The sequence below is a fragment of the Ahaetulla prasina genome, chromosome 8, assembly GCF_028640845.1.
Source record: "Ahaetulla prasina isolate Xishuangbanna chromosome 8, ASM2864084v1, whole genome shotgun sequence".
In the NCBI taxonomy this organism is placed as follows: Eukaryota; Metazoa; Chordata; class Lepidosauria; order Squamata; family Colubridae; genus Ahaetulla; species Ahaetulla prasina.
This window is the reverse complement of record NC_080546.1, coordinates 48,954,132-49,199,597: the sequence shown is the minus strand read 5'-3', so window position 1 is coordinate 49,199,597 and position 245,466 is coordinate 48,954,132. Positions and strand designations below refer to the sequence as shown.

The 245,466-nt window shown below is 38.5% G+C and overlaps 3 protein-coding genes across 11 annotated transcripts; 1 reads left to right on the top strand and 2 right to left on the bottom strand.

The window, feature by feature from the left end:
- Positions 1–19,369: 19,369 nt before the first annotated feature.
- Positions 19,370–150,129, top strand: MTUS1 (microtubule associated scaffold protein 1). 6 transcript variants are annotated; one of them, XM_058192595.1, is made up of 16 exons: positions 19,371–19,582; positions 54,135–56,227; positions 58,008–58,188; positions 76,997–77,167; positions 82,031–82,162; positions 83,485–83,589; positions 85,819–85,869; positions 119,324–119,538; positions 130,359–130,425; positions 140,723–140,937; positions 141,477–141,582; positions 141,810–141,883; positions 142,527–142,622; positions 144,074–144,190; positions 146,818–146,915; positions 148,011–150,129. In XM_058192595.1, exons 2-16 carry the CDS (start codon positions 54,263–54,265, stop codon positions 148,225–148,227), a joined length of 3,810 nt encoding a protein of 1,269 aa, XP_058048578.1. In that variant the 5' UTR covers positions 19,371–19,582; positions 54,135–54,262; the 3' UTR covers positions 148,228–150,129. The 6 variants fall into 6 exon arrangements, with proteins under 6 accessions (XP_058048579.1, XP_058048580.1, XP_058048578.1 ...); XM_058192596.1 differs by lacking the exon at positions 76,997–77,167 and having other exon boundaries at positions 19,370–19,582; XM_058192597.1 differs by lacking the exons at positions 76,997–77,167; positions 82,031–82,162; positions 83,485–83,589 and having other exon boundaries at positions 19,370–19,582.
- Positions 150,130–152,142: 2,013 nt separating this feature from the next.
- On the bottom strand, positions 152,143–174,909 carry PDGFRL (platelet derived growth factor receptor like). Of its 2 annotated transcripts, none has more exons than XM_058192602.1 (6): positions 174,750–174,909; positions 173,411–173,705; positions 163,159–163,310; positions 159,549–159,842; positions 157,400–157,539; positions 152,143–153,486 (listed from the first exon to the last, which is right to left on the bottom strand). In XM_058192602.1, exons 1-6 carry the CDS (start codon positions 174,802–174,804, stop codon positions 153,298–153,300), a joined length of 1,125 nt encoding a protein of 374 aa, XP_058048585.1. In that variant the 5' UTR covers positions 174,805–174,909; the 3' UTR covers positions 152,143–153,297. The 2 variants fall into 2 exon arrangements, with proteins under 2 accessions (XP_058048585.1, XP_058048586.1); XM_058192603.1 differs by lacking the exon at positions 152,143–153,486 and adding an exon at positions 155,774–155,872.
- A 440-nt stretch (positions 174,910–175,349) lies between these two features.
- SLC7A2 (solute carrier family 7 member 2) lies at positions 175,350–228,992 on the bottom strand. Of its 3 annotated transcripts, XM_058192510.1 has the most exons (13): positions 228,827–228,992; positions 213,934–214,022; positions 195,558–195,945; positions 193,771–193,926; positions 192,788–192,953; positions 190,745–190,881; positions 190,108–190,330; positions 186,273–186,412; positions 184,237–184,339; positions 183,451–183,653; positions 183,007–183,173; positions 181,674–181,782; positions 175,350–181,178 (listed from the first exon to the last, which is right to left on the bottom strand). In XM_058192510.1, exons 3-13 carry the CDS (start codon positions 195,928–195,930, stop codon positions 180,985–180,987), a joined length of 1,971 nt encoding a protein of 656 aa, XP_058048493.1. In that variant the 5' UTR covers positions 195,931–195,945; positions 213,934–214,022; positions 228,827–228,992; the 3' UTR covers positions 175,350–180,984. The 3 variants fall into 3 exon arrangements, with proteins under 3 accessions (XP_058048493.1, XP_058048494.1, XP_058048491.1); XM_058192511.1 differs by lacking the exons at positions 186,273–186,412; positions 213,934–214,022 and adding an exon at positions 185,866–186,002; XM_058192508.1 differs by lacking the exon at positions 213,934–214,022 and having other exon boundaries at positions 228,827–228,990.
- Between the last annotated feature and the right edge of the window lie 16,474 nt (positions 228,993–245,466).

Sequence of the window (245,466 nt, the reverse complement as noted above, 5' to 3'; positions counted from 1 at the left end):
AGCAGGTAAGATAAAGTAAAGATAAATGAGTAAGACAAAATAGAAGAAGGAAGGAGGGAGGAGGAGGAGAGGAGGAGGAGGAGGAGAGGAGAAGAAGGAGGAGAAGAAGAAGGAGAAGACTTTATGAAATTGATTAACTGTATCTATTTTATTTTTTATTTATTTTATTTTATTTATTTGTCACAACAGTATATATAGGCATAAGACACGTCTTTGGACAGCGCTGGCTCTTCGGTTTTGAAACAGAGATGAGCACCGCCCCCTAGAGTCGGCAACGACTAGCACATATGTGCGAGGGGAACCTTTACCTTTATCTTTATATAAGCATATATATATAAGCATAAGTATGTAATAACTATACGAATTGGATACAATTAAAGGGAACATTAGGACAGGAACGGTAGGCACGCTTGTGCTCTTATGCACGCCCCTTCCAGACCTCTTAGGAATGGGGTGAGGTCAATAGTAGATAGTTTCTGGTAAGTAAGTAAGTAAGTAAATAAATAAATAAATCTGATACAAAAATGCAAATAGATACAAAGAAAAAAATCATAATAGATCATGACCCCCACATTTAACTTCAATCTGATCAAGGTATTTTGTCCTGTTTGAGATGGCTTTTGGAATGAAAAGTGCAATCTTATTGATGATATGGAGTTTTGTTTCCTGCAATAAGTGAGATTGTTTCTCCTGGGTGTTTCAATATTTTTTTTAACTTTTTAAATAAAGGCTAAGTAAGCAGCCTTTCTACAGATAGAATTTTCAGTCAACAAGAATGTGTTCCGTGTCTTCAATGCTGAGGCTCCACTAATCCACAGTCTTTCTTCAGCTGATACTTCATGAAACCTCTTATGTGTTATCATGGAGTCCAGTTGTTTGAATTTTGTTCTAGAAAAAGTATCTTGAGATGTCAAGGCATGTAAGTTGCTAAATTTTGATTTCATTTCATGAAATCAAAATGATGATTCATGCATCATTACATCACTGAGCAAATGGTTTGATTATCTAATGACATCATGATATGAAATTCAAATATATAAAGAGCATCATTGGCATGCTGACATCATCACCTGCATACATTGATTTGATCCCCTCTTGGCTCCTCCCCATAGATGCAAGGGTGGGCTTCAAAATTTTTAGCAAGGGTTCTCTGCCTGGTGGGTCCTGGTGGGTGTGACCATGGTGGGTGTGGCCTATGTGGCCTCCTGAACGGGGGGGGGGCATTTTTGCCCTCCCTGGGCTCCTGAGGCTTTCCTCAAGCCTCCGGGAAGGCGAAAACAGCCTCCCCAGGCTCCTGAATTTCTGGTAGGACCATTTTTCACCCTCCCTGAGCCTCCATACACACCCTGCACTTATCTGCATCAAAACGGGCCATGTGAGGACTCCTGGGTAAGGCGGGGACAGCCAGGAGTGGGATTTGAGGGTTCTCCAAACTGCATAGAATCTTAGCTAGAGGTTCTCCCAAACCCCTGTGAACCCCCAGCAGCCCACTCCTGCACAGATGCCTATGCAGCCAGTAGAACAATGGCCTCTATCAGTAGTAAATGAATATGTGACCAGCTATAGTTTACACTTCTAGCCAAAGTGCAACTCTCTTTATTTGTTAAATTCTGAATTTGTAGTTGTTGTTACCTAGAAATATGTGCAGCTGAGTTTTAAGGGGTTGCTCTCAAATAAATTTGTATGATGGTGCTGCTTGTGTTAGTCTTATAACTAAGAAAATTAAAGTCTTCATGACATAGTAAAAAAAGAAGGGCAGGTTTAGTAATTAGGTGGTAACATTTATTGCTTTCCTGCCAAAGTCCAAATATTTTCTGCAAATGTTTAATAGACTTCTTGAATGACAGAATAATGATCAGTATATATTTTACTTCTGTAAAGTGCCCAAGCATGTTTTGTCTATCACCCCTTGCTATGACCACATAAGTAAATAAAGAACAGTAAGTAATAGTATAGTATAACAGTAATAACAGTAATAACCAGTAATAACCAGAAGGAACGAGATGGCGTTCACGATACAACTAAATACATTACAATTGTTAGCAGCAAGAACAAAATGCAAAATTATTTCTTCAATTTTCCATTATAGCTATACCTTGAAAAATGTATAGTTTTATAAACAAGCACAAGCTCTGTGGAGAATAAATGAGTATTTAATGTCCTAGCACTGAACTAAACTCAGATATTCAGTTCTACAAAATAGTCAAATGAAGTACTTAGGCTTTCTTTGATTTGATGATAAAGTAAATATAGACTACAATAGACAAGCTCCTATGGATTTCTTTACATACTCAGGATTACAAAAATAACCTCTTACCCTAGCCAGAGACAAAAATGAAACTGGAAATGTATTTGTGTTTTTGAGTTTCCTCCAGTCAGAACTCGGGACCTGTGAAGACTTTTAGATTTATGATCTTCTCTGAAGTTGAGACTAAAAAGGCAGAGCAGATGGACTATCAACCTGAAGAGCTGGGAGAATCATCTGAAGTGGCTGTCATAGATGATAAACATGGCCATTTGAGGTTGACTCAAATCATGAGGGGTCTACACTTGACAGAGTGTAGCTTGAAAGAGTCCTGTAGCTCAAGAATATGAAATCCTAACTCTTTCATTAAGCCATGTCAGCCACTGAGGCTATACAAAAGCAACAGAGTCTTCTTTATTGTTGGAAACACTTTCCTATCTCCAGACAACTTCAGTTTCTTGTATTACCCTGCAACTTGAGCTTCAACTACAATCTGGGCTGCACTCTTCAGACTGCTGGTTCATGACTTCTTTGCTTTGACCTGTATTTGTGTTTTTCAATGATATGGTCTGACTAAAAAGAAAGAATTCATCTTCTCCAAATATCTCCTGGCTCTCAACTTACAATCTTTCCAAGCAAGTATTATCCCTACCTTTCAAATAAATTGATTTTTTAATTTATTTTTTTATTATTATTTTTAACCTGCCTTTATTATCTTGACAAATAACTCAAGGCAGTGAGCATATCCAACACATCTCCTATTTTCCCCACAACAATAATCCTGTGGAATGACAGGCAGAATTCTCCAACCCCTAGAAATAGCAGTAGCCCACAAACCCATAGCTATACTCCACCGGGAATTATCCAGAACCAAAGAAAAGATACAAAAGAATGAAAGAAACTATGTATTCTACAAAATCAACTCTAACCATTGCAACCAATTCTACATGGGACAAACATCACATCAATTAAAAACCAGGATCCACGAACACCAGCTGGCAGTCAAATGCCACAATCCCAAATCCTTAACCTCTACCCACACCAATACCAAAGAGCACTAGTTTGATTGGAGCCACACAAAAATCATTAGGCACGCTACCACCCACCATGCTTGTGAGTTCATCAAAGCCTGGCACTCCACAAGCAATTCCATCAACAAACACATTGACCTATAACCAGCCTATGAACCCCTCAGAATCCAAATCAACCACACAGCCAACCAGAGACCGCACCGACCCTCAACCTTCACGTCCCAATGACCCTCACCTGATGTAACCTCCCCATCACAAGATTCTCACTGATGACTCACACCTGACCTCTCACAAGACCTTCACTTGACATACCTAAAGCCCTTATAAACAGAAGAACACTTAAACTCGTATCACCTAAACTCTGCTGAAGATGTTACCTAGTTTGGTAACAAAACATTCAGAAACCAACCCACAAACTCAGAGAACTAACCTTCACCATCATCTTGTGAAGTGAGTTGGGCTGAGAGAGAGTGTGACCCGCCTAAGACCACCCATTTGGCCTTCATGGCTAAAACATGATTAGAACTCATGGTCTCCCACTTTATATAGCCTGTTATCTTATCCACTTGACCAAACTGGCTGTCTTTTGATTTATTATTTATTTGATTTAGTTCTCAATTGATTTAATACCCTACCATTAAGATAATAATCTATACTATCATTAAACCAATTATTCTTATTCAGTTTAGTGTAGGACATCAGGGGTGGACCGATGTTACCTGGAAGGCAATTCCAAAGATGCCCAGGCCCCAAGCCATTTAGGGCCTTTACAGGTGACTGCAGTATTTTAAATTGCCCTTGTGGCAGTAATGTGACTGTCTACTTAGCATAAAGGCATTTTGTATCCATTAAATTTTCTGGGTGGCCTTATAAGAGCAACCCATGTACAGTGATCAAGTATGAGATACTGACTCAGCATGCTCCTCTGCTCCCAGAAAGACCACAAATGGTTTACCAGACAAAGCTAGCTGCAGCCTCCTATTTTCTTTGAACAAGAGCCAGGAGTCCAGGAGATTGCCCAAATGATTGCTTTTTCAGATGTAGGACTGTTTCTTCCAAAGTCAAAATCAATACCATTCATAAGGTGTTTGGTTTCTGAATTAGAGGCCACTTTACTCTGTCTGGAGTGTTTAGAGTATCTTTTGAATCCCCTGCCTAAAACAATCTGAATAACTCTTGAAGAAAATTTGTGGATATTGTCAGGGCTTTTTAAAGACACTTAAGCTACCCAAGACAGGATATTTATTTCGATTTTCTTCCCATCCTTTTATTTTATTGTAATGACATTACAAAATAACTCATTTTTTTCTGGCTAAGCCAAACCCAAACCATACTACTGTCTTTGTATTATATTTTAATTTATTAGTTGTCCTGTCTTATTAAAAGGAACATTTCACATATTAGACTAGCCTTCTCTAGAACACTCCCACGGTTAGAATTTCCTCAACATTCCATTTTATTAGAGATGTCATATTGGCACATCTGGGGAAACCCAAATCCCAAAGCTTCCAGGTTTTCCCCATCCATAGGAAAGTCCAAGTCTCTGCCCAGCACCCACTTGTCCATCACATGGCCCAATCAATGCATTGTCCCAACTGAAGATGCCTCCCAGTCAGGCACTCCAGGTGCAGAGCAAGATATCCTTGACTCTCAGAGAAAAGAATGTTATTATGACTATATACCTCTCCTGCTCCATACAATCCCCCCTCCCATTTTCCCACCGCACTAAATGTGGCAGGCCGAAAGATCCAATGCAAAAGATGGCTTCCCGGCCTGACATCTCTTTTGTAGCAGTTGTTAAATGAACCCATTATACTTTATCAAGGTTTTTTTGTGGGAAAACAGAAGAAAACACCATTAAATCGTGACCATGGGATGCTGCCAATAACAATAAATGCAGGCCAGTTGCCAGCACCCAATATGCAATCATGTGACTGTGGAGGAGGGGTTGGCCATCATAACTTCAAATCTGGGATGTATCATTTAAATAACTCTGGGGAGATCCAGTGTAACTTCAAACAGTCCCTAAATGAGAGGTCATAAAATTACCTTTATAACTGTTGAATCAGATGCAGGGAGATCCTGGTTCTTGCCCACCTTATGTAAGTTCACTGGGTGTCTTAGAGCCAATCACACTCTCAGCCTAATTTATTTCAATGGGTTGTTTTGTGAAAAAACAGGAAGCTTGGACTCCTTGGACTCCTGTATAAAAGATTATATAAAAACCACTTCCACCTCCTCCTCACCTTAAATCAGCTTTGATTACGATAGGGGCACTTTTTAGAAAAATAAAGGGGGAAAAATTCCACCTGTTATAAGTTCAGTCAACAGGCCGCTCAAATTCATACTACTGGTTTCGGCTGCAGTAATAGAGTTTGGAAATTTTAGACTCTGGATTTAATGGTTGCAAGCAATTATCTTTTGTAAAGTATTTCTGCTCCAGAAATGGAATCCCAATTCCACACACAGTAGCTTTCTGTGAGACGTGGAAAGTTCAATAGCTTCTCAGCTATAGCTACAGCACTGTTTTAGATTTCTATTTAATGAAACAGTTAATGCTTAGGTCATCTTTTGTAGCTTCTGACTGGTATCATTTTCAAAAATGTTTATGTTTAGCTCTACTGAATAAAAATATTTTTAGCACAGAAGGCCTTTTCCTGAAGCTCCTCCAGTATCCCTCTGAATCCAATAGAACATAAATATGCTCTTGTTTTTAAAAAGAGGGTTGTAAATTTTCCCATGGTCTCAAGTTGCTGTTTCCAGGATGAGTCCAATTATGGATTGATTATGAAGTTTCCTCCCCCTGCTGATTAAAGTCAGGATTCCAGGTCATTTATTGACCCTTATTTCCTATATAGACAATAGTATTTTAACTGTATTTAGATGGGTAACTATGAAATTGAATAAATTTCCAGAGCTGTTTCCCTTTTTTCATCCGACGATTTAATGCATTAGGATTGTATAATGAATGTGGAGCATTCCCTTGTCTATGAAGAACATGCTGACATTTCCATCTTAGATGGGCTTTGAGTGGCTTGAAATATCCTTGCTTGAAATATTCCAATTGACACACTGCATTTTTTTTTAAGCGGGAGTATCTGAGCACATTTTCCCTGGTCTGATCAACATCCACCCCAAGCATATCCCTAATCTACTCCATCACTCTTACAAAACAGATTTGTCAGCTTTGTGGAAGACAATGGCTAAAGAATTTATGCCACTGATAGTGGAGTGAAACAAAGGGATATAGATAGTCCTTGAGTAACAACAGTTCATTTAGTGACCAAAGTTACAACAGCACTGAAAAAAGTGACTTATGACCGTTTTTCACACTTACGACCATTGCAGCATTCCCATAGTCACATGATCAAAATTCAGATGCTTGGCAGCGGAATCATATTTATGACCGTTGCAGTATCCAAGGCTCATGCAATTCCCCTTTTGCGACCTTCTGACGAGCAAAGTCAATGGAAATATCAGATTCATTTAACAATTGGGCTACTAATTTAACAACTGCAGTGATGCATTTAACAACTGTGGCAAGAAAGATCATAAAATGGGGCAAAATTCACTCAACAAATGTTTCAGTTAGCAACAAAAATTTTGGGCTCAATCATGTTCATAAGTTGAGGACTACCTGTACCAAGTTTTATGGCTCCAAGAATAATTTTCTAGATTTTACATTTTGGGTAAATGCCATGGTAAAATAAGCACGTTTTTAAGTTTCTACATGTAAGCAGAGCAATCCTGCATCTTTAGAATATTCCAACATTGACCTTTCTAATTCTTGCATTAAACTAGTTGAAAGAAAGTCCTTCTTTCAACTATCTCCAAAAAACTAATTAGGATTGGACAGGAGATTGCCAGGAGATACAGAAATATATTTAGACCAAAGTTGAAAAAAAATCCTCAAATGAAAGCCATGAAAAACCACTTCTATTGCCAAAAAGCCCAAAAAACCATACATGGATGTGTTTGAATAATTGTCAGAAGTCCATCTCAGCTAGAATGATATTTGTATCTTTTGTCTAAAAAAAAAAATGAGCTCTTCCAATACAAGAAAATAGGAAGGAAATACTTGAAATAAGTTTAGATCTGGTTTATCCACCAACATCATGACTCTAACCTTCCCCCCTTTTCTCTCTTGTCATGTCATCAGAGGAACATCACAAAGCCTGCCTCCTAGTCATGGCTTCTGGGCTTCTCTTCCCCACTCTGAGTGGAGAGGGAAAAAAATAACTGAAAAACCACAAAGCATGTGATCTGCACTATCGAAGTCAGAGCCATAAATGCCACCATGGCAGGAGCACAAGGATGAGTCAATGCTGGCTATCCCTCCAAAAAAAATTCCTCAATCCCACAAGCTCCGATTGGTGGCCAAAAGTTGTAGAACTGCACTTTAAATAATTTGGATGCTCTTTCTGGATCTAAAAGGAAAAAAAGCTTCTGCAAACAGCCCACTTATCGATTGATGATATGTTTTTAAAACATTGAATCAATTGACTAGATTTTAGAGATATACACATTGCATCTCTGCTTTATAAATTATGGGCTAATAAATTAACCAATAAGCAAAATATCATACATAATTGATGTTTGAAAATGGGTTTTTATGTTTTGCAGCAACATAATTCATCTATTAAGTAGCTCCAATTATTCAAATTATATCTATTTTTCATACAAAAGCAAGAAATCTGCAGAAATATTTCAGCCTTTCATAAATAAAGTTTTTGTTTACTTAATGCCTAATGATATAATGTGGAATATGAACTGATGGGAGAAATATATTTAGGCAAAATAAACAGAATCTGTAAAATCTGCATTGTTTTGCTATTGGATTCCTTGCCCAATTTTAATGTACTGGCGTTCTTCAATGGCACTATGGAAAATATTTCAAGCTTATTACAATTCTCTCTTCTTTAGACCACAAACTCTTACACTCTAAATTGAGATCTAAGCTGATTTTAGATGATAAATGTTTGTCTGATAAAAACTTAATGAAAACTGCATTTTCACATGGCAAAATTATCTTTTTCACATGTTGTGCATTCTAAAAATAGCTCTTACCATAAAAATGTGCATAAACACTACCACAAAATAGAAATGAGCCTAGTAAGACATCTCAGGATAATTTTACATTTTTTAATACAAGCCTAGTGTAAGGTATCTATTACATATATTATTTTTATACTGGTGCTTCCTTAATTTTATTTTTCTTACTATATTTAACATCTGTGCCATTTTTAACTGTCAGTTTTCCAAAAGTGGTAACATCATGGTCTAAGTAAGGAAAATATTTTGACCTAAATGTCCTTTTCCTTTTACCTATACCAAAATTATTTTCTGAATTAAATATTTTGGATCATTTATTTAAGTCTGGATTTCATCTTTTAAAAGGACAAGTCCAATTCATTAGTGATCTGCATAAAGGTATCATTTTGTTACTTAGTAGTAGGTTACACTTACCAGCTGCCTAACTATTGCCTCTTTCATTCCAGCTACAATATTTCCTTTCACTCAAGCGTATTCAGAATGTCAGTTTCTACCAGTGTAAAATGAAACTCCAGGGAAATCAACTTCAATAAAGGTTCTACTGTGCTTCTTTGCGGTCATCTCCTTTCAGTACAAACCAGTCTAATGCTTTTTGCAAAAGGAGCCTTCATAGAGTTTCATTCATTAATCATTTAAAGGGAGGAGGTTTTAAGTTTAGTGTGGCATACCTGTTAAATTGATGTGACTAAGAAACAATAAACGATGGTGTTTCAGTGGGTCAGATGCTGAAAAGAAATATCCATCTCATCCAGACCTCACAATTACCTTCTAGAAATAACAAAGCAGAGTAAAACTATCTCCTTCCCTCTACAATAGTGGCAACTAAGTTGCATTACATTGCCACTGCCCTCATGGTGTTATGGTAAAATAAGAAGATTGTAGTCATGACATAAACACACTAGCAAGCAAGTCACTTTTCCAGATAATTCAAGTCTTCTGTATTGTTTCTGGCAATCCTATTCTCAATCAGAATAAATTTCATTTGTTTGAGTAGATGGATTTTCTCTATGAGAGAGCCATGTAATGACACTACTATACCATATGTCAAGGTAAAGGAATGATAACTTACCTGTAATGAAACTGCTAGCTGAACAATGCACCATTTTCTCTTCTGAATACCCCCAACAAAGACCAAATCTTCAAAATTATCTTTCTATCCTCTGACTCACTTAATAAACCAAATGGTGAAAGGCAGTGGTGGGTTTCAAATTTTTTTACTACCGGTTCTGTGGGTGTGGCATGGCTTGGTGGGAGTGGCTTGGTGGGCATGGCAGGGGAAGGATACTGTAAAATCTCCATTCTGTCCCCACTCCCATTTCCTCCCGATCAGCTAGGACTCAGGAGGCAGAGAATAGATGGGGGTGGGGCCAGTCAGAGATGGTTGTTACTGGTTCTCCGAACTACTCAAAATTTTCACTACTGGTTCTCCAGCACTGATCAGGACCTGCTGAAACCCACTTCTGGTGAAAAGTTATGATGAGCCCAATTATATTTCAGTCTCCCCTAAAGCCCCTTCCCTGACTACAACAATCTGAATGCGATTGCCACTTAAAGTAGGTACAGAGTAGCCGAAGCAAATGCAGTATCTTTAAATGCAAGATCCCATTGCCACAGATTAGTGGTCAAGGAGCTATTCAAGACAGAAGGGATGCTGAGAAGTCTCTGGGAAGGGACAAGTAAAATTGTTCCATTTCTTGCAGGAAAAACAGATTTTTTTTTCCCCCAGTGGGTAGATTTTTATCAAGGGGAGAATTTATTTCCACATCCTAATATCATCCTCCCAATTAGCTTCTTACAAAAAACAAGCAGACCAGATATCTGCACCCATGTTTACAAAAGGTAAGAACTTTGTTTGACATTGCCCTTGTTAAATGACAGTAGCAAATTCCCTAAAATCACGGATCTATAATAATATAACTCAGGGGTCTCCAACTGGTCACTTTAAGACTTGTGGCTGAGGAACTCTGGGAGTTGAAGTCCACAAGTCTTAAAATGACCAAGGTTGGAGATCCCGATATAGATTATAATGTTATTAGTATAATTTCCAATAATTTATGGAAGAAGCCAGTTTTTGCAACGGTATTATTGGAATGCAAAATGTCCCCTTAAAGGCTCCTTACTAGTACTCTTAGACTTTCTTAGAATGTGCTCTCCCTGTTGTACACTCGCTGTTGCTTTAAATGGGATTGAATTTAATGCTGCAGCTCTATTGGTTAAAAAGAAAATCAACTTGTATTTGTAACAGAAAAAAATCAAAAATACTTCCAACTTAAAATAATTGCATGCTTTCGTGCTAGATGAATTGTTCAGCCAGAGTTTTTCAAGCTCTAATTATGTGCTCTAATGAGATACACATGTAGCTTGCCTTTAAGAAGCTACATCAAGAAACCACAACTATTGTAAATCAGAGATGACCCATTCATTTAGCAAAGGCTATATTGTTTGTTAGGGGATATCATGTCAATGCTGAGTTTGACTGGAACAAACAATAGTAGGGAGGGGTAGAATGAAACGTATAGATCGGGGTGAAATTCAAAATTTTCTCCTACCGGTTCTGTGGGCATTGCTTGGTGGGGGTGGCAGGGAAAGAATACTGCAAAATCGCCATGCCCACCCCACTCCGGGGCCAGCCAGAGGTGGTATTTGCTGGTTCTCCGAACAACTCAAAATTTCTGCTAACAATTCTCCAGAACCTGTCAGAGCCTGCTGAATTTCACCCCTGGTATAGATGTCCATTCTGTCTTTTGGATAAAAATCCTATCCAAAGGCTACACCAGCAGGACCTATGATTTTAGAAGCCAAACTAGTGCACCAGAGGTGCACCAAACTTACTTGGACTGGCAAGAAGACTGAGCAGAAATCCATGCCAAGAGTCAAAATAACTGAAACTATCAATGGTACAGAGCACCTGTGCAGAATATCTGTCATAAATTAATGCAAAATAAATAGTTAATATACAATTCTAAACAAATGTCTGCCTTCTATTCAGCACCTTTATTTCACACACATTCAACTGGAACTCATAAAATTCATAAAATTGGGTTTATTCTGGAGAAAATCTTGATTCTGAGTATCTTTTTACTCCCAGAGTTCATAGCCTTATATTTCTTTGCAGATTCAATATATATTGCTTCACCAGGCTACTACATCTGGACTGCAAAACTCTGATGACTTTTATATGTCATCAAAGAATGCCTCTTTGCTGCCATCTAGTGATCATCCCACATTTTGCATTCCAGAACAGGTAGTTCTAGCCAACAGTGCACATGCAGTTTTAGACATTGAAAAGAATACGGGTTTATGTTGCAGGTTCAAAATCAGAAAACATTACCTTTGCCCATAAACTCTTAGTTAAGTCCACGGCCTCAAGTAAATAAGTTCTGACATGAGGCAATCCTTGTCCAATAGTCCTTTTTCATCTTTGGTCAGGTTTCCTCCAATGTGAGAGAAATAAAGAATCTCCCTTCTGTTTCTACTAATTTTCTGTCTTCTTCCAATTATGTCTCTTATCTTGCCCAATCAGTGGGTGTATGAGGAATGGGCAGGGGTTTTTTTCTCGAGGTCTAAAATGCTATTTTGCATAGGATTGAAATTAAATTGACTAATAAATGCAAGAGATTTCCTACAAGCTTTAAAACATGGCCAAGGCCTGTAATTGGACCTAGGAATAGAGGTGGATTCAAATCCTACTTTGAAGAAACCCAAAGTTTGGCAGACAGAAATATGAGGGCGAAGGAGAGAATAGAAGTCAATTCAGAAACAATTACACCAAATTACTATTTTTAACATCATCAGTAAATGTTACTTTTTGATGTCTGTTGAGGGCTAGCTATGGGAGTAGCACAAACCCACAATAAAGTAGCATCATATTTTTCTTTAAAACCCACAGTAACGTTTGCTTTGATATCAGCAGCAAAAAACATTTCCTGACTTTGGTACTGATAACCCTGTCTGAATTCTGCATTCTAGGATAGAAACACAACAATTCTCCATTCCTTGAAGCAATGATCCAAAAAACTAAGAACTCCAGGCCAGTCTTTAGAGCAGCCAAACTGAAGCTATGCAGAAAGGTGAAATCTTGAGCTGGATTGTGTCCAGCTCAAGGCAAAGCACAATTTGTAATGTGCAAATCCCATAAAACTTCTGAATTACTCCCACCATTTAGACCTAACTTACGTGATTGCTTTTATTTTACTTTTGAAATTATGGCAATTTCATGCTGATTCTTTTGTCATTGTTTACATTTATTCTCTATTTCTTTCTAATCTAGTAATATTACGAAGGGTTTGGTAGATTCTGCCCATCTACTCTGTCAGTAGATAATTCTCTGAAAGGTCAGGTTTGAAAACGGAATATTTATGACTGCTCTATTCTAATCTCCTAAATTGTAAGGGATATATACAAACCCATGTAATACATATGAATTCCTAAGTGAATTGGAGTTATGTTAGAAGAGGAAAGTACTATAAATGCTTATTTTACTTATCACTCCAGAAAACAGGTTTGTCTGGTTTGTATTGTTTCAAACTCTCTAAATGTGGATTGGAGATAATAAAATAATTGTGCTGTGAAATTAGAAATGGGAAGCTAAGCATTCTTTTAAAAAAAGGCATTTAAAATCGCATGCATTCCATTCCATTCCATAGGATTTGTTTTTAGGGAGAATTTGAAATTTCATACTTACTGATCTGGGAAAAGACTGATTGAAATCAGTGGGACTTTGCTTTGAATACACGTGCATAGAATTAATTTCTACCAGCATGCTGACTGAAAAATTCTTGGAGTTGAAGTCCATCCACCTTAAAGTTGCAGAGGTTAGGAAACTTGCTTAAAACTATGGTTTAATCATAGCAAGAAACTCAAGAGTTTTTCCTATCAGTAAGTATAGTTAAACAAACTCAAGAAACCCTTGATTGCTTTCTGGCTTGTTTCCCCCTTAACAAGTCAAATTTATAAGCCAAGAAGAATATATGGTTTATAGATCAGGCAAGGTTGCCATAATATGTTTTTTTATGGCATCCTAGCATAGAGATACCCAACCTGCCTTCCCAAGATTTGTTCTCTAAAATCTTGAATGTAGCAGCAATGAAAACATCCAAATATTGATATCAAGTCAAATTACTAATGTAGTAAGTGGTATTTAGAAAAAATCCTAAATGCATTACTAAGAAGCATACTGTTGTTTATATTTTGATATAAAGAAAATGTTTTTGTACCTTTATTTTTTGTTTGCTGGGTCTGTCCAGCACAATGCTTGAAAGCAATGTTGGACCAACTGTTGCTCAAGTTTAAGTTTGAAAAATGATGGGTTTTTTAACTAAGTATTATATAAGAATGCAGCATCCGGGTTAATTGGCATAAAATGATGATTCCCTGTTTATACATAACTTTAAGCAAACCACAGATGGAGTTTGTAGGTTTAACCCTTTTATTTCATGGAGTGATTAAGAAGGTGGCATCAGTACACTGTTTTTCATGGTTATTCCCAAACTCCTTACTTGTAAATGAAACTATTAAAAGGATTTTTAAAAAAATCAGATTTCAAGGTCTATATAGCATGATTTCTGGCAACAATATGGAAATGACTTTCCAGTGCTTCTTCCAGATTTTTTAAAAATATCTTTTTAGTCTACTCTAGGTTCTGCTATTTCCACATGGAGTTGTAGCCAAGTATCAATCATTCAACACCGCTTAGTTCTCAAGATGAACTTAAGTGCTGCTACCTATTGTAAATGGGATTAATTTTTATACAACCTCCAGAAGATCCATCTTTCCTGTTCCTGAAGGAAGCTACTTTCACATACTATAACTAATTTCTCTGGGTATTTCCTAACTGTTTTTCAGGCCCTGAAAGAATACAAAAGTCAGATTCGCTATAAAATTTTGTCATGAATTTCTCCCATAAGTACTGATATTTTCTGCTGTCTATAATAAAGATTGATTTGTTGAGGTGTTTCATCCCACAGGATTTCAGGGAGTTCTGCAAAAAAATTCATAAAGTCCCATCGGCATACATTAATAAAGAATAAAAACTGCTGCACTAGTTTGCCTAGCCTGAGAGGGCCAATAAAATCATCCTTTTGGCCATTGTATGTTTTGACTACTTTTGGCTGGGTTATCTGCACTCAACCATTGCTTTCCTTATTGAGCAATAGCACTTAGACTTATATACCGCTTCACAGTGCTTTAGAGCCCTCTTTAAATGGACTATAGAGTCATATTGCCCCCAACAATCTGGGTCCTCATTTTACTGACCTCAGAAGGATAGAAGGCTGAATAAACCTTGAGCCACTCAGAATACTATTAACCTCACCCCATTCCTAAGAGGTCTATAAGGGGCGTGCATAAGATCACAAGAGTGCCTACCGTTCCTGTCCTATTGTTTCTTTTCGTTATATCCAATTAATTTAGTTATTACATACCCATACTTATATATATACTTATATATTGTATAGTTATTTCATGCTTACGCTTATATATACTGTGTGACAAAATAAATAAATAAAAATAAAATGAATAAATAAATAAAATCAAACTCCTGGAGTGAGCAGTGAGTTAGTCTGCCGTACTGCATTTTAACCACTGCACCACCACGGCTATTTGAGCAAAATAAAAACAAATAAAAACAAAAATCTTACCAGATAAATTAGAATTGTATTTATTTATTTAGCAAATTTATCTGGCTTCCCATTTCACATAACGTGGCTGTGAACAGCGTACAAATACAGCATTGACAATTTAGTTCTTTCATATTTTGTATTCAATCAATATTCATTCAACATCTAATGTCAGGCAAAAGCCCAAAGAGAGCATTTTGAAATCCAGTCAAGTCCAATCCTTTAGTTGCTTATACCTAATGGATATAATTTTGTCAAACTAAAGTTATAAACTTCTAACTTAGACATATCCTGAGGGAGTCTAAGAGGTGGCTGTTCTGAAACTCTTCCCTACTCTCCGACTCAGCTCAGGATTATGCGGCCTCTAGATTTGGGCCTCTTTCTGAGAAAGCTCTGTGTTGCCAAAAGTCTCTCCCTCTGCTCATGTATGTACACATTCTACTCATTCTTGACCTTATCACTTATTTTGCACATACTGTAGGCTATGTACCCCATGCCATTGCATTCAATTTTTTTCTTCATTTCTTTTAACACATCCAGCTTATTTACAGTGACAAAGAAATTTATTTCAGCAATCCTTAGCCACATATCCTTGTCTGCTACCTTTCTACCAGCATTTGCATATCTTTAAAATTCTTTGTTTCCATCTTTACTAAACATTCTATCAAGGTATCCAGATTTATCTACTTCCTCTACATGTGTTGCCATCTATATATCACTTGCAATTGTTGTATCTTCTTTCTGTAAAAAAAAACCCACCATGGTCTTAAGGTACATGAATTCGAAATCAATATTCTTTATTGCATCATACAGCCTCTATAAATTCCCTAATCCTTTTCTCTCCTTAGTAGATGGTTGAGTGGTTAAGTTATAAGATTTAAGGAATTTTTAAGACTTAAGAAAATTATTCTTTTTAAATCACTCCGTCACTCATATTCTGGGTCATCTCCTTTATGAACTACTGCAATGTGCTCTATATGGGGTTACTCTAGAAGAGTATTCAGAAACTTCAGTGGGTGCAGAATGTGGCCATGCAAGCTATTTTGTACTCCTAAGGATGGCACATGTAACACTTTGCTATGGAAGCTACATTAGATAATTGTTTGCTTCTGGATCAAATATAAGGTGTTGGTTATTACTTTTAGAATAGAATAGAATAGAATAGAATAGAATAGAATAGAATAGAATAGAATAGAATAGAATAGAATAGAATAGAATAGAATAGAATATAATTTTTTATTGGCCAAGTGTGATTGGACACACAAGGAATTTGTCTTGGTGCATGTGCTCTCAGTGTACATAAAAGAAAAGATACCTTCATCAAGGTACAACATTTACAACACAAATGATGGTCAATATATCAATATAAATCATAAGGATTGCCAGCAACAAAGTTACAGTCATAAAGTCATAAGTGGAAAGAGATTGGTGATGGGAACTATGAGAAGATTAATAGTAGTGCAGATTTAGTAAATAGTTTGACAGTGTTGAGGGAATTATTGTTTAGCAGAGTGATGGCCTTCGGGGAAAAACTGTTCTTGTGTCTAGTTGTTCTGGTGTGCAATGCTCTATAACGTCGTTTTGAGGGTAGGAGTTGAAACAGTTTATGTCCTGGATGTGAGGGATCTGTAAATATTTTCACGGCCCTCTTCTTGATTTTACTACATGGCATGGGCCCAGGTTACCTAAGAAAACATCTAATCATCGTATCAGCCTATCCTACCTGTTCAGGTAGAGAAGATATGTTACAGATCCATCACTTTGACTGGTAGGATCCAGAAACTTATCTGCTGTTGCTCCCACCCTCTGGAATACTCTTCATCCAGGGGTGAGACAGGCCCTTGCTCTCCTGGCTTTTTGAAGGCATTTGAAGGTCTGGTTCTGCCAGCTGGCATGGGGATCACACTGAGCAGGAGATGATTGGTGCCTTGGCAGCCTATCTTTTACCTTTTTACCTTTTTACCTTATTTATTCTTTTATTGATGTGTATTTCATATGGTTCTAACATTTTTACATTTAATAGTACACTACCCAGAATCACTTTTGAGATTTAGATGGGCAGCATCTAAATTAGAGATAGACAAAGGTTTTGATCTTCAGATATTACTTTCATAAAGACTCACATTTTTAACTTCTATACTCTCTCTCTCCATCAATGGAATGTCTAAGTGAGGTGATTATTCTTCAAACAAATATCAGGACTCTTGACGTAAAAGTTTATGCAGCCTTTTATGCTTTTTTCCTCTAGAATAAATGTGTACTGTGTAAATGTGAAATAAGTTGAAAGCACATTATATTCATGTTTTTCCTGGTTCAATGATCATAATGCTCGCTAAGGTGTTCAACACTGCATTCATTTTTTTAAATGCAGTTAACAATCCTCTGGGTGAATAATTTTATGTGGAATCCAGATCTTGTAGTAAACAGCTTATTGGAAAGTGCATTAAAGCATATTCCAGCTAACTATTCAAATAAACTTCCTGATAGTGAAAGAGGTATTTACAATCCCTTTACGGCTCATTACTTTGTTGTGATAAAGGAACTTGTGTGTTCCAGTGATGCTGTACTATACTTTGGGAGTGAACACTTCCTGAAGAGTCACCCATGATGGGTGGGTCATAAAAGAGTGGGCAGACTAAATATGATCCTTTGGAAAGGTAATGGTAGTTCACTCCAGTATTTTTGTCAAGAAAATTAAAGGTGTGTATGCAACAGGGACTATGTCATCTTTGTATTTTGAAGAAGAGCCTGCAAGGTTGGAAGGCATATAATGAACTAGAAGAGGGTAAATAAAAATAGTCTTGGTACCTACAATGTGGTTGGATTAAAGGTGAAAAAGCAGCCAGTGCCAGATGAGGCCAAAAGCAAAAGTTCAATGTTGCAAAGATATGCATAAGATTATAATGTGGAATATAAAAGTGATGGCGCAGGGCAAACTTGATGTTATCAAAACGGATATTGCATGACTGATCATTGGGAATGTTCAGGGAATCCAAAATCTGAAATAGACTGGAATTAGTCACGTTACATCTGAGAAGCACCAGATTGTCTACTGTGGACAAGAAAATCATAGAAGACACAGAGTAACCATCAATATTAATAAAAAGAGGACAAAGTCAGTTCTCAGATACAGCATCCCAAATGACAGAATGATTTCAATAGGAGTCTAAGAGAAGGCAATCAAAATACAGAAGAAACAGAAAGGGAACAATTCTATGGCAAATTACCACACCCTGCCAATACAGGAACCACTAAAAGGATGCATAAATAATGAGAAAGTTACCAGTAAAATATGGTAATATTTGGAATAATGTAAAAATCTGACTTTAGTGTATGAAAATAAGGAGACAGATTAAAAGTTCCTCAAAGAAAAATCCATTTTTACACTAAAAACCTTTTTCCAATAACCTAAAATGGTGAATCTGCACATGAAGCTTTTATTTCTGGAATCCAAAAGGGGAAACTTTTACTAAGATAAGCATGATAAAAGACAAAGAAGGCAGTGGAGAATGATGTAAAAATGATGATGTAGAGACACCAAAGAAATTGGTACCTTTACATCATAAAGATATGGTTACTTACCAAACTTTTCTTCTGGAAAATTAAATCCTAAAAAATTGCTAATAACAATTAGCTTCCAAGATTGATGGATACCAAAGCAGGATGTGTAAGAGATGTAGTTTGAGTGTTTCTGGAAGGCTGCAAGCAGAAAACGGCGCAAGCTTTATTGATGTCAAATGCCTCAACGCATCAATGATTTACTTCTAGGAAAACATCAAATTTTGCATGGTAAGAGTTCTGTGTATACTTGCTTTCTTTTACAGCACAGTGCTTTAATGCGCTTACTATGCCTTTAAACTTTTGTGACTTATTTTACAATGTGACGTTTATTTTTCTTTTGAAGGAGGGTCCCTTTTAAAATAAGCTATCGCTTGGATCTAAAGGATCTGTATATCCTAAATCCAAACTGGTGGAGTTGCCACTGCCACTGTTTGTTTGTTTGTTTTTTTGGATGAGATCCTGTACAGTATTGAAGCTTTTCGCTGCTTCGTTTGTAGTATCACGTATTATATAATAAGAAAAGCGAGAACAAAACTCCGCGTAGGGGGAAAAAAAAACCCTGCAGTTTTTCCTCCAACGTAACTCCTTTTCTCCGTATAATTCAACAGGAAGCATTTAAATCATATATTTAAATCTGGCCCGCGACAGTCTTACCAATTGGCAAGCAATAGGAATTGCTTTCTGCCTTAATAACGTCTCTATTACGGTAAACCGATTGCCTTCAGTTGGCGTAAAAGACAACTCCCCCCCTCCGCTCCCGCTTCTGGTTGGGCCAGGTAGCAAGGAATGCCGTGACGTCACCGGGAGAGGCAGGTGTGGCCAGTCCCTCAAGGCACAAGAAAAGGTACTCCCTTTCAGTGGCCGGCCGGGATTGAGCACGCGCACTAGACAGAAAACGGACCAGAGGCAAAGGGAGGAGGGAAAGGAGCGAGAGCGAGAGCGCGCCCCGCGTGCGCGCATAAGCTCAAAGCACCAGCTCCGAAGCGGGCGCGGAGGGAAGCGTCCTGCAGTAGCTATTGAAGATAAACCAAGTTGTGCTGGAGCTGCGCTTTGAAGGGCAGCTCCGAGCGCGATAGGTGAGTGCTTTTGGTTGTTCCGTGGGCTGCAAAGGGATGAGGAAGAGGATGTTCTGGCTACCCCTTCATCCCCTGGCCCCTTGCTGGGCTGCGACGCGGCCGGTGCAGGCGGGGAGGGGGGAACTGAAGTTTTTGCTCTAGACCTTGGGAGTGGGGGGGAAGTGCTGGAGGTGTCTTTCCGCGTCCCCTCTGCCCGGGCAAAGGCTGAACTTTCGCGTGGGAAGGAAAGTTGTTGTTTTTTCCGCCCGGGTCTGCTGGCTGAGCTTTGCGGCGGGGGCGACAGCGAGCGAGGGTCCCTTGTCTCCGGACCTGGGAGACGCCGGCGGGCCAATAGGAAGCGCGGCAGCGAAGACGGGGGGTTCTCATTGGAAGGGGGAGCCGACGATTCTGTCCCTTGCCCGGCAGCTCGCGCTGCGTCCTGTCCTCGCGCTTCTCCGGAGGCTGTTGGCGGAGTCGGAACCGCTGCTGCGGCTGCCTCAGGGAAGGGACTGCAGTCCCGGCGAAGTCTTCTGCGGCTCGGCTCGGCGGGTCCTGAGCTCCTGCCGCCGCTGCTGCCGCCGCGGTGCCTTCCAACTGAAGGGGTCAAACGGGAGCGCGCAAATTAATAAGCCATGACTTTTCTTCTTCCCCCGCCAGCTTTAAGCACTGCTAGGGCTTAAGAGCAAAGTTGGCAAGGATGTCACCGCTGGTCAAAGGGCTCCTTGGATTGATCTCTATTGCGCTTGCGCGAAACCGCCAAGTATGTGGAAAGCGACCTGGCCGGGTGTTGCAGCTTTTAAAAAGAGAGAAAAGCAACCCCCTAATCCACCAATGAACGAGCGCCCTAACCCGTGCCTTATTTTCAGAGTTGACATACATTAGTGGATGTGATGTGGCCACTGAGCTTAGAAGGCCCCTTTCACTTCTTCCTTTCTCTTCCTAAATGGCAGAAAGGTCCCAAGAGGAGGAAGGGGAAGCCAAGCGATGCCCTCAGTTGCCAAGAAGTGGTTCAGATCTCATCCTTCTTTTGGACCTCCCTTAAAGCTTTTATTTATTTATCCTGTAAAGCACATCTGTCCAACTTAGATATGCTAAAAATGCATATGGCTTATTAACTGGTTCTTTCTCGAGTACTATTGGTCATTCGCTTAAAATATTCTCATGGCTTTATCAAGAAAGGCTGAAAGAGGGTCTCAATTTGGATCCGAGAAAGAAAAGTTGAGTTCAAAAGTTCCTTTCTGTGTAAAGCAGGGGTGAAACCTAGCAGGTTCTGACAGGTTCTGGAGAACCAGTAGCAGAAATTTTGAGCTGTTCAGAGAACCGGCAAATACCACCTCTGGCTGGCCCCAGAGTGGGGTGGGAATTAAGATTTTGCAATGTCCTTCCCCCAGGAGTGGGGAGGGAATAGGGATTTTGCAGTATCCATCTCCTGGAGTGGGGTGGGAATGGAGATTTTGCAGTATCCTTTTCCTGCCATGCCCACCAAGCCACACCCACCACGCCCAAGCCACGCCCAAGCCACACCCACAGAACCGATAGTAAAAAAAATTGGATTTCACCACTGGTGTAAAGTATTTTTTTTCCTTGGCTGCTACAAAGAGAAATTATGATCTGAGTATAAAACATTTATCTGTTAGAATCAGTATGCAAAATAATAAAATATCTTCATTGAGTTTAGTGGCAATACTAAACAATTTCTAGGTATAATTTCTAGCAAATTTAGAATTGGTTGTCCCTGGTGACAAATGTAAAGAATGAAAGCTCTATGATTCTGGTCCTGTAACTTCTCTCCCCCCTCCCCTTTTGCTGATGACCTTAATAAAGATTCTGGACAATTTGGTCTCCTCCTTAGCAGCTTTATCTTAGAAAGTTTCTGAGTTAGAAAGTGCTGCTGCGAATAAAGATAATTTCCATGTTCCCCATACTATTCTTGCATCAAATTATGTACACTGAGAGCATATGAACCAAGACAAATTCCTTGTGTGTCCAATCACACTTGGCCAATAAAAAATTCTATTCTATTCTATTCTAAATTGCTTCTGTGCAGCTTCCTTTCACCTAGGCTAATTAGGATCAGGTTTATTCATCACAGTGACAGCCAGGACAGGGTTTGTATTGAACCTGGTTATAATTAACTGATATTTTATCTCTTCCATCCATGCATTTAAATATGCAGAAAAGCTCAAAGGAACACAGCAGAATTTTAGAACCAAGAATGGAATTTCTAAAGATTGTAGAAGAAAGAGACAATTTCAAGGTGACTTGCTTAGGGCTGTAAACCAAGCTTATGAACCAAACTGTAAGATGAACTGCTTTGTGGCTATGGATGATTGTGTGATTAAAACAAGTGACTTGGATATGCTTACTTGCTTTTAGTTAAGAGAAGTTGTCAGATATGCAGATTTCTGGCTTTCTGAAAAATGTCAGGTTGCACTCTGCACATCCAATGAAATGCCCTGCAATGAAGTGTGTGCGAGAGAAAGATTGGGGAGGTCAGGTGCCACTTTGAGTTTTGATTACCAAACTGAGGTAGTATTTCTGACCAGTGGGAAACTATTTTCCCTATAGTTCCAAAAGAAATACTGCAAAATTATTTTTGAAAGGTTTGTCTGGAAAAGTAGTTGAGTTGCAAGATAATTGTCTTGGCTTACAAAGACTTCTGCAATTGCAGGGTACTGTGGGGGGAAATAAATTTGGATTGGAGAAGCCCTTGTATGTCTTATACATTAATGTTAATTTGCAAATTTAAACATCCAGTCATATAGTATGAAGTCCTTTTGATGTAAAAATGTATAATTCTCTAGAATTTCAATATAGTTTTCAGTCTTAACAATGTTCAATATTCTAATGTCTTTCCAACATTTTTTCATTGAAAAAAAATCAACTTTAATAATAATACACCTGAAGAACCACTTGAATAGTATCTGCATTGACAAAATCACTTGGTCAGTTTTAAAAGGCTTGGAACAGCTTACATCTTGCTACATCCTCTAACACAGTGGTTCCCAACCTTTTCTTGTTTGAGGCACAACCTTTTCTTGTTTGAGGCACCCTTGGAAAGCCTTTCAAAAGTTCCCGGCACCCTTATAAGGAAATAGATATTTAAAATCTCCGTAGCTCAAAAGTTCCCGGCACCCTCAAAAGATCTCACGGCACCCCTTAGTGCCGCGGCACACTGGTTGGGAACCACTGCTCTAACATCATCAAATAACATTTGCCTATTCCAGATCCTTGGGCTCAGGACTCAATAGGTGGATAAAAATGCCAAATCCTGTCTAAACATTTGACTGACTGTGCACTCAGTCGTATTTGTGACACATCAGTTGACTGAGTTTCATGTTTAATAAATAAAAGAGAATAATAATAATAATAATAATAATAATAATAATAATAATAATAATAATAATAATAATAATAGAAAAAGAGGTAGCCTTGTAACCAACTAGCTGGAAGTAAGGATAAAAAATTAATGTAAATTTTAAATTAAAAATTTATAGATCTCTTAAAAAGCAAGTGAGTTTTTGTTCACAAGTAAAGACAGACTTCTCTTTTCTCATTTTACTGCAAAAGTCTGTAAAAGTACTTCGGTAGCTTAATGTTTGAGTTCTTCATAGTTTATTTATTTATTTATTTTTATTTATTTATTTATTATTCAAATTTATATACCGCCCTATCTCCCAAAGGACTCAGGGCGGTTCACAGGCATATAAAACATCAATATACAAATTAAAATAATCATTAAAAAACTTATTCTAATGCCCAATTATTAAAATGGAAACATAAATATTAAAACCAATTTAAAACCCCTATAAATTTAAAATCTAAGCCAGTCCTGCACAGATGAATAAATGTGTCTTGAGCTCGCGATGGAAGGTTCGGAGGTCCGGAAGTTGACGGAGTCCTGGGGGGAGTTCGTTCCAGAGGGCGGGAGCCCCCACAGAGAAGGCCCTTCCCCTGGGCGTCGCCAGACGACACTGCCTAGCTGACGGCACCCTGAGGAGTCCCTCTCTGTGAGAGTGCACGGGTCGGTGAGAGGTATCTGGTCGCAGTAGGCGGTCCCGTAGATAACCCGGCCCTATGCCATGGAGCGCTTTGAAGGTGGTCACCAAAACCTTGAAGCGCACCCGGAAGGCCACAGGTAGCCAGTGCAGCCTGCGCAGGATGGGTGTTATGCGGGAGCCACGAGGGGCTCCATCTATAACCCGCGCAGCCGCATTCTGGACTAACTGCAGCCTCCGGATGCCCTTCAAGGGGAGCCCCATGTAGAGAGCGTTGCAGTAATCCAGGCGAGACGTCACGAGAGCGTGAGTGACCGTGCACAGGGCATCTGCCTGATTTAGTTAATGACTGGATTCCTAAATTATATTACACCATATTTGGGTGTTCATGTTGATTTGCAATCTAGTTATTGCAATATATAAACCATAGCATATTATAGTGTATAAATGAGGAAGGTTGGTCTTCACTAACTAACCTATTTTTATCCGTTCTGGAAGGGGATATTGTCTTTGATTTTTTTTGTCCTATATTATTTATAGTATCAGTATAGTACACGGAAGCGACTGGAAACATTTTAGTGATAGAAACATGTAGACTAATGGAATTGATTTAAAAGAATTACAAAAGAAACTGGTAACATCTGTTTCAGTGCTCAAGTTTAAGGAACTTAATATTTCTACCATATTTAGGAAGATATGGTCTACTTGAATCAGTTTATATACTTCCTGACAATTCAGGTATTATTCTTTGAACATGGGGGATAGTCTGTGAATTTTGAAACTTCTAAAAAGATTAAAAGATCAGAAATCATTGAAGCCCAATTATTAATTGTATCCTTAGTAACTAAGCTGCAATTGGTCTCTGGATACTATGGATCCCATAAGACACTAGTAAGTATCAGAAGGGTTCAGTATGTGATTTTTATTTTGCTGACTGTGGAATTCTGGGAGTTGATGTCCACACATGATTGAAAAATCATGTGTCTTAGAATGTTAGTAGCTTGCAAAACAAAAAACTTATTCAGATATGCTTAAAACACATCTTGAACTGTTTGCCTCTTTCTTGTAGGATTAAAATGTAATAAATAAGGCATTTTGCTAGTAGGTCAGCTGTTTAAATGTAATGACTTCTATCAAATGATTGTGCCTTTTGACTGGTAGTTTGATTAGGCAGCTTTGGAAAAATGCTTAGTTCTTTGAGTACTTGTACTTCCTTTTGTTTCTATTTATATAAAATCCTGCTGGCAGAGATACAAGAACCAGAAGGGGCACTCACTTTGAATCTGATATCATTGTTTTGAATGACTTCTTGAGGCTCACTAAGAAGTTAAAGAATTAGAAATGATTTTTAAACCCTATTAGCTTAAACACCTAATCACACTTTGAAGACAGGAAACACAATAACCTCTGGATTTCATCAGTTTATTCAAAACAGTAAGTGCCCTGCTTCAGAATGCTGGCATCTAAAATGCCACTAAGTTAAACATTTTCAGGCACAACTTGTAAATTCTTAACAGTAACTTTATTGTTGATTAGGCATATTAAAATACAGGATATAAAACACAGAATGTTAATATGAAAAATAGAATAAAAACAGATTAAAAAATGCAAATCATATTTATATATCACCTGCTAAAATTAACTCCAATCAGGCCCACATTTTCAGATCTCAGCTGCTTTATTCAAATAAAGGGCTACGTTATATGTTATTTTTGAATTAGAGTAGAATAGAGTAGCGTGGAGTAGAATACAATAGAATAGAATAGAATTCTTTTATTGGCCAAGTGTGATTGGACACACAAGAAATTTGTCTTGGTGCATACACTCTCAGTGTACATAAAAGAAAATAGAATAGAATTTTTTATTTTTATTGGCCAAGTGTGATTGGACACACAAAGAATTTGTCTTGGTGTATATGCTCTCAGTGTACATAAAAGAAAAGATACATTCATCAAGAATCATAAAGTACAACACTTAATGATAGTCATAGGGTACAAATAAACAACTAGGAAACAATATCAATATAAATCATAAGGATACAAGCAACAAAGATACAGTCATACAGTCATAAGTGGAAGGAGGTGGGTGGTGGGAATGATGAGAAGATTAATAGTAGTGCAGATTTAGTAAATAGTTTGACAGTGTTGAGGGAATTATTTGTTTAGCAGAGTGATGGCGTTCAGGAAGAAACTGTTCTTGTATCTAGTTGTTCTGGTGTACAGTGCTTTATAGCGTTGTTTTGAGGGTAGGAGTTGAAACAGTTTATGTCCATGATGCGAAGGGTCTTTAAATATTTTCACAGCCCTCTTTTTGACTTGTGCAGTATACAGGTCCTCAATGGAAGGCAGGTTGGTAGCAATTGTTTTTTCCGCAGTTCTAATTATCCTCTGAAGTCTGTGTCTGTCTTGTTGGGTTGCAGAACCAAACCAGACAGTTATAGAGGTGCAGATGACAGATTCAATAATTCCTCTGTAGAATTGTATTAACAGCTCCTTGGGCAGTTTGAGCTTTCTGAGTTGGCACAGAAAGAACATTCTTTGCTTTTTTGATGACGTTTTTGATGTTAGTTGTCCATTTTAGATCTTGCGATATGGTAGAACCTAGAAATTTGAAGGTTTCTACTGTTGATATTGTGTCTATTATTGTGAGAGGTGAAAGTATGGAAGGGTTTCTCCTAAAGTCTACCACCATTTCTACAGTTTTGAGTGTTCCAGATTGTTCCGGTCGCATCACAAGGCTAGTCATTCAACCTCACGTCTATATGCGGATTCATCATCGTCTCGAATGAGACTGATCACTGTTGTGTCATCTGCGAACTTCACTTGTTTAACAGATGGATCGTTAGAGATGCAGTCATAAAAAAATTATGATCATGTATAAAATAAGTTTTAATGTAACGATCCCAAGTGGTTGTTTATCTAATGTGCAGTCCAAGTATCTCTCTCTCTTATACAATTGTAAATTTGTCATTAAAATCAGGTTACTTTATATATTTTAATCTTATTAAAATATGCAGGTATTGAGGAAGAAATTGTGTTAAAATTAATATCAACATTGCTGTCATTTCAGTGTCTCATGTTTGGTTGGTATTTGTACTACATGAGAAGTGTTGCATTCAGATTGTAGGGTAAAGAATGAAACTTAATTCTGATTAAAAAGGCTTTTTTATAATTCTATTTTTATCTATTATTTTTAACAATGATTAAAGAATCGCTTTTAGTAAGATGGCCTATATAATTTTGAATAATATAAATAAATTATCCAGTTAATGCTTATTTATAAACTGTGTATTTCTTGAATTTAGTCAAACATCATGCCCTGTAATTTGCTTAGTCATGAGTTATTTAGTAAAGCCCATTGGCTGAACTCAAACAACACACTTCAAACATGCAGCATTCATGGTTTGCAAACCAGAATTGATGATTCATACAGCAAGCCAGTTCAAAAGAAAACAACTGCATTTTGGCTTTTCATGATGTGCATGCTAGCCACACACAAGCTGATCTTCAGCTCATATTAATTGTGGAAAACCATGTACAAACTGTGGTTCTAAAATGACCAGATTAGAAACAGACCCAAATGTGAGTAATGCTCAACAAAACCAATACGTTTTGGTTGAACATATGATTGCTGCTGTGTTTTATTGGGTTTTTGCTGAAATATGATGAAAAATATATTGCATGTCCTCACTATAAAGAGCAAATTATTTGTAGTTGGAATTTCATTGTTTTGATTTTTTATTTGTTTCAAAGGAAGGAAGCAAGCAAATCTTGACAAGGCTTTGTTCTAGATCTTCAAAATGTTTGTGGAGAAATCTTTGTGTAACTATTTCAGACTCTCTCACTTCTTATGGTGTTGATATCAATTGTTGAACAATCCAGTAATATGCAGGCTCCGGCAATTTATCATTGTTTGCATTTATCCAGGAAACAATGTCATATATACCACAGGTGATATTTCTTAAGCAACATAGAAGAGAGTTTGATTTAGATAAAACTGACAAAATATGAATAATTTCTCACTGTGTTACTTCTCTATCCAGTTCATTTAAACTGGCGATTTTTCAAAATCACTGAATTTTGTGTTGGTTTTAAATTGGGATTAGTAAATGAGGACTCTTTTGTATGGCTGCTGTTTTCAGTCCTGCTATCTCGCAACTGATTTAATTTAACCTATTATAGCCCTTGCTATCACCATATTCAAACTTCAGATCTTGTGTGTAAAACAGTTGCCCCTCCAGCAAACTGGTAGGGGATGGCAAGAATGCCGGCCAGCACCCAGCCTTTTCCTGTCTTTGCACTTAGCTTTCCATGTGATGGAATTTGTTTCTGTGATTATTTCAAATAAATAAAACAATCCTGTTTGAGAAACAAGACCAAAATTGTCTTTCTACTTAGTTTAGTAACATTGATGGGGTAGCTCTGAAGCATCAGCTTTAACAGAACGGCAGAGATGGAAGGTGAAATGCAAGAAGAATTTGCAGCAATGGGAAAAAGGTTGTCACTAATTACAGAATTGTTTTTCCAGCCACTTCTTCTGTGTGGTAGTTGAGATGGTTTCTTCAAAAGAAACGGTTCTTCTTTTGAAGAACAGTGATGATGTGGGTGCAGAGAGATGCAGCTCAGGCATAAAAGCAAACACGGTATCATTTTATGGAAGTTGCTTGAATTAAAGAAAATATGATTGAGAAGCAGGAATCTCTTCATTTCAAAATGTTGCAAATGAATGGCAGACTCAGGCAACATGCTAAATTGATCATCTGCCGAACTTTTCATTCTCTACTCAAGATTATTTAGACCAGCATTTTCCCTTAATTTAGTAAACTTGTCTGTGTTTTCTTTTACGTCCTAATAGATGTAAAAGCTGCCCATGCCAGCTTTTGAATGACAGTATTGTCTTCCTTTTCCTGTCCTTAGCAGCTTAAAACATTTTTTTCATTCAACATTTTTATAAACATTCTGAAACTAATTAAAAAGGTTAATTAAAATGTTAAATCTATTGAGAGCATTATTAATAAAACAACATAAAGGAATGTATCCCTAATCTTCCTTATTTTTTCCACCTTTTTCATGTGGTAGCCCAAAAACTGATTTCTGAATTTTTTTTTAATTCTATGGTTCTTTCTATAATGACATTTGATTTTCTTGCAGACTAGATGATTGAGAATCCTCCATAGACATTTTCTTGACTTGCTTTCTTTTTGTTCACAAATATAACATAACATAACATAACATCAGAGTTGGAAGGGACCTTGGAGGCCTTCTAGTCCAACCCCCTGCCCAGGCAGGAAACCCTACACCATCTCAGTCAGATGGTTATCCAACATTTTCTTAAAAATTTCCAGTGTTGGAGCATTCACAACTTCTTCAGGCAAGTCGTTCCACTTATTAATTGTTCTAACTGTCAGGAAATTTCTCCTTAGTTCTAAGTTGCTTCTTTCTTTGACCAGTTTCCACCCATTGCTTCTTGTTCTACCCTCAGGTGCTTTGGTGAACAGCCTGACTCCCTCTTCTTTGTGGCAGCCCCTAAGATATTGGAACACAGCTATCATGTCTCCCCTAGTCCTTCTTTTTGTTAAACTAGACATATCCAGTTCCTGCAACCGTGCTTCATATGTTTTATCCTCCAGTCCCCTAATCATCTTTGTTGCTCTTCTCTGCACTCTTTCTAGAGTCTCAACATCTTTTTTACATCGTGGCGACCAAAACTGGATGCAATATTCCAAGTGTGGCCTTACCAAGGCATTATAAAGTGGCACTAACACTTCACGTGATCTTGATTCTATGAATGAATTAGAAAATCATTTTTCACTTGAAGGAAAATAGTATTTTTATCACTAAAGTTCGAATGTATTTTCTTCTTCATTCACCACTAAATTTTTCTAATTTCATCATATTTCTGCTTTAATTTACGTTGTCCTGCATCTTACTGAAGTTTCTAAAATGTTGTCAATCAACTATGGACAGATTTACATTCTTCGTTATTCATCCAGTATCAAATAATACTCATATCAAATGTGTGTACAGCATATCAGAAACATATTTTCAAAAAGATAGAAAAGGTTAGATTAAAATATTGGATCAAATTTTTAAAGTTTTAAGGACTCGTTTAGCAAATAACTGTCAAAACTGTATATTGGATTGTTCCCAGTTTACTAGAAAACATTGCTATAAAGGTTTATGAAATCATTCTTCAAATAAGTTGATCTCTACTGTATGTAACATCTTAGAAAGTGTTTATGTTATCAATACGCTCATACTAAGGTGTGTTGAATAAGGACAGATTACTCTGTAAGCTCTTGCATGTGATGGCTTTATTATTATAATTCCTACATTCAAACAATATCTCTTTAATTGCTATATACCATTTTACTGAAATCAGGAATTTTGTTCATATATAGATATGTTGAAGTTTCACTCAAATGGAACTGTCTACTGTAACCTAAGGACAGTACAGTTCAATATGCCTGAAAATCAATGTACAGGTAATCCTCGAGCAGTTGTTTAGTGACTGAATTTACCTGAAAGGGGGAACTTATGATTTAGAGTTCCAGAGTTCCAACAGTCCCAGTACTTGCCATCATGGCCATATTTATGGGCATTTGTAGTATCACTCAATCACATGACTGCTTTTTACGATGGTTTTGTCAAAAACCAGCATTTAATTACGGTTTTCAGCAAAACCTTTCCATAGCAAACAATGGGTTTGATTAATGACTGCCATAAAAACATTGAATAATTGGATTGGTAATGTGCACAATGTACAACCATTATGAATTGCAGCTATAATGGGCAGGCTCCACTATGGTCATACTCGAAGACTACCTGTATCTATCTATACATGGTCTATATTTATTGCATTTATTTTGACCAACATTTATATTGTATGAAGCTTCATAGAATCAGTAATAAATCCTGTTACAAAGTTAGTTATTAATTGCCAAACACTACTTTCAAATTCAGTTATTTTTTTATATCCATACTTAATTGGAATTATTACAATTAATTATTTCCATTTCCTCAATGAATTACTATTTCACATATAGGTAATGCTTTGATCTGAAATAGCATTGTGAAGTTTTAATGTTTTATATTTTGATTGCTTAATAAAAGTGGTATATATTAAAGCAGAGATTAAAAAATCAACATATTTAGAGAGAGATGTGAGAACTTTTATGTCTTAAGATTGGTCATTCAAGTTTTACTTATTACATTAAGAACTCCATGACCCTTCTTCTTCCCAATCAGATAATATGATACAAACACACCAGCATTTTACTTTGTTCAATATATTTATAGTTATAGGTTTTATCTACTCTTTGGAGGTTTATCTGTGAGAAAAAAATAGATTTTATCGAGATCTTTTTTCCAATTACAGGTAGTCCTCAACTTACGACTGCAATTGAGCCAAAAATTAATGTTGTTAAGTGAAAACTTTGTTAAGTGAATTTGTCTCATTTTATGACATTCCTTGCCACATTTGAAAGTGAATTTTATTTATTTATTATTTACACTGTACACCGCCCTGAGTCCTTCGGGAGAAGGGCGGTATAAAAGTTTAAATAAATAAATAAATAAATAAATAAATTTATTTTTCGTATTTTTATACCGCCCTTCTCCGAAGACTCAGGGCGGTGTACAGCAAAAATAAAACATAAATATCGAAAAAATTTAAAATACAATAAACAATTAAGAATCTGATTCAATAAGCTGAAGAATCAAAAATTTATAGGTAAAAATTAATAAAATAGAATTAATTCCCTTAAAACCCCATTAAAACACTTAATTAAAAACTGTATCGTTAGGCCAGCCCTGCTTGGTGAAAAAAGAAGGTTTTGAGCTCGCGCTTAAAGATCCGAAGATCAGGGAGAAGACGTAGCCCCACAGGTAGTTCATTCCACAGGGCCGGAGCTCCCACAGAGAACGCTCTCCCCATGGGGGTCACCAGCCGACATTGTCTGGCCGATGGCACCCTGAGGAGGCCCTGTCTGTGGGAGCGCACAGGTCGATGGGAGGTTACTGGCGGCAGTAGGCGGTCCCGTAAATATCCCGGTCCCATGCCATGGAGCGCTTTAAAGGTGATAACCAGGACCTTGAATCACACCCGGAAGACCACCAGCAACAATGCAGCCTGCGCAGGAGAGGTGTTACATGGGAGCTACGAGAAGCTCCCTCAATCCCCTGTGCGGCCGCATTCTGTACCAGTTGGAGCCTCCTGGTGCTCTTCAAGGGGAACCCCATGTAGAGAGCATTGCAGTAATCCAGACGGGAAGTAACGAGGGCATGAGTAACTGTGCGTAACGAGTCCCGATCCAGGAAAGGGCACAATTGGCGAATCAGGCGAACCTGATAAAAAGCTCCCCTGGCGACGGCCATCAGATGGTTTTCTACAGACAGCCGTGCATCCAGGAGAACGCCTAAATTGCACACCGATTCCCTGGGGGCCAATGATTCGCCCCCCACAGTCAGAGAGGGAGTTAAGTTACTGTGACGGGATGCCGGTATCCACAGCCACTCTGTCTTGGATGGGTTGAGTCGGAGTCTGTTCGTCCCCCTCCAGACCCGAACGGCCTCAAGGCACTGGGTCATCACATCAACGGCTTCATTGGGGTGGTTCGGGGTGGAGATGTACAGCTGAGTGTCGTCAGCGTACAGTTGACAACTCACCCCGAAACCACGGATGATCTCTCCCAGCGGCTTCATGTAGATGTTGAACAGAAGAGGCAAGAGGATCGACCCCTGCGGAACCCCACAAGTGAGTTGCCTAGCAGTCGACCTCTGCCCCCCTGTCAACACCATCTGCGAACGGTCGGAGAGGTAGGAGGAGAACCACCAAAAAACGGTGCCCCCTACTCCCAAACCCTCCAACCGTCGCAGCAAGATACCATGGTCGATGGTATCAAAAACCTCTGACAGATCCAACAGGACAAGGACAGAGGAACAACCCCTGTCCCGTGCCCTCCAGAGATCATCAACCAACGCGACCATTGTTAAATGAATCACTGCAGTTGTTAAATGAATCACTGCAGTTGTTAAATTAGTAACATGGTTGTTAAATGAACCTCGGTTCCCAATGAGTTTGCTTGTCAGAATGTCGCAAAATGACTCCTGAACACTGTAAACATCATAAATATGAGTCAGTTGTTAAGCATCTGAATGTTAATTACATGACCATTGGTCATAAATGTGAAAAATGGTCATAAGTCACTATTTTCAGTGCCATTGTAACTTTGAACGGTCACTAAATGAACTGCTGTAAGTCAAGGACTACCTGTAGTGAGCAATAGATAGCTACAAAGTTGAATTAGAAGATTGCTGTCCCATCTTCTTTGCATGGCAATTTTAAAACTGCAGATTTTTTTAAAAACAGAAAATAATAACCAATATCCTTGAATCTAGATATCTATGATTTCATTGTAACTGTTCCTATGTCCCTATCCCATATTTAAAATTTTTAATTTATGCTACTGATGTTCATGATAAAGCATTCTGCTATAGGCCTTTATTATATTGCTTGAAATACTTCTTGAGGTATTTCTTCTCTATTCCTATGTACATGCATTGATGTTGATTATAGCTCCAAGTGCTGTAATGTAAAGACAGTCGGTAGTTATCAACATGGCTATTTGCTAAAGCTGAATTGAACTGATTATGGCTAAGTGTACGTTGTAGCTGTTTGACATATGAAATTAAACACCTGCACACTTATCTGCAGTGCTGGTGGTACTCAGAGTAAAAATTGCATGAGACTTTTTACAGTATAATTAAATAAAGTTAGACTAAGCATATTGGTGGGAGAGTGAGAGATTCTGTAGAGGTCATTCAGTAATACCCGTAGAAGTTATATTTAGGTCTTGTGTATAACAGAGTCCAGCTAGAGTAAAGCTGCTATTAATATAGTTAAGTTATTTATATGCAACGTTCTGTAGTAAGAAGATAGTAATATTGCTTCTCCCAGTCCCTTAGACACTGATTCAAGAATCACTGGAATTATTCCTTTGCCACCAGTACTTGCCACTACTATTATGGTTATTTATGAATCTGAACAGTCAGGCTAAACAGTAAAATACAACTTGTTTAGCAAGCTTTCTACAGCCTTGCAAAATGAAATTCTGCTTGCTGGCTTGCTAAGAAAAACACTGTTCACATAGATTGTTTGTATGAAGAATAAACGAAGCTTAGTGAATTAAGGACCTAATACACTGTTTCTCAATCTTAACAACCTTAATTTCTGTGGACTCCAACTCCCAGAATTCCCCAGCCAGCATACTTAAGGTTGCTAAGATTGAGAAACACTGACCTAATATTTTGGAAATATATAAAGTAGTTGTGGCTATTTTACTCAGATACAATATATGTGTAAAATAGGCATGAGAAGGTTTCAGATATAGTCTAATGTTCTTGGACAATCTAAAATTTACCAGTCAGAGACTGGTACAAACAGATATGGCTGAAATTAAATAATGCTGAGCCAAGAATCTGTTCTGAATATTAGAATTAAATGTTCAAAGTCTTTAAGTAGTAAAGCCTGATGGCTGCTCTTATTAAATTAACAAGACTTGTTTACTCCCAATTAGTTACCACAAACTATATCATGACCTATATTAAATGATATCCTAAATTTGCTAAATTTGGAAAAGACTGTTGGGTTATAATATTTATTAAACGTATATAGTTCCCACCTAACTGTTGAAGTAACACTCTAGAGTATTGTAAGTAAAGGGATCTGCACATGGAATCTGGGGCAAATCTTTCTATGAAAAAGACTAGTTTTCCTCTGACCCACATCTGAAATCTATGAGACATGAGTGGTATTAGAATAATAATAATTAGAATAATAAACAACAAACAGAAATAGAGATCTCTATTTTTATGTGACCCATCAGTATATGTAGCTCATTAATGAACTGACACCATATTTTAGGGAGATAGCAAGTTGGAATGAGAACTATATTGCTAATATAGTGCTCCCTGACCTCCGGACCTTTCGCCGCGAGCTTAAGACCTACTTATTTGTCCGCGCGGGACTGGCATAGAATTTTTAGATGTTTTATGGGTTTTATGGGTTTTAATTTTTAATTAGTTTTTTGGGTTTTAAATGTATTTTAAATTTTGGGCCAAATTTAATGTTTTTTAGCTATTGTTTTATTTGTATTGTGTGTTTTAATTGTTGTTTTTATATGGCTGTTCACCGCCCTGAGTCCTTCAGGAGAAGGGCGGTATACAAATTAAATTATTATTATTATTATTATTATTATTATTATTATTATTATTATTATTATTATTATTATTATTACTATTATTATTATTATTATTATTATTATTATTATTATTATTATTATTATTATTATTATTATTATTATTATTATTATTATTATTATAATAATACATAGTCTACAAATGCCTGAAAATTGTCATAGAAGAGGGAATAGATTTGCTCTCTACTCCTCAAAAGGGCAGGACCAGAACAAATGAGTTAAAATTAAAGGAACAAGATTTGGGTTAGTCTCAAGAGGACCATGTTAACTGTACAAACTGTCAGACCCTAAAGGCGCTTTTACAGCTGGAAGCGTTCAAGTAGGGGTTGGATGGTCATCCATGAAAGATGTTGTAATCGGCCATAACTGAGCAGAGGATTTAATTAGATGACCTTTAAGGCAGTGGTGGGGTTCAATTTTTTTCTCTACTGGCTTGGTGGGTGTGGCTTGGTGGGGAGGTCATGTGAGTGGGTGTGGCCAACTTGATATCACTCACGGCAAGGTGGGGTGGCACCACCCCACCAAGCCATGGCCACAGAACCGGAGAAAAGTTTGGCCAAGTCTTCTAGCATTTAACCTGGCTGCTTCTCACCACCTTCTCATGTTTACTCTGTGTGTATGAGCACAAGAAGGGCTCATACAAACAGAGCAAATATGAGAAGGAGGCGAGAAGCAGCCACGTTGAATGCTGCAGCAGAGAGAAGCTGAACTTCACAGCGGAGTTGCTCCCTTTATGGTTCCCCCCCCCCCGGGCACCCTTTCCCCCAGGGGTTGAAGTACCTCAAAGGGACAGACTGCAGCAGCTGCCTTCTGAGCATCTCCACTGTGAATGCAGGGAGAAAAGTTCAGATTCTCTCTGCTGCAGCATTTAACTTGGCTGCTTCTCGCTTCCTTCTCATGTCTGCTCTGTGTGTATGAGCCTGAGAAGGAGGTGAGAAGCAGCCACATTGAATGCTGTGGTAGAAAGAAGCCAAACTTTTCTCCCTCCCTTCACGGCGGAGCTGCTCAGAAGGCAGCTGAAAATGACTGCCGGTGGCTGGAGACTTCTTGGCGTGAAAGGTGGCTGACTGTTGCCATATCCCTTCCAAGCGATATGGCAGGTGCGAAGGTAGGTGAGTGAAGTGGAGGGCGAACTGGCAGTGGGCGGTGGCTCTGGGGCAAGATCAGAGCCAGGGAATGGCACATTCCCCGACCTGGCTGAGGTGAGTGGTGAGTGGGTGGCAGTTCCGGGGCAAGGCTAGAGCCGGGGAATGGCACATTCCCTGACCCAGCCGAGGCAGGTGACAGCTCCGGGACCTCGGGTAATGGCGCATCCCTGGACAGTGGCTCTGACCCAAGGCAAAGGGTGAGCAGGTGGCATGTATTGCTTACCTTTGGTGAGATGAGCAGAGCAGGAGAGGCGACTGGCGAGGCAAGTAGCTAGGCTGCATGGTGAAGCGAAGGCAACATATCTAGGGCTGGGATGGGCGGAGGGAGCGTTGAGTGGGTGGGCAAGTGAACAGTGACTGGGTGACCGGGTGGGGATGGGGCCAGCCAGAGGTTGCTACTGGTTCGGCGACCCAGGCCAAATTTCCCCTACAAACTGGCTGAATACCACATCTGCTTTAAGATATCTTACAAATTCTATGATTCTGTAATTCTAATAACGACCTGATGTGTAAAGATATGTTAAGGAATACCTGATTAAATAAGAATGAGAACTAATAAAACAAAATTTGGTGTTTTTTTAAATAAATCCAGTAATAGATTACTTCTAAATTCCAGGGTCCTGAGATTTAAATTGCATAAAGTAAGCAGTTGTGATATTCAAGAGCTCTGATTTACAAAAGGCACTGAAGAAGTTATGTTAATACTGAAACATAATAGGACTTAGATAAACCTATCATCTTGCTAGAGTCTCTATTTAAAGGAGAGTTTCGAATTTGACTAGAGGTGTTTAATGTGTTGGTCAAGTTCGGTTGACGCCTGCATACTTTGGATGTAGAGCAGTGAATAGCATATAATAGATTCGGAACAGGATTGTAATACAACTGGTAGTACGTGTGACTGAGACCTAATTAATTTAAGGGATCTTTAAGTGACATTCCTGCTGTAAAATGTTTGTTAGGTAAAGCAGGGATTTATGTAACCCATCCCTGTGTAATGTGTTACATGGATTATACATTTAAAAAAAAAACAGGCTTCAATCTTGTTGTATCTGCCATTTGATGCCCTTGACCCCTTCCATACTTAATAACCATACATGAGAGGTTTATACATTATGGTATACTACATTATAGTAACATGGTTACTATGTTTATGGTAGTACATTGTAATGGACTATTTCCTCCATCCAAGTGTCCCAAAAATCATACTGAGAATTATGAACCTAATTAGAATATTAGGGTTTCCTAGGCAGAAGGAATCGTATTAAGTAGGTGGAATGTATAGAAGTCTAGACAAGATGGGTGGCCCACAAACCAAATAAATACATAAGCATGAGCTTGCATTCAAATCTCATTCAAATCTCATTCAAATAACTATTTTTAATTAACTTTTGATGGGAAAGGGGTGAAAAACTCAGGATCTATCAGTTCTTCTAACATGAGTATACATTTCACATATACTGTAAGTCAGAATTTCTTCCAATCACTGTAGCAGTTACAAAAGAAAAGAGCTCGGGGGTTCAGTTTTGTGAATCTTGTTTAAATCATCATCTGTGGCTGGGTGTAGAAGAGAGAAAAGTGCATGTTCAAAATTGAAAATGATTTCGCTTTATTTTCTTGGAGTTCATAGGCCTTAAGAGCCCATTCTTAACTATTTTATGCTAGAAAAGAAAATGGATGTCCTGTTTTCCATTAATGAGCAACAGTAGCCCAACAAAACAGTAGCCCAACAAACAGTAGCCCTGAAATAGTGTAGGGTTTCCTGCCTGAGCAGGGGGTTGGACTAGAAGACTTCCAAGGTCCCTTCCAACTCTGTTGTTGTTGTTGTTGTTGTTGTTATTAAATCTCAATTTTAAGGAGATAACTGTTAAAAAGTGTCTGACCATTTAAAATAACTGCTATAATTGTCTGAGACCAAGAATGTAAATGCTGCACAATGCCACAAAATTACTTTCCCCTTTTTCAGATTAAAGGGTTTAGCAAATCGTCTTCTCTAGCAGTCACTAAACAACATGGAATACCAGCAGTCTGTTGTCTTCTGCCTCTTAAGTGTGTACTGGGCTGTTCACTTTACCAAACTCTTTTTTCTGTATGCAAGTAAAATAGCAGAGTTAGCTGTTGCTGGAGGCTATTGGATATCTATGTGCTACATCCTTATTTAAAAGCCATGAAAAGCTTTGCAAGAATCACTGGACCTTATATTGCTGGCAGACAACTAGCCCTTGATGTAGGGTTGGCAGCTAGTCCCAGGAAAATTCTTCTGCTAGAAAAAAGTTATTAAATTCTGCCTTGTTACTGCTGCACTACTGAACTGCTGAATCCACCCTGTTTCATGAGAGGAGCCTTTGTAACAGGAAAAAAAATCCACATTTTTCTTGCTCTCATATTTTGTAATGTGCTGAAGTATGTTAGGAATAAGATCTATAAACTGGAGAGAATTAAACAAATACAGGAAAGAAAAAGAAAGATGAGAACAAAAGGAAAATATTACTTTAAAATTACTCATTTTTAAATGTTGGTATTTGTTGTTGTTAGTTGCGAAGTCGTGTCTGACCCATCGCGACCCCTTGGACAACGTTCCTCCAGGCCTTCCTGTCCTCTACCATCCTCTGGAGTTCATTTAAGCTCACGCCTACTGGTTCAGTGACTCCATCCAACCACCTCATTCTCTGTCGTCCTCTTCTTCTTTTGCCCTCAATCTTTCCCAGCATTAGGCACTTCTCCAGTGAGTCCTTCCTTCTCTTTAGTTGCCCAAAGTATTTGAGTTTCATTCATTCATTCATTCATTTATTTGATTTTTATACCGCCCTTCTCCCGAAGGACTCAGGGCGGTGTACAGGCAAATAAAAACAAACAAGACACTATATATAAAATGTAAATTAAAAAACTTATTATAATTTGCCTAAAAATTTAAAAATATATAAAAACTAAAACCCCGTTTAAAATTAATAATAACTATAAAATCCATAAAATTTAAGCCAGCCCGCGAATAAAAGATGTGTCTTCAGTTCGCGAAAGGTCCGAAGGTCAGGTATTTGGCGTAAACCGGGGAAGTTCGTTCCAGAGTGTGGAGCCCCACAGAGAAGGACCTTCCTGGGGCCGCCAGCCGACATTGCTTGGCGGACGGCACCCTGAGAAGTCCCTCTCTGTGAGGCGTATGGGTCGGTGGGAGGCATATGGTAACAGTAGGCGGTCCCGTAAGTACCCAGGCCCTAAGCCATGGAGCGCTTTAAAGGTCATAACCAAAACCTTAAAGTGCACCAGCCACAGGAAGCCAGTGCAGTCTGCGCAGGAGAGGTGTTACATGGGAGGTACGCGACACTCCTCTATCACCCGCGCAGCTGCATTCTGACTAGCTGAAGCCTTGAGTGCACCTCAAGGGAGCCCCATGTAGAGAGCATTACAATAATCCAAGCGAGAGGTAACGAGTGCGTGAGTGACTGTGCACAAGGCATCCCGATCAAGGAAGGGGCGCAACTGCCGAACCAGGAGGACCTGGTGGAAGGCCCCCCTGGAGACGGCCGTCAGATGATCTTCAAACGACAGCCGCTCATCCAGGAGGACACCCAAGTTGCGCACCCTATCCTTTGGGGCCAATAACTCGCCTCCAACAGTCAGCTGCAGCTGCAGCTGACTGAATCGAGATGCCGGCATCCACAGCCACTCCGTCTTGGAGGGATTGAGCTTGAGCCTGTTTCTCCCCATCCAGACCCGTACGGCTTCCAAACACCGGGACAGCACTTCAACAACTTCATTGGGGTGACCTGGGGTGGAGAAGTACAGCTGAGTATCGTCAGCGTACTGATGGTACTTCACCCCAAAGCCACTGATGATCTCACCCAACGGCTTCATGTAGATGTTGAACAGAAGGGGCGAGAGAATCGACCCCTGCGGCACCCCACAAGTGAGGGCCCTCGCGGTCGACCTCTGCCCCCCTGTCAACACCGTCTGCGACCGGTCGGAGAGATAGGAGGAGAACCACCGATAAACGGTGCCTCCCACTCCCAATCCCCCCAGCCGGCGCAGCAAGATACCATGGTCGATGGTATCAAAAGCCGCTGAGAGGTCTAATAGGACCAGGGCAGAGGAATAACCCCTGTCCCTGGCCCTCCAGAGATCATCCACCAATGCGACCAAAGCTGTCTCCGTGCTGTAACCGGGTCGGAAGCCGGACTGGAACGGGTCTAGATAGACGGATTCTTCCAGGTATTGGGGTAGCTGACGCGCCACAGCACTCTCTACAACCTTCGCAACAAAGCGAAGGTTGGAGACTGGCCGATAATTTCCCAAAATAGCCGGGTCCAAAGAGGGCTTCTTAAGGAGGGGTCTCACCACCGCCTCTTTCAAGGCGGCAGGGAAAACCCCTTCCAACAAAGAAGCATTTATAATCCTCTGGAGCCAGCCTCGTGTCACCTCCTGAGTGGCCAGCACCAGCCAGGAAGGACACGGATCCAGTAAACATGTAGTGGCGCGGAGCCTCCCCAACAACCTGTCCACGTCCTCGGGAGCCACAGGGTCAAATTCATCCCAAACAGACTCAACAAGACGTGCCTCCTCTCCCTCGCTTGGATCATCCCAATTTCGGTCCAGACCATCCCGGAGCTGAGCGATTTTGTCGTATAGATAACCACTAAACTCCTCGGCACGTCCCTGTAACGGGTCATCCCGTACCTCCTGATGAAGGAGGGAGCGGGTCACCCGAAACAGGCCGGCCGGGCGGTTATCTGCCGACGCAATGAGGGTGGGCGTGGGCGCCTCGCCTCCTCATTGCCACTAGGTAGGTCCTAGAATAGGACCTAACTAGTGTCCGATCAACCGAATGACTGGACCTCCAAGTGCTCTCTAGGCGTCTTCTCCGGCGTTTCATCTCCCTCAGCCCCTCGGAGAACCAAGGGCCGGACGAGATCTGCGCCGGGTCAGAGGCCGCAAAGGCACGACACGGTCCAAGGCCCCAGCCGCGCCTGTTCCCAGGCCGCAACTAGTTCCTCAGTCGTGCCGTGGGCCAGATCCTCAGGAATGGCCCAAGCTCCGTCAGGAACCTCTCAAGGTCCATCAGGCGCCTGGGACGGAACCAACGTATAGGTTCCGTCTCCCTGCGATGGTGGGTGGCGGTTCGGAAGTCTAGGCGAAGGAGAAAATGATCTGACCATGACATTGGTTCTGTTACTAAATCGTCTAGTATCAGATCATTTAACCACTGACCAGAGATATAAATCAGATCCAGCGTGCCTCCCCCCATGTGCGTAGGGCCATCATTTACTCGAATCAGGTCCAAGGCCGTCATGGAAGCCTGGAACTCCCGAGCTGCAGTCGATGATAAGCCAGCTGATGGCAAGTTGAAATCCCCCATAACTATAAGTCTGGGGGTCTCAACTGCCACAGTGGCAAATAACTCCAACAGCTCGGGCAGGGCTGTGGTCACGCAGCAAGGAGCCAGTGCGTGATCAACAAGCCCAACTGATTCCTATGGCCCCACCGCACATAGAGGGATTCACAGCCGGCAATCTGAGGAACAGTGGCCTCCCTCGGCTCTAGATCTTCCCTAATGACAACCGCCACCCCTCCACCCCTACCCTGGGCCCTCGGCTGATGGAATGCTCGGAAACCTGGGGGGCACAGTTCAACGAGGGGAACCCCCCCCTCTGGCCCCAACCAGGTCTCCGTAATGCCCATAAGGTCCGCGGACTCCCCCTGAATAAGATCACAAATCAAGGGGGCTTTATTTGCCACGGACCGGGCATTACATAACATCAACCTTAGATCCAGGCTCTGAGGATCATGGCCGCCTGAGGAACGGGTAGGGACTAAGGGGCCGGAGCACGTGATCGCTGTCAAACATCGAGCACGTGCTCCCCACACTCGATATGGCCCCCCCATATCGAGTGTTTCATTTTCAGGATCTGGCCTTCTAAAGAGCAGTCAGGGTTGATCTCTAGGATTGACCGGTTTGATCGCCTTACAGTCCAAAGGACTCACAGGAGTCTTCTCCAGCACCATAGTTCAAAGGCCTCAATTCTTTGTCGCTCAGCCTTTCTTATGGTCCAACTATTAGATTCATTCATTTGTGCCTGGTTTAATTTTGGAGTCTAATTTCACTGTAGAGTACACCACAGAACCTTTGTTTCATCTGTCATGAAATTTATTTATTTAATAAAATTATGAAGACTAATCCAGGTTGTGGTTGAGCATAGTATATTATCTGAATCATGTAATTGATCTAAGTTATTATTAATGTGAAGAGCATTATTTACAATCTCAATTTGTGTTTAGTTCTATGAGTATTACTTTAGTCTTAACTGCATGTGTGATGCAATCTGGAAAATAGGCTAAGATATTGTAAATCCTCTTCCTGACTCCCAGATACAGAACCAGGTGAGTACTAGTATGTTTTCTTGAAAGAAATAAAGTATGATAGTATTTGCAACTTCACCTACAGTACTTCGGTGTACGGTAACAAGTTTATTTGTACGGTGTACGGTAACAAGTTGGTTTGCTAAAGTAAAAGAGAATTGGATTAATGAGATTTTAGAAACACCATGTCAGAAATTCTTATACCTAATAAGAGCACATTGCACTTGTTTGGGGAGGGAAGATTTAAAAGCTGTAGCAGACTATATTAAGAAAATCATACACATTAAGCATTAATATAAAATTCATTCAGTTTCACAGGGTGATTCACAATGCGATTTGTTAGTCATATGTAGCATTAAATTCCTTGGATTATAGTCATATAATTGCTTGCCTAGACGTAAGTGGAGGCTACATTGAGGTTAGTGAGATTTCTGATTAGTTCTGAATAGAATTAAGTTGTTGCTGCTATTATGCATTGATTGAATTATATGAACTGTGGATGCTCTATGACCTTGCTATTATGAAAATACTTGTTCGGCACATATGAATCAAAACATAGCAAATGTTTACTGGCTCCATTATTACTATTTAAAAAGCTAATGTTTTGTTTGTTTTTAGATCAAATAACACATTTTGGATACTTAAGATAGATAGAGGGGGCGTGCTAGTTCAGTGGTTAAAGACACTGACCTTCTCAGCTGGAGAGCTGACAGCCCGTGTTCGAGACCCAAGTGCTGTGCAATGAAGTGAGCTTCCATTACTTGCCCCAGCTTCTGCCAACCTAGTACGGTAGTTCGAAAGCATGAAAATGCAAATAGATAAATAGGTACCACTTTGGTGGGAAGGTAACAGCGTTTTGTACACCTCAGTGTATAATCATGCTCACCACATGAGCACAGAAGTGTCTTTGGACAAGGTGTGAATCAGACATGACTGGACAGGGAAACCTGTACCTTTTAAAATAGATGGATCCATTTTGAAAATGCCAATAACAATGAACAATGGATGATAATATGTTTTTTTAAACTGCAACATTTCTCTGACTTAGAATATTGCTTCTGATATCAACTTGAATCTTAGAATTGTTTTAAACAACTACTGTAGTATGATTAAAAAAACATTTGGATTGAGTTTTCGCTTATATAGATTTCCAGTGTTTGTTGTCTAAATTCAAAAACCACTTAAGATTTAAAGAAGAAAACATCTCCTATTCTGACTCTCCCGAATAATTAGCTTGACTATAGCTAATTACATACAGTACAATAAAACAATGGGCTTACTAGCACTGACTAGCACTTACTAGCATCCTTAAGATTTATTTATATTGCCTGTTTCCCTATGACTATCATTAAGTGTTGTACCTTATGATTCTTGACGAATGTATCTTTTCTTTTATGTACACTGAGAGTGTATGCACCAAGACAAATTCCTTGTGTGTCCAATTACACTTGGCCAATAAAGAATTCTATTCTATTCTATTCTATTCTATTCTATTCTATTCTATTCTATTCTATTCTATTCTATTCTATTCTATTCTGATGATATTACCTATTTTGGGTAATGAAACATCTGCAAGAAAACAACCACGTTCAGGGTACCAAAGACCCTACAATCTTGAGCTACAAATATTCACCTTTGTTGGTATTATAGGCTATAATGCAACAATGCCATTGGGACACATTAGCAAAACTGCTCTTGTGATAATATAAATGGAGGTTTGAATATGTTTTTTGTGACATTTCATCTTGAAAAGGAAAAATCTCTCTCTAAAACTTGCTTTGTCTCGAAGGTAGCAGCTATCCAATCTATTTGTGATTGCAGTGCTTCTGTAGGTCCTATACCAATACTGCAAGGACAGAATCTTGATGAGAAAAAATAAATAGGCCCACCCTGTGGGAGCGCACAGGTCGTTGGGAGGCTATCGGTGGCAGAAGGCGGTCTCGTAAATATCCCGGTCCTAAGCCATGGAGCGCTTTAAAGGTGATAACCAGCACCTTGAATTGCACCCGGAAGGTTACCGGCAGCCAGTGCAGGCCGCGCAGGATACGTGTTATGTGGGAGCAACGACGTGCTCCCTCTATCATCCGCGCAGCCGCATTCTGGACTAGCTGGAGTCTCCTGGTGCTCTTCAAGGGGAGCCCCATGGTATCCTGCTGCGGCGGTTGGAGGGATTGGGGGTAGGGGGCAATGTTTATCGGTGGTTCTCCTCCTATCTCTCGGACCATTCGCAGATGGTGTTGGCAGGGGGGCAGAGGTCGACCTCGAGGTGCCTCACTTGTAGGGTGCCAAAGGGGTCAGTTCTCTCGCCTCTTCTGTTCAACATCTACATGAAGCCGCTGGGTGAGGTTATCCGTGGTTTCGGGGTGGAATACCATCTGTACGCTGATGATACTCAGCTGTACATTTCCACCCTGAACCACCCCAACGAAGCCGTCGAGGTGCTGGTCTGATGTCTTGAAGCCGTGCGGGTCTGGATGGGGAGGAACAGACTCCAGCTCAACCCCTCCAAGACAGAGTGGCTGTGGGTTCCGGCGTCCTGGTACAGTCATCTTATGCCATCGCTGGCTGTTGGGGGTGAAGTATTGACCCCCAGGGGGAGGGTGCGCAACTTAGGCATTCTCCTGGACGATCGGCTGTCCTTAGAGGAACATTTGACGGCCGTCGCCAGGGGAGCATTTTATCAGGTTCACCTGATCCGCCAGTTGCGCCCCTTCCTAGACCGGGACTCCTTACGCATGGTCACTCACGCCCTTGTTACTTCCCGCTTGGACTATTGCAATGCTCTCTACATGGGGTCCCCTTGAAGAGCACCAGGAGGCTCCAGCTAGTCCAGAATGCAGCTGTGCGGATGATATAGGGATAACATTAACGCACAGTCCTATCTGTGCCACTGCTCATGCAAATGTAGCTGTCGGTGCATTTGCCCATCACTCTCATGGATTCATCTCTTCCCCCCTCGCCGGTCCACAAGACTGAAAAGATAGGAGATCGCTGGTCTACAGCATAGAGCAGTGATGGCTAACCTTTTTGTCAATGTGTGCTGAAAGCATGCATGCGCCAGCACTCACACATGCCGGCACCCATAATGCAATGTGCCCCTCACGTGCATGCGCCCACAACTCCCCATGCTCCCCTGCACATGCGCACATGACCCCCATGCTCCCCCATCCCCCCATGCATGCGCGAGCAAATCCTCTGCTCCATTTTGGGCCTAGTAGGCCTCCCTGCTGTTACAGGTGTTACGTCTGTCTTGCATGCACTTTTATTCCTCATTAGCATTCATTTCCATTCTTTTGTGAGGCATTTCCTGCCTCTCTACGATTTACCTCTATTTACTCCTGTGAGGCATCTCCTGCTGCATTTTGATTAAGACTACTTGAAACACCTGCAGCCTCCTGAGACCAAAAATGGGCTGTGGGGGGGACCGCACCCCATGCCCTCCCCCCACCCCCATATGCAGCCCCCATGTGCATGCGCACTCAGCTGTGATCGTCGTAGCCTTTTTTTAACCTTTTAAAAGCATTTTTTTTACTACCAGTTCCGGCAAATAGGTAGTAAAAAAATTCTTTTAAAAAAAGTAAAAAAAAAGGTTCCGACAATCGCACGACACAGCTATGATCATCGGACCCTTTTTTTAAAAAACCTTTTAAAAGCATTTTTTTACTACTGGCTTGGGCAAATAGGTAGTAAAAAAATGCTTTTAAAAAGTAAAAAAAAAAGGCTGCATGATCGTCGGAAACTTTTTAAAACCTTCTTAAAGCATTTTTTATTACCTATTCGCTCGAGCCAGTAGTAAAAAATGCTTTTAAAAAGTTTTTTAAAAGGTTCCGACACGCGTCACAGCTGATCACCCCCCCCCTTCGCTGTTGTACTTACCTTCCCAAGGCTCCTTTTGGTGCGCACTGCATGTGCATGCACACAGCTTGTGTTTGTGTGGATTCAGATTTCACCACTGAGGTAAAGACCTGTTCTCTGTCACGCCAGCATACTGGACAAGAAGACAGATTAGAAAGGCTTTCTGATGTCAAGAGCAATTTTGATAATGGACCTAATTACCAAAGAAAAATATTTATTGATTAAAGTTGAAATAAGAGAGCAATTGGTGAGGAATGCCTTAATTTGGGTTTCTACGGTAGTCTATTTACAACTATTCATTTAATTATGGTTTAAAGTTATGATAGCCTTGGAAAATGTACTTTATTACTTGTAGTAGAACTTACAATTGTTGCACTACCCCTGCAACTGGTTTTCCTTTCATTTACAGTGAATTGCAGCATCCTGTGGACATGTAATCATGATTTGTGATTGGCAAAAACATCCAGTGCGGAACCTGGATTTGCTTAATAATCATAGTAATCTGCTTAACCACCATAGTAAAAATGGTCATAAAATCAGGTCTGTCAATGTAAGGACTCAACTTATGACCACACTGACTTAAGACCAAAATTTGGTATCCAATTGGTAGGTCTACTTCAGTAGTGGGTTTCAAATCCTGTCGCTACTGGTTTGCTCATGGACACATGCACTCTCGCACACGTGTGCAACGTTTCTATGCATATGCACAGAGATGTCCGGGCGGGTGGACGGAGCTTCCCACCACTACTGGTTCGTCTGATCCAGAGTGAACCAGTAGCAACCCACCACTGGTTTACTTGTACAAGGAATTGACGGCCAAAATAGCTTTTCTCAACAGAATAATTCAACATACTTAAAAATGCTTTATAATATACTCTAATCCATTTGACAAGCTAAAGAGTAGAAGAGTTTGTGAAAGCAGAAAATAGATTCCAGTATAGTTTACTGGATCTGCTATAAAAAAACTGGTTTCCATACAAAGAAAATTTTTGAATTTGCAAATAAATACTTAACTGAAAAGTACTGTGACAGTTCTGGTTCCAATATTTTGTCATATTGTTGCTTTGACATTACACTGTTTTCAGGTAGTAAGAAAAACTTGTTTCCTAAAGACCAAAAACAAATACATAACATAACATAACATAACATAACATCAGAGTTGGAAGGGACCTTGGAGGCCTTCTAGTCCAACCCCCTGCCCAGGCAGGAAACCCTACACCATCTCAGTCAGATGGTTATCCAACATTTTCTTAAAAATTTCCAGTGTTGGAGCATTCACAACTTCTGAAGGCAAGTTGTTCCACTTATTAATTGTTCTAACTGTCAGGAAATTTCTCCTTAGTTCTAAGTTGCTTCTTTCCTTGATCAGTTTCCACCCATTGCTTCTTGTTCTACCCTCAGGTGCTCTGGAGAACAGCCCGACTCCCACTTCTCTGTGGCAGCCCCTGAGATATTGGAACACTGCTATCATGTCTCCCCTGGTCCTTCTTTTTGTTAAACTAGACATACCCAGTTCCTGCAACCGTTCTTCATATGTTTTATCCTCCAGTCCCTCAATCATCTTTGTTGCTCTTCTCTGCACTCTTTCTAGAGTCTCAACATCTTTTTTACATCGTGGCGACCAAAACTGGATGCAATATTCCAAGTGTGGCCTTACCAAGGCATTATAAAGTGGTACTAGCACTTCACGTGATCTTGATTCTATCCCTCTGTTTATGCAGCCCAGAATTGTGTTGGCTTTTTTAACAGCTGCTGCACACTGCTGGCTCATATCTAGATGGTTATCCACTAGGACTCCAAGATCCCTCTCACAGGTACTACTATTGAGCAAGGTACCACATATACGGTACTGGTGCATTTTGTTTTTTTGGCCTAAATGTAGAACCTTACATGATTCTTTTCCAAAAGTGTTGCTTATTTTTGGGCTAAACCTTGTTTCAAAAATATTGTCATTTTCCGCCCCCTTTCAAATACAGTAGTTTTCCTTGAGTGTGAGAAGACATAAAAAAGAAAATAGGCTGCTTTTTATATATTCTAGTAAAGAATTTTCAGCATTTAATTCTGACTGGCAAAATGTTTGATGCATGCAAGGGACCCTTCCGACTCATTCCTGCTTAAGCAAGAACCCTGAAAAATTCTCCCATGCTTTGGCCATTATTAGTAATGCATGGTTACTGTTGGAATAAAATGTTATCTCTTTCCCTTCACAAGCAAACTGTAAGTAAAATCGTGAGACTTTTGAATAAGCTCCCCCAGGAATTTGCATTTTTGAAGTATCATTCCAATGGGTTTCTCAGGCTCAGTGCACTTTATAAAATGAGTGCAAGAGTTTAATGTCTTTGATGAATGTGAATTCTTGGATAAATAAAACTAAATTTTTTAGCTAGCTGGAGATTTCTGGCTTTATTCTGACTTCATGGTTATTTACATCTTCTTTTTGTTTCATGTAATATGAAAGATGTCCCAAAGCCTGTTTTGCTCACAGAAATTAATACTTGTTATTTTAATACTAATTGGAATTGTTGCAGTTTTAATATAATCCAAATTTTGCTGGCATTATTGTTCCAGAAACAAATTTACAACTATTTCAAAAATAGGTTTTATTCTTTACAATTCTTGATTTAATATTTCTGGTATGCAGATCTTTCAGGCTTTTCATCTCTGTGCAAAAAAATATTCGCTTCTGAATCTGTATCACGCTAGCCCTATTAAAGTTTTAAATCACTTCCACTTGCATATGTTTATGCAAAGCATTATTGGTTCCTCATAGGCAATCAGTTGATCCAGACAATACTAGGGTTTCATTTGCAAGAAGTCTAAAGTCTAAACAGGTTTGATTGAACATTTGCCTGAATTTGTGTCCTAATGATATAGTTAAATTGTTATGCTTATTCCAGAATTTAGAATAAGCATAACTTTAGCTGTCCAACCCAGATAGGTTGCAGTATCAAAAGAATATAGTAGGGATTTTGGTAGCTAAGAATACATTCAAATATATCTACTAAATAAATTATTATTTAAAAAAGGATATTATTTCTAAAGATGGTTCATGAAACATTTGGTGAATCTCGGGCTACAGGTACTGGAGAAACCAACCGTACCAAGAAACAACAACAACAACAAGGGTGTAGCCAAGTGCATATTTCAAAACACTTGTTATGAAAATATGGCTGGAAGGAACTTTGTGGTGTTCATTTACAATATGTCTGCTTCCTATGTAAAACACAGCAGGATTGACAGAAACATGATCTCTGTAGGTGTTCAACTTGAAAAAAAAAAAGAATCCAAAAAAAAAACCCCGAATAAGGAAAAAGAAGAGGGTTGCTAGTAATTATAGTTCTGCAAAGATTAAATGCTGAAATAATATAGAAGAAAAAATTGTCCCTCTTGTCATGGTAATATAAGGAAAAGAAAAACATCCTTGAAATATTTGATTTCAAATATTAAACTGAACTGATAGCATACCAAAGAGGATAAAATATACCAATTAAATTTACATTTCATTGCTTTTCTGCTTAGTATCCTCTTTAGTAATACTGAATGGATTTATACAACACTTGAATCAATAAATAACCACATTTTATTCTTGCAGGTTGTGGGAACTCAACCCCTATAATTCATTGGATTGTGCAATCCAAAATGTAGGATTAATTGAGCAAACCATGTTTAATTTAATGACTGCTATCTTTTCCTGTTTCTGCAATGATTGTGAAACCCAAACTAAGCAATAAAATGAGGGAATAATATTCCAAGGAATATACTGCTCAAAAAAATGAAGGAACACTTAAACAATACAATGTAACTCCAAGTCAATCACACTTCTGTGAAATCAAACTGTCCACTTAGGTAGCAACACTGATTGACAAATCAATTCCACATGCTGTTGTGCACATGGAACAGATAACAGGTGGAAAGCATAGACAGCAAGACATCCCCAATAAAGGAGTGGTTCTGCAGGTGGTGACCACAGACCACTTCTCAGTTCCTATGCTTTCTGGCTGATGGTTTGGTCACTTTTGAATGCTGGCGGTGCTATCACTCTAGTGGTAGAATGAGACGGAGTCTACAACCCACACAAGTGGCTCAGGTAGTGCAGCTCATCCAGGATGGCATATCAACGTGAGCTGTGGCAAGAAGGTTTGCTGTGTCTGTCAGCGTAGTGTCCAGAGCATGGAGGCACTACCAGGAGACATGCCAGTACATCAGGAGATGTGGAGGAGGCCGTAGGAGGGCAACAACCCAGCAGCAGGACCGCTATCTCCGCCTTTGTGCAAGGAGGGATAGGAGGAGCACTGCCAGAGCCTTGCAAAATGACCTCCAGCGGGCCACAAATGTGCATGTGGCAGACTCCATGAGGGTGGTATGAGGGCCGACGTCCACAGGTGGGGGTTGGGCTTACAGCCCAACACCATGCAGGACATTTGGCATTTGCCAGAGAACACCAAGATTGGCAACTTCGCCACTGGTGCCCTGTGCTCTTCACAGATGAAAGCAGGTTCACACTGAGCACATGTGACAGACGTGACAGGGTCTGGAGACACCGTGGAGAACGTTCTGCTGCTTGCAACATCCTCCAGCATGACTGGTTTGGCAGCGGGTCAGTAATGGTGTGGGGTGGCATTTCTTTAGAGGGCCGCACAGCCTTCCATGTGCTCGCTAGAGGTAGCCTGACTGCCATTAGGTGCCGGGATGAGATCCTCAGACCCCTTGTGAGACCATATGCTGGTACGGTTGGCCCTGGGTTCCTCCTAATGCAAGACAGTGCTAGACCTCATGTGGCTGGAGTGTGTCAGCAGTTCCTGCAAGACGAAGGCATTGATGCTATGGACTGGCCCACCCGTTCTCCAGACCTGAATCCAATTGAGCACATCTGGGACATCAAGTCTCGCTCCATCCACCAACGCCACATTGCACCATAGACTATCCAGGAGGTGGGGGATGCTTTAGTTCAGGTGTGGGAGGAGATCCCTCAGGAGACCATCCGCTACCTCATCAGGAGCATGCCCAGGCGTTGTAGGAAGGTCATATAGGCACGTGGAGGCCACATGCACTACTCATTTTGACTTGTTTTAAGGACATTACATCAAGGTTGGATCAGCCTGTAGTATTGTTTTTCACTTTAATTTTGAGTGTATCTCCAAATCCAGACCTCCACAGGTTGCTCAATTTGATTTCCATTGATAATTTTTGTGTGATTGTGTTGTCAGCACATTCAACTATGTAATGAACACAGTATTTAATAAGAATATTTCATTCATTCAGATCTAGGATGTTTTATTTTTGTGTTTCCTTTATTTTTTTGACCAACTTATTAAAAATATATCACCTGTGCAAGATGTCATTTTATATGTGGGGTGGGGAGGACGCAATGAGAAGTAATGCATTCCTGTCTTGTAATTCAAGCATTTGATGAAGAGAAGCAAGAAAAAGAATAATGGTAAATGAGGAATGCTTTTTCTTTTTTATGGTGACTTCGAGTCAGTATTGACTCTTGGCAGTTCTCTGAATGAATAAGTCTCTGCATCTTTCTTGGAAAGAATTGGGAAGTGGTTTACAATTTCTTTCTTCCTAGAGCTGAGAGAGAGTGACTGGCCCCAAGATCACCCTGCTGACTTTGTACTTATGACAGGATTAGAACTCAATCTTCTGGTTTCTAGCTTGGTTTCTTAACCACTACACCAAACTGGCTCTCAATACTGGTAATAGCGAAGAGAAATTCAAAACATCGATGACTACACTGAAAATTTGCTATAAAACATCTATTTTGTTTTTTCCTAATAAACTTTGTCCAAAATTATTTTATTATACATTATACACCGCCCTGAGTCCTTCGGGAGAAGGGCGGTATAAAAATCGAATTAATAATAATAATAATAATAATAATAATAATAATAATAATAATAATAATAATAATAATAATAAACATTTCTATTCTTCCCAGTTCCACTATTATTTTAAGTTTTGTGCAGTTTTATAACCTAAATGGAAGGGTGCAAAGTGGGAGAGATTCAGCAAAATTCCTAATTTGAAATGAAAAATTCCTCATTTATATGATGTGATTAAATTGTGACATTTCTAGATTCCTGATAACTTTGTCATTACTTTACACAGTACTGAATATAATACACTCAGTATTTCTAGTAACAGTTTAAAATATAATATCAGTTTAAAATATGTTCTATTTTATATAGTGTAATTTTTTTTAAAATGGTTACTACTATACCACTATAATAACTAAGTAACTAAGGTTACTTATCTACAGAAAATAGATAATGCAGCATTGGTTAGGGGATCCAAAACCCTTATTGAATCCAGAGAAGTATGAACAAAATATGATAGAGTGTAATTTTCTACTTTATTGCATTGCACATTAAACTTAAGCTAGGAAAATGGATAAATTTCTTGTACCTAAAGTAACACATGTCCATAATTAAAGAGGTCTGTTCACGTTTGTGGTAGCTCATAGAGGAATAGATAAAGTACTATAAATAGCTCTTGATTCACAACCAAAATTGGGGCCAGAATTTCTCTTGCTAAACAAGGCAGTTGTCACACCTAATTTTACAACCATTCTGCTATGCTTGTTAAGCAAATCATGTTAATTGAATCATCTGGTGGTTAAGTGAATGCAGCTTCCCCCATTGCCTTTGCTTGTCGGAAGCCAGCTGGGAAGGTTGCAAGTGGCAATCACATGACCCCAAGGTGCTGCAACCATTATAAATACATGTGATTGCCAAACATCTGAATTTTGATGATGTGACTGTGGGCATGCAACAGTTGTAAATGTGAGGACCTGTTGTTAATCACTTTTTTCAGTGCCCTTATAATTTCAAATGGTCACTTAGAGAACAGGTTGTAAGTCAAGAACTGTATAGCAAGCCAGCTTTCCATGACTCTATTTCCCAAGGATGATGAAAACAGTAACCTACTGATCTTGAAGGGCATCAAGCTGATAGAGAATATGTAGGCAGCATTTTTCTTCAACATGAGCAGAAGATAAACATTAACTAAGTGATTTCACCTTCCAAAAGTTAAGTTAAACTTTTGGAAGACAGTTAAGCAAATAACTGGTTTATACCTATATTTCACTCTTCTACATTTGCAATTTAAAGAATCTAATTTTACCCAGAAGATTTTAGGGATCCCTCCTGTATTTCTTAATAAAGATACTGGTTTTTTCAAAACTTGATCCTCAGATACAATTCTATGAATAAATACCTATTTTTGTGGATCAGATCAGAAGAGTGTTTAAACATTAACAGTGACTCAAGGTCAAACTACTTTGTCTTAAACACATGTGCTTAAGCATGAGTTTATATTGTACCCATTTGTTCTATTCCCCCCAAAAGTGTAGGTTGGTACTTTGAGAAAGTAAGTTAACTCTTATTCCTTTAATTATTATTATTATTGTGTCCTTTGCCATTTTTCCATCAAAAATTCCCTCAAACTACTATTTTCTTTCAAAAAGTATAATATTCTGAAAATTGCATATTTTGGAGATAAACAGCTTCTTTTGAGGCTAATTCTCAATGAGAAAATAATACAAATGAGATAATGTTCAATAAATTCTATGCTGACATCTAAAACTAATTAGGGTTTTTTGCACTTGGTACACTAATAATATTCGGAAATATGTGCTTAGTATAATATATACCAGTGGTGAAATCCAATTTTTTTTACTACCAGTTCTATGGGCATGGCTTGGTGGGCATGGTAGGCATGGTGCGGCTTGGTGGGCATGGCAGGAGAAAGATACTGCAAAATGCCCATTCCCACCCCACTCTGGGGCCAGCCAGAGGTGGTATTTGTCAGTTCTCCGAACTGCTCAAAATTTCCACCATCGGTTCTCTAGAACCTGTCAGAACCTGCTGGATTTCACCCCTGATATATACTCTATCCCTGAATTACATTGCAATTTGTAGAACAAATTATAATTTAACCTAATTTTTCAATTTATCCAATTCTAGATCCAGAACCAAATTTAATTGGGAATCCTACAGTTATGAAAAATGAATTAATCTGAAGAGGACCTTCTTAAAAATAAAACCAAGACAATTTTAATATTACCAGAATGACAGGACAGAAAGAATAAAAAATGAACGTGGAGAAAGTAGAGGAAAAAGTCTTGCAGTCGCCTTTAATCATCAGGGATGAAAATGGCAACAGATGTATGAGTAACACCATTGGATCTTTGAATGGAAGGACTGTTAGTCAACCTCACCAAGGAGTAGAACATGAAGGCTGTAAAATATTTAAAGATACAGCTGGACTCAAAACCATTGCTTCAAGTCCATGCATTGAAGAGCAAGACTTGCAGAAAGCTGCCAGTGATTATATTTGCATGGGGACTTCAGACCTGAAGGGCACACAGTACTCTTTTTCAAAGGAACAATTTTACATGGATGCCATGAATCAGACTTTCCTAGAGTCAGAGAGCGATGGCAAAGAAAGCCTTGCAAAGGAACCTTTTCAGAATTGTAGTACTAGGAAATCAACGTCTTCTTGCCAGACAGATCTCATGAATTTAATGCCCCTGACCTCTAAGGAAAGGAGCACTACTGAAGTCCAACATGCATTAGGAAGTGCCCAAATAGAACAGGAAGATGCTAATACAAATGAATCTTTAATTACAATGATAAATTTGGGGGATACAATAAGTAAATGTTATGAGGTAGCAGTCAGTCCTAGGGAATTAGGTGAAACTTTCACCTGTGAATACTCTGGCACTCCTAACCTAGACGTTTTCATCCATTCAAATGCGCAATCTATTCCCCTTTCAATGGCAGAAGATGAGGTCACCAATTATATTGATTTAGTTTCACAGAATAGTGAACAGCCTGAAAAGCAAGGACAGCAGGATGCTGGTTCTTGCAGTAAGCAATTATCAGAACCAGAACAGTTTGATATGTGCAGAGACAAACATAAGAAATATATGCATAGCACTCCTGAACAAGATGAAAATAAATGGATGGCTGGAGCTAGTATAGAGGGTGACACACACGGTGTTTGCAGTTTAGCCATTGAAAGCTTTGAAGAGCATTCCGAACAGGAATTTTGTGAAGATGAAGTACAGATGACCAAAATCCAGAATCTTTTCAAAGAAAATGAGGCCTTGTTGAAGGGACCTAGTGAAATATCTGAGCAAATACAAAACGATACACCAAAGGCAGAAAGAGTTCCTCTGTCTGAGCACAACTGTCAAGTGACTTTCGTTGTTTATAACTCCCCAGCCAATGAACATACCTTGACTTGCCCTCCTACTATGGGGTCAAAAAATGCAACTTTTGCTGTAATTTCCATGCCAGATGATCCTGGTGATGGATCTAAACCTGTAAAGAATACTTCCTTGGTAAAAGATCACCCCAGAAGTCCTTCACTTAAAAATAATCCTGAACAAATTGTAGTAAAATCAACAAAGAGATCTCCTTTTACAGCTACTATAACCAAAGCCAGGAAAGCAGAAATTGTGAGCTTTCCAAAACCAAATTTTAAAAACATCAAGCCAAAAGTTGTCTCCAGGCCTGTGTCACAAAGTAAGGATGGTGCTGCTCTAAAAATAACTCCAAGATCTCCGCAACTATCTATTGCTTCCTCCTCCTCCTTGTCTTCCTCGCCAAAGCAACCATCTTTTTTGTTTGCAGCACTGAGGAAAAAAAAGGACTTGGATAAAGGCATGAAAGCAGAAACACCTATGAATAAGACTCCTAAGCAACATTTTAATAAACAGCTTCCTAGCCAAGGGGTGCATGCTGCAACTTATTCTGAAAATGTTTCTCAGAAGATCCCAAAACCAATGTTAAAGCAGAATGTGGATCAGGTTGAGAGAGCAAAGAATTTTAGTCCATCATGGTTCCCTATGGCTCTAATGAGCTCCCAGAACAATGGTGGGTCACCAAGTGAAGGGATGGGTAATGCAGAAACTTTGATTCAGCCTTGGGCTGTGAGTAGCTGCCAGAGAGTTTTAGAAAACAAGCATTCAAATGACTGTACGGGAATTCCAAGTGAGACATCTACCCAAGAGGTTACAAACAATGGCCATGGACTAGTGCAGTTTTGTTCGGTAAGTTTATGTGTGTATTATGTACTGTATGTATGTATGTATTCTTAATCTGATCTTCAAGCCATGTTTTTCACTGGTTGTATGTTCCTGAACTGAAAACCACTTTATTTCTGAGGTTATGATGATTGTCATCTTGATTTTATAGGCAGAAACCCATATTTTTCCCTAAATAGTAATTATTACCATATAAACAAGGCTAATGCTGATTTAGGTTTTTAAAGATATATATATATTTATTGAATGGCTTTACATAGTTAAAAGAGAAACAAGAACAAAAATGTAAAAAAGTTAAAAGTACTAAAATCAGATAGAAAGAGTTAAAAAGCAGTTTCCAATTTTCCTTACAGGAGTTGCTAAATTTTTATTATTTGTCTCTTTAAAACTGCATTATATATTTTCCAACTTCCCATATTCAGTCCATTATAATTGACAAACCTAGGAATCACCAGTTCATTTTTACCCACTGTCAGCAAAAAGATCATACAAGCTTTCCAGATTTATAAAAAAAATTATAGAATTTATTTTATAAAAAATAAAAATTCTGGTTTCCACTGGATATTATTTTTTAAAATTTGAGACATTGTATGTATTGTTGTCCAGTTCTTTTTCACTTTTTTCATGTTTACCACGCAATTTGGTTTGTAACTTAATAACTACAAACTACATATGTTTAGCTGCTGCCTGTTTCTACTTTAAACACTGAAGATAAATGCTAACACAAAACTCAGACTAGTTGGCATGTTTTCCTTGAGACAGAGCCTTTTATCTTTTTTATTGAGCCTTATGCTGAAAAATTACATCTTATTAAAGATCTGATTTATCCATCCACTATAAGTCTAATACAAAAGAGCTAGTTTGTTTACAATTTGAATCTAATCTAATCTTATTGTAATCTATCTATGTCTTAATGTAGGTTATTTTAAGAATGCAATTAATACAACATAGTGCTGCAAAATAATACTTCCTAGCTTTCAGTTCAGCATTGACACCATTTTGTATTTTGAAAATCCTTTTGCCTTGAAACAAAAAAAATATGAGTACATAATCTGGCATTATCAAACCAAACCAACAATCTGATTAATATGCAGCCACTTATGTTTTGCAATGAGAATTTTTAGCAAGCTCCCAGCAAACATGCTGATGCTAGTTAAAAGTATGTTGATGAGTCTGTCTTAGATATTGGTATAAAAATGATTGAGTGCTAGCATTACAAACTTAATATTGGTATTTAATAACATTTTAAACATATATATGCACATTCACAATTTAGATTCCTAGAAGGGGTTACCCCAGCACCCACTGATTGCTTCTGCTCTGAATGCAAACTTTTTGGGTCTCCATGAACAGGTGAAATTTCATAGAAGAAACTGTTGTTTCACTCCAACAATATTTGGGGACATTTGTGGCATGTCAGGAAAAAATCTTGATGCTTACCACAAAGAGTTAACTACAACATTAGAAGATTTTGCAGCAACAGACACTTATCTTTACATGCTCCAAACCCACACAATTAAGTGCCAGAAATAGTGCTGCAATCTTACGACTGTTAGTTGCCTTCTCTGCTTAATCAAGAATGCATGGATAACTATCATTAACAAAAAGTATGTATCTACAGTATGGAAAATTTGAGGCAGACCTTACTAGCACGTATAATCAACTGAATGATGCTTCATTAGCAGTAGTTACTTTGTGCTCTGCATTATGAGAGTAAGAATATACATGTTTCTACATTTATTCTCCCCATCTCTTTGTTTTTTCCATATGGTATTAAATCATGCAGGTTTCTTTGTCTAAAACAGACACCAAACAAGGACAAGGTTTTCCTAAAGGCAGTCCTGGTCCTGTAAGGAATGTACCGCCATCTAAAATTGCATTCCCTTCTAGGAGAGGAACTGAGAATAAAAATACTCATGTGACCAAACTTTCATCTCCTCAAAGACACAGTTTATCATCAAACTCTGGTGAGAAACATTTTTGTCTATTATCATTCTTGTACAGAATGTATGACAACCTAGTGTTTCAATTAATATAAGTTTGAAAAATATATTCACTAAAAATTAATTGAATTGTCAGTGTTTTTCCTAAACACTGTATCCTAAGTCAACGATCTAATTGCAATTGGGTGTAGTCTGAAATGTTTGGGTATAAATTCTATAATATGACATTGTACTAAGCCAAGATATTTTTAATCATTGTTAGAATAAGCCATAAGCTGACATATCCTGTTACAGTTGAGTTTATTGTGTTGTTTCAACCGGGATATGATTCCAGATTAGATCAGAGAATAGGGGGTGGGAAACCATGCAAGCACTCTAGACCAAAGCCCTGGCATTATTGTCAGTTATTTGTAGTTGATTCGTCTTGCTTTTACTCTTAGAATAAATTGAGGTTGAGAGTTTTAACTCTCCGTCTAAAAAATCACAGTTGCATTGTTATAATTGATTACTTTAGGAGCAATAGAACTGTTCCCTTGTAGAGCCAAGTTGCTGATGTTCTGATATATCCATGCTACCTGAGAAAGGGATTAAATTAAATCCTCTCCAAATAATACAAATAAATGTTATTGAAAGGCTGGCAGTGGGAAATAAAGCTTCTTTATTTAAGACTAGAGATTAAGCTAGACCTTTACTAAAGTTATATTAGGTTATTTGGAACTTTTTTTGTGGGGGCAGGGTAAACCAGCAACTCTCAATTATCATGATCAATAGAATTTGGAGATCTGTAATTCTAAATTTCTCTGAAAGTAACCTAGTAGGGAAGGTTGATGTCAACTGTTTTGATTATCACATATATTAAATATTTCTGTGTGTTTTTCCTCATTTGATAATAGCAACAAACATTGATCAATAGGGGATGAGATCTAGCTGAGAAGTAATGGTAAGTTTCAGCTGACGATCTCTATTGAGAAAATAGTCTGAAGCTGGCTTCCCTGCAGATATGACTACCCCAGCATATCAAGATGGTACTTCATAATTTTGGTGGGTGTTTGAAGTCTGAGCCAGGACAATCTCATGGGAAGACTACCATATAAGATATGCCCAAATTGAAAGCACACAAAGTAATTCTTCAGTACTTTGAGCCATTGCATCTTTCAAGTAGAGTCAGTGATTAGAGTCTTGGTATGTTCTGTACAAATTAAAATTCTGAATATCTCAATATAAGAGTTCTGTATTAGTTCACAATATTTCTATTTTTTCCTCAATAGTTTTCTAACCATTATTAACTAGATGGTTGGCCTGGACATGAAAAGCATAACTTTGAAAACATGTCATCATTTTAAAAGCATGCTAATGACTTGTTATCTAGAAAAACCTGTTTTAATTTGTCTGGCTTTCCCACCCTCTGTAAAATGGGAAGCAGTCCAAAACAATGTGCCTCTCTATGTGCTTCTCTTTCATGTTCAGACATGCTGTCTCTGTTTGTTTTCCTACCCTGAGCTTTGGTGTAAAATCTTTAAGTAGACAATTTAATTCTATTCATAAAAATGTCTTAGTGGGAGGTAAGCATAGAAAGTGGGGAAAAAGTCAACTGTAACCTTAGTTTTTTACACACTACTGTATTTAAAAACCACAATTTATGTGCTCCATCTAATTTTATATTACCTCTTTTTAAGAAGAAGAAAGAAATTTAGTGATCTTAAAAATAGGTGTAATATGAATCATGTTTTGTTCTGTGGCGTTTGCAGTAATGAATTCAGAGTTTGAACTGGGTTAACTTTGGGTTAACTTTTAAACTTTGGCTTTTACTTGAGAAAATGCTATATGCATCATGGTATTTCAAGCTGATAATAGCTATTATATAAATTTCTCCCTTAACCTTGTCGATTTTGCTAGACACTCACTTTCAATTTGTGTAGTCATGTTTGACCCTTTTGAGAGCTACAGAGTCTCACTTTGGAATACAGTGTAAGCAGTAGGCATTTTCAGAGGCAGCTGATTGTGCAAGTTCATCTCTATGGATGCTTTCTAAATCTATCTTATTAAGGACTTTTTATCTTATCTACAGATAAGGGATGATTGTATTATTTCCAATTTCAAAGCCAGTTTCTATAGCCACAGGCAAACATTTTTATTGTAATAGTGGCTGCGCTCTAAGACATTGCTTACATCGAGAGAAAAATCTTTGAATTGTATTAATGGATGAAGGAGATTTAAACAACTCTGATATTACTATGATTTGTCTTAATATTATTAAGACAAAAGGTTTTCTCCATAATTTTAGATATATCAAAAATAAATGGACTATCATAAAATTAAGCAAATGCCTTCATTTAGCAGCAAAGATAAGTCAGAACATTTTTCCGTAGCCTGCTGCACTCCTTAGGCATTCGGGGAGAAAAAGATCTGGGATTGGTAGATAGCAGAAAGCATCTGGTTGGCCAAGGCTTAATAGAAAACTTGTTTTTAGTAAATATGATAATTCTTGGAAAAGAGAGAGAGCCATTCACAGCTATAGATCCCTTTGATACAAAGTTCAGCCAAGGACTCTAAATAAAGGCAGTCCTCAATTTACGATTGTAATTGAGCCCAAATTTCTGTTGTTAAGTGAGATATAGGTTAAGTTTTATCCCATTTTACGACCTTTCTTACCTCAGCTGTTAAGTGAAACACTGCAACTGATAAGTTAGTAACCCGATTAAGTGAATCTGGCTTCCCCATTGACTTTGCTTGTCACAAAAGATGACCACATTACTTGGGACATAGCAACAGTCATAAATATGAACCAGTTGCCAAGCCTCTGAATTTTGATTACAAGACCATGGGGATGCTGTAATGGTCGTAACTGAAAAACGGTCATAAGTCACTTTTTTCTGTGTGGGTGTAACTTTGAACGGTCACTAAAGAACTGTTGTATGTCGAGGATTACCTGTTTCTCCTTTTAATACTAATAGAAGAGTGGATGAAAGTCTGAGGTCTCAGTTGTTCAGCTTTGTATTCATTGGCTTTATGTTTTTAGTATAATTTGAGGCATGTGGGCTAAACAAATATTTCTTTTCCCTCACAGCAGTGCTCAGATACAGCTTGCTAACTGTTAAAGAGCCGCAGGCTTCAAACTAAGAGGCATGAGGCAATGTGAGCCAATACGATGCATTCCATCCATAGCTAAAAATTGGCATGGAAAAATTGTTGCAGATACTGTGCAGACTGCTTGTTGTTAAAGAATGGCTGAAACCAAGCTTGCATGTCTACTTCAAGCTAGCCTTTATATTATGGCAGATATCTAAACAGTTCACCGCTGAGAGATCTGGTTAGAGTGTTAGCTAAGAGTCTGGCTACTCTCCACTAGCAAGTTGGCTGTTTGCATTCTGAATTATCATTTGTTTTGAAATTATTATCTAGTGCATACATGGTGTGCGGTTATCATGTTCTGAATTGCTGACAGAAAATCTGGTTTTTAGTTATGATTCATTATTTATAGAATAAACTGAGAAGAATTAAATCTAAACTTATCCACTGGCATTTGATAATAGCACAGGCATCTCCCCCCACCCACCCAACTTCATAATAGCTAAAGAGTTTGGCTCATGTTGCTGCTTAAAGCTAGACATGACATGTTCCTTTAGTTGTTGTTTTTTTCTTTTTAATCCAAAGTCTGTCTGTCCCTGGGGAGACACAATTTCAATCAGAATGAATCCTTGCCTTCAACCTTTCCCTAGGGTTGATTTTTCTGTTCAAAATAAGTTATATCCATATTAATATGCTTTAGTAGTCCAACAAAAAGTGTTAAGCATTTATAGATTTAGTAATCTTTTATAACCAAGCTGCTTAACACTCCCTAAAAGCACGTCTTGTGCACAGCACAGAAAGGTTATGAAGTAGTAAGGAAATAAAATTAAGACATAAATTAAGGAAAAGAAAAAAAAGTATGGCTAGTTTAAGTTTATCCTACATGCTATATTTTTCCAACTTTCTATACTGGAAAACGTCCTTCTTATAATGTTTTATATATTGCCTCCTGTTTTTCAAAACTCATTTCTTTGAGAGGAACTTGTACAGAAGTGTACAGAAGCATGTGGTTTATGCATTTTTTCTCTTTTCTGAGAAATAGCTAGGCCCAGTATTCTTAACACTTAACAGGTTAACAGGCCCAGTACTCTTCAATATCTTCATCAATGATTTAAACTAGAGGATAGAAAGAGAACTCATCAAATTTGCAGACGACACCAAGCTGGCAGGAATAACCAATACTCCAGAAAATAAGCTTAAGATACAGAAGGATCTCAGCCAACTTGAACACTTGGATCCTATCTAACAAAATGAAATTCAGTGGTGAGAAAAGAGGTTCTTTTCTGCATCACACAATTCAGTTTGTTATATAGAATAGAATAGAATTTTTTATTGGCCAAGTGTGATTGGACACACAAGGAATTTGTCTTGGTGCATATGCTCTCAGTGTACATAAAAGAAAAGATGCGTTCATCAAGGTACAACATTTACAATACAATTGATGATCAATATATCAATATAAATCATAAGGATTGCCAGCAACAAGTTATAGTCATACAGTCATAAGTGGAAAGAGATTGGCGATGGGAACTATGAAACGATTAATAGTAGTGCAGATTCAGTAAATAGTCTGACAGTGTTGAGGGAATTATTTGTTTAGCAGAGTGATGGCCTTCGGGGAAAAACTGTTCTTGTGTCTAGTTGTTCTGGTGTGCAGTGCTCTATAGCGTCGTTTTGAGGGTAGGAGTTGAAACAGTTTATGTCCAGGATGTGAGGGGTCTGTAAATATTTTCACAGCCCTCTTTTTGACTCGTGCAGTATACAGGTCCTCAATGGAAGGCAAGTTGGTAGCAATTATTTTTTCTGCAGTTCTAATTATCCTCTGAAGTCTGTGTTTTTCTTGTTGGGTTGCAGAACCGAACCAGACAGTTATAGAGGTGCAAATGACAGACTCAATAATTCCTCTGTAGAATTGGATCAGCAGCTCCTTGGGCAGTTTGAGCTTACTGAGTTGGCACAGAAAGAACATTCTTTGTTGTCCTTTTTTAATGATGTTTTTGATGTTAGCTGTCCATTTGAGATCTTGCGATATGATAGAACCCAGAAATTTGAAGGTTTCTACTGTTGATACTGTGTTGTCAAGTATTGTGAGAAGTGGAAGTATGGAAGGGTTTTTCCTAAAGTCTACCACCATTTCTACGGTTTTGAGTGTGTTCAGTTCCAGATTGTTTTGGTTGCACCACAAGGCTAGTCGTTCGACCTCTCGTCTATATGCGGATTCGTCATTGTCTCGAATGAGACCAATCACTGTTGTGTCATCTGCGAACTTCAGTAGCTTAACAGATGGATCATTGGAGATGCAGTCATTGGTATACAGAGAGAAGAGAAGTGGGGAGAGCACACAGCCTTGGGGGGGCCCTGTGCTAATTGTACAGGTATTTGATGTGATCTTGCTTAGCTTCACCTGCTGCTTCCTGTTTGTTAGGAAGCTTGTGATCCACTTACAAGTCTGTTCCGGTACCTGTAGCTGGTTTAGCTTAGTTAGAAGAATGTCTGGAATGATGGTATTGAATGCTGAACTAAAGTCTACAAAAAGGACCCTTGCATAGGTCTTTGGAGACTCAAGATGTTGTAGGATGTAGTGCAGAGCCATATTAACAGCATCATCTGTTGATCTATTTGCTCGGTATGCAAATTGCAAGGGGTCTAACAGCGGATCCGTGATGGATTTCAGGTAGGAAAGCACTAGCCTTTCAAAGGTTTTCATGACTACAGATGTTAAAGCAACTGGTCTGTAGTCATTCAGTTCCTTGATGGTGGGCTTCTTCGGCACTGGGATGATGGTAGAGCGTTTGAAGCACTTTATCTAAATCAACAAATATATATATATATATAGTAAAGTTTCCCTTGTACATGTGTTTTTCTGGGAGCTGACAAAAAGCAAAAATGTCATCTACATGCCCTCGGCCCAGCATATCAGCCATATTGAATGACACAGATTTTGTTCATTGTAATTTTTCACACCATTTCAAGTACAATTTTTCCCAGGAATACAAGCTAATTCCTTTGTAGCTTTTGTATTCAATCTAATTCCCTTTCCTTTTGGATTAAGTGAACAATAACAACATTCTTCCAATTGTCAGGCATAAGTTTAGTCTTCACACACATATTAAGCTAGTTGAACAGCCACTCTATAAATAAACTGCACCCACATTTTAACATTTTTTTCACATTTCCATACTGTGTATATTTTTCTCAGAAAGGGATTCTGGGGGTATACAATAAAATATTAAAATATAAAACAGTATATATATATAAAAGTTTAAAAAAATAAAGTTAAGAGGCAGCAAAAGGTTAGAATTATTTAAAAGATGAAGGCAGGTTTTTTAGGAGACTAAGCCCACAGTTGTGTGCTCTATTGATGGGAACAGGATAAGGATATGAATAAATGGGGACATTAGGACAGGGACGGTAGGCACTTTGGTGTGCTTATGCATGCCCCCTTACAGACCTCTTACGAATGGGATGAGGTCAACAGTAGACAGTCTAAGGTTAAAGTTATGGGGGTTTGGGGAAGTAATCACAGAGTCAGGTAGTGCATTCCAGGCATTCACTACTCTTGCTGAAGTCGTATTTCCTGCAATCGAGTTTGGAGTGGTTTACCTTAAGTTTGTATCTATTATGTGCTTGTGTATTATTGCGGTGTAAGCTGAAGTAGTCATTGACAGGTAGGACATTGTAGCAGATAATTTTGTGTACTATGCTTAGGTCAGACCGAAGGCGGCATAATTCTAAATTGTCTAATCCCAAAATTTCAAGCCTTGGTGGCATAAGGTATTCTGTTGAGGAGTGGAGTACTCTTCTTGTGAAATATCTCTGGACTCACTCAATTGTATTAATGTTGTGTCTTGCCCGCTCTCACCGCAGCCGGGGTCTGCTTATCTGCTTCCGAACACTGAAGAATGTCCTCCCGGCCCCAGCCCTGGCTCCATGCTGAGGAGGGGGCATCTCCCGGCCCCAGCCCTGGCTCCATGCCCAGGCAGGCTGAAGAAGAGCAAGTATCTCCAGCCCCCAGCTCTGGCTCCATGCCCAGGCAAACGGAGCAACTAGACCCCTCCCCCTCCTCCACAGCATGTGAGCCTGAGGAAGGTCAATTACCAACAGCTGCCGATTGGAGTGACCCTCGCGTCAGAAGACTTGATAGGCGGAGGCAACAGAAGGAAGGGAGGGGCAGGCCTGGATAAGTGCTGAGTCATGGAGCCACACCCCATGGCCTATATAAAGGATCTGCTTTCTGGCATTCTCTGAGTCAGGCAAAGTCTAAACATATCTTGCTGAAGTCACTTTCTGGTCTCCTGCCTGCCCTGAGGACTTTGCTAGGACTTTGGCAGAGCTGCAGAGGCACACCTGATTCGGATTTCCCTGACCCGGCCGTCAGCGGAGGAGTGGGACACGACAATTAATGTCTGATATACAGTGCAGGTTCCAGGCAGATGAGCTGTATTCGAGAATTAGTCTAGCAAAGGTTTTGTATACCCTAGTTTGCAGTTCAATATTACCAGAGAAGAAGCTTCGCAAGGTTAAGTTAACAACTCTTAATGCTTTTTTTGGAAAGGTTGTTGCAGTGAGCTCTGACTCTTAGATCATTTGAGATGAGTACTCCAAGGTCCTACATGAGACAAGGTCCTACGTGAGATGACATAACCATGTCGTAACTCCTTTTCAGAAAGAATGGGGACCTCTCTTACCTTCAGGGGAAGAATATTCCATAGGGCAGGGGCAATGGCAGAGAAGGTTCTCTTCCTAGTCCAACTCCACCAGTTGGAATTCTTTAACTGCAACATAACTTCCCTGCCTGAGACAGCCAAGGACTACCTGTATTTTTTCACCATTACACAATGCATCATTTTCTTACATCCCATTTGGTGTAATTTGGCATACTTTTATTGCATTCTATATTGTAATTATTTTCACTATATTTATTTCACTTCTATATTCTCTTTCTTACTTCAATGCATGTAAAAATGGGGCAGAGATTTGCTGACACAGTCATGGCTGTCATCTTGACTTTTTGTTAACCATACCCTGCAGACACATCTGCTTATATTGTATCCAATTGCCATTCCATTTCTTGAAATAGTAAGTTTATCTTCTAATACTCTCTCTTACAGGATTACTAATTTTGCTTACTGCAGTCATTTCTGTTTTAACTTTTTTCTTATCCTTCCTTTGTTCTATCTCCATTCATTGCCAAAGATTCACTCCTGATACCAATATATTCAGATTCTCTCATCACTGTTTTCTTCACTAATTCTTTCATCATAAAAATCATGTTTTTATTTATTACTTTTCTATCTTTACATATGAATATACTTATGCTTAAACTATGTAGTTAATAAAAATGATTTCTTAAGCAGATGTTCCCCAAGCAGTTGTAATTCTCAATTGTTCTTGAGGCTCTGACTAGCCCAGTTGCTATTTCTCTTCTCTTTTCTCCATTTATCTATTCCTGGCAGCTTACCAAATATTTCTCTTTCTTTTTTTCATTTACATTAGATTGCATTAGTCCAGAATATTGTTGAATTTTCCCACAAATTCATTTCTACTTGTTCCTTTGTCATCATTTTCATATCATATAACTGTCACCAAGCTGTTCCATCTACACCTACAATAGCCTAGGTAGCATCAATTCAAATTTTATCACATAACTTTTAATTCATAATTTAATGTATACTTTCACCTCCTTGGATTTGTTCATCAATTCCATTTCATGAGATTAAGCCATGTCTGATCAAACCCCAGAGATGAGACATTGACATGAAGAGTCATTGTCAGGTATTGATACTGAGTTCTAACACTTTTTGTTGATGGGATCAACTGAGAGTTGCTTTTTTTTTAAAGTATAAACTGGGTTCTCGTCCATAATAATTAATGCAGCATTACACATTCTTTGCTCAGTGTAAGAACAGAATTAGTCAGCTTAAGCATGTTATGTCTAATAGGTCAAATCTGTTCATGCTATTCTATGCATTTTGGGATTTCTAATCTAGAGATTGCCTTGCAAGTCAACATCCTGCTGTGCATATCCTACCAGCAAGGAGATACATAGAGTATTCTGTCACAGGCTTGCAGACCAGAAATAAGATCAAGTTTGTATCAAGTTGCAGGTGAAGTGTAGCAGGCAGGGGCTGTGTAAATTGAGGCTTAACGAGATCCTAGAAATAGGATTGTAGTCTGCCAAAGTGTATGAGAAGAAGAAACAAAACAACCCTATGCAATTTATGGTAATATAAAACCTGCTCTTAAAGGCACAACTAAGTCTGAAATAGAAGGGACAGAGAATTTAATGTGAAATATCATGCACGTATCTAATGGTCCCAATACAATTCATATTAGGAATACATCTAAGTGTTCCTAAGTGAGATTATTGTAAACTTTTCAATTTTAATGATTCAAAATAGATTTCCATTAGAAGATGTATACAAAGAGAGAAAGTTAGAAGCCCAATAGTTCTTTTTCTTCTTCCCTCTTTTCTTTTTCTTGGAATTTTAATCCTTGATACGTTTGCTTTATCTATTTATTCCTTTTATTAATGTGTGTGTGTGTGTGTGTGTGTGTGTGGATGGATGGACAGACAAATAGATTCAACACAATGGAATCCTTAACACAATAATCAGCTGAAAAATGTAACCTTTATTATATAATAAATACTTTTACGCAGTCTTCAGTGTAGTTTTATTTTTAATGTTATACTCAACTCTGGATGGAACATCAGATCAGTTTTCTGATTGTAATATTGACATCCTAAATTATAATTAATATTGATGGAATATTTTTGCCTTTTTCTATTTCCTACATACTAAGTTATCTCAATAACAATGTCAATAGTTTTTCAATTAATATTGCATAAGGCTCATTGTATTAAAACAATCCAATACAATGTAGTAAAATTTATAACAATATAATAAAAAGGAGAAAACAACAAACTTCTCAGCATCTGATCCAGGCTAATAATTAAATGCTATATTTTTTTTAGAGATCATTTCTGCTCATCAAGACACTTTAAGAAAGCATTCAGGTCTGTAGAGAATCTATCTTAATCTGTGCTGTAGAATCCAGATTCCATAAATGCCGTTACCAGGTTTTCTCTGGCAAATATACACTTTGCTTCTATAAGAGCATGCTTGAAAAAATAAAATCCTTTCTGATGTCACATTGATTTTTAAAGCATAGGGAGAATGAAAGAGTAGTTCTAAGGCTATGCTGATGTTCAAAGACATTTTTAAAGCCATGATGCTGCTTGTTTGCTTCTTTTTTTTTGCTGGAATTTAGTGGAATGAGATAATAAGCTTCTCACCGTTTTCAGGGAAACCTCTTCACCACAGCATAGAAGCATCAGATCCCATCCTCTCTGCCTGGAGAAAATCTCAGATTTGTTAACCTCTGTACCCTTTGTCAGGATAAGGGTGTTCTTTTTTATAGTTTTCACTGTATGCCTGTTTATATTATACTTATGTTTTTTCAATCATTATTAATCAAAAAGACAAGCCATATTAGATCTGTGACCGTATGTGAGAGGATAGGCCAGGCCTTTGGTGCAATGACATTCATGTAATAAGTGTAGTCCCTTATGTAGTTCTAGCATTCTGAAACTAAACTGCCTTCAGTTATGCTTCTTTTCCTGTTGTATCTGGAGGATTACTTTGATGGCTCATGGCTGCTATTGGCAATGTATGGCCTTTTGTAATCTAAAATATTTATATTTAATACTTTGTTCTTAAGTAGGTGTTACCCACATCATTATTGTTTCTGCAAAATTTCTTGGAACTTTAAATAAAATGGTGGTTATTTTCTAATGTACAACATTGAAAATTCATTCTTCAGATTTCTACTGAGCTCTATGTAATTGCAATATATGTTAAATTGCCAGGAAATTGATAAATGAATGTAAAGAAATTCTGTGAAGGATGGAAGTAGCCCTCGATTTACGACTATTCATTTAGTGACTGTTTGAAGTTATAACAGCTCTGAAAAAAACTGACTTAAACTAGTCCTTGGACTTATGACTCAAGCAATATTCCCACGGTCACATGATCACAATTCGGCCACTTGGCAACCAACATGTATTTACAAAGCCTGCAACATCCTGGGTCATGTGATCGCTATTTGTGACCTTTGCAACCGACTTCCAACAAGAAAAGTCAATGAGGGAAGCCAGATTCACTTAACAACTGCATATTAAATACCATGGCAAAAGTCAAAAAATCAGCTGTGACTCACCTTGATTCTGGTCCCAATTGTGATTCTAAGTCAAGGACTACCTGTACTTAAATTGAAAAAAAAGTATATTTTTTTAAAGTAATAAATTGTGCAAATTCTTTTTTTTAAATACTTTTTGCCAAATGCCCTCACACTCATTTACAATAGGTAACTTTTTACCTTGTTGAATTTACCTGCTTGCTTATTTAAATACTTTTGGTTTCTAGGCAAGATAAGAATTTTTTGAAAAGAAATGTACACTGGGAAAGCCAAACTTCTCCATGTGATGTTTTATTTTTCAATGTAAGATTCCTTAACCTCACTAAAAGGAATAATAAGGAATCTTTTTACCCTAAATGGGTAAAAGGGGAAGCAGACGTACTTGGTTCTCAAGAACAGACCAAGAAGTAAGAAAGGGAATGAACCAGCTGTGCAAAAAATGAGACCCATGAAGACATGAAAAAGTGTTGTGAACACCTGAGTGCAATGTTGTAGTCTATATATGTATATTTCTATCTATCTGGGCAACCAAATCAACAATGTCATCATTTTTCCCCTATCCTTTTTCTTCCAGTCCTTTTCATGATTTTGTGTATTTTAGAATATAACCTTGATAGGAAATTTTGTTAAATTTTATTTATTTAAAGAATTTGTTAGACTGCCCCACTTACAGTTTGTGACCCTGGACATAGTACATCAATAAAAGTGCAAACTAATAAAATACAGTCAGTGCATAGTTGAGGCTGGGCATAATAAATCTGGGAGTTTGTTGGATTGACTGTTGAGATAAACATGCTTTAAAATAAGTAAAATAAATAATGACCATGTGGTCTGCTTTTAACGAGGAAGCCTATCTGCATTTTTTTTTACTAATTATTCAGACAACTGGCTTATTCTTCACTAAATTGATGCCAATTTATTTAGAGAAACTTTGAGTTGAGAATGGGAAAAATGTAAATGCCTACATAGATCTTTAAGGAACTAATACATTAACTAGTGGAAGTAGGTTATAAGTAAAAGAGCAAAACATTTCCAAGTTGCCTTCCAAGTAACTATCTTATAATACCACCTGGTGTTGAAGAGAGTAATAGCAGTACAATATTTTCCACTTTTGTAGTAGCTGATCACATAAGTTTGAGATGTTAAATACTCTCTTTCAGATGAGCTCTTTAGTGGCTGGCTTAATTTTTTTTTTTTTTTTGCATTTATATCCCACCCTTCTCTGAAGACTCAGGGCGGCTTACACTATGTTAAGCAATAGTCTTCATCCATTTGTATATTATATACAAAGTCAATTTATTGCCCCCAACAATCTGGGTCCTCATTTTACCTACCTTATAAAGGATGGAAGGCTGAGTCAACCTTGGGCCTGGTGGGACTTGAACCTGCAGTAATTGCAAGCAGCTGTGTTAATAACAGACTGTCTTAGCAGTCTGAGCCACCAGAGGCCTTTCTTCAGGTAGCTGATATTTACTGGAAATGTTCAGTCAAGGAATGGTATAATTCCTTCTGATACTTGACTCATGGAAATAGATGAATGTCTGCAATTAGCAATGTCTAACTGTTGCTGCTGCTTAGTGAAAGAAGAAAGCATTCCTGAACATCTTACCTTCAGCAAAGGCGGTTGTATAAAAGTTAATACTCTACTGAGTTTAATTTATATAACAAATGGAATAGACCATTCTTCCTGAAAAAGATGTCTTTCAAATCTGTTCAGATATGTCTCTCATAACCCCCAGCCAGCATAGCTCTTGACCATATAAGAGGACTATGGCTGTAATCCACCTCGTTTTGAAGTCTTTGACAGCCTTTGTAAAGTACATTTGTATTTCATTGAAAACAACACTGGGGGGAAAACAGGTGCGTGGAATCCAGATGCAGAACTGTAGCTTATAGCATTCTTCTTCATTGTTGGCTATAATGATTGAGATGAAAAAGAGTTATGTTTAGGATCATTGGTGGAATCATCAGATCAAGTAGCTTGGCTTACTAAATAGCCATGAAATGAATAATATTATTGTCCATGTAGCAACATATACAGGTGAAACTTGAAAAATTAGAATATCGTGCAAAAGTTCATTTATTTCAGTAATGTAATTTAAAGGTGAAACTAATATATGAGATAGACTCATTACATGCAAAGCGAGATAGTTCAAGCCTTGATTTGTCATAATTTTGATGATTATGGCATCAAATGAATTTGAAAACTCCAAATTCACAATCTTAGAAAATTAGAATATTACATGAAATCAATAAAACAAGGATTGTACATAGAACAATATCGGACCACTGAAAAGTATAAGAATGCATATGTACTCAGTACTTGGTTTGGGCCTCTTTTGCATCAATTACTGCCTCAATGCAGCATGGCACGAATGCTCTCAGCCTGTGGCACTGCTGAGGTGTTATGGAAGACCAGGATGCTTCAATAGCGGCCTTCAGCTCTTCTACATTGTTCGGTCTCATGTCTCTCATCTTTCTCTTGGCAATGCCCCATAGATTTTGTATGGGGTTCAGGTCAGGCGAGTTTGCTGGCACAGTAATCCCATGGGTATTGAACCAGGTTTTGGTACTTTTGGCAGTGTGGGCAGGTGCCAAGTCCTGCTGGAAAATGAAATCAGCATCCCATAAAGCTCATCTGCGGAAGGAAGCATGAAGTGCTCCAAAATCTCCTGGTAGATGGCTGAATTGATCCTGGACTTAATGAAGCACAATGGACCAATACCAGTAGATGACATGGCTCCCCAAATCAACACAGACTGTGGAAACTTCACACTGGACTTCAAGCATCTTGCAGTGTGTGCCTCTTCATTCTTCCTCCAGACTCTGGGTCCTTGGTTTCCAAATGAGATGCAAAAGTTGCTCTTATCAGAAAAGAGGACTTTGGACCACTGAGCAACAGATCAGTTCTTTTTTTCTTTAGCCCAGGTAAGATGCTTCAGATGTTGTTTGTTGTTCAGGAGTGGCTTGACAAGAGGAATACGACATTTGAAGTCCATGTCCAGGATCCGTCTGTGTGTGGTGGCTCTTGATGCACTGACTCCAGCCTCAGTCCACTCCTTGTGAAAGTCCCCAACACTTTTGAATGGCCTTTTCCTGACAGTCCTCTCCAGGCTGCAGTCATCCCTGCTGCTTATGCACCTTTTTCTTCCACACTTTTCCCTTCCACGTAACTTTCCATTAATGTGCTTTGATACAGCACTTTGGGAACATCCAAGTATTTTTACAATTACCTTTTGAGGCTTTCCCTCCCTATGGAGGGTGTCAATGATGGTTTTCTGTGCAACTGTGAGGTCAGCAGTCTTTTCCATGGTTATGATTCCTACTGAACCAGACTGTGAGACCATTTAAAGGCTCAGGAACCCTTTGCAGGTGTTATGGCTTAATTAGCTGATTAGAGTGGGACACTCTAAGGGAAGAAAATGGTAAGTGAACACCTGTCTACCCTAGATGAGTTCAAATCACCAGGACCGGATGGATTACACCCCAAGGTTCTGAAGGAACTGGCAGACGTGATCTCAGAACCACTGAACTATATCTTTCAAAGATCCTGGAGCACAGGGGAGCTGCCAGAGGACTGGAAAAGAGCTGATGTAGTTCCCATCTTCAAAAAAGGAAAAAAAACAGATCCAGGAAACTACAGACCTATCAGCCTGACCTCAATACCGGGGAAGATTCTGGAAAAGATAATCAAGCGACGAATCACCGAACACCTAGAAGCAAACAAAGTAATAATCAAAAGCCAACATGGGTTTGTCAAAAACAGATCATGCCAGACTAATCTTACTGCATTCTTTGACAAAATGACAGAATTAGTAGACCAGAGGAATCCTGTCGATATAATTTACTTGGACTTCAGTAAAGCATTTGATAAAGTAGACTATAACCTACTACTAGATAAAGTAGAAAAATGTGGGTTAGACAGCACCACCACCAGATGGATTCATAACTGGCTGACCCAACCGCACTCAACGTGTAGTCCTCAACGGAACTACATCCACATGGAGGGAAGTATGCAGTGGAGTACCCCAAGGCTCTGTTTTAGGCCCAGTACTCTTCAGCATCTTCATCAATGACTTGGATAAGGGGATAGATGGGGAACTCATCAAATTTGCAGATGACACCAAGCTGGCAGGAATAGCCAACACTCCAGAAGATAGGCTCAAGTTACAGAAAGATCTTGACAGACTTGAAAATTGGGCGCTATCTGGCTTCTGGGTGGCGCCACCTTTCTCGCTGGGTGCTAATTTATGGCACTCCGCATTGAATATGGTAAAAGCCGGACATAACAACTGATCCCGGCTTAATTTCTCTTTCTGGTTGAAAGAGAGAGAAAGAGCAAGGGGGTGGAATTGTGGTAGATTCCCCTAGGGGCTTTGTTTTTGTAATGCAAAGTCCTGAAAGGTCGAATCCCCTTGAACCTCTCCCCCAACCTCCAGTATTCACTGCGCTCCTGAAAAAGCAGGAAAAGAGGAAGGTGTCCACTTCTGCTAGCAATTGATTTCTTTTTGTGGTTACTAAAAGCAGGCGGAACAAGCGTGAGTGAACAATTATTGGTTTGCAAGTATTTTTGATTTTCTGACTTCTACCTTTTTTTTTAAAAAAAAAGAGAAATTTCCGCCCCCCCTTCAGTTTCGTTTTAGAGAAACTGAAAGCAGAGCGATACATCAAAGGGAGCTTTGCTGTTGAATCGAAACTGAATGGAGATTTTATCTTATTGTGTTTGACTGTGGACTGTTGGATTATATTACGTTGTTTAAGTACTTTACAAGGGGATTCTCAGCAGGAACTTTGTCATGGAGGTTCTTTCAGAAGAATGGATTTGTGACTTTATACAGGACTACACAGAAAGTATGTATTTAATTATTCAAAAATACGAATTGATAAAAAATGGGGACGTTTTGGATGAGAGCTTGGAGCAAATTAACCAGTGCAATCATTCGGAAAATGGAATGCAGGAGATACAAATAAAAGTGGATAAATATGAAGATTTGATCGTGAAGAAACAAGGTGATGTAAAGAAGTTTTCTTTAAATAGTTTGGATGAACTGCCTGAATTTGTGCTACAGGAGATTGTCCCTCAAATGAAAAGACTCACAAGCTTAATGTTTCCCAAGAGTTCTCTTTTGGACTGATGGAATATCTGCAGTAATTTTGGATTCTTGGACATAAGGAATTACTAGGAAATATTGTGATTGACTTTTAAAAGGAGTAACGAAGGAAAGACAGAGATTAATGCACCAAAAAATGGCAAGAGACAAAAGTATTATTCTTGAAACAAGGTTTTTAAAATATTAATAGACAAAATATTAGTGTCCCGGAAAGACAATTTGTGAGGAATCTGGAAGAAATGGGTTGATTATATGCTTTATATCTATCATAAAAGACTAGATATTTGGATCTATACTGGATTTTGATGAGGAAGGACTAAAGTTGAATAGATATTGTAATTTTCTGTATTGAAATTTTATAAGGTGTTGCACTAAATTTTAAATAGAATATTTTCAAAAGATCTTATGTAAGAAAGACATGGGGGAAAAATTATATGGTTATAGAAGTTATAAGGGACATATTTTTTGAATTGGATTGGATTTTTATGCTTTAGTTGGTTTTAAATACTTTAGGATTAATTTGTTCTATTGATTTATATATTTTACTATTGTTAATTCTTAATTTTTATTTTTATTTTTTATTTTTTTTGAAGGATTTTGGTTATGTTAGGAGGAAGTCAGAGCTAGAGAAGGAAAATTGGTATAATAGTTTTGGGAGAAAATTTTCTTAGCATATGTTTGTTTATTTTTAACTATACCTTGTGCTTGTTCCGGGAAGCCAGGGGGGAGGGGGGAGGGTATTAGTGAAGGGAGGGGGGTTGGGGGGAAAGGGGGAAAAAATTTTTCTGTAAAACTTTTTGAATAAAAAAAAGAAAAAAGAAAATTGGGCGCTATCTAACAAAATGAAATTCAACAGTGAAAAAAGTAAGGTTCTACATTTAGGTAAAAAAACCCAAAATGCACAGGAACCATATATGTGGTACCTTGCTCAATAGTACCTGTGAGAGGGATCTTGGAGTCCTAGTGGATAACAATTTAGATATGAACCAGCAGTGTGCAGCAGCTGCTAAAAAAGCCAACACAGTTCTGGGCTGCATAAACAGAGGGATAGAATCAAGATCATGTGAAGTGTTAGTGCCACTTTATAATGCCTTGGTAAGGCCACACTTGGAATATTGCATCCAGTTTTGGTCGCCACGATGTAAAAAAGATGTTGAGACTCTAGAAAGAGTGCAGAGAAGAGCAACAAAGATGATTAGGGGACTGGAGGCTAAAAAATATGAAGAATATTTGCAGGAACTGGGTATGTCTAGTTTAATAAAAAGAAGGACTAGGGGAGACATGATAGCAGTGTTCCAATATCTCAGGGGTTGCCCCAAAGAAGAGGGAGTCGGGCTGTTCTCCAAGGCACCTGAGGGTAGAACAAGAAGCAATGGGTGGAAACTGATCAAGGAAAGAAGCAACTTAGAACTAAGGAGAAATTTCCTGATGGTTAGAACAATTAATAAGTGGAACGACTTGCCTGCAGAAATTGTGAATGCTCCAACACTGGAAATTTTTAAGAAAATGTTGGATAACCATCTGACTGAGATGGTGTAGGGTTTCCTGCCTGGGCAGGGGGTTGGACTAGAAGGCCCCCAAGGTCCCTTCCAACTCGGTTGTTATATTATATTATACTTTGAGCCTAGAATATTGAACCTTTTCACAATATTCTAATTTTCTGAGATTGTGAATTTAGGCTTTCCATGAGCTGTCAGCCTTAATTATCAAAATTATGACAAATCAAGGTTTGAACTATCTTGCTTTGCATGTAACGAGTCTATCTCATATATTAGTTTCACCTTTTAAGTTGCATTACTGAAATAAATGAACTTTTGCAAGATATTCTAATTTTTCGAGTTTTACCTGTAAATAAAAGATAAATCTATATTCTGAGGTTCTGCAGAATTCATGGTAGGAAGTCTTAGATGACAAAAGGAATTTAGACATCACAGTCTTTAATGTAAATTTTGCTGATTTTGCCTGCTATATTGAATATCCTTAAGAAGTTATTATCCTAATGCAAACAAAGAAAAAATGTGTGTTAGCTGTGCTAAAGTGCAAAGGCCTTTGCTGTAATTTGCTTCTTAGAGGTCCTAATGTAGTATTACTTGGCAGGAGAAAATAAAGTTAGAGCATTTTTTTAAATGATTGAATTAGTCTGTAGATTCTCAGTCATCCTGGTCATGGCTGTCCCAAAGGTGCTTTTTTCAGAAGGCAACTGGACTTCCTTGTTTTTTTCTTTGAAGATGTTTCACTTCTCATCCAAGAAGCTTCTTCAGCTCTGATAGGATAGTGGGGAATGGAAGGATTTATATTCCTTGCAGACAGCTGGTCATTTGCATCCTTTTAGAGGGTAGTTGAAGCACTTGGAGGTTTATCTGTGTCCTCAGAGTTACCTGAATATTGTTGAAAGTACTGTTGCTTTATCTAAGAAGCAGCATTATTGCTGACATCTCTCTTTATGCTGGCAGGAGTAGGAATTCTCAGGGGAAGGCTTACTACCACAAAGGCCTTATCAGGATCTTCAGCTAGTTCTGGCGTCAGTTCAAAGGTGCCTATTAGAGGATCAGGACTTCAGAGAACCTCTAGCATCTCTTCAGTCAGCAGCACTCAGAGCGACCAAAGCACTTACAGCAATAATTGTAAGTCAATTTTGGAGATTATTGTTTAACAACTGAATAAATCCCATCATGGTTCAGTATAACTGCTTTTTTCCTCAGCAAAAGATGGTCAATGGTAATCTCAAACGTTCAAACACCTATGTTGCAACAGCATCCAATAGCTTTAGACTTGGGTTGTCAAACTCAAGACCCAGGGGCCAGATCCAGCCCACTGGGTGCTTAGATCTGGCCCACAGGACTTCCCTGGAAACAGCAAAGGACTCTCCTGCGCTGCCTCTGCCAGTGAAAACAGAGCTTGGGAGGGCTGCAGGTGTTTTCCGTTTTCACTGGCAGAGGGTTGCAGGAGGCCATCACAGCTGAAAACTGAGCTCAGGAGCCTGTTTTCACTTGCAGAGCACTCAGGCCACCACAGGTACCCCCGACATGAGTGACGTCAAGTTGGCCATGCCCACTCTGGCCACACCCAGCCTGGCCCCCTGAGGTCAAACACAACCCTGATGTGGCCCTCAATGAAATTGAATTTGACAGCCCTGCTTTTATTTGGCCCAAATAATGTAGATCAAATTTTTCCTTCTCATTTTGTAGACTTCCTAAAAGACTATTGTTCACAAGTATTGATGAATGCTTAGAATGCCTGGCTGATACCCAGAAGGAATTAATGTTGCACAACTTTCTAATGAAAGTTATTGGGGTTTTTTATTACTGCTTTGAAATGAGTAAATGAAGCAATGTACAGATTTGCCAATGGCAAGGGTGATATGTCATATTAAAGAAAATCAAACCTGCCATATAAGGAAGAGCGATCCTGGGCTAAAATGTATGAGTTAGGGAGGCAAGCAATACTATAGCATCTGTAATGATGTCTTTTTGCTTCCCTTGCAGTTTTGAACTGCTATCCCTCCTCCCCCTCCTTTATCCAATGCTTTTTTAAAAGAACAGCCCTGCTATTTAAGTTTTGCAGCATGCCTTTCTCCTAACCACAGATTGGCCCTGAATTGACAGCCATGTTGGCTGCCTTGCCTGCCCACTGATTGGTCTGTTTACTTCAGTGCCTGAATCACCTAAGGAGGTTGTAAACAGTCTGTGCAATTCTATCCTTGCTGCTAACAAAGGAAAGCGTTTTGCTTTTTAACAAAGAAATGTCATGGTTTCCAGTTCCAGTTTAAAGATCCAACAACGGATGACCTTTTCTTAAGTCTGATTTGCTAGTTGGATTAAGCTGCTCTTGTTTCCTGCCTTGAAGCTTACTATTCTCTCTGCCTCCCACCCACCCCCGCCCACTCTCGATTGTAATTCACTAAGAGCAAGCGTGGGGAATACGCGAGGGTGAACATGGCTGCAGTCTTTCAGACGCTGAGCTTGCTTTGATCATTTTAAATGAATGTACCAGGAGGACATCGCAGTTGCACAGAAACCGACTTCTCTCCTCATATTTTCATCAATTCTACCCTCACACCACCGGCAGACTCAGGAAGCCACTACGATGTTACCTTACTGACCTTGCTAGTAGTGGGATCGTACAGCTTTTGTATCATTCCTTTGTTAGCCACATTTTCTGGCAGAAGAAGTAGGTGACCGTCCTTTTATATCTATATCCCTATACTTCCATCTGTGGATAGAAAAAAGAGGCAGCATGTCTTGCTTTTGTAAATGAAGTGAATGTATCGAATGAAATGCTTTTCCATTCTGTCTTTCTTGAAAGAAATCGTGATGGAGAAGAGAGGGAGGAATGGGTTTAATTTCTCATGAAATAATGCATGCTTGATGCATATTCTGCACTCTTTAAGAAAATCTGGAAAACACATTAGCCAAATTCATTTCCAGCTGTTGACTTTTGTGTTCCTGATGATCTTATATACCCGGTTTTTATAAGTATATTCTCCCCTCCCCCCAAAAAAACCTCTGCTCTCACCCTCTCCCTTGTCAGCATGTGCATGGCTTTGCTCAATACACTTCGGAGTTAAATAAATTGACAGGAATTCCTTCCTGTCAAGGTTTAAGCATCTTCAGTAAGATAGTTATAAATTAAAACCTAATGTATAATTTTGCATGATTGCAGATGTGCTCTTTAAAAAAAAAAAAAAGACAATCCCAGAGCAGCAGTTCTTCATTTAATATAGGCTCTGTGCTTTGTGTCATTTGCTTATAAATTGTGTGGGTCCTGTAATGTTGGTGAGCATGTTTTTATATGAGACTGTTATCTTCTTCTCCAGAACCCGCAACATTAATCAATTGTTTTGGCTTATAACTGCAGCATTTAAACTGAGGCTGTTTAACAGCTGCCATTGTCTATAGTTTGAATGGTTCCTCAGAAGTGCAAGTCTAAAGAAAATCATAGTGGAACAGTCTGGAGCAAAGGATGAAAAGAAAAAAGAAAAGTCCCTTTTGCCTTTTGCATATTTCAGAATGTTGAGTATTCAAAGTGTGATTTCTCCTTTCACAGGAATAGCCATGTAACATGAATTCTGAATATGGCAGTTGTGATTGAAATGATAAAATAATAATTACAAACTTTAAATTACCTGCAGTTGTTTAAACTATTAAATAACGGGTTACAATATTTTTGTGATCTTGGGAGTTATAGTTCATGCAGCTAAGCGAACTTTTCAACAAACTTCATTGTCCATAAAGCTTCTAAATAAATAAGTTTCCCTTGTAATATTAGTAATAGAGGAAGCATTAATCCTTCAGATTGTGAAGGTATTTGTCAGAAACACTTGGCCAATTTCAGGAACAGATGACTCTTTTCATTCTAGTTAATAAGACAGGTATTGAATAGGAAAAATGAATATATTTACTTCATTACCTGAACAACGAGAAGAAAAGAGCATCTTTCAGACAAATAAAAAAGATAGCAATCTATGTTATTAATTAGATAGTATATTTCACATCAAAATCCAAAATATTATTCTTTTTGTTGTTGTTGTTGAATAAGTCTTAACTCTGGCAACAACGTGACAAGTCCATGACTTCTATAACTAAGCTTGAACTTAGAAACAGGGGTCTCCAACTTTGGCGACTTTAAGACTTGTGGACTTCAACTGTCAGAATTCGGGAGTTGAAGTTCACAAGTCTTAAAGTTGCCAAGGTTGGAGACCTCTGGACTAGAACATAACCATTAACCATTAGACCATGCATACTTTCAAGTTAGTTTTTCTATTATTATTATTATTATTATTATTATTATTATTATTATTATTATTATTATTATTATTATTATTATTATTTACACAAAATGACAGTATACATAGCAAACGAGATAGATCACTTCCCAAGCATTTAGGACTGCGTGATGTATTGGCGAATTATGCGAGCAGATCCCAGTAAGGTGGCCTTCTGCAGCTGACCAATGGTGATCTTGTCAGCGCCAGTTGCTTTTAAGTGCTTGCCTAGATCTTTAGGCACAGCTCCCAGTGTGCCAAGTACCACTGGAACCACCTTATGCCAGAGTCTCCGTAATTCGATTCTCAAATCTTGATATCTGGTGACTTTTTCAAGTTGTTTCTCATCAATTCTGCTGTCACCAGGTATATCAATGTCGACTATCCACACTTTTTTCTTTCTTTTCCACAATTGTGATATCCGGGGTATTGTGTTCCAAAACTTTATCAGTCTTTATTCGGAAATCCCACAGTAGTAGTAGTAGTAGTAGTAGTAGTAGTAGTAGTAGTAGTAGTTGTTGTTGTTGTTGTTGTTGTTGTTATTATTATTTTGCTTTGACTCCTCATTGCCTGGACTAATTCCTACCTTTTTCTTGGCAAGGTTTTTCAAAAGTGGTTTGTCATTGCCTCTTTTCTAGAGTGACTGGCCCAAGATCAATAAACTGGCTTTGTGCCTAAAGTGGACTAGAATTTACAGTCTTCCAGTTTCTAGTCTGAGGCCTTAACCACTACACCAAACTGTCACTATTGCTCTCAGTAACAAGCAACACAACAGTATTGCTTTATTTGAAAGAGCAATTTTTTTCTCACTGATTTAAGTGATACTGGATTTGATTTTTATCTTGCCTTGTTATCCAATGACAATTAATCAGTTAATAGCAATTTTAGCTGCTTTTATAAGATTCTGATTAATTCAAACAAAAAAATAAGGCCTGTCTTCAAAGAATAGTTTTAACTTTTTCTCATAAAAGTAGAAGGATGGGAGAAAAAGCACACCTGCCAAGGAATGTATTCTCTAATTTCTTTTGTGTGTCCCACCAATGGACATGAGTAAGAGAATATTTGTAAGAAGGATCTCTTGCTGATTACAGTGGTTCACCGGTTCAGTGGTTCAAAGATTCATGTTGAGTTAGCCAGGCCCCAAACTCTTCTAGGTAAAAACCAAAGCTGGAAAATAATTGTTATATGGTGCAGATTTAGAGTAAATATAACCCAGTTATAACATTCTTCTGCTTGGTACACCATCCTGCTTAATTTCAGCATGTTCACCCTCTTTCCTATTGGTGACCATCAGGATGATTAAGGGAATCAAGTGCTTCTATGGAGTTAGATAGCAGGGAGCAGAAAAGCCGTACGTTACCATATTGAGGGCACTTCAGATTGTGCTTCTTAATGCTAGGGCTGTCTTCCTTGTGGGTATCGTTTAATGTGGATTTCCAATGTGTCAATTTACTTTTTAAAAAGTATCTACCTATTCAAATGCTGATTGAGGATAAAACTTCATTTAGCTGATGATATGGACTTTGATGCATAAAAAACTTATGATGTAAAGTCTGTTACTCTTTAAGGTCACTAAGCCTTTTTGTAGTCGTTGTTATATATCACATCTTCTAGGGTACCTGCAAAAATATTGTAGCTGTGTAATTGCTACAGAATATTTTAAATATTCTCAAAATGTGGTAATTAATAAACTTGCAGTTTATGGGTTTTTTTGCCCCAATAGCTACAAGTGCTACTATTATCAAGAACGCAGAATGGGCTCCCAAATCTGCATGTCAGAATGGTACCGCTGGATCCATCTCTCTAAAGCCAGTGCCCAGGCCACGACTCCTTTCACTGAAAAGTACACCAAAAGGTATTTGATCTCAGCAAGGATATATGAAGCAGTGATTGGTCAATAGTAATTGCCATTAGTGAGAATTGATTCCTGTTGTTTTCATATCCACAACACTGATTAAAAAAAGAGTTTCTATTAAAAAGCTGATATTGATTGAAAACCAACACTTAAGTTTGCAGTCAAAGTGCTTATCTTTTTTTAAGCTGGAAGTAACACTTTAGAGCTATTAAATTGTTTTAGTAGACAGAAAGGCCTTATAATCCTTAAACCAAAAAGTAGATTGTAATGATTTTTCTTGTCCAGGTATTGGTTATCTTGATAACCTGAAAACGGTTGGAGATTAACTAATAAAACTAACTAATAAAACTCCCTGAAGATAACTTCTTATTTCAGGGGTCTCCAACCTTGACAACTTTAAGCTGGCTGGGGAGTTCTGGGGGTTGAAGTCCTCCAGGCTTAAAGTTGCCAAGGTTGGAGACCCCTGTCCTATTTGAAAGGGTTTTTTTAAAAAAAACCTGTGAAATGCTTTGCCTTTTCTTTATCTCCTTGGTTAATCATCTGTTACAGATACTGTCACTATGGTAGCTGAATAACTTGACTGCTTTACGTAGATTGGAATCTTGAAGAACAGAATATAAATACATTTAGCTACAAATTTATCAGCATAAAAAAGGAGACTTGGGCCTGTTTGGATGACAATTGGCCGTTACTTTGCCTACATAGATTGAGCAGGGGAATAGAACTACAGAATCCACAATTTTTCCATATCTTGATGCAGAAATCAACAGTAAAAGAAAAGATCAGAAACTGCATCCAGTGTTTCTATTTAAAGAAGGACATTGGCTTGATCTCTGTTAGAAGATTGAAGTATCCTGAGAAGGATCTGCTGCTAATTTGGATCTTCTCCTAACCTTCATTCTGCAGTCGTAGGATTTGAAGAATAGAGCTTGGATAACCATTTGGAAGATAACAGATTGGGGAAGTTTGTTCTCAGTGGACCCAGTGCATGATAGAACCATTCAGTGGAAATTATCCTATGTTCATCTTCCATCATTGATTTTGAAAGATAAATTTTACATATGTGGGATGAAAGAAGAGCAGAAACTGCAGAGCAGCTTCTGAGTTTTCCTTAGAAAGAATTAGAAAAGCCTTCATCAGTCTGGTGCCTTCCAGATGTGTTAGGTATAGAACCAATCACTTCCAACTAGCATAGCCACTTTGAAAGCTGAATATGTAGCATGCTTCTGCTGACTTTAAAAAGGAGCTGATGTTTATCAGTAGTTTTGAGGTATGCGTACTGTATTCTAACATAATTATTTTATGGATTTTTTTTTCTTAAGGAGCAAAAGGTAAATTGGCCTTAGTGAACCAATGTGTTTCCAAGTCTGCTGGCCCTATTCTTCCAGGGAAAAAACCAAATGATCTAAGAGGGAGTCAACGATTAGGTAAAATGATCATTTCATTCTTGTGTTGTATTGATATAAGATTATCTGGAATGCCCTACCTGATTCAGTTGTTTCAGCTACAAATTTTCACAGTTTCAGTCACAAATTGACTTCCGTGGACCTTACTTCATACTGAAGTGGTCAGTAGAGGGGGCGTGCATAAGTACACTAACGTGCCTATCATCCCTGTCATTGTATTTTTATTCTCTTATTCTTGTTCTCGTTTTTGTTTGAAAAATTCCAATAAATAAATGAAATAAGTAAATAAAATAAAGATGAAAATCTATGTATTTTATTTCTCTTTTTCTGTTACTATTAATTAATTAATTGGTATGGCATTTGCTCAGTTTACAAGATCTAAGTTGGGCAAATGTGATTAGGTTTTGAATATTTTACTGAATACAGAAAGATTTCTATCATTTTTTTTTCCTGTGGTCTGGGAAAAATTCTCATTTACTGAGTATATCAGTTGCAAAATCCATTAAGATGCTAGACTAGCATTGGAGAACTTGGAATGAAGTCCACCTTCAGCCATAGACACTTACTGAATAATTTAGAGTCAGTCAGTCCAACCTATTTCACAGGTAGGTTGTTAGAGAAAAGTGGAAGGTGAGAGAACTACATTTTATTTATTTTTAAGTATTGAGTTATCACATTTCTACACTGCCCAAGTTACTAAGTGACTCTGGGCAGTTTACAAACAATATACGTTCAACTATGTCCTTTCCTGAAGGAAAGACAAGTGGTAAATCTAGCAATTATAGCAACTTGGGGACTCTGATCTCAGCTATAATTGCATATTCATTTCTGAAAGATCATGTGAAGATATTTAATTGAGAATGTTCCACACATTCCTTGCCTCAAATGAAAGCAGGGAATAAATTAAATCTTACTGGCAGACTTCTTTTCCTAAGGGTTTTCCAGGAATCAATAATTAATGATAGGCTGCTACAACTAGATTAAATCTCCTATCTGGGGAATCCCTAACCCTTCCAGCAAAGTGTTCTCTATTCAGGCTACCCTTAGGAAAGGCAGATCTTTGCATCTTTTTGCCTAAAAATATAAATTGCAAAACACAGTAAACTTTGGATCTTCAAAATAATAAGATCACAATGCAATCTTGCATGTAGGAAATATTTTTATGGAAATTTTAATTTTAAACAAATAAAACCAACTCTCCAGATCAGACGATTTCAAACTTTTTCAGAAGGGAGACAGAGAGATCTCCCCAGAAGACCTAATTAAGAGATAAAATTTGAGTTATAGAAAATTGCTGGCCTTTTTCACCTTACTGTGTCTCTTGATGGAATTACAATTTCTGATAGAACACAGGATTGACAGAAGCAACTTTGAAAAATCCGGCTCTAAAGATCAGAAAAAGTGTATTTTTTCTCCTTCCAAAAATTTATTTTACTTTTATTAAAAAGGTGAGACTGCTTGGGAGAACAAAAGCTTAATTCCATGTATGTATGACTTTAGTGATGGGTCATGAGCTGCAACAGTCAATGCATTCAGAAAGATGTGATACGGAGTAGCAGGCTTTGAGTGTAAAAGTATCCAAATCCCTCCTGATTGCTTTTTCACAAATATTCCAGAAGCAGTATGTCTTTTATTAAAAGCAGAACTTTTTTTTATTAAAAAAGTTTTACAAAATTTTAACAAATATCTCCCCTCCTTCCCCCTCCCCCAAACTCCCTCCTCCCCCTCCCCTCTTTTGCCAAACCCCCCCCAAAGCAGAACTTTTAATAAGTTGAATTTATTTATTTATTTTATTTTATTTGCATTTATATCCCGCCCTTCTCCGAAGACTCAGGGCAGCTTACACTATGTTAAGCAATAGTCTTCATCCATTTGTATATTATATGCAAAGTCAACTTATTGCCCCCAACAATCTGGGTCCTCATTTTACCTACCTTATAAAGGATGGAAGGCTGAGTCAACCTTGGGCCTGGTGGGACTTGAACCTGCAGTAATTGCAAGCAGCTGTGTTAATAACAGACTGTCTTAGCAGTCTGAGCCACCAGAGGCCCTATAAAACCACCTCCTTTTGATCTCTTACTGTTAATATTCAGGAGCTGATATGAGACAAATATATTGATTTCAAGATTAAAATCCAAATATATTTAAATGTTTTTGCAGGTAAAGTCTAATATGATCCAGGGAAACCTCTTGTAATGTGTTCATTTTTTTGGTAAGTTACATGACAAATTAGAATTTTATCTTTTCCAGGACCTTCAGCACAAAATGGATCCAGGCATTTATTGTCAGCATTCAGCTCTGGTGAGTAGTTTAATCTTTCCCTCCTCATTCACTCTTAAATGTTTTATGCCATCACAAAATATTCCAGTCCTGAAATGTATATATAGGTGTTTTGGAAATGTTATGTTTCTGTAAGTACAGAACTTAAGATGGTGAATGCTTTATGGGTATAATAATTTCATGCTTAAATGCACAGGTCTCACATTTAGAGTTTGTGTACATATGCTGATGAAACTGCATATCCCCTTTCCACTTCTTGATCAAATGTTTATGGATTACTTGGCCCACTTGGATCAGTCATAGAGAAGTTTGAATGTTTTTGTCTATATCGGGGGTGTCAAACTGGCGGCCTGTGGACCAGATGCGGCACTCGCAGGCCACGCCCAACCCAGCTCCGTGAATGGGAAAAATGTCATGAAACATCACGTGAAGACAATGTGACACCACAAGTTTGACACCCATGGTCTATATAGATTTAATTCTGTAAACTAGAATTTAGCTGTAAATGAAATAAAAACTGGTGGTGGGATCCACTTTGAGGACAAAATAACTATCCAGCATCCTTCTTGTTCCCACTGTTCTTGTCAGCTTCATATATGATTAGTTCATACTTACATTTAAAGCTATTATCATCATCACATTTAATTTTGTCCTGAATATATTGTTGATTCTGTGGTTTTCTAATAAAGCACTGTAATCAACAATTAAATAATAGTCTAGTGAGAATTAAATCCTTCCTTGGAAAGAAAACCCATTTGATGTTTTAATGTATTTTTCTCTCCCAGCTAAACTTATAAACAAGATAAGTCAAAAACACAATTCACTAGTATTTGAAGGGTGCATTTGTATGCAGAGGTTAAACCCATTATTTTAATTTATTTTTAATTTAATAAAGCAGTCATAATAACAGTAATAACAATAACAATGGCTACGTGCCCTGTGAGAAGTGCTTTAAACCTGTCAAAAGTTCCACACAACATTAATGCTCTTTATTAAAGCTCCCATATTTTTTGAAATTTCTGTGCAAGCCTAAAATAATGGTATAGCTGTTCTAATGATTTTGTTCATTGATTCAAATCATCACTGCTTGCATTGAAGCACTTCTTCCAAATAATTTTTAAATGATGCAAATCCATTATAACAACTATTTGATAAAGTAAGTTTGGTATCGTATATACCTGACAAAATTTCAGCGCCCAAAATTCATCTTCATAATTTGATTACATTGAGAAAAACAGCAATCTAGTTACAACTTCAATTTCAGTTTCTTGAAGATTAGACCCAGTGAAATCAATGTTTTCAATTGGGAGAGGAATAAATAATGAGGCTAAAACTATGTCAAGCCAGTTTGGCCTAGTGGTTAAGACACTAGGCTAGCAAGTGGGAGACTATGAGTTCAAGTCTCACTTTAGCCTTGAAAGCCAGCAGAGTGACCTTGGGCCATGGGTCACTCAGCCCAACTCACCTCACAGAGTTGCTGTTGTGAGGAAAAGGAGGAGGAAGGTATGTTGAATGTTTGCTGCCTTGAATTATTTGTAATATTAATAAAAATGGGATACATTTAAATTAATTAAATTAAATTAATTACAGATTTTTTTTTTATCTTTCTGAATTTCCCAGATAGTCTTTTCTGCAGATTATCTGTTGTTTTCTTAGTTGCTTCAGTTCACCATAGCCTATTTCAGTGCCTTCCCCTTGACAGTTTTAGAATGATAGAGGAACACTCCAGCTCCCTCAAAAGTATGCCCAGGTCGAGCACAGATGTCAAATTGATTGGATACGTTGTCTTATGTTTTATTCCAATCAAACAAAATTAAGTCAGGGTTTATTTAAAAACTGACCAGATGTCACTGATGTACATTATATAAACCCTTTTCAAGACCAGAGTCCCTGAAAGGTCGATATATTTCTTTTTATGGAGAAAATGCTTCTTCTTAAGCAATTGAACCTAATTGGATCATATGTCCTTATTAGGACAAGAATGAATGATGTGATTGAAGTCTTAATCATGAACATATTTGATTATGTTTATCCAGTCAATCAATCTTTTATTAAGGTCAAGGACTAGAATTAAAAATTAAAACTTTAAAATAAAGTAAATAGAACATGATCTAACAATATATTATAGTTAGTGGTGAGATCATCAGTGGGTAGTAAAAGTCTGCCTAATTTTACTTTTATAGCTAAATAGAAGAATTTAGCTATAAAAGATTATATCAAACTAATCAAACAACAACAGCTGAACATAAAAGATATCTGAATTTTCCAGCTAATTTACCCTGTGGGGAGTTATGAGTCCATGAATCCTTAGAGAAGTTACAATAGAACAAGACATGACCTGTGGCTTCAGTAGCCATTTGTCTACAGGGGCACATTTTTAACTCATAATGGGGCTTTTTGGGATTGGCCCTCCAGAACTGCTTTGGGAAGACTTACATCAGACTAGAATTAGTGTCCCCCATAATTTAGAAACAGTTATGTAAGTATTTCACTGGCTTACGGAGGGTGGGGGCTGAGTGCTAAAGAAAATATTATTAGATAGAGTAAACAGGTCCTGTTGGAATTATCCTGTTGTTTATTATCTGCATTTCTAGTTGTTTTCTGGAGGTGTAACATAATTCTTATTTGATTTGATGTTTTAAAGATATTTTAAATATTAATAGTAAAGCCAGCTTTGGCCCAAATTTGCAACTATTGTATAATGCTTCATGCAAAAAACACAAGAAGGCAAACTACTAAAAACATAGAAGTGTAGGAAAGTGACAGATATTAATTATGTTAATGTTTTATTGGGCTATCTCAATTACTCAAATAAGGTACAAAGTTTCAAGTTCTCAGAATTTTTCATTACAAACAAAATAAATGGAAATAGGAAAAGGGGACAAAATCTAGTGTTAAAACCACACAGTCTTCATTTTGTCACATACTTAACACAGATGTCGTGATGGTTTTAGTTTGCGTTAATATCCATGCTTACAAAATAAGCTACTTATGTGTAAGTGTCTTTTGAGTTAAAATCAATCCAATGAATCTAGAATTTGTCCAGGTGTTAAAGAAAATAGTTGTGGACCTGGATGGTCCTAAATTGTTTTCCTTTTCCTTTAAATTGGGTACAAAAGAGACAATAGTAGACCCAAAGAGAATCTGGCCCATCCCCCACCTCCAACTAAGCTGTAAAGAAAAGTGGCAATAATTTCAATAAGTAATGGCAAACCAGAAAGAAAATAAAATCTAAAGTGGTATAAAGGAGAGAAATAATTCTAGTGTCATGAAAATGGCATCCCATCTATCTTATTACCTAAAGCATTTTCTTCTTGAACTCAATGTGCTGAACACAGAAATGGCAATTCATTAGCTTAGATTTCTTGCCCTGGTTGATTTCAATATTCATACTGAGATTTTTTCATACATACTCAATGTCTTCCTTGGTGCATGCTTTTGCTAATCTAGAGATGTTTTTCCTGCCTTTCTCCAGTTGTTTGTATAAATCGCAATAATATTCAGCTTTGACCTGAGTGATAGTTTTCTTTGCTGCTCTTCTTGCAGTGATGTAATTTTGCCAGTTTTCTTTGGTCTATATGTGTTCTTGTTGTCGACCTTTTTTTCAATGTTCATACTGCTGGTCCCAAATTGGTTTAAGTTTCATGCAGATTATGGCAACCGGGACCTATTATGGGTTTTCTCAAAGTACCTGCTTCAAAGACTTTCTCAGGCAGCACTACCGCTAGAACTATATGTGGAGTAGCTGTATATGCGGTCAATCTGAGAAAGCCATTACAAACTATTTATTTATTTATTTATTTATTTATTAAATTTTTATACCGCCCTTCTCCCGAAGGACTCAGGGCGGTGTACAGCCAAAATAAAAACAAAGATGTATACAATTTAAAACAACAATTAAAAAGAGCAAATTTTAAAGGCTGATTATTAAAATTTAAATTAAGAAGTTAAAAATATTAAAAAACCCAATTAAAATACATCACTAATTATGCCAGTCCCGCTTTAATGAATAAATATGTTTTGAGCTCACGACGGAAGGTCCGAAGATCAGGCACTTGACGCAGGCCGGGGGGAAGTTCGTTCCAGAGCGTCACTGCCCCCACAGAGAAGGCCCTACTCCTGGGGCCGCCAGCCGACACTGTTTGGCGGACGGCACCTGAGGAGACCCTCTCTGTGCGAGCGACGGGTCGGTGGGAGGCAAAGGGTAACAGCAGGCGGTCTCGTAAGTACCGGGTCCTAAGCCATGGGCGCTTTAAAGATAGTTACCAAAATCTTGAAGCGCACCGAAGACCACAGGAAGCCAGTGCAAGCTACGGAGCAGCGATGTCACGTGGGAGCCACGAGCGGCTCCGTTACCACTCGCGCAGCCGCATTCTGGACTAACTGCAGCCTCCGGGTGCACCTCAAGGCAGCCCCATGTAGAGAGCATTGCAATAATCCAGCCTAGACGTAACCAGGCGTGAGTGACCGTGCATAAGGCATCCCGATCAAGGAAGGGCGCAACTGGCGAACCAGGCGAACCTGGTAAAGGCCCTCCTGGCGGCGGCCGCCAGGTGTTCATCAAAGACAGCCGTCAATCCAGGAGGACGCCCAAGTTGCGAACCACCTCCTTTGGGGCCACTAACTGCCCCAACAGTCAGCTGCGGATGCAGCTGACTGTACCGGGATGCCGGCATCCACAGCCACTCCGTCTTGGAGGGATTGAGCTTGAGTCTGTTTCTCCCCATCCAGACCCGTACAGCTTCCAGGCACCGGGACAGCACTTCGACCGCTTCGTTGGGGTGGTCCGGGGTGGAAAAGTACAGCTGAGTATCATCAGCGTACAGATGATAACTCACCCCGAAACCACTGATGACCTCACCCAGCGGCTTCATATAGATGTTGAACAGGGTAGGCGAGAGAATCGACCCCTGAGGCACCCCACAAGTGAGGTGCCTCGAGGACGACCTCTGCCCCCCTGTCAACACCGTCTGCGACCGGTCAGAGAGATAGGAGGAGAACCACCGATAAACGGTGCCCCCCACTCCCAATCCCTCCAACCGGCGCAGCAGGATACCATGGTCGATGGTATCGAAAGCCGCTGAGAGATCTAATAGGACCAAGGCAGAGGAGCAACCCCTGTCCCTGGCCCTCCAGAGGTCATCCACCAACGCGACCAAAGCCGTCTCCGTGCTATAACCGGGTCGGAAGCCGGACTGGAACGGGTCCAGATAGACAGTTTCCTCCAGGTGCCGGGGGAGCTGCCATGCAACCACACTCTCTACAACCTTCGCCACAAAGCGAAGGTTGGAGACTGGACGATAATTACCCAAAATAGCTGGGTCCAGGGAAGGCTTCTTGAGGAGAGGTCTCACCACCGCCTCCTTCAAGGCGGCGGGGAAAACCCCTTCCATCAAAGAAGCATTTATAATCCCCTGGAGCCAGCCTCGTGTCACTTCCTGAGCAGCCAGCACTAACCAGGAAGGGCACGGGTCCAGTAAACATGTAGTTGCATGTAACCTCCCCAGCAACCTGTCCATGTCCTCGGGAGCCACAGAATCGAACTCATCCCAGATAACCTCAACAAGACGCGTCTCTGTCGTCTCAGCTGGATCATCGCAATCTTGGTCCAAACTATCCCGAAGCTGAACGATTTTATCGTATAGATAACCGTTAAACTCCTCAGCTCGTCCCTGTAAGGGGTCATCCCGTCCCTCTTGATGAAGGAGGGAACGGGTCACCCGAAACAGGGCGGCCGGGCGGTTATCTGCCGATGCAATGAGGGTGGAACGAGGAACGCCGCCTCCTTCATTGCCACTAGGTAGGTCCTAGTAAAGGACCTCACTAGTGTCCGATCAGCCTCGGAACGGCTAGACCTCCAAATACTCTCCAGGCGTCTTCTCCGGCGTTTCATCTCTCTCAGCTCCTCGGAAAACCAGGGAGCCAATTGAGATCTACGCCGGGTCAGAGGCCGCAAAGGCGCGACACGGTCCAAAGCCCCAGCCGCGGCCCGTTCCCAGGCCGCAACCAGTTCTTCAGTCGTGCCGTGGGTAAGATCCTCAGGAAGCGGCCCAAGCTCCGTCAGGAACCTCTCCGGGTCCATCAGGCGCCTGGGACGGAACCAACGCATTGGCTCCGTCTCCCTGCGGTGGTGGCGGTCTGAAAGTCTAGGCGAAGAAAATGATCTGACCATGACACCGGTTCTTTCACTAAATCTCCTAAATCCAGATCATTTACCCACTGACCAGAGATAAAAATCAAGTCTAGCGCGCCTCCCCCAATGTGTGTAGGGCCATCAGTTACTTGAATCAGGTCCAAGGCCGTCATGGAGGCCTGGAACTCCTGAACCACCGTCGACGACAAGCCGGCCGATGGCAGGTTGAAATCCCCCAAGACCAATAGTCTGGGGATCTCAACCGCCACGCCAGCAAGCACCTCTAGCAGTTCAGGTAGGGCTGTAGTCACGTAGCAAGGAGCCAGGTACGTGATCAACAGCCCCAGCTGATTCCGGTGGCCCCACTTCACAAGGAGGGATTCACAGCCAGCTATCTGAGGAACAGTGGACTCCCTCGGTTCTAGACTTTCTTTAATCACAACCGCCACCCCCCCACCCCTACCTTGGGTCCTTGGCTGATGGAATGCACGGAAACCCGGAGGGCACAGTTCGACCAGGGGTACACCCCCTTCTGTGCCCAACCAGGTCTCCGTAATGCCCATAAGGTCCGCGGACTCCCTCTGAATAAGGTCACAAATCTGGGGAGCCTTGTTAACCACGGACCGGGCATTGCAAAGCATCAGCCGAAGACCCAAGCTCTGAGGGTCTTGACCATCCGGGGAACGAGTGAGGACTGGGGGGCCGGAGCACGTGATCGCTTTTAAACATCGAACACATGCTCCCGAAGAGCGATACGGCCCCCTGCCTCCGCCATATCTGCCCCTCCCACTCACCGTACAGATGGGATAATGTTCTCCGCTCTGTACAATCCCCTCCCCCCCTGTCTTCGGACCAACTGAAATAGTGTCGTGAGCCCGCGTTGGGACTGGACATACCCTCCCCGACGGGTCACTCCCCCTACCCGTCAATCCCCTCCCCCCCTTTAAAAGCCCCTTATTAAAAAACCTATTAAAAAACCCCCAGAGATTCTTCTTCGAGGCGTGCCACCTCTCTGGGTCCCAAGACCCTTCATTAAGGTAGGCCCTCGATAAAACAGAGGGCCACTCCTGCGAGGCGGGGGAACTAGGTGGTTTTCTTACTGCTTCAAGAAGCAGTTTGATTCATTTGCACCAATGTGCTTTTGAACGTGTTACATAACCCTACTAATTAATATATAGCCTCCAACATACAGCCCAATATAGGCAGTATTTTATATTCTCTTGAGTCGAACAAGTGACTCTATGTATTTTGATGTCATGAATAGGTTGCTGTTGCTTCAACTTTTGGCTGGTGCCCCTTAGATTGACCTAACTCTGTAGGAATGAAGAACTAATTAAAACAGCCCCATGTTGGCATGAATTTTTCCCTGAATGTGCTTGAAGAATTTCCCACCTCTTACATCATTGATCTTATTAAAGCCTTGACAGATTTTAGACTATTTTTTAAATTCTCTGCTGATGTACTTGTTATATAGCAAGTAATCAGAAAAACAGCAGGAGTTGCATCTCTGATCAATTGTTTTATGGGTTTGAGATAAGGATCAAATGGCTGGAGATATAGCGTGTTTCCCCGAAAATATGACATGTCCCGAAAATAAGGCCAAACCTGATTTTTGGGGTGGGTGTAAATATACACCCTCCCCTGAAAATAAGCCCTAGTGAAGGGGTGGGTTTGGCCAGCACAGGAGACAGCCCTTCCCTTCCCCTGTCATCTCAGGACTTCTCTGCCCCTTATAATGGGATCAGCTGAGGTGCTCTGGCCGCCATTCAAGAAACAGCTGATTCGCAGGTGCTGCTCAGGCCCCTGCCTCCAGCAAGCATGGCCACTTTTGCTGCCAATTGTAGCTGGAAAAGAAGCTGGAGGCCAAACAACACACCCCACATGCCTCGCACCCTCCTTAACTAACGGTGATAGTCATACCAGGCAATTCCGTCCATGGAACAGGAAAGGAAGGCATGGAAATCCATATACCTGGCACATCGGAAGAAGCCCTGCATTTCCTGCACATCAGCAGCGGCGTCTCCTCGCAGGGCTTCTTCCGATGTCCCGGGTGTATGGATTTCCATGCTTTCCTTTATGGGAGATTGCTTCACACCTGCATATTCACATTGAAGGCTCAGAATGGGGCATTTTTGCAAACTGCTTGAAAATGGGGAGGGGGAATTTTGCCTCTTATCCTGTTCACAGTCTGTGCTGAGCTTCAGAACAAGGTGAGAGGCAGGAAATCCCCCCCCCCATTTTCAAGCCGTTCGCAAAAAACGCCCCATTCCGAGCCTTCAGCATATTCCAAGATTGCAACATTGAAGGCTCCAAATGGGGCCTTTTTGCAAATGGCTTGAAAATGGGGAGGAGATATTTTCCTGTCTCATCCTGTTCTGAAGGAAAAGACAGTGTATGTGTGAGAGAGATCCCTAACCCCCCCCACCCCTCCCAAGGCAGCCACATCCCTCCACTAACCTGCTTTCCTGCTCCATTCTCCACTGCCACGTCTCAGGTAAGAAAAGTAGTCTGTGGGACTACTTCCAACTTTGCAAGATTATTATTATTTTTTTTGGTAGGAAGTTGGAAGGTCTGAATTTCTGGTTTGTGCAGAGTATTTGGGTCATTGCGGCCGCAGAAAAGCAGGTGGTGGGACAGAGAGGGTGGGGCCAGTGGGCTTGCTGCCTCCTGTACTTCAAAAATAATAACATCTCCCCGAAAATAAGGCCAAGCTCTTATTTGGGGGTCAAAAGAAAATAAGACCCTGTCTTATTTTCGGGGAAACACAGCATACACAGTACTTCAGAATACCAGTGTTAAATGAAGCCTATGTTTGTGCATATCTTGACATTAATTCAGTCCATTTTTTATATTTTGGGCATCTCCTTGTACTACTATGCTGTTTTTCATAACCAGTTCAGCATTCTTTGAAACATCAGTTAAAACTTTTCCCATCTGGAAAATTAGAATCAGTGAATCAAAAAATTGTGGGTCCTGCCTGGTGTACAAAATTGGCTTAATGGTTTTTTTTCCCCCTTCTGAAATGTACCTGGCAATTTAAAGTGACAAGTTCCTAATTGATACAACTTAAATCATTTATCCTACATTAAAATTATTGCTTACTTAATGATAGTAGCACTAAATTAAAACAACTATGCAAAATTAGCCTAGCCCTATAGGCAAAGAACTCTGTTTAGTATTTTTATAATCAAACAGAGAATATTGATACAGCCACAAACAACAAATCTGCTTGTGTTTGATCAAAAAAAGCAAAAAGGTTGTTGTCTTGTATACCTGGGTCAAATAGCTTTCAGGATAATGAACATAGAATTTGATTTACTAAAAATTGTTAATATAAGGAATGGTTTTAATCCATCTTGTGGAACATTAAATCTTCTCCTCTAGTGGTCCTGAAAACTGAATGACATGATCTGTGACATTGCTGGCTGATGTATTCAGCTTGGGAGACCACCCACTTCTTTCTCCTCCTCCCACTTTCTGTTGCCACTGTACCACACATTTGATTAAACCTGAGCAGTGTGATGTAATTCAGAGCTGCTTCTAAATCACGGAGCAATTTTATTCTCAGGGTGAGCTTTGTTTTAAAGCCTCTTGCTGGTAGGCAACAAAGCTGGCAGCAGGCTTTACGTTGTGGATGTAGTATTTTCCTTCCTGGATTCTTTTAATTTTTCACCTGTTTGTGAAATCTCAGAGGCAAAACGAAGAGAGGTTTGTTTATCTGGCCAGCTACTCCATGCCTCCAAAGCTGAGTTTCAAAAATAGCATGTGACAGTATATGGAGAATGTTTCCTGGTTGTTTTTCTTCCAATTCCTCTAAAGACATGTTATGGTCCCCAAAATTCTCCTTATCCAACATGCATGTTCGACTAACTGCAAAAGGATTACTCCGAAATCTTTGGCTTCCCTCTGGATATAGGAGAAGCACAGTTATTATTCATGCAGGTTAGTATATTTTTCTGCATGCCTGGGGGACATCTTGTTGACTTCTGTGGCTGTTAATAGCAACTATGAATTGCTCAGTGTGCATTTCTTTCTCACAATATTCGTCCTTAGAAAACCCAGCAATCCATTTTTCAGTAGCTGAATGTAATGTGTGTGTCTGTGTATATGTAGTGGTTGTGTGTTAAGCATGACACATGTGTAATCTGTTTAGAAATGTTAAAAAAAACATGATTTTAAGGTGAATTTTTATACATCAGTGACATGAAGTGCTTCCCATGGTCCCTCCTTAACAGATGTCTATAAGTGTTAAAAGTTCTGAATTTCAATTCTATATCTCTTTAGCATGATGGTACATGGAATTCTGAAAATCTGTGTATAAATTTGGAGAAGAAATTATTCTGTATTAGGAATCTCAATTCTAGGGCACATTACTACGCAATACAAATTTTGCAGTTGTCTTCATTTAATTAGTGATTAGAAAGAAAAAAGGTGAATTTTGGCATACAGATTTTAAAATAATCTACAGCAAATTGTATAAATTATTCAAAGCCTTCTATTATTATTTTATCCATGTCTACTCTCAAGCATGAAATTCTGGCTATGCTTCTCATTTCTGTTCCCACATTCTGCGGGCAATTCCTTTTCATCCTGTCTGTGGCAACTAGTATAGTAATCTCTTCTAACACCAGAGCTTTTTGAGTATTTTTCATATTCAGGTTAGCACAGCAGTGCCCATGGCTATTCTAATCTTTTCTTTGTGTTCATGGACATGCAGAAAAGAACTATTTGTATTCCCCTTCAGTAGCTTAGCACAATAGCCAGTCTAAACACACAATTAATTGTTATAGTTTTGACTGTTTCCTAGGAAATAAATTGTCTAATCAATCACGGACTGCATGTGAAACACCAAAATTTGTTGTTTAGGTAGCTTTGTACACTTCTGCTTAATAGTCTCTCAATAGTAAGTGCTGCAAAGATTAGAAAACCGAAAAAATAGAATACAGATGTAAAAATGTATACTGTATGCAATTTGCAATGATCTCAGTAGCTTGATTTAAAATGACTGCATATGTCAAGACTGCTCTGCATATAATCATATGAACATTGACTATCGTTTATTCTTTGCTGATATACTTGAATATCTTTCTGAATCCAAAGTGACTTTTCAAAATGTGCTTACATTTTTTTTTAACAAAATAGGCTTATCTATGGTCCCTAGAAATGGATCCACAGAGGATAGCATGTTGCAATGACTGTGAATACGTATGTCTTTAATGTGCAAAGTAAACAGAGTTTAGTATGGTATGGAGGGTTTACAAAACATAGAAACAGATTATTCATCTCACTGGCCATATTACTGTTTGTTAAATAGATAGATGCAAGTATTCTGTTTGCCTTCCTTGCAAGTAAAATACTTGGCTGGTAAGAGCTGTTGTCCAAGGGGTTGGCACCTAGTAAACCTAGATTCATTAATAGATTTATGAAGAGAGGGAGGGAGGAGGGAGGGAGGGAGAGAGAGAGAAAATCTGAGCATAGCCATTCTTTGCAATCCTTATCTAAATATTTGTTACTGGCTTGTATGAAAATAAGTCCCTGCTCTGACTCTGATTCCATCATGGCATAAATACTCATGAAGCTGCATTATGAGTTTGGTGATAAGATGCTGAATTACAGTTTACAGTCATGTTTAATACACAGATGTTGCCCATTGAAATGAATCAGAGATGGTTATAAGTCATCAAAACATAATTGATCAATGATGTGTATCTTTACTTTTTGTGCCTAAATAGTGCTTTATCCACACTGGATCCAAAAATCCACACATCTTAAAAGTTGTCATGTTTGAAAAACATTGGTTTTGTCAAATTAGATATTGCTACAGACTGTTGTATAAAATTATTACTTTCAATCAAAATTATCATTACAGATTACTCCTCAACTTATGAACACAATTGAGCAAAAAATTTCCATTGATAAGCAAGATGGTTGTTAAATGAATGTCACCCCATTTTGCAACCTTTCTTGCTACAGTTCTTAAGTGAATCACTTAACTGTAGTTAAGTTAGTAATAAGGTTGTTAATTGAATCTGGCTTCTCCATTGACTTTACTTGTCAGAAGGTTGTAAAAGGAGACAATGAGGCACTGCAGCTGTCATGAACGAATTGCCAAGCATCCACATTTTGATTATGCGACCATGGGGATCCTGCAATAGTCTTAGAGTGTGAAAAATTTACACAGTAAAGTGTAAGTTATTTTTTTCAGTGTTGTTGTAACTTTGAATGGTCTATCTGTACCAATTTGCCTGTCAGCTCCTGATACCATTCTTTGATTCCAAAATACAACTACTTTAGTTTACTATACAGTGGAAGTCTTTCAAGTATTTAGGTACTAAATTTCACTTCATGTTTGCTGTTCTATATCTAGAGTGGGTCTGTGGTTTGTACACAAGCTTATTTAGGGTACCAGGCTAACTAAACATAGAAATTGAGAAGTTCTAAAATGTAACTAGAATTACTTTAAACCTGTGTATGAAGTCTTGATTAGAAAATAATTGATGAGATCTATTATATTTTTAACTTAAGATATATTTTTATGATTTTTTATAATAGTTTCTATTCTGATTTTTAGATGAATAAATATTAATATTCCCAGTTTTACATTTTACAAACTGGTTAGGGATGAACATAGCTAGTCTTAAGTATGAGTCATTGTGTGATGGATAGTCCAAAAACATGTCCTTAGCTTGAAATTTAAGCAATTTCACCATTCCTAGATGTATTTCAGCACTATTTTGATGTTACCAGAAATGTTGCAAACTTTCAGTGGGGCCATCTAGCTGTGAGCAATAGCTGTGAAATAATCCTCTTTCTAAGTCAGAACACTTTAAGATCAGAATAGCTGATTTTAATTCAAAACAGTTTCGGTTTGAAATATTCACAGTTTGATGAAACTGACATGCCAGTTGCAAGGTTGAACTGAATAATCACAAGTAGAGGAGTTTATTTTTATGCAAACATTTGGTCACAGTTGCTGATCCAAGGTGAAAACCTCCTACACAGTTAGAAATATCTTGCCTTTAAATAACTTGACATAGCTCCAGGATACGGATTTGCTTACCTTCTATATTTAATATGAGTATGTTTTGTATCCTCCTTCTGAGCTTGATATTAAGAGTCAATATAATATATTGGTTTGGTTGTTGGAATCAAGTTGAAGTTCAGTCTCAGTCCCAGAAATTCACTAGGTGATCTTGGGTCAATTACCTCACAGATTTATTGTTCTGAAGGTAAAAGTGAAGGGAAGTGTTAGGTTTGGGTATTGACGAGGCAGGAGACCAGGTTAGTGACAACAGCTCTTTAATATAGTGTGACCCAGCAAAACTCTGGAGAAAAACCTCTCCTTATATACACTTCAGCCAGAGGCTGTATCCAATCAGAAACGAGATACTTCCCGCCTAAAACTCCCGCCAAAACTTACAGTAATACATTACACTCCTCCCCTCCCAGAAGGCACTTTGCCAATATTTGCATATTACTTCTCTACGTAGTCCCGCAGGTACGTGGGGCGTCTCCTGACTCTCCCGGACCTGCGCAGTTCACTTTCTGGAGTTGAGTCGAGCTTGCCGGAGGGGCTTTTCGTTCCTCTGAGCTCCTCCTCCCGGCCATCCGGCCCTGGATTATTCGCCGGCTCGGACCTGCTGTCCTCTAGAGGGACCTGAGGGTGTCGCTGGACCTCGCCTGACTCAGATAAGTCTCTGTTTGGTTCTACGCTTTCTGTTTGTTCTCGGCTCCAGTCAGCTGTGGGGTTAATTAAATCATAGTCAGGGCTGGTCTCGCCTAATTCTGCCTTATCGCTCAATCTGTTTCTTAATTGATCTATGTGGCGCCTCCAAACTCTGCCATCGTCTATTTCCACTAGATAAGATTTGGGGCCCGTTTTGTCTATGACTATCCCCCTCTTCCAGCTTGGGCCGTCGCTGTAATTATGTGCCCACACTGAGTCTCCTATGTTTAATTCCCGGATTCTATCTGGTTTTGTTTTGAACCCGTCCTGCACGTAGTTGGTGTAGCCGGTCTAGCGGGCACCGTAGCTTCCGTCCATTAATAGCTCGGCTGGGCTGCGGCGGTGGCCACACAGGGGTCCTGTGTTGGGCGGTTAGGAATCGTCGATCTGTGCCTGCCAATCGCCGGGCCGCTTCGTGATAGCGCTTCTTTCGCACTCCGAACAAAACGTTCTGCAAGGCCGTTCGGCGCAGGGTGGAACGGCGCTGAGAGGGCATGTCGGATGCCCTCTTCAGCCAGGTACCCTTCAAATAATGCTGCGGTGAACTGTGGGCCGTTATCGGACACGAGGGTGTCCGGTAGCCCGTGCGTGGCGAAAAGGTGTTTTAGTGCTGCAATGACAGCTCCCGCGGTTGTGGATTTCATTAAGATAATCTCCAGCCATTTGGAGAATGCATCCACCACAATTAGAAATGTTTGGCCGTGGAAGGGGCCGGCAAAATCAATGTGTATGCGGGACCAAGGGCCTTGGGGTTTCTCCCACTCCAACACTGGGGCCGTAGGTGGTAGTGGTCTGGATTCCTGACATACCTGGCATCGGCCAACCCTGTCACCGATTTCCCTGTCCATGAGGGGCCACCAAACATAGCTCCTGGCTAGTCCCTTCATCCTTACAATTCCTGGGTGACCCTCATGCAGTAGTTCCAGGACTTTTTTTCTCAGCTTCTCTGGAACTACCACCCTATCCCCCCAGAGCAGGCACCCCCCTTGCACAGACAATTCCCCTCGTTTCTTTACAAACTCTCTAAAACGGTCGCCCGGCACAGCGGGCCATCCCCTTTGAACCCAACCGATTACAGTTCTTAAAACAACGTCCCGGTAGGAGGCCCGAGCCACTTCCTGCGATGTGACTGGGCCAGAGTCCCAAGAGTCAATTAGTAGAACGGGGGCGCCCGGAGTAGGGTCCTCGATTTCCCCGGGCAATGGGCATCTGCTCAATGCGTCCGCATGCCCCAGCTCTTTTCCAGGTCGATGCTGCAGTTTGTAAGAGTAGGCGGCCAGAAAAATAGTCCATCTGGTCAGCCGGGGCGATAGTGCCACTGGCGTTGGGCGGTCGCCAGCCAGTAATCCCAATAGCGGTCTGTGGTCAGTGATAATTTCAAAGTCTCTCCCAAAAACGTATTCGTGAAATTTTTCACCCTGACACTATTGCGAGAGCCTCCCTATCTAGCTGGCTGTAATTCCTCTCAGCCGGGACATTGTTCGTGAATAGAACGCTATAGGGGCTTCAGTGCCGTTTGGGAGTCTGTGGCTAAGTACGCTCCTACTCCATAGGGGACGCATCACAAACCAATACTAACGGCAGTCTGTTGTTGTATTGTATTAACAGGCTATCGCTTGATAGCAAACTTTTACTGCCTCAAATGCCCTATTCTCTGACTTCCCCACGACCAAGCAGTGTTTTTCCAAGCAATTTATGCAGCGGTTCAGCAACGGTTGCCTTGTCTTTTAAAAACACGGCGTAAAATTTACCAGACCCAGGAAAGCCTGGAGTTCTGTCTTGTTTTTGGGTGCTGGGGCTCTCTTTATCGCCTTGACTTTGCTCTCAGTGGGTGAATCCTTTTTGTCTATTCTATAGCCCAAAATTCAACAGATTCGACCCCTATTTGACACTTGCTTGCTTTGACTTTTAATCCTGCCGACCTAAAAATGGCCAAAACTTTCCTTAATCGCTTCCCCAGTTCTCTTACATCTTCCCCTGATACCAACACATCATCGAAATAGGGTACGACTCCCGGTAACCCTTGTAGGTGCCGTTCCATCAAATTTTGGAATAGCCCGGGGCCACACTCACCCGAACTGTAACGGGTGCACTTAAAGGCACCCGGTGCGTTACAATGGTCTGGGCTTCAGCTGTGCTAGCATCTACGGGTAGCTGTTGGTGCGCTTGTGCCAAGTCTAATTTGGCGAAAACTTGTCCGTGCCCTAGTGAGTGCAATAAGTGTTGCACTACTGGAACTGGGTAGGCGCTCTTTTGCAATGCTTTGTTCAAGGTAGCCTTGTAATCAGCGCAAATTCTTATGGACCCGTCTGGTTTTATAGGGGTGACGATTGGCGTCTCCCATTTGGCATGGTCAACTGGCACTAGTATCCCCTGGCTGACTAATTTATCTAACTCTTTGTCGATTTTAGGTTTGAGTGCAAAAGGAACCCTCCTTGCCTTTAACCTAATGGGAGCTATTTGGGGGTCTAAATTGAAGGAGATAGGGGTCCCCTTGTACTTGCCTAAACGGTCCTCGAATACGTCTGCGAATTCCTCCATTAGGGCGTTTGCAGGTTGCATCCGCTCCGGTGGACGCCAGTCACCCCATTCCCAACGCCTGAACCAGTCTAGCCCCAGCAAGCTTGGCAAGGTTCCTCGACTAACGTGATGGGCAGGGTCTTTTCGTATGTCCCGTGCTTGACCTCGACGGTCGTTGTCCTCGAACAGGGATGCGGTTGCCCTGGTAATCCTGCACCCGGAGCCGTTGTTTCTGTAGCTTGCGCTTTGCGATGTGCGGCAAGGCTTTCACAAAAGTGTCCCAGGACATGATTGTGATAGCTGATCCTGTGTCTACTTCCAGTCGGCACGGTACGCCTTCAATTGTCGGGTTTGTGAAGATCTTTTCTTCGATGCGGGTAGCTGCGTGGTCTATGGTAACAGTCATTCGGTTTGACTTGGCTCTTTCTTTCCTGGCCAATCGCGGTCGCCTCGCCGATCTCGCGCTCTGATTGGCTGGTTTGAAATTTCGGCGGGAATGTGGGGTTTGCATCTCTGACTCAGAGCCGCTCTGATTGGCCGATTTGAATTTTCGGCGGGAAGGTTGGGTTGCTCGGCAGACTTGAGCCAGGTGCCCCTTCCTTTCACACCGCCGGCAAATGGCGCCCTGAACTTACATCTTTGGCGCTGATGTCGCCCGCAACTTCCGCATTCCTCCGGTCTTCCCTTGTCGATTTTCCGTGTAGTGGACTTCTTCCTCCTTCGCTGGTTGACTCACGATAGGTTTCTTCGTGGTGGACTGTGCTCGCTTTGCGCCCGCCATCGGCGTGAGTCGCTTTGTAAGGTGTCTGCTGCATGGTTGGACATCTCATGGGCTCTGGCTTCATCCAGAGCGTTTACAATGTCAGGTTGCTCTTGGCTAGCAACCGTCTCCTCAAACGGATGTCTCTGACGCCCGTATAAGTTGTTCCAGCAGCTCTTCGTCCAGATCGCGGTACTGCAATGCTTGGAGGCTTGTCTCAGGGCTGCCATGTAGTCGCTGATAGACTCGCCTTCTTGTTGCCTGCGCCCCAAACTCGTACCGTCGAGCGTATTTGGGCGGGGCTGGTGCGTAGTGATTCTTCAGGAGGGTCTGAAGGGTCTGCCACGACACGGAGTGTAGCGGTGTTGGCTCGCTAGGGCTTCTGACGGCGATGACTGCGGACCCACAGTGGCTTATGAAGTAAGCCCGTTTACGGTTGTCGGAGACTCCCTGTAGCTCGTTTGCCTCCAGGAAACTTTCGAAACGGGTCATATATATTCCCCATGTCTCCTGGGCAGGGTCAAACGGAGTGGGTGGCGTGTAGCCGGTCATCGCTGCATTCGCCGTTACCTTGCTGGGTTTGATTCTCGTAGTGAGTTCAGCTCTGTTCTGGTGCTCTGCCTCAATATCCCATCCTCGTCGCCAATGTTAGGTTTGGGTATTGACGAGGCAGGAGACCAGGTTAGTGACAACAGCTCTTTAATATAGTGTGACCCAGCAAAACTCTGGAGAAAAACCTCTCCTTATATACACTTCAGCCAGAGGCTGTATCCAATCAGAAACGAGATACTTCCCGCCTAAAACTCCCGCCAAAACTTACAGTAATACATTACAGGAAGTCTTTCTGTAAAACTCTTTTTAAGCACCTGAAGGAAAAGTGGACAATCAGTGTAATCAACAAACAACTGTCAATTGTTATATAAGTGATATAAGGCTGGATTAAAACCATAGAGAGTCTGAAGTAACTGACAATCATTGGCCCCCCATTTCAAAATCCCACTCACCCATCTTTTTTGTGTTAATTTCTATCCTCTCTGCATAAAAAAATAAATTTATGCAGACAGCAAACAGAAAAATATTCTTTTAGTCAATGTACAGGTAGTCTTTCTTTTTCTTTCTTTTCTTTCTTTCTTTAATTAGATTTTTATACCGCCCTTCTCCCGAAGGACTCAGGGCAGTGTACAGCCAGAATAAGAACAAAATATATACAATTTAAAACAACATTTAAAAAGAGCAAATTTTAAAGGCTGATTATTAAAATTTAGATTTAAAATTTTTAAAATATTAAGAATACCCAATTAAAATTCATCAAAAATTATGCCGGTCCCGCTTTAATGAATAAATATGTTTTGAGCTCACGACGGAAGGTCCGAAGATCAGGCACTTGACGCAGGCCAGGGGGAAGTTCGTTCCAGAGCGTCACTGCCCCCACAGAGAAGGCCCTACTCCTGGGGGCTGCCAGCCGACACTGTTTGGCGGACGGCACCCTGAGGAGACCCTCTCTGTGAGAGCGTACGGGTCGGTGGGAGGCAAAGGGTAACAGCAGGCGGTCTCGTAAGTACCCGGGTTCTAAGCCATGGAGCGCTTTAAAGATAGTTACCAGAATCTTGAAGCACACCCGAAAGACCACAGGAAGCCAGTGCAAGCTACGGAGCAGCGATGTCATGTGGGAGCCACGAGCGGCTCCCGTTACTACTCGCGCAGCCGCATACTGGACTAACTGCAGCCTCCGGGTGCACCTCAAGGGCAGCCCCATGTAAAGAGCCTTAGTCTTCAACTTATGACTCCAGTTGAGCGCAAAATTTCTGTTACTATGTGAGACAGTAATTAAGTGAGTTTTTAAAATCTTTTTTGTCACAATTGTTAAGTGAATCACTGTAGTTGTTAAGTTAGTAACACAATTGTTACGTGAATCTGGCTTCCCCATTGACTTTGCTTGTCAGAAGGTCACAAAAGGTGATCACATGACCTCAGGACAAATATGAAGTTGCCAAATTTTTATCACATGACCATGGGGATGCTGCAATGGTTGTAAGTGTGGAAAAAATGGTCATAAGTCATTTTTTCAGTGCCATTGTAATTTTGAACAATTCCTGAATAAAAGATAATAAATCAAGGACTACCTATATTGTATTTTTTTAAAAAAACCTATCAAGTTGGAGATTATATTTGCAATATTGCCCAAAGGAAAGCAGAAAGAAATTCAGATTGAGAGAATTAAGACCAGATCAGGTTCAGCTTCTCATATCTCCAGGCTAAATAAGTGTTCTTTCTTTGCTGATGGTGCACCTGCCTATTTACAAAGTCCCATCAAGCTCTTAATCTTCTGTACTTCAGTCAGGAAGGTCAACCTTTGTTGCACAAAGAAATTTGTTTTTAACATTTATGATTTTAATAGTCTTTATGTTGTTTTAATTCTTGACTAGGAATTGCTAAGGGTTTAGATAGACAGCAATACATATGTTTTAAATAAATAAAATAAAAGCCCTTTTGTGCCTGAGATAACTGTGAGAGTGTTTTGTAGCAGTAACCATCTTGCAAGTAAGGCTGACTATATAGCTTCTTTCTCATCATTAAGAGGTTTGCAGCTATCCACACCTTTCATGGTGCAGTTCTATCAATTTAACAGTATTAATTCAGTACATGTCTTCATTAAGTATAGGGTTGCAATCTAAACCCTGTCCAATATCCTTTTAAAGCCTTGCTTCTGGCATGTCACCTGAGATGTTTTAGTGTTATGGTTGAAAGCTATTCTGAGTTTAGAAGTCTGGCACTTACAGAGAGCCCCAAACATTTGCAGCTATATTTCTATCTTGACAATTTCCATCTTTGACAAATTAGCCAACTTGGGGAAAAGGGGCAAGCCTGTCAAATGAATCACCCTTCAATTTAATACCAAATTTCCTTCTTTGAAATTTGTTTGCTAGTGCTTAATATCTGTAACACCTACTTACCCCCATGTAAATTGCTGGAGGGCTCTAAGATTATCACTGCAGCTACCAGGGTTTTTTTTCCCTAAGGCGAATTTAGACTTTATTTGTTTGTTTGTTTGTTTATGAAATTTATATTGCCACCTATTTGTACATGGCGACGCAAGGCAGCTTACAAAAATATTAAAACCTCATATAAAAACAATAAAACTAATAAAAGAGAAAATCATATAATAAAATATGTTTTAAGATAGGCTTATAATGTTGAGATAAGCAAACAAATGCTATGTTTGTGAATAGCTGATAATTATTCAGCTGTACTACTGTTCGTAACTATAGGAGATAGAGCTGCATTGAATACTTAGTTTTAAGCAATGCTTTTTTTAGTTTCTAGGAGGAAGAAATGCATTAAGGGGTAAAAATTTAATGCTGACTAGATGGTCATTGGGGGAAACAGCTTTCCAGCATTTGTAACCTCTATTTTAAAACAAATGTCATGTCCTGAAATTACTGATGAAAGTCATGTGCTATATTGTTCTGCATATAAACAGATGATTATTTTTGTATTTCTCTAAAATGTGGGTGGTATCTATATTAAACCAGGGGACGATATGCTCAGGTTATAGCTAAAGTTGGTGGCTCCAAAATTGGTGGCTCAATTAAACAGACTTGGTTGATTGCTTGTGGTCACAAACGGGAGGGGAGGGGAGGCATTGTTTTTAATCTGTGTGAATTTTTATTTTTTGTAAGCGGCTACAATCACTGAAAGTGAGTAAGAGGCCATATACGTTTTTAAATAAATAAATAAATAAAATTATCATTTTGAATACCACAGAGGTTTCCTTGCTGCTTTCTTGAGTGTCAGCATGATATATAATAAGCATGATATATAATAATAAGCAGGATAGTTGACTTTGGCTACAAAAAGTTGTGTTGGAATATTCTTCATCAGGCTTCAGTAGAATAAACCAGCTTTGTGCTTCCCAAACATCTTCCAGAAATGTTCGTAAATCCCAGAATTCCTTTTGCCAAGGCAACAGATATTTGTGGGACTTTCACTCACTTCTAAAGGATGGCATCCTTGGAAATTCTGGGATAATTCTGTGAGTCAGTATTATCTGTTTATCTTCTATTATTATACTGTATTGGAAAAACAAATGTGGCAGGCATATAAGTGTCAAAAGTGTGATGTAACATGAAGTAATCTGATAATTGTGCCTTCAGGTGCCAGATGGTATTAGAAAAGGAAAAACAAACAAATGTATTGTGCTGATTGACATTTGTTTAAAAATTATTGAAACAGAAACATGAGAAAGCACTAAAATTTCGTCAGAGTATTAAATATGTTGTTTATCATTTCCAGTCTAATCATTATCTCCAAATATGTTGGGATTGTTTCTTACAAAATTCCCAGACATTTTTAGAGTTTTGAGAAATTACAGTTATAACTCATCTGCAAGATGGCCGGTTGGGGGAAATGGGCAGATCTGCTTAACACCCGCCTCCCGCTTCTACTTGTTTAAAAAATAAAAAATGTAATACAATAGTTGAGTCATGGAAATGTTAGTTGTGGCTAAAATTACATGCAAACATAATTAGTCTAGTCCTTTTGCAAAAGCTGCCTCTAGGGGGCTGCAGAAAGAACATCCATCCTTCTAACAGGTATACACCCAAGTAGAATCACCTCAATCAATTTATAATTCTTGCTAGTTGGTTTTTATATCAATAAAAATATTTCTAAAGAAAATAAATACCTTTCTCTGTTGCATTTCTCATTTTTGAAGAAAAAGAAACGTCTACCTTTTAAATCCCTCTGTATGTATATCTGGACATATATATATAAAGTGATCAGGGAGACAGATTCATTTTAGGTACAAGTTGTTCTTGACTTAAGACCACAATTGAGTTCAACGTTTCTGTTACTAAGCAAGACAGTTGTTAAGTGAATTTTGCCTCATTTTATGACTTTTCTTGCCACAATTGTTAGATGGACTTCCCTAAGAGAGGGGAGTTAGGTAGATAGATAGATATAGATACACACACACACACACACACACACACACACACACACACACACACACACACACACGTACACACAGACTTACTGGGGAGACTAATGGATTTGTCCTTTCCTGTGTTATTTTGTAATGATTTGTTTTTAAAAAAAAAGCAAAACCAACACCCAACACAGAGAATTATGGCCAGAATTCTGCTTAAGTATTCTTTCAAATGGAGAATTTTTGCAGAATGCAGTCGACTAAATGAAGTGCTTTGCAATTCTTTTTGGTTAACAATAAATCCTCTTAAGTACTATTTATCTGCAAAAGCAGCTGGAGTTAAGAATTCAGCAAATAAAAAATCGGTTTTCCTGTGAATTTTAAAATGTATGTATTCACAGAAATATCTGAGAGACTTTTAATTTACTGTTCCTCAAATAATAAATTCAGATCACGTAGCCTAATTCCTGCAATATGATGACGAACCAAGCTATTTTTATAAAGCTATTTTAAAACCAAGCTATTTTTATAAAGTTCAATATTTAGCAACCACAGATAGTCCTCAATTTACAGCAGTTCATTTAGTGACTGAAGTTATAACAAAAAACAAAACAAAAATAAGGTAATATGGAATGTATGGAACGTTGGATTGATTCAGGGCTGTTTATAGTGGTTTAAAAATCATGCTTCCTCTGGTGTAGTCTAAAATTTTGTTTGTTATTCTCTTTCTGCGTACTGACTGTTGGTTACTCAAAGAATTGTATGTTTCAAATTATTTTGGGCTATAATTTGAGTATTTTTTTAAACAGGAAACAATATACCGAGCAGGATCATAGATTTCTGTTAGATTTTCAACAACTGATTTGTTAGCCAGGAAAAAAAGGAGGAGGAACCATGGTATGTTTTTAAAAGGTTATATATGGATAAATGGAGAAAGATATAAGTAAAATGTAGACCCATCCCTGCAGCCCTATAATCTGAAATTAAATTATTGGAAAGAAGGGGTATAAAGATAGGTTAGATGTTATAATGTATGTATCATTTGAAAGGTGAGGAAAAGGTGTATAATATTTTACAATTAGAATTGACACAGGATATAGAAACCTAACACTATAGACAGTTCATTATATAAATTGCATTGAATAATGCATAAATGTTTAAACTGCTTGCCATTTTACATATTGTGATTGGCCTGTGGGGCCTGACTCCTGGAATGCCATGTATATTTTAATTTATTTTAGCTCTTCTCAAAGCAAAATATGATTTACAAGATAGGAATTACCATCTTGCTATTTAACTGAATGCTAGCACCTTTTGTATTTACCATGTGCCTTCAGTTCCCTGTTGTTAACAAGGGGTGCCAGTATGTCTGCCTCAGTTACGCTAAAACGGGTCCCCCAACCTCTGGGCCACAGCCCACTAGTGGGCTGTGGGCTGTTTGCAACTGATCCGTGGAAACGGCAGGCGAGCATACCCACATGCACATTCCCACGTGTGCGAGCAGTGGACAAGTGTATGCATGTGTGAACGGTGGGCTCACATATATGCCGCTCATGCAAATGGAGCTGCGTGCACATGCTTTCCAGCTACTTGTGCAGAACCATCCCTTCCCCCCACCTCCAATCCGCAAAGCTGGAAAGGTAGGGGAACTCTGCCCTAAAATAATACTGTGAAGGTGATAAAGGAGTAAGATCCACCATGAAGCATTGTGCAATCAATTCTGGAGCAATTTCATCCAATATAAAATACTGCCTTTATATGATTCTTTCCAAGATCCGGCTCTTTGTTTTATATTCATCTGTTTCACAGTTCAAATGCTTCCATGGTATTTTATGGGTTATATTCATAATTATCCTTTAAAGAAGTTTATTCTATGTTGTATCTATGTTTTATAAGGCTAACTGTAGCTGACGCTTTTATTTTTTGTTGTGAATGTATGAAATTTAAAATCAGGTTTCTCAGTTCATTAGTTCCCTTATTAAACCATCTGATATTTAATCCGAGACCCAAAGCTATCTTAATTAAATGAGTGTTCAGTCTTCCTAAGCTTTGTATTTTAGTGTTTATAAAGTATAGAACAGTATGAAAAGAAAATTAAGTTCTAATTGTACTTATAAGGCTCATTTTTAAAGTTATCTTCACTTTTAATAGTTAAGATGCTGTTTCAATACTTTAAATGAAATAATTTTTTATTATTATTATTATTATTATTATTATTATTATTATTATTATTATTATTATTATTATTATTATTCATATTTGTATACCGCCCTATCTCCTGAAGGACTCAGGGCGGTTCACAGGCATATAAAACATTTATATACAAATTAAAATGATCATTAAAAAACTTATTCTAATGCCCAATTATTAAAAATAGAAATATAAATATTAAAACCAATTTAAAACCCCTATAAATTTAAAATCTAAGCCAGTCCTGCACAGATGAATAAATATGTCTTGAGCTCGCGACGGAAGGTTCGGAGGTCCGGAAGTTGACGGAGTCCTGGGGGGAGTTCGTTCCAGAGGGTGGGAGCCCCCACAGAGAAGGCCCTTCCCCTGGGCGTCGCCAGACGACACTGCCTAGCTGACGGCACCCTGAGGAGTCCCTCTCTGTGAGAGCGCACGGGTCGGTGAGAGGTATCCGGTAGCAGTAGGCGGTCCCGTAAATAACCCGGCCCTATGCCATGGAGCGCTTTAAAGGTGGTTACCAAAACCTTGAAGCACACCCGGAAGGCCACAGGTAGCCAGTGCAGCCTGCGCAGGATTGGTGTCATACGGGAGCCACGAGGGGCTCCCTCTATAACCCGCGCAGCCGCATTTTGAACTAACTGCAGCCTCCGGATGCCCTTCAAGGGGAGCCCCATGTAGAGAGCATTGCAGTAATCCAGGCGAGACGTCACTTAAGGAAATCTTTCTGTTTGTTTATATGCCTAGCAACAGCCTTTATGCATAACTCCCACACATATTTTAAACTTAATGGTAATTATTGTGCACACCTTGGCTACATCCTGTTTGTTATGAACAAATTCTTCCTGAATCAGCTGAGATAAATAATATTTTAGGGTTATGCTATTCATGGAAAATAAGTGAGCAGACAGTCAGCTTGTCCCATTTCAGATTCTTTTCTCCACTCTAAGTTGTTCTATACGCTTAATCTGCTATAAAAAAGATTCTGCTTTCCCCATGTTTTTCATCCTGACCATCTAGTCAAAAACATTCTTGGCCTGTTATTTGAGAAATTATCAGAAGATTGAGGTTGATAGCTTTTTTAAAATTATTATTATTGTGGAACGCTAGATGGTGAGTGAAAAATATTGCATAATGATGTTTGTTTATAAAAATTTTATTTGGAGATTAAAAAATATTGCATTATAGAGAGGCTGTTACACTTGAAAAAAACCAATCATGCTTCCAATATGTTTCTGATATCTGTCATGTTTGAAGTGAGTCATTTTTATTATCAAAAACTTGTTTAGGCTCCCTAACGTTTGTCCTGCTCTTTCCTTCCCTCAATAATTATTCTTGTAGACTATGAAGCAATTTTACAGAGTGTGTGTAATGTGTCATATATTCCTTTCCAACTTGGTTCATAAAGAAACAATCTAATCTTCTTGCAAATCCTAACACAAAGTTGTATTGTAAATATTCTTTGTCTTTAATATTACAATAGACAACCCATGACCCATTGGGCTATTGTTTCAGAGATATTGAATTTGAAAATTGAATGACCACAAATAGGCAAAAAAACCAGTGAGAGATGAAGCAAATTCCTAATTCCTGCCAGCTTTACTGTTGACTTTCCTTCTGTGAAGCTGGCAGTTATCATTGGGAATTATTGTGATCACAGCACAAGGGCAATCCTGAAGCGGCCAAAACTTTGCCAAATTTCAATCCTATGCAGTAATGGGTGTCGGATTATTTTTTTTAATTAGCCCATTTGAGGTTTATTGATCAAAACTTGCTTCCCTATTGTCATCCAACTGTGGATTACAAACAGACAAGATAATTTTAGTAATATATAGTTTCTGATACAGCTGAAAGTACAGGTTTACTTTGCTCATTTTTTGCTATTATTGTGAAGTTGAGATGAAATGCCAGCACTGATAATACAGATAGTCCTCAACTTATAATAATTCATTTAGTGAACATTAAACGTTACAACAGCATTGAAAAAAGGGATTTATGATCATTTTTCACACTTACTACTGTTGCAGCACCTATGGTCACGTGGTCAAAATTCAGATGTTTGGCAACTGACTCATATTTATGATGGTTGCAGTGCCCCAGGGTCACATGATCACCTTTTTAAACCTTCTGATGAGCAAAGTCCATGGGAAAAACAGATTCACTTAGCTGTGTTACCAACTTAGCCACTGCAATGATTCACTTAACAATTGTGGCAAGAAAGGTCATAAAGTGGATAAAACTCACTTAATGAATGTCTCACTTAGCAACAGAGGGGTTGTAAGTTGAGCTCAATGATGGTCATAAGAGAAGGACAACCTCTAAAGCAAAAACAATGAAATCATGTAGCTGATGTAAAGATACAGTTAAATATCTATTGAAATGAAGGAGAAAATTAGGGAGTCTTATAACACATTTACAGATAGTTTTTCAAAATGAGGAAAGGATTTTCTTTATGGAATGTCCAGTTCCTTGTATTGCTAAAAGAATGTGCCTTACTGTAATACAATGTGAAAATGACCTTGAAGTATGCAGGTAGAGATGTTGCCTAGGAAACTATCATACAAGAGAGACAGTAGCCATCAGTAGCATAATGGTCCGAGAAAGTAACTTAGAAAGGACCCACCCTAATGGATCAAATAATTAAAAGTTGAGGTGAGGAGTTTTGTATTTTCAGACTTGCAAGAATCTATTAATGTAGCCTTACAATAAAGTAGAATTAGTTCTGTTTCCTATGTAGTTAGCGTGGGAGAGCTGACACGTACTGTGTAAGACAACACCTTCATATATTCTCCTTGCACACAGTAGCATTTTGACTGACATTAACTTTTGAGGGACATCCTTCAAATCTGAAATAAAGGATTTGATTGGTTTGGGTGTGGCTATGTTAGGCATCCATTTATTACAGCGGTATTTTCTTGCCAAGACTTGCAGTTAAGTTGAACTTCAGGAACTGAGAAGATTGCTTCTTCCACCCAGTGTCTCTACATTCATATTTTGGAAAAGTTCCATAGGTATGTGTCTGAATAACAATGTTTCAATAAGTGATTATTTCTTCTTCAAGAAATAATACTGTAATCTGTGTACAAGATTTGGAAGGCAGCATCCAAAATATGCTTTTATAATGATGGATGACTTAGTTGTGACCTTTAGAGGAACTCAAACAAATCAGGAATTATATAAAGCTGAACAAAAGGAATTTAACACCATGATAGAGTCTAGAAGAGGAATGGTGACAACTTTCGATTTACAAGAGATAAAGCAGTCAGTTAAAGAAGAGATCAGATCTGGTCAGTTGGAAATGAAATGTGCACTTGAAGAGATTAAGAAAGCATGGATGGAAATGGAAATACGATTAAATACGCAAGCTGATTTAGTCACATTGATGAAGGATATGAGCCAGAATCTGACTAATATTAAAGTGTTTCAAAGAACAGTAAAGAGTCAGAACATTCCTGACAATTTGATTTCTGTTGCTGGAGATGATCAAGACCAGATATTCCAGTTATTGGGCAAGAAGCCTGAAAATATTAGCAGGTGTGCTAGCAGTTGGAACAAGAAAAATGAAGAAAATTTGGCTTTTGGTAAGGTAATCACTTTAATTCCGATAATACCAAAGACTTAAATTAAAAAAAATAGTTTTCTCTTGGGTGCTTAGGAGGAAACTTCATTTTGTAATTTAACTGCTGTTTTTGGTTAACTATAAAAAGTACTTATATGTTTCATTTTTAAATGGCAAAATCCCAGCTTTTGTCTTCCATTTATATTGGACTTCAGCTCCCATAGTATAGCCAACAAGGGCTACATAAACATTGGGAAGACATGAGATTAGAACATTCTGGTGAAGGTAGTGCTGCCATATGTAAAATGAACTCTTCAACATGTAGATTAAGATTGACTGAATTGTAGATATTATAGAGCTCATAATAAATTCTTAATTCAATTACAGTTCCAGATGGAAGTATGCCTGAGAACATGAAGAATAGATGCACCCTCTATGACTAAATCATGCATAACTGTGTTTGTGATGCCTGTTCCTGTATAGACTGGCTCTCTACTTGAAATATTATCAATTTCTGTAAACTGGTAGCAAGCTGAAGAATTCAACTAAATCTTCCCATACTTATGAGGAATGTATCATAAAATTTATTTTTGATCTTGGCTTTATGATGGCAGTCTTGATTCAGAAATTCTAGTACATAACAGATTTCTCCAGATTTTGATGCCCCAAGTCTTTATAATTTGTAAAGTACTGAGGTGTAAAGTGATGAGGCAAAGTTGGCAAGAACAGTAAGCAATTTTGGGAATTGAAGACCACATACTGTATCTTAAAGTTATCAAGATGGGGAAACACTGAGGGATAACTAATCAAGCATTCTCGTGAAGTAAAACCATTCCTTTTAATTCACAAAAATGTTTGGATAGCTATCCCTACATAATCTTGTTGTATTTTGTTGTCAAACCATATATCAGGCAAGCTAAGAAAGCAAGAATTACAGACTTCAGTAAGGTACCTTTAATGCTAGTCTTGGAATAAATACAGAATCTTCAAGGACTTCACAACCCTTCATAAATAAGAGGGGAGTCCCTTTGAATGATCTTAAAAATTTATTGATTAGGTTTTTTTGCTATCCATTTGTAGGATAGACTACCATGTTCTCTTCTGTTTTTAGATTGTTTATAACTTATTACGCTTCCATTATTTTCCCAGCTTCTCCACAATCATTCATACTTTTAGCAACAACCAAATTGGAACTTTGTACTAGAATATAAGAGTATTTTATCTATTCACACAGTTCTGGGTTCTTTCTCTGGACTTGGATAATTGGCATACTTTAGAGGTTCTTAATAACTGAATACTGTGTATTAACTTTGTGAACACTAAACTCTTGAATAACTTTCTCTGCAATCTCTGTTAGTTCTGATGTAGTATGTGAGGGTGATGCAACAAGAATACTTGATAACTCATTGAATAATTCATGACCCATTTCTATGGACAGTTTCAACAAAACTGGCATTTTCAGTAAAATAGGTGAATGATTGTATATAGCACCTTAGCTTCACTGTGTTGAATAAACCTCTTCATCATACTTTGGGCAGCTGAATTAATCACAAAAATTTGGCAATATTTGGAATCAAATGTTGGCATCTGTTAGGAAGAAACAGTTTACTGTACAGAAGAGAGTGCTGACATGATGATGATGAAACCAGTAGGAATGTAATAATTCTAGCTACAACCAACCCTAATGATGACCTTCCAACATTCTGTTACAGACTAGTTCATCTTTATATTCCCCAATGTTTCATTAATTTATATGCTCCCTGTGTCCTTTGATAATTCACTGCGTGATTGTCCTGATGAAAATAAGGAAACTGATGCAACTATCAAATGAAAGATAAGGAGGGTACAATTCAGGTTCTAATTACTCCTAACCACTAGGTTTCTAATTAAAGCACAATTTAATAACTCAGGCAGCAGCATTTGGAGTTTTATTAAAATTTGTGACTAGATGTACCAACCCCCAAAATATTTTTCTTCTGTTAATTATATATTTATTTATATCCCATCTTTATTATTTTTATAAATTACTAAAGGCAGCAAACATATCCACCTTCCTTTTTCTATTTTCCCCACAACAACAGCCTTGTGAAATGGGTTGAGCTGAGAGAGAGTAACTGACCCTAAGTCACCCTGTGGCTTTCAGGGCTAAGGCAGGACTTGAACTCACAGTCTTTTAGACTAAACTGGCTCTATTATATTTTTATTTATTATAAAAGCATGTTTCCCATTATGTTTTTATTAATATTTAAGTAGGGCTTCAACAAATTCAAATTTGATAATTTGATATTGTTGCAAATTACTGTAATAAATTCATAAATAAAATAAATTCATAAAGTGGAACAAAAAAGGGTCAGGTATAAATGTTTAATTATTTAAAATAAATATTTCAGAGTGTGCATATTGGTAGTTGAATTGTTCTTATCCAAAATTAGTGTAGATCAATTTTGTTGCTTTAAAAACCTGTAATTCTTTTTTTTCTGAAATCTATTCATCATCAGAATATAAGAGTAGCAAGCATTCTGGGTTTAGTTTTTAGCAAAATGCATTATGTTTTATTATTTATCTTTTCATTCATCATAAAATAGCCCAGAGTATATAATAATTTTTACATGTATGTGCATATAAATTTACTTAATAGCAAAATGTGTCTCAGCTCCGATGTCATTCGTGCAGTTTGGCTAAAAAGAGAATCTGACAAAATAGAAATGTGCTAATGTAGTATCTCAGGTTTTAAGGTATGTCAATGATGCCCAAGTTTAGCTTTTTACAAGAGACAGATACTTATTTTAGGGATGGGTTTATTGGATGTTAACTGGGCTAACGCAATGTAAGCTTAAACTTTATGAAAGCAATCATTTTGCAATAATTCTTTGACACTTCTAATTTAACATGCTTTAGATACATGCAATAACTTGAAAGTTAGCTTGCTTTGAAATGCAACTTTGAAATTTATTTTCTGTATTTATTGATATCCTTGGATTGCTATAGCACTTCTGCAAGCATGTGCATTTCTGTTTTAAACTGTGCTATGGTCATTGACCAGAGATTAACTATAACAAACGGGCCTTAAATATTTTAAAGCAGTCTTCACATACAAACAAAATTTCTAAAGGTAGTCATTCTGTCCCTTGTCGTGGGATATTCTTGTTTTTAAATAGCAACATTGTGATGTGGAATAGATGAATTCAGGGCTTCTGTCAGCCATAATATAACTTACATAAAATTGCTCACCATGACTAAGGAAATTCTTTAATAATAGGTGAAGTAGTGGTCACCTCCATTCAGATTTTTAAAAAAAGCTGAAGAATATGCTCCACAGATTCAATCATCCTACATTTATGTGGACATTCCTGGAAAGTTCTGAAAAGGTGTTAAAGGAAGGGAAAGTGTTAAAATTAGTGTTAAAATGATCCCCTTTTAAAAGGATGTCTGTAATGGAAATAAGGGAATATAAATTATTTGCAGCTGCAAGCCTCTGTATTGGCCTTAGTAGTTGCAGAAACTTTTACAGGTAGTCCTGAATTTACAACAGTTCACTTAACGGCCATTTGAAGTTACAGGGGCACTGAAAAAAGCAACTTACAACCGTTTGTCACATTAAGGACCATTGCAGCATCCCCATGGGGTGATCAAAATTCAGATCCTTAACAACTGACTTATATTTATGACTGCTGCAATGCATAGTTAGTCATATGATTAGCTTCTGAAACCTTCTAACAAGCAAAGTCAATTGGGAAACCACATTCACGTAACAACTGTGTTATCAACTTAATAGCTGCAGTGATTCACTTAACAACTGTGGCAAGAAAGCTTGTAAAATGGTGCAAAATTCACTTAACAAATTTTTCACTTAGCAACAGAAATTTTGGACTCAATTGTAAGTCAGGAACTACATGTAATATGGTTCATTTCATACTGTACTCTTTATTTCCATTTTCTGATTAATTTTTAGGCCTTATCCAAGCTCCAATTTAGCAGAAACTCAGGAGACAGAAAGACTTAAGAACATTTTACTTAGCATCCTATATCTAGATTTAATGCATTCCCTATAATCGGGAATGAAGCCAGGATGATCATTAATCATAAAAACTGAATTCACTGCCAAGTCCTAGTCTCCATTCTGGGAAGCCTTGCATCTGCTCTCGGTGCTGAATTTGGTGTTATAAACAAGGATTTCAGAAATTAGATTGATTTTTTTTAATACAGTACAAAACTGGAACTGTATATCAACTGTACCCATACAATAGTTGGGCATCAAACTTTGTATGGAACAATTGATAATAGAAGTTGATTAGAATATAACAATTCAAATAATTCTGAAAATGCAATCCCATCTTTAACTCGTATAATGATATATAGCACAATAAAGCTTTTCCCTCCTGTCTAGACACAATCTTGTGAAAGACTCTTAACAAAACATAAGATGAAATCTATTATTTCTCATAAGAATGTTTCTTGGGAAATAATTTGGATGTTCAGTAAGATAGATAACAGTAAAATTCAAGAAATCTCCTTAATTAGAAATGTTTAAATTATCAAAAAAAAAAAAAAAGCTGCATCTTTGATGTGAATAATGAATACTTTATAACTGTCAGAGAACAGGTTCATAAAATCACAATACAGTTTTGAAATTTTCGGAAAGGACTTAATAGTGTCATCACTCCCGCAATCAATGTTTTACTGTATATAAGCAATAGTGTTACATGGGCTTTATATAACATTGATGTCAGGAACTGTATTCTTCTCTATAAAATTATGAAATTATTGCAGTGGTTATAATTTTCTGTTTTTAATTGTATATGGTTTATTGTTTTAAATTGGCTGTACACCGCCCTGAGTCCTTCGGGAGAAGGGCGGTATAAAAATCTGATAAAATAAAATAAATAAAATAAATAAATAAAATAATATTGGACATGAGGTGGAAAGACCCAGATAAAAATCTCAACCATAAAACTGGATTTTTCTTAGTCCCATTTACTGCATAGGGTGATTTACATTTGGACAGGGAAGGAAAACCTACATGTAAGTTGTCTTGATTCCTCAAAAGAAAAGGAGGAATATATTAAACCAGTTAAAACAAATAAGCTCTAGAGAAAAAGATGAGTGGCTTATTTGGAAATATTTTTTTCTATTATAAAACACCGACACTGATACTGTTAAAAAAAGGAGAATAACTAAATTTAATGGGAAACACTTCTCTTCAATATGATTATTAAGACAGTAATTATAAAAGTCATTAGGAGCATAAAAGCATCCATGAAAATGCTTACTATGTAAATTGCCCAGTATGCCTGCAGTATTGTCTAGAGAATAAAGTGCATCCACAATTTGTCATATTTGAGATTGCAGCCGTAAGAAGCATTAGTGTGTGTCGAAAGGGCTTTCCAACACTTATTGTAAATGTCTTAAAATAGAAATGTGGGAAAACAGGATTTTAGTGATCAAGATAATGATAGTGTTGAGTATTAATTGTAGAAGATAGAAATGAAATATTTTAATGAGACACTTGTAAACACAGATAATGAATCTTTAGACAATTGAATTTATGAGTTATTTTCCTTGTAACTATCAAAAGAATGCTGCAACATGCTGTGAGTGGTTTTCACTTGTCTTGCTAAATTGGACTATACTCCTGATTTAACTTTTCCCCCCCTCTTTTCCAGTTGGCCAGGGTAAGCAGAAGAGTCCTAAGAATTCATGTCTACAGACCAGGACTTCTAAGGAAGTACAAGCAGAAACAAAAACGGAAGAGTTGACGCAATACAAAAAAAAATGTGAAAACCAAAGTGGAATTATCCAGCAGCTGAAGAAATGTTTGTCAAACAGCAATAGGAAATTAGAAGCATTAGCTCTTGTGATCCAGCACTTTCATTCTGAGGTAAGGTTTCATGTCAAACGTATACATGCTTTATTTATTGAAATCTCGATGCAAGAGAAAAACTCGTTAAATGAGAAGCCTAAATGAACAGTACAGTAACTCAGATTACATTTCCAGGGGTATTTGGATATTGACTTCCCATCCCACTTCATTTGCCAGGCTTGGAATTCCGACGTGGGCTGAACTTAGGTTTTGCTTAACTATTTAAACTTACATCTGTGATAGTAAAGGCATTTGCAGAAGGGCTTCTGATCTGAGGAGCTGGGCAGATCCATAGTAAGAGATTTAGTTCTGTAGATATTCAGACTCCAAGTCTTTTTGGGCACTATAGAACAACAGAGAACACTTTAGTTGCATTGTGTACATTATTTTGAGTTGTACAAAATAAAAGCGAGATATAAATTTTAAAAATGAACAAACAGAAAAAATTTGTTCCTGATATGCAGCTGGCAAAGAAATCATATGATTTCTGTATTTTGCCTCAATAGCAATTTGTGGACATGTTTATGCAACCTAGAGCATATTATTGCAATAGTCAACCAAGGTATGGACAACTAAGGCAATATTTCAATCATTCAAGAAGGATTGTAGTTGGCAGATCAGACAAACACTCTCCTTGTTGCAGCAACTGATTGCAAAATCCAGTGATAGATGGGGAACAAGGTACACTCTCAGATTGTAGAAATATACCTTGAATAAAATATACCCTTTCCAAAACAACTTCATCCCACTCCCAGAAGTCCAGCCTTTTTTTTTTACAAAAGTCAAATCAGATCAGATTTTCTTTATCAGCATCACCTCTGTCTTGTCTGGATTTGATTTTAATTTGTTTTCATCCACCCTAATAACATGGTTAGATAACATTGGGGATATTGATTGCTTCCTATGAGTTAGAAAGAAAGGAGCAATTGCCATACTTTCAGCGAATTATAATGCAATATTTATTTATTTTTTTGTCACAACAGTATATATAAGCATAAGCATGAAAATAACTATATTATATATAAGCATAAGTATATAATAACTATATTAATTGGATATAATGAAAGAAAACAATAGGACAGGAACGGTAGGCATGTTTGTGCTCTTATGCACGCCCCTTACAGACCTCTTAGGAATGGGGTGAGGTCAATAGTAGACAGTTTTTGGTTAAAGCTTTGGGGATTTTGAGAAGAGACCACAGAGTCAGGTAGTGTGTTCCAAGTATTAATAACTCTGTTACAGAAGTCATATTTTCTGCAAATCAAGATTGAAGTGGTTAACATTAAGTTTAAATCTATTGTTTGCTCTTGTTTGTTGTGATTGAAGCTGAAGTAGTCTTTAACAGGAAGGACATTCAATAGATGATTCTATGAGTTAAACACAGGTCCTGTCGAAGGCGGCGGAGTTCTAAGTCTTCTAAACCCAAGATTTCAAGTCTGGTGGCATAAAGTATTTTGTTGTATTCAGAGGAGTGGAGAACTCTTCTTGTAAAATATTTCTGGATGCATTCAATTGTATTAATGTCTGAGATGTGGTATGGGTTCCGGACAGGCGAGCTGTATTCAAGAATTGGTCTAGCAAATGTTTTATAAGCTCTGGTTAGTAGTGTAGTGTTTCTGGAGAAGAAGCTACATAAGATTAGGTTTACAACTCTTAAAGCCTTTTTTGCGATGTAGTTGCAGTGGGCTTTGGCACTTAGATCATTGGATATGAAAACTCCAAGCTCTTTAACAGGGTGGGGGTCATATGTAAGGTAATGTCCATCGAGTTTGTATTTAGTGTTTAGATTCTTTTTTCCAATGTGTAAGACAGAGCATTTGCTGGTTGAGATTTGGAGTTACCAAATTTTTGACCATTCTGACACAAAGTCAAGGTCTTTTTGATGGGTAGCTGAAAAATTACAAAGAGTGATGAGGACAAATTGGGAAAAAGATCTTAATATTGAAATACCAGAGTTAGATTGGAATGTGAATTGGAAGAGTAGAATTATGAGAACTTTATCTATAAGGATTAAAGAGCACAATTATAAAGTTGTTTGGAAATGGTATTTGACTCCAGTAAGATTGTCACAAATGGATAAAAAAATTAGTAAAAAATGTTGGAGATGTGAGATGGAATTGGGGACTTATGAACATATGTGGTATAATTGTGATAAGGTTAAAAAGTTTTGGCAACAATTGGAGAAAATGATATTTGAAATGATGGGGAAAGTAATAACATTGAGAGTGGAAACTATATTATTGTTGGTAATTAAGGAAATAGAATTAACAAAATATGAAAAAGAATTGATTAGAATTATGATTATAATAGGTAGAATTATAATAGCTAGATATTGGAAACTAGATGTGATTTTTAGAATAGAAGAGTGGAATTCTGAAATGTGGAAATTAGCTTTAAATGATAAAATGACATGTGATATTAAAATTAGAAGTGGTGTGTATAAAGAAGATATTTTCTGGAAGACTTGGAAACCATTTGTGGACTTTGCGCTTGGAACATTGGACGCTTCAGTACCTGTACCTCGAGAACGTGGATTTTGGCAATCATGAGGATATATCCGAAGACCCAAATCTTCCTTTTATGTATAGCACAAGGGTGTAATAATGTATTTTCTTTTTGTTTGTTTGTTGCAAAAAAAAGTAATAAAAAAAAAAAAGAACACAATTACTTTTAATATGGTCTGATAATATAATTTAATATATTAAATTACGAACTTCCCCCTGGTTTACGCCAATTGCCTGATCTTCGGACCTTTCGCCGTGAGCTGAAAACGCATTTATTTATTCAAGCGGGACTGGCTTAAAAGTTTTATTAAATTTTTAAATTGGGGTTTTTATGTTTCTTAGGGTTTTAAATTGTTTTAAATTTTGGCCATTTAAGTTATATGCTTGGTTGTAAGTTTTGTTTTAATGTGTATATTGTGGGGTTTTTACTATTTTGGCTGTACACCGCCCTGAGTCCTTCGGGAGAAGGGCAGTATAAAAATCTAATAAAATAAAAAAATAAAATAAATATAAATATAATTATATTATAATTATATATTAAATTATTATTATTATTTATTTTTATAAATAATTTTATAAATATTATTTATTATTATATTTAATAATAAAAATTATTATTAAATATATTATTGTATATTAATATAAATATATAATATATAATTTAATATACCTGAGAATGTATTATCCTATGCCCATCTGAAGTCTCTCAAGAAGATAGCTGCCTTCTATGTTAAACTATACTGTTGAGAGCATGGAATATTTCAGTGTGATTGCAAGTAGTCTGGTTCATAACATATTTATGTTTAAAACCATATGAGCTTGGAGAGTTTTCCATGGGTTTTATCAAATGATTAATCACAATATTGAGAATTTTAATTAAATGGTTTGTTAGTTGTAATTTTAAATGAACTACTGTGTAATTGCATGGCGGTGCAATTAAAGCACCTGTATCTGAAGTATTAAAGCAACTGTATCTCCCAGGAAGCTTGTCTGTATTTCAAAGACTATCTCTAGTTATATGGAGATGTGAGTGTATGCACTGTTGTTGTTGTTTTCCATTGGTGATCCCATGCATAGACAACTGGACACACTTTTGGAACAGCTTTGTGTGCCTTCTGGAAGACAAAGTTACTTTGGCACTTTGAAGACAGGCGCTTTGCTCTTGTTATCACACACTGTGCAGACTTCTATCAGATAACTCCTTTTGAAGCCAAAAGTTCAAATTTGGGGTAGAATGCATTATACATTTCTAGTAAATTGGTTCCTACCCAGCTAGTGAGTGACCGCTTCTTAGCCTTGGCTGACCTTGAAAAGCTGAGCTGAGTTAGTTAATACCCAGTAATTCTTCAGAGCTGAAGACTAAAGTGAGTAGCTGAAATCCTAGTTGAAGGAAGTGGCAGTGTTTGTACTGTTGTATTAAATGAGACATTACTTTTATGTTTGCTAAATGTTAAATCAAATAGTTTCACTTCTGGTCTTAGTCAAAGAACAGCAACCCCAGTTGTTTCTGAAGTGGTAGAAACTCACTATTTCTTAGTATATGACTGAGCATGAGCAAGCAATGGATTTCTGTAAATACCATTTTAAATACTGCATCAGTCATTCTACACCTCTAATGAAGTAAACTATAACTCAAGAAAGCTTATGCCTTTTAATAAAACTCATTAGTTGGAAAAACATGTTAAGGCTCCTTCTGACTTAATGTTACATAGTATCTTTTTCTTTTAACTTCTCTTAGATTTGTGAAAATGAGGTGGGTAAAACAATTAGTGCTAAGATCTCATGGAGGCTTTTTTTTTTTCGTGTAGGACATTGGTTTCCTATAACCTTGAATCAGAGTGTTGCATCTTTAAAAGTCACAATTCAGTTTTGAAAGCTAGTTATAGTTTTTTATTTAATTCAGCATGCAAGTATCATATTGTAAATCTGTTTAGTTTCCTCAAAAGACAACATGCCTGAAATATTTTAACATGATTTTGCCAAGGACACCATTAATATAGGAGTCAGTAGATGTTATGTCCTCGGAGTTACGACCCGAGGAGCCTTGCCTGTTGCTAGCCACCGCTGATTGGTCTAGACGCGGCTAGCTTTAAAGCGGGAACCCGGCTGCCTCCTGATTGGTTCTTTAGACTTGACAGCTAACTATTTAAGCAGCTGTCAAGTGAGGGAAGTTGTTGTTGTTGCCATTCTTGAGCATGTTGGCTCTGAGTGTTATTATACAATCTGGCTAACAATAAAGCCTGTTAATTACCATAGCCTCGGACTTCTTATTAGTTCTAAGGACTGAACAGTAGATGACCAATTTGACTGTCAAGAAAAAAAAAATTCAGGAAAAGTTGCCACTTTTTAAAAATTGTTGCTAGAAACACCTGTTTAAAAAGTTGTTTCTCATATTACCATATCTTTAAAAGAACAAGTGCTGAATCTTCTACTGAAAAAGTTAATGAGGTCACAGTGTAGCATTAGTGTTGTCATGGTAACTGATGTCATAGTCTTTCATTACCTTGACTCAAGGGAAAGATAGAAGAAGGGCCGTTGTTGCTTAAACATACTCTTTTAATTAAATCATGGCTATAAAACTGTCCAAATGTAAATGCTTGCTTCCTTGAAAAGCCTTTCAGGAGTATATAACAGCCTCTTCATCAAGAAAGAGCATGGATCTGGCTGTAATCTTGAAATTATATATGCCAGGCCTCTGTGATTAATATTAAAGGCCCATGAATTTATTGAGCTATTCAGTTTTCATCGTGTGTACTTCATCAATAATTATATTACAGTTCATGGGTTGCAGACTTGCAAAACTCTGCCATGCCTTGGGATTTGATCAATTAACCATTTTGAATGCCCTACCTAGCTACAAGAAAGAAGTGGTAAGTCTCTTCAAGTACTTGGGGTTGTTTTTTACTACTATTATTTTAAAAGAGATTACTGCATCAGTCATTAAAAATTAGGCCATTTGTGCACCTTTCACCATTTTTTATTCATATATTTCAACCTAAGTTTCTTGTCACTTTGTAAGGCAGCAGTTCTCAACCTATGGGTCGCGACCCCGTTGGGGGTTGAATGACGATTTGCCAGGGGTCACCTAAGACCATTGGAAATATGGGAAATATACTTGCAAGTCGAAGAATCACGCTCCAATGGTTGACTCCACAAGCCAGCTGCAGGCTCTTCAAATCGCTAGTCGAATTTGACTTCAGGCGTGATGAATTTAAAAAGAGAGAAATCTTTGCTCTGATGTCTCCCTCTCAAGCCAGCTGCAATCACTCCCAATCGCTAGCCTAATTTGGCTTCAGGGACGATAAACTTAATAGGGGAGGAGTCTCCGCTTTAATGCCTCCGTCCTCAAGGCAATCGCAAGCAGTTCAGATCGCTAGCCAATACGGCTTCAGGCGCGATAAAATCAAAACAAAAATAATTTTACGGTTGGGGTTGCCACATCGTGGGGAATTGTATTAAAGGGGTCGCAGCACTATAAAGGTTGAGAACCACTGTTGTAAGGGAACAAAAACATTCATTGTTTTTCATACACAGAAACAGAAATCTAACCAAACAAGATCAGTTGTACTTTAAGACAAATGCAGATGTACTTTGTTTACATGTGATATGATAATGCCTTTTACACATGAGGAAAAAGAAAACGAATTATCCTGTGCATTTCTATCATATGTTATCGGATGATAGAATGATGTATCACTATAGCCTCCTAGTGTTGAAGTTGAATAACAACACACTGCCAATAGCAATGAAGCTATAGAAATAATGTTGGGTTTCCTTCAGAAAAGTATTCCTGCTGTCAATGATATTTTCTTCTTGACAAGATGTGAAGAACCTTAGCCATTTCTGTCCCTTTTCTTTCCAGCAAGATCCAGCAGATTTAGTAAAAAATAGGTAGAAGTAACACGGGAATTAACAGTTCCAGGTATGGGAAGAAGGAAAGGTTGAGTGGTTTTGGATTGGTTTTGGATTGCATTGCTAAGGTATGATTGGTTCCTTTTAACTGGGAATGAGCATCTCCTTTAGTCTGATTTGCAGAAAATGCCCTTCCACAATGTCTTTCAAACAAAATACCTTTTGTCATTTCATTGTCTGGTAGTTACACTGTAGTAGATAGTTGTATGGATTGTGAACAGGGCTAATAATGCCTGTAAAAATGAAGCCACTAAATTAGCATTTTAACTCTACGTGCAAATTGATGCACACAGCTTTGCACAGGAATGGCTATGAGATTTCAGCTGAAATACATAAAAGGTAGTGCTTGATGTGTGATCACAATTGGGACCAGAATTTCCCTAAGAAGGCATTTGATAAGCAAGCGACACCCAATTGTACCATGGTTGTAAAGCAAATCACGGGTTGTTTAGTGAATCATGCAGTCATTAAGCAAATCGGCTTTCACTACTGACTTTGCTTGCCAACTGGAAAGGTCACAAATGGCAATCACATGACCCTGGGACAAATGCCAAAATAAGACCATCCTATCCCATTTGTTTAAAATGATTAAAGCCCTTTGCTGTGAAACTGCTAATCCATACAAACAGAGTATAATTTGGCTGTGTTTTATTTACTATATTTCTTATTTTTCCAGTAACTACAGTTCTCTGGGCAATCAAATTATGGAAAAGCAAAAGGATTTTTGAAACGCACAGTAATTGAGATAAATGATCAACAATTATAATGATGTTACATCCCTAGAATATCTCCCCAGTCGCTTGAATGGCCCCTATCCTTGTTGGCTTTGGGAGAATTTTAGAAGAATGTTTCACAACCTTGATAACTTTAAGATGTCAACTCCTGGGATTTTGGGAATTGAAGTCCATACATCTTAAACTTGCCAAGGCTGATAAACACAAATATATAGGAAGAGTTAACTGCTTAAACAAATTTTGAAATATAGAATGAGGTGTTTATGCTCTTAGCAGTAGAAATGTTTTTAATTGGGGAAAGGATTGCAAACTAATCTTGGGATCTTACTTTGTTGTTTTAACTGTTCTGACTTTTTGTAATGGTATTTTGCTTTGCTTAAATCAAATTATGGAAGGGAAGTTGTATGGCATTCAGAGTCAGTTGTGATTAGAGCAACCTATAAATCCAGTAAAATAAATAAACTGATAGTGAAACACACAATTATATGCTTCCAACCCTGGGGCATAAGGGTTCTCCTGTATTTTGCATAATGTCAGTAATGAAAAAAATAGGTGGAATAATTATCTCCAACAGAACCTTTAAGCTGCTGAGGGGACTTCCTTTCCCTCACACTTATTTTTAAAATGGAGGGTGGTTGGGGGGGGGGGTTAACCCCTCTCCCTGGCCACTGTGTTGGCATACTTCCTTGCTAAACAGCCCTCTGTCAATTTAATTTAAATTACTGTTAAATTAAATTCAAAGTTCCCAGTTATTATAGCAATCTATGAAGCATTCATTTTCATACTGTTTCATTCACCACAGTGCCCATGTTTTCATTAAACAAATAGGTTTTCTTTTAGGAGTCCTTTAGTATTTGTTGATTTGGTTGCTGCTCAGATGATCCACCCAATAGCTACTGATAGTTTGATTCTATGTTGGTTTCTTTGAGCCACTTGGAATTTGTTTGGTCAAATATATAGTATTTGATTCAATAATTTTGATTTATCTGACTCGTTGGCTTTCTAAACAGATGGTTCTTTATTTTAACATAAATTCTTCTTAGCCTAAGAAATGGAACTCTGTTCCTAAACAATGATAATTGTTGCTTTTACCTAGAATTGATAGGAGCTCCTGACTGACTAATCAGTTACCAGATAATGGATTTCTCTTATTGTGAGTGTAAACTAATTTGCAGTTGAATAAATATTTCAAAAGTAACAAATATGTTCACAAGGTGGGGCTTTCTCGTTTGTCTATTTGCAAAGTAGTTCCTGTGTCTTGAATTGAACTACCTTATTTTCTTGTACACTCACTACTTATAAATTTAGACTGTTAATAAAGTTAAGATGTATAGAGTTTAGAATATGCATATAATCCTCCTTTGTGAATTCTAGTCCATGTAAATAAGTCATTAATATTCTTCTTTTAATATTGCCTTTATATTTCTCAGGAATAGAAGCAGAGAAGACTTACTTATTTGCCAAATAACAGGAAGTTTTATGGAACCTTTAAGACAAATTAGTTTATGTTGCATAATTTTTCATGGATTATAGTGTGATCTGGGACAACCTATTCAAACAGTTCAGAGCCAATAAGAGCCCACTCTATTAATAGCCCTAATGTGATTGCAGGAGCTCCCATGCTTTGCAATGTACTGCTTAAATATTCAGAATAAATTATGATGCAACATATACCCTGATTTTGAAACAACAAATCACCATATTAGTCCTTTAGAGAAGGAAAAAGATTCTTGGTTGTCAAATTCACACATTAATCCAGGCAGTAAATGCAAGGCTGGATTTGACTCCTGATTAGATATTTCATGAGATCAAATCAAGGCTGTCACCTTTTTAAAATTATCATTATTCTGTGCCTTCGAGTCACTGTTTACTCCTGGCAACGCTCAGGATAAGTCTCTTGAGTTTTCCTGGCAACATTTACAGAAGTGGTTTGTCCTGGCCTCCTTCCTAGGTTGGAGAGAGAATAACTGGTGGCCTAAGGTCACCCAGCTGGCTTTATGCCTAGGATAGGACTAGAACTCACAGTCTTTTGTTTTCTAGTCTGATGCTTTAACCACTAAACTACACAACCTAGAGCTAAGAGTATCTATGGAACCGAGGCTAAAATATTGAGCGAAGGCCCTGAAAACTCTCTTCACATTGCTCTTTTCACTCCCACTGGCCCAGTGAGAAGCTCCTGAAAGGACTATATCATTTGCTGCTGTATACTCAATAGAGCAGCATAACAAACATAAAACAAATTTTGGCAAAGTTTCTCCCCCCCCCTTTCAGTTCACATCATCTCATTTCCCCACCAGCCTATCTAATAAATTAAGAGTAAAAGCCTAGAATAACTAATTCAGAAAAGCTAAAAATAAAGCCCATTATCCATAGAGGTGGCCAGGAGGATGTTTTCTCTCCCTCCTTTCCTCCCCCAACCCTCCGTCCCTCCCTCCCAGGCATTACACCAACTGATATTTGAGTAAGTGGCAATCGATCTTAGAAATGTCTGGCTCTCATTTTTCAGAAACGAAAGAGCTGTAGCTTTAAGTAATCAGTAGCTGCTGTTGCCAAGTACAGAGGCTGCAGTGAGTGTGTCTCTGTATTGGGAGAGACGGATAGAAGGACTACGGTAAACTGCAAAGCATGATGAAGTCGAGCTGAGGCAGTGGCCAATGGAATGTAACTGGTTGCGAGTTAAATGTGGCCCAACCAGTTTGCTTTGTGGTACCGCTTGCCACCTGTACACTCCTGCCTGTATATGCTGGGGACCGAAGCTGTACAATGGGCTGCTCTAGCAGCAAAGTGTGCTTGTATTTTCCATGTGCTGCAAAAAAGGTAATTGGTATTTGTTCTGTAGTGTTCTTCTGGAATAATGTCAAGGAGTTTTCAGCAGTGGTTTGCTGCAAGCAAGGTGAAATGCTTCCTGCAGCAGGGAGCTTGGATTTTGATATCTCTGCAACGTTGAGCTCTCCAAGCAGTTGATTGCATGAAGGAGGCAGAGGTTCATTGTACGTTATAGATTTGGGTTAGGGGTGGTGGTGGAAGGACTGCTTGTTTTTTGTAACTTATTCAGTAGTTGGAAATAGGCAGAAAAGGACGTGTATTCTTTTGTGATGTTTAAAGTGCACCAACTTTAGCATTAAGGAAAGAATAATCCTGATTAAGAGAATGTTTTGACTGAAACAATGACACACACTGTGCTGCTTCTAAATTTTGTAATTGGGTTTTGTAATCTGTAGAATATTTGGGCTCTATTTACCTTTGTTATAAAGTACTTTGCATTTTGTTTTGCACTCTTGTGTGGCCCTCAAAGTTATGAATAAGAGGTCTTAAAATTTGTTGACTACAAGTTAGAAGATGTTAATTTAATCCTAAGAGTATCCACACTTAACCAGAAAACTAAGCTCTTGCTGACTAAAGCAGGGGTCTCCAACTTTGGCAACTTTAAGACTTGTGGACTTCAACTCCCAGAATTCCTCAGCCAGCTTTGCTGAGGTGAAAACCTTTTTTAAACACATCTGCTTCCTTATCTCAGAACCTTCTGTGTTTTTCCAGTGTTAAAAAGCTGTTATCATGGATGATTCGTACCTTGGCATCTTTCCTGCTCCCAGCTCCTATCATTTAGCAGATAACCCGTAAATATAACTACTGAAAAGTATTTTCCCCCAATAACATTATATGTATCTCTGCTGTGTTTTTCCCACAGAGAGAAGAAGTGCTTTCCCAGCGTAAAGAGTTATCACTAGAACTGCTCAACCTACGTGGAGATCTGGGTAAGTGTTAATCAATGCTATCCTCCTTCCTTTTTTAAAATAATAAATGGAGCAACAAAGCAGGGCCATAAGAAGTCATAGAATTGACTCAGCATGTTCAGACCCTTTCCCACTGATCCCACTTCATTCTGTTCAGATCTTTGTAGTCTCCATTCTTCAAGATTCTTGATTGTATGACCCTGAGGTCATCTGGCTTCCAGAGAATTTCCTCTGGAAACATGTCTCGGATGGTCCAAACATCCAGTGTGGGGAAAGGGGATAATGAGATAGGCTGTGCAAATTCATGTTTTTCTTTTTGTTGATTTAAATCAGCGGTATCCAACCTTGGCAACTTTAAGACCTGTGGACTTCAACTCCCAGAATTCCCCAGCCAGTCATGCCGACTCTGGAATTCTGGAGTTGAAGTCCACAAGTTTTAAAGTTGCCAAAGTTGGACACCCGTGGTTTAAATGGAATAATGGGTATTATTGTCCCTCTTGACAATGAGGAAACAATGGTAATGTGCTGTATTTTATTCATAGTGGTGTACCACTTCCAGCCTGCTCACAGTGAACTAAAATTAACAAGAAACTAAGAAAACATCACTTAAACTAAACAGATTAACTGCTTCAAGGCAGAGAATCATAAAATTCTTACCATGGTTCAAAATTAGATCCAGCTTAAATGTGCCAGAGAAGCATTTCATCTTAACACACATCATCAGCTGATTGTAACATTATGGGTAAGAGAATAAAATTGGTTTTGCTTTATAACTTACCTCTGACCTTGTTAGCTGGCCTGAGGCAAGTTGCTGACAATTTCAAAATGCAGAATTGAGGCTGGCCTATTTTATGGATTAATGGAATGGGGCAACGACATCACATATGTGAAACACTTAAGCAATTTGGTCTATAACTTGATTGACATTCAATCTGTGAAATGTGATTATAAGTCCTTTGTAATTTCAGATATTTTATTATGAAAGTAATGATTACTACAAATAACTTCAGGGCAATTTTAAGCAATGTTTATATTTTTACCATTATTCACATGAACTTCTCTAACTTGATGTCTCATTGCACGTGGACTACAGTTCCACCATTTGTGGACATATGGCTGAACCTACAGTATTTGGAGATAGCAAGACATCTGGAGGGTGACAGATTCAAGAAATGTTAGCATATCTAAGATGATTCATACATTATCAATTATTGGCACTGAAAGTGCTTACTCTTACTACTAAAAGCATACACTAGATGAGATAAAGAAGCTTTCTTCTGCCTTGGGTCATTAATATATTGAAAATATTTTTATGTAAATCATGCATAAGCATAAAATTTTAAGGAGATTATTTTTCAAGTGATAGTAATACAATTATACACATGGGAGAATTGAATGTTGGCTTTGCTAGCTAGACATGGTTTCTTACTGTTTCACTTTATACCAACAGAGTATTGTGTGTTTCTGTTGGATCTTGGAGGTCATTCTCTCTTCTCTTACACCCTTGTCCATTGATAATATAAGGATGTTGAGCAACAAACATTGTCCAGTTTTGATCAATGGATTAAGCTTTAGGCAGGGATGGCAACTTTAAAAAAAATCAAGCCCTTTCTGACTTTTGAAAAAACCAGATTGTCAAGGTTCCAAGTAACACCACCAACAAAAGAAGACTCTGACGCTAGAAGTTCTTCAAGTTCCATTTTATTAGAGATGTCCTATTGGCACAAATTGGCGGCTTGTTGTGAGGAGGGGGATGATGGCATGGATGACTTCTTCCCTATGGCTATCGATTTGCAGTTTTCTTGATAAGGCATCAGCTAGCAGATTCCCTCCCCTTCCCCAGAATGTACTTTAGCTTGAAGTTAAACCTCCTAAAGTATTGTGCCCAACAGATTTGTTTGGGAGATAATTTTCTGGGAGTTTTCAGGGGCTCGAGGTTTTTGTGATTAGTCCAGATCTCGAAAGGCACTTTGTCCTCTACAAGAAAATGTCTCCAGGAGAGGAGGGCCCAGCGGACTGCATGGGCTTCCTTCTCCCAAATTGCCAATCTCCTCTCGGTGTCAGTGAGCTTCTTGGACACAGGTGAAGGGCAGGAGTTGTCCTTGTGGGTCCTTCTGTAAGAGCACAGCCGCCACCACTACGTCGCTAGTGTCCACTTGGACGATGAACTGTCTCCCTGGGTCTGGGTATTGGAGGATTGGCTGTCGTGTCCCACTCCTCCGCTGACAGCCGGGTCAGGGAAATCCGAATCAGGCTTGCCTCTGCAGCTCCGCCCAAAGTCCTAGCAAAGTCCTCAGAGCAGGCAAGAGACCAGTAAGTGACTTCAGCAAGATAAGTTCGACTTTGCCTGACTCAGAGACTGCCAGAAAGCAGATCCTTTATATAGGCCATGGGGCGTGGCTCCATGACTCAGCACTCATTAAGGCCTGCCCCTCCCTTCCTTCTGTTGCCTCCGCCTATCCAGTCTTCTGATGCGAGGGTCACTCCAATCAGCTGTTGGAAGTAAACTTTCCTCAGGCTCACATGCTGTGGAGGAGGGGGAGGGGTCTAGCTGCTCCGTTTGCCTGGGCATGGAGCCAGGGCTGGGGCCGGGGGATCCTCCCTCCTCTGCAGCCTGCTTGGGCATGGAGCCAGGGCTGGGACCGGGAGGTGCCCCCTCCTCTGCAGCTTGTCTGGGCATGGAGCCAGGACTGGGGCCGGGAGGCATACATTCCTCCGTGTTCGGGAGCAGATAAGCAGACCCCGGCTGCGGTGAGAGCAGACAAGACACAACACTGGCTCTTTGGCAAAGAGCCATTTTAATTTCTCAAAGTCTTTTCGGAAGTCCATTGACCAGGCGAGTGGTTGACTCGGTTGTGATTTTGTGGGAGGAGGCTCTGTTTTTAACAGTTCTGTTAAGGGCAAGGCAACTTCTGGGAATTCTGGAATGAATTGCTTGTAAAAGTCTGCAAAACCCAGGAAGCTTTGAAGCTTTTTGTGGGTGCGTGGGGTTTGCCAATCTAGCGCTGCTTTCACTTTCCCTGGGTCCATTTCCACCCCTCCGCTTGATATTCAGTAGCCTAGGTAATCTAGGGAGGTTTTATGCAATTCACAATTTTGACAACTTTGCATAGAGCGGTCAATGTGGCGTTCAATGTGGAACCAGACCCGATTGAGGAAGTAGACCAGCTTCCCTGGGGTCCTGTCAAATGTTTTTCTAAATCGTGCGGGGTCGGTGCAAGCTGCTCAGCTGGTACTGGCTGCTGGACCTGTACTGGTGGCAGGATCAATATTTCTACAATATTGGTGTCCACAGGACTAGGGTTGATCACTGGTAATTAACCTGCTTTGTCAATGGGGGAAAGAAAGTAGCATGAGCAGAACAGGTTCAAGACAGCTCACCAAAACAATTATCCAGGGTACAAAATGGGCGCTGTTCCTCTTGAAATAAACCAGAAAAAAGTCCAACTTTGCAAACATAGATCTGATGTCTCACATGTAGAATTGTTCAGTCAGTACAAAAATCCCCACACAGTTTAAGCCATTTAAGCAAAAAAAAAAAAAAAAAAAGGAATTGTTTGCAAAATTATTAGATTTCATTAGCACAAAAAATTACTACATATGTTGTGGAATTTTTTTTAAGCCTAAAGTCTCAAAAAGGGAGAAAAAACAGACAAAATTGCCAATGAAAAGAAATCTACAGAAACATTCATGATCACAATGCCATGCTTTGACAAAATTGTCCTCCTGAGGCAAAATAAGCAATTAAGTCAATACACAGATTAAGTGAAGGTAAATAAGGCAGATAAAAACCTAGTGTGTTTTAAGCAGTTTCACACTGCAATTTGCTTCCTTTAGAAAATAAATCAAACCAATCCACAGATGTTCAGAAAATAAAAGATATTTCTTTTACCATAATGTCCTGGAATTTTTTTAAATAAAATGATGATCACTATGTCAAGGTGCTCAGGTGCTCAGACATTCAATTAGCCAGTATTACAGGCAATAAAAATAGTCATTTTTTAAATCTACTATAGTGGCATCTTGAAGCATACAGTTTTATTTTTATTCTTTTAATTTAGCTGAAAGGTTTCTTTTTTAAAAAAAATAAAATAAGGGCATTATCAGCAATGAGAAATGAAAATATCAGTCCAAATCTTCCTGTTACATTTTGAAAATGCTGTTCCCATCCTCAAATGTTCCAATTCTATTCATTTAATTCAGTCAACTCAATAGGGGGGAAAAAAAAGATTGTTCTTACCCCTTCACTATACCTAAGGTAGATTGGTTAATACAGACCTGGTCTGGAAGAGACATCTTCTTTCAACAAATTACAGATAGTCCTCAACTTACAACAGTTCATTTAGTTTGAAGTTACTACAGCACTGAAAAAAAGAACTTATAGCTATTTTTTCACACTTAAAATCATTGCAGTATCCTAACGGTCAAGTGATCAAAATCTAGACGCATGGCAACTGACTCATATTTATGATGGTTGCAGGAACCTGGAGTCATGTGATCCCTTTTGTGACCTTCTGATAAGCGAAGTCAATGGGGAAGCCAATTCACTTAACAACTATATTACTAACAGTGATTCACTTAACAACTGTGGCAAGGTCATAAAATGGGCAAAATTCACTTAACAACTATCTCACTTAACTACAGAAATTTTGGACTCAATCATGATCCGAAATCAAGGGCTACCTGAAAATAGTATTTTTTTCCAAGACTGACATAACTTTTAATTTCTGAGACAAAGGAATGGCCGGAAACAAGCTGCATTTGTCAAAGTTTAAGATGATTCATTTTCAAATCTTTGCATCATGCTACAACTTCAATGAGATCTTATTCTCATAAAGCTCATTTAGCTATTTCTATCACCAGCAACTTGCAGAGCACATATGAAATCCCGCCCTACAGTTGAAGCCTTTTGCCTTGGTCTTGATAGTCCAACTATACTGTATAAGAGCAGAGAAGAAACAGCTGTACCATGTCAACAGCTCTATCATGTAAACTGGTGAGCAAGGTTGACCAATTCCACATAATACCAGAATTAGCTATTTAAAATCTCATGGTATTTCACTGTTCCCCAGTTTTCAAAATTGATTTTTATGGTCATTTGACTACAGTTGGCCCATAAGCCTTGGAAACATTATTTTAGCATATTTTCAAACAAACACCAGATAACATAACTTAGAGACTATTTACCATAAAAAAGCACACATAACAGAACCTGTTCTAGTATATAAAACTAGACATAGACTAGATTGGAACATATATACAAGTTTTAAAATTTATTTTCAAATACATATACATTTTTATATTTATTTTTAGGAAAATTCTTATAGGCTTTTAGGAAGACACCTAAGGTCTAGCTATTTTATTGGGCCTTGGGGGTCGGATGTCAAGTCCCCAACTGATGAAGATTTCACTCCAATAGCTACCCTACAGCTTTAATATATTTTAATGAAATATGCTCTTAAATTGATTATGGGTTTATTTTTGTATGCCACTTAGAACCACATGACTTGAGTTAGGCAGCCATATAAATACCTGAATGAATACATAAATAAATTGGACTGTCACAATTACTTTGAGATAACTGAAATAGGTGGTGTTGTCCACAATAAGATATTTTCAGGTAACCAGAAGATATTTCGATTTTCAAGTTAAAAAAAAAGGCCCTTTCCTTCCATCAATCTAGACTTCCCATACATACACACCATCAAAGGTGACACACACACTCACACGCTGCCATTCTTACTGTTTGTTTTTTAATTTAGAATGGTCTCAAAGAATCTGTGTGAGTCCTGGAAGCCATCTTGTACTTTGGATCTTCAGGGCTGCCACATTTAGTGCTGTGGGAAACCGGGAGGAGGGATTGTATGGAGCAGTGGAGGTATATAGTCGTAATAACATTCTTTTCTCTGAAAGTAAGGACATGCTGCCCTGCACCTGGAATGGTGTGACTGGGAGGCATGTCCAGTTAGGGCAGTGCATTGATTGGACCATGTGATGGACGTGTGGGTGCTGGAGTAGGGACTTGGACTTTTTTTTGGGTGGAAGCTTTCAGGTTTGGGTTTTCCCAGATGTGCCAATATGACATCTCTAATAAAATGGAACTTTGAGGAACTTCTAGCCTCGGAGTCTTCTTTCATTGGGGGAGTTACCTGGAACCCTGACATTAACCCAAATCTCCTTTAAAACTTCAACCAGCTCCCCAAACTCTTGGGTGCTGTCCGGGGTCCTAAGGCCCAAGCCCCGGCCTAACACCAGGTGGCATGAAGACTCAAGGAAGAGGGAGGAAGACCACAAAGGGGACAGAGGGAGCTGGTTTGATGGTCCACATCAAGACCTTCTATTCCCCTTCCGAAGCTGTGGTGAAGTCAGCAGAGGCTGCCGAAGTGGAACGCTGACAGAGTGCCCAGCCCAAAGAGCCAGTGACCTGCCAAGCCACTCAACCTTTGTCCCTTCTCTGTGGGACAAAGACGTGAGTTGTGCCACCCCAGATGTTGACCAAGGTGACACTGCAGGAACAGCAGATGGGAGCAAGCCGAGTAGAGCAGACCCAAGCCCTCAAATGGAGAGCATCGGGACCAGCTGATCTCAGTGACTCCTGAGAGTGGGGCTTCCCACCACCGTTGTTCACTGGTGGGCCTACTGGAGGAGTTTGGCCAGTTCAGCATGGGCAGCATCGCACAACCTCCTAGTACTGGCCCACCCGGATGGACTCTGGCTCATCCCACATTCACCTTTCTGGGCCAGGGGGCCGCAGCAACACCGAGTGAAGAACAGATCTCCTTTCACTCAGCACGAAGTGGATCAGACTATAGTCTCACACGTCAGGCCCAATCTACTAGAGTGACAGCCCCTGCTGGAATCAGAACGGCGCTACAGCAAAGCCCACTAAGCCAATCCAGCCTGGCACTACTAGGACCACAGTTGGGACTTTTGGGTGGAAGCTTTCAGGTTTGGGTTTTCCCAGATGTGCCAATATGACATCTCTAATAAAATGGAACTTTGAGGAACTTCTAGCCTCGGAGTCTTCTTTCATTGGGGGAGTTACCTGGAACCCTGACATTAACCCAAATCTCCTTTAAAACTTCAACCAGCTCCCCAAACTCTTGGGTGCTGTCCGGGGTCCTAAGGCCCAAGCCCCGGCCTAACACCAGGTGGCATGAAGACTCAAGGAAGAGGGAGGAAGACCACAAAGGGGACAGAGGGAGCTGGTTTGATGGTCCACATCAAGACCTTCTATTCCCCTTCCGAAGCTGTGGTGAAGTCAGCAGAGGCTGCCGAAGTGGAACGCTGACAGAGTGCCCAGCCCAAAGAGCCAGTGACCTGCCAAGCCACTCAACCTTTGTCCCTTCTCTGTGGGACAAAGACGTGGGAGTTGTGCCACCCCAGATGTTGACCAAGGTGACACTGCAGGAACAGCAGATGGGAGCAAGCCGAGTAGAGCAGACCCAAGCCCTCAAATGGAGAGCATCGGGACCAGCTGATCTCAGTGACTCCTGAGAGTGGGGCTTCCCACCACCGTTGTTCACTGGTGGGCCTACTGGAGGAGTTTGGCCAGTTCAGCATGGGCAGCATCGCACAACCTCCTAGTACTGGCCCACCCGGATGGACTCTGGCTCATCCCACATTCACCTTTCTGGGCCAGGGGGCCGCAGCAACACCGAGTGAAGAACAGATCTCCTTTCACTCAGCACGAAGTGGATCAGACTATAGTCTCACACGTCAGGCCCAATCTACTAGAGTGACAGCCCCTGCTGGAATCAGAACGGCGCTACAGCAAAGCCCACTAAGCCAATCCAGCCTGGCACTACTAGGACCACAGTTGGGACTTTTGGGACCCAGTAACTCACCTCAGCAGCCAGTCTTCATGTTGCATCCAGCCAGCTAGATCCCCCTTGGCTGGGCCTTCTACCTCAGCCAGGGGTGGGTGCAATACCAATGGATACCAGCTTTGGTCCTGGCTTGTGGGGTTGCCCTGGAAACAGAGAAGGACTGGTCCATGGTGCCTCTGCCAGCAAAAATTGAGCTTGTGAGGGCTGTGCGCCCCCTGGCTCCGTTTTCCCTGGCAGAGGATTGCAGGAGGCCGTCCCAGCCAAAAACAAAGTTCCAGAGCCCGTTTTTACTGGCAGAGCACTTGGGCCACCACAGGCGCCCCCCTGACATGAGTGACGTCATGCTGGCCACACCCACCTCCCAGGTCAAACAGAACCCTGATGCGGCCCTCAATGAAATCAAGTTTGACACCTCTGATCTACACTTTTACAGAATTACTAGAATAGTTTTCCAAAACATAAACTATGCTTTAACAAATTCCTGGACCAGTCTAAAAATAAAAGTTGTAAAAGAAGAAGAGTAGCAAACGATGCTAAGTTAAAATGGCTAAATTGGCATGAAATCTCATAGATCAAAATCTAGAAAAATACCCAGCCATTTAAAAGATAGCTACATAGATAGTAGGCATCCTCCAAGAAAAAATGTCCCTCCTAGAGATGTAGATTTGTTTTGCTAGCAAATCGTAAGATATGTTTTGCCTGCCTTCTCCATTCCTGAAAATTTTGGTAGCCCTCATTTAACTATAGCAATTGAGCCTAGAATTTTCTGTTGCTAAGTGATGCGATTGTAAAGCATGAGTCACATGACCGCACTGCTTACTGTTGGCAGTTCCAACAGTATCTGATTACCATTGTTAAGCCAGGACCCCACATGATCCTGGCTTTCAATTTCTTATTGGCTTTCCCATTGATTTTGCTTTTGGAAAGCCAAAGGTTGCACATCTTGATCTCATGACCAACATACTGTAGCAATGGTCAGAAATTTAGGACAGTTGCTAAATGCCTCGATTGCAATCAGGTGATCATCAGGCTACAGCAACAAGCAGGAACTTCGAGGACTGGTTGTAACTACCATTTGTTTAGAGCCATTTCAAGGACCGCCTGTACTACAAACTAGCAAATTGTCAATCTATTTGCTATCTGAAATAGGTGTGCTGGCCAGTCTTGTCAACTTCATTACTCACTTTCTGGTAACAAAATGAAAGAAAAGGCAATTTTTCATATTATAGTTAGAATCTGATTTTATCTTAATTTTGTAATATAGAATAACCTAATTTGAGAACATAAGTGCTTTCTCACTCTGAATTTTAGCTCCAAACTATTTTCCTTTATTACCCAAAATAAAGATAAACGTTAAACTTACTATATCTAGCTAAGACTTATGAGGGAATTTTGTTCCTAACTAAAATGATTTATTTTAAAGATCAAAATGTTATTTAAGATTAACTCTTCTCAAACTGACTATTTTAAGTCTCTTGAAGCACGTTTGGCTCTTTATAACTACATAGACCTATATTAAATGGTAGGATTATATTTAGCATTACAAGAAATTTGGAATTAAGAATAGTTTAAAATATAATTTTGCCAGTGTAGAATAATTACCAGAGACCTAGGTTATATATGAGAAGCGCACACAATCTTCCATACAGTTTTGAATAGCAGGGCTGCATATTTTGCGGTAGGGGAGGGAGAATTCTGCTAAGTAAGGAACTTCTGCTGAAAAATTCTTACGCTTCATGACCTAGTAATTTCTCCCACCAGTTTCACAAAGGTGTAAAAGAATATGACAAAGAATTGGACACTTCCAATACATGGATGGATTCCTCAACATTGAGGAACGGGCTTACAACATGTGTATAAGAAAATAAAAAATAAAAAATTGAAAAAATAAAAAAGAGGAACGGGCTGGGACCACTGCTTGTAATTAGTAGCAAGATCAGATCAATAGTACTGGAAATGTCTGAAAAATTGAATGGGTCCCACAAGGCAAGAACCTAATCCTTAGATATGCCGTGCTTTTTACGGAGAAAGCTCAAATCCTATGTTAAACAAGTTGATAGCACTGGGAAAGATTTTTGCTAGAAAAACTCTTGCTAAACCTTTATTTGAAACATGTCTTGAATCAACTGTATTGTTTTGGATACAGATGCTATGGCTTTGGAAAGAATGAGGGATGATTTATATGACTGTTTATGGGCTAGCCCAAAGTGTCAGTAGCTTTTCAAGTTCTCTGGAAAGGTATTTCTATTAGCTGCTATCCAACCGTCTTTTAAACTATATACCTTATGTCTAGGATTAAACCTGGAAATAATTAACTGCAAGTACATAAACCCTCAGTACACTGTTCCTCTCTTCACTGGAAACTTTGTTTGAAATTATTGTGTTGAGTATCTTCTTTGGGAGGAAAAAAAAAGAATGATAAAAGCCAAAGATGTGTTTGTGAAACTACTTGATTGTAAGAGGAAATTATTGTTATTTATCATATCAAGTCACTACTACCGCTGCCTGTGAGAAATTGGAGAAAGACCGAACTGAATTGCAAGCAGCTTATGAAGGGTTTGTGCAGAAGCTGAACCAACAGCACCAAAGTGATGTATTGGAATTGGAAGAGCGGCTGAAACAGTTCTACACAGCTGAGTGTGAAAAACTTCAGAGTATCTGCATAGAAGAAGCTGAAAAATACAAAGCACAACTTCAGGAGCAGGTTAGTGGAGCTGGAGTTAGATGCACCATTTATTTAGCAGAATGGTTAATTGTTGCAATATATTTAACCAAGGTTTGTTTTTACATTAATGCATTCCTCTGGAACCTCGGCAGTGAAGTTTAAAAGTGTGTAAATCTTCACAGAGCCAACTGTATTGTTCATTTTGCAGTAAAATTAAGAACTACATTAAAATGCAGCAGCCTTCTAGGATGGCCTCATGTTGCAAACCATGTTGAAACCTGTGTTAAGTTAAAGCCCTATGAAAAACTATGGTGCGCTTGTGGAACACTTGTAGAATTAGTTGGGTGTGTGGGTGTGTGGGTGTGTATGTGTGCGTTTGCGTGTGCGTGTGCATACTTTTGAGTCAGTGTTGATTCTTGGAATGCCTGGAGAAGTTCTTGCAGATTTCTTGACATGGTTTTTGGAAGTGGCTTCCCATTGCTTGCTTCCTAGGGCTGAGAAGGAGTAACTGAATCACACTTGACCCAAAATAAGAATTTATTTTTACACACACACACTAAAATATTGTTACTTTTTAGGTTGACAACTTAAATATAACACATGAAAATTTTAAGCTAGAACTTGAAACCAGTCATGCAGAAAAGATAGAAGAGTTGAAAAAGGATTATGAATCTTCTTATTCAGGTAAATTGTCTCATTTCTTTCCTGTGATTTTAACTAAGGATGTTACATTTAGAAAAAAATCTAAAATCATTCAAAAGCCGGTTAGTGATTTTTTTTTTACCATGGATACAGGATTTTTCTACTTCTAACTAAAATGTAACCTAATCTTTTGCTACTGCGACTTAACTTGTATTAAAGGCATGTTAGAGAATCTTACCTCATAATAATAAACCTCTAAATTTTTTCAGAACTCAAGGCTACCCATGAACTAGAAAGGAAGTCACTTGAAGAATCTTTCCGTGAGAAGCAAGAAGAACTGGAGGTCTGAATTTCCCCCCCAGTTTGTTAATAAATAGACACTTTTATGAACTATTTCAAGATGATTTGCCTCCACTATTTGAAAATTTTACCTTTACTTTTCTCTCTTAAAAAAATCCGTATTTATACTTAGTCCTTATTAATATAGCACAGCAGTTTAGTTTTTATTATGCATATTTATTGCTTATACTGATAGGTTTAACAGATTGTATCACTCTGGTGCCCAGCTAATAGTATTAAGAATCTTAGCACATATTTATTTCTGACTTCTACCGATTTACTTTATTCTGATGGTATTTGTTTGAATGATTCCTGGCTTTATGTTAGAGCAGGGGTGTCAAACTCGATGTCATTGAGGGCTGCATCAGGGTTGTGTTTGATCTCAGGGATGGGGGTGGGGGGCGCGGCCAACTCAACATCACTTGTGTCAGGGCGCCTGCAGGGGCCTCCTGCAGTGCTGTGCCAGTGAAAATGGAGCTTCGGAGGACCGTACGAGCTCCGTTTTCACTAGCAGAGCTCCGTTTTCAGGTCGGCCCCACCAGCCAGATCTAAGCAACCCATGGGCCAGATCCAGCCTGCGGGTCTTGAGTTTCACACCCCTGTGTTAGAGGCTCAATTGTTATATTGGATTGTATTTAATGTTTCAGAAAAAAATTGCTGAATTACAAAGTGAAAATGATTGCTTAAATGAAAAGCTCAAGTTGGAAGAACAAAAACGAATAGCCAAAGAAAAAGCAAACTCTGTAAGTAAGGAATTGGATAGTATATATTGTAAATATTATTATAAATGTAGAAATCTTTCACAAGTATCAGGCACTTTTCAAACCCTGTGACTTGGTGCAAAAACATGGCCCAGAAGCGGCCATTGATTTAATACTTCATAGAGTGCAGACTATAAAGTTATGATATTTTGTGTAATTAGGGGCTGTATAAAGCTTGCAGAAACTTAAGGCACCAGTTTCATCCCTTAAAACAGGTGTGGGCAACTATAGCCCCTATACAATCTGTGGGCTTGCAACTCACAGAATTCCTGAGCCAGTATTCTACAGAATTCTACAGGGCCATAGTTGCCCACCCTTGCCTTAAGACCACTGAAGCACCACCACCATATCACTGAAATCCTAGTTCTGTGTACTTTAGGTTTTGTCTCTCAACATTCTCTGCAAAAGCTGGTAGGAGGTGTCTGATCCAACAAAAATACTTTTTCTCCTAAATATTGGGGAAAAAATAACTAGAACAGGTAAAACAAATGCCAAAGCAAAGCATTTTCAGGAGAAAAAAAACAACATTTATACCATTACATTTATATGTAATCAGTGAGTCACTTCAAATGGGGCATGTTAAGAATACTTAAACACATGTAGCTGAATTCGAAATATTTATTTCACACCCAAAATGTTAGGGGCAGTGTTTTTATTTGCAGCTTCATAAACCTAGAAACAGATTTAGCTGCTTTAATGAGTCTCAGGCAGGATGCTGTATCCCTCTTCTTCTGCAGCATTAAATGAAAACACAATTTGAGGCATTCCATCATTTGATAGAATAGCGCACAGTGGTTACATGGGCACACTACGCAATCACTCCTGCTTAGTTCTACTGTTGGCAGCAAAATCCCTAAAAGCAGGATGTTGCATTTGAGGTACGTTTAGGGTTTTGAATTCCATTTAGATCTTTAGCTTATGCAATGCTGCATACCTTCAGCATCTGAAAATGATCTGTGTATAGCAAAGACACTATCTTAGCCATCTTGATTGGAGGATGATAGGAGAAAATCCAAAACATAACTTTTAAAATGCTGATAGAAAAGAATGTGTAAACTTTTGAGTTCTTATCTGATAAAATATCTGGGTAACTCGAAAGCCTGCACATTTTGTGTCATTTGAGTTGGTCCTAATAAAATATCACTCAGCATAGCTTAATCCTTGCGGAATTACAAAAGTAACATTACTTTGGAATGGGCAATGCGTGGATATTTACAGCCAATACAAATACAATTTTCATAAATTTCTCCATTCCATGCAAGTCCTTCTGATGGGTTCTATGGTGGTTTGCAAGTGCCTATATTTTTTCTCTATCCCCTGCCCCCAAGTATGGCAAAGAAAATCCATAGCCAGTCAATATATCATACACCTAATTTAAAACACATGGCAGTGTTGAGGGGCTCTGCTAAACATCTCTGTATATAAATTTTCAGAAAAATCCTCAGATTATGTATTTGGAACAAGAACTGGAAAGTTTGAAAGCAGTATTAGAGATCAAGAATGAGAAATTGCACCAGCAAGATAACAAACTATTGAAGATGGAAAAACTGGTGAGTTTTGCATTGAAGTGCTGGCCTCCAAAATCTCATTTTTGTGCTGATAATGCAAAAAGACTTACGGTAGATCACTGAAGTATGAAATTGGGAACAGGCATCAAAAATGTTCTCTATTATGGTATAAATCAGCCTGTAATTAATTTCAGGAAGGAAAATTAATTTTGAAAGAAGATAAGCTTTTAGCACAGGCTTGTGATCTCATGTAAAGCCTGCCCATTGCACTAGCTAAAATTGAAGTTGCTCGTTCAGATTTTATTATTAGCCAGGAATCTGAAATATGCTTGGAGGCCAACTGTGGTGATTTTCTTTCCACTTCACCCTTTTTTTTTTTTTTTGCAATATAAGCATTGTTGGTTAAATATTACAGAGATAAAACACAGTTCTTTGAATGCTTAAAATATGCAATATAAATTATTTCTTGTTTTCATACAATTTGAACAAAATGATAATTTGTTGGCTTGAGAATTCTTCATTAATCAGAAAGAAGAATTATCTTCATTAATTAACTGACTTTTGAGCTTAAAATACCTTGTTTTGGGGCCAAAAATATTATTCAATCTATAGGAGTCATATTTTTAAAGAATCATGCTATAATAATAATAATAATAATAATAATAATAATAATAATAATAATAATAATAATAATAATAATAATAATAATAATAATAATAATAATATTTTAATTTGTATACCGCCCTTCTCCCGAAGGACTCAGGGCGGTGAACAGGCAGATAAAATACAGACATACACAATAATTAAAACAACCCTTAAAAAACTGATTTAAATTAGCCCAAAAATTAAAATAATAAACACCCCCATAAAATTACAAAAATTTAAAAACCCATCACATTCAATTAAAATTACAGATAAAAATCAAGCTAGTCCAGCCATCTGAAATAAATAGGTTTTAAGTTCGCGGCGAAAGGTCCTAAGGTCAGGTAGTTGTCGAAGCCCAAGGGGAAGTTCGTTCCACAGGGTCGGAGCCCCCACAGAGAAGGCCCTCCCCCTGGGGGCCGCCAGTCGACACTGTTTGGCTGACGGCACCCTGAGGAGTCCCTCTCTGTGGGAACGCACCAGACGATGGGAGATAGAGGCCGGCAGTAGACGGTCCCATAGATAGCCCGGTCCTAAGCCATGGAGCGCTTTAAAGGTGGTAACCAATACCTTGAAGCGCACCCGGAAAACGACAGGCAGCCAGTGCAGTCTGCACAGGATAGGTGTTACGTGGGAGCTCCGAACCGCTCCCTCAATAACCCGCGCAGCCGCGTTCTGGACTAGCTGAAGTCTCCGGGTGCTCTTCAAGGGGAGCCCCATGTAGAGAGCATTGCAATAGTCCAGGCGAGAGGTAACGAGAGCATGAGTGACCGTGCATAAGGCATCCCGGTCCAGGAAGGGACGCAACTGGCGGATCAGGCGAACCTGATAGAAAGCTCTCCTGGAGACGGTCGCCAAATGATCTTCAAAGGACAACCGATCATCCAGGAGCACGTCCAAGTTGCGTATCTTCTCCATCGGGGCCAATGACACCCCCGATAGACAGCCGCATCTGCAGCTGACTGTACCGAGGTGCCGGCATCTACAGCCACTCCGTCTTGGAGGGATTAAGTTTGAGCCTGTTCCTCCCCATCCAGACCCATACGGCTTCCACACACCGGGACAGCACTTCGACAGCTTCACTGGGGTGGCCCGGGGTGGAAAAGTACAGCTGAGTGTCATCAGCGTACAGTTGGTATCTCACCCCGAAGCCACTGATGATCTCACCCAGCGGCTTCATATAGATGTTGAACAGGAGGGGTGAGAGAATCGACCCCTGCGGCACTCCACACTTGCATAAGTGTCTGTTCTAATAGACATTGTTGATGAGGACAAAATGTTTAAGCCAAACAAGTACTCTAGCAATTTAACAATATAGAAGTTTCCAAATATCATCATATAAAGATTATCTAGATTATTGGATACTTGTCCTGAATTTATTTTATTTTTGTCCTTCTACTACAAACTCTGGGTGGGAACTGGAATTACTGGATGTTTTTCCATCTTCTCTGATGTGTTCTGGTGTTGCTTAGAGCTTACACTATTTGCTTGATGTCTTTTAAGAAGGTTTCGGATGATAGTTTTTCACTGCTACAATTATATTTAAATCCCAGCTATCCATTCATTCTCTTCTTGCTCACTCCCTGCATACATATCTGTGTACTTTACACACTGCATAACTGGAGAATACATAATGAACTGGACTATCACTCTCTTAAACAGATACCCATGATAAACTGGGAATAAAGTGAATCTAACTTTTTCCTCTATATTTTTAGATTAAGAGCCTCGGTCTTTTAAATTCAACTAGATCCATTTAAATAACTGTCAATCTTTTGAATTTTATTGAAAACATCTGTTTTGTAGCAGTTTAAAAAACTATATATAGTATTCTTTGTTAGGGGCAAGAGACTAACAGAATTATTGCCATTGTTAGGTTACATTTTATAAATAGACATTCAGGCTAACTTTTTAATTGTAATGGGCAAAAATGCTTCAGAGGATTAGCAACATTGATGCATTAGAGCAGTATTCCTTTGTGTTGGTCAAACAAAAAAAAATATGTGCAATTTGACTTCTTGTCCAAGGTGGAGAGCAACACTGCCCTGGTAGAGAAAATGAGAAAACTTCAACAGGGGAATGAAGAATTAAAAGCTCGGATGGACAAACATATGGAACTTTCCAGGTATTTTAAGTCTAGCTCAAGTCTAGCTGGCCAATCTCTAGATACCTATCCTTCATGGGGGGAATTTAGAACAGGATGCATGCAAATGTTTTCCAGAACTGCCTTGGACTTTGAGTGACATGTCAAGAATAGTAATTAAAAAATGAACAGGACCAGGATGAATAAATATAGTTGCAGTAAATAAACTTGAATGTGATTTAATTAAATAGAGAAATATAATGATTCCTCTTAAGTATATTTCTCCTCTGGCCCATTTAAGATTCAATCATGGTCTAGTAGCCACACTAAAACTCATTTTGGGATTGTATGCATTTGATTTATCTGTATATCATAGATACATGCAAATAAAGCTATGATACAAGCTGTTCTAAATCTAGTATAATAAAGTGGGACTAAAATTCAGATAGAAGTAGAAGTATCTTTTGAAGATCAGTACAGTGAAATAATGTTCTCTGAGGACTATCAAAAGTTTTAAGTTCAAATTTTAAAAAAATATTTTTTATTTGCTTGCTATCGTCTCTTGCACCTGGGAGAAAAACATTTTGTGTGTTATTGCAACACCAGGGGGCTCCAGGTTTCATGCTACATCATTTGGGACTATAGAAAATTGCTCAGTTTGGCCTCCCTTTCCATCTTAAGGGTGAAAATGATAGTATCACTTCAAGCTAAGAGGAATGAGAATGGAGTATGATAAAGTTTCCCAACTTTTTTCTTGTGGAAAAAATAGTTATTCTACAAGCACCTTGAGTAGAAAATCCTATTGCAATTATTATATTATTCCTCTAATAGTATTACAGGTTTCCTCTAATAGATGGGCACCAATAAGATTGAAGAAAATGAGAAATAAGTTGATTATTTCATTGTGCTCAACTAAGCCTTCATTTGTCTAAGTTTGTAATTTTGAAAGGGGGATAATCTACTGCTAATTCAATGGAGAGTTCGTAGGTTCTGATAGAACCACCACCCACCCCAGAGAAGGGTAGAGCAGAACCAGCAGAACCCTTTGCAGCTTGTAAATGTTCTAAAAGAAGAATAGGGCAAATCTGTTTGAGGGTGAGAAGGTCTGATTTATAATTTCCTTTTTAAACCAAACAGGCAACTTTCCACTGAGCAAGCAGTTTTGCAAGAATCTTTAGAGAAAGAATCCAAGGTAAATAAACGCCTATCGATGGAAAATGAGGAACTTTTGTGGAAGCTACACAATGGGGATCTTTGCAGTCCAAGAAAACTTTCCCCTGGTACTCCACCAATGGCCTTTCAGTCACCAAGAAATTCCAGCTCTTTCTCCAGCCCCAATGTGTCGCCCAGATGACACCACTATGAAGAGACACTCTCCGTTCAAGCATTTCCTTCAAACTCTGCAGAACTGAAAACATGGATTGAGGGAGCAAAAAGCTATAAAAACGCAGATGTGCTTCACTGTGTCTGAAATACAACTGGAAAGAACTGCATTGAGAAATATCTATAACATGTTCGAGGTTCTTCAGGAGCAGGAAACCCAATGGTGGTCCTCCTTGTTAAAGAAAAAGGACTTCAGAAATAACTTCTACAAAAGTTGTTGCACAAAGCACTTAAAGAGCAAGAAATATCTTGTTCACTTTTGCCTTTTTCACCTAACTCTAGGGAAAAATTGCTCAGGGGCTTATAAATAAATAATTGCAACCTTTAATACGTTCCTCATTATAGATATGTTCTTGAGACTCTGGGTGGGTATAAATGACTTAGATGCAGCATACCACCTTTGCCATGTATATGATAGAGGATAAACACAGAAGAAATTAGGGTCATCTTATTCATGAATAAAATTTTCTCATTATGCATGTTTTATCAATGTTTTTTCCCCCCTTTCTTGGGACTAAAGAAAAATTGCCACTTGTACTATATGTTCTCCAATATCTCTGTACTTCAGTTTAGTAAATGATTGACAGGAGATGCTGTTCCTGTTTGGTTGTCTACCTGTTTCATTGTGGAATGTAATTAGTCTGGTCATCTCCTTTCCAGGCATAATTACATTGTCCAAAATATTATTTTTCATCTTCTCCAGATATATGTCAGAATTAAATTGTTTTCCTCTAGCTATATTCTTTAGCCTTTACAAAAAACGCACATCAGCATAGTAGAGAATTCAAACATACATACAAACATTTAGTATCAGTATCTACAGGGTCTTATCTGACTCAAAATAGCAGTGCTTCAGAGCACAGGAAGAAAACAATGCAGATGTGCTTATTTTAAAAGGAGCAAGAGGCTATAGAAATGTACCGTGTTGCTTTGTAATATACTGAACTGATAATTTATCAATGTGCACTTTATTCAGTAAATGCTATAAGGAGCAATCTATTCATTACATTCATCAGTAACAGACTTATTAACATTTTCCCATTGACTGCAGAATTCATTACCATTGGTTTCATTTGATAGGTTTTCTTTGACCACCTTGAATTAAACAAAATCTGATTGTTTTATAATAGAAAGATACTTATCTCTTCGGTAGTGTTTAATTCTGCATTGCAAATTTAAAAACAGCATAGTGCATGTCTGCTCTTGTTAATGACCTGTTCAGTGTTTATTTTTCTGAGATTTAAAATCTCTTATTTGTTCAAATGAGCTCTAATACAATTAAAAATTGTCTCTGCTTTCTAATATAGGTGGGATTTTTAAATCCTATGGTTTGGTCTGTTATCATTAATACAACCCAACAATGAACTGATATCTCTTTGTTATTTAGTGATTAACTGTTAGTTGGCAATGATCTTTCGAGCTATCTTTTGTCCCTTTCATAAAATTAAAGAAGGGGACCTTGAATAACCTTCTATAAACAGGGAGAACAAAATGTCAAATTAGATATTTCTTTAGAAAGCAAAATGTTGGCTTGAAGGGGGAAAGATTTTAGTTATTCTTTAATTATGGAAGCATATTATATTTGGTAATATGAAAAATTAAAGGATAAAATATTTTAATTCTGCATTGTGTATGGAATATTTTACTTGCCCAAACCCATTTAAGGAACAGTACATGCTGTTGTAGCTAGAGATGCCAGCACTTCTAAATAAACTGTTGTCCAGAGACTGATTTGTATAACCATGAACATTTGCTGTAGGCTGAAATTTGGCTTAGAAATATGTCTTGAAGCAATCTATTTCTTTAGTAAGGTCATATTTGATCACATGTATTGAGTGTTGAAAATTTAAATAAATTTTTTACTGCTTTAAAACTCTTGCCTTTATAAGTGTAAGCAAATCTCTGAAGCCAAAGTAATATAAATGCTAACATAGAGTATGTTATGTACAGGAGAAGCCTTCCTTCCAAGTTGTGAGTCATTTAAACCGAAGTGGTTTCTATTTAGACTGGGCTTAGAGTTACAAACATCAAAACAGTAATTTTCATACTTCAGAAAGCCCTTGAAAAAAATGCCTTAATTTAGCAGACATTATGCAGTTGATTTCTCTGGTGTAATGAAAAACTATATCCCATAACATTATATATGTTGATATATCTTCCAAGATTCCCAAGCATCTTGATTTTCCAAGAATTCCCAAGACTAGGGAAAAGAACATCAAGCTTTATTATAAATTTTCACTTAGTGGAGTTGCTATATTTCAATTTGCATTTCAGTTAAGTTATAAGTTAACTACCAGAACAATGCATAAACTGATGAAAACATGCAAGAATCAGATGAGTTTCAAAAGGAGTAGAATTGCAACTTCTCTGCAGGTTCATCTGATCCCTTTATACGTGTGAGAGGAAATATAAGCACACAAACTATATGATCGTGGAGGCCATCTTGCAACCTTCTCCCAATTATTTGGATTTTAGCATTGATCTCATGCATCTAATCTTGGCTCTGAGATCTGGATCTTCAAGGACCATTGAGAACCAGGCATAGTGGAGAAGATCATATACGCAATCCATCAGAATAGAACTGGAAAGAACCTTGGAGGTCTTCTAGTCCATTTATTTTAGTAATAAATGGCATCCAAGTCAAGATGAGATGGCAGCGTTGTGACATAGCTTGGGGATATATATTGGGTCATAGATCCCCATCTATTGTGTATGGATAGTAGTTTCTACAGATAAATATCCCATATCAGATTAGAGGATTATAACTTGTAGATATAAAATGTTTGCCTTTTGTTGCTACAAAGGCTTATATGGAGAAGTGCATATGAGAGAAAGTGTTTTAAATTGCTGATTAAAAATAAAATAATGAACGGTATGAAAATGACTGCAAACACCAGTGCTGAAAAGTGCAGATTCCTTACAAGACAAGATTTGTAAGAATTTGTTTACCAGTTGAATTTTAACCCTTTTATTAGGCCTAGATAGTTCCAAATTCTCTCTTATTTTCCTTTGTCATTTCTCCTCCTTTATTTACTTTCTTAGTTCAGCTTTTCCTTCTTCTTGCCTCACCTTCACCTCTCCCTGATTTTTTTTCTCCTTTGCTTTTTCTGTGGAAGAAAGGAGAGAAGGAAGGAAAGAATATATGGATATACTTAAGGGAAACAGATTAAGAGTAGTCCTTAATTTAGGATACAAGCTGATCACTTTGATCAGGATATGGAACAGCCAGTGTAGTTGTTTGCATGCTTTCATCTTGTCTATAAGGACAACAGATCCCCTTCTTTATTTCATAAAGTATATACACTTTTCATGAATCTGAATGTTAATTGCATTTTAATTATGCATATAATCAACATGCCATTGGACTTTCATGAACACAGGGCAGAATGGAATGCTTTTACCTTTATTATGTGCATGGCCCATTAATATGAAGAAATGCCACTGCAGTAGATTGTAGAAGATGTGGGGAGGGATGTAATTGGGATTTTTAAAAAAGGGGTTTAAATGAGGTTTTAAATTTGTATTTAAAAGTTAGAGCATCAATTGAATTTAACTATCTATTCTTTTAGCTGTTTTTTTATCTATTATATGTTTTCTGTTGTTTTTTGACTGTGAACCGCCCTGAGTCCTTCGGGAGATGGGCGGTATACAAATATAATAATATAATAAATAAATAGGTTCACCATCACCGCTATAGAGCTTCCCCAAAACAACTGGGCCTTAATGGCCCCAAATACCAGAAGAATTAATTGACAAGGATTGTAAAAGGGGGCATATCATTGAGATAGCTTGGGAGATGGATGCATCAATCTAAAAAAAAAAAAAACCACAGTAGGAAACTCTGAACAGAAAATATATAATGCAATCTGTGATTATCAAAGCTTTGACGGTGCCTGTTCCATGAGATTCTTGAACCATTATCAAGGATTTAAACAAATTCTCTTACATTGCAGTCTATTACATACCTGACAGGAAAATAAAATAAAGCTTACTTTTTATAGACTTATAAAGCGGCACTATTTATCTTCTATGAAGATTAGAGCAAAATTATTTGATCATAGGCACATCCACATCTCTGTGTATGATTAAATCTAATACAGTTCTAATTTTTATAGAATTTAGAAAAAGATCTAAAAATGCCATGCTATCTCCAAGGGAGGAACAGAGAGTTAAAAGCTGTATCACACCATTCACCATAATTTCAGCAAGAATGTCAGATTACATCATAATCTGTAAACACCAATTGCTCTGAAACTTGAAAAACAGTTTATTCAATATATAATGTTTTAAAAAACCACATCAGTTGAAATGCTACTACCTAAAGCATCAAGTCCATCCAACAAGATCTGTTAAATTATATGTTATGACTTCAACATAAAATATAAAAGCTGTTTTAGGTAAGAACAAATTCTGCTTGGGAATAGGTAGCAATGGATACATAATATATATTTTGATAAGGAAATAAACTATTAAGAAACGTGTTCTTGATTGATAAACCTTACAGGTGTGTACTTGCTTGCTTTTCTTGCAAGCAAGCATAAAGAACATAACTAAAATATTGCATACTCATACTATATTATCATCTAAGAATAATTCTCCAAATTACTGTTGGAGAAAAAGGTTTGAATATGTATCATTCATACGTAGACACAAATATGACATTATTCTCTTAGGTTCAGTGTTTTGTAGTGATATATTATTGTGTAAACCTTTACAACACGCTCTGTAAAGTAGGCCAGCATTTCTATTGTGAAAATACGGCAAGAGCTATGCAAAGGCGGAGGCCCAATGGTGACATCTCTAAAGCAACCTAGGGAGTGAACAATAGAAACAAACTCTGAACCATACATTTCCTTCCTGCAGCAAAGTTTTGAAATGTTTGTACTGTACTGGTTTCCAGTCTCTTTTATATTTATATGCTCAGTTTTAATTTATATAAAATTCAATATATTATGATTTTAGTCCCATGCATTTCCAGTTCCAGTTCCAAAGCTGGTCAGAAACTAGACAGTCTATTTCTTGTTCCATCTGCCTGCAGACTTCAGATTAGTTCAACCTGAGTAGCTACTGTGGTTTGTCCTCGAAGATTATGAGCAACGCATACATAGTTTCCAGCATCAATGGTTTCCAGATCTTCAACAGTAATAATGCTCTCAGAGAGTCTTGTAGTATGACCAGCTCCTCTATCAATCAGCCTCCAAGAGTCTTGGATATTTACTGGTCTTTTATACTAAAAAGATGAAAACAACACATTACATGGGGTAGAATTCTGCAAAAAAACCCACAAACCACCTCTTTTGATTTGCAAACTTTATTTTCTACTAATCTAAAACATACACTGTAGCTTTAATCTATATTACAACCAATAAAAGAGTCAAGTTAAGGCAGATGATTTGACAAATGTCTTCTTATTTATTTATGTTCTTTTTATTTTTTAAATAATTCATATTAGGCTTCAGATTTGGGAGAAATGCATGAAACAGTTTAAGACTGAGCTCCCTTGCATTCCTGCCAGATAGACTGCTTAATTTAGAATGTCAGTATTCAAGTTTGCATCTCTTGATTTTTACATGATTTTCTGTAAATATTTTAAGTCCAACAGCTGTCTTTCTGTAAGGAGTAAGAAATTAGATTATAATAATTGTTCTATTGTTTCTTCTTTGCAGACTCCACACATTCAGGCAGGAAGTCTAAAGAGAAGCTGTACTTCTTTGCTCAAACGTAATTACAGGTAGTCCGCACTTAGACATCACAACTGGGACCAGCAGCTCTGTCATTAAAGTGATGGCTAAATTGGAAATCAAATATCCTTGACTCTGCTTTCCTTTTCCCCATTTTCCTGTCCTTTGGAATGCTCACATAGGTGCTGGCATAGCAAGCTCACAGTAGTTGCCTTTAACTGGCAAGACTAATCAGTTTCATACCTTTTTTTTTTTTTTGCCCTTTAACCATGCTTTGTCTTCCCTCCCCCTACTACCAGGGGTGAAATGCTCCTGGATCGGACGGAATCGCGCGATCCGGTAGCGATGGCGGCTGCTGGTTTGAAGGACCGGTAGCAAAAATCCTTGGTCCTGCCTCTGCTGAGCCGCACCATCTGCAGAGGTTTTTTTTTTTTTACTTTTAAAAGCCGGTTTTGCTTCAGCTGAAACAGGCCTTTAAAAGTAAAAAACAGCAGAACCTTACTTGTACTCTTACTTGTAGAAAACATGTTTTCTACAAGTAAAAGTAGAGATTCTAAGGCACTTACCTGATTACTGATGAACGCATGGCTCTCTTTCCAGCCGGAAAGCAGTTTCAGTTTCAGCCAGACAGAATCAATCGCTCAGCTAATCTATTTCCTCTGTGATCAACTGGCTGGCTTTGCCAACTCTGGGATTTGAAATCCCAACTCTGGGATTTGAAGTCCACAATAAAATAAAATAAAATAAAATAAAATAAAATAATAAAATAAAATATTTGTGCAGCTTTCTGAGATTTGGTGTGTTTCTGTAGTGTTTCACTCTAACTACATAAACACACAAAATCTCAGAAAGCTGTATGTGGCATATTGTGTGTGTGTGTGTGTTAGTTGTGTGTGTGTGTAAAGTGTGAAAGTTGGTTTTTGAGCTTTTTGTGGCTGTGTGAAGTGTGAAGTGCAGCTGCTTTTACATTGTGTGTGAGTCAGTTGTGTTGTGTTGTGTTGTGTGTGTCTAAAGTGTGAAAGTTGGTTTTTGAGCTTTTTGTGGCTATGTGAAGTGTGAAGTGCAGCTGCTTTTACATTGTGTGTGAGTCAGTTGTGTTGTCTTGTGTGTGTGTAAAGTGTGAAAGTTGGTTTTTGGTACCTCTTATTGTTTTTTTATACTTTGTTTATTATTTTTATTATTTATTGTTATTGGCCATGCCCACCAAGCCATCTGACCACCAAGCCACACCCACCAATTAAGCCATGCCCACAGAACCGGTAGGGAACATTTTTAGATTTCACCCCTGCCTACTACCACCCAATATTGCCCTTGGAATGCTCATTCTGTGCTGGGATAATTAGCAAGAAGGAAGGAAATTAATATTTGTATTTATATTCATTGAAGAGGAAGGGATTACAAGAAAGTAAACAGGCACACAAAGAGGAATACATATCAAAAGTAATGTGACAGCACCAGGAGCCCCAAACCTACTATGCAAAAAAAAGCAAGCCAAGTTTATTCCCCATTTTGTGCCTCCTTACTCTCTTGTAATCCTTTCGTCTCCAAACTCTCTATTCTGTAAGAGAAGATAGAAGTGGATCAGTCACGGGAGAGTTTTCCTACAGAAATTGCTAGGTGTTGTTTTTTTTCTCCCCACCCTCATGCAGAATATAGAGATTGCTTAAACAAGTAAGGAGCTAAAAAAAACAATCAATCTCTGTAGGTAAACTCTCCTGTGCCTGGCCTGTTTTTTTTCTCTCCCCACCACCTCCTCACAAAGTGAAAACATTGGAGAAGAGATTGGAGTAATCAATCACACAATGGTGAATATACTGGACTATTTGCATAGAACACTTGGAGTTGATATCATCACCACATTTCTTTTGATATGTATTCACCATTGTGTGTCTCTTGCACTCTTGTCATCCCTTCTTTATTCTCTTCACTCTGTAACTGGGAGGGGAAGAAATCACAGATCAGGCAATGGACAGTGCATACTGACTGTAATAGCAATCACATGAAGGACACTGCAAAGTTTCTAAACGCAGGCAGTTTATAAAGTTATTTTTTTCAGCACCATCATAACTCTGAGTGGTCACTGAATGGGACAGCCAGTAAGCAAGGTCTACCTGCACAGCAGTGTGTATGATCTGAGATTTAATACAGCAAACTATGTAATGCAAGTGTACGTTTCCCTTCAGACAAGACTGAAGATAGCAAGCATGAGACTGTGTCTGTTCCCTTTTCCCACGTCGCCCAACAACCATACAATCATTTATCCCATCACAGATCTCTTTTGAAGTGGCTACAAGGCCTTATATTGCTTTTGTTGGAGTTAGATACTTAAATTAGACTTTAGCTGTGTGTTTCAAGGAGTTTAGATCTGAAATCAATTACCAATGAAAAATCCCCATGTATTTTATAGAATGCAATGATTTGACGTATGCCATTCTTACCAAAGATCTCAATTCTTTACATGATGATTTGATATGCAGGCCAGTTAGTTGCGTTAACATTACAAACTCTGTATTTATTTATTCGTATTCTGCCCTTATTATTTTTACAGATAATTCAAGATAGTGAACATATCCAACATACCTTCCTCCTCCTATTTTTACCCACAGCAACAAACCTGTGAGATGGTTTGGGCTGAGAGAGAGTGACTGTCTCAAGGTCACCCAACTGGCTTCCATGGCTAAGACAATACTTGAACTCACGGACGCCTGTTTTTTAGTGTGATCGGTTCATTTTCATCACAACTGCCTTACAACAGTGTCATTTAATGAAGAATAACATGCAAAAGAATTGACTTAAGTAATTAAAAAATCCCTAGAAAAAATATATATGTAACTCATATATTGAACTGCTTTATGAGCTTGGTTGCTTTCTTGCAGACATGTCATTATCCAATTAGATAACATCAGTGCTACAAGCCGATTAAATATCAGCAACAAAGCAATCAAATTCAGACAGCACTAAGGATTCCACAATAAATATGCAATATTTTATGTTACTATTTTTTTTTTGTTGGCAAAGAAACCTTTTTCTGTAAGAAAATAATTGTTGGGGAATTTCAAAGATAATTTCTAGCAAGACTTCTTAGTTATAAAACACTTGCAAAATCTAATTTTGCATAATCTAATTTTGACTGCCAATTCTGTAAATCAGTTGCAATCTTGTGCTTATCTGTGCCCTTCCCTCCCTTCTAAGCTTATCTAAAACAGGGTAACCAATTTGTTTATCATCTTGTACTAAATAATCTATCTAAATAAGCTTAGAGTAATGGAAACATAGGTTAATATTTAACCTTATCTGTATCTGATAAAATGGTTGAAATCTCTTGTAGCAATTGAATATATTTCTGTAGCTAATAGCTTTGTTCCACAATTATCTAAAATTCTTCCGCATAGTAATACACATATAATGTTTCAGTTTAGACCTCAAGAAATATGCAAGGAAAACAAAACCTACGGTACATACTTCTTGCCCTGGATATATCCAATTAAATTCCACTTCTACATCTGGCTGCCCCAAAACTGTGCACAAAACATTAACGTCACTGCCGCCCTGTAATTTATTGGATGATGCTTTGATTGTAGTTGAAGGAGGTCCATAAGGAACTAATTCAAAGCAAAAGATAAGATTAAAATGAAAAGAAGAAAAGTAAAGTGAGGTTGCTTTGAAGGTGGCCCCATTATATTCACATAGATTAAAAATTGGGTTTCACAAGACAAGAATGGAACAACCTAAATGTATTTTCAATTATTACCTTCCTACCTTGTGCATAAAAAGATTATTAGAATTTGAAAAGGTGACTGTTGGTTCACCAATCTAGTAAACAGTTCTGGAATTTTAATAATCCTTCTTTCAGGACTGGTTATACAGGTAGTCCTTGAGTTACACCCATCCGTTCAGTGACCTTTCAAAGTTGCAACAACACTGATCAAGAAGGACTTATGACCGGTGCTTTGAGTTCTGGCCCTCACAAGCATTCTCACAACTATGTGATCATGATTTCTGATATTCCCTGCTGGCTTCCCACAAAGTCAATGGGAAAGTTGGAAGGAATTTGGAGCTGAGGTCATATAAGGTTCTTGCTTAAAGACAAACATGGTTAAGATAGCAATTAGGACTTCCAGAACTACCATTACTAAGTTATACAATTGCATGACATCATGCTTCATGACCATGTTGCTTAATGGTGACAATTCCGGTCCCAATTGCTGTTATAAGTAGGGGACTACCTTTACTGAGCTATACTACTGGGGGTACTTAGACAACAAACAAAGGAATTCTGTGCATGACCCTCTTTAAAATAGCCGTTATTTACTCTGACTCTCCAATTTTCCATCATATCCCTTTTCTTCCCCTAAAGAATACCTCTGTATATAAATTACAGACCTATACAAAGCATGTTTCAAAAGATGATTGCTTTAAGGACTGTTACAGCAGACGTGTGCTATACATAAAAAATAAAAGCCTAGTGAGTGGACAGACGTCAGAGTAGGCACATAACTCTTCCAAGGGTGGCTTCTTTAAATTTCAAAAGGTGCTTCATTTACATGAAGATGCTTTGCAAAACATCTCTATTGGAAGCTTTGCACAACCCTTGTATATCATGCTCATTTCTCAAGACCACACCATTGGATCTAATGAAGTGAATTGGGAATTACAAATGCTTATGCAATAACAAAGCTTATGTCAGATCTGGAAGCCATCTTTTACATGTGGGCCTTCAGGCCTGCCACATCTTCTTTTGTGGGAAAATGGGAGTAGGGATTGCATAGAGTGTAGGTGATATGTAATCAAAATAACATTCCTTTCTCAGAGAGTCAAGGACGTAGTGCCCTGGCACCTGTAGTAGGATGACTGGGAGGTGTCTTCAGTTTGGACAGTGAATGATTGGACCATGCGATGGACATGAGGGTGCTGGGCAGGGACTTGAACTTTCACTTGGGAGGGGAAAATCTGGAAGCTTTCAGATTCAGGTTTTCCCAGATGCGCCAATAAAAAGTAACTTTGAGGAAATCCAAGCCTTGGAGTTTTCTTTCGTTGGGGGTGTTATTGGAACCCCGACAGCTTAATTGGCAATAGGTCATAAAATTACTTCTTAAGGGCATAATCCAATGAGCCTAATTTCTTATCACTTTTTTGACTAACAAATTTCTTTCAAAGGCTTAAATTTTGTTAGTTGGAGAAGGTGCTACCACAGGACTCCTCGCTTTTATTTTGTGCCATAATCTAACATGGGTCTCTTTCTGCCATGTCTACAGCAAGAGCTATTGTTAATATAAGTTTGATGGGCGAAACTGTGTCCTGGCTTGTAATAAATAGATATTCTCCTATGTACCTTGGAATCTCTGCTTTGTACCTTGGAATCTCAAAATTACACTGTTATTTGGTGGCAGACCTCCAAAACATGGCACCTCTGATTTCCTGTGTTTTCCGCAAGAAAATTAAAATAGGAACTCAGAGAAACTATCAAAATGAGTCTACCCATTTGCATGATATACAGTAATTCCATTATTTTAATTCCTTGTGGCCCCATCAAGCCACAAAGTGTGATTTCTTCAACTGAATAACATTGAAACTATTCTACTGCACACCAAGTCTCTTGGAATTAACTTACCTTCCACATAAAGCAATTGGTATTTGATAGAAATCTGAGGTGTCCCCCGTGATTCAGCTCTGCAGTAAACTACTCCTCTCTGATCAGAGGTTGGATGTTGGTAGATGAACCCCTTCTTGGCATCATAGACAATGTTGGTTCCATCCACTTTGATCTCTTCTGCTGGAAACTCTTGGTGCAGAGTTACTTTTGCTGATGGGTTGGTGACTCGGCAAGGAATCACAGCAGGTTTATCTGGGCTGAGGTAGACTACTTCAAAATAGCTGGGAGCAGGAACAAAGAACTCTTCTTTATCTGTAGAAAGAAGCAATCCAAGGTATGTTTGTATGTTTGTGTGTGGATGGGGGTTGGTGTGTGGATGGATGGGTGATAGATAGATAGATAGATAGATAGATAGATAGATAGATAGATAGATAGATAGATTATATAGTGTATGATAGATAGATAAGAGATAGTTACAGGGGTGGGATTCAGCCGGTTCAGACTGGTTTGAGAGAACCGGATGCTAATTTTACATCTGGTTCACCAAACTAGTGGTTGCAAGGACTGGCTGGTCCTGCCCACCTCGTCCTGCCCCTCCCAGGAGTCTCCACGCAGCCCTTTTTGGATGCCAGGTAAATGCAGGGCCCGTGCAGAGGCTCTGGGAGTGTGAAAAATGGGCCTGTTGGAAGTTCCAGAAGTCTGGAAACGGGCCTGTTTCCAGTTTTCAGAGGGTCTCCAGAGCCCAGGGAAGGCCGTTTTCACCCTCCCTGAGGCTTGAGGAAAGCCTCTGGAGCTTGGGGAGGGTAAAAATGCCTTCCTGTCGTGGTGCAGGACGCCGAGTAGGCCACACGCACTATGGCCACGCCCATCCAGCAACTGGGCAGAGAATCAGTTGATAAAAGTTTTGAACCCTACTCCCAGATAGTTAATTAGTTAGTTATGAGAGAGAGAGAGAGAGAGAGAGAGAGAGAGAGAGAGAGAGGGAGGGGGGGAGGGAGGGGCAACTCAGCTCTAATTTCTCCATAAGAAAATAATTACTATACAATTCTGGATTTTATTAACAATAAACGTCTAGTAATATTTAATAATATCTTTCTTTAAAAGGTTAGTTTGTTCTATTATATTCCCCATAGCTACCTATGGTTGTGAAAGGTGGACAGGAAGAAAACTGACTCGTCTGAGATGTGCTGGAGTATGCTGGAGAAGGCTGCTGCATATTCCTTGGACAGCAAATGTGACTCACAAGCAAGGACTGGAGCGCGTAATATCAGACATGTCAATATAAGTCAAAATCATGAAACTACATCTCACTTACTTTGGAATTCACTGGAGAAAACAATTATGTTTAGAAAAGTTAACAATAAAAGAAAACCACATTGTCAAAGAACATGGTGGCTGGACACTATCAAACCTGACACCAATCACAGCATAGTAAAACTCAAAGAAATAATGCAAGCTCAAAAGATTTGGAGAGACTTGGCCCATAGAATCGCCAAGAGTAAAACTTGACTGAATGGATAACATCTTCATCACAAACACTTAGGCAAGAAAAACCAAATGAACAGGTATAGAAATAGGTAGTACCTAGTTCAACAGCAGTAACTGTAACAGGGTTCTAGAACTCCTAGTGGACAATCACTTAAATATGAGCCAGCAGCGTGTCAGAGCTGCAAAAGTAGGCCAATGTAGTCCTAGACTACATTAACAGAAGGATTATATCAAGACCATGTGAAGCAGTGACAGGAAAGTTCTCCTTAAATTTGTACTGCACTGTTAAGACCGCATTTGGAATACTGCATCCAGATTTGGTCACCACAGTACAAAAAAGATGTTAAGAACTCTAGAAATAGCGCAGAGAAGAGCAACAAAGATGATTAGGGGACTGGAGGCTAAACTGTACAATGAATGGCTGCAGGAACTGAGAATAGTCTAACGAAGAGGAGGTCTGGGGTGAAATGATAGCAGTCTTCTAATATTTGAGGGGATATCATAGAGAGGAAAGGATCAACCTATTCTCCAAAGCACCAGAGAGTGATTCAAGAAGTAGAGGATGAAAATTTAATGAACAGATTTTCTATGACAATTGGAATTGTTTTTCTCTGGATGCATATGATCTTCTCTAGTTTTTAAGATTGTTCTTAGTAATTTTAATGGTTAATACTGCCCAGAGTCTATATATTTATATAAATATATAGACTCTGGGCAGTATTAAACATTAAATTTGAGGATTAAATCTAAATTAAATCAAATTAAATCTGAGGATACAGCAAAATTTTCAAAGATATCCTAAACAAAAGCATTTCTAATTTAGCGACCAACCATGGGCAAAATGCCTGTTATATCTCAGGGACATAAAAAGTGTACTACTTTCAAATTCAAAGGCAACTTTCAGGCTTGATCTGCTTGCAAGAATAGTCTGCCAGCTGTTATGTTTTGTCTGGTCCTTGATAAATCTTGTTTTGCCGTCTTAGACAAGAGGGAAGAGGGGTGTATGTGTGTGTGTGCAAGCGTGCGTGCATGCGCACTTTCGTGTGTACGCATGCACAAACACATGCAAGAATATAGTAACCTACAACAAGTTTTTTAACCAATGGGACATCAGTTCTTCAAGTTTATTGATCTAAAAGATCTAAAAGATAATGCAATAGTGTTGAAAGAAATAGGCTTTAGTGATGCCTTGCAAATCATAGTAACAACTCCAATGTGAGTCCTTTATTCCACATGGTTTGCTCAGAACTGCAGCTTCCCTATCAGAAGTTTTTAAAACAGCCTCATTTCAAAAACTTCATGTAATGTATCGAGTGAAAGCAGGTCAGGCTGGAAAAAGCAAACAATGAATATTTGATGAACATTTGCTGTTCGTTCTGTTTAATGTATCTGCTAAATATTTAAGGAATTGAATGAAATTTAAGATTGGTTTATATTACTTCCTAGAGGTTCTTCCAGTATTATAACAAAGAAAAAGTTAAGTGACTGAAGTTGGCCAAATCTTTTTGAGGAAATGTTGAAAGATATGTGGTTGGACTCGTTCATGCCTGGCATGGACTAATCAAATGGTTGTTTAATTGGGTAGACAAGGTGTTTTCTCTCTCTCTCCCTCCCTCTCTCCCTCCCTCTTTCTCTCTCCCTGTCCCCCTAAAACAATGTGAGCAGACTCGGATTCCTGGGGTCTACTTTGTTTTGCTTTTTGTTTTACCAGATGCCTAAGGTCCACAACCACAGCCTAGTATAAAACCCAAAGCAGTAACAAAAAATGGGATTATAAATTTGTTTTAAGCATCAAAAACGAAATTCAGAATCTTTCTATCCAAAACCCCACTCCTGCTCACTCAAGCTTTTTTTTTCAGCAGTATAATTTGGTCAAGTGAGGAAAGGAACATTTTTATGCTGCTATTGTTGGAAATCAGAAAGCATATGGTGTATATCGTCAATCCAGAGTTGCATTTTCATCATTTCTATTCATGCAATATGCCACCGGTAAGTGAGTGTACCCAAGAAAAAGGAAGCTGCAGTTTCAGCTGTGAAAACCTGAAGATAGACCAGATATCTAGAATTGGATAGATGGATATTTGAGAGGGAAAAACAGATATAATCCTGGTTTCTTTGTTAATCGTTACCAGTTTATTACCTGCAAAAAATATGTATGTTGAACCTCGTTTTGACTCATCCTTCTTACAATTGTAGCCTTTGCATAGCAGAAGCCAGCAACTATATTCACCGGTGTCTGCTGCAGTGGCATTTTCTAGGATCAGCCGACTGTACCTTTCATGTTGCTTGATGCTAGGAAAAACAGAGACAAAGGACTATTTCAGCTTCTGGCCCTGATCTTAGGTTCCTTTCTTCCTTGTTTGATTATTTTGGTTTTCCTTCTGTAACTTTAATCCACTTCTATGAATGAGTGAAAAGATGGAACAAAAATCGGCAGGAAAAGCATTTGACATTGTTAGCATTTTCACACTTTTCTTTAGGTACCAGATTTTCAGTATAAATAGGAATGGTATATTCCCACATCCCCATTTGTAGTGCTACAAATAAACCAAAATAGCTAGCATTGATTTTACATAGCATTGAAGAAAAATAGCCTACAACTATCTGAATCGGCAGAAGCTATCAGACAATTTAGCATTTGTACATTCAAGCAAGAAAGGGTAGATGACGTCAAGCAAAGACAGTAAAAAGGACATTTTTCAAAGTGCCTATTCACAACTTCTGGAAAATTGGAGTGAATTCTGCAAAGATGGCAAAAGGACAGATATAAAACTGTGGAGCAAGCTAAGCAGTAAATAATTTAATAGAAGTTAATGGGTGCATGTTTGCAGGACACAAGTGATATTCAGTAGACGATAACTACGTTAAAGAGATTCAATTGTGCCTGAGGAATTTTGATTGCATGTATTAGCAGAATCTTTTAAATATGGCTAGAATTACCTTAGATGATACAAGGTCAGCATTAACGAGTTACTACAATGTCTGAGCCTGCACGTAAGTCAAATTGCAAACATTATTAATTGGTTTTAAAAATCTAAATTTTCAGCATGTACATGGACTCGTTATTCTTTTACAAACTATGAACTGAAACATTAGATTCACTTTTTGGCATCTGATACAGATATGTTGAAATCAGCATTCTCATAATCTTCAGAAAAGAAAATGTAAAATACATGTAGAGGAAAACATTAGCCTGAATCGGCCCCTTTAAACTGACAGTTTACTTGCCATGTTACAATATCCTTTTAATCTATTTTGGTGAAGAGATGAAATACATTGGGCAGGCATATGAAATAAAAAAAAAATAAGTGTTTCCCAGGAATGAAGCAATTTGTTCTACAGAAGAGAGAGACGTTGATAGTTCAACATACACATTTTTGTTTATTCTTGAGCTTTAGTTACAAAGTATTTGATGTCATTATAGACAGTTGAAACCAGCATTCAATTGAAATACATGGCTTTTATACATGGCTGTCCAGATATGGATGGATTTTAATTTCCATCTGCAACATTTTAGCAAAGTACAAATGAAAATTGTACTTCAACATTTATTTTCAGAGCCCTCTTGTAAAAATGACAAATGCAAGAATTTCAGTTTTGTTGCACCATTTGTTCCCTTTTTCTATTGCACTGACATGTTCCAATCCTCTTTGTCTAATTCATGCAACTGTCGCCATGAATCTTTTGGATAAATGCAAAATCAATGTCTACTAAAACAAAAACTTTTTAGGAACAGATAAAGGCAATGTTTGTTTGTTTATTTATTTTATTTTATTTGTGAACAAATACAAGAAAACAAGTAACAGTGTAGACACAGACATAGACACATTAAATTTTTTTGCCACACACACACACACACACACACACACACAAAAGGATATAAATTGGCAAAACATAGCCATAAAAACATAGAATGATTACATATAATTAGGAACAGTAGGACAGGGACGGTAGGCACACTGGTGCACTTATGCACACCCTCTTAGGGATCTCTTAAGAAATATGTAAGGTCCATAGTAGACAGTTTATGGTAAAAGGTATAGAGATTAGAGAGACTAACAACAGGATCAGGTAGAGTGTTCCAGACATTTACTACTCTATTGCAAAAATCATATTTCCTACAATTAAGATCAGAGTGGATTACATTGAGTTTAAATCTATTGATGGCCTGTAACATCCTGTAACAATACCTTTTATATCATGAAACAACAATATCTATCCTTGGAAAAGATACAATAGATTAATAAATATGCCAAATGCAGCCTAAGTATTTGGCTGACTGTGCAACAAACCATAACAACAACAATAACAACAACTTAATGTTAATACACACATTCCAGAAGAAATTAATTAAAACAAATTCCTATTAAATCAATACAACTTACAACAAGACAGACAAATGTAATTCCATTCCTTTCAATTGCGGTAATCTTGGCTAATATTCACTGGATTTGTACCTTTAGTGTTTAAATCCCTCCTAGAATAATGTTCACTTTGAGACTCACTAGACCAGGTGGCTCCAACCTTGGCAACTTTAAGACTTGCTTTGCAAATTAAAACAAAGCTTTGCTTTGTTGGGGGGTTGAAGTCCACAAGTCTTAAAGTTGCCAAGGTTGGAAACCCTGTACCAGACCAGTGATCACTAGTGGTCCTTTGCTGGAAGTTCTGGCAGTTCCACCCCCAAGTAGGCATCAAGTAGGCAAAGCTGTTTAAGGTTCATTCCCTCCAGTTGAAGGCAGATTTGATTAGTATTATAGGTGAAATCTGCCATCTAGTGACCCATTATGCTATAGCTCAGTTATCAGCAAAATAAACCAGATCCTTTTGGAGATCCATTCAAAAATATTAATGATTTCTTTGCCTATAGAGATTCTTAGTCATCCAGGTCATGGTTGTCCCAAAGGTGCTTTTTCAAGAGGCAATTGGACTTTCTTGTTTTTCTTTGATGATGTTTTGCTTCTCATCCAAGAAGCTTCCTCAGATCATCAGCTGAAGAAGTTTCTTGGATGAGAAGCTAAACGTCTTTAAAGAAAAACAAGAAAGTCCAGTTGGCCTCTTGAAAAAACACCTTTGGGACAACAATTTCTTTGTTTTTGATATAATGAATATCTACACATTATTAGCGCAACACTTTTGAAAAGGGCTGCATGTTCTGGCTCATGTTTATGTTTATGTTTTTATGAAGTACAATAACTATGTTGACTAAAGCACATATATTTTGGACAAAGCTTTGCAAGACAGTAATTTCATTTACGTTAGATCTGCTTTCTGACTAATATAGCTTCAAAGAAAAAGAAACGATCAGGATAACAGGATGTTCTACTGAAAGATTTCTGTCCATGATCTTGTTGGAATCATCCTCAGTGACCACTTTTGTACTTTTAATTCTGTTAATATTGTTTATTATTGTTTTAATGTATTGTCAGCCTTCCAGACCTGAATTCGTAAAATGAGCAGCCATATATATTGGATAAATAAACAAATATACAAAAGTGTTACAAAGAGATGGTGCAAAGAGTTTTATAAAGAGACCCAGTTTAGAATTAGAATTAGATTTTTTTTTAATTGGCCAAGTGTGATTGGACACACAAGGAATTTGTCTTGGTGCATATGCTCTGTGTACATAAAAGAAAAGATACCTTCATCAAGGTACAACATTTACAACACAAATGATGGTCAATATATCAATATAAATCATAAGGATTGCCAGCAACAAAGTTACAGTCATACAGTCATAAGTGGAAAGAGATTGGTGATGGGAACTATGAGAAGATTAATAGTAGCGCAGATTTAGTAAATAGTTTGACAGTGTTGAGGGAATTATTTGTTTAGCAGAGTAATGGCCTTCGGGGAAAAACTGTTCTTGTGTCTAGTTGTTCTGTTGTGCAGTGCTCTATAGCGTCGTTTTGAGGGTAGGAGTTGAAACAGTTTATGTCCTGGATGTTTGGTTTAATGATTCAAGGCACGAGGCTATAAAGTGAGATCCTGTGAGTTGTAGTATGCCTTACCCATTAAAGCCAGAAAGAGATGGCTAATCCCTCTCTCTCAGTCCAATTCACTTTACACGGTTGTTGTTGTGCAATAAATGAGAGGAGGAAGGTGTGTTATATGTGTTTGCCACCTTCAGCTATTTGTAAAAATAATAAAGGTGGGTAAATAAATAAATAAATAGTTGTCACTATTTTCTAAAAATACTAATTTTAAGCATATATGATGCTTGTGCCGTTGTTCTTCAAAGGCTCTCATCTGCTTTAATTAGTAACAAAAATATTGATTACTGCCTCAGACCGTATTATTGAATTAAACAATTAGGCAATGAATTGGAAAATGTATTATTCCAAGAACAAACAGAACCAAAAAATTCCAGCTCCATTCTTCCTCCAGACCATGTTAATCTGGATGTTTGTAGAGTGGGTTTGCCATTTTCTAGAACATGATTGTCTGAGCTGAAAGCAGCCTGAAGTGATCAGTCTGGTATAGTCCCATTTCTTCTAGGATGCTGCTTCAGAGATTATGTTCTCCATAGAAATAACGGAGGTCCACAAGGACCTCTTTAGAGAATCCATTCTTACCTAAAATCCTTACCCACATTTTTTTCACTGTCTCTTCTATGATACTATAACTTCTGTTCTTTTAATACCTCCCATTAATAGAGTTAATTTCCCTTTGTGGTAAATGCTAGAAATAGAATAGTAAGTTTGTATTAGCTGCTATTTCAATCATACAGAAAATACTGGTTTTAGGTTGACACTCTTATTTTTACTCCCTAGTTTTTTCTCATTGTTTCTTTTTAGACTTTTATTTTTATTTTATCTCATTTTTATTTGTATTATATTTATGTTTTTATTGTATTTTATTTCCCTTATTGTCTTGCTGGTCACTGATTACAGTTACTACGGAGGGAAAAACCACTCAACCTTATAACATCTGCAGGTTCCAAAGACACAACAGAATATTCTTGAGTTGCTCAGAAAATTCCATTCTTAAAGGAATCAGTTTTACACCTTTCACCAGGACCTATGTCTGAAAACAACATTACTCATATTTGCCCTACACATCACACCTGTTATACAAAGATATACAAAGATTATACAAAGATAAACAAAGACCTGTTATACAAAGATCCATCTGTTAAAACTACTGAAGTTCGCAGATGACACAACAGTGATCAGTCTCATTTGAGAAAATGATGAATCTGCATACAGATGGGAGGTTGAACAATTAGCCTCGTGGTGTGACCGGAACAATCTGGAACTGAACACACTCAAAACCGTAGAAATGGTGGTAGACTTTAGGAGAAACCCTTCCATACTTCCACCTCTTACAATACTAGACAACACAATATCAACAGTAGAGACCTCCGAATTTCTAGGTTCTACCATAACGCAAGATCTAAAATGGACAGCTAACATCAAAAATGTCATCAAAAAAGAACAACAAAGAATGTTTTTTCTGCACCAACTCAGAAAGCTCAAACTGCCCAAGGTGCTGATTCAGTTCTACAGAGGAATTATTGAGTCTGTCATCTGCACCTCTATAACTGCCTGGTTTGGTTCTGCAACCCAACAAGATAGACACAGACTTCAGAGGATAATTAGAACTGCAGAAAAAACAGTTGCTATCAACCTGCCTTCCATTGAGGACCTATATACTGCACGAGTCAAAAAGAGGCTGTGAAAATATTTACAGATCCTGGACATAAACTGTTTCAACTTCTACCCTCAAAACAATGCTACAGAGCACTGCACACCAGAACAACTAGACACAAGAACAGTTTTCCCCCTCTGCTAAACAAATGATTCCCTCAACACTGTCAAACTATTTACTAAATCTGCACTACTATTAATCTTCTCATCATTCCCATCACCGTTCTCCTCCCACTTATGATTGTATGACTAATTTTGTTGCTTGTATCTTTACGATTTATATTGATATTGATTGTTTCCTGATTGCTTATTTGTACCTTATGACTAACATTAAGTGTTGTACCTTATGATTCTTGATGAACGTATCTTTTCTTTTATGTACACTGAGAGCGTAAATTCCTTGTGTGTCCAATAACACTTGGCCAATAAAGAATTCTATTCTAAAAAATTCTATTCTAGTCTATCTATTCAAAGTCTACTAAGAGGATTAAAACATGTCCTGCCTAATGGTTGCAAAAATAGATAGAAGATAGAAATAGGCCAGCCTACCCCAAAAATAGGATAATGGTGATTAAGAGAGAGAGGGAGGGAGGGAGAGATAATTCTTGAATCATGGTAGTTATATCATTTCTCATCATGGCTTCCTAACTTCCTTCAACAAATATTAGTTGTTACAAGTTCTTGGTTCCCTGGAATTTTTAAAGGTGCATCCGTTGCAACTGTCAGCTGAAGCCTGGCACTATTCTACATAACTGGTTCAGCAAGGTAAGAAATATATGCTCACTCATCCAGAAATAGGGGTATAGAAATGTTCTTTTCCTGTTGCTGGTCCCAACACAAACTGGTCCTCTTTCTGTTCATATTTAGAAGAGATTTTAAAATTATATGTTTCTGCTAAATTAATGTGATCATTAATTTCAACTGCATGGGCATATTTAATTCTTCAATTGCAAATCTGTGATTTGCATTAAATCATTCCTTGCCATTGGTGTGGTGCAAGAGCAATACCAAATCAATAAAAATAAATTTATCCAGTAAAATTGGTCATTAATTCTATAGTTATACAGTTAAAGCCTATATTTAATTTCCCCCCAGACTGATAGCTCACTCCTTTAAAAAGTAAAACTCTAGCCTAGCACTGATGTCCTTTACAAAACACACATGAAAAGAACATTTCCAGTTGAAATAACAACAGCTGGCTTCATATCTTAAGATAGGAATTTTCAACAAAGAGTTGCCAGCATCCATCCAGACTGGGTGGGGCCAAAACCTGATACCATTCTTTCCATTTGGAAGGCTGGACAGGCTCTCAGGGGCAAAATAGGTTCCTTAACTTGGCATATTTGTCCCACAAGTGGTTTTTTTCCCAAAAGGCAACTGGATTTTATTGGATTTTTTCATTGAAAATATTTTGCTTCTCATCCAAAAAGCTTCTTCAGTTCTGACTTGGGAGGAATTTATAGTCTGTGCAATCATCTGGTTGTTAACACTCTGAGGGTTGACAGCAGGGGTGAAATGTTCCTACGTGCATTTGGTGCATGGCGCACACTGCGCATCGTGCAGCGCACATGCGCAGTCAGCGAACCAGTAGTAAACCGGTTCATATTTCACCACTGGTTGACAGTTTATCTGTGGTCCTCAGAATCACCTGAATCAAAGAGTAATAGGGTGTGGAACTCTCCTGTCATTTCCCACAGTCAGTTAGAACTGAAGAAACTTCTTGGCTAAGAACCAAAACATTTTCAAAGAAAAAAAACTAAGAAAGTCTAGTTGCCTTTTGGAAAAGCATTTTTGGGACAACCAAGACTTAGACTGGGTGTCGGCAACCTGCGGCTCCAGAGCCGCATGTGGCTCTTTGGACCCTCTGCTGCAGCTCCCTGTCCCATCACTGGCTGGCCCTGCCCTCCCCTGTCGTGTCCCACTCCTCCGCTGATGGCCGGGTCGGGGAAGTCCGTATCAAGCGTGCCTCTGCAGCTCTGCCAAAGTCCTATCAGAGTTCTCAAGGCAGGCAGGAGACTAGGAAGTGACTTCAGCAATCCAAGTTAGACTTTGCCTGACTCAGAGAATGCCAGAAAGCAGATCCTTTATATAGGCCATGGGGTATGGCTCCATGACTCAGCACTTATCCAGGCCTGCCCCTCCCTTCTTTTTGCTGACGTCGCCTCTCAATTCTCCGGAAGTGAGGATCTCTCTAGCCTCCAACTGTTGGTAATCTGAGCTCATGACTGGCTTCACATTCTTCAGGCTCACATGCTGTGCGGGAGGGGTTTAGTTGCTCCATTTGCCTGGGCATGGTGCCAGGACTGGGGGCTGAAGGCACGTCAGGCCCTTCGTCTTGCTCGGCCTGTCCGGGCATGGTGCCAGGGCTGGGGGCTGGAGGCATGCCAGGACATTCTTCCGAACTATCAGCATTCGGCAGGAGATAAGAGGGGCCCGGCTGCGGCAGGGGGAGCGAGCAAGACACAACATCCCCTCCCAGTCACTCCTCACCTGGCCTGAGAAGGTAAGGGCAACAGCGGGGGAAAGAGAAGCAGCCGGGGCTGATTCTCCGGCGTCTCAATCTTGCTGGAGCTTCTTCCAGCCCTTGTTGGTGCTGGACGTGCTTCGGTCGCTTGGGGAGACATGCAACCTGCTCTCCACCACGAGAAATTGGTCCAACCTCGCCACGACCAATGCTGGCCTCACTAACATGAGGGCTGGCAGGGTGAGAATGGGATCCGGGAGGCATGGACAACGGAAAGGGGGATGGGCCTGCAGCACCCAGCCTCAGCTTTAAGAAGCTTAAGGCAGTGGGAAAAGAGGGGTGGCCCCGCCGAACCTCGCACACCTACCCCAGGGGTCAAGCTCTGAGAAAGCTGGAGGGTCCTTGCTAAAGACGCTCACCCATCAGCCAGTCTCCCCCTCTCTCTGTATCTCTCTCTCTCTCTCTCTCTCTATGTCTGTCTGTCTGTCTCTCTCTCTCTTTTTATCTCTCTTTCGCTGTCTCTGTGTCTCTTCTCATTCTCTTGGAAACCCCAGCGAGCTCTCCTTGGGGCTCTTCAATACTCCTTTCCTTTCTTCTTGGCAACTTTTTGAAAATCCAGGCTGGCTGAGGAATAAGCACAAGATATGCAGAGGCTTCCCTCCTCCTCTTCCTTCTCCTCTTGCGACCCCCTGGCTGGCTGTGGCAGGGCAGGGAGTGTGCACATGAGCGGGGAGACCCTCCTCAAGCAAGTGGCTGCCCACCCCCCATGTGCCTTTGCTGCGCTTTGGCTGTGCCCGACCACTCGCTTGATGAGGGTCTTCCCCTTTCATGCGCACACTCCCAGCCCCCGTACAGCCGGGGGTAGCGAGAGAAGGAGGAAGAAGAGGAGGAGAAGCCTCCACCACAGCTAGTACTTGTTCCTCAGCCAGCCCGGATTTTCAAAAAGTTGCCAAGAAGAAAGAAAAGGAGCTTCTCACTCTCTCGGAAAGCCCAGTGAGCTCTCCTTGGGGCTCTTCACTACTCTATTTCTTTCTCACATACAAAGAGAGAGAGAGAGAGAGAGAGAGAGAGAGAGAGAGAGAGAGAGAGAGAGATGGGGGGCGGGTGGAGATGGAGAGTTGGAAAGAGAGACATAGGGATACACACCCAGAGAGAGATACGGGGGAGGGAGGGAGAGAGAGAGAGAGAGAGGAAGATAAGGAGAGGGGGAGAGAGAAGGGAAGATACAGAGAGAGAGAGAGGGAGAGAGAGAGAGAGAGAGAGAGAGAAAGAAGGGTTTTGCAGTTCCTGATGTGATGTTTTTTAACAACCTGTTCTCTACCCTAACGACCTGCTGGGTAGGCGTGGCTAGAGGGGGTCACTGACTGGGTGGGAGTTAGTGTTGTGGAGTTGGCCATGCCCACCCACATTTTGTGGCTCCCAGTGTTCTTTTTTTCCTGTGAGAAACCAGTCAAAATGGCTCTTTGAGACCCCTGACCTAGATGATTGAGAATCTCCAGAGATAAGAGCACATTTGATTCCTGAAAACATTCTTCCCCCCAATAGGATTGAGCCTTCAAACTGCTAAACAGAGCTTGGTATTGCCACTGGACTGAGAAATTATATTTTCCTGTACTACAATATAAGGGGTGGGGGGGTTGTTCACGGCTGCTCTGTAATACTGAACTTTGTAATGCACCTCAATGCTTATGGTGCAGTCATCCCAATAGGAAAATCATAAATTTCTAACTTGATTTCTAACAGTCTGAGATTGCTGGAAACAAGAGGAAGCCTAAAGAATGGTGCAATTGTTTACCATTCAGCTCAAATGCTGCCTTAGGTAATAATAAAGGAGAATATTTGTAGCTCAGTGTTGAGATGAGGTCCTTGGTGCTCTCTGAGTTTGGTTGTTTTCTTGCAGATGTTTCATTACCCAAACTAGGTAACATCATCAGTGCTAGTCACTAGACATTACCTAATTTGGGTAATGAATTGTCTGCAACAACCAAGCTAGGAGAAAACCAAGGACCTCTCTCATTGCTTTACGTGAAAGGCTTTGGGATCCTTTGTTTCCCAACCAGATGTCTTCCAGATGTATTAGATTATAATTCCCACAATCCCTGGCTATCATGGCCCCTGGAGGAGGGTTGTATCTAACTATATGTGGGAGATGCTCTCTCCTAAACCAAGCAGATTTTCTCTCTCTCATGTGTTTTACCTGAACAAGACCGTCCACATTTGCCTGAAGGAATTTCAATGAAGCCTCAGGGCCATTTCATCCTCTTTTACCTGGCAAGCCTTACCTAAGCCTGGTGTCTTTAAAGGTGTCAAGATAAGGAGGGTAGCTCCATCCAATTCTATTCCCTTTGCAGCGAAGCTCTATACTTTGACCTGTTGAAAGGTTTAATGTAGCCGTGGGTTTCTGGAAGTGGCCTTTCTCCATCACTCGCGTCATTATGGAACTGGCCTTTGGGGAAGGCTCTGTGGAGTTTCTTTCTTTTAATTTGGGAGTTCTGCTTTTGACTTTTTTGTTACTCGGCTTAATCCGGTTCTCTCCAGGTTCCTTTGGGCGTTTGCTCTTTGCAGGTTGACCAACAGCTATTACAAGGAGAGGGCAGGATGAGAAAAGATAACGCAGTACATTATTAATAGGAATGTTTCTATCATTATATTTTAATATGGGTACGCTGAATGGAAGAAAAAAAATCTGATTTAAAATTTGTATGTTTTTATATGGGCCTAAACTTCAAGCAGCTTATTGTTAACCACAATTATGTCTGCCACATCAGCTAGGACTTTCAGAGACAGGCAATTTTTAATGCTGCATTGATTTCAGTTAAACGCACGCATACGAACAATTACCCCTAAAGGATAAACAGGAGAAGTAACAACATAAAAGGGTTTTCTCCCCTTGAACATGAAATTATAGCAAAAAAATACTCCACTGAGATTATAGATGTTTGGTTTAGAATGCTACACAATTAAAACTTGTGCATATAAAAATCGGAATAATTAGAATAATTTTATTTTGGTAGGAACCACCAATCAATTTTCAAGACCCCAATTCCCAATCTCAGATTTGTCGGATGTCAGATTTTCTGATTTTTTCATGCCTTGAATAGCAGGCTTCTTTTTCTTGAATTCCCTTTTCCTTCCCTATCACTTTTTCCGTTTTGTTATTACCTGAGGAGAGGGGCTCTCTTGCTTAAGTTACTTTTGTAAGCTGCAGACTTTTCTGGCTGTATTGAGGGGCTTTAAAACGATAAACAACACACCCTGGATAAGAGTTTTAAAGCGAGAGGTCCGGCATTGCCGCACAGTCTGTTTTCAACTATATCAAGGAAAAGTTTCCAAGTTCTTAAATTCTTTAATGGGGCGGAGGTTGCAGCCATCTGGCTCCATTACTTATAAGCGCAGTCCCGTGCGCGGAGCAAACCCTTCCGAAAGGATTTGGGGTCCCCTCACGGGGTCTGTGGCCAAGAGAGCCACGGGGCGCCCTTTGCTCTCTTTGCACGGTAGAAATCACCGTCTCCCCCATCCCACCCCCGTCATTTTATTTTTTTTAAATGTAAACCCTCAGGAAAGGAAGAGCCAGGGCTGCATATCGAAGGAGGAGAGCGAGTGGAACTCCGCGGGACTTACCACTCTGGAGCGTTTGCTGCAGGAGCAAAAGGCTGAGCAAGAGCCAGGGCTTCATGGCAGGAGGTGGGGGGGAAGCCTCTTCGCCGCCTGCCACGAGGGATGCAGCCGGAGCCCGCGCCTCATCCGGGACTGGGCTACGGCGGAGAGGGGGAGCAGGGAGGGGGAAACGCTCCTTCCTTTCCCGCCCCCAAGTCCCCCCCCCTCTTGACTGTCTGGCTCGTCTCCCAGGACGGGTTGAACCTCTCTTCCGACCCAGCAAGAATATTAGGGGCGCCCCCATTTCATGGGGTGGCGAGGGCCGAGGGAAAAGCGGGCGAGCACGCAGGAAGACGACCCCTGATATTTAAAAAAATTCAGATAGGAAGCAAGATGGGTGGATGGATGGAACGCTTGCAGTAATACTAGCAGCTTTGAAACTGTGTGCTTCCAGGAGTCTTGTTTATTTACAGGGTGGCAAACTATTTTAAAATGATAATCATGAACTTACTGAACATTATTTAAGTTCCTATACGTTTTTTACTCTATTTGAACATGATGTTTTTTTCTCAATTGCTGCTTTCTAACTTTTTCCCCCAAACACAAATAAGGACAACAAAGTGATCTATGCACATTTTTTTCAGTTTTATTTTAAAAAATAGAGAACAAATGCACAACCCTCTTCAAAGCAGTATTTTACAGTGAGCAACAGCAAGAACATTTTCTTATCATTTATTATTTTAAAAGCACCGATTTTCCTTTACATTTTTACTATTTCACATGTTGCAAGTGATTATACATTAATAAAAGTGGATTTTTTTTCCTTTAGTTGTTTACACAATATCGTGCCGTACTTTTACAAAAAGATTCTCCCCTTTAGTAAACAACAAACATATACACAGTAATAATGATTACAGTCATCTATCTACTTATATACACATAGGCAGTGATACAGCTAACTTTGCATAAAATGTTAGACATGTGACCTGTTATGAGATTTATTCTAGTTTCCTAGATTTCCCACTCAAGTTTTAGTTTTATGGGAGGTTGACAAGAAGAGAAAGAAAAAAAATACATATTTACAGAAACATTGATTCACTAAAAGTCACCCTACCCAAGGTCCATTATAGTGAATTTTTCTCCAAACTACATTTGAATACCTTTTGCTTTATGCTAAAATGTCTACACTGAAAACCCCCTACATAGGAGTACATGTATAAAATATTGTTTCTAGAGAACAAATTTAAAAATCAATATACAGTATACAAAAAGGTGTTCTATAATTCAGATCTTTCTAAAAAATGTTTGGACCTTCTGAAAGAATGGCTTGTAACTGGGGAAAGGATTCAGCCAACATAAGCCTACACAGCAAATACAATAAAAGTAGTCCAGTGGTGAAATGCTACTGGTTTGCACTAGTTCGGGTGAACTGGCAGTGATAAAAACTACCGGTTCGGGCGACCCGATAGTAAAAAAGATGCTACCAGTTCCTCCAAGCTGCTATTTCTGATGATCAGCTGTGCCTTCTAGCCAATTTAAATCACGCGGCACAGCTGTTTCCCCCCCCCCTCGCTGTTCTACTTACCTTCCCAAGCTTCCTTTTTCCATGGTTTGGCGTGCAATGTGCATTTGGCACGTACTGCACATGCATGGCTAGCAAACCGGTGGCACACTAGTTCAGATTTCACCACTGAAGTAGTCCTTGACTTATGACTACAATGGAGTCCAAAATTTCCATTGCTAAACAAGGCAGTGAGTTTTGACTTATTTTACAATTTTTCTTGCCACAGCTGTTAAGTCAGTCACTGAAGTTAAGTTAGAACAGAGTTAAGTGAAGTTGGCTTCCTCATTGACTTTACTTTGTCAGATTGCAAAAGGTGGTTACTTGACCACAGGACACTGAGACCATCATAAATTTATCCCAGATGCCAAGTGTCCAAATTCTAATCATGTGAACCTGGGGATGCTGCAACAATCATAAATGTGAAAAACAGTCATAAGGCACTTTTTTCAATGCTGTTGTAACTTTGAACAGTCACTAAATAATTAGTTGTAAGTTGAGGACTACCCATATACTCTTTTTCATTCAATGCTATATTACACCCGACAAAAATTGTGAAAAATTATAACATCCTCAGATTTTTATGTCTATGCATATATTTTACTTAGGCTTCCTTATAGCGCTACTACATATTTCAATATAAGTAAGTACAGTAACCTCAAAACAAGTACTGTAAGTGATCACACCCAACTAGACTTATGTGTTTTAAGAGTGACCACAGGAAAAATACAATTACATTTTTTATTTATTAAAAACAAAGGCACTATTACCATTGACTAGCTCAGCCCTAAATATATGAAAGCTATTTACTGAACTGCATGTTGATTCAGAAGTAAATACCTTCAATTTTATTGGGGCTTTTTCTCAGGGTAGTAAAACGAAGCCTACTGGCAATACTACTGCGTAACACTAAGTGTATGTGCATTTAGGGATTACTCACAAATGTACTTGACTATGGGCCTAAAGATCTTTCTGTCTCAGAATCACCCAACTTTTACCAATGGTAAAGCTACCCAATATAACCCGAATCGAGTTTCAAAAGAAACTCAAGAACCGTATGATCGTTTTGATCTAAGATGATTGTATGTAAGTCTTAGGTTTAACATTTTCTGTGGAGTTCTTGGTGCTCTCTGAGCTTGGTTGTTTGCTTGCAGATATATTTATTACCTAACTAGGTAACATCACTAGAGCAAGTGTTGTCTATATATAAAGTAGCTTTCCCTGAGACTTTTGGTGGGTGTGCGGTTTTCTTCTTCGTAGTTACTTGGTTAGGGTATTGTTTTCTGTCTGATTGTCTGGGGTTAATCCCTGCTTGTCTGCATGTTAGCAAATAGACAGAATGTGTCTTTCATTCCTGGCTTTTTCTAAAGGGCTCCTTGGAATGGTGTGTTTATGTGTACATTGATGTCTGAATGCCAAGTGTCCTGGCATTCCCTAGCATTTTTCAATTTGGGTTAACATTTTCCATTTGCTTGGCGGAGAGGCATTTACCCGCAAGATAAAAAAACAAAGGCACATGAAAAGTAATGATGAATATCTAGAATCAACTAGATTCTAATAATTATCTAGGATTTGATAATTCTTTACTTCTAAAGCACTGTGCATAATTTCAATGTGGCCTTTTGCAGAAAAATATTAAAATATAAATAAACAAATTTAATTAGAAATATTTCTTTTCTCATTTAGAAGGATTTTGTCTAAGAAGCAGCACTTTCATTATCAGTTTTGGAATCAGTACAAAATATGTAAATTTTGAATATTCTGTCTGAAGGTTTCTCTAAATTTTGTTCTGTCTCACAGCTTGTATAAATAATCTACAACATACATATTTCTATTAAAATTAAACAAGCTAAAGACATATGAAAAGATATCTTAAAAGAGTTTAAAATAACTTTAGATAACTACTTTGAAAAGATACTGTAGATGTAAAAAGAACTTCTTTGTTATTCTTTCATAAAAGAACATCCATCTAATTTTATAACAGTTTGGGAATTGGATGAGGAGAATTATTCTGTATACTGTAACTAATGATCATAATATACATAAAATTTTAGTCACAAGGCTGTTTTTCCACAGATAGTTCCTAAAAAATTTAAAATCTAGTTCTCCATTTTATCGACTTTCCTTCAGAAAGTTATTCCCTAAATTTAATTTAAAGAAAAAGTCCATGTATGTTTGCCTGTTTTATATAAGTAATGACACAAGTAATACATCCAGATGTATAGTTCTTTTGCACATATAGAACTTCAATATTCACATGTATATCTGAGATGACCAAATGGTGACAGCACAGTTGTTTCTTCAAAGTGCCTTCTTGTCTTTTTGTAAATGTTTTGTATCCATTTATATAAACTTGAGCATAGAAAGCTAAATGAAGTTTGTATGTTTACATTTTTTTTAAAATAATTGTGCTCCCACATCTGCTATTCATACTAAAGTCTGCAATGACATATTAGTTTCACAAGTTATACATAAATAAGCAGGCTGAAGTAGGAAAAAATAGTGCAAATGTAAGTACAGTATATTAAAGCAACCCATAATTAGATATCAGTTTTTAAATTATTCATTACATTTGTTAACATTTTATTGGCTGTTTAAGGAAAGTGAACCTGAAAATTAAAAACGAATCCTTACATGGTCAAACAAAGATGGAAATAAACCCACTTGGATTCAAGAAAAAAAAATTCTTTGGGACTTGCTGACACTTATACATAATGCTTCTTAAAGTAGATTCAGTGCCTTGACTTATCCCAAATGATACGTTGGGAACTAACTATATAACCATCTTATATAGTGTCAACTGACAATCTTACCCAAAAGGTAAAGCCAGCAATGGGTACCAGCACATTCTCTCAAAGTTTAAGAAAGACCTATCACACTTAAACATTAGTTTTGGAAAAACATTTGAGCTATGTTTTTCATTTTCCCCCATCCTCTCTGCAATATATACATACATATGGTACCTCTATTTCATAAACAGAGGGAACATCACAAAAATAAAAATTTATTCATGAGTTATTTAATAAATAATATCACCTCTGATGACAAAAGAATTTGAAGAGAATTGCTTCCTAGACAGGAAGAAGAATTTAATGGCTATGTTTGGGTGTTGTGGAGAAACCACAATTTATGGTGAGGAGAACAAGTGGTAGTAGGCCCAAAACTTGCACTGCCTAGTCCTAACTCCTGAAGTGACGGTAGAGGACAGTCCTTCATATCTAATCTAACATGTTTCACTTTTGTTCCTATTAACTGTGGATTATTTAAATTATTTTATAAACTATAGTTTGAAATTGACATTTTAAATTAGTTAAAAGTAATCACCACCTGATAAGGATGTGATGAAATGTGCAGACAGCAGTCAATGACCTAAATGAAACATTCCAAATTCTTTGTAATTGGAGCAGGAGCGAAGAACATGCAAGTTCAACACTTATTCTACTCACCACCATCCCCAAATCAGCCAGTTTTTGAATAGAGTTTTTTCCTCTATATTTAATTGAATAATCAACCAAGTTAATATATGGGTGCACAGTTCTGCAGCCCAGTCTCTGGCAGTGTTGACATGCTCAGGACATTCATATATTAAGGAAGTCAACAGATGCATCAGCATTTTGCAAACTTCAGTTTCATGGAAGTGCCATTTTGCTAGTGCTTCATCATTTGTTTAAATTAATCATTCATCCGTGTTTTTCATTTTCATTGGCAAGGATGAAGAATTGGGAAATAAAACTGATACAAACAGAATTTCAAACTAGATTTTCTACCAAATATATCCATTTCAAATATTCTTAAATATTTTTTTAGAAGAATTGTCATGATTTATACTGCTTGCGAATAACTCCAAAGCAGAAGTTAGGTCAGATAAATGTGTTTTTCCCCCGAGCAATTTCTATGAATCTGGGACCTTTCCCCACTATTGAATTGAGGTCATCTCCACTCATCCTTAAATCGGCTCAATATTGTATTGTATTATATTTTCTATTCTTCTTGCCAGTCTCATCCTGTCACGACTGCTGTGTTCCCAGTCAGTGACCATTACCTCACTCCGGACGACAAAGTATAACTGAGCTTTTTTACATCTGAGTTTGCTTCTGATATAATGTACAGCTAAGGATAGCCTCAGCCTCTCACTCACAGGAGCAATGTGGAGCAACAACACAGAAGAAGACACCACAAAAGGTGGCTGGGTTAGAAACAAGGTATGGGAAGGTACAAAGAGTGATGGAAATCAAGTAGTTGTGTGATTATTTAGCAATGCTGCCCTAGTTTTAAAAGCAGTTAAGAATACATCTCCAGTATTATAAACCATAATATTCAACTCTTCTTCTTTAGCTATTCCTTAATAATTAGTTATATAGTATATGCCAGTTAAAGTTGTAAGATACTGTTAAGGAAATCACCAACTTCTTTAACGTGACAGATGAGTCAGATTGGCCCCCTTGGAAAATTTATTTCCCTCCACTTTCTTGCTCATTTTTTTTAAAGATTGCAACTCTCTGAGGCAAGTCTCTGATGGAAGAGATATCTAGCAACTAATTTAGATCATCTTTCATGTATTCTACTAGATATTTCCATAAAGCACAAGTGGGTTACTTGCTAATTTGGTGGGGAGCAAGTAGTTCACCATTTCACCAGCAACTCCATTCTGCTGCCATCACTGCCTAAAAGCGCACACAACAGGTTTATCAATGACCGCTAACATTCACTTGTCTTTTCATGTGGAATAAAGTGAGCACTTTCACTTGCATGTTCAAGTTCACTTGTATCTCCCAGTTGCTTCTTTTCTAAAGTTTCACTTCTTTCTGAGCAGCTGTCATCATCTTCCTCTTCCTCTTTGGGACAGCTTTCCATACTATGCCGGATGCCATATGCAAAGTAAATCAGGAGTCCTTTCAAAACAAAACAAGCAATAATTTTTGTAGACTTGCCGTATGTCAGTCAACTTTCTACAACTTGAAGATTACAATTTGATTTTTGACCTTCTCTAAGTGTGATATACAGATTCTTTCCCACATAACATAGCAAGACAACATTTAAATATTATTTTAACATTTATAGTTGAATCCCCATATACTGTTGAATTGTAATACTTACTGTCTCATTATATGACATATAAAACAGTTACAAAACAAACAGAAGAAATAGAAACTTACATTTAGCACACACACATAATAGATCAAAAAAGAAAAAGCAGACTAGGGGAAAAAAATGTATGCTGTGACTGGTTTCTTTAACTTGTGGCAAATGATTGTCAATGTCAGCTGAAACGAGTCCTAGAAAATTTCCTCTTCCAACAAGACATCTGGACAAATATTTATGCATAGGCATACACATGGACACACCCAGAAGCCACTTTACAAAAAAGAGGGCAAAGGAATACCTACCAAGTGCCATCCAGATGCTGAACCTGATCCATGTCTCTCCACTCAGCTGTACCATCAAGTATATATTCACTAAGATGCTTAAAGATGGCAAGAATGGCAAGAACGGAACCTAAGAATAAATATTTCACAGTATTTGCTAAAATACCCAAAGCCAACACTTTAATACTTTATCTTAAAATTTGCAAACTTTAATGAAATGCTACCATGTTTCCCTGAAAATAAGACTCTGTCTTATATATTTTCGAACCCTGAAATAAGCGCTTGGCCTTATTGTCATGCACTCAAAAGCCTGATTGGGTTTACTATCAGGGGATGTCTTATTTGGGGGGAAACAGGGTAGTATCAAAATCTATGGAATCGAAACACACAACTAGATATGAGCCATGTTCTTCTCCATAGAATTTGCATATGATCCCAATCTAAATTACACTACAAGTAGAGGAGTGAAATAATTGCCTAAATATTCAACTTGAAATAGCAAAGGAAACACATGGATGGAACAAATACTAGTGAACAAGGCCCTTAATAGGAACTGGGATGTTTCAGGATTCATAAATCACTTCTGAATGTCAGGAGACCTTTCACAGTAGCATCAAAGACATGCTACTAGAGTCAGGCTCACATAGAGATTTCAGAAATACTTTCTATTCATAGAAAGACACCACCCATGGCTCTTGGTAGAAAAATCATGAGTTGGCAACTTACATGTTTAGAGAAAGTTGGTCTAGGTGGAGTAACAGTATGATATTACCAACTTATATTTTATACTATGTGTATTTTGAGTTAGAGGCTCTACTTTGGAAAATCTTAGATTTCAACTAATGTACTTCAATAAACCAAACAGTCCCTGTATGCCTTTACTTCCTCGTGTCTTGAAATCAACCTCCCTGTTTAGGTGCAGGACTTTATCCTTCTCTCTGTAAAATTCTATCCTATTTCCTCCTGGCCACTGCTTAAGCCTGTCTACATCTTTTTGAGAGAAGGCTACTCAGGCATGATTTCTTTGCTGCAAATCAACATTGGTTCTGTTAATTGCAGCATCCTATCCAAGTGCTTAGAAACATGCTGCTTGACCATCTGTTGTGCCCAAGATAATTTACTTCTAGTTGCTCAGATGCACCTCTGGCTCTTTTTTGGAACTTCCAGAGTTGCCAAAAATAAATTGTTATGACATTTGTTAACATTTATGTATTGATTTTCACACCAAAATTGCAGAAGTGATCACACCACATTTCATACAACTTTTCCCAAATAAATAAATAAAGCTAGCCACACTCTTCCTCCTCCTTGCTAAAAAAAATGAAAACTTGATGTCTACAATCAGACCCTTTACCATAAATGTCACTTTCTGTTGATTTTGAGGTTGTCTCCAGATGATAAACATAATCATCCCGAACAGTATGAAAAGAGACGCAAGAAGAAAAATACTCCAAAGCTCCATATTTGCAAGTGAATGAATTCCATAGGTTGTCAGAATGCTTAATCCACAAATCAGGATAGCTGAATGGAGATGATCAATGAAAACAGAAAAAAGACAGGCTATTTTAGTATTTCAAAAATCTGAAAATTTGTGATATATATAAAAAGTAGAGATTAATGTCTTTAAAAAAGGGGAAATATAGATTTATATATGCAGAACACACAAGTCCTCACTTCTTCGGACTTGAATTGAAGGACTAATTTACTATAAAACATATGAATTTAATCTTTTAACTGCATTTGGCATATAGCTAAAATTTCAAAGAAGTTAAAAGCATTCCAATAGGTTTGGACTTACCCAAAAGACCCACAAGAAGGCTCACCACAGTAGCAGACTGTTCAGTTGGTAAACTTGATGGATTAGTCAGCATTTGCAGATTAAACCTCTTTCTTGGTATCATACTAATTTGAGATTCACTTTTACATTCGCCTTCTGATCTTGCAAGGGCCTCTTTTTCTGCTGAATATTTTGGTTGCTCATAGTGTAAATTGGGTTGGTACCTGTGTGTGCAGATACAGATTGCTAATGTAAAATCAGTCTAAAAACAAAATTAGCTCTCGAATACATGCTACTTAGCACTGATTTAGTTACAGTGTTTTAATTGATTAAGCATCACCCTATGCAATATTCTGGACAACTTCAAATTACATTTAAGATAAAAAAAATTTAATATGATAATTTGAAATGGTATCATTTTATGAAATCTCACATAAGAGCATAAAGTTTTTGGACAATTTGTGAATTTTTTTTTTTGAGATGCCACTTATAAATTTGAAAGGCAGCATGACACCTCAGTGTCACTAGATTGTCAACATACTAATTAGATAATACAACCATTGCTTTAAATATGCAAATCTTTCCCAGGGTTGAATCTTCACTAATACATAGTTTTGCTCACTTTAAAATCTGCAGAAATATAGGAACCACACATGGTCTGAAATCTTATGATGACCTCATCCACGAGGCCAGCATTTAAATATATTGTCTTCTGTAACTGAGACAGAAACAAAATTGTTTACACAAAAATTATTTTACAGAAAAATTACTTTGCAAATTGCTTATAAATTCAATTTCAGAACTCACCTAAGTATGAGAACACAAGCAGCTACCAATGAGTATGCAAGAAGTGTACCAATTGACATCATGTCTACTAAGGCTTTTAGGTCAAAGAGAAAAGCCATTAGAGCTAGAAGAACGGGAAAAACAGCATTTGCATTAAGTATCTACATATTAGGCAAAGCATATATATCTCTTATCATCATATGTTTAAACATTTAATATTTGTTTGCAGAGTTTACGAACTGTTTGCAGTTACTGACAAATTATAATCATATTAATTGTGAATAGGATAAATCATTGCTATATGACCATTAAAGTTTGTTCGTTATAGCAATCTTTTATAATCTGTTTGAGATAAATAATTCATTCATGAAAGCTTTTGTTAAATTAAAATTATTCTCAAATCATTTGCAATGTTTGAGTTTTAAATGGACAATGCAAAAAACAACAACCTTGTTTGTGAAAGTCACAGTAATTTTAAAAAGCATGCAGATGTTTCAGGCAAACTTTATTGTGAATGATCCATCTGAGCAAATTAAGTAATATTTTGGATCAAATTGTATTTATTTTGATAGGGTACAGACAGATACGAAGTATTCTGGTAACTGCGGTCATGGTTAATCTGTTTCTTGCAGAAAGCTCATGCAAAGAATTTTGAACTCTCAGGCATCCATAAAAACTATCTCTCTTTAAACAGTGTTAAAACAAATAAAATGTATTGGATTGTTTTACTGAAGACATGGTAGACAGACTGTTAAGAGGAAAGAAAATTAGTCATATTGTCTTCTGGAGGTACAATACTTGTTTATGAACAAGAACTAGATTTTCAAGGAGTGATTTCTTTTCATAAAGTTTCTGTTTTTTTGTTGATTAAAAGAAACATGATACTATTATAGCCATCAATCTCACTTCTAACAAGTCTCTTTTACCCTAAGTGGCAAAAGAAGGAAATTGGGAAGAACTATAAAACAATTTGCAAGTGGAATTAGAAAATGCACAAATCTGTAAAATAAAGAACATGTTCTTTGTAGTTCTATTATATTATTACTTCCTGACCATTTTTTTGTTACTAATGAGAAGATCATACATATTGTGGGAGTAAAAATAATCAGCGTTTTTTCAGCTGGTTAAATAATACGAACTGGCAATTTTTATGCAAAATTCAACACGTAAAAACTTAACACTGTTTAAAATAGAGACATAAAACATGCTGAGCTTGCAACTGTGCCAGATGGAGAGGGGATCAGGCACAGCTTTCATGCCACTTTCTTTTGGCAAAATATGCTGCTTAGCATGGCTTAAGAGGAGATGCAGAGATTGGTTGTAGAAAAGTATATGGAAATTGTACAAAAAGCACAATGGGAACATTGAAAACAGTAAACTATCAAGATAACCAACTTACTCTTTATTTCACACATGTGCCAGGCAATATCATTGTTCACAATGAAGGAAAGCTTTGAAGAAGAACTGTAAAGAACTCATTCTTCCACCACCACCATAATCACAATCGAAATGAAATATGCCTTCTGATTAATCAGCACTCTGTTCCCAATTTACATGCACGAACCGTTAGGCAAGCAAGGCCCATCATATCACAGAGCCATGCATGGGAAAACAGGTCTCAGTTAAGAAACCTCAATATACAGAGCTTACCGGATATGAGCCCTGCTGTCAATGTGGCAGCAACTGGAGACTGCCTCTTGCTCACTTTGGCAAGAAATCTAAAGAGTAAACCATCTCGTGCCATGGCAAACAGAATGCGAGGCAAAGGGAACATAGAGCCCAGAAGACTAGAACAAAAAATGTAATTGTTCAAGTGCTGCAGTAACAACAGTACATACCAAAGCATAGATAGAAATGGGTGTATTTTCTCAGTCAAATGCACCTGTACCCTAGTTTTCCAACCGACAATGTTTGCGACAGACAAAATAATATTTTTACTCAGAATTTAGAGCTTGGGTTACAATAGAATACAGTGATAACTTTCCATGTATCACTCTGAAGGTTGTCTGTGGCTGAAGGCATCCATTGCCTTACAATACATTCACTTAGGATCTCACCTGCGACAGCCCCTGATGATAAAGTTGCAACAAGTGGAGTCTTCGTTTTGGGGTTGATTTGAGCTAGACATTTGAAAAGCAAACCATCCGATGCCATAGCATAGATTACACGAGGCATAGGGAAAATGGATCCAAGGAGACTGAATAAAAAGCAAAAGAACATGCAACATGGCCGACACCAAGTCATGCAATTTATTTTTGAAAAGCAACACAACACTAATACAGGAAATGATTCCGGAATATGGGACTTTGGCAAGGAGGTGATATGATATATGGTGATAACTACAGTTAAGATACAAGTTTCCTGAATCTGTTGGTTTTTAAATGATACAAAAATACCATATTAATATGCAGACTTTTTTGGAAGGACTTATAGTGTGGTTCCAACATCTGATATAAATCATTCACTTTCATGGATTGAATATTAATTCATTCCAATATCATTCATCATACAGATTATATAATGTAGATCATAACCAATTGTCCTCAATCTCTGGAGTAGTGCAATAATAACATTCTCTTAAACAGCATCACAATATTATCCATTCATACTTGATTTTATTTCTTTTTTTTTCTTTATTCATATTGTATTCAATTTTGTTTCATTCTGGAATCAGGTAATGCCTAAATCAAATAAATCATTATTGTTATTATAGTATACATAATATCTACTACAGTATATTGTGCCTTATATAATTCTAGCCTATGAATAAAATTTATTTCAAAATAAAATCCCACCTAACAGTACCGATAGAAGAGAATACATGTAATCCTCGACTTATGACCACAACTGAGCCCAAAATTCCTATTGCTAAATGAGACATCTGTTAAGCGAGTTTTGCCCCATTTTACAATCTTTCTTGCCGCAATTGTTAAGCAAATCACTACAGTTGTTAAATTAGTAACACGGTTGTTAAATGAATCTGGCTTCCCCATTGATTTTGCCTGTCAGAAGGTTACTAAAGGCAATCATATGATCCTGGAACACCACAACCATCATAAATATGAAGCAGTTGCCAAGCGCCTGAAGTTTGATCACGTGACCATGGGATGCTTCAATGGTCGTAAGTAGGAAAAATGGTCATCAGTCACTATTTTCAGTGTTGTAACTTTGAATGGTCACTAATTGAACTGCTGCTAGTTTAGGACTACCTGCATTTATAGTTTAGGATTAACTTGTGGGGTCCTTGGTGCTCTCTGAGCTTGGTTTCCTTATAGACATTTCATTGCCAAACTAGGTAACATCATCAGTGCTCTGATGATATTACCTAGTTTGGTAATGAAACTTCTGCAGGAAAACCACCAAGCTCAGAGATCACCAAGCTAACAGTGCCAATCACCAAACCCAAATTATTGTCTCCCCAGTCTACACAAAGTAAGTCATATCAATCAGACTTGTGATATGATAAAAAGTTTTAAAAAGGAAAAAAAATAAGATTAGCCCAATTAATTATTGTAAAGATGCTGTATGATACATGAGGTATTTCCCACAGGTATATTTTTAAATTGAGAAGAAAAATCTTGATAACTCTCCGAAGTTGAATAATATCTGTAATGTTTAGGGACTACGATTGGTTCCACAACTATAATGTTTGTAATAAAACACTGATAACTATATAAAACTTTAATTTCATGGATCCAATTTAGCAGATCTTCGAGTGCAAGGACAAAATAAGAATTTACACTGATCTGTCAAACGATTGTTGAATCAAATTTAGATAATTTACATTACAAAGACTTGGCTTTAACCAACTTTCATTTTCAATAGACCCACTTTTCCAATTTTTCCTTAAAATAAAGAGTTTATTTTAATTACTCAGGTAGCTTGTATCTTCACTGTAGTTTTTCCACAGCAATGTACCAGTAAAATGTATCTTGGCATAATATAATTAAGCATCACCACATCTTGAACAATTGCATCAGGCAGCAGAATTAAAAACAAGCAACAAATATCCCTGCAATAATTAAGTCCTTATCAAATATCAATAACAAATTATCTATAAATAATTTGAAATGGCATGCCATTCTTTTTAAATAGAATGGTGTAATACATTACCTTAGATAAAGAGTAATCCTACCAATAGCAAACTTTATGCATTTCCACTTAATGTATATTTCCCCTTATTATGGCTTATATGATAATAGTGCATAATTAAGAAAAGAGTTCTGCATCTTTTTCTGTGACTATAAAACATCTACATTATTTTAAAAGAAATGAATAGTCTATGTACTATATATACCACATAATGGAATAAAGTAACAAGACTACTGTGGTTTGTGAACCAAATAATAAAACAATTGTAAAATAACTATGATTAAGACTATTATGACACAAACTTACATGCCTCCATTCTCTCATTTCTAAGCTGTACAATGGAATTCTACAATATTTGTGTCGATTAATCAGAATTTACAAGGTTGTTGCAATTAAAATCTGGTTATAAGGACAATATAGTTTAATATTAATAAATAAATGAAACACTATAATTAGAACAATCAAAGCAATAGAAATGGAGACCATATCATAACATTAGTACAAGTTCTAATCTTCCAATTATGGTTCATATATTAGGAATATCTTGTCTACATTAGAATGGATGACTTGATTAATATTAGCATGCGAAAGAGATTGCTTATACCTATTGACATCATATGCCAATTTAAAATATATTGGCTAATAGCCTCAGCATTATTTGCAAACAGGGATATATGTTCTAAGCATTAGAAAGCCAGCTCAATATTGCTTATTTTAACCAAAATGCTGAAATTGAAATTTACACATATCATATGATTATTTAAAGTATTGCTGTGGTGAATGTTTTTTCTTCAATGTTACGGAAAATCATTGTTTTTTAAAAAAAAAATGTTTCAAAGCAGAATAAAAGTTTGGTGAATCTATAGTGGTGAGTGTAGATGTCACTGCATTTATCCAAGTTAAAAACTAGCCAAGATGTGTATTTCTGGTATTTCACTGCAGAATTGTCTCTTTAACCTATCAGATTTCCTATCTTTCAATAACATCTGAAAAAAATTATTGTTTTCATTTGTTGTGTTTTGCCAGATTAAAAAGTAACAGGCAAGGAGGCTACAAAAGATTTGAAAAAAATATATACAATTCTACCACCAAACTTGCTTCAGAAAAATTCCAAAGTAAAGTATATGTGGCAGTAATTAGTAATGGGATAGAAAAACGGATGTCTCTTTTATGGGGGAAATAATCCTCCGAAACAAATTCAGATTTTTATGTGATATCAACTGAAACCACATTTACTTTAAACTAAAACAGGAAGACTGGCTTCAATAAGCTGTAGAATTATTGGCTTTCTTTGACCCTTATGTTTCATTCAGGACAAACTATATTAGCAGGCAATGAAGCTAGAAAACAGTTTCAGACATTCAAATCTGATGCAAGCATACACTTAAAAGCAAATATTTTAGGAATTTCAATTGAATAATTCTGAAAAAAATTGGACTCCTGTTTTTGCTGCACTTTTTAGAAGATCTTTTAAACGTGTTATTTTAAAAAATGGGGCTGAACAAAAGACCTTAATGTATTGATATTATCCACCATGATTACTTTGTATAAATCCAGTATAATTCTTAAGACTATATTCATCAGACTGTGATTGGCTAAATAATTAAATAGTCCATTCATTGACTTCTCATACTAAGTAGCACGCAGATTAAAAAACTTAAGTTAAACAGCAGGATTTGAAGTAGAACACATTGTGCTATTTACAACTACTCTGCTTTATGGATGTAATGAACAATTTAAGAAGTCTTATTTTGTCACTTAAATTATTTACTGACAATTGCTTATTTTTCCTTATTTTACCTTGTTGATAAAGCACACAGAGATCCCACTGCTACAAGGTATTTCGCTGGGCCCCATTCAACATACTCAAATGCTACAGGGAGGGGACTTTTCTCATCAAGTAAGTAGTATGGCATCATAAGAGTCAAAGCAGCTGAAACTCCAAAATAGGCCAGAAAGCAGACAAGTAGAGATGATACAATTCCAATAGGAATGGCCCTCTGAGGATTCCTGACTTCTTCCCCTACGAGGAGAAAATAAATGCAACTACAGTGAACATGAACTATGGAAGATATTGGGATACAGTATTCAGATGACGAAAGGCCAATAAGAAAGAAACATCTAGAATGTGTATCCAGGACAAGAACAATTATCTAAATCTATTGGAAAACTTATATCTAGTTGCAATGGCTAAAAATATTCTTGGTTAAATTTAGCATGGCAATGTGCTTATGTATTTGATTTAGAGCACATAATTCAAACATGTTTATTCAGAAGACCCACTGTGGTCATCTCTACTCTCTAAACTCACTGGCTGATTTTGGGACAGTCAATCTCTCTCAGGACAACCACAAACAAAGGCTGTTGTAGTGATAAAATGTAGTGATAAAATCTATCTAACAATTTATATTAAAACATCACAATTTTAAAAGCTTACCAGTAGTTGCAATGCAATCAAATCCTATGAAGGCATAAAAGCAGGTTGCAGCGCCAGCTAGTGTTCCGGTAAAGCCATATGGCATGAAGCCACCAGCTCCAAATATACTTGTCACATTCTCCAAGGATGATAGATTTCTAAATATACAATTAACAATTTAGAACATTTTAGATATTTATCAGTTACTGTAGTTATCAAACAATCCTAAAGCAATGTAGAATGTAATTATCTTTCCATAGTTGTGGCACTATATAGATTGGTGGTTTTAGTCCAGCAATATCATTAGTTTCCTGCCTTCTTTACAGATCTTCTTTACTGACAAAGACTCACAATAGAAATGAAATGTATGAAGTAGAACACATTATACTACTTACAACTACTCTGCTTTATACATGTAATGAACAATTTAAGAAGTCTTATTTTGTCACTCAAATTATTTACTGATAGTTGCTTATGTTTTCTTATTTTACTTCGCTGATAAAGCACCAGAGATTTCTCCTAAATATCAATGCGCACCAAAATAATGTTTTTTTCTATAATCCTGCAAGTTTTCACCATTCCTACCTAGATGGATGGCCACACATTACTGTCATAAAAGGGATGGCAGATCTGTGGCAGATTTTCCATTACAGCTTTGATTTTAAGACTTATTAAAAAAATTCACACTACAAAGCTTAGAATGTATTATAATCCACAGACTTCTTCCCAGTTTTAGTGATAAGGTAACAAAAAATAGAGACTACTGATGCTTGTATCTTCCCTGAGTAAAGGCGGAAGATCTAAGGTGACTGATCAAACCTGGTCCCATTTTCTGCCTGATCGACAGTCCTGGGTACTTCCCATATCCAGGTTAATATGGTGGTAACTTTAGTCAAAAATTTGCTGTGTGAAGAAAATGGAAATACAATACATTTCCCTGCCTCTTATTTTTTTGAGAGGAATCCCAATCATTAAATCAGAAGCAAAGCACCAAACCACAGTTTCATTTACTTCAGGTAAATTTCTGAATTAAATAGCTAATAATAAATTAAGGATTATGTACATTTCTGCTTTAATTTTAAGTTAGGACAGGGAAGTAACATGATTTTAATCATTTAATTATGCCTACAAAACAACCTAATTTTGTTATTGTTAAAAATCTTCCTTTGCTCAAGGATGACCCCAGTAACTTCACAGGCATGTCAATGTAATCTCTTGGCAATTATATGAAAATGATTTCTCACTGCTTTCTTCTGAGACTTTAAATTTTCCAACCTATCCCTCAGCCCTGAGATTTCCTTATGGTTTCCCACCCAAATCTCAACCTTCTTGGTATTTCAAGATCACCCTCAGTCAGCTAGAAGCCACTGCTTATTATAGTTTGATAGGAACTATTATCTTTTATTTTATGATTCCCAATTTGTATGAAACAAATTAAAAAATCAACAAAAAAAGAATGTCATCTCTGGCTGATTAGAAAAGAAAGAGGACTAAAACCACTGCCTTCCAAAGAAAGTTGTTACAGTGGTTATGTGTGCTGTGTAGGAGTGAGAAAGTCTCAAAGTATTGCAAAAACAAGCCAGTTACAAGACAGGAACTTGCAGCTAAAGGCAACTCCTAGAGGCAGGAAATGCATCTCAGAATAGAGCTGCCTACACTACAGACGTAACCACTGTAAAATCTTCCCTTTTCATATTACATAAACAACATTATAAGTATTATAAAACATTGTAAAAGTTCCGATGAAACAACTGTAACAAAAGTCTGGTCAAAGAAGAAATACTGTTATTGGATTGCATCATAGCCCACTCCTTGACCTATAACTTCTAATTTATGGGCAATTCCTGTTCCCTGCAATATCCATCACCAGACATAAAATATGAAAAATAGCATTTTGATAGCCTTCACCCCGTCTTCAGTGTGCCATCTGTATCAGGTGGGAGGCTATGTGATCTTAATCTGGGATATGGACAGAGATTTCTAATTCTTAGGTTAGTGTAAATGCTCTCCGAACAGAAAAGATGAGAGAAGGAAAGGGAATATAGAACAAAAAAGCCATATTACTTTATTTCTGCAGTGTAGTTTATCAGAAATTCTTCAGATCTCTTCCAGTTAATAATGTTGCCTTTCACAAAGCCAGAAATCATAACAAAGAGCAGAACCAAGATGTTAACAGCGGTGAAGACTTTATTTACCCATGCAGATTCTTTTACTCCAAATGATAAAAGTCCTATAAAAGAGATGTTTTAGTCATAAGCAAGATTTCTTAATGTTTCTAATATAGTTATCATACTTGACCATACATTCAATAACGTATCTATCTATATGCATTACACAATGCAAGCCTCTATTGGGCCTATATGTGCACAGTGTCTACTTCCTGTAATACTACCACTTAACCTCTGAGCCAGAAGAACTGTGGAAAACATATGAAGGTAGGCCACTAATATCATCAGATGCAGATAATATATTATTCACACTGTAGTCAACAGTGAGTTTTGAGCTGCAGTGAATACAAATAGACCTTGTTTAACAACTGTCATGTTTAATAATCATTCATAATTATGATGGTGATGAAAAAAATTATTTTATGATCAATCTTTCCATTATGAACTTTGTAGATCTGTAAAGCAAAGGAAAACTGAAGTAGGATCATAAACACAACTGTGCTTTTACTTAGTGACCGCTTTGCTTAACAACCAAGTTGCCAGTCTTAATTGTGGTTACTAACTGAGGAGCCTGTATACTCTTATTCCTCTGGTGATTATATGGAGAAAGCCCAAACAGTTATTGACAAATAAAAGGCCTAAAACAGCTCTTACTCTAAAAGTGCTACTAACAGCAAAATTAACCACGTAACTTTTAATTCAAAAGAATAATCCAGGTGTAAAGTTTTGACTGCAAATACCTAAATCAAATGATATTCTTGTATACTATATACTTGTATACTATAACTTTGTATAAATCTAGCATTACATGTTGTAAAACACATTTTTCATTTAACAAAGATTATTGACAAAGAAAAATGACCATTAAAATTACTCTACCTGCTAAAAGTAATATTAGACAGACTGCAAAAAAATCTGGATATTCTGCTAAACCGGAATAATTCATTCTGAAGTAGGTTCCAAAAAAATAACCTATTTGTTTTCCAAGAAGTTCATCAAAGGTTCCACTCCATGCTCTTGCAACACTTGAAGTACCTTAGAGATAAAAAACAAAAATGTGGTCTATTTGATCACAATGGCAAATAGCACAAAAGTACTGTACAATTTACATAGGATCATCTGGTCTTTTAAAGTTGTATGGCATTCTGTAATTATGTTATCAGACTAATTTCAAAAAAATCTTTCCAGTCTTATGCCTGAACCATCATGCTAAAATGATATCAAATAAACAATAAGAATAAATTGTTCATATTTTAAACATGCCCAATTTTTTATATGGCCAAGGTTGCATAATTTATTTAAATAAATAAATTAAAACTCAAAATTCTGCAAACAATGTGGACACATCATGAATTCTAGAAGTATACTGCAATTCTGTCATTGTCAAATATTGAGACCAAATTACACTATCAAATTTCATTGGTGAATAGCACAGGGGCTATGAGGACTACATGCATCCTATAGGTAATTCACTCTAATATATATAGAAATAATTTACTTCATTAGGAAAAGCTGCTTTGGAGTAGACAGGAGCATAAATATAGTCCTTGCTTGCATTTTTTAAAAAGAAATCTTACTTTATAACATATATTCAGATGAATATCAAAGCAACCTTTTTAAAGTCAAAGCATAACTTTGACTTTGAAAGTAAAAACAAATGCTGCTGATAAAAAAAATCAGTTTAAACTTGAAATAGGCTGCTTATCTTTAGCATATACACACAAGCACAACCCACTCTAAGGGATGTAAGTTTACAGCATTGTTTCACCTCTCTGAAATTTCACATTGGGTTACATAAGTAGGTATTACCTAAAATATCGCAATTTATTGACCAAATATTGGGCAAGTACGGTTAATTCAGACAGGATAGGGTCTTTTTTATCAGTGGAATTATTTTATTAGAAGAATTATCAGATAACTAATGTAAAATATCAAATAGCTTCAGTAACTGACTGAATTAAATAATCGTGCAATCTGTAATTAAAACTGATTGATGAATTAATGCTCGATTGGATACTGATCAAGAAAAAAATTAATATATCAAGCAGTTTGCAAAGCTCCACAATTGTACTGATTTGTGTCATGCTCTTTGTAGAAGCTTCCCAACTCCCTCTTCAGCCTGGCATGTAATACATGAACGCTGTGCTTCAAATAATAACGAACAGTGGTATATTTTACAGTCTGCTACTTTTATACTTTAAATCCTACATACCCACAATTTGTCGATTCACATTGTGCCTGAATAATCATATATGTCAAACTTACGTGCTATATTCAAACCTATGTACTAAGAGACTCGACCTGTTGAATGTATTTGGTTTCCAGAAGTTCTACTGGAATTTAAGACCTATATTTGAGATTGAAGTATTCTCTACTTAGTTCACGTATCATTTCTATGCCATCATCCTAATACATAGTGAGTTAAAACCCCTCTCATATTGCTGGTTGCTGCATTCTGTCCTATCTTCACCACTGCCAACAGACAGAGAAAGGTCAAATGCATTTTAGAGCATGTCTAGAAGCTCTGTCTCTGCTTCTTCTTCTCTCTGTCTCTCTCATCAGAAAGAAACAGCAGAGGTTTACTGAAAATAGTCAATAGCAGCCAGGATCCAAAGCCAAAAGGCTGTGTTGACTTCCCTTATAAACCTGACAACTTTCATACATACCTATAACGTAGGACAAAATGAGATTCCAGCCAGTGATAAAAGCCCAGATTTCACCAACAGTTACATATGTGTACAGATAGGCTGAGCCAGTCTTTGGGACACGAGCACCGAATTCTGCATAACAAAGTCCAGCCATAACAGAAGCTAGGGCAGCTATGAGGAAAGAAAGTACAATACTAGGTCCAGAATCTGCTTTTGCAACTTCTCCAGCAAGGACATAAACACCAGCACCAAGGGTGCTTCCCACTCCTAAAGCAATAAGATCCACAGTTGATAAGCAGCGGCATAGCTTGGAATCTTCAAGACTGTCCCCGTTGACAATTTTTCTCCTCAGCAGGCAACGAGCAAATGACAAGGCTGGGCCACCGGTCATGTTGGATGAAAAAGCCTAAAAACGAAAAAGAGAAGAGAACCCAAAACATCATCTTCAGATTCATTATACCACAACCATTTGTATGCAGTGAATCTTGCTCTAACAGACTTAATGGAGGAGAAGGGTGTCTGTAAAACTAAAATTTCTGTTAAATCCAAACAGGATTTTACATAAAGTACTTGACCCATTTTGTACAAGTTTGAAATGGTGAATAAGGTTTTGCTGTTCTGTACAACTATGGACAGAACCATGTAACATAGAGACAGATTTTATCCATTGTGTTCGAAGTGTGCTAAACCAAGACTCATTCAATCGAATGTTTGATATAATTAAGAAAAAATACAGTTTATACACAATAACTAAGAAATAGCACAAAATTAAGGGATTATTCTTATTTTCACTTACTTTCAGACCACTGAAAATGTACTTAAATTATGATTATGAAATTTTACTAATTGTACTTCATAACACTAACATGTTGAAGCTTAAGAAGACAACTGATAGATCAGCATTCATTCTAATCTCTCCTATTGTGGTTTTTCTAATTCATAACCTTTTCATAAGCAGCAATCCACTGTACCTATCCAAACAAGTCTCCCCTACATGTATGCATCTATAAATGCACCCCAAAAGCAGCAGTGTGGAAAATGGCTTTAAGATCTGCTTTATTTGCAATTGCATTTGGAGATATGTCATTGACAAAGAGAAATTCATCAACAAAAACGTTCTCAATTAGTATGGAAAGAGGAAATACTTATAATCTATAATGCCAAGGTCTTTCAAATGGGCCAAGCTAGGAGACGACTTCCGGTATCCAGCGGCAACGGACGTCTGGAAGGCTTCTCCTGCCTCCAGCGCCCGAATCCGGCCGCCGCCGAGGCCCTCAGGGGCCAGGTGTTCCGAAAAGGACACCTGCCGCACGGACGGCTCGCCAGGGGTCTCCCAGCCGACATACAGGACTGTGGGGACCGATGCTGGCGCGTCCTAGGCTCGGCGGGGTTCGGAGGCCACAGGCGCGGGCCATTATTTTGGTCGTCGCCTGGCCGCTGTGCCCGTGACACCGGGCATTGATTTATAACTGCAGCAGCCTGGTGGTGAACAGGGCACGGAGAAGAATTGAGGAGGAGAAGGAAGGAATATCGGTAAACGTGAGTGGACTGCTCCGGAGTGCGGGGGTTTTCTCCCCTGCGGTTGGAAGGAGCACGAGTTATTCTGGAGAGAGGAGAACTTAAAATAAGAAGATTACCGGTTTTGTGGAGCTCTGGAGAGAAGAGGTGATGGAGAAATTTAGGAGGGAAGGTTTGAGGCCCCTCCTTCTGGGGAACAGTGGTGGCGCCCAGCTTCCGCCTTCACTATGAGAATTTTGATGACATCACTTCCCTTCGGCTTCCTGGTTGACTAACTGTACTCTGGACTCGTTGCTCCTGTGAGTGCCCCCTGGTGGATCCGGAGGAAATTACAAGGATACTGTGCCTGCCTGAGGATTTTGTATTTTTTTCCTTAATGGCAAAAGGTCAGAGACCAACTGCTGGAGAGATGGAGAGAATTTTGGAAAAGTTATCTAATATGGACAAGAAATTGGATGAAATAAGAGCAGAAATTGTGACTATCCAAAAGGATTTAAAGGATACTCAACAAGTTTCAGCAGAAAACAAGCAGAAAGTGGAAGGTTTGGAGGGTGAGATGCGGGCAGTGCAGAAAAGAGAGGAGACGACAGGCAATGCTGTGCTTGGACTACAGATGGATAAAATGTCTTATTTCCTTAGGTTTCAAAATTTGGAAGAAGTGGACCAAGAAGACTTGAGAGATGTTGTGACTAAATTGTTGGGAGAATTTCTTGGGAGAGGTGTTGATTTCATGAATTGGGATGTGGATCGAGTTTATAGAGTTAATTCAATATGCACGCACGCATGCAGTTCCCAGAGAGGTTCATGTCAAATTTGTGAGAAGAGAGACGAGAGATGAAATTCTTAGAAAACATAGGAGTGGGGCACTGATTTACAGGGGCAGGAGATAGCCATTCTGAGGCAGATTCCCAGACAGGTACGTGAAAAAGAAAGAAATATTATTTTTGTCAAGCAAATTGTACCAGAAGGAGTGGGCTTCAGATGGCTGATGCCAGAGGGATTGATGATTTTCCGGGAGGGCATTACGAAAAAATCAGTACAATTGCGGAGGCTACGGCCTATGTGGAGGAACACAAAGCCTTCCTGGAATCAGATGACCCAGGAATTGAAGAAGGGGAGGTTATAGATCATGGGGCTGAAGCGGCTGCCGCTGTTGCGGCCCTGGAGTTGGGTCAGGCTGAACCCAGAGTTCTGAGATCCAAAACTAGGAAGTGATAAAGATATTTGGGATTGTGTTGGTTTTCCTTATTCTCTTTTGTACGATATTCTGTTTATTCTTGACTCTTCTTTATTACGTATTTAAAATTTGCAAACTTAGCTACTTCGTGTCACCTGCTTGCCTTATGGCTGTTGTATGTGTTAAAAAATTTGAGTAAAATTCTTATTTTAGATAAGAAAAATGAAAATTTACCATACCTGATATGTATTTGTATAAACCTTTTTTGACTAATAAAAACTTTTTGAATAAAAAAAAAAAAAAAAAAAAAACAAATGGGCCAAGCTAAAGCATCACACTATAGCTACCATTACCAACATTTTGATTAGCCATACTCAACAATGTTACAATAATCTGCTCTTTTTCATTATGGGGGTCAAAGAAAAATATTCTCTATTAAGTCAACATATTCTTGCTTTCATGAGAGTCTTCATGATCTTGCTCCTTTGAAGCAGTGCTGCACATAAATGTTTTCTGATACACACACACACACACACACACACACACACCAGCCTCCTTTTATCACAGTGTGATTGAGAAATCACATACAATTTCTCTATGATTATAAAACAGGTGATTCCTCTACTTGAATACATTTAATTGGGTGGATAAGTGAGATAAAGTCATATCACAATCTGAAAAGACTATGATTCTACTACAAAATGTATCGCTTATGTATTCCTTTCTCTGTTGTAGCTTATTAAAGCTTAATATTACAATTTTACCATCTAAGTATGATTAAAATAAATGTTATCGCACTTAGCTATTATATAATTACACAGTTATCACAACAAGCTAAAATTAGAAGGGAACTTTGAGTCACTATTGACTCCTGGCAATTAGTCCATAAAGTTTGCTGGGCAACATTTTCCAAAGTAGTTTGCCACTGTCTTTTCCCTGAGAATGAGACAGACTGAGTAGCCCAAAGTGGGCTTCCATGCCTAAATCTGGATCAGAACTCAGATTTCCATCTTTCTAGTCCAGGCCCTTAAAATGCTTAGCTACTGTTTCTTCTTTCTCCCTAGCATGGAACTCCCAAACATGTAAAAAATAAGTAAATACTTCTCAAAAATAACATTTGTAGCAAGGATTTTTTAGCATCCAAAATAATACTTTAAACTATAATCTGTAGCATCAATTTCTCAATCTCTCTTACTGGGACACATTCTCACCCTTCCATTATCTATCCCAAAGGATCCCACAATCCTGCAGTAAGGAAGGAAACATGAATTGTAAAATATAAGTGCAAACACTCTCATAATTCTATATATAACTCTTTGCAAGGGAAGGAAGTTATGATAATGTGACCATTTTATGGCCCTATGAATCAAGGGTGTTACTATAAAATGTGTATGGTTAGTAAACAACTCTCTCCTTCCCATAATCCATCAATCTGTTATCTTTAAAAAAAAAGTTCTAAGCATTCTCCTTTCCTACACCTTTCAACCTCACCAATCCCAATTTTAAGTTGTAGGAGAAAAGCTAGTCTGAATAATTTACTCACAAAGCTCATTTATTAAGCTATTGACTTTTAATATTTACAAAATTGTTTGTACATTATAACACATTTATCGACCTTACTAAGTGCTACTATAAAATATCTATTGTGTAATTGTAAAAAGAAATTCTCTCCAGTTAGTTTCAGAGGTTACCAAAGCATATTTCCAAGTAAATGTTCTTGGAAATACAGTCTCCATCACGTCAGTCTCTCAGTAACATGAACTTAAAATGTTCCTTTACAAAATATTGAAAGTAGCATTAAAAAAACTTCACAGAACTTTTAAACTATTCCAATAGTATCTTTGAATAAGCAGCAGATTTAGAGAAAATTTTAACTTCCAGGATTAAAACATTAATTTTTGCTTCTTTTGAATGTTTACATTATTAAAGTACTAGAATATTAACATGCTATATGTTAAATTTCTAATCTACATTAATAAGAAAATGTCATTTTAAAGAAAAAACAGATTTGTTAACGGGGCCAGCATTCCACATTCAGTGGGTGAATGGAAGAGAACCTCCAGCAAAGTATTTTATTTCAATATAGATTTATTTTGAGTCCAGCCTTTACTTACCTAACAATAATATTCAAGTTCTATATTTCTCAGGCACAGAGAGTAAGGAAGATGCGGGCTGCAGGAAGATTTTACTTAGACAACTGCCTTTTTAAAAAATTGAAAGGTTAGGCTGTCTGAAGCTGCTTGCTTTCAGGGGGTGGAGAAAAATCAGCTACAGGTGATTGGATAATACAGCGTTTACCCACCTTTTTGGCAAACAAATAAAAAAAGTTATGGTATTCATTTATACCATTTAAGAAACCACACCAGCTTCTTTTCCTGTTTAAAAAGCTAGCTGGACATCTGTTAAATATACGTGCACAAATAACGGACTAATAATTTTGCATGTCTAATATTGATTAACATAATAATTGACAGAACTGTTAATTTTATAAACATTACAAAAGTCAGTCCAGCCTAGGATTATGACCAAAAAAATGGTTTATATATATTCTCAGTTGTGCCAAACCATGAAGATAAATTTCTCATGGGGAGCAATGCAATGCTAAGACACTATCCCCTGTGAACCACCATGCTAGTAGTAAGAAAAATGTCAACAACTTTAGGATTCAAAAACTATCAAACAAATAATGAGGACCTCAAACTGTCAGGGAAAACCTTGTCACTTAAACAGACATGTAAATAGATCTTGGCTTTTTCTGTAGTAGTCTATTTTCATAAATTACATTTCTAAATTAATTACATTTTTATTTGGGAGCCGTATCTGCTTACTCTTACCCATTGTTAACTTGATATCCCTTTAAAATTTGAGAGCTGTTCCTTTTTACTATGGATTTGGATAACTGGCATTTTTACAGTACAGGTATGACTGTAATAAATATATTCTATCTATTGCTAATTTAAAGATGGAGATCTTCAGGCCAACTGGCCGGATGAGATCTTCCCATACAGTTTGCTAAAGCTATTTCACTTCTAAATGAGTAAGAAAATGGTTATTTGCAGAAAAAGGAAGCTAATCCATTACTCTATTGCTATGTGAGGTCACAAAGAAAGAGGCAAAGGATTTTGCTATAAGCAGCAAATCTGTTAATAGAGGCAACTGAGATAGTAAGATTGTCACTGATCATTGTTATCCATGGAGACAATGTTGTGGAATGATGATGACTCTCCACTCAAAATATTTTGGAAGAAGTATTTCTGAAATATTGATGCCATGCTAAATGTATAAATGGTAGGTATGTATTCCCTTATATGTGGTCAAGAAAAGAAGGGACTTTTTTTCCTAGTCACTAATCAGTTTTTAGCATCCTAAAAGTTGCTGCATTATGTGCCTGCCATCAGATCCTGCTTAGTTCTGATGAGGTATGCCTTAATCATGGAAAGCAGTAAGGGTCAAGTTAGTGGGAAAAGATAATCTTCCATGCTAAACAAAGCCACAACCCCGATTATTTCAATGAAACAGAATAAGAAAGAGTTGAGCAGATTTCTCCGGCACTACACATCAGGAGAGGTATGCATCTCTCAATCAGGAATGGTTGTCCAAGTGTTCCATATGTCTGCCACTTATATTTACTTACACTTATATTTCTGCAAATGTAATGTAATGTTCTGGCTAGGGGGCGCTCAAACAGCAAGCACAGGACAGGAAGATCAACTAATCAACACGTAGGATATCCATCTCGAAACAACGCACAGTTGATAAATCTGCAACCATCTGCAACCTATACTTACCCAATAATCCTTCTGCAGTGTAGGTATGCGGCTATACCTACGTGCAATTATAGGAACACAAAATCAGCCTTAAATTCTCACACATAATACAGATATTATAGCTAATTATAGTTGTAGTTCCACGACATATGAACAATGCTACCTTAGAAGTCAAGCTCAGTTCCTGAAGACTTTATGAACACATTTTGTAGTTTTCTTGGCAGCAATGCTGAAGCACTGCCAAGAAATGCTGAAGTGGTTTCCCATCACTGTTTTGTACATTTTCCCTCAACTTCCTAAAGGAAGCCATTCCCAGTGGTCTTCCATTCAATCCGAACCAGGTTAACATGGCGTAGCAATTTCCAGAACAAACAAAACCAGCTTGGTCCTTTCAGTAAGGCTATGGTTTTAACACTAGTAGAAATCCTTAAGACATCATTACAAATTGTATGAGGATTCTCAGGAGATTTGAACAAGCAATTGAAATGACCACCCAAGAACTACCATGTAATAAATAAGTACAATGATGCAAGATAAGGATGAAACAGAAGGCCTCTTTCTGTTTTGGTACTAAGATTTTGTAAAGGAACCCTAGTAGCCAACAGTCATACTGACTGAGAACATGAGAATCGAGGCCAACTCCTCTGAAGGTCATCAGATCAAGGGAAAGTTTTATTGTAGCATATAAGAGTAAATATTCCATACAGATCTTGACTTCTGATTGATGCATGAACACGTCTATATAATTTGCTTGCCAATAATATACATGTTACTTAAGGCTGTCTTCTTTCAGAGTGCTCTTCCAGAAAGCTGCTCCAACTTCTGACCTACAACTGGGCATTTCCTCATGCTCTCTCACCCAGAACTAAACAGACCCTGCTTAACCCTAATGCAGATAATCTGGAAAATTGCTTCTCTTCCCATTCCTAATCCAATATCTTTTATGGTCAGTATAATTTTACCTATTTTGTTTACATCTAGTAAACAACCATTTCAACCATTTCCTCTTTTTTTAAGAAAAAACAAACACATAAATGAGATGAATGGAGATACTTAAATAAGCAACCTATAAATACTATTTATATAGACCTAGGTCACAAGAAACACCACAATTTTCAGGAACAGTCCCAAAATCGTCATCTGAGTGCTATAAATTCATTAAACTAAAACCCAGGTCAACAGTTCCAAGTAAATATTGTAAAATATAAGATGTCCTTATATTGAGCAGGGGGTTGGACTAGAAGACCTCCAAGGTCTCCTCCAGCCCTATGATTCTATGTTCTATGACTTTAAGTTGTGCATTCTACTCAGAGGTAAATCCCATTAACCACAGTGAATTTACTCTCAGGAAAATGGAGTTGGATGACAGCTTTATAGAGCAATTCAGTACACGGTTTCCCCTCAATAGTTCTAAAGTTTACCTAAGCAAATGATCTATTAACTAGGTATTTACTTTTAAGTACAAAGTAAACAGCCTTTCCAGTGGACAAAGTTGTTAAACGACTGCAGGTCACAAGGCAAACTCACCACTGCACATACACTATCAAAATGTTCCATTGCAGTCATGTTTATCTTGGGAGTAGCAAAATAGCATCTGTTGTTTTTGCCCCTCCATTAAGATTAAATCCTTGGACAATTATGTTCACATTTTTATCCCAGCATGCTTCCAATGTAGCATAGCATTTCATTCCAGCATGCTTTCCATTCAATACGGATTCTTCTATTATTTTATATGTCTTCTATTGTAATACATTTATGTTCTGAGTTATCTTGAATATAGTTTTTGCAGGAAGGTGTTACATATATTACACATACATGATGTAAAACATAGTTTAAACAAAACTTCTGTCATTTCTAGGGATCCAGACATACCTGGAATTAATCCTTATATGTTTTAATTGAAGAGAGTTGCTTAATGAGTGTAACCTTACAGGGAAATCTTGGGTATTTTCTTGTGAATACATCTGGATTTAATTAAGCAGGTATGTACAGAAATTCACTGTTCATTCTTATTTATATGTCTGCCATTCTTAACCAAATAACTCTGAGCAGCGAACAAAACATGCACATAAAATTATGTAATATAGAAGCCATAAAGCAATACACAATTCAAAATAACCGAGGATCCTCATGATGTCTCACAGCACTGAACAAAACCTACACACTAGGCTTCACTAATATCCTGGCCCCAAAGCCTGAGGGAAAAGCCAGAACTTCAAGGCATCCCAGGTGGCCAACAGGGTTTGAACTATCCAGATCTTAAGGCTGTTCCAAAGGTAAGTGCCGTGACAGAGAAGGCATCCTTTTGAGTCACACTAGATCAGCGTCCCCAATCTTTTGGGCTCCATGGAGACAGGTTTTTCTGCAAATCCGAGGGGGCATGATTTTGTGCGCTGCCTACATCCCATGGAAAGGGCTTCGCATGTTTGTGCCAACCAGTTTCTGGCATGCCGCTGACCAGCCAAGGGTTGGGGACCCCTGCACTAGATAACTGTTTTTATTTGCATTATGTAGAGACTGATAAGGAAGATGTGATATTAATACTAAAACTAATTCTTAACATTTCCATAATGGAAGTTTCAAGCTGAATTTCCATAGCACTCCAATAGAGTTTTATTTTCATTCTTTTTCCACCCTTCACTTAGTATAAGGCAATTCTACCAATGATTTGTGCTAGTTTGGGTCTGTCTGAGCTCCACTGAGACCAACAGAATTTTATTAAGTATTAACTGATTTCGACAGCTAATAAAGAGATATTTATTAGGGTTTTGGGCAAAAATAGAAATTTTAGCCTCCGAAGTTAGAACTGAAAGCAAACATGCTGGATCATTTGAACCAATGTCAAATCTATAGTACAGAATTTTATTAAGTATTAACTGATTTCGACAGCTAATAAAGAGATATTTATTAGGGTTTTGGGCAAAAATAGAAATTTTAGCCTCCGAAGTTAGAACTGAAAGCAAACATGCTGGATCATTTGAACCAATGTCAAATCTATAGTACAGAATTTTATTAAGTATTAACTGATTTCGACAGCTAATAAAGAGATATTTATTAGGGTTTTGGGCAAAATAGAAATTTTAGCCTCCGAAGTTAGAACTGAAAGCAAACATGCTGGATCATTTGAACCAATGTCAAATCTATAGTACAGAATTTTATTAAGTATTAACTGATTTCGACAGCTAATAAAGAGATATTTATTAGGGTTTTGGGCAAAAATAGAAATTTTAGCCTCCGAAGTTAGAACTGAAAGCAAACATGCTGGATCATTTGAACCAATGTCAAATCTATAGTACAGAATTTTATTAAGTATTAACTGATTTCGACAGCTAATAAAGAGATATTTATTAGGGTTTTGGGCAAAAATAGAAATTTTAGCCTCCGAAGTTAGAACTGAAAGCAAACATGCTGGATCATTTGAACCAATGTCAAATCTATAGTACAGAATTTTTATAGACAAGTCTATTTTAATGATGATGATGATGATGATGATATATTAAACTAGTATGCCACCTAACTCTCAACAACTCTGAAATTCTGTAAACTTCCATTTTTAAACATATGTTTGCAATGTAACACTGTTGATAAACTCCAGGGACGGCAACAGATTATACAACTGAGAAGGATTTGGGGGAAATGTCACAAGAACTCTCCCAAAACAGTAATCATGAGGAAGGATTGGCTTATTTACATAATTGCAATGGTAAGCACATAAGCATATGATCCCTGGACCATTTAGTCTTACAGTCTGTTCTTATAATGGTCAACCAACTACACAAGGATTGTCACTAGTCTTCCAGGAATGGCCTTCAGAGCCAGTCAAACTGCCAAGGCTAAAAGGCACTGATCCCCATTACTTCCATGTATCATTCCAATCCTTTTCTGAAATCAGCCAAGCTGGTAGCCACCACAATATAGTACATTTCAAATTTTTAATTGTTAATTCTGTTTTTAAAAAATCTTTAATCTTTCCTGATTCCTCATGGACTCATTTTCATTGGATGATATGAGGCCAGCCCATTTTTAGGAAGCAATCTTTTTCTAGTTTTCAACAAGACCTAAGTTTAACTCATAGAATCATCTATTGTAATGTCCTTCCTGTTAAAGACTATTTCAGCTTTAATTGCAATAATACAAGAGCAACCAATACATTTAAACTTAATGTTAACCGCTTTAATCTAGATTGCAGAAAATATGACTTCTGTAACAGAATCATCAGTGCTTGGAACACTTTACCTGACTCTGTGGTCTCTTCCCATAATCCCAAAAGCTTTAACCAAAAACTTTCTAATATTGACCTCACCCCATTCCTAAGAGGACCATAAGGGGCGTGCATAAGAGCACAAATGTGCCTACCATTCCTGTCCTATTGTTTTTCTTTTTCATATATATATGTATATATGTATATATATATATATATATATATATATATATATATATATATATATATATATATATATATATATATATATATATATATACATACATACACATATATATATATATATATATATATACACACACATATATATATATATATATATATGTATATATGTAGGTCTTTGGCTGTTCGGGTTTTCTCCCGTGTAAAATTGGAAGTGTCTTGGCGACGTTTCGACGAAGTCTCATTCGTCATCTTCAGGCTTCAGCTTCGTGCTTCTGGGAGCAGTGTGTGATCACAGCTGTTTGTGCACTTATTCTTCTGTTGGTTTGTCCAATATATGCACCGCCTGCCCCTCCACATATATTAGACAAACCAACAGAAGAATAAGTGCACGCATTGAAGAACACAAGAACTCAGTCAAAAAAGAGGAACCAACTTCTTCCCTGGTCCAACACTTTAAAGTCACAGGACATGATATTGACTTTAAAAAGACCAGAACTATCGCCAAAACTGAACACTTTAACAACAGAATAATCAGAGAAGCCATTGAGATAGAAAAACGCCCACACAGCATGAACAAACGAGATGATACCTCCCGCCTACCAGCCATTTGGAAACCTGCCCTTATTGACAAACGAGTCCCTAACATGAGGAATGACACCAGACCCACACTCACGAGGTCCACACAGGATGTCACCACCGCACATCCACCCAGAAAGCAGACCCAAACCCACACTGATCATGAAGCACGACCAAGGACCAGAAGCCAGACCGCAGCTGCAACATTAGCCATTTCAAACCCCTCCAATCCATACATGCAGCAGACTGACACCCACTATAAAGATGTAGCACGACCACAAAGCCAAACAACAGCTATGCAGCTCACCAGCTCAAATCCATCTGCAACACAGACTAAACTGAGCACAACCAAGCCCCCACCCAAACAGGACACACCCCCAGCCAATCAGAGCACAAAAAAAACCCCATCCAATCAGAGCACAGCCAAACTCCCACCCAATCAGTTCAAACCCCCACTAGCAGTTAAAAGGAAGAAACAGCTGCGATCACACACTGCTCCCAGAAGCACGAAGCTGAAGCCTGAAGATGACGAATGAGACTTCGTCGAAACGTCGCCAAGACACTTCCAATTTTACACGGAGAAAACCCGAACAACCAAAGACCTATATATATATATATATATATATATATATATATATATATATATATATATATATATATATATATATATATATATATATATATGCTTATACCTCCTAATATTTACTCATATATATTTTTATATACTATATAATCTTTTTGTATGATACTTATATATATTGTTACATATAATACATATACAAAATAAATAAATAAATAAATCTAACAAGGTTGCTGACTGTCATTCTTTCAGACATCCAGAATGCTATTTACTATCCCAAGGCTATCTTTTACCTTTTTGTTTCTAGACAGACAAACAAACGAAAGCATTGGTTGCAACTGTTCACCATTTTATGAATTGTGACGCATTCTGAAATTTTGAAAGATCTCAAGGCACTGGCACTTTGTTTTTCAGCAAGCTCTCTCTTTCTTTGGTTATTTTAAGTTAGAAATAATTAAATAATAGTAACATCTGATGAGGCAAGAAGTTATTCATAGAAACACTGATAACTTGAGCAGGTACTGCCTATATTTTTGTATCTTCTGATGTGGACAATGACATGGCTAAATGGAAAATCCCTCCAAGCAATTTCTAGCTAAACTGAAGATTATAAAGAATGGGTAGTATTGATAGAAGAATTCTTCACTGCAGGAAGAAAGAACATAATAGAAGAAAGAAGACAAAAAATTCTGTGGTGGAGACTTGCAAAACATGTCCGCATGTGCAAAAAAGTTTTAGTCGAAGTTTTAAGGCAGCTGCTTCCTTAGAAGGCTCCCATAGCTGCTCTGAAAGCTTTCCTCATTTCTCTAAGCCTGACTGCATAAAGACTTCCCTTGGAACTGCCAGCAAAGTAAGAGTCTGGACATGCATACAAGTGCAAATGGTGTCCAAAGTAGCTGTGTAACCCTTCCAGGACTTACTGTAACAGTTCAAGAAGAGGTGCTTGAAAAAGCATATTTGCAAAGTACTGTGTATCTTTTAAAATGCTTTGCATGACTCCAGAAATGCAAACCCTTCTGCTCATAAGTGATTACAGATTCATCAAGAGACTCAGAAGGTACAAAAATAATCACACTTGTTACACCAAGAGAGACAAACCAACTTTGTATGATCTAAGATAGTAATTTCTAGCAACAACATCTACCTTTCACAAGCAGGTATTCTTTAGTTATGGGGATTTGCAGCATTAAAAAAAAATTGGAATGGTACCAGACTAGGAGATAAGACTACATTACATCATAATAATTATCAGAATAAATACACAGGGTCACTTTGCTCTGGTTTCCTATTATTTGCATGTTATGTAACTCCAGCTGTATGTGCGTACAGTTTTTAAGCCAGTGATCATCTTTTTTGAGTACAAGTTGGTTCAGAAAAAACGTATCCAAGAATTTCTGTGAATTGTGTTCCATACAAATCATACTGATTTGAAACCAATATAGCCTTAAAATTAGTTAATTCAGAAGTAATTATAAAATTTAACACCTAACAAAATATATACAATACTTTTTGGACTATAAGACACACTTTACCCCCCCCCAAAAAAGTGGTGGAAATGTCTGTGCGTCTTATAGAGCGAATACAGACCTGTTTTTGGTCTCCCAAACCCTCCGTGCATCTTGTTTTTGCCCTGCCTGGCATCCAGAAGCATTCTGTAGGTCAAAAACAGGCACATTTTTGGCCTCTGGGGGCCTCCACAGGACCAATTTTTGCCCTCCAGAAGCACTTGTTTTTGGCCTCCCAAACTCTCCTCCTGTCTCGTTTTTCAGCCTCCTTGATGCTGGGGAAGGCAAAAACAGGACCTGAAGAGGCCTCAGGAGACCAAAATCAGGCCCACCTTTGGCCTGCAGAGTGCTTCTGGATGTCAAAGAGAGCAAAAACCTGATCCACAGAGGGTTTGGAAGTGCTGCAGAGTGCTTCTGGTCAGGGGAGGGCAAAAATGGGACGTGTGGAGGCAAAAACCTATTTTTTTTCTTGTTTTTCTCCTCTAAACTTAGGTGCGTCTTATAGTCCAAAAAATACGGTAAATAAATATAAATGAACCCTTTGAAAAAACTGTCCAAGAATAGAACACATGCTGTGAATTAATCAACACAAAGTGAATAATTTATCCCAACTCAAGATCACATTCTTGGGCTGAATCAGCAACAGCATTGCTGCTTTCCTTTTTTAAAGATCTGAGATTATTCCACTCCCTTAGCAAAATCATACCTGCTGCACTGTGTAAAGCCTGTCACACAGAGTTTGGCAGACCTTTGGAACAACAATGATGTCTTTCTTTAAAAAACAGTATTAGTGTAGAATATATACAAATAGGGACGTGGTGGCTCAGTGGCTAAGATGCTGAGCTTGTCGATAGAAAGGTCGGCAGTTCAGCGGTTCGAATCCCTAGTGCCGCATAGCGGGGTGAGCTCCCATTACTTGTCCCAGCTTCTGCCAACCTAACAGTTCGAAAGCACGTAAAAATGCAAGTAGAAAAATAGGGACCACCTTTGGTGGGAAGGTAACAGCGTTCCGTGTGCCTTTGGTGTTGAGTCATGCCAGCCACATGACCACAGAAATGTCTTCGGACAGCGCTGGCTCTTCAGCTTTGAAACAGAGATGAGCACCGCCCCCTAGAGTCAGGAACGACTAGCACATATGTGCGAAGGGAACCTTTACCTTTACCTATATACAAATAGACTTCACAAAGTCTGTTTTATAGTCTTTATCTCATTGTGCTACTATAAGGGTAAAACGTGTCTTCAGTCAAGCTTGATTTATGAGGCTTACATAAACCCTTTTGTATAGGCTTTTTGGCAATACACATGATCCATTCCTACATGCACTAATGCATATACAGAATTCTTCTATGCTTGTAAGTGAGGATGTGTCTTTTTTCTACTAGACCAACTTAAACATGCAATGGACATCAAAGAAATAGATTGTAGCCTGCTGAGAATGTACAATGTTGAAGAGAGGCTACGGGATAAAGGGAAATACATTATTCATTGGAGTCAGCTATTCTTCCATAGTTTAATCTGAAACACTTATATATATTTACAATGGTCTTAGCAAGAGAAAGCCTCTAGCTAATTTTGTACAACAGAGAAACTAAACTAGATTGGAATGGTTTGTACTTGGATGGGACTCCAATCCCAGAAGTAGACTAGGAAGGTTGATTTCTTGAAAACCCTCAAGAAGTCAACCTACACCACTTTTATATCTTGCCAGACTGCTTCAAGTGTCTTCACATTTATACCGGGCTACATTAGAAGCATTGAGCCACTTAGATCAGCTGTCAACAAGACTTATTTCTTTTTATCTTTCCAGTTACTTAGGTTTCCAAGTCAGCCTCTTCCAATAATTCATGAACCTCTCACATTATTTTTGTTGTAGCATTTGCAGTTGAGGTTGGGAAGGCTGGTCCCAACCATTAAAGCAGTAGTTTCCAGCCTCCTCTTAATTTGACATTTTAGGAAGTGCAAGGATCACAATAGAAGGGCAATGAAAGGCAAACACAATGGAAGTATTTTTTTTTCCTGGTTTGGAATAGGGGGAGATTTTGTAGGTTTCTTACTTTAAAAAAAATTAGTATTAGCCTTATGGTAGGACATGCACTGAACTTTAATCTGCTTCCTCCCTAAACGTGGTGAAGATTTGTGTCCCCAGTTTCAGCAAAGACAGTTATAGGGGAATGTAGGGTGCTACTCAAGCAATCAGGAACTTGACATGTAGCCTTAGGCCATTAAGTTGCCCACTCCTTCATACAGCCTTTGTAGTGACACAAAAGGAAAAATTACAAGTATTCCCTCTCACTAACAGCTTCGGCTAATCTGCTTCTGATATGAGTATCTCCAACTTTTCTCTTCTGCTCTTAAAATTTCTTGGTTTTTTCCTGTCTTTCATATCTCTTTTACACCATCCTGGAAAGATAAAGCTTCTTAATTATTAAACCTGCCAGCACTACCTTAGAGTCTATAGTCCGGTGAAAGATTTGAGGCTGCACACACCAGCATATAAGGCTCTCAGAAGGATCTTCATGACTTCAAACCACTGTCTATAGGAGACTTCTAAGATATTCAGACCAGTGGTGGGTTTCAAATTTTTTTACTACCGGTTCTGTGGGCATGGCTTGGTGGGTGTAACATGGCCTGGTGGGCATGGCTTGGTGGGCATGGCAGGGGAAGGATAATGTAAAATCTCCATTCCCACTCCCACTCCAGGGAAAGTAATACTGTAAAATCTTCATTCCCACCCCACTCCAGGGGAAGGTTACTGCAAAATCCCCATTTCCTCCCAGTCATCTAGGACTCAGGAGGCAGAGACTAGATGGAGGCGGGGTCAATCAGAATTTTTACTACCGGTTCTCCAAACTACTCAAAATTTCCAATACCGGTTCTCCAGAACTGGTCAGAACCTGCTGAAACCCACCTCTGACTCACTCACTTTAAGAAAGATTTCCAGACCGCAGTTTCCCTCACTGGCCAGTGGAATAAGTAAACTTTTTTTTCTATGAGCCATATCATTTGCTGCATCTTGCCCCACAATTTTCTCAAGGAAAAAAATCCTAGCAGTGTTACAAATTGCTCTCTTCCATTGCCACAAATACATGCAACAAAATTCTTCTCTGTCTGTTCCCAAAAAGGATAATTCAAACAAAGAGTATCAATGTGATTTGTCAAATCCATAAAGCCCCTTACCATCTCAAAACTGTATTTTAGAATATAGTACCAGAACCATTGTATTTCCAAACCCCTTTTGTATCTCATATAATAAAAACATGCCATTACAGTATTGAAATTAAAGTGATTGTTTCCACGCAATGTAATTACTAATACAGGTAGTCCTCAATTTACAGCCATTCATTGAGCACTGTTCAAAATTACAACAGAACTGAAAAAAGTGATTTACGACCCTAGCAGCATCCCCATAATCACATGATCAAAATTTAGGCACTTGACAACTGGCATGTATTTACAATGGTTGTAATATCCCGGGATCATATACCGTATATACTCGAATATAAGCCGATCCGAGTATAAGCCGAGGTCCCCAATTTTACCCCAAAAAACTGGGGTAAACTGGGGACTCGAGTATAAGCCGAGGGTGGGAAATGAGGCAGCTACCGGTCGGGGAAACCCTCCCTCCCTCAGCCGAGAAGGCTGGCGGCTCCCCCGCCCCGCCCTCTCACTGCACCGGCAGGGCTTCCCCACGCTAATGCAAAAGCCCGCCAAGTTTGCGCCATCCGGTATAATGTGAAAAAAAGAAGGAAAAAAAAAACTCGAGTATAAGCCATATATACTCGAGTATAAGCCGAGGGGACGTTTTTCAGCACAAAAAACGTGCTGAAAAACTCGGCTTATACTCGAGTATATACGGTAACCATTTAGCAATCTTCCCAGTCAGCTTCTAACAGCAAAGTCTATGGAAGGAACTAAATTCACTTAACAACTGCACAATTCACTTAACAACCATAGCAAACAGGTCATAAAATTGGGTGCAACTCACATATCAACTGTCTTACTTAGCAATATAAACACTGGTCCCAGTTGTGGTGGTAAGTCTAGGATTGCCTGTACCACTAAAATGTCTACAGCAGTAAATTCAGTATATCAATAAACATTTGCATTACAACATTCATATGTAGATACTGTATAAGCAAGCTCCACTGATATAAGTGATAATTATGTCACACTTAGGATATGACGGACGTGGTGGCTCAGGGGCTAGGACGTTGAGCTTGTCGATCAAAAGGTCAGCAGCTCAGTGGTTCGAATCCCTAGTGCTGCCATGTAACAGGGTGAGCTCCCGTTACTTGTCCCAGCTTCTGCCAACCTAGCAGTTTCGAAAGCACGTAAATATGCAAGTAGAAAAAATAGGGACCACCTTTGGTGGAAGGTAATAGCGTTCCGTGCGCCTTTGGTGTTAAGTCATGCCGGCCACATGACCACGGAGACGTCTTCGGACAGCGCTGGCTCTTCGGCTTTCAAACGGAGATGAGCACCGTCCCCTAGAGTCTGCAACGACTAGCACGTATGTACGAGAGGAACCTTTACCTTTACCTAGGATATGACTTCCAGCGAAGATTTAAAACAAAACCAAAAAAACTCCCAGAATTCTTGAATAAGAATATACCCCAATGTCCATATAAAAGAGGTGTATCATGTGATATAAAAAATTCAATCTGATATACTAAAAATCAACCAAGAAGAAACAGCATTTGACAGTAATCATGTAATATTTTATACACGATTGTCACTTGAACATTTAGTGCAGATCAATTATAAAACAAACATTCTTCCCAATATCTTTTATTTTTAAAAAACTGTAATTATTTATGTTTCATTTCCAAAAGAGCCTGCATTTTGTGAGACACAGAAAACAACATTATAAATACCAAAACTTACCAATTTTTTTCAAATTGCACTTTCAAATTCTCCTTAGTTGTAAGCAGGGCAGGAAAATGGTACTTTGTAAGTCGTTTCCTTTTTCTTGGCTATGTTTTCAAAAATAAACCACACTGGCACATTTAACTTTGTTGATAGGTGATACTTCTAATTTAAAAATAATCTTATAAAATTATTTCATTGGGCAGCAGATTTTCCTCTACAGGAAAGAAAAAAGTATCTACTCCACAGACATAACTAAAAGCTATGAAGCCATAAAAAACAGTTATTTATTCTAGATTTCCACATGCGTAAATCAGTTATCTAGACCACTACTGTATCATCCGTGAAGTGCTGGATGTTCCTAAGCAAACTGAGGCCACTACTTATAATTTTCTTGGCAGTGTCCTACTCAGCTCCACCTCAAGCCACTTTAAAAAAAAAACAACAGGCTGGAAGAGAAATCAGCCTTTAAAGGCACAGGCTTAAATTAAATCTTGCAGTTAACATTCAATAAGTCTATTTTGGGGGGTGGAGAAACCAAAATGCACTATCTATACCAAAATCTGTAACAAAAAAGAAAAAGAAGCTCAGGAAACAGAAATGCAAGTAAGAACGCCATGACTTAAAATTGCACGTTTGAGGTGGGGGGAGGAGACCTGATAAACTACTTTAGAAACATCCTATTCAGAGAATAGAATAATATTTTAGAACCCATAAATAGTAATTCCCTCCCTTAACCCCCAAGTGGTTGTGTTGTTTTTACTGTTTGATTTAGTCAACCAAGATTTGGGAGAGACGAATGCATTCTGATTCTATGAACTTGAACTTAGATTATCAGGGATAATGGAGACAAATTTTAACAAATTCAGATAGCAAATAGTTAGTAACTTGTTATGTTTACCCCCTTATGCCCATAATAAGCTAAATTAAGACTTCAATATAAGATCAGCTGCAAGTTACAAATATTTTCTACAAAAATGTGCCAATCAGAAAACATTCATAGTTCCAGACGTTGTATTCAGCCGATTCGTACTGATTCTGATGAACCAGTAGCAGCGATCATGCATGGGCCCGCCCACCAGCCCCAGCTCCAAGTCGTGCTTTTTAGGCATGTTTTCGAGGACAGGCGCATGCACAGAAGGCGCATGAATGAGCAAAGCGCATGCACGGAAGGCCAGGCACATGCACGGACAGCGCACACGAAGCAAGCATGCATGCAGTGAACCAGTGGTAAAGGTAAGTGAAACCCAGCCCAGCACAGGTCTATGATCTTGCCGTATTGTTGCCTCTCCAGAAATACACAGTAGTTGAAAATAGACTACTATAATTACTTTCTATAAAATGGCATTTTTATAATTGAAAAGATATTCTGGAAAAACCTCTGGAAATATTAATACATTAGGGGGGAAACCCACAAAATTCTGTGTACCTAAAATTATATGGTCAGTATGGAATTTAAAAAGCTTTTGAAATTTTTTCACAGTATTGTTTATTGACACTACAATAAAAAATAAAGTCAGTGACGGATCATTTCTGTCCATTCAAATTTAAGGAACTAAACCATGCTTTTATTGCATGTTCATCATATTGCTTGTATCTGCACTTATGGGCATTATCCATAAACCGGGTAAGCTGATGATTTATCTGCATGTTAATTAGGTAAAATATCAACCAGTGTCTTAATTCTTTTTTCCCCCCCTAGGTTAGCATTATTGCAATTTTTATTTTTATTTTTTGTGATCAGCAGCTTTGTTTTATTCTTAGGTCCTTTTTTAAATCATAGATAACAATTATGGAATCTCAGGACTGTATAACTAAGAAAACAAGATTTTAAATTGATTTGTAGGAATGGTAATTATTGTAAATATGCTGGATTTGGATACAAGAAGGAATGCTTTCCTCCACGTGATTCAAAAACCATGAAAATCTAGGTTAAAAACTCAAATATGCCAAAGAAGAATTTGTGGTCATCATATTAAGGCAGCGGTCCCCAACCTTTGCAGCTTGGTGGCCTGGCTGGGGGGACAATGACAGGGGAACCAGCTGTGTGAGCAGGGGGCTGGCACACATGTACGTGCTCACACAGCTTGACTTGCCCAAACAGTGGGCAGCTTGATTTGTGTAAGTTGAGCTGCGCATGTGCCTGCCGTTCGCACAAGTTAAGCTGTGTGCACTTGTGCAGCCCAGTTCCAAATAGGCCACAACCTGGTAGTGGGCCGCAGCCAGGGGGGTTGTTCTGTATTAAGGAACAAGGTGCCATAAATATCAATGCAGGTAATGCTTGATTTATGACTAGTCATTTAATAATCAGTTGATATTACGATGGGCTAGAAAAATTTGCACACACAACTGTGGGCTCATTTTGGGTACTTGATAACAGGGTCTCATTTACAACCTGTTGCAGGAAACCACAATTTGCACATTTTTGGCTGTTTTCTGATTGAAAATGGCAAAAATGCCCTTACACTATTTTGGATTTATTTAATGACCATGTGAGTCATTTAACCGCGGTGACTTGTTTTACAACTGTCATAAAAACGGTAATAAAATCGACTTTGCTTTGACTTACGACTGCAATAACTTAAGACTAAAATGCCACGTTCCACTGAGATCACAAGTCAAGGACTTTAAGAAGGTTATCTTATAGCATTTACTGATTCAAGTAAAATATTTATTTCCCTCAAATGCACCCATGTCAGCACAATATCATTAGAAGTGTTATGAATCAACTGCATTCCAACATGAAGAAATAATAGCCTATCATAATAACCAGTTTGGTCTAGTGCTGTAATGGCGAACCTATGGCATGCGTGCCAGAAGTGGCATGCAGAACCCTCTCTGTGGGCACGCATGCCGTCACCAGCTGCTTTTCTGGTTTGAGGCATGCCAGCTGGTCTTTGTGTGCGCCAGAAACCAAAAGACCAGCTGGCCAGTCGCTGCACATCCATGCTCTGGTGCATGCGTACGCACACATGGGTTCCGGTTTGGGCACTTGGTGCCAAAAAGATTTGCCATCACTGGTCTAGTGGCTAAGGCACCCAATCTAGAAAGCAGGAAGCTATGAATTCAAGTCTTGTGATAGGTATTAAAACCAGCTGGGTGACCTTGAGCCAGTCTCTCTCTCTCAGCCCAACTCACCTCACATGGTTCTTACTGTGGGGAAAATCGGAGGAGGAAAGTGTATTGGATATGTTTACCATCTCAAATTATTTGTAAAATAATAAATGCAGGAAACAAACAAACGAACAATACAACATGATTTCCTTATTTAGTAGTTGTTACTATCGAATGAGAGCTAATATACGTGTCCCAAGATGTTATAGGATACCAATCTGAATCAGCCATTGGGACCAGAGGTTTAGTCTTCCGAGCTTCCAGACTTGTGCTGGAACCCATCTCCAGAGAATTTCTCTTTACTAAACCTCTGGTCCCTGTGACCAACCCAGATTGGATCCTACAATTATTATTATCTTTTTTTAAACAGAATGTTCAAAAGTAGGCATTATTTTTCAGCTACTTTTGGAGGTACCATATCCTTCATTCCTACAACATGTGGTTCATGAAACATTTAGCGCCACATAACAGGAAGATTTCAGATATTGTATTTTCTCTATGCATGTGTTGAATGCAAACCCACAATCTTCTTTTGGCTCCAGACAGGCTTGTTCCATGGTTATTTCAGTCAGTGGAGAAAGTTGCAACATATACTTGGGTCAGCAGAAGGTCATTTGACGCAGGCATGATGTGATCAGCTTGAAAACCTCTCATCAAGTTCCCAATGTATTTCATAAGGTACATGGTTTAAAATACATAGCTGTATAATTGTACCTGTACAGATCAGTTAAAAATGAGTGGAACTTCATTTCCATGCTGTCCTAACTTTGTACAGGAAGCAATATTCAAGTGATTGCTTTTAAATTTGCAAGAAAAATACTTCATGCTGTTACTGATACATTAAGTGCTATTTAAAGTAAAGCATGTACCTTGAAAATGGAACTGTCTGGCTTTAGTTGCCTAAGATATAAATAAAGTTTCTTTTACTTCCAAGAATAATTTATATTATCTTGAAATGACGATTACAGATTAAATGTGAAGGAATGGATTAGATGTCTGCTTTTTTAATGTCAGAGGCTAACTCTGCAAAATAAATGCATCATAGGAAACTTGAGAGGTTGAAATTAAGTAATCCAAGCACAGGGATAAGAACACATTCTAAAAAATGGAGTACTTCAGCTGGCCTTCCTCTTCTCCAGTCTTCTGGGGGGGGGGGTGCCAGATACAGGTGGAAGATGCCAGCTGTATTAGGACTAGGAGACAATGATTTGAATACAAGATCTTACACAGGATCAGTTTGATGGAAAAGGAGTTGTACTTTGAATTATGTTAATTGTGATCATTTCACAGTGAAATATCCAGGATGTGTGTTCTGCAAAAGTTTATCATAACAATCTCCCACTGAATTAGTGGATCTCAATTCTGTGTTTCTAAATATGATTAAATTTCAATTAAAACCTTGTTTTTGAAAATATGCTTAAATTTCAACTTACCTTAAATAATTGTAATCCAAAAGCGATTGCATTTGTATTGTAATTATATACTATTGTGTGTGTGTATGTATGTATGTATGTATGTGTGTGTATATATATATATATATATATATATATATATATATATATATATATATATATATATATATATATATATATATATATATATATATATATATATGGCATATTGCTTTAATTTAAACACATCTAAACGTATTATGAATTTATTATTACATAAGCTTGTTACAAAGAAGAACCCATGGAAATTCTCAAAAGCCAATATGATGCAAATCTTCTGTGACAAAGTCCATTGCATCAGAGAAGTTAGTAGTAGATGACATAAGCAAACTACTGATATCGTTCAGCAGGAATTATTTTAGAAATCTGCCAAAAACTCTTACATTCAAATGTAAGTAGCACACAAATTTTGTAGAGTAACATTACAGAGGAAGGTTTAATGGCCATATTGTTCAATCTGTATATCAAACCTTCCAGATGTTTAGCTAGTGTTTTAGAAATCAGAGTTTTTCTATTCAACATATCCCAAACAAAGAAGTGTATATTTTATTAAATTCAATTTAATACAAGATTGTTAAGGGGGAATCATGACGAGTTGTAAGTGTTAGGAAAATCTTCAAAAGAGCCTATTAAAATCAATGACATAGTTTCCTTTTTACCATCATTACCTTTAATCTGAGACAGATGATGACTTGGTACATACAGTGTTTATTTCAATACAATTCTTATTTCTAAGAACTCAATTGACTGGACTCACATAATATATTACCAATCATAAACTATGGTTTACAAATTACATTATTTGAGATCACAAAGTATGCTCACTGTATTATGATTCAGCATAATGTGCAAAACCAGTCTTTAACATGATGATCATAAAAATTCTAAACAGTAACAGAAAAATAAAAATAAATATCACATTTGATTTGCTAGTATTTCCTATATGCTAAAAAAAAATAACATCAAGTATTTCTTCATGGTTTTTATTTATTTATTAAATTTATGTGCAGATAGACCGGGGTGTCAAACTCAATTTTATTGAGGGCCACATAAGGGTTGTAGCTGAACTCGGGGGCCAGGGTGGACATGGCCAGATCGATGTCACTCGTGTTGGGGGTGCCTTTGGCAGCCCAAACACTCTGCCAGTGAAAATGGGCTCTCGAGCTCCATTTTCAGCTGTGATGGCCTCCTGCAACCCTCTGCCAGTGAAAACTGAGCTCGGGTGTGGCCCTCCCGAGCTCTATTTTCAGTGGCAGAGGCATCACGGGCCAATCCTTTGCTGTTTCCAGGGTGGCCCCATGGTCCAGATCTAAGCACTCAGCAGGCTGGATCCAGTCCCTGGGCCTTGAGTTTGACACCCCTGAGATAAACCTTCAACCAGTTGTTTAATAGACTGTTTGAAGTTACAATGGACCTCCCCAGAGCTATGACCCAGATTCAAAATTCTGATGGCTGCACCACCTCATAGTCATGGGATTGCATTTTGAGCGCTCAGCAACCAGCCCACATTTATGGCCATCTGTAGTGTCCTGCAATCACATATAAACAATTTACATTTTTCGCTGGAAACTGCCATGTATTTCTAGTTTCCAGCAAAAAACATCTATTGAAAACAATGGATTTCTTTTAGGGCTACAGTGTTTGCTTTATGATTGCTGCATTCACTTAATGGGTTACCGTAAAAAAGATAATTGGCCCCAGTCATGTGGTGATTAATGACTGGCATGACTTACGACTGTAATTCTGGGTTCAATTATGGCTATAAGTCGAAGACATTCTGTATGTAGTTATTATTTATATGAAGTACAGGTCCTTTCCTCTGCCTCTGGGCTTTTTAGAAGAAATGGATAGGATGGAATGTAATCCATTAGAACTGTACAATCTACTACAAACTCAGCAAAGGTAATTACACAAACATTGGATGGGGTCCTAACATAAAAGCAGCACTGTACCAACACTAAACTGAAGGTCAGTGGACAAAACAACATTCTCATTAATGAGTTCTAAGGGCCCCTAAGACAACAGCTCTGGCTTTTTACTACTCAACAGGTGAAAATGACTGCCTAGTCTGGTATAAATCAGCACACGCTGGGAAAGAAGATGTTGCTTTGAATGAAGCTAGAAGAATTGTTACCTGATATGCCTTAAATCAGGACTGTCAAACTCCTGATTGGCCGGTTGCATCATGTGCAATCTACGCCTGGTTTAGCGAAGGGGAAAAAAGTCCCGATACGTCACATGACGCCGTGACAATGTGAGTTTGACATCCCTGCCTTAAATCTACTCTAGATAAGATCTACCACCTAGCTGGAACTGCCTAAGGCACTGCCCCACCTACAGTTCGCAGAGAAGAAGACGCATATAGAGAGGCTTAAATCATCTCTAGCTAGACAACACCTTCTCTATGGCCTATAACCTGCTCATCAGAGATTAAAATCCAGGAAAACTTCCTTAGGCTGAAGAATTTGAAAGCAGAGTTAACCTATGAAAAGCAACAAAGAACCAGTACTGGATGGAACCAATGGAGGAGATGGCACCTGGGCCTGACAAAAGATAGAAAGCATGGAAATATCATTGAATAGACCCCACAACAAGATCCGGAGACACCCACAACAAATGGGGCTTTCTGGTGCCTTCTGCCCTTTGCAATTCTGGTGACAGGCAGACAACAACATATATGTAGACTTGTCCTTCGTGTCCTGATCAGTGTACCCCTGTGGACCTCATGGCAGCATGACAGAACGCAATTAATGTTGATAGTTTCTGGGCAAGATTTGTTTAACTTGTACATATTTTAATCTTGTACTTTATATTTCAAATATTGTATAGTATGCCTTATTTTAATTGTGATGCTTCTGATACAAATAAACAAACATCAAAAACAATAGGAAACTAGATTACCAAGTTCATCTTAAGTTAGTTTTAGCCTAAAAAATTAACTAAAATGTGTTCCCCATGTCCAAAAGGCAGTGGCGGGATTCTGCAGGTTCTAGGTGGTTCGGCCAAACCGTTTGTTAAATTGCTGGCTCGCCCTGCCCCTTGCCCCGCCTTTCCCCACCACTACTTACTGGCCTCGGAGCACACCGAACCAAACTGTTCGTTAAGTTGCTGGTTCACTCGCCCCTCGCCCTGTGGCACAAGCCCCGATCAAATCGATTCCTGGCCAGCCCCCCAGCCTTACTGCCGCCGCGGAAAGCCCTGGTTGAGTGCTGATTCCTGAGCCGGCCTAGGCTGCCACCACCGCGCTGCCCCTCCTTCCATCCCCAGTCTTGCCTGGCTAGCTCTGCCACCGCCGCATCTCCATTGCACACGGTGCTTGCGTCATTTAGCTAGCTGCCCCCCCATCCCCGGGCTTCCCTGTCTTGCTTTGCCACCAGCACCGCAGCTCCATTTCTGTGCTTCCCAGAGCTTCCCGCTTGCCTCTGAATGCTGGCTGAGAAGCTGCATGACCATGCTAGCTGGGACACTGCTCTCTCCGCCCTGGCTGGGAACCGCACAGCCATGTGGTTTCAGCCAGTGGGGAGAGAGAGCGCTCTCCCAGCTAGCACGGCCCCATTGGTAGGACACTTGCCCCACTAGTCAGAGGCTGCTCACCTGCCTGGCCAGTGTCAGAAGAGAGGGAGGCAGAAAAGTTCAGCCAAGTTTTCTCCTCCTTCTTGGACTCAAGCAAATAGGCACACATACCTCATGGCGCGGGGATCTTCTGTGAGGATACGGTGCATCTCCTCACAGAAGGTCCCAGCGCTGTGAGATGTGTGTTTCAGGCACCGGCAGGCAATGGGGTGAAGATCAGGATGGGACTTCCGGTGGCCACGCACCCCATTGCTTACTGGTGCCAGTGCCAGTGCCAATGCCGCTCATGGCCAGACCCGGCCAGGAGGACAGCTTGCTGACGAGCTTCAGGCCGGCGCTATCCTGACATGTCCCACCGTTCTCCTGGCCCGTTGCCGCCATCACTGCTCTGTTTTTCAGGCTGGTCGAAGCTGCTCGGAAGGCTGCTACTTAAAAGCAGCTTCCAAGGCAGGAAAAATTCAGGCAAGCTATCTCCTTCTCGGCCTGAAACACACAGAGAACTTGCACACATCTCACAGCGCCGGAAGATGGTGTGTGGGTATGTACTCTCTCCTCGCAGAAGATCCCGGCACCATGAGTGCATGTGCCTGTTTGCTTGAGGCCGAGAAGGAGAAGAAGGCTTGGCTGAACTTTTCTGTCTCCCTCTCTTCTGACACTGGCCATGCAGGTGAGCAGCCTCCTGACTAGTGGGGCAAGTGTCCTCCCAGCCGGGCCCTGCTAGCTTCAGGCTGGCGCTGTCCTAACATGTCCCGCCATGACTGCAGCTGCAGCCTTGCTCGCTATTGGACTTGCCAGCTCTGATGGTTGCAGCTCCGTGCCCACCTCTCACAGGTATGGCGAGCCCTGAATTGGGACTTGACAGTATGCTTTTCACTCCAAGCAGCCAGGACTTAAAAACGCATGTCTGGGATGGAAGAGCAGTTCTTCTTAACAAGCACAAAACTGAGTTGCAAATCTGGGTTCCCCGCATGAGAGCTGGAAGTCCGGTACTCCGGCACATTCATCTCGGTTTCCCTCTACGACCGGCCTTGAAAAAACCTGCCCTCACAATCACATGTCTGTAGCCAGAGCTAGGCTTGCAGCTCTCGTGGGGAACTCAGGCCTGCAGCAACAATTTTGAGTTTGTTAAGAAGGACCACTCCTCCACCCCAGCTATGTGTTTTCCAGTCCGGGCTGCTTGGAGTGAAAAGCATGCAACATGCTGGCGCTCCCAGAATTCCCTGCACAAGCACTGGAAGAAAATTGCCCAAGCTCCCAATGCCTGAACCAGTGAGCTGGAAGAGGGATTTGCTGTTGTACTGGTGAGAACGTATGGACTGAGTAGGTTTTTTCTTCTCCACCCCTCCCAATCCCAATCCAGCCTGGCACAGAAAATGGGGCATTTCCATGGGCTCTTCTCTTTTTTCCCCCCTAGCCTCCTTTTGCCAGTATTCAGCAGGCAGGCAACTCTTTAGATGGGCTTTTATTTTGCCAGCCCAAGGGTGGAGGAGGGAGGTGGGAAATCCCACTGTCTCTGCAGCATCGGTCATGTGACTGAGTGGGCGTGGCCAATGACATCACTCACAACAAAGTGCCGCCCACCTTGCCATAAGTGATGTCAAGTTGACCATGCCCACCTAGCCATGCCCATAGAACAAGTTGTTAAATTATTTGAATCCCACCACTGCCAATAGGGCTTATGAAACTGTCATTTATACAGCAGATAATAGACTGCTACAGAACTATTCAAAATTTATAGAAATGTCTCTAGAAGGAGAGAAGTGAAATAATTCTCAATGGGAAAAGGGATCCTTTTTACCCCCATTATGAGACAGGGAAGATAGTGCTGTCAAAGCAAGAATGTTTTAAAAGCCACGTGTTCAGCCTCAAATTTTCTATTAAAGGTTTAAGTTACAATACAATACCTTACCGATGTGATGACTCGGTGCCTTGAAGCTGTTCGGGTCTGGATGGGGACGAACAGGCTCCGACTCAACCCATCCAAGACGGAGTGGCTGTGGATGCCGGCGTCCCAGCATAGTCAGCTTACCCCATTGCTGACTGTGGGGGGCAAATTGCTGGCCCCCAGGGAATCGGTGCGCAATTTAGGCGTTCTCCTGGATGCACGGCTGTCTTTAGAAGACCATTTGACGGCCGTCGCCAGGGGAGCTTTTTATCAGGTCCGCCTGATTTGCCAATTGCGCCCTTTCCTGGACCAGGACTCGTTATGCACAGTCACTCATGCCCTCGTCACTTCCTGCCTGGATTACTGCAATGCTCTCTACATGGGGCTCCCCTTGAAGAGCATCCGGAGGGTCCAACTGGTACAGAATGCGGCCACGCGGGGGATTGAGGGAGCTCCTTGTAGCTCCCATGTAACACCTGCTGCCGCCAGTTACCTCCCATTGTCTGGTGCATCCAGTGCGCTCTCACAGGGAGGGCCTCCTTAGGGTGCTGTCAGCCAACCAATGTCAGCTGGCGGCCCCCAGAGGAAGAGCGTTCTCTGTGGGGACCCCGGCTCTGTGGAACGAGCTGCCGGTGGGACTCCGTCTTCTCCCTGATCTTAGGACCTTTAAACGCGAGCTCAAGACTTTCTTTTTTCACCAAGCGGGGCTGGCCTGTTTGATTGATTTTAATATTTGGGGATTTTAGTGGGTTTCTTAACAGGAGTTTTTTATCTTTTGTATTTTTACCTAATAGTTTTAAGTATACAGCAGTCTAATTAGATTTTTAACTTTGTTATGATATTTTAAATGGTTTTGGATTATTGTCGTTTTACTTGCTGTACACCGCCCTGAGTCTTCAGAGAAGGGCGGTATAAAAATGTGAATAAATAAATAAATAAATAAATAAATAATACAAAACAGAAGATGGGTTGATTTGAAATACTAATTCCAACTATCCCACTGAAAAATAAAGATTACCTTTTTTTAAAAAATAGTGTCCTTAGTTATCTGCAACAAGACTATCAAACAACTTAATAGTGAAATTACTGGTGGTGGTTTGTAAATCTAAAAAAGAACTGCAGACATTATCAACATCAGATTTCACATTCTGATTTCTTATCAATCCACAGATTCTATCCCTTCCAGCTCCAGCATCTAATATTGGGTTGAAAGGCCACCAAGGAAAAGCAAATACTGTATAAATATTCACTTTAAGCAGATTAGTTCTGCACCATCTTTGTGTGTGGACACAAAGTGCAACATCAACAGTAAATTAATGCAGGTTCTGCTCATTAATTTGGTTCACCGGGCTAAGTGTAACCCCCATCTGTCAGTATACAAGGGGTAAAAAAAACAAACACCAAAGTGTTAGAAATCCCACTGAAATCATGTTTTTTAACCAGTCAACCGAACAACCAAACCATGTATCAATAAATATTATTTTATAGCATGGGATTTGACTTTTCATAAAGCAAAATAAATGTTGGTATATTTAACAACCACATAATCTTATTTTGTGAGAAATAAAACTTGTAATAATATATTAAATATGATAATTTGAGCCTAAATAAAGATTCCAACTACATGAGCTGTTCAAGGAATGCTTTTGGTAAATCCCAACAAAACTCATTACATTCAGAACTAAGCATTTTTTTTATTTTAAGAAGCTGCATTATAACCATAAAGCAACCAAGATGGGTTTATAGTTTTTTGAGAACAAAATGCTCCTAGACTCAAATGTGTGCTTTCTTTCTTTTTGCAGATTTACACAGAATAGGCTTTGCCGTAATGGTTTAATGTGGTTATTCTTTCAGAAGAACAAAACAAATAAATAAATGCAACATATTCCTAGTAGAATAGTTGCCAATAGAATATATTTGAAAAGGACTGTCTTGAGGTCAGTAATTATATTGAACATGCAATGGTCTATTTAGGCTACCAAACAGGCCAATTCTTTTCTCAGTGCCAGAAGCCAAATTAAAACATCAAAGACAAATAGCTGTCCTCTATCTAACATAAATAGATCCAATGAAAGGGAACGCAACACCTCTCTGATGTTACATTCCAGTGTTACATTGTTCTTCATGTTAGGAAGTAATATGTATGCATAATACAGGTTTTGTCCTACATTGGGTTGTCAGTGCAACTGAAAAGGAAAAAAAGAAAAATAGAACATACACTATGTAAAAGTAGTGTAGTGTAGTACAACCTTGGTACGGAAATTACATAACAGTATTTTATTTTCTGGGAGTTTAACGGAAAATAGTCTATAGGTATCATTCTGCTAGATTACTGATAAGATGTCCCTCCATACATCTAAACACAAAAATACCCACCCACACACCAACTTAAATCAATTTGAGATCTGCACTCTGGAATAGAGAACCATCTTGAACAAGGTGTTCAAGAAAACTGCACTGGCTATTCGATTTTGTGATTTACAGCAAATTTAACACAGATTTTAGATTTTACTCTCAGTTTCTTGTTCAGACCAAGCAATGCCAACATAAGTAACGCAATTCTCAACAAGGGAGCATTGTATTGTCATGTGACTTGAAATGCCACTCAGTATGATTGGCCAGCATTACATAAATGACGTGTCTTGTAATCACAACACTACTTGGATGTAAAAAAAATACACATATACAAAGAAGGTGAATGAAGGCGTGTTGAAGGTACCGCACTATTTGCTCAATTCTTTCTGAAGAAGGAATATCTATATATTGAAAGCACTGCACTTTTTGTTTAGCTAGTTTTGAAAAAGTGTGCTATGTGAAGCCAACCACTTTTATAAACCATGCATGAACTAAGCCACAAAGGCTTTTTAAAATGATCTATATTCTAACACAAGTGTGTCAAACTCAAGGCCTGGGAGCTGGATCTGGCCCACTGGTTGCTTAGATCTGGCCCATGGGGCCACCCTGGAAACAGTGAAGGACCGGCCTGGGTGCCTCTGCCAGTGAAAACATACAGCCAGCCCGAGCTCCATTTTCACTGGCAGAGGGTTGTAGGAGGCCATTGCATCCGGAAATGGAGCTCGGGAGCCCGTTTTTACTGGCAGATCGCTTGGGCTACCACAGGCGCCCCCAACATAAGTGATGTTGAGCTAGCCACACCCACCCTGGCCCCCCCCAGGTCAAACACAACCCTGATGCAGCCCTCAATGAAATCAAGTTTGATACCCCTGTTCTAGCAGGAAGTATGATCCTCCAAATAGTCTATTTTAAACAGCCAAAACCAAAGTTATAGGATGTTTTGTTACAGGAAGAATGCAAGATGTCCAATGTATAGTCACTGATCCACTTCTCTCTAATGTTAATCACTCCTGATTATTGTAAAACAGACCTAGACCACTGTACTGGAATTTCCTGTCTGATCCTTAAAAAGGATACCATCTGTGCTCACTGATTTCTTTATTTAAAGTATGTATGAAAGATTGTGCTTGAAGAAAAAAAAAACTGGTTTGGGCTGGCCTTTTGCTTCCCAAAGACCAACTGACCTAGTACCTCAGCTAGAGAAGGAAGAGAATCCATCTCCTCCAGCAAAGCCAGTTCTAACAAGGAAGAGGATTTATCTGCATCCTGTTCTTGCTCTGAGAACAGAGATTCCAGAGAAAGCCAGAGGCTTTCCCCAGATCAGATATACTTCTTAGCAATGTATACAATCACTTGCCCCTAGTTAAAATAGTTCAAATGACCTTTCAGGACGAAATAAATTTGACAGGCAATTTTGAACTTTGCTTAGAATATTTCTAGCCACTTTTTTCTCCAATTCACACTTATCCATTGAAGTGAAATGCCCTGGTATTTCATTTCATTCTTACATGAGGCATCACAGCTTTTGTTTTGAATCAGACAAGCCAATGAATCCCTGGTCTTTGCGTAAACAACACATACTGTCATGAAGTTTTAACTATAAATATACCTTGCAGCCAGCTTGAACCAACTCAACCCTGAAAACAGGACAAAATCACCCCAAGTTGTCCTTTACCTCACTCAGTATAGATCAGGCAAAGCAGAAGTAAACAAGGGGTGGTGGTTGAGTTGCTAACATTCCTTCCATCTTATGCCCTTCATTTGGACTAGCATGCCTCATAAATTTCACTTCTCCTCTGAACTGACTTTAGAACAAGTACCTTGCAACAGAATCCTTCCAGAGGACTCTGGAACAGCGCCTATGAACATAACAGAAAGTGCAATCCAAGGGATTTTTTGCATGAGATCCTAAGCTAGCCGGCCTTTTCTGGGAGGTGGGGTTCAGATTTTCTTTTACATCAGCCACATAACAGCTCAGATTCAACAGCGGTATTTCCCTGGCGGAAAAGAGTCGCTGACAGGAAAAATTGCATCAGCTGAACATCTGCCAGCCACGCGGTTATTAACTGGCACAAGACGAGATGCTGTGGCATCCAGGATCGCTACAAACGAGAAAGCTCAGACACCAGCAAGCGATTCACATCTTATCCTTAACCCCTCTACGCTTTCCAGACTTTTTCGCTCTCCATTCAACCCCCTCCCTCCCCACACCGCCGCTTCCCTGCCACGCAATCTGCTTTTCCCCAGAGCGCCCTCTTTTCACTGCCTTGCTCTCCCCGCCACCTCCCGCGCCTAAATAAACTGTCCCCACGTGCTCATGGAAAGAAAAACACTTTCCACGGAATGCTGCTGGTTTTTTTAAAAAATCCCTCTCCAACTCTCAGCTGGAAGCCTTATTAAGTGGAGGGGAGGGAAACTTCGCCTCGCCCGGCAGTTCTAGGCAAGGCGCCCGCAGAGAGAAGTCTGTGCTCGAGCGCGTGTGTTTGTGCAGGGGAAAGAGAGGGGGGGGGGAGAGAGAGATGCTTCCACTCACTGGAGCCGTCTGAAGTGCTGGCGGGCGGAGAGGCGGAGTTGCGGCAAGCGGAGGCGCGGAGCTGCGGGTGCTTCGAGAGGGGAGCCCGTCCCGCGTTGGCTGCTCACTCGACAGCAAGCAGGCAGAAGAAAGAAATCAGGGATCAGAAACACTTTGGCGCGTGGCCCCGCCCCCACATTCCACTCGGGCCGCTCCCCTCACAGGCCCCCTTGCCTTCCCACGCCCGGAGAGCTGATGAATGCGGGGAGTCCGCCCAGCCCTCCTAGCCAATGGCGAGGCGAGGCGAGGCAGTGGCTGGCAGGTCCTCGCGCGCTGTCGGCCTTCTTCCCGAGTTGTCTTGGAAAGGCAGATGGGATGGTTTGACTCATGGAAAGGAGCGCCCTGCAAAAAAATGGGCAGTTTCATATCGCGGCCCTGCCTGTTCATTGGCAAGCCTCCAACTCGGGCTCCCAACTCTCTCCCCCAATTAACAGCCTATTTATTCATGACGAGAAATGACGCATTTGAAACTATACGGTAGTAGTACGGTACTAACGATAACCTCGGGCTGTGAACGCACCTGGACGTATGTTGGCGTGACAACATGCTTGCATTCCTGAGTTCTGTTCGAAGCCATGCTTAGTTTAAGACGTCTCTGTGGCATCAGGTGTTATTGGGGGTTTTTTCCCCTCCGGGAAATAAATATCGATGTTAATGGACGAGTCAGTTTTCCTTGTAAGTAATGGTAGATAATCAGAGGATCATGTTTTTAAAGATCTTACCCTCTTTGTTGCAAAATATGTTTTAAAACAGGAACAACTCCTGAGAAGTGCAATTCCGGACAAAAAAAAAATAACCCTTCAGAATTCTGTGTTATAAAACAATACCTATTCTCCAAACACTTTTATTAATTCATGTGTTAGATGCTATTAGTTTATTTACAAGACTTACAGACGTCTCTGCTGACCAGATTTTGAGTGGCATACAACTCCCTAACTACATAAAGGTTTAATTCAAATTCGAATATATACAACATAGCTCTCATAAAGTTTTTCCAATTTTGGTCATTTCCAGATGCAAGGACTTCACCTCTCTGGTACTGGGGAACTCTGGGAATTGAAGTCCACTCGTTTGGAAGTTGCCAAGGCTGGGAATTAATAGTTTAATCATTAATAGTTAAGTGCTCTGAAGTTCCAATTCAGTAAATGATCATTTAGGTGACCATTCCAGAAAAAAAAAGCTGGAAATGTTTACTTCCTTGGGGGGATTTTTAGCCATTTTATCATGAAGTTGAAAAAATTGTATACTACTTTGGAAATCTTAAATTGGTTTATTACAAATACTGTGATAGTAGGAAAGCATACTTGCATATTTGTTAGTGAACTGTCATTTCAGTTTTCCAGCAACTCCATTTGCTTCCAATCTCATTGAATTCTGTATCCAAAGGATTAAAACAACACGTCATCTGATTTATGCAATGGGAAAGAGACACTTTGTCTGACTACCTTAGCTACTACAAAACATTTTGAAACAGCATTCCCTTCCTTCTGTTACCCAGCATTATCCAAATTTCTTTTCAGCTTGCTCTTCTGAGAACCAGAACTGGCACTTCTAAAAGATAGTTCAGAAATAATTCTTGCTGAAGCATGCAGAAACTCCACTTAGTCATTAAACTCGTTTAGAAAGATCATTTATTTTCTTCTTGCCCAGTAGGGCTACCACATTTGGAATGCAGAAATCCAGATGAGCTCCAGATGTTAGTTTTACGTATTTCTTTATTGCCAACAAATGGCCAATAGTAACTTTGCAAGACCACATTGTGAAGCCTTACTTAAATTCGCAAAGTGTCACCTTGTGTTTAAAGATACCGAACAGCAATAATGTAAGTTATGTTGCTATTGCAGTGCAGAATAGGATAGCCCATTAAATACTCAATGGAACAATCAGCTGAACAGCAGTTTAAAACACAATTATATAAATACCTTCTGAGAAATATGCCCCATTAGGTCAGTTATAAGTGAATATTAGATTTCAATGTGTTAAAAATGCTTTACATTCACAGCCTGGGTTTGTCCATTCATATTGTTGGAAGAAATGTCCATATGAGTTCAGCTCCAAGTGGGAAGAAAGACACTGGAAACAGAGAGACTGCTTGGAAAGATGGTTTAATGTTGGACAGGACCACATGGTTTGGGGTCCTGGGCAAAAAGAGCACTTAGGTGAGAGGGAGAGAGATTTATACCCTCTCTTGGGCCCCTCCTTGGAGCTTCCTGTTCCTGTGTAAGAAATGTACTCTGGTTGTGAAGACTCCCATGGGGCCATGCAGGGGTAACTTTATAGGTTGTCTTGAGTCCCAGGCCTGGTTGAATCTTGCTGGGTGATGATGTAATGAAGGGGCTTTGGGCAATTCCTAGTTTGTCCTGGTTTGGATCTTGAGTGAGGACTAATCCTATCATGTCCTGAGGGCCATGTCTTTTGTTTTGTAGATAAGCTGGCCCAGCCTTTGTCTTGTCTTGTAGATAGTTGGCACCAAAATATCTGCTGGAGGGCGGGGGCAGGGAGCTGAGGCTCTGAGTTTGTCTTTAGAAACATGTTTCTCCTTTAGGGAAAATATAATATTCTGCCTTCTTAATATTTCCTAGAATATTTCATTCTTCTAGAAGAGAGATGGGTGCTAACTGTCTACAATACCAAGTCATGATTTGTTTAATTGTGATCTACTGAATAAACTGCCACAGTTCATTAAACAAGCCAAGCCCTAACCCAAATTTTTCCAGTGTCTGCCTACACACAATAAAAATCAGTTAACTCATATTAAAACTTAGGGCAATAGGTATACCCATTGATAGCCTTCTTAAAATACTTTTCTTTAGCCTTTCTTCTTGTGGCAGCTACTGCTGCTCTTTCTCCTCCTCCTCCTCCTCCTCCTGCTTCTCCTCCTTCTCCTTCTTCTTCCAATATAAAACTGACTTGCTGCTGCTACTTTTATGGATGTTTTCTCAGCTTCTCAGACTAAATCCAGGGATTCCCTTGAATGGGAATTCACCTCCCATCCAAGTATTAGCACTTTCTGTTTTCCCCCCTTTTCAATATACAGTCTAGTAGCTCCTCTACTAGGCAGGCCTAGGCTGTAAAGCTAGAAACCAGCTTTGTACTGAGAAATGAACTAAATAACAAATAATTTAAGAGTTTCTGGTACTTCCTCTCACATTATGCAGCTAACGCTTATCTGTACATCTCTACAGCTAATCTGTACAAGTTATCTATGAGTTGAAGGAGTTGGCAGGAACCAATATAACACAAAAGATCTCTTGAAAAATTGCTGCTTTACAAATAAAATATGCTTTCTCCTTCTTTTGATGGGATTTTGATTCTGAATCTATCATGTTTGAAAGAGGAAAATAATGTCAAATATATATATATATATATTGGGGGGGGGAAGCATTGCCCTTTGGGGTATGCAACACATTTATTTGGCAGGACAACATGTGCAATTTTTTACAAGGTTGTTTGAAAAATAAACTCTGAGATTCTTTCCCGGCACAGTATGTCCTTAAACCTTTTTGGAATATCATATACACTGAGGAGTGTCGAATTTATATTTACCAATAAAGAAATAAAGGGAAACTAATACAGATCTACTTCAAGCTATTTAGTTTTCGTCAGCTAGCCATATCCTTATGGGATTCAAACCTGGTCTACTTACTTATTAGGTAGATATATTAACCTCTAAGCCACAGGTTCTCCTCTCTTTGTTGGTTATACCAGGGGAGAGATTTAAATATCAGAGCAACCTGGTCTACCCAAATATGGCATGGAGCATACTGCTTCCGCTTCCACTTTTCAGTCCCAATCCAAGAGTCTTTGCAGGCAGTCGCTTTCATAACAAACTATTTTTTGTGTTGAATTTATTTTTACCGAAAAAGAACTAAAAAGAGACTAGTATAGATCTATTTCAAGCTATTTAGTGCTCGTCAGCTAGTCATATTTCAGTAGACCAGGATGCCTGGATTTTTTTTAAAAAAGAACACTTAATCTCTCCCCTGGTATAGCTGAAAAGTGAAAAGAGCCCTTGGTTTAGAAGTTAATATATCTACCTAATATGTAAGTCGACCGGGTTCGAATCCCAGAAGAGTATGGCTAGCTGACGAGAATTAAATAGTTTAAAATAGATCTATACTAGTCTCCCTTTATTTCTTTGTCGGTAAATATAAATTCAACACAAAAAATAGTTTGTCTTGAAAGCGATTGTCTGCAAAGGCTCCTGGATTGGGGCTGAAAGGTGAAAGCGGAAGCAGTATGTTCCGTCCCATATTTGGGTAGACCAGGTTGCTCTGATTTTTAAAAAGACACTTACACACTGAGGGGAAAATTAACAAGGAGCATTTTTTATAGATAATTTTATGTCTGATTTCAATTTAACATCTACCTGTTTGGAACAGATTAAGGGCCTCTGGTGGCTCAGCAGACTAAGTCTGTCTGTTATTAACACAGCTGCTTGCAATTACTGCAAGTTCAAGTCCCACCAGGCCCAAGGTTGACTCAGCCTTCCATCCTTTATAAGGTAGGTAAAATGAGGACCCAGATTGTTGGGGGCAATAAAAGTTGACTTTGTATATAATATACAAATGGATGAAGACTATTGCTTAACACAGTGTAAGCCGCCCTGAGTCTTTGGAGAAGAGCGGGATATAAATAAATAAAAAAAAGACACACGGGTTTCAAACTACAGGCAACAAAAAGGAAATTCAGATGCCCCCAAGCTGTTTTTTACACAATTTAGGACCAAATTTGAGTTTAGTTTTTCTGGTTATGTATATTTCTATTTTGTAAATCTTACAAGATTTTGAAAATAATTATTAAAAGTTTATAAATAGATACAGTTGCCATTTATACTTCATATTTTTTTCCAATTTGAAAATACAAACATTGAAAATTGATTGTTTTTTTCCCTCTTTATTGTACAAAAAAAGTAAGTGGACAAAGTATTTTGAGATAACAATCTATTCTGTTGATGCAAATTAGAGATGACAAAATTGAATTATTAATCAATAAGATATCAACCGTTTGATCTTGCTGACTCCCTTTGAACCTTTTGTTCAAGAATGAATCCATTTAGGCCAGTAATAAAGCGTCTGGGAAGCTAAAAATGCTTTGTAACCAATATTTTTAATCTTGCCATTTCTGATGACAAATGCTTGTCTTCTCATTCTGTGGTACACATTGTCTATTCTTTGTGGACAGACAAATGTATACTGTGAGCTGACACATATCTATTTAGCATTGTAAAATGAGCAGGTGAATGACCCTCTGATGTGATGGCTGACATTCTGAGCTTCTGGAACAGGACTTCCTAAAGCCTAAATCTATTTCTAGTTGTTGTGTTGCAAATGTGCAAGAAATTCAAGCTACTTAGCAGTTAATTTACAGCAGAGTTATGCTTTTAGATTCTGTGCCTAGATGGTGCTTAACCAGTAAGTTTAAAATATCCTAGGAGTAGAAGTCTGTGTTGGAAGTCAGGCAAAGCTGCCACATCTTTTAGGAATGGTGACAAAAGCTTAGCATGAATGTTTTCATGCCATCATCCCATTTGACATTAAAAACTAGGAGCTTCAGGCCCTAAATAGAAATTGTGGGATGTTCTACATGTGTGTGGCCAGGTAGCTTACTTGATCAGAATGTGATGGTTAAGTATTGTAGATTCAAAGTCTCCATTTGTCCAAATAGTGCTCCCTCCCTTGGCTAAGGGCAGGAGAAGGTGAATGAAGAATGGGGCTGAGTTTGCACAGTATGCCAAACCATGATCTGTTTACTGCTAGTATATTAAATAAACCACAATGGATTAGGTTTGCACAACATGCCTGAAAACATCATTTTTAAACCACAGTCATGGGATTTAAATCCAAGAAAATGATGATTTAGTGCAATTTAGTGCAATTTAGTGCAAGGCCATCACTCTGCTAAACAAATAATTCCCTCAACACTGTCAGACTATTTACTGAATCTGCACTACTATTAATCGTTTCATAGTTCCCATCACCAATCTCTTTCCACTTATGACTGTATGACTATAACTTGTTGCTGGCAATCCTTATGATTTATATTGATATATTGACCATCAATTGTGTTATAAATGTTGTACCTTGATGAACGTATCTTTTCTTTTATGTACACTGAGAGCATATGCACCAAGACAAATTCCTTGTGTGTCCAATCACACTTGGCCAATAAAATTCTATTCTATTCTATTCTATTCTATTCTATTCTATTCTATTCTATTCTATTCTATTCTATTCTATGTATGAACTCAGTTATAGAGGAAGCCACTGATCTACTCCTATGAAATCCATCCTTTTTGTTAGCAGTCACAATGTGTGTGTGTGTGTGTGTGTGTGTGTATACATACATACATACATACATACATACACATATACATACATAAAATAAAATTGTGAATTTCTTCTTTCTAAGAAAAACAGAGTGGAGCAAGAAGTTAAAAGCAACATAACTTATTTTTAAAAGTTATATTCCAACTATGTTCTACCTAAGAAGAAAATTGATGATAAATCAAGGGTAATTAGTAATATGTAAAACAATCTTAAGGACCAAGAGAACAATAATTGTCAGGTACACCTGATAAAATCCTGCAAATAATACCGTTCTGCAGATGTAGTGCCACTTTCCTGTTGACTAGTAAGATTTCTGTCATGATCTAGTCCATTTTTTAAAAAAATAAGAATGTGCAAGGGGGAAAAATAGCTTCACTTTAAAATAGCCTTTTTGTCACAGAAGTTGGAAAGCCAAATAGAACATCAAAGGGAGAAAAATGTGCCGTGTCATAAAATCTGGTTAAGAGTACATGGGAAAACCCTTCCTAAAAAGTCAGGATATAAATAGCAAATCCCTAGTGTTACAGAACGTGCTTGTCTTATTTTAACTCCTATCAACTCCCAGTTTGGATTTGCCCTCTTTCCGTTGGAATACTTCTGGGAAAAGGAATTTCAGAGGAGTTACACAAACGTTAGATCTCTGCTTGCTTATGATGACCAACAGTAAATTCATTTAGACAGATCAGAATTGTGGTTTTTAAAATTTGTTTCGGGTTGTTATTGCCAAGTGTAAGCATTTATAAAATGTCTAAAATGGTGTTATCTACTATTTAGGGAATGATGAGTAACATTGTTTTTTCTCTTATCATGGTGTTCATCCTGAGAGATTGAGAGTGCAGGTTCTTGGCTCTGAATAACTACTGTAATCTTCATAATCATAGCTCCAACATTACTGACGTCCTTAATATTGAAGTGGCAAAGCTTGGCACTTTCTTCAAAAAGTGCACAATTCAGTTTCCCCCAATGGCTGATTTGGCAGTTGTCTTGCAATCCAACACATCCATCCACATTACAATAGATTTTTGTGTGAGAGAATATACTACAATCCCTCCTCAAGCCACCCCACAATTGCAATGTAGTGTCCTAATTGCACAGTCTAATAACCTCATGGAGCTATATTGTCTAGGAAATCCTGATGACTTGATGACAAGTTAATTTGCCATTTTCTTCCCTTTCTGATTTTTTCTTTTACTGCAATAGGGTCACCTATGTGGTAATTCATTGCACACTTCCTAACCAAGCATCATCTCTTTTTCTCAAAAAGTGTCTATGTAAATCTTTGGTTTAGAGCTCCATTTAAAGCTGTTTCTAAAATCCTTCAATCAAATTAATTTCTTGCATCTAAATTGGATGTCTTTGCTCTGAATTTTTTCAATGGTTATAAAAACTCAACTGAATCAATCCACTCTGATGTTTTGGTGTTTTTGATCAAAGAAAGAAAAGTTAAAAAAAAAAAGTCTAGTCAGATCATATTGATGCTATTCAAATCAATCATTTAAATTGGATCAGTGCCTATCTATGGTCCTCTAATTTATACTTGTGGTAATAGTGCTGCTGTTCCACATTCCTTTTTTTTAAAAAAACAAACTTTTTGTAATCTGAAAATAAAAACATGGTAAATATTTGAGCATGCAAGTCTTCCAGTTACTGCCGTGCATGTGCCTCGCTGATCAGCTGTCTGGCGCACATGCTTATGCCGGAAACAGGAGACCAGCTCTTCCGGTTTCTGGCATTGCTGCACACACAAAAGGCAGTTGATTGTCGCATGTCCATGCATGCCAGAAACCCAGAAGAGGAACGGGTGGTGCTGCACATGTCAGGCACCATGGCTCCATGTGCCACTTTGGGCACGCATGCCATAGGTTTGCCATCATGGTCATAGGGGATGAAACTGAGCCATTGCTATTATATCTATTCTCTATATGCTCTTTTTTTCTTAATATCTGATTGAGGTTAGGGTGTTTGAACATCTGACATCTAATCACAAGTTCTTGATTTTTTTTTTTGCCATAGTTGTTCTACTTGTATATACTTTTCACCTCAATATACTTTCAAAGCATTTATAACATTACTCCTGCTTATCTGAATATGTTAGTAGGCAGACTCAGCTATCCTCAGCTGTAGTGTTCTGGAACTGAAATCTGAAATAATCTTGGTTAACAGTTGAATGTAATTCCTGGAGGGTGGATAACAAGCAGTGCTAAGCAAACTCTATGAACCCCTGATCTGACACATTTGGCATGTCTTACCCGTCTCTATTTTTCCGGAGACTTGAAAGGGTCACTTGAAACAAAATAACAAGTTTTGAGACAATCCGCCGATTCCGACATGACCTGTATTTAACACACAGAATCATCTATTGCAATATCCTTCCTGTAAAAGACTACTTCAGCTTCAATGACAATAATACAAGAGAAAACAATAGATTCAAACTTAATGTCAACCACTTCAAACTTGATTGCAGAAAATATGACTTCTGTAACAGAGTTGTCAACGCTTGCAACTCATTACCTGACTCTATAGTCTCTACTCAAAATCCCAAAATCTTCAACCACTACTTTTGACCTCACCCCATTCCTAAGAGGACTATAAGGGGTGTGCATAAGAGCACAAACGTGCCTACCGTTCCTGTCCTATTGTTCCTTTTCATTATATCAAATTAACATAGTTATTGCATTCTTTTTCTTTATATATATATATATATATATATATATATATATATATATATATATATATATATATATATATATATATATTCTTATATGATATGTTGTTGTTTTATGTCGATGTTTGTATACTGTTATGACAAATGAAATAAAAATTAAAAAAATCAAGGATAGCAATATTGTGTGCTTATGCTCTTTCTAAACAGAGGGTTTTCATCATATTTCTCCTCCCTTAATCCAATGCTTTCTTTCTTAGAACTGCTTCAAGCCAAGTAATACTAGAGGTTGCCCTGTTCATCAGGCAAGCAACTTATCTTTGTTAGTTTTGGACTGCGGAGGGATCTTTGCCTTAAAAGCCTCGACAAGGGGAACAGAACAGACTGAGTGCAACCAGTGAACCTTAATTCACTGCTTTGCAGTTACAAATATTCAGGCAGAATGGGTGTGGTCCATACATTTAATTAAATGTAGTCATTTTGTGAAACCAGGGAAGCATGCCTTTTCTGTTACTGCTCCTGCCCTTTGGAATAGCATCCCTCCCAGGCATCATTCAAAGATTAGCCACATCTTTCTTTCCTTTTTTCCTTAACTGATGAATCTAATGAAGATGTATGCAACTCAAAATCTTGCAATGATCTTGTTCAATGTAAACCCGCCTAGTAAACAACATGGGTGTCAAACTCGCAGTGTCACATTGCCATCACATGACGTATCGTGATGTTTTTCCCCTTTGTGGAGCTGGGGTGGGGGTGGCTGGCATGTGAAGCATTTGGTTCATGGGCCGCCAGTTTGACACCCCTGATCTACTGTATGTAGGTTTTGGATTCCAAATAAGCAGAGCTTTGTAACAAAGCTGGCACTGCAAAAATTTAAACATTTCATATTATTATTGCTCCTGGGGAGGAAAGCTATGGCAAATCTAGACAGCGTACTAAAAAGCAGAGACATCACCCTGTCAACAAAAGTGCGTATAGTCAAGGCTATGGTTTTCCCAGTTGCAATGTATGGCTGTGAAGGCTGGACCATAAGAAAGGCTGAGCACCAAAGAATCGAGGCCTTTGAACTCTGGTGCTGAAAAAGACTCCTGAGAGTCCCTTGGACTGCAAGGTGAACAAACAAGTCAGTCCTAGAGGAGATCAACCCTGACTGCTCTTTAGAAGGCCAGATCCTGAAGATGAAACTGAAATACTTTGGCCACCTAATGAGAAGGAAGGATTCACTGGAGAAGAGCCTAATGCTGGGAAAGATTGAGGGCAAAAGAAGAAGGGGACAACAGAGAACGAGGTGGCTGGATGGAGTCACTGAAGCAGTAGGCATGAGTTTAAATGGACTCCAGAGGATGGTAGAGGACAGGAAGGCCTGGAGGAACATTGTCCATGGGGTCGCAATGGGTCGGATATGACTTCGCAACAAAGAACAACATTATTATTATGGTTAATTGCACAGTCAGCCAAATGTTTAGACTGGATTTGGCATTTTTGTCCACCTTTCAAGTCCTTCTCTAGACCTGAGATAAGCAGATGTTATTGTTTGATGCTCTTAAAGGTATTATTGCAGGATGTAAGTTGTTCCAAGTAAAGCTGCCTTTTTAACTGTGGTGATTTTGTCAATGCTGATGATGTTCAAGTGGTGCTCTAGATGTTTTTGGATTGCACCCAAGACACCTATTATTATTGGTACTTTGTTTTCTTCTGCCATACTTGTTTGCTACTTCTGTTTGCTACTCTTTTGTATTTTGTGATTTTTATTATTATTATTAAATTCAGACAGCTGAGTCTGGATGGCTCACAGAATAGACAAGATAGAATCCAACTACTTAGTACAAAAACACATACAAAAAACGCAACCATAACCTAAACCTACCATTGCCTTAATCTAAGGCTGAAGAATTTATTTATCTTTCCCCCTTCCCCCAAATCCCATAAAATCCTGATTCTTGGAAAATTCCAGTTTTGATGGAATCAGGCTCCAAAGTTTGTCATCATACTCATCCCCATCCCCACCACCACATAAATAAGCTTCCTGCTTTACAACTGGCCCAGGATTATGTTGATTTTGTTTAGTATTAATGTATGAACTCAGCATTCATCGTTTGGGAACTACACTTTATGATTTAGTGGGTTGCATAAACCCATTTGTGCTTTAAGCAGTATGTCCTGCTAACTGGGGAATTCAGGGAGCTGAAATCCACACATCTTAAAAGAAGCGGTGTGAAAAATGTAGATCTAAAGGAACCACAATTTCCATGCAAATATACCTTTTGGTTAAGCTAAAGTAAAGGTGTCTATACATTCTATATTTCAGTTGTGCACTGTTTTCTGTATTTAAGTCTCTCCAAACATTCTTAAAGAGATGGGAGTACCAGACCACCTTATTTGTCTCTTGAGAAACCTGTATGCGGGTCAAGAAGCAACAGTGAGAACTGGACACGGAACCACAGATTGGTTCAAAATTGGGAAAGGAGTCCGGCAAGGCTGTATACTATCACCCTGTCTATTTAACTTATATTCAGAACACATCATGAGAAAGGCTAGATGAATCAAAAATTGGAATTAAGATTGCGGGAGAAATATCAACAACCTCAGATATGCAGATGATACCACTCTAATGGCAGAAAGCGAAGAGGAACTAAAGAGCCTCTTAAGGAGGAGAGTGCAAAAGTTGGCTTGAAACTTGAAACTTGAAGGAGGAGAGTGCAAAAGTTGGCTTGAAACTCAACATTAAGAAAACTAAAATCATGGCATCCAGCCTTAAATTCCTGGCAGATAGATGGGGAAGAAATGGAGGTAGTGACAGATTTTATTTTCTTGGGCTCCAAGATCATCGCAGATGGGGACTGCAGCCAAGAAATTAAAAGACACTCCTGGGGAGGAAACCTATGGCAAATCTAGACAGTGTACTAAAAAGCAGAGACATCACCCTGCCAACAAAAGTGCGTATAGTCAAGGCTATGGTTTTCCCAGTTGCAATGTATGGCTGTGAAGGTTGGACCATAAGAAAGGCTGAGTGCCAAAGAATTGAGGCCTATGAACTCTGGTGCTGGAGAAGACTCCTGCGAGTCCCTTGGATTGCAAGGCGAACAAACAAGTCAGTCCTAAAGGAGATCAACCCTGACTGCTCTTTAGAAGGCCAGATCCTGAAGATGACACTCAAATACTTTGGCCACCTAATGAGAAGGAAGGACTCACTGGAGAAGAGCCTAATGCTGGGAAAGATTGAGGGCAAAAGAAGAAGGGGACGACAGAGAACAAGGTGGCTGGATGGAGTCACTGAAGCAGTCGGCATGAGTTTAAATGGACTCCAGAGGATGGTAGAGGATAGGAAGGCCTGGAGGAACATTGTCCATGGGGTTGCGATGGGTCGGACACGACTTCACAACTAACAACAACAACAAACATGATTTATATATGCTTCCTTTACTAAATTCATGTATGTCATACCTTGAGTAATTGACTTAGTTTGCTTTTTTGAGATTTCAGTTATAGGACCTTACCAGAGATAGCTGCAGATTCATGTACCAAATCAATTAAGTTTCCACTGCCATTATTTTTTCAAAGTTCTCTCCATATGCATAAATAGACACCATTTGCATACAAAACATTATGATTATAGGCCCGTGATGGCGAACCTATGGCACGCGTGCCAGAGATGGCACTGAGAGCCATCTCTGTGGCCATGTGTGTCATTGTCAGCTGCTCTTCTGGTTTCCATCTGGTCTTTGCAGGTACTGGAGCACCTGAAAATGGCCTAAAAAATGGCCTGAAAAGGGCCCAAAAAGCAGCCTGAAAATAGCCTGAAAAACACCCTGAAAAACACCCAAAAATGCTAAAAAAACAGACATGTACGCACCAGCCAGCTGGTCTTTGAATTTCTGATGCTCCAGCACATGCGAATACCAGCTGGACCAGCACACATGCGCGTGCCAAAAACCTGAAGACCAGGTGGCCGGTGTGTGCATGCGCACCGGCCAGCTGGTCTTCAGGTTTCCGGTGCTCCGGCACGTGTATATGCATACGGATGCACACAGGTTCAAGTTTGGGTACTTGGTGCCGAAAAGGTTCACCATCACTATTATAGGCATTTCTGATTACGGCCATGCTGACTTTTTGAAATACACAGCTTTTGGCATAGATGGCCTTACTTTTATTATCTAATGTTAAGATCGAAGATGCTATTATCAGCAGAGAAGTTTTGTTTTAATTCCAGAAAGTTTAATATATAAATCCTCTTCCAATCTTCACAGCATAGATATTTTCCACCAATTTCATATTCATTGGGAATAATTTTGAGAAAAAACTTTTTGAAATGTAAAATTGTATCAGATGCTTTCTGTATTACAAATTGGTTATTTAACACTGAACATTATTGCTGTCACCCATTTACTTGCCAAATCATATGATCAATGACAATGGTTGCTTTCATCAATAATTACCATAAAATCTTACTTGTTCCAGAATGACTAATTTGATTTATATTAACTTGGAGAAACCTGTTGAAGACCATTTCATTTCTGTGTGAAAGTATTTTCTTTAATTTTGCTTTTTGACCTACAGTGAAATCATCAATAAATAATTCTTAAAATGTGTTAAAAGTTAAGCTAAACAATAGTGAACAGTGTTAAAGGTTAGATGTTCCTAAAACTGAATCACGGGATTAACATCTCATCTTTTTCTCAGATGGACCCAACTAGGGAAAAGTTCACATGAAGTACATCCCATAATAATAATAATAAAAAAAGTGACCTACAAGATTTCCTACAAGAAATTTTTTTTCTAGTATTTACTCAAGTCGCAAAGGTGCCAAGAAAATTAAAAGCAAAATAAATAAAATGACTGGCTGACACTGAATTTCAAGCCAATTAATCACCATTTATAAAAGTATGTTGTATGAATTTGTTCCATATAATGCATTTATGATTTAATTTGTTTGATTAATTATGTGAACCATCTTTAAGAACTACTGAAAAATGTGATACAGAAGGCTTTACTTTAGAAATACATATACATATACACATGACTCTTCTATAGCTCAATTTAAGGGAATACATAGCAACCATCATTTTAGATTAAATAGTTAGCATTACCTGGTACCGGAAGTTATTCTGTATTTGTATAACATGGTAAACTGCACATGAAGCACTACCTGTGGTTAAGGACAAATGTTAAGCAATGGTGTGTATTCATTTTAACCAACTAGAGTGGGTTGTCTTATAGACCAGTTATTAAATGTGTTGTAGGCCAGACATTAAGCTATGGTTTGCTCAATCATGATTTACAGATCTTACCAGCTTTTTCTCCTCTTTCCCCTCTCTTTTGTGCAATTTGCACACTTACTTGTATCCCACTCCCCTTTCTCCTTGTAATATTCTGGCTGAAATGTACCTACATCTGGTAAAGAATTTTGATTTGATGATTTGCTAGACCCTAAAGCTTAATCTCCAGACTACAATGTTTTCAGACAATGTGCTAAGCCCTCCCCACATCATTTGCCTTAGTGTGTTGTGCCAACACTTTCTAGGGCAGTGTGTCATGGGGACCCTGTCACTTGATCCAGACTTGTTTATGTTCAGGACGTTTATTACATCATAAACATCAAGTCCGCACAATGCCTTTTTCTTTTGAAGTTTTAGTAATAGTTTTACAGCTAATCTTAACAAGGAAAGCAAAGTGGCAAGCCACGTTGCACAATGTCCTTCTGAACCTTTGACATATTGCTTTGCAATTCTCTGGAACACTTGTAAGCTTTACATGGTATTGCAAAAGACAGTCAAATCAGTAGTTGGAAAATAACCAGCTTCTTGGCTTCCTTGTGCTTACACAGACTGAACTATAGAAGGAAAAAAGAGACACCTGTAAACAGCTGTAAAAGGCTAAGGAAGCTTTCTTTTGACCCTCACTAGTACCTTCAAGGGAACATCTTTTTTGCTTTGCTGATATTTGCTATAGCAGCTCTTAAACCTTTGAAAATGACTGGCTAATCTAGCCAACTCTCTGTACTGAACTAATGAATGGAAGGACAAGCCCTTATTGTAAGCCAATATCATCTGTATTTCAATACATTTCAGTACACATTTGGGCTGATTGGAGCATTGTGTACATTTGTGTAAGGAAGTTATATTCCTTCCAACTCTCCTTTTTTGCAAGAGGAAAAAGATCATTTGTCTTTTTAAAGAAAAAAGAGATGTTGAGAATTGAGGCTGAGAAGAGGAAAAAGGTTTGTTTCATCTCCCCAACAGCCAAACTGTCTGGAATCCTCAGGGATTTGGGAAGGGACCCAAGAATAATTAGAACAGAAGGAAATCTGGTTCAGAAACAACAGCTGCATTTGGACTACAAAATAAAATATTCACTAGAAATACTGTGTATAATTATTTTCTCTTTTGTCTTCGTGTGTTTCAGCCCAATATATTTTCTCTGGTACTTTTAGTGCATGCTTAGTAAATGGAATATTTTATGCAATTGGGAAGTTCTTTGCAACAGGAGCTGCCTTTAAAATAGGAACAGACAGCATCAACTTTTAATAAATGGAGGCCCTCGTATTTACATTTTTTGATTAGACATCGCTTTCAAATTGCTACTAAGATTGGAACAATTTATCTCTCTTGCTAATAAATGTTTTAGTTGGGAGAAAACCAGAGTGAAAAATTTAGATTTTTCCCTCCCCTCTTTTTTTAAAAAAAGATGAAATTTTATTTTATTTGTCTCTTGTTAAATAGGTGCTATTCCCAAATGGGGCTGTGGGAAGGCTAATTTCCCTAGCCACACACCTAATACTACAAAATGATTTATTTCACATTTATTTTTCCATTTAATTTTCTAGGATATTTCTTTGGGGTTTTGAAAAGAACTAAAACCTAATATCGTCCCAAAGGTAATTTTTCAAGAGGCAACTGGACTTGCTTCAACTCTTGGATGAGAAACGAAATGTCTCCAAAGAAAAACCAGAAAGTCCAGTTGCCTCTTGAAAGAGCACTTTTGCGACAACCATGATCTGGATGACAGAATCTCCATAGACAAAACCTAATATCCTTTACATCGTGTCATCCTCTGAAGGTCTCTCATTCTATTGCTTATTTACCATCATGGATCTTTTTGGGAACTATTAAATGATAGCTTTGAAATCCTGGCAATTTCTAGGTATAGTAGCAATCTGGTTATATGAAAGGCAGTCATATTTGAATGATATTGAGTAAGAAATCAAAAATGATCCTGTTGCCATAAGAAATTGAACCTTTAAAATAATTTTTATTTTAAAATGGCAAATAAAATCTTTTCTTGGAAATTATGGGTTGAAAATGAGATCGTTACTCTTAAACAGCTAATCACTAGTGATTTATAAACTTTTGAAAGGTTACAAAAAGAATATAATTTGCCAAAAACAACTGAATGGCAATACATTCAGCTGAAACATTTGTCCTTTGTTTGGGATGAGCCAGATACATTGGCTGCCTTGCAAACTCCTATGGTTTTGAATGTTGATTTTAGAGCTAAAGCAATAATTAAATTTTAATGACAATTGAAAAAGTTACTACAATAAATATGGACAATATACAAGAATTTATAACAGAGAACTAGAGTTTCCTACATTAAAATATTAGTGTTCTCAC

Excerpts from the sequence above, each read along its gene's own strand:
- MTUS1 (XM_058192595.1), top strand. The coding sequence starts at position 54,263 with ATGAACGTGGAGAAAGTAGAGGAAAAAGTCTTGCAGTCGCCTTTAATC. Across the intron at positions 56,228-58,007 it reads GACTAGTGCAGTTTTGTTCG|GTTTCTTTGTCTAAAACAGA; the intron begins GTAAGTTTATGT and ends TAAATCATGCAG. Across the intron at positions 142,623-144,073 it reads CCAAAGAAAAAGCAAACTCT|AAAAATCCTCAGATTATGTA; the intron begins GTAAGTAAGGAA and ends ATAAATTTTCAG.
- PDGFRL (XM_058192602.1), bottom strand. The coding sequence starts at position 174,804 with ATGAAGCCCTGGCTCTTGCTCAGCCTTTTGCTCCTGCAGCAAACGCTC. Across the intron at positions 163,311-173,410 it reads TTTAAAGACACCAGGCTTAG|CATCAAGCAACATGAAAGGT; the intron begins GTAAGGCTTGCC and ends TGTTTTTCCTAG. Across the intron at positions 157,540-159,548 it reads CCAATTGCTTTATGTGGAAG|TTCCTTATGGACCTCCTTCA; the intron begins GTAAGTTAATTC and ends GCTTTGAATTAG.
- SLC7A2 (XM_058192510.1), bottom strand. The coding sequence starts at position 195,930 with ATGACCGGTGGCCCAGCCTTGTCATTTGCTCGTTGCCTGCTGAGGAGA. Across the intron at positions 192,954-193,770 it reads TCTAATATTACTTTTAGCAG|GACTTTTATCATTTGGAGTA; the intron begins GTAGAGTAATTT and ends TCTCTTTTATAG. Across the intron at positions 181,783-183,006 it reads AACAGAAAGTGACATTTATG|GTTCCGTTCTTGCCATTCTT; the intron begins GTAAAGGGTCTG and ends ATTTATTCTTAG.